A 235,138-nucleotide genomic window follows, 5' to 3' on the forward strand; every position below is an offset into this window, starting at 1 on the left:
ACCTACTTTAATTCCTTGTCATCTATTTATCAAAACACTAAACCCAGAGAGATCACTTAATGTATGAGGAGTACAATAGTAAATAGGCTTTTCATGGCCTGGGATTTGCATTTAAGAATTCAAATGCTGCATTTAGCAATGTGGATGTTTTCAAATCTAATCCTTGGATCCTGTAATTGTTTTAGTCAGTTTTTCAGTCAGCAATCATATGTGATTGATTTGGAAAGGTGCCACGTTTTCTTTGTTTTTCTTGTTTTGGCTCATTTGCCGCTCATTGTCAGTGATTCAATTAAAAACATGTTGATTCATTCTGAGCCAAACTTGTGTTTTGTGTCAGTAACATTGTCTCAAACCTTCCGAGCCTGACTTCACACACTAGTCCTCTGATGAGATCCAAAACAATTTTCAGATGGCCGGCGTTTGGTCTTTGGAGAGCCTCCTTTAATCTCAAATCACTGCCTGCCCACTCGTCACCTCCCTTTCCCCGGCAGCTGCTCTCTCCTGCCCAGTCCTAAAGGAATTTAGCACCAGCTAAAACCTTGTTTTATCTCTTACCACAACAACTTAAAACATCAATGGAGCGGAGCTCAAAGCCTAATACCTTCACTCTCAAGCGCTTTTCCTCTGATAAACCTCACTAGCACGCCCGTGCCTTGTATTCCTACAAAGAGTCAAGTGGAGGAGGATCGGTTTTGCAGAGTGCAGGTGTGGGTGGTTTCAGGGAGAGAAGGGGAGTGCAGCTGGTTGGGGTCAGGCTCGCTCAGTGTGCTGAATGACTAATGAAAGGTTTATGGTGGCGCAGCATGACTGCCTAGTCTGAATAGTGGGCTGGAGGAAGACACGCCTTGTCTGGTTTCTAGCTCCCTCCTGGACTGTCTCTGCTTAAAAACGAGGATTTAACAAGTTCTCGCCAAACATGGGGTCACAAGCCTTCTCTTAACAAGCTCATTATTTCACATTGTTTTTGTCCTTTGCTCCTCCTCAGAGGCTGTGGCAGGGAAAAAAAATAATGTTTGATGTATGTGTCTGTAAGGGAGCTGAATAAGGATGTTTGAGAGGAACGAGCGCTAATGGATCCGCTAATGATGTGCCCCTTGCTTATGTGGATCCTTGCAGTAATGCTGGGCTGTGTATGAATATTCAGAGGCTTTTGTCTCGCAAAGAGAAGTGGCTGCTCAAGGTTGTTTTGAAGGGCAACAGTGGGACATGACTCAGAACTTGAATTTGCTTTTTAATCACCTTCTATCATCAAATTCACAGAGTATTTTGAAAACAAAACCAACAGCATTTATTTTTGTATTCATTAAGTGAAAAACTGTTTTAATGTGGATTTTTTTTTGTAACTGCATTAAATGCAAAGCTATCAAATCTATTCAATTAAGTTTGTTTTTATAGTGCCAATTCACAAAGCACCTAATCTCCAAGCGCTTTGCCAAAGAAAGAAGTCAAATCAAAATAAAGTCTCAGTGTCAAGAGATAAAATCAAAGTTTTAATAGATGAACTTTTTATATTAGTAAAGCACATGAGTGGCTCCATGAAGTTTTGTAGTCAAGATGGGAGCCACTCAATATATTGGGTATTTATTTAGGTATCCAATAAAAAGACAAAAAAATTATTTAACAAAGTTGAAGTTTGTTGGTATTAAACATTAACTGATCTGGTGTGGTTAGAAAACATTATTTTTGAAAGGTTGTATCTGTCGTATTAAGTCCTATTTCTGCATTTTTGTATGTGGCTCCTTTTAAGTATCGATAAGTTGAAAATGAAATGAAAGTAAATCCCATCATGCTTTAAACACAATTTGAATTTAATTGAATCATGATAAATATTCCTATTTAACAAGTTGTTTTTATATTGGCATGCATGTATGTCAGAATAACGAAAAGCATTCAGTTAGAACAATATAATTTTTGCAAAAGAATATTTTGCATCTGCATATGTGTATGTGAATTTATAGACCTTTTTTGTTTCACTCGCTGTGAAGTTTCCCTTCTGAACAATTTATTACTCTTTCACTGCACAGCGGTGAAAATCAATAGCATAGTTATACTGAGTAGAATTGAGTGAGTGTGAAATTGCAGTCAAACGGAAACTATTAGCTTCACCAAGTGGATACCACAGAGAAAAAAATGATATTTACAAATCCCCTTGAAATTCAGTTTACGTAGTTGTATTAGCTGCTTCATTCATGCTTTGTGACGAAACAAATCCACCTGATGAAATATACTTTTGGGTTCCTGTTTTGAGAGTGAACTGGTCTTTCAGAGCCAGCATTAACTGCTCTGTTTTCAAGGTTTGATTTATCGAATGAAATCCAACTGTGTCAGACTTATTTCCAAAAATGATTTGAACAGTATAGCAACAAATGTAACAGTTGCAGACCCAGTGTTAATCTGTGTTCCTCGAGACGTTTTTATTCAGCTTGTTCCCTTTTTAAAATAAGAATGATTTAAAAATGTAAATTATTAAGGTATCATTATCCTATAATCAAGATCAAAAGTTTAAAGCACATTCACTTCTCATGGGCATGGATGTCATAATGATTTAGGGCTTTATTGATGCTTTCAGGAGGGGGGGCTTATTACATAACCAACAAAAACAATAGAAAGTAAACACTGCACAGACAGACACAGGCTTAACTTTTAAGCATAATATATAAAATTCTGATAAGAAATAAGACAATTATTGAACTATCTTAGCCAAACGACACAATGCAGGTTTTGAGGAGGCTTTGCATTGGGCTTTTGAACTTAACACTATTTCTGTGATGTACTCACCCATTTTGTCCAGCATGGCACAAAGTGGGGCGGGGGGAGAAGAATGACTACTATCACATTTACCACAAGTTTAATCACTTGAAACCAACCAGTGTAAATGAGCTTTAGTAATTCTTATGATGGGACTGGTGAAATATTTAAGTAGAATTAGGCTAGAACTCAGAAGATGACAATCAATGCTTTGCATGTGGTTTTGCTACAACTTGCTTTGGCAAGTTCATCCACAAAATAGGGGAATTGTATGTGTTTGAGCCAGAGGATGTAAATCTATATCTCTAACTAAAGGAGAAAATCACATCATTCTTTTTCAAATTCATTGAATTGGTTTGTTATATTATAATAATAATAATAATAATAATAATAATAATAATAATAATAATAATAATTAGTATTATTATTAGTAGTATTAATAATAATAATAATTATTATTATTATTATTATTATTATTATTATTATTATTATTATTATTATTATTATTATTATTCCATCCTGATAAGAAAATATATTTCTAATGTATTATTTAAAATACCACAATATGACATGTATCTCCCAAATAAATGGACTTAAGCTTCCAGACAGCAATGTATATGATTTCTATATAAAAATATTAAAGTCTTTAAAGTTTATACTTGGATTAAGATGTAGAAACTATCAAAGAGAATTCCCAATCTCTCTTAAAACTTGGAAAAGGGGCGAGACAGCACATTTTATTAAAAACCAGTTAAATCCATGGAGATTTCAATTACCACTTTAATGGCAGGCTCAAGTTCAATACCCATGCATGTTTTAAACGCTGTTCCTGTTCGTGACTACAATGGACTCCATCAGTTCATAACAGCAGACGCATAAAAAAAAAAAAAAAGCTGCTATCGCTGCTCTCTAATGTGCTTCCCAGGCGATGGTATCTTGGTTGTGATAAATATTCATGGATTGCATGTGTGGCGATGTAAATTGAAATGAAAAATTCACATCCCACATGTACCGCCAGATAGGGCTCGGCGATTAAATAATACACCGCACATCCAAACAAGATCAGACGATGATGTCAAAGGCCGTCAACTCAGACCACAACTCCTTTTTTTATCTTTTTTTTTTTCTGTACTGCTCGTTCAAAAGAATGAAGACAAAGACTCAACACACATTGCCACGCAGCAACAGCAAGCTTGGTGGTGCATAGTAATCTAAAACAACACTGAACCAAAGCAACATATTTTATTCCCACCCCACTGAGGCGTGTCTAAGTTTGAGTTAGGGTTGTGCACATCTCATCACTTAAGGGAGGTTTGTGGCCTGCGTCAACAGACCCCCTCTCCTAAACCCCCCTCATGCAGGTTCCTATCACTTCCACCCTCAAATTGGAAGTGACAAGCCACTCAGGCAGAGGTGTCTTCAACCCCCCTCCCCACCTTCCCTGCCCAAATCAACAGCCATGCAGCCCCACTCAGAGCTGTCAGTTTGATTACATATCAGCATGATGGGAGAACCTTAGGAAAGAAGATGTCCAGCAGGAGACGGACCACTAAACACATCGTCTGTCCTTCTGCAGCGCATCTGCCAATACACATCGCACCTGTCCCAAAAACAACACGAAACTCTTTTCTACGTCTCCATTGCTCTCCCACTGTCCTCCAGAAATTTATCAAGCTGCCTCTTCCTCCACTCTGTTCAGTAAATTACATCTTTTCCCATTTTCTTACAAATCCATTCGATTCTCCACGTTCAGTCACTATCCTTTTTTCAATTTTTTATTTTTCTTTCTCCACATTGAGCACAACTAAGTTTCCTTGCTTGTGCAAGTTCATTCCTAACACAGCATATTCAGCTACCTATATTTTACCTGTGTAATGATCAGGCTGTCATATTTTAATATGATTTAAAAGGAGCGATGTGAAGTAATGGGAAGTACTTAATTATTGGAGTTTATGAACTCTCAACTTTGCATGGGCCAGTGAGAGAAATTCACAGTAATATAATAATGAATGAAAGTATCATACATCACTGTGCATGCATAAAATGTAGTGTAACATTAAGAACACAATAATTGTACTTGTTTTTTGTACATTTATGTCCACTTCTCCAAAAACATTTTCACATTGATTATTGCAGTGGTAATAATGTAAGACAAATGATAATTATAAAAACAAAAAAAACACATAATACCATTTAAATTTAGAAGTGGTTTCCAAGTAAAGACACTTACAGTATGTTTCAGAATTTTCTTCAGTTTCAAATGGCAATAGATGATTCTCCCCTTCCTGGTTTCAGGAAATATAAATATTTTCAAACCATGAAATTAGTATTTCTATTTAGTGAGGGGGAAAAAAGAGTTAGGCAGTTTACAGGCAGTGCACAATGCTGCATTGTTGTATGCAACATATAACAGAAAAAACTGTATAACTGAACATTTTAGAGGTTTTGTACATGTAAATGTTTATAATCTTGGTAAAGCTTGACGCCGGTGTCTGGGCCCATCTCTTAATTGTTTAGCATATGGATAAGAATACTTAACATCTGACATTTTTGTCATTTTTTTTTCTTTGTGTCTCACCAGGAATGAGCTCCCCACAGCAGTCCAAAGAGGTACGTAATGACTCTGTTTCTCCCAGCACACAGTCACGCAGGTTTCTTGTGACTTGTTATCTATTGGAGGGGAAAAAAAGTGATTGTCAGCCTTGTACCTCTCAGCGAGTCTGATAACATCTGTGTCGAGACGCTGACCCTACACTGTCCCTGCAGTCGCTTTACTGAGTAGACAATCCCACTTTACCAAGGGCAGGTTCCTTTCTTTCAGTTTTTTTCTCACACAATAGGAGTTGTTTTTTTAGTCCTTTCATCTATGCAGCATCAACACGAAGGATTTGATCAGTTTTATAATGTTTCTAGCAAACAGAAAAATACGACAATAACTATGGAGAGTACAATTCCTGATTTTACATAGAGTCTTTAAGATGATGCAATAAATACTTTTCAGACAGATCTGTACTTTAAAACTAATTCCTAAATATTTAGATTGTTGCATAGTTACTTTGATAAATTAAATCTTTGCTCTCCTTAATAACTGTGTTTCTTAAAAGGTGCATGCAGCCATCTTCATCTATTTTTAAGTATAGGATTTTACTAAATCACCAGTGTCATTAAAGAAATAGAGCGGCTACATTTGGCACTGTTGGGTCGACTGCTTGCATTTAGCCTCTAAAGTATAAAGTTTATCCTTTTCAGGGAAAAGAAATACTCAACTTAATTACAACTCAAAACTTAATAAGTAGCAGCAAACACAATCACATTTCCAAGATTGCTGTTCAGGCTTGTGCTTTGGAGGAAGGGTCGTTCTTCCCTCGTGAAACTTATTCAGCTCAGAGATGTTCTCTCAATGTGTGGTGCTTTATTGTTTTGCCTCTGCATGATCCACATCAACAGAGGATTTGTTGTCAGTTTTTAAACTGAGAAAATATTACTTTGTTTAGGTTCATCGTTCTGTCTCAGGCTGACAGACAGTAACAAAAACATTATTTTCTGAGATACCCTTTATAAATATGTCCTCCTTTCTCCACTGTCAGTTTAGGGTGTTTGTGATGAACATAGATTGTGATACATCTGGCTGCTGCACAGAACTTCTTGCTTTTGTGATTTGGCACCAGCTTGTCTGTCATTATGGCCGATAAAATGTGTTGGATTTGGGCAACACATTTGAACACCTCTAAAGTCATTAACTATTAATTAAACCAGTATTCAAAGCAAAAGTCAACCAAATTCATTGGAACCTTATTTTATTCTTTATTATCTCTATGTTTACTTGGTAAATTTAGTTCTTTTGTGACTTTTTATCAACACACAAACTTCTCCAGGTTTTTTCCTGAGGTGTTGTCACCGTGGTATTTGTTCACTAATATTCTCTAACAAGCATGTTTGGTCTTTAAGATGCATTCTTTATTTTAGTGTTGTCCAAACCTTTTGCAAAATCGGTAAGTTGAAAAGCATTCGGATGCCATTTTTCTCCAGCTTAGAACACAAAAATTATTTTATTTTTAATTTTCATATTTCTTCTTGCTTTTACCTATTTCAATCCAACTAAGTATTGCAGATGTTTGGCTTAATAAAAGGAAGTCATATTGTTTTCCAACTTTTTGGGGTTTTTTTCTTGTTTTAGTTTGTTGTGTAAAAAGTCAAACTACTTACTATAATATTTAAAAAGACATCAAGAAATATGGTTGACTAAAGAAACATCATTCCCATTTGCTGGTGGGCCTAATTTGTGCCATTCTTGTACTGCGGTCAGGGGCCACACAAAAATATCCCAAGGGCCCCATTTTGAACAACCTTGTTTCATAATATGCTGACTTGTCCTCTGCTCTTCTAATAAAAACAACAACATATTAGATATCACATTAAGTAAACGGTTGGCATGATGATTGATCCTTTGAGCCACATGCAGTTAAGTGTTCAGGTAGTTCACCAGTAAGAGAGAGAAAGTATGTTTTACTTGCAGACGATTCATCAAGTAGGTGTTATGGGCTCTCAGCTGACCCTTGCCTTCTCCTTTTTCTGCTGTGTTCATCAGCAGCAAGGAGACTTGCAGCACAGAAAAGCCTAAAGAAAGGGGATTTTGCACCATAGCTTTCTGTGTCTAGCTTGACTTGCACATTAAACAGACAGGGAGGAAACACTCCCTATTTTTCTCCCTTTACATGTCCCTGCAGATGAAAGAATCTGGCCTTTTAAGTCAGAAAGATGAGCACCGGAGATTTATGATGGCCCTGTCACCTTGTCTGTAGTAAAACTAAAATTATACATCTAGTCCATTGGCTTAATGATGTCATTACAGCATTTAATTGAAATAAAATGTCAGAATGTGTGATGGCCTTAGCCGTCGTCTGATGATAATCAGGCAGTAGATGATTCTAATTTACATTCCCCATTTAGTGTTTATAAGACATTTATATGATGTTACAGCTCCGTTTATTGATAGGTCACGGATTACATTGAGCTCTATGTGACATTTGCAGTTCACAAAGTTATACCTTTGCTTAAGCAGTGGTAAAACAGCACCATCAAGTGACCAATTTGAGAATAAAACCTTCTCTCTTTTTTTTCAGACAAGCACACTCTTGCATGCTTATTCCCATTTTTAGCACAAAGTGTATTTTTGTGTTTCGTCTCACATGTCTGCTGCTTTTTCATTCCTTCTGTGTTGTCATTGTTTGATCAGGGCCTCCAAGCTGCAGAAGCCAACCCCGTCTCCCCAATGCAACACCCAAACGTTGAGGAGAGCAAACAGAAAGCTACCACTGTCTCTCAGGAGCAGGATATAGGCACCCCTCAAATCACCAAGAGACAACGCAAACTACTGAAAACAAGTCCTCAGATCACCCACAGCAAAAATGTCTCCCTAACATCTCTTCCTAGTTTTTCTGCAGAAGGGAGCCGGAGTAACCTCTCAAGTATCTTAGAAGCTCGGAAGCAAGTGATGAAGAATATGTGTGCAAAATATAAAAGCGGCATCTCAAGGACGATCACACCAGATCATGTGAAATACATATATGTGGAGGAGAAATACAAAGTATTGTATTGTGAGGTGCCCAAATCAGGCTGCTCCAACTGGAAGAGGACCCTTATAGTGTTGTCGGGCAAGGCGTCCAACCCGGACAGCCTTAATCATGAACAGGTACACTATGGTGGGTACCTCAAGACACTGAACAGATTCAACCAAAAAGAAATAATGCACCGTCTCCAAACCTATAAAAAATTTATGTTTGTCCGTGAGCCCCTGGATAGGGTTGTGTCAGCATACAGGGACAAGTTTGAGAATCCCAATGACTACTACCACAATCTGTTTGGAAAACCCATCATATCAAAATACAGGGTGGCCCCATCTGCAGAAGCCCTTAAAACTGGCAATGGGGTCACATTCAAAGAGTTTGTGCAGTACTTGCTGGATGGCCACCGACCGGTGGGAATGGACATCCACTGGGAGCAAATGAACAAGCTCTGCCACCCTTGTCTCATAGACTACGACCTGATCGGCAAGTTTGAGAACATGGGGGAGGAGTCCAACTTCCTGCTGCGAATGATCGGAGCACCGGACAGCCTCAAACTACCTAGTTTTAAAGACAGGAATCCAAAAGACGTGCGGACCTCTAAAGAGATCACGGAAAGATACTTTTCCCAGGTCAGCTTGATGGAGAGACAGAGAGCGTACGATTTCTACTACATGGACTATCTGATGTTCAACTACTCCAAGCCTTTTAATGATCTTTACTAGTCTATCACATGCCATGGATCTTTAATCAGTAACATTCCACATCTACATCTCTACCATGGTTTTAATCCTAACACAAATAACAACAATTCATGCGCATCATTTGGTTCTTTGGACCCAAGCAGAGACCAAATATTTGGATTTAACAAAACCTTATTTTTCTTGGGGGGGTTTTCACCACAAATATATTTAGTATTTAAGTTGTATTAAATTGTCCAACTAGTCAGTGATTTAAATAAATGTGTAAACACAAACACAGTGATAGAGTTAATAGACTTTAATCTTAGCGTGAGTCAAGTCGGCGTTGTAATAGATGTAAGGGAGAGATGGGCAACAATATTTACAGTGAAAAGGGTTAAACAAGTGTTAATATCAGATAAAGAGAACCTGAGTAAAAAAAAAATAGAAAGCAGTTTTTAAATGAAGATTTCATTTAGTAAGGTTCTAAAGGCATCCAAACCAACATGGACCTTCAGCGGAATAGTAATCACTGCTCTTGTTAAATCATGAATTGATTGTGCTGCACCCACAGCTGATTAATTATATTTATAACAAACACTTGTTGGCTGCTTTTTGGCTTACTTTTGCAGTTAATTCATGATTTGAAAAGGATTTTAATTACTTTTTCATATATGGCCAGGTTGGTTTGAACAACTTTATTTCTGGCTTGTTTTTCCTCAGTTAATATTTTCTCTGATATTAGAATTAGTTTGACAAGCAGAGACATTTGAATGTGTCAAAAAAGCTATGTAACTTTGAATTACTACTATTTAATTCTTGGGGGAGAAATAAAGTTTCATTCCTATTGGCCTCTTGAAAATCAACTTCTTTTATTTTGAAATTTGAAATGTTTTTTCCATTTATTATGTGACTTACAGTAGGTCAGCCATCAGTATACCTCTGTGTATGAGTTCTAATGCAGATCATTTGTGTAAATGGCTTTACTAATATAAACTATAACAAACTTATACTCTTAATATTAAGAGTAAAAAAAAAAAAACTTTAAAATGTGTCAAATGCTGCCCGCTTGAAAGCTGTGTGCACTTATTGTAGCATTTTTATACTTCTAACACAAACATAATGTATATGTAGTCTAACTCATAACTGTGCTGTGGGTCCACCGTCACCAGAGGTTGTTTCTGGAGGTTGTTGGCGTAAATGCAAGGCATCTCTATATTTGCAAGGTAAAAGTTGTTGTTGCCAGTATCCCTGTATGTTGGTGGTGCTGACTTGCCAGTCAATCAAATCCCTCAAAATGAAGTGAGCAGCATGCTGTTGTTATGCAGACAAAAACAGTTGCAGTTGATTTCAGAAATGTGTTCCTTGAAATATTGGACAAGGAAAAGATTGTGGCCAGACTTCTCCATCAGCCGCGCTAAATATCTCCTGAACAGCTTTCACTTCCAGATCTCACGCCGTCCGTAGCCCTATTTATATGTATCACATGTAATCTTCACTACTGTACAGGCTTCTTTCTGACTCTACTGGGTAGAATTGTATAATGGGCATTCAGATGACTATATATTTTTCTATGTATTTCTAAAATCCATGTGAATATATATACAAAAAAAGATATACTTAGTGCTTCTTGGTGAAAGTACGTTTAACTCTATTTGATGTCATTTATCTCTCTTTGAGTAATACTAGTGTAGAGTGTTGTGTCACTGAAGAGTTTCTTTCCAAAGCTGAATATCCACCAGCAGAAAACCTTTCTGAAGACGTAGGAACAAATTGAGCACACAAGATTCTGCACAGGTGAAATTGTAACAGTTGGTGGTTTAAGGTGCGTTTCCACTGCAGGAACCTTTTCCAGGAAGCAAAGTTGTTGGGGTTTTTTTTACCTTGGTTTCCACTTCAGAAACAAGGGCCAAATCAGATAACCAAGGCAGAAATATATGCAAAAGCTGTTCTGATAGAGGTGGGGGGAAAAAACTGATGGGCTTTGAGCTGTGGGTGCAAAATATTTTTTACAGGTTGAACACCTTAACCTTTTCACAGTTAATTTGAAATAATGAGACAAGAGTAATTATTAATGGTGTTTGAAACCATAAAAGTCCACTTGCTCTTGTAGAGAATCATGTTAACATTCAAACATTAATGAAATCATCTAAGCTTGGTGGTTAGATGAATAAATTAAATGAACCACAGACTTCTACTTTCAGCCATCTGTGGAAATTGGAGAGTAACATTTGTGTGAAAGCAGATTTTTAGACATTTTAACTGTCAATGTTACAATACTATACCACATTTATATATTGAGATGCATTAACATTGAAGCTGGTGCAGCCTTTGTGTCCTCTTAATGGAGTCTTTAAGTTTTAAAATTCAGTGGATTTTTTTTTTCCTTTTTCCTTTTCTCTCCTTTGATTCACAACAAAATCTGCCAAAGTAAAAGTTGCAGTTATAACTTTAAAATTGAAATGACTCTATGTAAACCATAAAGAGTGATCACAATATCCGTTATTGTTGTCATTGTCAAAAATAATAGCTTTTATTGTTCGGATTTGAATCAGCACAGCTCACATGAAATCCATTTTAGTCTCTCATTTCCACAAAGTTTGAAGTGGTGGTACTTGGTTTTAACTGATATGAACCGATCTGATCTCCTGTTGAAGTGGGCAAATATCTGCGCCTCAGCATCAGTGGACATAGTTTGTGAGTGACCACAGACAAAATGCACATAAAATGCAAGGATGAAAAAAAAATGTTTCCAGGAAATTAAGTCCCTCTGGAATAATTCTGGGTCTCATTGTGGAAACGCACCTTTAGAGAAGAAAGCATCCTATTCTGTAAAAAAAAAAAAAGGATATATAAAAGTTTGGAAATAAGCTCTTTGATTATTTAAACTCTGATGCTTGATGAGCTTAATTCTGCCTCATAACACATCTTGGCTCCTGACATTTTGTAACCCCAAATTAGTTGTGTGTGTGTTTAGTGGATGGCACTGAATGAGGTTTTTAGCTCCTCGACACAAAAATGCATCTTTCACCCCTATGAAAGTGTATATTATAGAAACACTGCTGGAATACACTGGAGCTGCACTATCATGTCCATGGTAATACACCACTGATATATTCCTCACACAGAATGCAACTTTCAGGACATAAAAGTGTGTTCTGTTTGGACTCAAAAGTCAGATTTTCCAAAGTCGGCCATCATCAAGGAACCTACCAGGTTCAGTATCTTATACAGCTTGTGAAATCTGCAGATGCTATTGATAACACTTTCTACACTTTATAACCAGTTGCACTTAGGGTGATGTAAGATATCTATTAGTAAAAGTGTTCCTTTTAGTGGTTTTAAACACTTAAGATGGAGAGAAATGCATTGTTATTGTCTTGTATTGCTAACAGTAGGTAGCAACACAGCAACTAGTAAATCCTGCTGGTTTTCCGAATCAGTGCGACATCATTCCCAGATCCAAGCTCCAACTTCTTAGACAAACAGAACGCAGCATAAGACTTACTTTTAGTCGTTGTTGTTATTTGTCTCTATTTGATACAGGTCACACTACTTAAATGTGCACTAACAGTCTCACTCATGCATACTTGCACTTTGTAATCAGTTGCTAAATTACATTTTAACTGTAGAATTAAGCATGGCTTTAAAATTAAGTGAAAAAAATTACAATTGTTCAGTCTGTTGGCTCACTGTGAACCTTCACTCTGACTAGTCGCTGAAATGAAGGTTGAGGTCTCTAAATTACCATTTACTTTGATTTAGTTTTAGCTTGCAGGTTGAATTGAGGGGGGAAATGACTGAATTGCTGACACACAAGACAATAACTTCAAGGTAACAATTTGATATGACGTAACTAAAATATATTTATGTTTTTGCTCCTATTAGAACCTAATTAATCATTATTCCGCTTTGCGCTTTTGCTCTCTTGAAATGTTTGTGTTGAAAAATGAAAAATGAGGAAATGAATTTGTCTGTTGAATACAATAAATTATAATTCATAAAATCTATGCCACACATTATAACAGGCTTCATGAAAACAGTGTCACCAGAACAATACAGACTTTAACTGGTGTTAATTATATGAACATTTTGTTGAGACGTACTTGGCTTCATTGCCAGGTTCTACCTATTGTTGAGGTTTTGGGTAAACTGTCCTTTTTGCCAAGCTGTTGCCAAAGCAGTTATTGCAAAGTGTTGTGACACTGTTGTGTTGAGGTTACTGGGGACAAATTTATCATGAGCATAACTACAGTAACAAGTGAATGTATAACCTATTCTTGGTGCAAATGTGTGAAACTGATTATCTTAAGCCCTTTGCCTTATTTTTACACTGCCTATCTAATGGTGTATTTCAGGAAGACCTTTTTCAGGTGGTTATTTCTGGCTGATGAGTGTCTACTAATAAAACTGTCTTTTAGCATATTCACTGTGTTTTCATTCTTTTATTTTCTCACTAGATTATGCAAAGTCAAGATTTGTTTCAGGACGATGCATTCTGACAGATTTTATGTGTAATACTGCTGTGTATTCCTCTGACAGAACTTGTCTAGCATAACTGATAGGAAAGAAAAGTTTTAGACTTTTCAGAGACATAAACCTTTCCTTTGGGATTATCTACGATTAGATTGTAAGGTAATAGGTCTGCAGGGGAGAGTAAGATGTTCATCTCCCCACCAACACCCTCCAGCTCCTTTTGGTGGACTCCATGTTGTTCGTAAGCCAGAAGGGATCTTTCCCCTGAATGCTGGGTTTCCCTCAGGGTCTCCTCCTCTGTGTGGGACGTACCTGAAAACTCTGAAATGTTATCTTTCCGGGGGGGCTCTTATTCAGATACACTAATCACCTCAACGATTTTCTTTTGAGGTAAAGAAGAGGTTCACATCTTACCTGTCCTCCTGAATAACAGAGCTCTTCACTCCGAGTCAAACACTGAACACAGACACCATAATTTTATACGCTTGTCTTCGGGATCCTGTTCTGTCATAATCCAAATTAGGGCTGTTGTAAAAGAATATTTTAGTAATCGAGTACTCTATAGAGTATTTTTATGATTAATTGAGGAATCAGATTTCTCTCTCTCAGAGCTATGCTAGTGGTCTCTCTCTCTCTCTCTCTCTCTCTCTCTCTCTATATATATATATATATATATATATATATATATATATATATATATATATATATATATATATGCTGAGAGAAAGAGAGAGAGAGAGACCGCGTCCGACAGCAGAAATGCTGTCGTAGTCCAACCATATGCCATGCTATTTGCCCCCAAATCCTGACAAAACACCTCACAATTCAACATCACACTGCTACATAATAAAACATAATTTAATAAAGCTTAGAGGCAGATGAATTTTCCTCGAGGAATTTTAATAATCAAGGTACTCAAATAATTTGAGGAATCGTTTCAGCTCTAATACAAATCCCATGACCACAGGTAAGGCTTGGAACATTAACAAACCAGCAAATCAAGATATCTTTTATTTTTACAAAAGCTACATACTGCAGCTTTAACTCATTGAGATCCTGTCTGGGAACAGTTCATATCCTGCCACAACTATGACAAGAGGCAGCCATGGGGGATTCAATCCATACCAAGAAGGTCACAGCTTTTGCTTTTGTAATGCAAAGCTCAAAAATCATTTATAAGCATTACAAGCAGCTGAAACTCCTAAACTCCGCAAAAAGCCCCAGATAACACAGATAAAAGAAAACTCATGCATGGACAGTCATACTCCCCTCCCTACCACTCTGCAAGGATAAGCAGGTATAGAAAAGGTCTGGATGGGCCGGTGACTGGTGCCAAGGTTAAAAATTAATTCATAAATAAAAAACAGCTAAACTTTCAAAATCTCTAAAATATTCAGTTATACATTTTTTGTTACTTTGGTTACATATTTTCAAATCAGCTTAGAAACCCAGAAAATTCAAACATAAAAAAATGTATGTAAAAGTACAGTTGTAATAAAACATTTAGTGGGATACAGTTTAAACTGTGAACAGATTTCGCAGAAAGTAAGAGAGCACCTTCTTTCAAAACAAAGAAGGTGAAATTAATTTGTGTTTTATTAGACTATACATGAAAATTGTTGTCATTTGAGGGTTTTTTTTCTGTGATTCCTGAAAGCAAAATGCTAACAAGAGTTTTGTGGACAAAAAACATGCCTATTTTTCTTCTACACTTTCATCTTTGTTTATGAGGCCTTAGAGAAATTATCAGACCTGAAGCGACTTGTTTCTTGAATTTTATTCTCCCTCTGCCCTTATCTCTCTTGCCAATGTGTGGAGGAATACCCCTGTATGGGATTCATCAGCTTTTCTTGTTCTGGTAGTATATTCTTTCTTTAGAATTAATTTATTTTGTAAAGAAATATAAGGCTTTAATTTAATGGAATTTTTTCACATTGTGGTATGCCATGCTGACTGTTCTAACTTTCATTTACTACTTAGCTTAAAAAAAGATCATCTACAAATAAAAGTTATGTAATCAGTTTTCATATTTTATTTGCATTATTAACATTCAGTTTTACCATTGTTTAAATCATGCAAACCATTATGTTGCAGATACTGCTGGCTACTGCATCCTTTTTTGCCTGAATAAAATAAGGATGTGGTAGGAAAAGCAAACAAACCTCAAGCAAGTCAAATACATCTATTTAAACAATCTGAACATTTGTTTTGAAAATGAAGAAAATTTGTAATTTTTTTTAAAATAATTGTTAACATTCTAAATTTTGGTCACACAGTTTAACCACTTTGTCTAGTGTTGGGCTTTGTTTATAATGTTTAGGTTGTTACCGTATTTTTCGGACTATACATTCCCCCACGCTTTGAACTATGCAGTTTATGACCCGGTGCGGTTTTTCTGTGGATTTTTCTTCAACCACCAGGGGGCTCTTTAGCAGGAAGCAAATCATTGGGAGTCAAAATTGGAAATCAAAGAAGAAAGTGCTAATTTTCTTTTGAAGCACATGCTAGCAGCAGGCACGACTGAGAAATGTTTTGAAGCTCATACCCTCTCATCATGGAAACCACACGAAGAAGTTCATATGATGCAGCTTTTGGTTCGGCGTTGGAGACGGAGGGCTGCGTCCTTAATAGCAGATTTATTGTGGAAAACCCAGAGCGTCGGAGACACCAGCCTGGTCTGGCTAATATATGTTTCCAGCTTGCTTATTTATTTATTTATTTATTTATTTATTTATTTATTTATTCATTCATTCATTCATTCATTCATTCATTCATTCATTCATTCATTCATTCATACATACATACATACATACATACATACTTTGTGGGAGGAGCTTAGAGTGGGGTGCGCTCTATAGTCCAGAAAATATGGTAACTTTCTTGCATCTAGAGTTGTTTTTGTTGTTTCTATTAATAACTTCATGTTTTATTTTGGTTAGTCTAGCTAGCTGTTTCTGTACTGGGTTATCTCCACTTCTTTTTCTGTCAAGCTGAGGACTCTGGACCTTTTGGTCTAAAAATGACAGACTGCAGCTCAGAGTTTGTTTACAGGATTGTTTAGTTTTCAGAGTGGAAGCTGAGTGATGAAGCATTTTCTGGCTCGTTTGGCAACTCATTTATTGGTCTTTGTCTTGTTGCTGTGCGGATCAAGATAATCCTAACAAATATAGAAAAAATATCTGACTGAAAAGTTTAGAATATATTACCATACAATAGTGTACAACAGCATTAAGCTCCCTGCTATTTGTTAAGATTCGCTGTCAAGAAGCACAACTTTCTGCAACTATAAAACATATTTTTGAAGCTAATAAACCAACAAAGGTTAAAATAAATCTTGTAGAGATGAACTATTGATTTTAGCCTCTATAACGGATAACTTTAAAGTGCTTGGGATGCGGTGCAGGTGAAGCTTCTTTCTGCACTGCTCTATATCTATCTTGAGCTTCTCATAGAGGATCCAGCTGAGTGACAGAACGGCTCGATGGGGAGCAGGAAGGACAGGCTGGAGCATGCTGAACACATCGCTGAGAAACTTATCGCCCTATTTTCCAAACCCACACCACTTTCATGTGGCCTGCAGAGTTAGAGCCTGTCTCACAGAGGCTGAAGGAAGACAGAGGATGCTGGCTGTCAGCGTCTGTAACACGGGATGGAAAAACACCGGAAACTGTCCTTATGACAATTGTAGGTGATCACAAACTTCTCTGACTTAACTTTACACAGATCTATTTGCTTCCAAATTTATTTGGATTTGTATCTTGAAAATATGTTCCACAAACCTCTGAAAGGTTGCTGTGAATAATCTGAGTGTATTTAAAAGTATGACCCTAAACATGCTATTTTCAAAAGACATGTTTAGTGAATATGTGTCAGAGTGTCTCTTAATAAGAGAGGTACTTTTCACTGTTCAGAATAGATTTCTGAAGGATTTTTGAAAGGTCATGATACTGCTTTACTTTTTCAAATTTTACAGATTAGCAAAGGTTATCACGCCACTTCACAATTAATGAAAATATTTAGAAAATATCCTGGTATTTTATTACTACATTTAGATAACACAGAGAGGCTCTGTGAGAGCATGATAGCAATGTGCAACAAATTTTTGTTTGGTTATGAATAGCTGGTGAGTGTCAAGTGTTTTTAAGGAGTCTTTTGTCACTTTTATTCAGAAAAGGGTTTTTTGAATATAAACAACCTTTTATAAAACTTTGCTTAAAAAATGAGAATTATTTTACAAAATTGATGCTGTTCATACAAAGTAAAAGCAAAGCATACTTTGAGAACAACCTCTCCATCTTGAGCATCCATAAATTCAATCCTAATATTTGAAGGTTTCTGTCTGTGACTCTTAAGTCGTTCCACATCTTCGTTGGCCCATAAATTCCCCTCACTGTGATCCCCATCAGATTTTTCTGTTGCTGGTAAATATTCACTGCAGCACAGGCCTGAGGTGTTGAAACCAGCGCTAAATGATTGTTTGGCATAAAGAAATCAAAGTTGTATTAAATTCCCCGAAGGTGCTCACATCATCTCACAAATGCATGTTTAATGTCTACAATAGCAACTTTTTTATTCTGAGATGCAAGTCATTTCAAATTGCAGCCTTTATTCTTCCATCACATTGCTGGTGCTTGTCGGTTCCGAGGGAAAGGATTTGTTTCATTTCCATTCTGTGATTAGATCAGAGCCGGTACTTTACGATCTCTGAATGTACAATCATGTTCAGAAACAACTCTCGCTGTGGCAGCAGCCGCATTTTTAAATCACGCTACCATTTCATCTTGTGAGATGCCATTGTTTTGATAAGACAAACAGCGGTGCTCTCTCCTTTGTCGAGCTGTTTCTATGAATATGAGATCATGTGTGTGCTGCTGTGGCAGATGAATATTGCAGCATAAATTGATCAGACTGTAGAGTTAGAAATTTGATTAAATGCTCAAGGCTTGTTTTGGCAGCAGCATTGTACAAAGTCGTGAGAGCACTTTGGGCGCAGCTAAAACTGCATGGAAAACAAAAGCCATCCATTTACCTCATTAGTGTGCGTGGAAAATCTTGACATGCTTTGAAGAGCGCATGCTTGTGTTGCTAAATCAGCTTAAGGGCCCAGAGCAGACATACAAGAGAGGCAACCAAACATTTTCCCAAAGTGATAATCAACCTTCCCTCGGTTGGCAGGACTGACTTTGCTCTATTTTTCAGGCATTATTGTACTGACTTCCTCAGTTAATCTTCATGTTTGCCTTCGAGACAGCATTAACATGGCAGATGACAGGTTCCTGCTGATTCTCTGACGACAGCCCTCTATCACACAAACACAACGAGGCACAGACACACACGTTGTACTGTAGACAAAAGAGACACTCGCTCAGCTGCTTTCACACCCTCATGAGTAACAGAGCCTTTGAAAAAATCACCAACTTGCTGACAGAAGCAACTCAACTTTAGGTGTTGACTTTTTGAACATAACCTTCCTGACAAGGGGATTGATAAGAAGCCCAGGTTTATTTAAAATCTTTGAATTTAGGTCATGGCTCAAATTACTGTAGGGAAGGGGAGGATTTAATCCTCCTATTAGCGATCTGAATACTTAACAAAAACAAAATGCATTTGTTTCTTTTCATGTTGTCTTTTCTTGTTTCTTGTTCACATTAGTGCTCAGCTACATTGAGATTTTGTCTTATTGATATCTCAAACCATTTCAGGTCTTAATTTTTTTTCTTTTTTTTTTTTGGTAAAGTTTCTTGAGATGATATTTATTGTGAATAAATAAACTTCACTGAATTCAACTGAACTCTTCACAGAAACGGTTCAATCCTGAATCCCGGCCATCAGGAAAGAAGTCTTCAACGTTTTGTATGTTTAGTGTACACTTCCCAATAATCCTATTTAGGATAAAATAAAAAAACTTTATTAAAAAAAAACTTTCATTATGTTATCATGCATGCTGTTAACACACAGTATATGAACAGTATTTTCTCATTTTTCCCAGGACATGTGAAGCACAGCCACATGATGGCAGTGCTGCATCTGATATGCTGCTAACGCCGAACACCGCTACCGCGTTTCCCAGAGTGATGCTCAGTCTTTGACATGGAGGTATGCACAGTATAGAAATGAGCACTTTTTCAAGCAATTTGCCGTCAGCATCTGTCAGTCTGCTATCTTGACACTAAAACATCCACAAAAGTCCTCTAATTAGGCTACACACTGAAATAGACATAAATTATGCAGCAGCTTTGATGAAGTCGAATCAATAAACACAGGTTTTATAATGAGGTCACGCAAGCTACTGTGGGCTGAGCGCTTCTTTAACCTTGAGGCAGTTTTCCTACTAAGCTGACACAACTGTCAAGAAATCCTGAAACATTTGAGCTGATAAAATGCCGCATTGCTTTGCTTTCTCGTATTTATACCATCATGCCTCCCCTCGGGTTTAATGACAGCATATTGCGGATGTATTTTTAATATGAGAACACACCGAGAGTTGAGGCGAACATCTGGATGATGATGTTGATGGACAGGAGAAGGAAGGAAAGACTCTGTCATGAGAGTGCTAGAAAAGCGTGATTACACATCACATGTTTTTATTTCAAAATCACCTTTGACCCTTGCAAGCCAACTTGCGTATTTTCACAGTTAAGACATCTGACATGGATACTGAATGAATTAACTTGCTTTCATTTCATGGCATCAGAACAGAGGTGTGTGAGCTTTTTTTCAGCTGATTTTATGCTGCAGTGTTTAACACTTGTTCCTGACTGTTCCCTCCTAAAAGGAGCACAATGTTCCAGTATTGAATGCAGTGATGCAAACTCTCTTGGCTGTGCAAAAGGCATCACATACCAGCATCTAGGGTGCTTAGAAATGTGAGGAAGAAACAGTTTGACAAATAACTCCAATTTGTCTTGACAAACCCGAGTTTTCAAATATTAAAAATAATATCTTTTGCTATCTTTTGTGTGGATTTTTAGGAAAAGGGTATTTGGTGTGACCAACATCTTTTTATCATTCAACATTTATTTGTTTAATCTGATGCCCCTAAATAAAGTCTTATGTAACTACTTACCAGAAGTCATCTAATTTAACTTAATAATAAATACTTCTGTTGTGTGAAGACCTTAGCAGTTTGTTTGAGAGTATTAGTCAACAGGAGAGCTTTATGAAGACTGAGAAACATGAAAGAAAGGTAAAGGATAAAGCTAAGGAAAAGAAAAATATTGTTAAGTTATAAATCACTTTTTAATCCATTAATGAGAAAATGGAAAGCATATGGAACAAAGTTCCCCAGTTAACCCAAAAGGTGTGGCAACGAAAGCATTAATCAGACAAAAAGATGGTAACTCTGCAGGAGCTTCAGATTCAAAGTTTATGTGGGGAAATCTTTTTGACAGGACAGCGATGAGCCCTGCACTAATGCTTTTCTTCATCTCTCACCAATAAGCTGGTCAGAGATCATCAGAAAATGAGTGAATGAAAGTAAAAATGTTTTTTGGTAATTTTCTTGGAATTTTTAGCTGCATCCCTTTGAAAATACACCAGAATCAAATAAGTGACTTGTTACCAGGCTGCTGCAGAACTGAATGACCTGCTGATGAGGGATTTCATCCATTTTATTCAGATGCTTTGGAGAACAGATGCATCCAAACATTGTTGAACTACGGTTTTGGAGGACTGGACTTGGGTACCGTATTAGGGTTTATAACATAAAACCCCAATAAAATATGCTGAGATTTGTGGGTATAATGTGACAAAATATCAAAAAATGGAAAGTAATTTTAAAAGGCACTATATATCTGTATTCCTGAAGATTGCATCAGTAACTGACTTTCCATTACAAATGTGCACAGCCCTTTGTCAATATTCTGCTAATGTTGAATTTTGCAATTGCAGTGTTTCTATTAAATAAGAAATGTGATTAAAATCACACATGGATGAGTTTGTTCACAGGATAAGCCATAAAAAAACATCCTGCATCATGATTCTCCAACTACTTCCTGTCATCTTCTTCTTTGTGGTTTGCTGCAGTGGCAACATCCGGCTGTTGATTATGTGAATCATGTTTCTTTTTGTTTTTTTTTGTTTTTTTGTTTCCGTTGCAGTTTTCAAAAATAAACTAATTTCAGGGCGGCCAAAAAACGACCTCGTCCCAGCGTCAAAACTTTTGATCAAAAGGCAAAAGTTATTTCAGAATTTGCGTGTTTCCATTAAGCATATTTTTTTTTCCAAATGTCAAATTGTGAAAAAGTAGACGTGTGGGTTTCCTCTCATCTCCCACAAACATCCAAAGGTCCACCAGCTTTAACCCTCTCCTGCTCCCTTCAAAGATTGAAGGCGAGCTTTTAATGAATCATCCCCGTTCTCCCATCATGTTCAGAGCTGTGCCTTCCCTTCTTCAAGCAGCGTGAGTGATGAAAGTGACAGAAGAGACACCTGCCCTAAACCACAGCTGATAAAGGGGGAAAGAAACAACGAGGGAAGTGGAGGGAAGTGGGCGCCATGCCTGATGGGAGAAACACACAAGGAGGGAACAAACTTGCAGAGACTATCACTTATAGTGACAGGCCAGGAGGTGCCGTGCTATTAGCAGGCCGAAGGGCAGGCCCAGAGCGCAGCTCGTCCCACCTAGGATGGATGGGCCTCTCTCTTGGGACTAAATTAATACTGGGAGTCGAGTGAATTGCTTTTGGAACAATGTCCTCCTAAGGAGCTAATCAGACAGGAGTTATCTAGGAGCGCCTGGAGGCTGGCTGCAGCGCTGTGGCTGCCTGGCAGACGGCAGGTGCACCATGCCGACTCACAGCAGCTCGCTCATGAGCAGGGCACAGTGTGGTAGTGTTCATTAGACAATGACAAAGTTTCCAAAGACGAGAACTTCCAGCGCAAAAAAGGAAAGGAAAGCAAAGCAAAGCAAAGCAAGGGAAGGGAAGGGAAGGGAAGCAAAGCAAAGCAGAAGGGAAAGGAAAGGGAAGCAAAGTGGAGGGGAAAGGAAAGGAAAGGAAAGGAAAGGAAAGCAAAGCGGAAGGGAAAGGAAAGGAAAGCAAAGTGGAGGGGAAAGGAAAGGAAAGCAAAGCGGAAGGGAAAGGAAAGGAAAGGAAAGAAAAGCGGAAGGGAAAGGAAAGGGAAGGAAAGGAAAAGAAGGGAAAGGAAAGGGAAGGAAAGGAAAAGAAGGGAAAGGAAAGGAAAGTTAATGAAATAAGTTAATTTAGACATTTCTTGGAAGTATCTACCAGTTTCTGGCATCAATTTAAAGAAAAATTGCTCCACTCCTAAGTTTCAGCTGATTGAAAAGTTTCTTTCATGTAAGGTTAAGCAAGGTTAAATGTAAGGTTAAGCAGTGCTGCTTAACCTTACATTTTTTCCAATTGATCTTTAATTTTTCTCAAGGACTGTCTGATAAACAATAAAAGTAATGGTGCATTCAATGACATGTTCACATAGCAGGCAAATGTGACAACAATCCAATAGTTCAAGATTACATCAGCGTGGAAATACTTCAGTTATTATTTCACTTTCAGAAGTTTTCACCGAAGGCAGAGAAACTAAATATATAAACAATTGGTTGTTAGGTGGTTTTATTAACACATTCTGCCACAACCAGCACTTTAAGGACATTCATGACCTTGAAATGAAAATGAGTTTGACCCCCCCGGTTAAGATCAGACCATATTCAGGTGTTGGAGTGTTTGACAGGCCTAATTACGATCCGCAATCTGTCACAAAACTTGAAAGAAGTGTCTACTTCACAAGTATGCACCAATTTGTCTTCATCTGTGACATTAAATAAATTGAAGTTTGTGGCTGGAATGTGAAAAACTGTGTGGAAAACTGAAAGTCTGTGAATTATTTTTCAAAGTACTGCAGTAGTTATCAGGCAAAAGAATAAACTGACAGTTTTCCAGAAGTACTTGTTGTCTGTCGCCTACTTTATTCCTTTTTCTGCAGGAGATGATGTCAAATAGCAGAGCAATAAACTGACAGGATTTCTGGCTCAAACTGACAACTCACCGCAGAGATTATACACAGGAGTCAGACATGATGTACGAAACCGTCAGCAGTAGTTTTGGGTGCAGAATGGAAACTTATGGTACTTATGACCACTTATCACAAAGTGAGCGACTTGTTTTCTCACCTTGCATCAGGCTCTCCCAGAAGCAAGAAGCTCCTCCGGCTAGCTCCAGGCTCATTCCTGCCCGGATCCCCGAAGGATGGAGAACACATTCAGACTGTGATTCACCGCAAAAAACAAATACATCACAAGTGACTGGCTCTGTATAACTCTGTCAAAAAACACCAGGAGGTTAGATACTTATAGTATAAGTTATTGTTTCACTGCACTTTTGTAATGTAACCATTAATATTTGTTTTCTTCACTCTTTACTGTGAATTGTAGGCATATAATTAATCCAAGAGCCGATTCACAGGAATTATAATCTGCAATTTAAGTTAAAATAAACTCACATATTTTTCTGCCCTCCTGTTTTTAATCTCGCTTTTATTGTTTATCCTCTGCAAAATAGTGTTTTTGTTGCCCTCCTCACCCAAAGCTTCTCTCCTCCTCCTCTTCTAACTCTCCAGATTTGTTCCTGAGTTTGTTGTGAGCTGAACTCCATCTCTCCACCTCAGAAACTGCAGCTGCTCAAATCTGCTCAAATCCAACACCCAGCCAGACAGAAAACTCAACAATCAGTTATTGACCTGTAATTTGTACAAGTATGTCCTTTTTCCAAAATATTAGTTTCTTCACTTGATTTAAGTTCAGCAAGAAGAAACTTGGGTAAGTTTAAATTGTTTATTATCCTTTATTGCTGCAGTAGAAATCTATTCAGAAGTTGTTTTCTGTATGCACGAGTGTGGATGGTATACCTGCTTTTAATGTCACTTCACTGGACTCTAAAGTCTCTTTGTTTTGTCTCATTCTACACACTGCCACCTACTGACCAAACAGTTTAAGTAAAGAATGCCTCAAACCAACTGTGGCTGACTAAAAAAATAGATTGAAGTACAGTACCTGACGGAAAGAAAGGCTAACATTAGGTCAAATGAAGTATGATCCAGTTCTGTGATGGTATGAAGCACCAACATATTAGCAGTAGATTCTGTAGGTCTTCTGACTTTTTTCCAGTACATAACATATATGGGATTGTTCACAATGTTCCTTCCTTAGACATATTTTGATATGTAGTGTTGAGACACTATGGTTCAGTTGTCTGGCCCTCAAAATGTGTTTCTCATTTAATCCAGTTAAAGGCTTCACCTTGCTCATTTGCCGCAGCTTTTAACACATTATCTATTGAGGCAAAATCTTCACTTGTGCCTTGTTTCTGACAATCAGTTACCATGACAAAGACATAATCACTTCACCTATCAGCACTCATAATGTTTGGTCTGATTAGTGTGTGTCCAAGCATTTGCTGGTTTCTTCTTGTTAATGGAGAGTTTTCCTCTCCACTGTCGCTACATGCATGAGGGATTGCTGCAAAGTCACAGAGACATTGCATGCTCATCTAGGAGGAGAGGATGCTGCAAGTCAATGGCTAATCCAATATGTAGGGATTACTTTAATCAACATTTTCTTTAACCAATTTTAATAATAAATGTAACTTTACTGCTTTGTTTGATAACTAGGATCAATTTGAATGTATGAATAATCAGATTGAATTGATTCGTTTTTAGCAAAGCGCCTTGAGATGACACGTGCTGTCAATCGGACTGTAAAAAGAAACTGATACCGAGCAACATCTCAGATGGCAAGGAGTGGATGAAAAAGTTGATGTGTAGAATTCAAAGGTTATGAAACACCTTAAAAAAGACAAACTGCTTCTGGCCCTTGGACAACCTTTATAATACATTAAAATGTTCCTTTATTGAGAGATTATGGAAGAATATTAATGTAATTCATTAAGTGGTTCTCATCATCTACAATTACAACTTGTGTCAAGCTGTTCATGTTTTAAATCGTATCGACAGAGAAATGTAGCGTATTCAAAATATTTTTTCATCTTGTTTGAACTCATTTTTGAGTTCAGATATAAAGTTAACACACTTTGATGGTTAAAATAGCACATATTTAAACAACTGTTTGGACAAAAAAAGTATCCACTGTTCATAAACAGGTAGAATTGCTCGTAATATAATTTACTTAAAGGAAATGTATTTTCCTAATGTGCTTTTTAAGAATTAATTTTAATTTTACAGCTTTATTCTCTGTCAAAACTGTTTTATGCAAGTTTGTTTTATCTTTTGCTAATTAAACAACTTCAGATCAATGGCAGCTGAATTGTTTCAGCTCTGTTTTAGAAACATTTGTGCTAACAATTACTTGAAAAATATGAACACTTAAGAACATATGATTTTTGGCTTGATTTTTAGAGACACTGTTTTACCCCCCACTGTTTTGTATATTGTAAAAGAAATAACATAAAAGACAAGCAAAACTGCATCAACTCTATGTGAAACTGAAACAACAAAGCAAAAGAAGAGCAAATATCACATCTTTCGTGTATGAAAACTGGATTTTCACCAGCTAAAGTTGGTGGGATTGCATGTTGTGACCATAAAATGTCATCAGCCAGCAGCCTCAGTCCCTATCAGGCTGTCTGCTGCACAGAGCACTCTGCACTAGCCTTGGGCGCTGGCCACACTAGCAAGCACCCTTCCCCCCCTTCGCCTCTCTAGTCTCTCTTACTCTGTCTGTCTCCTTTTTTTTGCGGTGACCCACCCTTCCCTTCTACACCCACCCCCTCCGCTGTCACCCTCAGGCGCTCGGCTTCCATAGTGTCAGTGCAGGGGCCTCAGTGTTGACAAAGCAGCGGGCCTTCAGAAGACACATCAAACCCTGTCCCTCCTCTGTGCTGTTAGGGAGCTCCGCGAACAACAAAAGGACAGGGACTCCAGTTCAAATCTCAGCCCTTTATGGGACACAGCAACATGGCTGCAGACAGAAGAAGGGCCCTGGAGGAGGCCGAACGTAGCAGGACTTCCAAACATCAGTTCCAACCGTTCAAGATAAAACCCATGTTTTTTGACTGTTGTGATGACAGTGTTCTGATGGATGACTGTAAATATAAAGCATAAGTCAAGGCTGTGGGTTGATGCCATCATGACACATGCACTCTAATGAGGACTGTGGGTGCTCCGCAGTGCCAGGGACTTCCCCCCGAGGCACACAGAGTGGGGAGGAATGGTATGTGATGCATACCAGATGTGATCGGAGACATCACACTGTTCACGTTGTTACTGCTAACCAAATAGTAGCAGCAACCAAAGCAAAAGATCATTTTTCCTCTGTTCACACATTCAAGGCATGAAGCTGGATTCTCTGGAAGCCAGAAGCAGAATAACACATTTCACAAGATTTACAAAAAAAAAAAAAAAAACTTCAGAGAGGATTACAGTTTTGGGAAAAATAGAGACGGTGATGAAAACAGCAGCAGAGTGAGCTGGCCTCATCATGAGGATGAAGAGGAAATGTCAAACTTTTTAACATTCCTGTCTGTGTTTTTGTGGCATTCATACTCCAGTATTTAGAGAGAAAAAAAGCGTGTAAATGCCAAAATGATGATCAGAGCTCTGCTACCTGACAACACGGAGGTAACAGGTTACAGGTGTTCATCAAAGGTTGTACTTTGGTTCTGTGATTAGAGCTTTGGACCACTTGATGGCAGCAAAAGAGATTATTTAACTAAAATACAAGATAGATACAAAACATCCTTCAGATGAGAAGATCGATGCCACTGACAGCTAAAAAAAACACTATTTGTGTTTTAATTTGTTTTTCAGGCTCAACTACTTCCAGTTTAAAACAAAATATCAGCAAATTATTGTGATTTACTCATAGATCAATACTTGGCCTGGTGTGAGAGAAGTATAATAGACCACGAAAGGAAAGAAAGAAAGACGTACTTATGTATTTACAGTGGCTTCCAAAAATAATTCACACATCTCAAACTTACTATTACAAACTTAAGTTGGGGTTTCATGTTGTATGCCATCACAAAGTAGCACAGATTTTGATTGTCTATCTACGTTGATAAGAAAAGTAGCCAATATGACAGTGGGATCTTTGGAGGAGCTACACCTGTAACTCTTAGAGAGAAATCTGTTGTGAAAGATTGAACGTTTTGGTCAACACGAGGCTGCACTTCTCTCTGGATTCACTACCTCCACAGTGATACATGGTGGTGGCAGCTTCATGCTTTGCGAGATTATTTATTTGCCATAGAAATGGAGATTGTCAGATTTCATAGGAAGGTGTCAAAGTCCAGGCGTAAGAATGCCCCAGCAGAGATTTTAAAGGTGAAGCTCTCCATCAAATCTGACTGAGCTTGAGTTGTTTCTCAAAGAAAAATTGGTAAAAGTTTCAGTCTGTAGATGTGGAAAAAACTACATTGAAGTTTGTGGAGCAACAGGACGACGTATAATATGGAATCTGCCAACATGCAGAAATTCTGTGTTTGTTCCATTTCTCGGTTAATTCATGTTTACTCAGTGACTCAATCAATCACAGGAGCATACTGAAGGAACCGAGGAGAAATCCTGGCTGCCTTAGCGCCATTTCCGTTCAGCCTGTTAAAGTAGAATTGACTCATAACACCAACTCTCAGAAGTATACAGATAGTAAACACTCTCTTTGTGCTGCCGCTTTTTCGGAAACTTAATTGCTGGCCTTAAGCACTTGAGGGAATTCTGCATTGTGCTTGTTAGGTGTTTGTGTGCAACAAAACGCATGTTCTATTAATAAACTGACACCCTATTACCCCCTCCCCCATTCATCCTCCATCTCTTTCTCTCTCTCCCGCGCTCTCTCTCTCTCTCTGAAATAATGAACAATAAGTGTCGCTGCTGCACCTCAGACACACACCAACATCAAGCAGAATGTCAAATGGCTCCAAGAACCGAGCGATTGACAGCAACCGGATCCACAAGGCATGCAGATGACTTAAAGCAAGTTCTGAATGTTCTTTTCAAACTTTCTCCACCTGCCAGAGGGGAAAGTGCAAGTGTTGATCAGATATGATACGCTTGAAAGACATTCTTGCGAATGCTCTCATTTAAGGGGTTGGCTGACTGTAATGTACCTACTGTTTTCACCTAAATGTACAGTATATGAGGCACTTGGTCTGGGTGAATCAAATAATATCTGATAAATGTCCTCAAGGTTTGAGCCTCATGCGGGAAAAACATGAGAAGATGATGCTCTTAGAAATCAAGCTGTTTGTTGGATGCTTTTGACAAAATATCTAAATATCTTATGTTCTTACATGCACTGACGACAATAGACATGAATGTCTAATTTTGATCAAAATGCATTGCTTCAGGATAATCAAGTGAGGATATAAATGTATGAAGCTTTTATGTTTGTATGTACAGTACAAATTAAAACGAATGAAACAAACATGAAAACAAATACGGCAGGATTTTAGAAAGATGTGTGTCTGGAAAGATACATCTGGTGTTATAGAGTAAAAACTGCACATTAAATAAATGGAAGAATTACCAGACTCTGGACACTATGGAGAACAATTTTTAAAGCTTTAGAACAAAAGGATGCATCTGCTGTAAACTTATTGACTAATAGTGCTGCATCATGCTTACAAATTGGCTAAATTACAATAAAGTACCACTAATGGTACTATGTGCTGGAGTCCCTGTACTTGCTACTAAATTTGGTTTAGTGTTTTGTTTCTTTGCAAGAAAAAACAAAGTTATTTCTGTTTCTAGCAAAAGATTATCCCGTGGTCTGTAAATGTTCTTGTAGTGAGAGAGTGATTTCAATTGGCAACACTGAGGATGCAAATAAGAAAGACTCCCTGATAGGAAGCAGAAAAGCTTTACAGCTTTCCCTTGCTGCAAGAACAATGCTGGAAGCAGAGACAGACATGGCGATGTCCTCTGTGCCACTTTAAGCAGCCGGCACCACTAATAGCACCTGCTTTTGGACCTAGAGGCAAAGTTATTACTGGTATAGGGTCATGCATTAATTCATCCATGTCATTAGCATATGAAGTCTGAAAGAGACTTTGATATTTTTGATGGATTTATGCAGCATCTTGCTGCAGATTAAACATCTTAATTCATAATTATGGAGAAATCAATATCAGCCCTTTCACGCATGAATTATGACTTCCTCATTCAGTGTCATTATGTTTGTAACAATTTCTAACGTAGACAAATAATTTTCTTTTTAAACATGTTTGAAATTATTTTCAGGAGCACACACAAGATGAAAGGACTTGCCTGCTTCATTTTAACATACGGGTGAAAGGGAAACTACTAAGCATACATTTACATGTAGATGAAACTAAAACGCGGCTTGGTACTATCCTAATGTTGTTTTTTACTCGCAAAACATTCCGTGCTGCTGAAATAATCAACATTTTTACAGTTATGATTGCAAGTTCAGGTTAAATATGATTCATTTGTTCATCTGCATGTTGTTCATAAATGATTTACCAGTAGCTATATTTAACATGCAAAGGGCAAATACTATGGAGCAACAGGGAAGATATTCCAAATGTGCTATGCATTTCTGGAAGACTGCGGGTTGTGTTTGAGGAATGTTTTTGCATGACTGACCAGTAGGTGGCAGTGTCTAGAATAGCACACTAGAGTCCAATAGTAGCTAATATAAATGTGCCACCCTCACGCAGAAGAAAAAGCTTTTATTAGCGGTCCACTGTAGTAAAGGGTTAATTGTACTTTTGGCTTAGAAATGCATTTGAACCCGTGTGTATTCAGCGGGATAATCCTTTAATGAAAACATTAACAGAGTTGCACCTGCATCCTGGGGACCAGACATCAATAATCTCATTACTTAGACCAAATTAACGTCAGCTTCTTCTTCGTTCTCCTTGTTAAAGGAGGGGGGGGGTCTGTTTAACCCTTTACTCTCCTCAGGTCATGGTCAAGAGGGCAGATATTTTTGGATTTTTTTCCTGAAATCTCAGAGCTGTATGCAAATACTGAAGATGACCTACTTCCTCCTCTCAGACACTGATAAAATCCATAAATTAAGGAAATTAACTGATGGGGCCTGGGGCCACTTTGTAAGCTATTTAAATCTTTAAATTTACAACATCCCTGCATACTTCATGTAATTGAACTTACTCCAGGCTTGTTTCCTTTAATGAGAAAAAAAAATCTGTTTCTCCCCCCTACAGTTTTTTTACCTCTGGAAACAACAAATCTGAGCCAGAGGGTTCGACGTGGGAACGCTCCGAGGCGTGCTCAGGTCCCTCTAATTATACGAAAAGTTGGCCTGCCTCTAGCAGAGACGCATGCTCACACTCCTATCACCATGGCTGTCATACATCACTAGCAATATCGCTTATTTGTATCATTTAATTGCTATTTTCTTTTTCTTTTTCTTTTTTTTTGTTGCAAAAAGTCAGGCGGTAATGCGACAAAATCCCCAAAAGTTCAGTGGGGGGCACCCATAAACATTTGGGTGTTTTGCAATATCCTAAAGAGAAGGAAGGATGTTGCATAAATAAGTCACAATATTTATTTATGTTTAGTGCATTTTTCATCCTTTTTACAACTTTTTGTTTCCAGCAAGCTTGAACACCATGAGAGTTTGTTGAATGTCCAAAATAAGTAAAACATTTTTTTTTAAGTTAAAGTTCAAAAAGGGAGGTTCACACAGGCAGGGATTTCTGTATAAAGGAGGAGGAAGTCAGTTTTTTTTATTTTTATGATTCAATACAAGGAAAGACATGGGCGGAAACAACAACCAAGGGAGTATTGCAAGGTGAAAACTACTACTGACAAAAATACTTTTGTAAAAATAACTGCAACCAAGCAAACAACCTTGCTGCTTCAGGACTTGGACAACTTCCTGTGAATGATGGAACTATGGATTCTACCAGGAATTGATCAACAACTCATCCAGGAGGTCAAAGATTAACCCAAAAACTACGTCATTAGCTCTGACGTCATGGTGGTCTGAAGCATATAGGTGACATATAGAAAATAAAAACAATTGTGACAACAATTGAGTCATTAAGGAGAGAAAATGTTCTAACAGTTTTGTGTGTAAATGTCGCCTGGTGTAAAAAATCTAACAAATAAAATGACTCGCAATGAAAATAACTAGTAAGATTTTTTTAAGTAACACTTCATTGTTTTCAAAACTCTAGAGTCCAAGGAAGGTACTGCCTTGAAGGAGACTGAAGCTCTGACTGCTCCGTGTAGATCCTGTGGACCAGTAACAAGTTTCTACACTGGTTGGCGCCAAATATCAAGAAACCAACGTGACACCTCTGGAACGAAGCTGGTACAGGGTAATTACTGGGCTCAATGCTGCATCAATTATTCACAGTTATTTACCCACAAATAAACAAACACAGAAATAAATAAATAATCCTTTCCTAAGGTGCGAACACCTGCTTCACCCACCCTTTCTCTTTCTTCGTTTCTGCGCTCGCTTTGTGTCACTCTTCTGTTTGCTGGGTAAAATAACAATAATCAGCCTCTATCTTCTTTTCCAAAAACTAAAAAAAAAAAAAAGTCTGGAGGCTGCCTGGTTTTTTCACTTGGGAGAGAGGAGGAGGAGGAGGAGGGAGTTGAAGAGGAGGGGGGTTCTGTGCAGATATCTCCATCTAAGCCCTGCGCTATAATTGAAATGGCGCATTTGGCTGCAGGCAGGTTGTGAGGGCGCTTTCTGCAGCAGCATGCATGCATGTCCATGAACGTCATTTGATTTTAATGGCCTGCAGGAAATTTGGCGTTACAACTCCAGACATTAAGGCAGGAGAGGGAGAGAGGAGGAAGGAGTGAATGGGGGAAGACAAGGGACACTGAAAGATATTGGCTCAAGGATATCACTTCATTTTTAAATTTTTTTTTTAACCTGAGACTTTATCAACAAGTTATATGCTGTCTGAGTGAAGGACTATGGCTGCTTGCGTGGTTTAAAACTTTCCATTCAGACTGAAGATGGAACTGTATTCCGTTTAGCTGGACTGCCTGAGGACCTATTACATCAGACGAAATGACAATGATTAAAATCTGCTAAGTCTAAATCTGAATCTGACACTTCCCTGTTTGGATTCCTGCTCCCCCTCTAAATCTCAACTTCACGCCGCTCCACTTTTTTCCGTCAAAAAAAAGAAAGAAAGAGTTTTTCTATCTGTGAAGTCATAATTTGAGGAATAGTGGGGTATCACGTTCTCTTCCTTGAGAAAATTGCCCAGGCGAGAGAGTGGAGTTGAGCTAATTGTAGCCTAATCCCCGGCCCAGAGGCGCTCGGGCAGCCCGGAGCGAGAATTTTCTTTTTTAGCTCCGCTCTGTTATTTAGAGAAGGATTATTGGCTTTCTTTCCTCTCATAACAAACCACAGGGGCAGTTTTCATTTAGGCAAAGAAAAAAGACAGACAAGAGGCAGGAAAAAATACCAAAAAAAAAAAAAACCGGGAGCAGGATTCCAACAAGAGCGCACATTTTTTACGCGTATCCGAATAAGAGCGGAGAAGGGGGGAAGGAGATCATCTCATCTATGTTCAAGGTAAGGACGCTTCCTGTGCGCCTTGGTACAAAGCGGCTCCATGAGGACAGGTCGAGACAGCCTTCTTGCGAATAGAGGCTTTAAAGCCACAGAGACTCCCCCCCTCTGAGAGCAGTCGACCCCGGCCACATCCGAACGTCTCATAGGAGAAAAAAAAAACTGTTTTGCGGGATTTGATTTAAAAAAAAAAAAAAAAAGATTCGTATAGCTCAGCTTCGGTGCGGGGAGCTGGATGCGTGTGTAGTTTTTGGAGAAAAGATTGCGGGGGTTTTAACAGCTGGGACTGACCGAGGGCACGGATTTCATCTGGACTCCCTACAATGTTTGAAACGGTAGGGTGACTATTATATTACGGAATCCAATGCTTTTTTTTTTTTTTTTTTTTTTTTTTTAGTCAAAGTGCGAGCTTTGCGACTGCGCTGAGCTGCATGGGGGCTGCTGCTGGGAGTGAGGAGCCAGCAGCTGCATTTTTTTTGTCTTTTTTTGTTGTTGTTTGTGTTGTCTGAACGAGTATGAGTTTTAATAAGCAGCAGGACATTTCACGTGTATATTCGGCTTTAAATTGTGGGGCAGGAATGAGACGCCATATTGAGCATTTCGGAGATTAAAGGCAGAGCGTAGGCTTGTGATGTTCGTGCCTATCGAGCTCTTTATGTTTTCAGCCTCCCGGTGGCATTTTTGACAAGAAGATTATGAGAGATCCGAGTTTTGAAAGTTGCTGCTGTGGTTTTGTGGAGCGACCTGCCACATATTGACTGCTGGTAGGTTAGAAGAAGCAGTTTAAGTAAAAAATGATTGTGCTGATTGGGTGTGATTAGTAGGGCAAGAAGGTGAATTATGGGTCAAATTTTCCATTTGTTCCTTATGCAAATCTCCATGCGTGATGTAGGTTTACTGACCGGACTGGTGCGGTGGACTGGAGAGAGAGAGAAAGAGAGAGAGAGACAGAGAGAGAGAGAGAGAGAGAGACCGGTGATGGGACAGGCCCATGTGACAGGAGCAAAAACTTTAATGTTTCTCCAATTTGTTTTTCTTTCTGCATACCCCTTCTTCCCCTTTTTTGACCTTGAATTTGAAATGCAATCCAGTCCCCCCGTGGCGCCTCTTTCTGGGCCGTAGGGATCATTTGGATTCCTACGCAGCTGATCAGCTCTGTACGTTTAATCGAAGTTTTCTTTCGCATTTTAGCTTATATATATATATATATATATATATATATATATATATATATATATATATATATATATATATATATATATATATATATATATATATATATATGCAGGAACGCATTTTGTGGCCACGTAGTGGTTTGTTGGTGCAGGTTGGATACTAGACCCCCCTCATCCAACCTCTCCTGTTCCTCTTTAGCCACGACCAGAATAAAAACTCGCAGTGATGGGAAATATTTTCAAAGCATTTAATCAGTTGATCAGTTTCAGCTCACTGTTCTGGCCACTCATGCTACAATAAACTCTTAAACACCAGAGAGAGTGTTTGAGACTCTTAAATTCTCAGAATTCTGTCAGGGGTTTTTTTTTGTTTTTGTTTTTTTGGTTTGGTCTTTTATTTTTTGTTGTGTAATTCTCTCTGGAGTTTTACTCACAGCATATCAACTAACTGATCATTGCTAGTCTTGTCCGTGCGTTTTGTTGCGATCTGACGCGTTTTTACGCGTTTGGTCCCTATAAATGCAGTCACGTGAGAAGCGATCACCTTGGAGTTTTGTGCATTGGGGTGCGTGTGTGTGTGTGTGTGTGTGTGTGTGTGTGTGTGTGTGTGTGTGTGTGTGTAGCTAAGGTAAAGTTGCACCCCCTAACTTCCCTGCACCCCTCCCGCCTTGACTGCCTTCCTTCTCAGATTGGTGCTTGGCGCGTCTTGGCGCATCACGTCTAACACATAAGGCGACCTTTAATTAGAATATTGCAGCAGCAGTTTATTTTATCCCCCTGGAGGCTGACACCTAGCATCACCCACACCCCTCCTTGTTTCTCTCTCTCTTTCTCTCTCTCACACACTCTTCCTATCTGTCTATCTCTCTCTCAGCCCTCTTCTCTAATAAGCATCCTCCTATCCTAGCCCGCGGTGCTGCATGAAAAGATGCAAACATACTTAATTAGAGCGGTGGCAATAATTTCCAAGCTAAATATGCGACCAGACAGACATGGAAGTGATCTGATAGCATTCAGAAAGGATATACCCTCTTCTTCCCTGTACAGGATCACTGTGTAGTGTTTTCCGCCCCTCCTTTACCTTTGTTCCCATGGCTTTTCTCTACACTTGCTTTCAGGAGGGAAGAAGCATGTCACGGCTGTCTCTGACCCGGTCCCCGGTCTCTCCCCTGGCCGCTCAGGGGATCCCTCTGCCGGCTCAGCTGACCAAAGCGAACGCCCCCGTTCACATCGACGTCGGAGGACACATGTACACCAGCAGCCTTGCGACCCTCACCAAGTACCCAGACTCCAGGTAAGAAACGTGCATTTATTATCCCGTTATTTATTTATTTTTTTTACCTGATTCACTTAGTTCAGCAACTTATTAAGAACGACTGACAAATTAACAAGTGATGACTAATTATCAAACCCATTCAATTCAATCGAATAATGGAAACACGCACTTATTTAAAATCGAATAAATCGATGGTATTGTTTCTTTAAATGAGGAACCGGATAAAAAATTGTTTAACCAGTGTCACTGTCGTTCAGCTGCTGTGTAACTTCAACAGTGAAGTCAGTTTAACAGCAGAAATGCACTGATCGGGATTTTCCTGGCCGATACCAATTTTCTCTGAGTTTTTTTTTTTTTTTTTTTTTTTTTTTTTTTTTTTTTTTTTTAGTTCTGGTTTATAATAAAGATTTTAGCATACAAATAGTTTAAGAGTGGGGAACGTTTTGACGTGAAAAAACTAAAGTAAACATGAATTTATACATAATCATTTGCTTATGTATTTTTTAAATGAAACTTTAGAAAGAGCCCCTGAGTAATTTTTTTTGTTGTTGATCAAATTAAAGATAGAAAGTTATGAATGTTTTTTTTTCTTGAATCATTTATTGAATACATAGTTTTTTCTGTGTTTTATTTGCTGATTTATGTTTCCAGCTCTGACCAATTGCACTCGTGCTTCAAAACTTGTGAAACAATGTATAGACATTTTATTCCTCTCTAAACATTTAGTTTGGTGGTTGTTAGATTGGTTTTGTTATTTTTTGCTGTCATTAAACTTAATACGTCTCAGTCAAGCACCCATTGAATAATAACAAACTGCCGTCTGATGTCAGACGTATCGTTCTTTGAAATTTTTATTTATTAATTTATTTAAATATAAACTCAGGCTCATAAGGATGCCACATATTGACCTTTTGCTGATTTATGAACAGTTTTATAATTGTTATTATCTGTGCTTTAACACTGACGTGGCCTCAGGACAATTTGATACGGTCGAGTGATTTAGTTAACATTTTTTCAGCCTGTGCTCCAACTCCTGTCTTACTTTCAGTTTTCTGCAACACAGGATTAGATGACAGATTAAGTTTAACAGGAAAACTTTTATTTTTTTCCATCTTGAACTCCCAGGTTTGCCGCCAGACAATCTGGTATTATAATATTCTATGCATAAATTTAAGAGAAGAATGAAAAGGCAAAGTTTGATGATTTGCAAAATTAATTCATTTTATTAACTTAAATATTCTTTATTTTTTATTTACCTGTTGTAGAGGTCAGTTTTTAATGACTCATTCCTGACCTCACCTTTAAATGCTATCACATATTTAGGTGAGATAAGGAGAGATGCGATAATTTAAAATACTGTACAATTTGTACCCCAGGAACTAAACAAACATATTCAAACATATTATTGAAATAGATTATTTTTGTGCTTGAAATACAGACTATTATCCTAAAACAATGAAAGACTTAAATTTCAGGTTCTGGGATAGCAACATGCCTAAATAAAACTTCTCACCTTCTGTTTTAGCTTTTGTTTTTAGTGTCCCACTCCACTTTTTATAGTGGCCCACATCTGGACATGGCTTTCTGGAGGCACAGCTGCCAGTAAAGCAGTTTAATACTGGCTCTTCAAGGTTTTAGCTGGGATGATTCAGATTTGAAAGAACTAGTTGAAATAATCTATTTTATCTCATTATTAGCTCCGTCCTGAAACGGTTACTCCACAATCCACAGCTCTGAAAGCAAACAAAACTAACTCTGGAGCCTCCACTGATTTGAAACGTCTCCCCTTACGTTTTACAGCGTTTACGTCTAATGCCCAGTGTCATTTGTTGCATTGCAGCGCCTTCAGTTGTGCATCAGCTGAGTCCCCAGTGGACCAAGGTAAACATGCACCAGAGGATCTGCCAAATTGGCTACAAGAAAACCATCTATGTAATCCCCTGGTAATAAAATTATGATATTCAGTAAGTCTACTGACAGAAAATCCCTGACAGCTTATTCTTTTATCCCGCTGCAACATAACATGAGTTTAAAAAAAAAAAGAAAGAAAGAAAACGTCTCTGCCCAGGCAGCGGTTTAATGTCGGGTTTTTTTTCCCATCGAGATGATTTCCTGCGCGCACTTTCAGCTGTACTTCAGGTTCATGCAGTGGGTAGTTTATCGTTTATGCTGCTGTGCTTCTCCACTGGTGTAAATTTACACCATACAAAGAAGTTATTTAAGCGGTGACACACACACATGCACACGCACGTACGCGCATGTACAGTTCAAAGTCAGCACATAGCCAGTAGTCGGAGCATCCACACTGTGCTTTTACAGTGGGAGTAAAGACTAGATATCAGTGGAAGTTGGTTGGAGAGCTCTTTCCTCTTCCTCTCCTTTGCACACATGCTCCTTTCCTTCCTTCCTCTCACTCCCTCTGTCTGTCTCTTGCTGTTTCTTTCTCACTCTGGATCACACACACAAACACACACGCACATATGCATACACTCATTGTTTTGCTCCCTCTCCCAGCCTCCTCAGCGTACAGTTGCCCTCGGGGCTCCACTTTCCGCTGAAGCCAGAGGAAGGAGGGGCCCCTTTTGTGTGAATTAGGATAATGGCTGACAGCAGAAAGCAAAACAATTACACTGGCATGAGCATGTGTGCCGCGCTGAGCCGCGTTTGGTCGAGCAGGGCACCACGGGCGGAGCGCTGAAAACGTGACAACCGAATGAGAGCGGGGCTAAAAGACTTTTGAAGTCGCTGATTACTTTTAATAGATTGGCCCCTAAATAATGCAGCATGCCAAGAGAAAGTTAGTCTAGTAACTAATGTGCGGATATTCATCTTCTTCTGTGTGGGCCATATTAAGGGACAGGGGTCATGAAACATTGATGTGCACTCTGTGTAGCTCTCAAAGAGGACAGCCTCAGCAGTCACTTGAACAGAAGCTGAAGAAATTAGGGGAAATGTTCCTGAGACATGGAAACTGTTCTGGACGTTTTTACTTTCCTGTAAAGCTTTTAGTGGGCAAAAGTGAGACATTAAGGAAACATTTGTAGTGTCTGTCAATTGACCTGACTAACAGTGGCATTCTTCAGCTGATGTAAGCTTAAGCAAAAAAAAAAAAAAAAAAAAAAAAAAAAAATTCCTCCGTTTTGTTGTATTCTACTCTGAAATGTTATCTAACAACATTCAGGTGTTTCCGTGCAACTGTGGGAATTAAAAGAAAAAAATTGTCCAAGGTACACTCTGGAAGTTTTCCCACCTAAACAGCACTTGTGATAAACTGGTTCTCGTGCTTCGCTCCAACTCTTTGCTCTTTTCTGGCACCAAAAAACTGATGAACGAAGGATGAATTAGGAATCAGCTGATTTTAACCAAAGAAAACGTGCCGTCAGCGTTGATCGTTCTGATGTTTAAAATGGAAAAGCGTTTCGACTTTGAATGAAGCTTCAACTTTTTATATCAGGTTGTGCTTAATACGACCATTTATTATTGCAAAATAATAAGACAAATATTTTAATTGAGATGATTTAACCATACCGAGGTACTTTGTTGGAAATAAATGTCAGTTCTTCAAACATATTTTTATATCTAGCTTTACATTGCGATCAGTACATTTTGTTTCTGGTAAAATACAAATTTGAGTAATTCTTGGCATTTTTGTAACTGTCAGTACGCTTCAAGGACGTTTTAGAGTTTATATTCTTAAAATATGCTATTTTGGACCAACGCTTTCTTGTGTAGTGTATGTTTTGGTTAGTTTTTTTAATTTGGGCGTTTGGTAGGAATATTTCTCCCTTAACTAACTGAAAAACAACGATATTAGGACTGATGACTGTTTATGTACCACATACAGTCATATCATGGTCATGCAGTAGGAATACGTTAGAAAACCTTTATTGGTCAGCTTTTGGATGAAAAGTTTTAACTACTACTTGAACTAACAGGTAGTGGAGAAGAGGGGGAAAGAATTCTGCTTTAAAAAAGTAAAGTTACGTTTTCAAAATTTGATTTCAAGTTGTCCTTGTTTTTGGAGAACCGTCCCTTAATGACTGAATGACTCAGAATCAGGCAGGGCCACCTTCACTGTCCCTCTGTTAGAAAGATGTCAGAGCGATTTGACTTTCAGACATCTCTGCATGTGTTTGTGTTCCTCCATAACACACCTAACGGAGTTATCTCCATTAGGTGACCGATCGAGGTATAGCTTCCTTATAGCATAACAGAAACGAGGATAAGGGCTTATTAGCACAACATCAGAGGGTGATCTGTTCTCTCCTTACAGTGGTCAATAAGACAGGAAATGCATGATATAAGTTCAGTCGATTTGCCATTTAGAGCTGCTGTTGGAGATTTAAGCATTCCCTCCCGTGATAAACTCAGACACCCAGCTTCTTCCTTCCCTCTGACTCTGTTTTTATTTAAGTTTTACATTTTTGTCTCAGTTCACCACTCCTTCATTCCTAATCTCTGTTCTACTCTGTTTTCCTCTCTTTAGCCCACCCCTCCCTGCTCATCAGCCTGCTCTTTTTTTGTTGTTTATCTCATCTCTTAATTTTTTTACATAACCACTCCCTCGCCCTTTTCTCACCACCTACCTGTTAATAACACCCCCTCCGTTCACCCCCCTCCACTCACCCCTCCAACTCAGGGATTTAACAAAAAGGGAAAAAATGAGGAGACCAACAGACAAGAGGGAGTGGTGGAAAGGGAAAGAAAAAGAAAAACAGGCAGCATTTTAATTGCTTTTTTTTTAAAAAAAGAAAAAAAAGTGGAGATGAAAAACAGAGTTAGCCTGGAGGGGTATGGTGAAATTCTAGCTGGAAGAATTGCAAGACCATATGAGAAAGGAACACCTCGGGCCAAACAGGGAGATGAGTATTGGTTTTTTATAAAGCATTTTGCATCGATTTCCAGAGAGAAAGCAAGCAAGGGAGAGGATGGAGACGGGGTGCAAGAAAAGAAGAAGGAGGGAAAGAAAGAGAAAAAGAAAGAAAGAGAGACAGTGAAAAAGAGGAAGAATGGCAGGGGGGGGGGGAGAAGCGTCTTTGCTTCCTCACACAGTCGAGTCAAAGAAAACAGAGGCGGCCAGTTTGACTTGATCGCTCAAGCTAAAAGAATCCATAAGACACGAGCTGGTTGTAAATTCAATAAAGTGAATTTGTGGTTGGAAACACGACTGCTTTTCGTATCCTTACATGCCTACTTTTCTTTTTTAGTAGAGATGCACTGATCAAGCGTTTTCAGGACAAAACCAATCGTTTTCTTTGAGGTCTGAGCTGCCAATTTTGAACAATTCAGTTTTCTTCCCTAAGAAAGATCTACTTCGATATGCTTGTTCTTCGATAAGACAGAATTTATGCATCAAAATATTTGACCATAATCTTATTCTGATATTTACTAAACCCAAAGAAGTCAAATGAAAGTACGTGTATATGTTAAAAGTAGGATTTCTCAGGATTCAACATTTCGATCGGCAGAGTTGATCTAGAGAAAAATTGGCTGACTGACTGGAGCATCTTTAATTTTAAGTGTCTCCAACTAAGTTTATTAACTCCAGCACTTTGCCAGCACCGAAGGAAGCATCAGCTGGCCAATTTGCAAATTTCTTTTATGATTTCTCTTGTCACCACAGGTTTGTCAGCCAGCCTGGAAGCTGTTAATATGATTTAAACCCTGATTACTTAAAAAAAAAAAAAAAAAACATATAACGATTGCAACGCAGCAGCCTGCCAAGAGCTCTTTGTCAGTGAGCTGCAAATGTGTAGTGAATTTGTAAAAGTGGTTTTGTGCTGCAGATTGTCCACCTTGTTTATTTACACCAAGCAGACAGTTACAGCTAACCGTTAAATAAGGATATAGCAACCAGAAATGAGCAAACAGATAAAGTGGAGGTGTTTAGATTAGATTATTAAAGTGAGAGCTGGACCTGCAGGACATCCGCGTGAAGGCGAGGGGGTGGGGATAAATATCTGTCCATGGGTATCTGGAGGCGTGGGCCAGCACTGTGTGATGAAAGTTTAAAGATAATAGTAATTTCTACTCTTTGCCTTGATGAGCCCCTGTAGCCAACATCAAATAAGCTCTTAATCATGCAGTACACTGAAGGACGGGGGGAAAAACCCAAGATACTGAGCAGCAACAAGTGTCTTATTACTAAAACAAAGTTGGCTAAATTTAGGTGAATGCTTAAAAGTCTGAATCTAACTAATTTTTTCTTGTTAATTATCATGATTTATAATATGTAAAAATAAAAAAAAAACATTAGCTGTAGCTTTGTTGCGATTTTTTATTGGGTGTGCATGTCTGCTCTACAACATTTACATACAATTTCTACATATTTATTTGCTGTTTTGCTTTTTGCTTTAGGGTCATCTCTCTCTCTTACAAATGGCAGAGTTGTTAAACATTTTCCAAACTGCAAGTCAGGCCGCATTGCATACAGTAGAGTGCTGCTACTAAATTCTATTTAAATTCATAGGAAAGTTAAACTGTAACAGTAAAATATATATGTTTTTCCCGCATGCTTCCCTCATTTTAGCATGTGGCCCTTCCCCATTTCCTGCCTCTGATTCATTTGCACCCCTCTGACAGATGGAATAATAGAGCTGTAATGCTACATTCATACTATTAATTTCTGTAAGTACAAGCAGCAGACGTGTGTGTGTGTGTGTGTTGTTTTAATCTCTCTGCAGAAGGGACACTTCAAACAAGTCTGGAATGGGGGAACTGTGCCTTAAGCCCCTTGTTTCAACCTGTGATGCTAATGCATTTCAAGCTTAGTGCTAATAAAATTGAAAAATAAATGGAGGGTAATTGTTTCATGCATTTGAAGGGAGCTGGCTCATTCCATTATGTGGTTGTGTTTGTGTGTGCGGCTGTCTCTCTGCGTGTGTGTGTGTTTGTGTGTCTGTTTCAATTTTCAGAATCAGTCGCCTGTTCAATGGCACCGAGCCCATCGTGTTGGACAGCTTGAAGCAGCACTACTTCATAGATCGGGACGGCGAGATATTCCGCTACATTCTCAGTTTTCTGAGGACCAGCAAACTGCTGCTTCCAGAGGATTTCAAGGTATTTCTGCCACTGTGTGTTTCTGTCCGTCTGTCCTGGAAAACCTGAAGTAGTTCAAGGCATAAGTGATTGGAAAGTGAATTATTTTAGATTTTTCCAAAGATGGCACACTTCGGTTTACTCATGTTTGTGCTTTTTAATGCTTCTCTGTCCTCTCAAGGGATACAGTGCTCTGCAAAATTGTCCATAACATTTGAACGTTTTAGCATTTTATTATTTTACTGCTGCAAACCTCAATGTATTTTTTTTAATTCATATAATTGTCTAACACAAAGTAGAATGTATATTTTTTAATTATAAAGTGGAAGGAACATAGTTTTGAGAAATAAAACTGTTTTCCATTATGTTCTGCCCCTCTGGATCCACGCAAGGTCAAACAATCAATCAGTCAAGTTTATTTGTTTAGCACATTTCAGCAACAAGGCAGTTCAAAGTGCTTTACATCATAAAAAACACAAAAGTACAAAGTCATAAAGACAACATACAGTAAACCAGTAAACATCACAATTCGTCAAGTGCCACCGTTACACATCAAAATGTCGTAAGCAACTAAACAGGGTCAATCTTTTTGGGTACCAGCTTCAATATCTAAATCTACACACCAAAACATGTTCCAGTTTTCTGAAGACTTTCAATGAACAACAAGTCTTATCACACATTCTTAATTGAATTTAAGTTTGAACTTTAACTAGGCCACTCTATGCTTTGCTCTGACCATTGTATTGTAGCTCTGGCTTCATGCTCATTGTCCTGCTGGGAGGTGAACCATTAGGGTGAAGGAGATTTGTTCTAGGACTTCTGTTGACCTCCACCATGTTCGCATGAACTCTTGGTTCCTTGTGAAAAATTCATCCTCACAGCAAAGTGCTGTTACTACCATGTTTTACTGATGTGTTCAGGATTCATATGCAATGTTTCTGTGAAACAGCGTTTCGTTTCTCAGCTAAAATGTTCAACGTGGTTCTCAGCTGACTGGAGCATCTTCTTCCACAGGTTACTGGATTTTTGTGGCCTTTGTTCTACAATCGATTTAAGAGCCCATATTTGTAGAGTGCACACCTAATAGTTGTCATGCAGACGTATTCTTCCACTGTGGATATTAGTGGAACTTTTTCACAACTTCCTTGGTCTTCATGTTGCTGATTACTCACTAATATTCTCGAACAAACCTCCAAGGGCTTCAGGGAACAGCTGGGCTTAAATTGCACACTGGTGGGCTTTATTTGCTCACACTTAGATCTTTTTTATAGTTAGTTGATCTATCACATAAAATGCCAATAAAATACATTGTAGTTTTTGTAACATTTCTAAACTGTGAAAAACTTGAGGGGTACGGACATTTTTCCAATTAACTGCGCATGCATTCATCGGTGCACTGTTCCTTTACGCATTACGAACCACCAGATCCACTTGAGCCTTACTGAGAACTCACACTTGGTTTGTGTTTCAGAGCTTGATTGATGAAGTTTATTCTAAGTAGAAACAGGCACCATAAATTATAGTTTCTTATCACACTTGGCCTGTATTAGCCAAACCAAAGCACATGTTCGTATCAACCAAACGCACACTATCTAGTTGTGTATCAAATAATGCTTTGCACATGTCAGTTTCCCACCGGTGATGTTTTTCTGTACAACAGCACATCTTTTGAAATGAGCTGCATATAAAAAGTAACATTTATGCACAATAGCATATGTGGCTTTGCATTAATGACTATGCCTCCAGCTGGATCCTTCTCAAGGTTTTGTTTGGTGCTACGGTTTCCTAGGTGTGCACTTCTTTCCGTTGCGCAACCCAAAGTGACCTTTTCACTCGTTCATCCTTCCCCACAAGGTAGCAAGGCGAGGCCAAGCCACTCGGAGCCGGGGGCCTGCTCCCTGGGCCCCACGGATAGCAGGAACAAGAGCCAAACCCCAGACAACAGAACATGACATGAAAGCCCCGCATATTTTGGCAGACGATTCCCTGACTCATAGCTGATTACTTTTTTCCTTTTGCATCCACTCTCCCCTTCGCTGCTCTCCCCTCCCCTCCTTCCCCTTGCTTTCTGTGAAGTCTTGACAGTCCAATCAGGCACCACGGTTTACACAGAATGCGTTAGACTTCATTGTTTCGACTCATTACGACCCACTCGCATAAGCCTGTGTTGATCTGCATACCTTTCAATTTGCGTGAAGCCAGAAGAAAAAAATGCAAATAGTGCGAGGCGGAATTGAGCATGTCCTTATCTGAACACAATCAGGCTTGCCGTCGCCCCAGGGCCGGGTCTGTTTCTGCTGCTGGCAGCCGCGGCGCAGTGTGTTTTGCTAAATCGATGTGAAAGTCTGAGCAGAATAGGAAAAGATTTTTTTTTTTTTTTTTGCAGCTTGTATCAGTGGAACAAAAATATTCCCTATTAATATCCTCCTCTGGACTCATTATTCAAACCACAATTAATCAGGAGAGTGTAAGCAATGCTCAGTCATAGCGAGGGCATGGTTTAAAAGCGGAGCGAGTTAGTGGAGTTCACGTCAGATTATTCAGTTAAATCGACTTCTTCTTTCTTTATGTGTTGTGTTCTTATTCTTGCGACTGATCTGCATTATATGGGAGTTGGCTGTATTGTTTTTTTTTACAGCGGCTTGTTTAATCAACATCCTGCGAGCTTCTACTTGTGTGGTTTTAGTCACTTTTTTTTTTAGTTTGAGACACAGCAGGTCTTTATTAGTCGGACTCCCTCATAGTGACATCCTCCATCATTTTTCTCTCCTTCTTGTCTTTATCCATCTGTCCCTCCCCCTGTCCTTCCCTGAAATGTTGCCTTGCCGTCAGGCTATCAGGTCGGATCATTATTTTGAAGCTCAAACGGGCTGTCTGGACACAGGATTGGGGGATGAATTGTCTCGTAGAGCTGGCAGCGTTAACAGCAGCTTCAGCAACCAGGACAGAGCTGTTGGCCTTGTCTCCCTCTCATCCTCACCTCAGCACTTAGGATTACTCTGTTGTTTTCTACGCTGCTCAGGATGACTAAAGTGCCTCGCAGACAGACCCCTGTTAAAAACATATCCATCCATGGCTTCAGACCTGTGAAGGATGAGGAGCTACACTTTGATACAGAGAGCCGCCTGAAGGGGGGCGTCTCGCTATGAGTTTTGTCAGCAGCAGCAAGAAGGCCGACAGAAAGGAAGAAAAAAAAAGACAGAAAAAGGAGGAGAAAAAAAAGGGGAGGGGGAATGGACCCACCGTTCCTCGTCCGCGATCTGAAATCCTAAATATTAGAATTTGAGCTTAAGATGTGTTGCGTCAACTCTGAGACCAGATGGAGTTGTGTTTGGGTGTCGTTCCCACGTCTCAGATGAAGGCACAGCTCAGATGAAGGGGTGAAGAGTGACAGAATTATGTTTGCTGCCATCTTTTGTTTTTGTTTGTAGGCAACAGAGGTAAAGATAAACAAATGAAGTGCTTTTAAAAACGTTTAATACTTGTTTAGCTACCACCACAATCCTAAATATATTTTATAGAGCTTAAACGACCAGCATAAATCAGTGCCTAGTGGTGGGAAGTTGGTACATTGTTTCCACATTGCTTTACAGACAAAATTCAAAAAAGGAGGAGGGTGTGCATAGGTATTAAAATCCCTAGAAGTCGCCTAATTAGTGAATAGAGTTCACCTATATGTTATTTGATCTCATTGTAAACCCAGCTGTCCTGTGTTGGCCTCAGAGGTTTGTGAGAGAACATTAGTGAACAAACCCAAAGACCAAAGGATGAAGTTGTGGACAAAATTTAACACAGATTTAGTTTATAAAACAATTTTCCAAGCGTTGAACATTTCATAATGCACTGTTCGATCTAAAATTTGAAAATTGTAGATTTTCAAATGATAGATTGAAAATCATTTAAAGATAGCAATGCTAGACATGGCTATTCACCATAGCTAACAACTTAGAGGTTTGTGGTAACTGTGGGAAAGCTGCATAGTTCTACAGGTCAGGTGGGATAATCTATTGACAAGATAAATATTCGCCATAAAAATATACTCCTAAATGTGGAAGAAGCCAACATGGTCAGATGAGTCTAAAAGCAAACTCTTTTGGCCTAAATGTGGACAGAAACATGTTTTAAGCATATCTCTTCTACAATGTCTGTCAGATGTCACAGATGACTGATCTCATGTGATTTCACCGAGATGGAAAAAAATGGGCTGACGTTTCAGTTTCTGGATGCAAATTTACTAACAACATGTAGATTAAAAAAAAAAAAAAAAGTAGTTCAACAATATGTCGAGTAAGTTAGACTAAAAAGCAGAAGTACTTCTCCAGCATTGTACTGGCCGCGTTCACTGGATGAGGCATAAACAATTTATCATTAAAAATGTGCATTCTTACTTTTCAAAGGTTTATCGGATGCTGTTGTATGCCTCATGTTCTTGTTTGGCTAATAAATATAAGCAGACGACGGTTCCAGCATGGATCTCAGCAACATGCGCATAATGTAGAGAAAATATCTGCGCGTCAAGGATGACAGTTCACAAACAATGACTGGATTAAGCTGTCATTCTTTTTCCTTGTGAGACACTAATCAGAACAGAGATGGATTAATTACTGATTGTTTAGCAAAAAGATTTGCAGGGTTTAGGTGTAACCTAATTAGATCTTGTTCTAATAGGAGCTTAACATCGCGCCACGAGCCTTATTAACATAACCCCTGATATTCCCAACCCTCCCCCACCCCCTCTATAGGAGGAATCCATTAAAAAGGCTCCTTGGCTGATGACTGTCCTCATGTTCTCTTGCACATTTCTTCCTCCTCCCCTGTATTTTCTATGGTAGTGGTGAGTGATGGTGCCATCTGGTCTTGTGGGAAATTAGAGGCAAGCGCACCGGGGCAAATGGCCCCCAGCTAGCCCTGCCCAGGAGTGAGAGGGAAGCAATCTGCTGCAGACTGTCTGCACACAGGAATGCACCATCACACTTTGCTGGAGCACCACTGATAGCCTTTCTGGAGTCAGCTAGCCAAAACATGCTAAAGGCCAGCACTGCTCTGCCAAGAGCCGCAGTGGAGGAAAGCTGCTATGCTTTGTTAACTGAGAATGTTGTCCTGCTGGTTGCAGGCCATCACTGATCATAGTTTATTGTTTCTCTCTTCCAAGGACGTGCTGTCACTCCTGAAGGCAATTAAGTTTACATTTTGGCTGCGTTCACACATCACGTCTTGAGCCGCAATTCTGATTGTTGCTGAAATCCTTTTTTTTTATGCTTGCTGGTTCATACTACTAATTAAACCCAACCTCAATGAAACTCCTGTGTGTTACCAAAGCGACCCGCGTGTGCGGAAGAAGAACGCTGACGTCACACTGCAGCGCTTCGTTTACGGAAATAACAGGGGGAGCCGTTTATGGATCAATGTTAAAGTTTATTCAACAACGAGAGCAGACAGTCACAAGATGATAACACAAAACGAGCTAATAACAAGAAAGCATAACTAACAGCAATGATCTTCCGTGAAGCATTGTCTGCAAAATGACTTCTCTTTAAAAACACATGCAGTATAGCCTCTTAGTTAGCATGCTTAATATTGCACAGCATTGTGCTGTATCGTTTTCCGTGTGACCTTGGTGAAGAGATGTAATATAGTGAAAGATGGTGCGTTAGTCACACATATAGCCAAAAGGACCGTAACTCACCGCTGTAACCTCCACGTCCATCTGTCTGTGCAGGACTTCCACCTGCTGTACGAGGAGGCCCGTTACTACCAGCTGACGCCCATGATCAAGGAGCTGGAGCGCTGGAAGCAGGAGCGCGAACAGCGGCGGATGGCACAGCCCTGCGACTGCCTCGTGGTCCGGGTGACGCCCGACCTCGGTGAGAGGATCGCCCTGAGTGGGGAGAAGGTCCTCATAGAGGAGATCTTCCCTGAGACCGGAGACGTTATGTGCAACTCAGTCAACGCCGGCTGGAACCAGGACCCAACGCACGTCATCCGCTTTCCTCTCAACGGCTACTGCAGGCTCAACTCCGTGCAGGTCAGGCATCAAGGAGAATATTTTTGATACATTACAGATATTTAAAAAATAAATAAAATACCCGCGTAGTTAACAGTCACGCATTTATCAAATTTCTTGGAAAAAAAAACAAACTTGAAATCTAACTAATTAGCCACGGTGTTGGTGTTCCAGAACGCCCACCCAGTTCACGTCATGCTCTCATTAATACCGGAAAACATTTCTGAGCAGCTTGAAGGAGGATGTATGATGAGCTTTGGGCACACACAGTTATCACCAAAATGAGATTCAGCTTTAATATGGAATATGTCTTATTATTTAGCAAAGAACTATACAAACAAAATGTAAAGATACATTTTAGGAAAACAAGCAAACCAAATGTTAGATAGCAATAGATATGCAGCTTCTTAATATCAGCAAACCTTAACAATAAGATTGCAGCCGGTTTTTTTTTTTTTCTTCTTGTGTACTGTCTTTAGCTTCTTTGAATAGCATAATGGGTCTGGCTGCCTTCCAGTGTGGGAAAATTGTAGAAATTATGCCAGTTACACAACTGAATTTATGAAGAAATGTTGGTTCTTCTAACACTTTCTGTGACCTTTAGCATCTTGGATAAAAGATGCTAAAGGTCCTACCTGTATCAGGTATGAGCAATGTCTGCATCAATGTGATCATATTGTTGTTATGTGTAATAATTATTCGGTCCTTTGCATTAGTTTTAGTTCACGCACTAATTTTGGTTTATGAATTGTCAAAAAATCTTTATTCTGTCTCACATTCTCTTTCTAGCACACATTAGAGCATTCATAAGAGTATCAATGTAACAGAAAACAGCAAAACTACAGCAGTCTTCTTCAAAATGACAGTATTTTTTATTTTTTTTCGCAGAATTAACTCTTGATGCGTAGTTGATTTTGGATTATTTTGTTTGGGATTTTTTTTTTTACTGCTGTGCTCGCTATATTCATATGCTTTAATTTAATCGCACAACTCTATTCTTAAGTAGACAGCTGGTAGAGTCTTTTGCCTCTTTTGTTGAAGCAGAGTTCATGTTGTTGTTGGGGCACCATAAAAACTACCTCAGAAAACTACTTTTACAGTTGTGTTAACCACGAAGATCTGAGAGCGAAAGATCGAGGGGGAAAGTAACAGTCTCACACCACGGGCTCGATATAACACACTTAGGAGCCCACAGCCACGAATAGACTAACACACAGAGGAGCCTTCACCCCTGCAGCAGCCAGAGAGAGCCTCTCCGAGGCAAGCTGGTGCGCTCTGACACCTCTCCACCTCGCCCCCCTCACCATACACCCCATGTCGGTGTGAGAGACCACCTCCAGGGAGGTGAGCGCAGCGTGCGGGACAAAGCGTGTGTAGACTGCGGCCATGTTTTCCTGCAAAAAAAATGAAGAAGAGGAATGGAAAGGGGGGGAAATGATATGCATAATTTACGCTTTACTCCTTTTTAAGACACAGCTCCTTTTTTAAAAAGACTCCAATATAACACCGCTTAGGGCAATTGAAATACACGTATTGCATTTTTTAATACCATACTTACAATTTCTCAAACAGCCTAAACCAGTTTATACTTCCTTTATAGATTTTTAAATGACTTACAATATAATTAATTGGCCGCATCAACTAACACAACATTCTCCCACTCTGCTTACCAGGGAGACTGGTTATAGGATGTGAGCTCATCTGACTAACACAATTTGAGAGGAGACTTTATTGTCCTCTCCGATTTTTGGTTTTTTTTCCAATATGAGGTTGCTCCTGAAGGTGAGGTGAGCTGAGATGCTCCTGTCAGAAAAAAAAAAAAAAGCGCTAATGGCAAGTGCAGCTGGATTGTCAAGGTTTTACTGGGAGCGTCTCCCAGTTAAAGAGGTGTAGACGCTCCTGTGTGGTATTAGGAAAACCTGTTTTTGTGGTATTGTTGTTTGATATGATTAGCATTACAATAGCCCTTAAACTTTTTCAAACCTCAACCTCATACAGTTATACTTTTATTGGGTTTTCATGCAATTGGTCCACATGAATTCAAGCAAAATAGCTTTAAACTTGTTTCACAAATAAAAATCTGAAAACATCTATCTATTTAAAGGTTTAATTTTAATTTAGTTAAAATTTCATTTCAGTTCAATTGTTCTGTGGAGGCTTCGGAGGTTTGTCAGAGAAGCAAACAGATCCCAGTTGAGCTTTTTTGTTTTACATACATGACAGAAAATATACACTGTGCATCACCTTGAAAATGTCCTTGCAGTGAAACACGGTGGTGGCAGCATGATACTGTGAAAATCCCTTTCTTGCAGGACGAGGAAGCTGCTTATATTTGTCTGGAAGATGGTGACTTGAGATTACGGCAGGCTTTTGGCTTTCAGTCGGATATCGACATGTCTTGGTTTTCACAGATGTCCTTTATTCAGTCTGGATTAGCTTGAGCTATTTGCAAAGAAGAACGGGCAAACATATCTTTTTGCAGATGTGCAAAGCTGAAAGAAGCATTCCCCAAAAGACACGTCTATTATTTCCCTCCACTTCATAATAATGCTCTACTTTTTTATATATATCTATCACATAAAATCTCAGTAAGATACAATGAAGTTTCTGGTTGCAATATCACAAAGTTTGAAAATGCTACGGTAATGAGTATTATATTATCTGTATGCAGAGCATTAATGTATGTCTGTACAAATATAATTACTTCCTAAATATAGCATCCAAGCAGCCCACTGCGACTGCGATTTAGCACACATTCATATTGCAGTGACAATTATGATACAATATGCTGTGCAGCTCTAGTAGTGGCAGTTGCATACACACAGAATAGGTTCATTAAAAAACCCTAATCAGAACAGATGCAGGGCCTGGCTCAGTGAGTCTATGCAGATAAGGATGTAAAGAGCAGATGGAGCTGTTGCTTTTTGTTGTTGTTGTACGGGTAAATTTTTCTAAACAACTCGCTCATTATGTACTGCAGGTATGAGAGCGTTTGCTAAATATTTCTCGTCTTACCTGCAAGACAAAGAACCTCTGATCTGATTTCAAGTCCAGGCATTAACCCTGAGGAAACGTGCTCACCACCCCACCCTGCCTGCAGCGTGAAAGTGTGAGGAGGGTGTGGATCAGAAAACCTGTTAATACAGGTGTTAAACGTTTTTGATGAGAGTTTTGATTTTGAGAGGAAAAAGAAAGATGTGTGGGAAAAAAAAAAAAAGCTGAGATTGTCTACAGAGGTCTGGTTTTTATCCTGATTTCAAGGAAGCACTCCGTGAGCTTATTTAAAAAGTTACAAAACTGGAATAAAATTTAAATATTGAGTAAATTTCGCCCTGCCTTTTGTTCTTCTGGGAAAGTGCGAACAAACAACTCCACCTTGGCACGTGATTCTCCATGAAGTCATGACTGGAATTTTGTGAATAATGCGAACCACCTGCGCTGCTGTGTGCAGACCCGGCGCAGGGACGCAGAAAGAAAAGAGGGAAAACATTTAACCTAAGAGTCGCAGAGGTGTACAAAGACGCGTCCCAGCTCTGGAGCCTTGGCTGCTGCTCCATACATCACCGTGATGAAGCGCTCAGATCACACCAGAGCCAATCCGTCCTTCATCACTGTGACAGCAGAGGCAGAAGTGGATAAGGGGCCTGCTCCCCCCTCCCACTGCCCAGGCAGCGTACGCAACATGCTGCAACACCCTCTCACATGTCACCCTGCCACTCCATCAATCCTGCGTCGGCTGAGTAGGGAGAGCAAAGCCCATCAGAGCAGACAAGGCCACACAAACACCTCCGCAGCGCTCCTCGGTGGCCTGAGTGGCAGAGACAAACTGTAATACTGCTCCAGTTTTTAGCTCCCTTCCTGTGGCACCTTGGGTCCAACGCACCGTGAGGCTGAGCAGGAAGCTGATTGCTCTGACAGGTGGAGATGTTAAAAACCAGATTCCTCTGACTCCTCCGACACTTAAATAGGTCAGCCTTCATATTAATATTTAAATTTATGAGTTTATACACTTACACATACACGCACGCACTAAAGATTTTAACACTAGAGAAAAACAACATGAGTAAATAAAAAAACAAAACGGTAATTAATGGATAAATATTAAACTAACCTTGCCCTACGTGAAAAAGTTTTTCTCCCCTAAACCTTAAACTAATTGTGCCTAAATTGAAGGCAACAACTACAATCTAGCATTGGTGATAACTGGGAATGCATTACGGCCCAGTCAGCCACATCAGAGGGTGTTTGACTGTTTAAGGTCACGTCTCAGCATCTCAAACGGTTTTATGATTCAGCCTCTTCAGTGCCGTCATTTAGGGGTTATTTTAATGAGCCGTTTGGTTGGAGTCTCACTGTTATTCTTTCTATTGCAAAATTTGCAATTTTGCCAGTCATGGCAAGTTGTTAAGAATCAAAAGCATTATACCACTTTTATTGTTATCTTCACTTCCTGAATGGTTGTGTTAGTTTTACATTTGAAGTAAAGCGACACTTACCTGTCAAAAAGTTTGACTGTTGCCATTGTCATACCACAAAATATTTTCCTGAAAGTCACAGAAAGTCTTTTAGCAAATGTGAGATGGACCTTTGCGTTTGTTTTGCTCTCAACTTGAAACTCTGGATGCCATTTTTGCCGTGTCTCTTTCTTACTGATTCTAACGGAGTCGGATGAGACCTCCAATGCATTTCATGATGTTCTGGGTTTTGTTGTCGCCTCCTGCACGAGCTGTTGATGTGGTTTTGGAGTAATTTTGGTTGATTTCTCTATTTACGGATAATATCTTTTACAGTTTTTTTTTTTTTACTGTAGAGTCCAAAACTTTAGACAGTTCCAGATCAGGTTATGACATCTTGATTTCTGAGATTTATTAGCCTACTTCATCTTGTCACACAGGTTTTATTTGTTATTTTTTCCACTAGATCTTGTTTGGTTTTTATAGCTTTTTTTCCTGGGAAAAAAAAAAAAATTGGAAACAGCTTATTGTACTCATCTTTGTCTAATGTAATTTAAAATTTAGTTGATGATGTGAAAGATTTATGCGTAAAGAAAAGTAAAAACAGACTCAATTTGTGGGGGCACAAACACTTTTTCACCACACATTTTTAATCATTTGCGTCTTATTGTCGTTTAGTCATTATAACCACGTTATAATAATACTCTCCACATTATCATCTGGGATTTTGTTTATGATGCCACCTGGTATTATTACTGTCTGCTCATTTTTCCACCCACCTGAAAACTTTCAGTAGAAAAAAACAACCTGACCTTTGTTAGACTCTGATTCTATACAGAGTAGTAAAGTTTTATAAATTTGAAATCTAAAGAGGAAAAAATGTTCAAATTGATAAAACGTTTTCAAACTTCATGTAAAATTATATAGATTTATAAATGTAGACATCAGCAGTGAAGGAGGCACGTAAATGTTTTATTTGAAAGAAAAATGCATTTCAACTTTTACACATTTTTTTTGAAGAAGTCCAATAAAATCATTTTTGTTCTTAATAGACACGAAACACTGAACATTACAGAATCATATAGCTTAGTTACTGTTGATATATTGTTGCAGAGAAAGTAGCTTTTATGGTTTATAGTAGTTTTAAATTCAGATCTAAAGCGAATAAAATGTAAAGCAGCTACACAATCCTTGTATGCAGTGGGATATGGAGTTAATTTTACATTTTTCTTTTACACTGACCTACTGCTATAAATATCAAAACTAGTGACAGTAAAGTTTTAGGAAAGGGTTGAAAACCATCAATTTCTCAGGTGCGGTTTGTTAGCTTAGTCAGAACTTGCTTAAGTCCTCTCACAATTCGCATTTCCAAAAACATGGTGATTGTGGACATCTTAAAACGTCCGTTTGCTATGACAAATCCAGACCATTTGCTCCAAGCTCTGTCTGAAAATACTCCACAGTCAAAGTGCTTTTGTCACTGGTGAGTCGTAAACGCTGGCACACAGCTTAGAGAATTACAAAGAGCTGGAGCTTCACCGCTGCTCGATGCCAGATGCTTAGGCTGCAGATAACGTTCCTTGTCGAGCTTGTGCATTGTTAAACAAAAGCGCTGCCCCCTCCTGAGTGCAACACTTGTCAAACGCTTCATCCTGCGCGTGTCACACGTGTCAATCAGCTCTGAATCCTGGGCCACAAGGAGCACCCGCTCCTCAGAGGTGCTCCGAGTTTGTCTGTGCGCTCCGTCGGCCATTAATATTGCATCGCGTTCCCGTTTTCCAGTCCTAAAACTCGTCCGCTTTGATTCCCTTCTTCACCCTCTTTGCTAAATTCCTAGGAGGGGCCGATATTACCCCCTCTCTTCACAACAGTGGCGACCTCGGGCAGCTCGTTCACATGGTTAAATACGGAATGGTTTGCATTTGTTTGGTGGAGCCGTGTTTCCAGATCACCTGGGACGGAGAGTGGAAGGAGACGCTTTTAATCAGTTTCAGTCTTACTAGCAGGAAAAGAAACAGACAGAAGTAATGAAGTCTTACAAAGAGCTAATTTAGTTCTTATTATATCCTCTGCAGTTCGATCCTGATTTCCTGCACTTAGTGCAATATTTTCCATATTGTGCACTGCTTTATAAAAGTGTTCACATTTTGTCACATTGCATATAATTGCGAATGCGTGTATTGTGATTTTATATGATATTCAGAAAGAAAGTAGCTGAAAGGAAATAAAAACTAATAAAAAAATCTAAAAAGGTTTGTGTCCTGATGAGGTGCATGGAGCAGCCTTGTGTCAAAACTTTACTGAACCTCTATTAACTAAAAGTACAGCTTATCCTCTGGATGATAACTCAAACTCAGACAGTTCCAGACTTTGACTGGACCGTTACTAAATATGCATATGCTTTAAACTAAACTATAGTTGTCCAACTGGAAAGGAGGCCTTTGTACAGTCTTCTAAAAGGTATTCAACATCTGTCTTTAGCTATGGCCAGCTTCCCTGTCACGCTTGACGAATGCAATCCCACATCATGATGGTGCCACCACCGTGTTTCACTATGTAATTCCATAATGGTGTTATTTTTGAATAATCCGCAGTGCTAGTTTTACACCTCAAGTGCCATTTTTTGTGCAGGTCAAAAAGATTTGTTTTTGTCTCATTTGACCACATTTAAAAGGTGAATGTGTTTTGCTTTCAGTGGTGTTTTATAACCAAACCCTGCTTTGATCTTAATGCCTGACCTCAGTCTGTCTTTTAGTCCTCAGATTAAAGACGTGGATTCTGTTTATTATCAATGTGACTTTTTGAAGAGAGCAGTGGTACAGAATGTTGTTTAGGGTTAACAGAGTAAAAGGAGCTAAACACAAATGCAGGTCTGTAGCGTCATTTTATTTTAAAATATGCTGAAATTTGTTGTTGTAACGTAAGAAAATGTGAAAAAGGTGAATATGTTTGCAGTTTTTGTTGCAGCCTATTACGGAGTTCACAGTGTTTGGACAAACTAGGGGGGAAAAAATTAGGAAAAACTGCTAATGACCATTATTTCCATGTTATGGAAATAGTTTTCCTCAGACTCAGTCTTTATCCAATCAGGTTGCTTGTGCAGAACTCACAGTTTGACTTCTTAGTTATGGTTTTGCTCAAGTGAGCTAGAAAAGTAAGCAGGAAAATCTGCATAAGTACAACATAGGCTGGGATGTGGAGGCCTGCGGTCACGAGAACGTAGTGCAGAACAGAGCAACCAGACATGTTTGTGCCTTTTAACGCGGCGTATTCCTTTCTCTTGTCAGCAGGGATTGATTTCAGGACATTGTCCTGTGGACATTAGAAGCCTCAGCTTGGGTGCAGCCTAATTATTCTGTGTATTGTTTATCCCCCTATGGCACTAATTCACTGTGACAAAACTGAACGTGAACTTTTTTTATGGCATCTTATAGTCATTACAGTATCCTTGAATCAGTTACATTCATCTATAATAATATCCTTAAGTCTTTTGTGCTGCGGTGCGTTAATCATAAAAGTGTTTTCAGACTATCTTTATTGATCAGGCCCTTCTCCTCTGTGACCAAATTGCGCTGCTGAACACGACGGAGTCCCACATGTGTTAAGAGATGATTGGGAGAAAATGCAATGTGATGCAATGATCAAAGAAGGCTATGTAATATCATTTCCATAATCGTTAGGCTCCTCCGTCGCCTGTCATGGATTCTGGAGTGTTTGATGCTTGGGCAGGTCTCTTAATTAGCCACCCTCACCATCAGCTGTCTGCCACCCCTTCTGTCTCACAAATTACTGAGTTTGTCACCGTCGGATGGCCAGAGGATGAAAGTGGGGGAGGGGCGGACTCTTCAGAGTGGTCCGCTAAACTTACAAGCAGCACATCGATCCGCATTTTGGCTTTAATGAAGACATGCATGAGCGGATGGGGGGGGCCTGTGGCTTGCTCAACAAGTTTCTGTAAGTGTTTATGTGTGGTTTCTACGCAAGGCTGCAGGCCTTCGACTTGGAGGTCCAAAAAGCTCACTTTAGCCAGGGAAGGGGCTCACGCTTCTGTAATTACAGAGGTCTTCCTTCACCGTGAGTCTACGTGTCAGCGTGTGCAAGCTTTAAGAGAAAAACTTTCTGTTTGGATGAACCTCCCTGCCTCTGTGTCTGGCAGAACGGGTTTGCCCTTGGCGAGACCTTTCATTTCCATGCACTGCACACTCTGTTCAAAGGAAGGGGGAATAAGTAAATACACACTACTTCTCTCGCTGGGATTTAGATATATACTCTCTCCAAAAAAATAAATAAAAAAATAAAAAAAATAAATAAGCTGCATCCCACACGAATTACAGCAGACGAGGAGAGAAAAGTGATGCAGGAGTTCACGTGTCTGAGTGTATCTCTATTTGGTGTGTAGGTGTGCATGCGTGTGTGCGCGTGTGTGTGTGTCAGGGTCCAGACTGGAGGGCTAACATGCATCCCCATCTCCTGCTCGCTCCCTGCAGCTCCAGCACTTTGTCCTCGCACCGATCAGCCACATCTCCCTCCTCATCTTCATTCGCTGCACGTCGTTTCCTTTCCCTCTCTCGCTCACGGACCTCACTCCTTCCTTCACTTCTTCCCTCACCCCAGCCTCATTACTCAAATTAGGAGCTCCAGTAATCACCGCGCTGAGCTCCAGTCAGGCCCCTTAACACACTCGGGCTCTCCACATCCCTTTGAGCTCCTCCTGCCCTCAGCTCAGTGGCCGATCCGGCACGAGTCGCATAAATATTGCAGAGGTGGTGTGATGTTGGGAATGCCCTCTGGTTTTTATCACTTTCTGTGATTGGATTGAGAAGAGGTTTAATGGCATGTGCTGCATGTTGGAACTGATGACTATCTGAAGAAGTTCAACACTCCTCTCACGTCTATTTTTCTAAATATTAATTTATCTCCTGTAACTGATTGGTTGCTCCTTCAGAGTCCATACAGTACACGGCTAAGACCTGGGGAAGAAATTGGAGAAAAAGCAGCAACATTTATATGGACTATGTGGCATTATTTGCTTAATTTACTCCCTCTGATCACTGCATGTGTTATTTAACTGAAAGAGTTTCAGCATGAAGCAGAAATTAAGAGGAGGTTTTTGTGTCCAATTAAGTTTCCAGAATGACCCTTGAACTCAAATATTAACCAATCACAACAAATAATGTTGCTTGTAGGGCTTTACAGAGGTGAACCTCAACACAGGCACCCAGAGTTCGATTCTGACCTTTTGACCTTGTGCTGTATGCCCATTTCACATCTGACTGCTGTCAATGAAAGGCTCTAGCACCACAACATTACTGACAAAAAGAAAAAAAGCTTTAAAGAAACCAAGGAATTGTTACTGATGCTTGCAAAAAGCACTTGAACTTCTGCCACCGCAAATGCAAAAAGGTGGCTTTGTTAAACTCCACTGGGACTTTAACTGAAGTCAAGAGCTTTGATTTGATTGGACCAAAAATTAGCTTTTCGTCAACAAACTCACCTATCGCTGGGTGTATTTTCAGTGTGAGGTTTAACTGGTGCAATAAAATATGAATTTATTTTCAGGTTTTTTACCAGGGGGTGTCAATAAATTTTCTTGCACCTGTTTAGTCCCACATCAACACCTCTAAGTAACATTAATTAACATGTGATATTTTTTGAACCAGCGTAAAGAAGCGTGATTTTAATTAATTTCTGTTTTTATAACAGGTCTCGTGTCAAACTATTTATTTAAACAACAATTTTATGTTTTCTCTAATGCTGATCTGAAATAATTAATGCTCTAAAGAAGTTTGTTTCATTTCACTTTGCAAAAATTAAGCAAACAACACCTCAAAGCATCACAATTAATGCATTTTCTACAAAAAGTTGCTCACTGCGAGTTTAATCCTTAACACAAACATGAGTATTTCAAAAGTTATGAGTAATAAATTGTTGTATTTAACACCCGATCATCTTTTGACTCGTGTGCAGGTTCTGGAGCGTCTTTTCCAGAAGGGTTTCAGCGTGGCGGCGTCATGCGGAGGCGGAGTGGACTCGTCCCAGTTCAGCGAGTACGTGTTGTGTCGCGAGGACCGGCGGAGCCTCTCAATCAACACTCCTATCAGGATAAAACAGGAACCCCTGGACTAGAGATTTTTTTTTTTTTTTTCCAGAGGTGGAGAAGGACTGGCAACAAACAAACCCTCTCCTCCTCCTCCTCCTCCTCCTCCTCCTCCATCTTTTCACACCGTCCCCATCTCACCTCCTCCCCTCCCCCCTACCCCTCTCGCACCAGCTGGACCACAGCCTCCCCTCCAAGAACATAACTAAGTATTAACAGAGACTTTTAACCTCACTGACTCTGCTGAACTCCACGGGGAATGTAGGACCAAACAGAGGAGGAAAGCATCAGCGACAAAAGGTTTTTCATTCTGTTTGAAAAAAAAAATAAAAATACCCAAAGAATCTGTTGGACCGTCGGGTGCTTTGGCATCTCGCAGCTCTCTGTTTTTAGCGCAGATTTACTGACTGATTTTCCCACAGCTACTTTAAGAAAACAATGTACAGCAATCTGCACCACCTCTGTCATGCAGTCCTGTTTCTGTGGGACCAGCATCCGTTCTGACTGGTGACACGAGGGGCCCACCGTGGCCCAGGGAAGCTTCAGCAGCCAGGATGTTGTTAAGGATGACAAGATAAGGACATCATATAATTTTGCGAGGCCCCAAACCCCCGTGACCCTGTCAAACCTCAGCAGACTCAGCATTGTTTGCTAAACTGTTTCTGTTTTCCTCGTCCGCTTTGCTGTTTTTATCATCACATGGTGTACACAATTATTATTAATAGGATTATTTTTAATGTCTCTTTCCCCCCCACCCCTTTTCTCCAAAATGAAGGATGTACGAACATTGTATTCATTAGGCTTCGAGAGCTTGCGAGGGAGCGTTTCTTGGCAATGGCTGCAGCAACTCAGATGTCTGCAGGCTATGTGGCAAAAGCAATCTGACTGGCAATGAAATCGGAGCCAGAAAAAGTCCCATTGTTCGAGCAGAAATGGAAGAAAACCTCGACGTTTCCACATTGTTTATAGTCAAATGGGTTGTGCACATAAAAAAGAAAGCTGCTCTAAAATTTCTGCTTATTTTCTATAAAACAGACAGCACCATGAAAACATCTTTACCCCCCCCTTTTTTTTTGTTAAATTTACTGCTTCAGATAATTAAAGAACTTTTAATATGAGACAAAAAATACCCTGAGTAAATGCAAAATACAGTTTTTAAATGATGATTTCATTTATTAGGAGAGAAAATCAACCTAAAACAACCATTTAGCTGGGATTAACCACATTTTGGTTTTGTTTTACTAGCTACGTCCAGCTGTGTAGGATCAAGAGAACATGTCTAACAATATGAAGCAGGCTCAAAGAGTTTGTAAAAGCAACACATCACACCCTGATTAAAAGAACTTCAAGAACAGATGAGAAACAAAGTCATTCACATCTATCACTCTGGGAAGGGTTACAAAGCCACTTCAAAGGCTTCTGTGACTCAAGCAAACCATGAAATTCATCCCGAGAAATCGAGTTTATTGGAAGAAATCTCAGGTGGAGCATTGAAGGGAGATGAGAATCAAGTGGAGTTACATAGGAAGGCTAGGAAAGATTCAAATCAACATCCAAATTGTTGCAGGCCTCACTCGAATCAGTCAAAATGAAAATTCACGATTCAATGATAATAAAGAGCCTGGGTAAAAAAAGACACAAAAACTGTCGGGGTAATTACCTGCTCACTCAAAACAAGGTTGTTTTTTTCCCCCTTAATAATGATAATAATAATTTTAAAAATTGATTTTTGCATTTAGCAATGTTATCTTTGTCTATTGTTAAAATTACTTTGCTGATCTGAAGCATTTGAGTATGATAAAAAAAAAAACAATTAAAAAGAGAAGAAATCTGGAGGAATGTCTGCTCAAACCGTCTCCCGTTTAGCACAAGTTTTAGAGCTGACATTTAGTGTGTCTCGGAATCAGCAGGAGATGAACTTTAAATGCTTAATGTTTGTTTGCACTTGACGAAGTTTACCACAGACCTGCCCGGTCCCACTCGTTCTGAGGAATCATTACAGCCCAGCAAACAACGCCAAGTCAAGCTGTTTTATGTTTAGGTGTGCGTTGGGTTTAAAGTACTGAAAAACACAGAGGAAAATTAGGCATCCAACAGAACAAACTGTGCCAGTTGTGTTGATTGTACGAGCATCAAGATGTTCTTTGAGCCACGCTGCATTATTTAAAACCGTATGAAGGACGCAAACATTTGATCCTCCAAGTCCTGACAGTTCTGTTTGAATATTGTCACTTCTGAGTCCAGATTACTTCAGAGGTTGTTCACACATTACATATGGCAGAACCTAAAGTTGAACTGCTCTCCCAGCATCAAGCTGTTGTTCACAAAGAGGCGAGTGGGCGGCATTTTAGTCGCTCCTTCTCTTTTTCTCTTGCTCTTACACTCAGCATGTCTTCGATCAAAGACAGAAGCAAGAAAGTTTTCACGCTTTTTATTTGTGCATAACTTAACTATGCTGTTTCTTCCATTCCAAAAGCCGGAGTTGAAACAAAAAAAAAAAAAAAAAAAAAGCAGCAGCTTAACTCTGATCTTTGTTGGTGCTGGCAGTTTCTTGATTTAAACTGAGTTTGTTTCTTTAGTTTTTCATTAAACTTGGGTTCTGCAGTCTGAACAGGAGCAGAGAGTGGATGAAGTTTCTCACAAAGCAAACCGTCTTTGTTCTGATTTGCTCCTTTTGGATCCAGTTGCCTCAAAGGGAATGGTCAACCATGCTGTTTTTTCATGTGGAGAGAGGCATGTCGGGCTCTCTCTCTCTCTCGCGGAGCTCCCCCAGCCCCTTCCTGCCTCCCCGTTTACAGAACACCCTCCTACGCCGGACCACACCGCAACAAACCAAACAAACTGATGAGTCAAAACACGAGCAGGCTCACAACGTGCAAGGCAACTCGACTCTGCAGCTGACCTCAACTTACTTTGGTTGTTCTTACCGCTGAAGGTAAAACCAATTTGTGCTTCAGTAATGTAAGACTTAAGGCATCTCGTGTTACCTTTTAGGAGCTGAAATTTGTGATTTTGAAAAAGAAAGATGCTCCCTTTTAGACATCTCGACGCATTCGGAACAACTGGAAATTTTTCGGACACCTTCCCTGTTGTCGGCCCTTTTCAGATGAAGCGCTCGTCAGTATTCACGTGGCTTTCACCGCCCCTCCTCGGCGGCTCAGTTTGTACAGTTACTGTGTATTGAATTGTCAGGACTCGTAGGCCTTATGGGACCTTCGTGTTTTTGAGAGATCTCAAAGCCACTTCACAGTAAAGAGTTAAAAGAAAAGTCAGAACATTACATTGTGTACATATGGATAAAAAAAAACAAAAAACATTTCAAAGCATATAATAAGGTGCAAATGTATATTATTTAAAGTGTTTAAAACAATTAGACTGTGGTATTAAAGGGCATGTGTTCATTTACAGTGTCTCCATTTGACTTTTCTTGCATATTTGCGATAATAAAAGGATGTACTGTATAAATTAACTTTGTCTCAGTCACTCTTTTAGAAAGGTTGACAGTTTTATAACAGCTTCCAACATCTAGTACTGTTTACGATGACAGTATTTACATTTAGAACTTTGTAAAGTTACAACCACAAGCACCAATGTGTATTTTGCATGGAAGACAAAATAGATGAAATTTCTATTTCATCTATCATAATTTACAGCAATTATGGCTGTAAAACGTTTAAGCTCTTTACTAGCTTACAAAATATAATTCTTCATTCTTCTTTTCAGAACAACTCAAGTTCAGTCATATTGGACCTCCAGTTTTCACAGATTTGCCAGATATTCATGTCTGAGCTTTGACTAGGCCAATCTTATACAGGGATATGCCTTTACAATGTAGCCCTGGATTCATATTTATATTTTTGGTGAACCTTCGTCCCAGTCTCAGGTCTTTTGAAGCGTCCAGCAGACTTCATTCGCCTTCCCATCGATGCTGACCAGCTTCACTTCCCGCTGCTAAAGAAAAGCATCTCCGTAGGATGATGCTGCAACCACCATGCCTCAAATGATGTGATCAGGATGATGTTCAGTATTAGTTTTCTTCATTGCATATTGCTTTGTATATGGGCCACAAAGGGATTCTTAACACTTTAAATGGGACTTTTACAGATTTAAAGTAACTGTTTGGTTTCACCCTTCAATAAATGTTTTCGAGTGACTAACAGTAATTACGTTTAAAGATTCTCCTCCAGAAATAGCCATACTCTTTCCATTGCTACACAATTAGTTGAAAAATGCTGTGTCAGATGTCTAAAATTGGGGACATTGCATTATAACCTGCTGTGCTTTAAACTTCTCCATAGCATTGCCCCAGGCCAGACAAACATCTGAGATCTTCATAAAACATCTGCACTTAAACTGAGCTTTAAATGAAACAAGAAGGGACTCTATTTACTAATTAGGTAAAGTCACCAAATCTTTTTTTTTTTTTGAGGTGGCAGCTTGAATGGTTCAGAATACAAATGAGCACCACAGTTTTCAGTGTTTTTTGTTGTCATTTTCCTTCTACTTCACATTTTGTGTTGGTCTATCAGATAAAATACAAAAAAGAAAATCTCTGTGTGGTGAACTTTATGTGTTTACTTTGAGCAGATGGAACCTAATCCAATTTGCCAGCCAGATCAAACGCACGAGTGTCTCCTGCTCGTCTCTGTACAAGGAGAAGGATTTTCATGGTCCAGCACAGCAGAGGGTCGAACTGAGAGGCAGAAAACAATAAGCTTTTCCAAGGTCTGAAGTAAATGGTCAGTTATTCTTCTGCTTAATTAGCAACAGAAACCTGGGAGGGATTTTGATAGCTGGGCAGAAGTGCTTCACCGATTTGGTATTTTCCTTGGAATTTTACATTTTTGAAACTATATTTTTCAGAAAACTGAAAGCTCTCGGATCACATGCTGCAGATTAAGGACCAAGCAGAGAAATGCCCCGTAGTGTGGTGACTTTTAGGGGAAATTTATTTTTGGAAACTTCTTCCTTTAAGTTAAAAAAGTGAGCAAGCAAATGGATTGTTTTCTACAATTTCCCAAAGCAAAGATTCACGATCAGCAATAATAACCGTCAACATCTTATTTCGTATAATGCACCTGTGTTACGCCAAGCTGCAGACATTTTATTACCAAGTATCTTTACTTCAAAAGTCTTTAAGCACAATCTTCATTGTGCTTTTTAAAGCTCGACTCTAATAGACTTAGACTGAGATCAAACATGATGTGACAATTCACCAAGAGGGAGAGAAAAGTGTTACAAGTGTTTTGAAGCATGTTCCAGTTGTGCAATATTTTTTGAGAAGTTTTTATGTAAAAAAAAAAAAAGGGGGGGACAGGCAAGTTGGGATTTGCAAAAGATACTGGGAACTTGTAGTTTTACAACCCAGAAAGTAATAAATAAATGTAATGAATCAATCTGCAAATAGGTTTAGGAGGAAAATATGCCTCAATTCAGGGGTGTTTTTTTTTCCCAACAAAACAACATGAAACAACAGAATGACTGCACAGAAAAGAGCTGTGAATAGTCTGGAAAACTCAAATAAATGAATTAAACTAAAGAAAGTAAAAGAACAAACGACCCAGGAGCATTTATACGTACCTCACATTTCCCTCACCTTCCTGTTTTTAATGTAAAGAAGCATTTAGACAAAGACAAGATCGCTCAGTTTAGTAAACAGCTTATTTATTCCTTTACAAAATAAGTACGAATACGAAAGTTTTTTTTTTTGACACAAACAGGAAATTTTCCAGATATGTACAAGAGTTTACCAAAAATAACGTGGTTCTAATAAACATACAGTTTTGTAAACAATATTTACAAATCATCCTTGCAATGTAATGCTATTTCCAAGAGCTGTTTACATCAGAATTATTGTCTTCTTATTTTGGCTAAAGAGCTGTAGTAGTAGTAGTAGTTGTTGTCGTAGTAGAAATGTCCTCTTGTGAAGCCATCGGAAACAATAAAAGTCATTGAATAAAAATGTCACCGGACCAACCACAAATTGGTAGTGCTGTGCTTGTTTCTAAAATGTTTTGGACTTCAAATGCATGAGTTAAGCATAAAAGCCAATCCTCCCAAAAAATAAAACATATGGTGAAAACTGACAGAAACTAGCAATAGTGCTTACTATTTGCTATAATACAGCGACAACTTCGAGCTGTCGGGTAAAATAGATTTTAAAAAGTGCTGCTTAAATTTATGATGCACAACAATTGCTTCAAATATCCCCCTTACCCACATAGTTAAATAAATTTTCAATCTGGCAAGAAAAGCTGCATAGAGGCCAAGAAATCTAGTTAGATATATATAAAAAAACATACTGGACAATATTACATAATACAATTAGGATTGTTTAAGGATTAAACAAAAAAAAAGGCAAATATTTAATATGGTATGTAAAACATTTTCTGTCACAGAGATCAGTCCAATGAAAACAAAAAACTAATCTGGAATCATAAAACTGCTTCCTTCTATTCTTTTCCACTTTACTTTAACTTTACAACTGTTACTCATTTGGGTGAAAAATACAGAAAATACAAGTGCTGCACACCATAACAAATATCCTGCCTTCACCATTCAGTCACTGCGAAAGCTCGGGTACAAGGGACAGAACAGTTACACATGTTTTCTAAACATTAGGTGACGTACAACACACGATAAGTCGGGAGACATGATAGAGGAATGTCTGCTTGCCTTCTGCTTACTTCACATTATAAGACGATACTGACCCAGTCAGCGAGGCTGATTGAAGACTGTCTGGATTTGTTAAGTGGTCGTTGCAGGTAACTGCAGGAGGATGAGGAACCGGGGGGATTTGTCATGTAACGATACTCTGAAAGCACGTCCTTTTACAAAACATCAGCTCTTATAATATTCACACAGAAATCACTTTCTTTTCTTACAAGGCTTGTGATAAAAAATATACATGCTGTAAAATAATTCAAAAAGAACTATTTACATTTACAGCAAGGAAATGTAACAGAATGATGTGCATCTTAGTGGCTTCGAAAAGTGTTTTTAAATTCAATTCAGATCATGTATTAATATCAGTTCATTATACACAGGAATGTATTTCAAATAGATATGTTAATTTTGATGATTATGGCTTACAGCTAATAAAACTGTATTTAAAAATCAGAAAATTTAAATATTACATTATTATTATTATTATTATTATTATTATTATTATTATTATTATTATTAATGGACAAATAAAATAGCAATTCCTAATTCAGAAATGTTACGCTAAGCTACAAGAAGTTCTTGCTACAGAAGACAGTTGTTCCCAGAGTGCTACATTCAACAATATCAATGGAAAGTTTAGTGGAAGAAAACATTGCAGAATAAAAAAAAAGTTGCACAAGAAACTGGTGTAGCTTTAAGTGGGTTGTGAAGCAAATCCACACCGTCAAAAAAAATATAAATAAGATGGTTTAACAACCATGTTATTGCTGGCCAGCAATTTTGCAAAACTTAAATGTCTTAGGGGATCTGGAACCTCAGTAATCCATAGAACTATCCTTGCCCTGAATTCAGCATAATGAAACTCATTTAACCTAGAAATATAACAAGACCTTTTGGAAATGTAATTAAGTTTCTTTTTAGAAATTAATACTATAGGGAATGTTTTGAGATTTCTACAGAGCCACCATTTTATTTTTAGTTTTTTAAAAGAGAAAAACATAAAACTTTTGCAAAAGAGGATGGACGCTATGTCTTTTACAAAAAGTTATGCAAGTAAAGCACAGAATTTTGAATCTAATGACCACAAAAATAGATTAAAATTGCACTTTTGGTGCTTCTCTCCCATTCAGCTTCTCTAGGCTGGCAGCAGCAATTAGCAAACACCAGATGGAACTGCATGTTTTCTAAGTTTATCATGCAAACTACTTCTCAATCCAATGATAGCAAGAACAGTTATAAACAGCATAATGGAGAAGCATTGCTGTGCTGAGGCATCGAAAAGGGAAGGAGCTTCTTAAAGAGACAGACACAAATTTTAAAGTGTGAGACATCTCTGATGCAAAGTTAAATTCCTCTTAAGTTATTTTTGACATAAACAGCATTTTCATAACTACTGAAGGTAATATAGTTACTTGATTGTGCTACAAAATGGCAAAATGTGTCCAGAGAACATATGAAACAGCCCCTTTAAAATACTTTTTCGTTGACATTATCAACATTCGAATAATCCGTAAGCCATAATCGTCTAAATTAACAGAAAGAAATGCTTCAAATGTGTCACATTGTGTAAACTGAATCTACTGAATCTTTCAGAAGTAAACTAACAGTTCAAACACGTTTTGATTTATTAAGATGCATCAGTATTTGGAATCTGTTCTCTGGAGTAAAAAGTCCATAAAGTCTCAACGTTTGAGCTCAGTTAGACTACATTCACTGACCCGCGTCAACAAATAGCTCACACAAAAAACTAGAGTCTGCATTGAGGTGTGAAAGTAACCATCTGAGTCTGCAATTCCTACGAACATGGTTTCTGAAGGTTCTGACACCAGTGTGAACTAATAAAAAGCAACCGAGAACACATGGAATAGGTTCGGACATCCTTCATCTAACAAATCCAACACAAAGTACGTGACGTGGCCTTTAAATCGAAGGATCTAACTACACACTGTGAAGCTAAACGGAGAGCACAAGGAACAACAACATTTAGCTTTTTTTTTTTTTAACTAACCCTCTGTGTGTTAAAAGCTACGTCGAACATCACTACAGTACATATAGAGACACAGAGCAGAAATATTAGACCTGATCTGAAGGCACGTGGCTGGGAAGGAGGAGGTGGAGAAGGTGGAGGTTGAGGTGGGTGCTGAGCAGAGCAGAGGCTACTTGAGCAGTGCACGGTAAAGGAGGAGGGAGTGGGCAGTCTCTCTCTCTTGCTCCATGTAGAAAATCAAGTCCCTGAGGTTGACGCGGGTGATGCGGTTTCGAGTATACTGGCGAGACGAGGTGGACGGGGCGGAGGAGCATGCTGGGGAGCCGGCCGTGCTGCTGGAGACCTGGAGACAAGAAGTTCTCCAGTGAGGAGGAGGAGGAGGAAGATGTACAGCGCCTCGCTTAACAACTCATGCCATTTGACCTTTTTCTCATTTTCCCACATTACAACCACAAAGTGAGACCTACACAAGGGGAATACCTGTAAGGTGAAGGGAGGAAATAGTACCAACTCTGAAAAGTGTGGTGCATATATGCACCTGCCCTTTAATCTGATACCCCAAAATGAAATCCAGTGCAATCAATTACCTTCAGATACACAACAGACAGTTAAAGATAAAGTAGAGGAAAATTGCAAACTACAGAGATATGGACATCTAACTATTGAAAATGTAACTCTGAAATTTATAGTCAATATGGGCCAATGTTTTTTTTTTTTTTTTTTAGATCACAAGAATAAAAAATTAATAAATAAAGTTACAGTCCAAGACTTTATCTGCTTTTGGAGTAATGGATTCTTCCTGATGATTGGCCATTCAGCCCATATTTCACTATTGTGGTAAAGATAAAAGTAATCAGAGCAGTTTATTACTTTAATTAGGTAACTGTGTGGCTATGACTGCATGACACAGCAATCATAGCCCCACAAACAGTTCTTTAGGACACCAGTAACATAAAAAAGTATGATTTTTATCACTAAAATGCACACATTGAAAAAAATAGTGAAAATAATCCCAAGAACAATGACAGTTTTGTTGTCACAATAAATTAATTGGAATTTATTGTGATGACAATAAATGAAAAAGTTTTCATGATAAAAAATGTATCAAAATAAATGACAACACAATAAATGTCTACCCAGAGCTAGCACGCTGGTTTTTTAGCTCTCCTTCTAGGGTTGATACACACATTTTGCACCACGACAGAATTATTTACTCATGGAAAGAGCTGTGCTAGACACGCCAGTAAATTCTCCTCAACATCTGTCTGTGCCGAGTTCAGTGAAACCGCAAAGAACCTAAAACGTCTGAAACAAAGCATCTTAAACAGAGGCAAGAAAAACGTCTGGCCATAATCCTGACAAACATTTCAAACCAACCGTCATACATGGGGGTGGAGGGCTGATGATTTGGTTAGCATGTTGGAGTCTTTGAGTCTACCATGAGTTCTCCTGAATCCCAAAGTAATCAAGAGTCAAAAACAGAACAATTTCTCTGACGGCTAAAGCTGGGCCACGACTGGATCACCAGCAGACAATTATCCCAAACAAGGCAGCGAATCAGCAACAGTCTGACCAGACTGAAGTGTTTCAATGGTCTAGTTAAAGGTCAGACATCAAACGGCCTGAAAGGATGAGGTGGGACCTTTAGAAAGCTTTAAACACACACACACACACACACACACACACACACACACACACACACACACACACACACACACGCACACACACACACCCCCCCACACACACACACACACACATCCACTAACATGAACTGAAGAAATGGGGTAAAGAACGTGGTCAAAATTTCCATTTCATCACCTTAGTCTGGTTTTTAAAGTTGCTGACTTATGTTCAGACGAATTATCTGTACCTCACAGTTTTTGACATAAATCCAAACCACTTAAAAATGTCTTTTAGAGAACACAAGTTCCGTGACTTTCTAGTAGTAAATATTTATTTGCTGGTACTGACATGAGTTCTTTATGAAAACTAAAAACATTACCAGTTGTGATGTTTATCTCGAGGATCTTAAGAGACTATTCTGGTGAGACTTTTCTCACCCGAGAGCAGGGCAGGGCGTTCAGAGGAATTCCTCCTTATTTTCAAGGAGGTCTTTGTTACTATGCAGGGTTTGAAGGAAAAACTATTTACATGGTAAAAACAAACCGTATGAGTGCTAGGAATGAAGCAGTAGTTGTGTTTCCAATTGACGATATGACATCATCTTTGTTGAATGGCAAACACATTGACAGTATCAAGAGTTAAGAATGTTGCGGCCGCAAAGCGAGTATACACCTCCAATTAGAAAAATTAATCCCCTCTTGCAGAGCATGAATGAGATCAAAAGATGGCATAATAACATCCAGATATTCAGGTGCACACTGAAACCTTTTCTTCAAACAAAGGCTGAGAAAAATATTTACAAAATGCTGTCAATAACCAGGGAAACCGCAGGCACAGTCAAAAGACACCTTTATGCTGCCTGGAATATGAAAAGATTTGCAATCTAAACAAACAAAGCTTCTGACAAAGATAAAAACGCCTCATTTCAGACAGCAAAAGTTCACTTAAAGGAAAAACTCTGGAAAAACAGAAGGAAGGAAGGAAGTTAGGAAAACAGCAACACGAAAAGAAAGGACAGTGAAGGACATGAGAAAAGAAGAATAAAAGTAAAATGAATGGACAAAATGCTAAAAAAAAAAAAGAAGAGCACAAGGAAGAAAGTAAAAACAATCTGAAGGATGGAAGTAAGGGCACAACATTTAGCCAATGGAATAGGGAACAAAATCTGGAAATACAAGTGTATATTCTTATCCAAATCTGAAAAAAAAAAAAAAAAAACGTGATTCAAATTCCAGACGTTTTCGGACCTGATTCTAGCTTGTGAGGACAAAAAAAACCCAAGGGGTTCTCCAAGTGAAGCATTTGTCTTCTTGCTCTGAGTAAAACAAGTTTGAATGTGAAAAGAAGTAGTCATAAAAAAGATGAAAGGCACAACCAGAGCAGGTAAAAAATGTTATCTTACATGGTCATTCAAATAAATTCAATCTATTGTGTTGTGACAAAAGCATGCTTTTCATCAGGGTCAGTGTCTGCTGAGCCACACACTCCTTTTCTGTGTCACCTTCACAAGCTGACTGAACAAACAACCTAAACTCTAGTCAGAAAGACACAAGAAAAAATGTTCAGAACAAAGTTTATTCTGGTAAAGACATTTCCTTCTTCACAAGAAATTCAAATGCAGAAATTCTTGAAGGTTCAGCAGAAAAGTAGGACAGACTCTACTGCTGCTTGTCGACATTAGCTTCACACACACACAATTCACATCTATGACCAATAATGCAAGAGTAATCTGACATCACGTGAGAACAGTTCTGACCAGACGTTCTGTCCAGATCAGGCTGTAAGACGAGCTAAAATGAGGTCTGCAACAAAATGATGACATCATGCAATTTCTGCCCTTCGTGTTTATTTACGTCATGTGTGTTATTTTTCAATCTTTTGTTCTCGATTTTTTTTTAAATAGATTTTATTGAACTTTTTTTTTAAACTTTATTTTACAGTTTGAGTTTTGAAGAAACCCAGAACAATGCAGTGGTCAGTGGTGATTTAATTAGAATTGAAAAGGAAAATAAAGTCATTTCACATAGCTTTTTATCTTTTTTTTTTTTTCCCATGACTTTCTTGGTTTGTTTTCACTGAAATCAAAAGCTCTGTTGTAGGTCTTTGTATTTGAGCCAGAAAAAATATGAATAATGTAAAAACGAAAGTGTATAGAGAAGGTGAAACAGGTGAAACAATGCATTTACATTGGGACAAAGCCAGCAAGTGCCCACTTGAACCCAGGCGGAGAGAAATAAGACAGACGTTTCAGTCAGGAACACCCTCTCCCAATTACGTTGATTGCAGCACTCTGTAAACACACTGTACACACCAGCTTTAATTGCAAACATACGATGAGTTTGAATTTACAGGAACCAAACCAAAACCCTCCAGCACCCGCCCTCTCATATGCTTGGTTGTGCGTACAATATGTATGACGATGCCGTGTCTCAGATTTCCCCTCGGTAAACTCTCTGACCCCTGGATATGACTTGACAAGTGAAGCTAGTCAGGCCACTGTTGCTGCCAACTTACTTTAGCAACATGTATCATCTTCTGCTGCTGGTCGAGGGGCACATGGGTACAGCCAGCTCATCGTTGCCCCGGGCCACACCAGACCCCTTCACTCTGGGGAGCTACCCAGGCCTAATCAGGTCAATCATGGCTGACCACAAGTGAAAGATGGGCCTGCCTACTGCCATGCCAATTACTGCCAGTCAGGAGTCAGGCTGACGACAGGGTCAGGGATTGTTTCCAATCAAAGCCATCCATCCACCTGGACAGATGTGCAGAAGTAGCCACAGGCGGCCAGTCGGTGCTTCCACTGAAGTGGATGAAGGTAGGTAGTGCACTGCAGCTCCCAGAATGCCTCATTTCCCTCAGGGAAAAGGGCAGACTTTAGTGAGACACAGACGGAAAGGTCAGGGCTTGTCCAGGAACTCTCACGAAACGGCATCGTCACCCTTTCCTCCTGTCTTCATGTGTCCTCTACACCAAAATAATAAATCAGGGCTTTTAAGGAGTTGGCCTAGTGTATCTATGGAGACCAGGCTTTTCACCGGTACATGTAAGGAATAATGTGGAGGAGGCACAGCGGATGGGCGGGGTAAACATCGAAGCTAAACAAAGCAGATGGCTGAGTGTCAGTTAAAAAGGAAAGTGAGACATCAACAACCACGCTCTCCTTGTCGCTAGCAATTACACACCAACCGTGTTTGAAATTCGGTGGAGAACAAAGCAGGCAGCCTTTGTAAGTTTCGCAATGGATGAAAAGGAAAAGCAAAGAGAACAGAATATGCAGGAGAACCGCATCACTGAGACAGCAGGGCAGAGCAAAAAGCAATGTCTCAAAATCAACTTGGCCAAGAAAGATCCATGAGGCAAAAAACAGCATCTGTCATTTTATCTGTGATGGTTGCTGCAAGGCAATATGTCATATGACATATCCGTCGTACAGAATGTGCAGGGATACTTCAATACATCTCTTCAGACGTTTGACTTGTTCACATGGGGGGACATGGAGAAAAAACACAGAGGATAGAACCTAAGGAGAGCAGAGCTTTTAAAGCCTGTTTAAATTAAGGCCTCGTAAATGTTTTTAGTCCTCAGCAATGTTGTGGTGGCCTGCATACAAATTGTACCAATTAGACAAGGGTTGGTATGAGACTCACAGTATGAAAACCGTTAGTAGAAATGCCATATTTCTAAAGCATACATGCAGAAATTCAGAGCAAATGTGTTCCTTAATTGTTTTTATTTAAAAGAGAAAATAGAAATTCACATTTTAGTTTCCACTTTCCATTTTGACTGGTTGTGTTTGTCAAAAAATAAAAAAATCTGGGCTCGCTGCGAACAGCAACAGGTGGGGGAGGATGTAGTGCTAAAGTGCTCTATGCTTTATACAGCCAGAAAAACCTTGATCACTTCAGCCTTCTGTCTGGCATCCTGTTAACAGAACTTTAAACCGTAGGAACGGAATGAAGGAAGGATTTAAAATAATGAGTTTTCATACTATAAATTATTATAACGCACCTATTCAGGCCTATACCTAATACAGGTATAAAATACATATTCATTACAAAATAATTCAATAATCTGACTTTCACAAAATCAGAACAGGCAGATGAATAAATGTGCAGTGCAGTAAAATCTTCTGGATATTTTGCACAAGATTTAGTAATATCCTAATAACTCTGTAGTGTGGTAATATTGGTATCCTGAAAAAGTTGCAGATAAATAAGAAGAGATTTTAATTTTTTTACAGAAGTTTCACCAATAAATGTTGTGACTGGGATCAGATGATTTTAAATTGAACACTCTTGACCATTTTTTCTCTACCAACGAATGCATCCTCCTTAGAAATGAAGATGTAAGTTAAACCATTTTTAGTATCTGAGTTTTTAAATGGAAGAAGCTATTTTAAAGCAAATTACATTTTCAATCACATATCAACAAATGTCTGCATTTGGTGCAAGAGAGCAAGACTCAGTAGGTAACAGGAAAGCTGAACAAAGTTCATTTCAAGATCAGTTATGAAAGATGTAAATGTTGGGATCCGTTTGGAAACCTCAGAGTTAAAGTCAGGGATCTAGATGCTCAAGAATGCACACACAAGGAAATTCACATTTTTGTAATGCTAGCTAATAGCTAAATTATAAGGCGCTAAAGCTATTTTACAATATCAGTTTTTGTTTTAAATGAGGAAATGCAGGTTTTACTACAACTGCTCTTTCATACAGTGCCATATCTCCTTCCCACCTAATAAATACAGTCTATATTTTGAATGCCACTCTTACGTTTCCATATGTTACAGATTCTAAAGAGGAGAATGAATAAAGTATTGGTGTTGGTGGCTTAAAGCTTTATAAGCAAATCTATAAACGAAATCCCATTTGATGTTATCAGAGGAACACTGATCATTTACGTTCAGCCTTGGAAAGGTTTAAATGCATTCAGACAGTTTATTTGTAATGTTTTCACCCATACTTGGCTTTATTACCTTTACTTATGACTCCTTGTTTCCAGTAGTGAATTGGCAGCAGCTGTGCTTGCATGTGTCTCAATTTTCATTCACTCCTTTATTGTAAGGGGGAAAAAAAGGAAAAGGGTTGGTGTGGAAGGGCAGCAGGAGAAGTGGGGCTTCTTGCTGATCTGCGGCTTTGAACCTTGAGTGGCACCTGTGCCTTGATGCTGAAGCCAATATTGGATTTGGCCCAGGTCACACCTCAGGGCGGTGGGTTAATGGCCCACTTTGCCAGGCACACAGAGCCGCTCGGCCCCCGTGCGGTCCAACCTGCTGCCTCAGCACTCCCCTCCTCACAGCAGAAGTTACTGATAGAGGCTGTGTGGTGAGAAAGAGTGTGTGCTCGCTGTTTGTGCCAGTATCTGACAACGCACCAGCCAACATACTGAGTTAACTAAAACTGCGACGTGGGGAGAAACCATTGCTCAGCATTCATATCTGTGGCTAAAGCCAGGCTCCATGTTTATGACGCTATGCTACTTCACCCTCATTGCTTTGATGGTGAAAAATCTTCAGGCAAGAAGGACATGTATTGCGCAGACACAGATTACTGACAAATAAAAAGTCACAAAGAATTTAATAACGGCAAATAACTCGGTCATTCTTGACTTATCCTGGCTGCAAATGTTGCCTTTAGCTTCCTTCTCTCACAAACCTGTGTGACTGACAAGCGGCGTGCGAGTTGTCTGACTGAAAGACAGATTTGCTGACTGACAATTTTATCAGAATTGTGGCTGATTGAGTGACTGGCTGGGAGCCTGGCTGAGTGAGTCATTTACTGACTCCCTGGTTGACTGAGATTGTGCCAAGAAGTAAAGCTTTCCCACATGTTCTCCTGCATGCTGCATTTCAATCGAGGAACGCTGCCTCGTCCCCTTCGCTGTGTTTACAGTGTGTAGCCCAGCCGTGGGAGTGCAGCCCCACTCTCGGCCTAAAAACGCCTCTCCTACGGCCGCCATTAATCAGCAACAGAGACTTTTGCGCTCCTCTCTCCCTCTCCGGCTCTCTCGCCTCTCCCTTTTTTCCTCGCTCCTCTACGCCCACAGACATGCTGGATGAGGCCATTTTGAAAGAGTTAACAGATGTCGGCTGATTTGCCTCAGGCCTTCTGACATTGCCCGGGTGATGTATTTGATGTGGAGTTTATTCAGCTCTAATAAACGTATAAAGAATTAGAATAATAATTCACAGATGTACATACCCAGATTATACGCCGGAGCCTCTCTTTGAAGCAGACAAGGCCGACAAGATTTACTGAAACAAGCATTGGATGAAAAGGGCCTTGGTTCAGTCTTCCAATCACCACTACAGATGCTCTGATCCAGGATTTTTTGGTTCCATTTCGACAATTTAATATTGACATCTGCCGATACCAATGCTGTTGATCCAGAGCATTTTAAGGCAACAGTGGTCTCTCCATGTAATTTCTTGAGTGTAAACATTCCTTCAATGTGTCAAAGTCTTCAGCAGGCTGTCCCATTATGACATTGAATCCACTGTTTTCTGTTGTTACTATAACAATTCAACCAAACTCACCAATTTAAATGTTTGCACAAAACTCATATTATTGTTGTATTTTCTAATTTGAAACAGTAAATTATCTCAGAACAAGCTGATTCTACGCAGCAGAGTCCTCACTGTATCGACTGGCTGCAAATTCTTGAAATATGCTTCATGCATATGTTTAAAGGGACGACGTTATGTGTTTTCCAGGCACATAGAGTCGTTTTATAGAATAATCAAGTAACTATGTTAGCTCCAGGTGTTATAGAAATGCTGTCCATAGCGAACATAGATTAAAAGAAATTTGACTTTGCATGATAGCCATATCTGACAGCTTGAAACTGGGCCTCTGTCTCTTTAAGACTCTCCTACTCTTTCTGACACTCCTCCTTCAGCCTGTCACCACAAAAATGTTTCTCCATGATGCCGTTTACAACCGTTCCTAGCAGATTTTGAATAAGAAAGCGACTGTATGATAAGCTCAGGAAACATTCGGCTCCTCAAGGTGTTTGCTAATTGTTGCTGCCGCTAGTCTGGAGGAGCCGAGTAGGAAAAGTGGAAGTTTGACTGGAGACTGAAGATCCAGGGTGAATAGGCAGCACTTTATAAGAGCAAGTGTTTAGGGACTCCCGAATGGCTATCACGAAAGATTCAAGGATTTCTCAAACATACATGAATGAATGAATCAAAAAAATGCTTTGGATATGTGTTTGATGGGGGAATAAAATTATAACATGATATGAAGCTCAAAAAGTTGATTTTGCATAATATTCCCCTTTAAACATTTAGTAATCTGCTAAATGTAAAACTTTCATCTACTACACTATTCAAAACATTTATTTAAATACAATGATTAAGATTATTATGTATGTTTTACTGAAGTGTACAGCAATACTTTTGCATGAAGGTTAAACATTCAGAGCAAAATTGGTCAACCTGCAAAACATACCCATCAAGTTTGGATTGGTGAATTTAACACCAGCCTAACCCTGATATCCAATCCAAGAATCACGTTAGTATCTGGCCCAATACCGATACCGAATTGAATCGGGGACACCGCTAATTACTACATAGTTACCAGCACTTCTAACACCAACGCACTGTGTCTCAGCACTATGACACAGGTGGCCTTTGATCCTCACAAACCAAGCTTTCGTGTCAAAAACCCTTAAGAAATCAGTGCCGTTTTTTTAGTGCTTTCTCAAAAATGAAAGCAAGTAAAGCGCATTTGCTACATCTGTTTTTTCTTCTCTCAGACATGCTTTCGCTAATTTGTCTTTTTGTGATGGAAAGAAAAACAAATAAAGGGCACACAGAGGGAAATAAAAGAGGAACAAGAGTGAGGTCTGGCTTTCTGATCATTGCAAAAGGGAAAAAAATGGGGGAATTACTCTCAAAACAAACAACTTCCATTTGCTTCACAACTAAACAACAACAAATCTCAAAAATGGCCAGTTGTAGAGTATCTTAATACCCACATAAACCATAAAAACAGCTACACAGCTCCATGGCAATGCATAGCAACCGTGCAGAATTTCAGTCAAGGAGAAAGAAGGCAAAAAACACCTTATTACTTCTAACTCCTGCAAGCCATTTTGGTCTCCAAAGGTTTTAGAGCGCCGCAGGCCATGTGTCTGCAGTGTTTCGGGAAATGACTTGCCTTCGCACGAACACTGCTATGTTCTGCAGCACTGCTGCCCCCAGCATCCCCGCTCAATTTCTGTTTAACCCCTTCCTGCCTTCCCTCACACTGACTCACTGCAACAGAGAGCTCACACCCAGCACAATGCTGTCACATTGTTTAGCCTCCACCAAACTAAGGCAAATCAGACCACATTTTAACACATTAACTCCACTTCTAATCTGGTCGCTTAAGCATGTGATGTCTGTTAACGAAGAAGGGTTCAGGAGAGGCGTAAGGTTACGCGGGAAAGGAAAGGATGAAGAAAAAAGAAAGCTCCTGCCTCATTCCACTTGATCTACTACAACGTGCGACATAGTTTGCACACTTGAGTGTGTATCAACGGTGGATTAAATCTGCAAACTCGTTGACACAACACATAATTAAAACATCTTGCTCGAGGTTAGGAATTTTCTAATTAGTAGTGTACTGACAAAGCTGCAATTCCATCGCCCTGAGTTTCAAAGTCCACAGGTTACTACCAAGATGAAAGCCGGCCCTGGAGCGCAATTCTGCAGGGCTGCTCATACAATTCCTCAGAAGACAGTCACAGGGTCACCGAGCTAAACAGCGCGCTGCACCCGGAACCTTGCTTCCAAACAAAGAAACTTCAAACTTTCCTGCCTGGAAACACAATCTCGCTTTTGTTTCGCCACTCTTTTTCTTTTCAACCGGAGAGAAACAAAAGCCTGTGTAAAAGAAATCCATAGGAGGAAACGAAGACGTTGTGTTTAATCTGTTTAATTAAAATATACTGAACAGGGATAGCTAACCGACTTGTTATAAATACTACAAAGGCTTTACAGCCACACTCTATGAATAACTGTTTTATCTCATGAGTTTTGTCATGTTTTGGGGTTTTAAGTTATCTCCTTATTCTTTCCATGTTGGTGTGTTACGGGTCTGTGCCGGTTCTCTGATTTCCCATTGAACATCCAAAGTGCAAGGAGTTGGGACAACTTTCTGCTTTTCTTTAACTGGTTTGCAACCTTGCTCTCCTACGCTCTAAATTTACTTTTTCTCTGATAGATCCTCTTCAAAGTTTTTGATCTTGGATTGGCTTCACAGCATCTGCAGGATTTCCTGCTGTGCAGACTGTTTTTTTTTTAAAGCCTGTATTCAGATCTTTCACACCACTTTAAGATATCAAATTATCAAAATAATTTATGTTACTGTCAAGTTTACATGCAGGTCCATCTATGGAGCACTTTCAAGATGCCAATGAGACAACAGACCCAACAATCCAGCAGACGAACTGAATGCTGCAAGTACAGAGAATCATTTCAGTAGGGATATAATTTCTGTATTAATACATCTAAATTGAAAACCTATCTGCTATTAAAACAATACACATTCAGAACAATACTTAATATACTGTTAAATACTACTTATTTTTTACATTCATGCATTAATAAATATTTACTATTTGCATGAAGACCATAATCCAGTAAACAACCAGAGAAAGGCTTTACTAAATGTTTCTTTGTGCTTCCACAGCAAGGATACGAGAAACTGAGAAACTTCTCAGTTTGCCTGATAACCTGGTCAATTAACACAGGCCAAGTATCTTTGACTACATAAAGTATCAGAAGTAGAACTTTTGCAACATTAAATATTCAAGGCGTTTCATATATAAAATGAACCCAATTAGAGTTAAAATAGGAGAAGTGTAATGAGTCTCTAGTCAGAATGCTTGTCTTCAGAACTACCCACTAATGAGCCTATGTTGGTTTTCCGCACTTTACTTTCAGTGGTGTGGCACTGTCATTTCAGCTGGTTTTTAATTTTTAATTCAAGTTGAATGAGAGGGCGGTGACTGAGTTAATAATCAAGGCAACGGGGTGTTTTGCAGCCGATGGATAGCTGGGAGAAGTTGCCAAATGAGCCTCGTGGTCCACTCTTTGATGTCTTTGCGAAACGCTTGCAAGTAGGAACAACCAGTTAACAAAAAGCCTATCAGTTCAGAGTGGTATTGAGCATAAATGACCACAATGAGGAGAATGCTTCCTGCAAATGGCCTAATTAGGGAGAATAGTAGGCTGGCAAAGTGGTATGACACTGAGATTGTGCGTAGTAACACACACTAAACTTGAGAATGAGATAAAGCATCAAAAGACAGGATGGATCCCTCCGCTCTGCAGACGTGTGCTCCGCTCTGAGCTGTCACTCTTCACATGAACCCTCCTATGAGCAGTGGCACATTTCACTTAACAACAAAAAGAACGTACCGAGGGCCCACAGCAGACACCCCAGTAAAAGGATTAGAGAGCATGTTTACGGCGAGGGATCACACTATGCACCAGCCCTTGATCTCAAATTGATGTTAATGGGGCCCATTTTTGACATCTTTTAGCCATCCCAGACTCAGTTCCAGTGCCGCTGACATTGGTCCCAGTGCACACAGTGTGGCGCCTGCAAACTACATGCTGCAGAAAAATGGCTGTTCCAATTAAGATCCAAGCTCTTTTGGGGAAGAGGGTAGAGTTTCATGTTTTATAAAAATGCCCCAGAAAGACAAAACGGAGTAACTCTGAGAGCTACTGTGACCCCCAGTGTCATTCTTTTTTATCACACTTAAAACAAATGCTTTTAACAATCTGAGCATTTATAAAAGTAATGCAAATTTAATATAAATGACCTACTTGTCCAATACTTTTCTTTGCAAGCAGAGAGAGTGGTACATTTTGTAGTTCAATGACACTGAAATAGTTTTAGGGTTTTACAAGATTAGGAAAACGTGCATTTATGTTCTGTTTAATAGCATGATGATGATGATGATGATAGCCAAGTTAAGTCAAGTGAAGTTCAATTGTAGAGCACATTTCAGCAAAAAGGCAGTTCAAAGTGCTTTATATCATAAAGACATAATACAGTAACCATTTATGACACAAATTCACAACAACCATCAAGCAATTATGCATCAAATATATTATCAATGTTTTAGTTATCAGGAATCAAAGGCAACTCTAAACAGGTGGATTTTTGGCCTTGATTTTAAGCAGTACTTTTCAAATAATGGGGCGCGTGAAGCAGGTCTTTAATCACTTTAACTGATAAACAAACCTCCGGTCACTAGGTGGCAGCAGTGTTCAAACTAATCATCAGGCAACCTCCGGTCACTAGGTGGCAGCAGTGTTCAAACTAATCATCAGGCAACCTCCGGTCACTAGGTGGCAGCAGTGTTCAAACTAATCATCAGGCTGCCTGTTCAAGCCAGTAGAAGTAGCTACACAGCACTGTTGTAAACGGAGGGAAAAAAATACAAAACCAAACCAAACAAAAATAATAAAAACGGACCAAAGGATACAGGGCTGGATGTTTTGAAATATATCTACCGTTATAGAGGAGAGATGGAGAAGTTTGACAGTGAAAAGAAAAAAAAGCTTCGTGATATGTAACGTGACCCACTCAGCAAGTCTGGTTCTTTCTGTTAAATAAAAAGTTTTTCAAGCAATCGTTTCAAAGTCCTGGGGCTGAAAATTTGCTTCTGATGTGCTGAAATATTTAGTACTTACTCATTTGTTAACCAGTACCAACTATAATCTTACAAGACCCTCAGTATTCCGCAATTTAGTGCAGTATGGTGAAAAGTTATAAAATTACGACTTTGTTCTCATCCAACTTTACTCGTATTTAAACCCCAAATCAAAAACTCAGAGCCCGGCCCTTATCATAAGCCAGTAACTGTAGCTCACAGAAAAAGGACAGGAAGTAGGTGAAACATATATTTTTATTGTTAATGCAAACTGTTATGCACTTTTCATTTCTTCTCATCTGACAAGCTGGGATATAAGTAATATTGCTGCAAATTTTTCAACAATAAATGTTAACTATATACCTTGTGAAAAACTAAACCGAAGAAGCTGATAAGTAACCAGTGCTTATAGTTGTAAACTATATACTATACTATACTATATACCTATATTAGGTCTAAAAATGCAAATCCCAGTGAATCATTTGCACTTTTTCAAATGGAGTAGTCTTGATTAAATGTTAGTGCTTCACTCAATAAACTGACTTTAGAAATTATTTTGAGGCTTAGAACAATAAAACAGCAGATTAAGGTCATACGATGCTGGAGCCAGTGGTTTGTACAACAATTTATTAAATATTAACAGATTTGCAATAGTATTTAAATTCTAGGGAGGGAAGGGAACTGAGCTTGGGAGGTGGGGTAGGGGTGAAAAAAATTATGATCCCTAGGGGGGGAAATGACAGGAAATTATTGAGAAACACTGATTTAAAGGAACGTTGTGTTTCAGCATCTTTGCAGTTTTCTGGAAGTTTGTTCCAGATTTGTGATGCAAAGAAGCTGAATTCTGCTTCTCCGTGTTAGGTTCTGGTTCTGGGAATGCAGAGCAGACCCGAACCAGAAGATCAACAACAACAGATCTTCATAGTACTAAGCCGTTCAGCGATTTATAAACTAACAACTGTATTTTTAAAGTCTATTCTCTGAGCTACAAGGAAGCTGGTGTAAGGACATTACAATTGGGGTGATGTGCTTCATTTTCCTGGTTTTGTCAGAATGTGAGCAGAAGAGTTCTGGATCAGCTGCAGCTGTCTGATTTTTTTTTTTAGGCAGACCTGTGAAGACACTGTTGCAGTAAACAATGCGACTAAAGATAAACACATGGATGAGCTGCTCCCGATTTTACTGGGTCATTAGTCCTTTAAAGCTAGAAACAACAGGAGAGGGCAGAGATGGTAACGTGTCTCTTAAGGTTCAGGTCTGAGTCCATCATTACACCCAGATTTTGGGCTGCATGCTGACTCTTGATCATTTCTACTGAGGTCCAAAAATGATAACTTCAGTTTTGTTTCTGTTCAGCTGGAGAAAGTTATGGAAAATTATTACACACATTTCCCCCTCTTAGCTTCGTTTTCCATGATCAAGATTACCCTACCACTTTCCATGACCTTAAGGACTTTGGCCACCTAAATTAGACACACTGAGTCCATCCAACTGGTAAAATTTACTGTTTGCATGCAGGGCGTTTTTTTTTTTTTTTTTTTTTAATTGTTTTTTTTTGTGTTGTTTACACTGTCGGTGAAAGGTTTGTCTGAAATAAACTAAACTAAACTAAAAAAAAAAAAACTAAAAAACATGTCTCACTTAAGAATTTAATTTAAAAAAAAATATTTATTTTTTCAGTAATTCAATACAAAGTTATGCTATCAACAGATTAAGAACAGCCAGAAAAAGCCATTGCTAGAGAAGAGGGCTGTTAAAACTATTCTATTCAAAAATAAAACTATTCAGTGGAACTTGAGTGGCAGAAAAATGTTTGGTTGAAAAAAGTGCAGAAGCAATAGGGAGAGCCAAAGCTTTGAATTTTGAGGATTGGTCAGCAAATCACATTCAACAGCTTGGAGGAGATTGAAAAGGCATGGATATTGGCTGGAGTCAGTGCTTCAAGAGCCACATTACTTTTTACAAGCCACTCCTGAACCAGAGAAACACAAGCATCTTGCCTGCCTACGGATAAAAGAACAAAAAGGTTGTTTCTCAGTGGTCCAAAGTCCTCGTTTCAGATTAAAGTAATTTTTTTAATCTGTTAATCAAAGTTCCGGTTTCTGACGGATGAGTAAAGAACAGAATTGAAGTCATTCAAGGTCCAGTGTGAACGCCTTCGTGTACACACTGATATTGCAGTGATGACAGCCATTCTATATATAAAGCAGCTCTACATTGTAGCATTAATAAGAAATCCAGTTGATTGTGGGGGTGAAATGGGAGACTGTATTGTGAGATTTGTTCCCATTGTGAGTTTCCTGAAGGCTTCATTCCTAACATCAGATTCTCCTTCCACAGGCCCACAAGGCTTCCTTCCTACCTGCAGAGCATTTTGGCAACCTGATTTAATATTTCGCATACAACAGCATCCTTTTTCAGCAGCTGTGTCTGTGTGTGTATAGCGCTTATCTACATATTGACTCGGTTTAAATCCACACCCTTGTCTGCCATAATAATTACACATCTCATAAAAGAAGGTGCTGAATGCTTCCTCCACCTGAGGCGGGCAGCCGCAGGAGTTGCCCACCGGCGCCCTCAAACAGGCCGTGGGCGCTGCCTGGTATCCAAACAGCTCCAGCATTCACACAGAGCCATTACCTTCCACTGTGTAATGGCGTCTTTCTATTAGGTTTCAGCTGAAGAGAAAATGGCAACACAACAGCGACTAAATGTGTTACTCTCTAGCGGAGGAACAAGGCATTCGGAATAAGTCGAACATGTGATAAAGGGTGCTGAAGCTTGTTTGATGGGGAGAAACACATAATGTAATACTCTGGGCAATCCAGTGGTGCCTCCAAGGGAGGGCCAGAGGGGGCCATGCCCCCTCCCATTGAAAAGTGTTGGACACCCCTCCAGAGAACCATGTTCAATTGATACAAAGACGTTCAATCAAGACATATATATACATATATATATATAACTCAATGAATAAATTAATACATTATATATATAGAGATTTTTTCTTAGTTGTGCCACTCATACATTTTTACTAGGCTGGTCTGCCACCCCAATGAAAATACGATCTGTTCAAGTTTTGGGAACAACCTAAATTGACAGGCAAGTAGTAAGCGGCCACATCCAGCTAGGCACAACTTCCCCGAAGTTCTGTCACTGGAGTCTGTTCATTAGTCTGACAATTACATAATTTATGCAGTCTAAAAAATACATGTGATCATGAATCAAAATCAGAGTGAGAGGTTAGGTAACGCCGCATACCAGTCGGCACAAACACCAGTGGAGCATTTGATACAGCTAAAAATATTTGTCTTTATCTGTTCGTTCATATCTGATGATATTCAAGCGTCTGAATTCTGCTGAGATTATTTGTCAAAAACGCCTGAATTTTACAGCTAATTGGCCTCCCTAATTAGCACAGGATGTCTAATTCCCATTGCAGTCAGTGTGCTAAATGGTAAAGCTTTAGCGAGCGGATGCCACTCCTTCCAGTTGTAGGAGAAAGGCTCTCTGTGCAAGCCGAGCTACCACTGTACATTACACACTCAATGATCGATTCTAAATCTTAATTAGGGAAAGGACAAACAAGCAAAGAGGCTTAATGAACTGTGTACCTTGTCAAACAGCTGGATGATTATATTTATTGAAATATATGTTAAATTTAATGATCTGGGCAATTAGCTGCATACCCCCTGTGTAATCTCTGAGGGACAGAAAGGGGCCAGGGAGGCAAGCACGGGGGCCACAGACCTAATGGAAAGCAGCTGACAAATATTTGTCATCCCCAGAGTGCTGAAAAATGCATCAGACGATGTTGCGTTTCAAAATCAAGATGTCAGAGCGGTAACAATCCCTGGTGTGCTTCAGTCTCATGCAGCCAGTGTAACACGGCTCTTTCCTGCTCTCCCTCTGCTTGGCTGGGACCTCGTTTTATTTAACGATCTGAGATATTCTACAAAAACAATACAGAAACATAACAAAAGATTTCTAAAAGTGGGCTCAGTCGTCATTATCAGTGTCCCTTTTTCATGGCCATCCATTCCTAACTTTTTTTTTTTTTTTTCTAAATTGGTCAAATGGAAAGCGAGGGGGGAAAAAAATTAAGCTGAGCCGAAAAGTGCGACTTGGATTTAATATTTTATAATTGCCAAGGGACATTCTAAGATCAATGAATTTTTGCCCGGGACGCACATCAGAAAGAGATGTACTTCAGTCTTTTTAGGGAACATTGGTCTATTTAATTCCAGTGTCTGATGCATGAGAAATATGCCTTCCTTGGCCTCCTTCTTCTTCCCCGGGCGCTGCTGCAGGCAGACATTACCACTTTTAATGGGCCGCCATGAGAAGAGGCAAGTCAGCCAATAACCCATCCTCACTAATGGATCGCTTTGTTTGTTCTTTCTCATTGTTTTTTTCTCTAAAGCTAATTTTAGATGCTCTGTTTTCCTGTTAAAAGACAAAACAGGGTATTGTTTTACAATATTTTGACAGAAACAAAGGAATAGGAATGAATAATTTTCAGAAAAAGGAGTAAAATAATAATTTACACAAGCCTCTTCATCTGTGATCTGTATCCGGCTGGTCAGATGTTTGGATGTGTACAACTCACTTACAATAAATTTGTTACGCATTTTCTAAAAATGCTGCATTACTGCATAACATGGAACCATAACCATAAAGTGATAACTTTGAAGACACCTGCTCCATCTTCACCACTGAGTCAGCCCCTTAACTGCTTGTTTGTTATACGACCCCCTGGGAAGTTGAATGCACATCAATCTGCCATGCCGCTACACTGATGAGTGGGAGTCGGCAGACGTTCAATATCTGTAGCCGAGCTAGAATGAAATAAAAGTTGTGCAACATGCAGCTAATTTCTGAGAATTTTCTCAAAGTCCTTTGTAAGGACAGCTTTTTGTTGGATATACAAGGATCTCTTCATTAAAACACTGAAAATTGCTTTTAAAAAAAAAGTTATGGTGAAGACTGATAAGCTGAAAAACATAATAAATCAAGAGTTTAGAGAAGAGGAGCTATTCTTTATGTTATGACTTTTTTTTTATTCCATATTACCCTTGCTCCTCACTCATCATTGGCACTTCACCCCCTTACAGATGAAAGATCTCTGCCAGGTGTTTATTTCTTTCTCCATTTATAAATCCAGACAGACAATGAAGGATGAATAAAGTATAAAGCTTAAAAAAAGAAAAACACGTTAAATATAAGAAGTTTCTTGAATAAGCTGTAATAGAAAAAACCCTCCAGTCTCTCTAGGGCACCTCTGTAAAACCTTCAGCGGTTCCATGTTGACAATTTCATTAGCAGCTATTGTGCTCCAAAATTTTCAAGTCATTTGGTAACGTTATCACAAGTTAAGAACCAGAAAGTGGCAGGCGAGGGGGCTTGCATCCCTCCCAGAAGGAGAATATTTCAGCACTTAAAGAAAGGCAAAGCAGCGACTCAGGCATTTTCGGAGCTTTTTCCTATGAGAAAGTGAAGGCGTAGGATGAGCAGAGATGATTTGCACAGTGCGGTATAGCATAGTGAGGGGCCCACGATGTTAGGCTGTCCCCACGTCCCTGGCCAGCAGGCTAGCTAGAGAGCCAGCCATTACCGGTACGCCTCCAAAGGAAGCAAGGCAGAGGGGAAAAAATGCAGCAAATTTCATTCCTCAGAAATTTAATTATATCAAGATTAACAAGGGAGGTAATTAATTTCTTTAAGATGAGTATCTATTAATTGCCAGGGGCTCAACTTTGTTGTCAGAATCGTATATTTAACCATTATTCTAGGGCAAAGTTTTACAGGCAAAAATGAGGGGGTTCACTACTTTGCTGTGAATATAAATATATAAAACATTCTTATCTAAATAAAAAAGATTAGTGTTAACACTCCTATGTTAATGGACACACATATATATGTATATATAGTTAAATTCAAAGTCATTCAAAAGAGAGCGGCACAAATGCATCAATTTTGCATCATTATTTAAAATCTTTAGGAAAAGGTATCAGTTTACATGCAGCGCTTTGATTCGACTACTTGTGGATAACAGATATATTTCGATTATTGGACTGACTAGAAACTTAAACTCACCGTACTGAAAAAGCTCTTTAAAAGTGGAGACTTCAGTATGGAGTACTTGAAAGAAACCAGGTGGAGCTATAATCCTTTAATACGTGAATCAAAATTTCCACTGAAGCATGAATAGCTAAGGTTGATCTGTTTCACCATGTCCAATACGACAATTAGTGAGGAATGCTTTCTTATCTTCCAATATGCACTTTTACCTTATATGAAAAATTTGATTATCGACAAAATCATTGGTTGTGCTTAAGTTAGGTTAAGTAGTTAGCTGGTTGTTCTTGACTTTCTTTATGCTTTGTTTAAAAAATATTAATAATAATAATAAACATTCATCCAATGTAAAATACACATGCTTTTGCTGTTTCTAGGGAATTAGTAATTAGTCTTATTAGTGGGAATCAAGCATCCGGGTCAACAAATTATTTTGTTTCTGTGTTTTAATACATTTTGAGATTGATTTATAATCTTAAACCTTAATGTAATTCTGCTGCAATATCTAACTTTATTAAATAACAAAGATTTCCTTTAAAATGTGCAACAACCCATCACATAGTTTGACCAAATTATCTAGAAAAGAGGAAACAAAAGTAGTTCACACAAGTGAAGACTCAACCAATATATTCCTCTTCTCATGCGAGTGCTGTGGTTGAATTTTAATTGCTTTAAACTGCAGCGCAGAGAGCATAAAGCAGCTATGAGAACCACTTTGCTTTGCATTGAATAGGGGGAGTAAAAACTGGCAAAGTGCATTGTGTGAAAGCTCTAAGAAGACATGGCATATGGCCAAGAGACCCAAAAAGCTCCCTAACCACTCAATTCTGTCTGCTTTGTGCCCTCAGTGGATTTACTCAATTGCCTTAAGATGTGAAGTCAAACTAACATTATAAACATCTTGACATGATGAAACCGATAGCAGCCTCTATGTGCCCTCTTTAATCGTATTTATGGAGTATATACAGTGGAAAAGCCCACACAGGAATCTTTATGTTTTATTACATCCTGATATAAGTCAAGCTAAAGTCATAGCTATGCATTCTATCCTGAGTTATGTAAATAAATACGTCCACGCTATAGCTAATAGACAGTAAATGTCAAGGCACCCCAAGAAATTAGCAGAGGCTTCCAAATGAAAAACAGCAACATTTCATAAAAAACAAAGTTAAGTTAGCTGCCTTTTCCACCTCAAACAGGAATAATTAGGTTCCCATGGCACGGTAAATAAAAGTGGACATCAGTGTTTCTTTACAACTTTTTAACCAAGTTCTAACCAGAATGCTGAGGGTAGAGCAGTGGACAGTGATGGAATGGAAGGGAAAAGATGGAGAGGAGGAGTCTGATTTTCCCTCTACCGCCACTCAGCTGGCTTGTTTCCTTCTTAACCAAACAGCCTGGTTGGCCCTGGTCCTCTGAGTCCTCGCAAACCCCCTCCCTCCAGCTCCGGAACCGTCCTACTCTCAGAGTTTCCTGTTTGTCTGGTTGAAGACCTGGCCGTTTTGCTCCCAAGCGGCACATTGCGAGGGACAAAGGAGGAGGGGCGGGCGAAGGAGAGAAGCACAAGACAGAAGGACAGAGGGGAGGTTGGCGGGGAGAAGGCAAAGGGAGAGACACTGAACACTCCCGAGTTGGGATTGATTTACTTCATTAACCAAGATTACAAGTTTAACTTACAAACCAGAGGTCAAAATTTCTCATTAACAAGGGGACCGTGGAGAACCTCGGGGCTTGGAGACCACTCTTATTACTGACTACACATTTCAATCTGTCTTTGATGTTCCATGTCTGCCTTTCTACCCCCACTTTCCCCCTCCTATTTTTTGGCAGCGAGGTTGATTTTAATTGTAGCTATAGAACAGAGCATAGTTTGCCTGTAAGCCAGCCTCCACATCTGTAGTGAGTGCAGCTTTAGTGATATTGGGTGCAGTCCATAGCTTGGGGCTAATTTTAATGGTGCCCCCCCTCCCCTCCTTCTCCTTCCTCCTTCATTGGAGACTCAGATTGTTTTCCACGTGATTCCTGTTAATTTAGCTGGAGGAAAGGGCATCAGTTTTCCTTGTGCTTTTCCCCCCGCGCTCTCCCAATGCCTCTCACTCTATTGCCTCACTCCTTCTTTCTGATCTACAGCCTCAAAGAAAGAAGGTGAAATGAATTCAAATGGAAAAATAGACTGTGCTCACTATTAAATCCCTCGCCTACCTTTGTCCCTAGCATTGCGCCTGGTCGAGACAGATAGGAGGAAGCTTACGTGGCTGTACAAACTGGGGCAATTTAGCTGGTATTGTTGCTTTTACGTCAACAAACAAAGCTCTTCCTTTGATGTGATAAATGGCCTAAGTACCTGGATGATAACTCAAAGCTCATAAATGTGTCAAGGATATTTCAAAGCACTAGGCATGTTAAACACTGCAGGACATTGTGCATCAGGGTAATTTTTACATCTCAGAACCTGTAATGCTGCCTAAGATGCGGAGAGGAGTTTCCATCTGTCTTACAAGCACTCAAAATACGAGCCACACAATTCAGATAAGATTCACCACACGGGAGAGGAGGAGATCACAAGATCTGAAAATCGATACGGGGGGAAATGAAACAGTGCAGCGTTCCAGTCATGTTAAATGTGTTAAAGGACAGAATTTAACGAGTGTGATACAGTAATGATTGTGGGTACAGATGTATTGTATTTGGCAAGCTTTCTCGCATCCTGAATACATTTTACTTTATATGGCAAACACACCACAGAATGTTCCTTTGGTTTGCCAAACACAAGAAAGCAGATCCTTACAGCTGGGCTCAGGAGAACATCAAAACATAACACTTGGTGGTGATAATCATAAGACATTGTTTTTGATATCTTTTCTTTTTACCAAAATATGAAAATGTAAAGGCAATTTTACAGCGTTCACTCAAAACCCATTGTATTATTATGACTGGCTGCGGTTTGAGCCCCTTTTGCCTTCAGATTCAATATGGTTTCTAAAACTTTCTTCAGAGTTTCTGGTTCTTAGCATGATAGCATTGTCCAGTTGCTTTGAATGAGTTAGTGGCTCATGCACAAAGTGAATCTCCTTTTCCCCAACATGCCAACAGGGCGCTGCAGAACTGACATCTGGTGACTGTGAAGGCAACTGGAGTTCAGTGAACGCATCATCATCATCATTATCATCATCAGCCACGTGATTTAAGCTTTATGATGCAATATCCTGCTGGAAGAAGCCATCATCAGATGAGTACACTGGGGTCAAAAAGGGATGGACATGGCCAGACACAAAACTCAGCATTGCTTGACTGGCAGCAGCCCAAGCAATTGATGCAAATTAGATCCATGCTGTTACCACCAAATTCTGTCCCCAGAATTTGGGGACAATTTTGGCGACATAAAACATTGAGTTTTATGTCGCCAAAAACATTGAGTTTTATGTCGCAGGTGACATAAAACTCAATGGACCAAATTTGGTGAGTCTGAGCAAATTATATCGGCAGCTTTTTGTTCTTAGCTGACAGGAAGGTCACCCAGCGTCACTTTTTGCTGCTGTAACCAATCCGTCTCAAACCGCAGTTGTCATAAGTGGTTATTTGAGCTACAGCTGCCTTGAATTTCTAACAAAAGAAACAAGGAAACAAGAAACAAGGACATCACAGTATTTTCTGTGGGCCCATTCTTTAGAAAAAATGAGACATGTCCACCTCTCTTTCCATTCTGACGCTCAGTTCAACTCCAACAAATCGTCTTCACCACATGTAGATGACTAAACTGACACCATTGTGTGAACAAGCAGTTGAACGGGTTTACCTAATAAAGTGGTTTTCAGAACACCGACTACAAGAGGTTGTACTCACAGGCACTGTGGATGGAGGGTTACGGTAGGGTTCCAGATGCTGGTGAATCATTAGAAAGCTGGCAATTAGGAAGGAGGCTTTTTAAATCTCTTTACATGCCATGCTTGCTTTAATGACGGAGTAATGTTTGAGAAAATATAGAAAATAGAGTGAATATAAATAAAAATTTTAACAGTGAATTCCTCAAATAAAAGTGTAGAAGTTTAATTAGAATATGCTTAATTACTAAAGGTTAGAGCTTAGAACAAGTGTAGCAAAGTCAACTATCAAGTTCACCATATTATGTTACAATGAAGATGGAGGCGGGTTTTATGGAAATGAATTTGAATCTATGGATTGCATTTACTTGATTTGATTAGATATTCTTTATTGGAAAAATGGTTCCTTTTTGCTCTAAAATATCACTTGTTGTGACCTGGTAATATGTAAGTAAACGGGATTAAGCTGAGTTTCACCATGTACACCTATGTGACCGCCTACCTGTGCAGTGACCCACCGCTGGGACCACAGCAGGTCCTCCAGCAGCCTCGGCCATTGGCTCTTTGAAACTAATCTGCCCTGCGGAGTCCTGTAAGACCCCCTTTGTTACCTCCTGCAGACTGGATCAGGCTGGAGACGGACTTTCCAGTCTTGACAGGCTATCAGTTTCACAGCCCATGGCCATCCACATCCAGGCACAGGCCCGAGTCCTGCAGAGCCACCCTCAAATTAAACACAGGGGGAAAGAGTGGGGGTAGGATGGTTGGGAAAAACTTATGGAGTAAAATGTTGTCACCTGAATTTCCTCGAAGTCATAAAAACCCCAAAAAGAAGTGGTGTGAATATATATTTAAAAAAAAATGGTAGGAGGATTTCAACAGGAGCTCTGCCTCTTAGTGAACAGAACAGGATCTCAACAAGACCATTATCTGACTCCTAATTTGAGCTCTGGCACAGCACTGAAGGGCTGCCTTTGTCTGGGATTAATGCGGAAAGCTCAGGATGCGATGTCAGAGGGAAATAATCAGCGTGGGCCCTTCATAACGTTGGCTGCTTGTGCTCCTGGCCAGGGCCCCCGGCTCATTTCTGTGGAGATGAAATCTATGACAAGCCCCTCAGTGAAGCTGAGAGCAGGCAACAGTCCAGTAACACCCACAGGCCTCCAGGCATCCTGTGACCCCCTTAGAAAAGTCACATTCACTTTGCTCTGGAGAAGGGAAAGAGAACGCCGCGGGGGCTTCCAGCCCATGTGAAATGAAGAAATGTGAGGAGGTGAAAACGAAGTGAAAATAAGTTAAGATTCCTCCTCCGCCCCCACTGCAATAACTCCAGAGGAGGGGCACTCTGATTTCACTTCATTATGCCTTCTAATTAAACGTGCATGGGACATTAAAACAAAGAAATAAATAAACAACTCCTTAATGTATGTTAATGCATATGTTCTGTAACTGCGTTTAGGCGAGAGGTTTGGGAAAGCTTTTTTCCCCCTCCTTTCTTTAAATGCAGCAGAAGGTCGCCGGCTAATACCCATCAGGGTAAAACATTCTGAAAGAGGTTGGCACTGCACTCAAGGACCAGAAGTAATGTTTTTATTTTGTTATTTATGCTTTTTTACCGGGTGCATTACTATGCTCCTCTGCAGCATGCTGCTGTTAAGCGAAGGATGCGAAGATGCAACTCGATAAGCAGGTTATTAAAATGGCCAATTGACATTCAATATTCAGCCTTATTTTACATTCATCATATTTACGAAGAAATATGTGGAATTTAAATGTTTCTCCTGGTGCCTAAAGGTAAATGTGACTCGCTGCAGCAACTGTGCATAACTTCACCTAAACTCATGTGTTAGAGAAATAGGATACTTCAGTCACTGCTTATGGTGCTTCAAACAGAAGACTTTTTTTTTAAACAACAGCTTAATTACAAACAGACTTGACACGTCACACTAAAGTATGTCAATGTGTTGCTTCTAAAAAGTACTTCCTGTAAGTTATTTCACTTTATTGTTACTAGGAATTTGTATTGTTCGCATTTAAATTCGGGCCATAAGTGTCTGATGATAAACAGCTTAAAACAAGACGTAACGATGTGGGGGGAAAAAATTACTTTGAGTAAATTCAATTTGGTGATCAGGATTATCATGGCTTCGTTAAAATGTGTTCAGATATGTAAACATGTTATAATGCGTTAAAGTTCTTAGAATAAGAGTGAAGATAAAGTCTCCTTGACCGTGTTGGTACATTTGAATTAAAAAATACACGTATTGCAAGATGGGTTTTTTTGTATTTGTGTATCATCTTATATGCCCTCAAACCTAATATTTTTTAACTAAACCTAAAATAAAGAGCATAAAGGAGTACAATGACAACTGAGCATTTACAGACTGAAAATGATTAGTAAATACCTAATTGTTACTGTTGGAGTGTTTGACGTTTTATTTAACATTGACCAACTTAAGTATTTGACTATATAGTAATTGTGGGAAGGTTAGGGTCTTTTTATTATCAGAAAGTCACATTTTCTAAACATTTTTTTGTGAATGTATTACCTACAAGTTGATATAGTAAATATAAAACTTTAAACACACAATATGTTATTGTGCAAACACTTTGAACAGATATTTTGAGGTTAAAACAGATAATTACCCATAAAATGATCATACCTTTTGGTGCTTTGGCTCCTCTTCCCAGTTAATTATAGATAAATAAAGATTCAATCATTTCAGCACCCTATGCAGCAATAAAATCATTTAGTCTTTGGAAAAATGATCACAAATCTTTCACATTTCCTTCTAAGCCTGCAGTCAATTTTTCAAGGAAACTTCTTGCTTGGTTTGTTGTGTAAACCATTCAAGAATTGTGAATATACCCAAAGTGTGTTATTCGGACATCACATCCACGTTTGCTCAACTAAATTATGAAGTTTGTGGTGCAGTCAAACCTTTGCGAATGTCAATATATGAATTTGTGCACGTTTGTTAGTGTGATTAGGTGAATGTGGCTGAAGTCTGACACGCTTTGAGTGGCTGGTTTAAATGGAAAAGTAACTTTTGAAAGTGTAGAAGAAACAGCCAAATAAGTTATCTTTTTTTTTTTACATAATTGAAAAAAGAACTAAGAGCTTGATTAAAAAGTTGCTTCTCAGTACAGATGCCAGTTAATATTATTTCAGCTATCCATCCGCTGATACAGCAAACAAATAATTTAATCTTTAAATGCCTGTCATTAATAAGTGGGATTAAATGTTGAGTAGGAAGTGGAATCACTCTACTGCAAAATATTTCTACCATAAACCTGCAACAAACACAACTTACTCTTCAGCTCCCTTTTACCATTCATTCTTTACAAGCAGAGACTGGTGCTATCATAAACGGACTTCAGATTTTAAAAACACTGTGCATCATCAACATCATTATTACTCCTCCTAAGAGCTGAGTTTATATCTGGCGGCCGGTTGGTTGCACAAACCACACATTGTCACTGCATCACTACCTCAAAATGTGAAGCCACCTTGACTCTGTACAAGGCAGCTGATGAGGGGCTGTGGGTATAGACTGTAATCAGCTGATTTTTACCCTCTTCACTACATCGGTTCTTTTACAAAACACACTGTGATAACAAAAAGAAGCCGTAATCCCATCTGGAAGTGCTTTGTGAATGGGGCTTATGATTCAGGTCTTTGTTGTGTTGAAAAGTAAATATCTGCTAAAGCTTGAGACTCAGCACCGTGCAAAAAGTTTGATTGTTTGACATTTTGTGCACCCATTTTTTGTTTATCCAAACTTGTCTCTTGGTTCTTTTTCCGAAAAACACACTTACAAAATGATGCACTCATTATGTTGTCTGACTGCTTGGTTACTTTAACTCATAATTTTGAAAACTGTAGCTAAATAGTTTAACCTTTATTTTATTGGAATGGAGAATTTATCAAAGTCAAAGGTGTTTTGGTGCTCTGTTCTCTTTAATGACACTCATACCTTCTCTTTTGATGTGGTTCTTGTAATGGCTGGCGTCGAGTGACCGAGACCACATTTTGCCATGGTAACACACACACAAACAAGACTTACAAGGTGAAACCAATACCAGCCGCACCATAATGATTAGCAGTGATTCCTGTTTGAACCTGAAACAATATGTGCAACTTTTTTTTTTTCTTATCAGTAAACAATATCATTTTCAGGAGTCAGAGAAGGTGAAATGGCTAAAAGGTCAAGGAATGCATCAGAAGTGCAACGTGCAGTAAACACTGATAAAAGTCCTCTGGTCTGAGTCCCATTAATTCTCAATATGCTACAAACTGAAGTCTAAAAACTTTACTGACTTTGGTCTGAGATTTTACCAGCAACATTAAAGGAGATTACGCAGTTAAATCATAAATTATCACTGACACAAAAGTCAGCTTTAAATGTCGGTGGGACAAGATGTGCTGTTGAACAATACCATACTGCACCAGAAAACATAATTTGCTATTGATCATGGAACGAAACAGACAGAAAATTGTAGCAGGCAAACTGCTATATTATTATCAGTAAACAGCAGAGAAAAAAAAGGTGTTTTTATGCAGTAAGCAGTCGCAACTGCTGGCTGCCAAAAATGGTCTAATCAGTAACAACACCATACCATATTACTTCATTATTGATTCATTGTCTACAGAACAATGTGACAACATAAAATAACATTATTACCAGCTTTACCAATTAGATAATTTTGTGCATTCAAAGTTTTATCTGCAGGACAACACTATGAATTAAAGGGAAAAAGTCAGCTGCTTTAGATTGAGACACTTGTGGCAAAGATCCGTGTGAAACCATTTAGTAGCAGCACCTAGAAAGACCATAAAACCCTTAATTTGTTCCAGTTCTTACCTCAGTCCCTGATGGTGTTGCCCCTGGTGAGTCCAGTTTGCGTTTTTTTCTAGGTCCAATAGCAGCTAGTGCTGTCAGATTTGCATCTCGTTGTCTCATCTGGGCCAGCTCTTGTTGCTGCATCTAGTGAAAACAGAACACAAATTTTATAAAGTCATGTTTTGTCCTGCATTACTCACAAGGTTCTCTATTCATTTATAAATGCAGCCCCAGCCCAGAAGTAGTCACACTACTTGACCTTTTTCATATTTTAGTATTTTACAACAACAAAGTTTTTATGCATTTAGTTGAAATTTTTACAACACAGTGAAACATGATTGTGAATTGGAAGAAAAATAATACCTGGTTTTGAAAAACATTTACAAATAAGAATCAGAAATGTCTTAAGTGCATCCAGTCTGTCTACCATACATAAAATCTGGTGCAACTGCAAATACCTTCAAAAGTGACCTAGTCAGTAAATAGAGTCCTCCTGTGTGTAATTTACTCTCAGCATAAACCCAACTCCTCTGTGGAGGCTGTGGAGAAGTTGACAGCGGGGTTAGGTTTTAAAAGAATATTCTAAAGCAAAGTTCAATCCATCGTATGAAAATTGTTAACCAAAACTGCCAGTCTCCATTCACCTAAACCGATGGGTCTTTCAAAGCCACGGATGTACCGCTGAGGTGCAACAGCGCTGCAACCGTTTAACTTTAATACATTTAACTACAGGCACAGTTAAGGTGCTGCAGTTCCTATTTAACCAGTAGATGGAATTACAGGTAATTGTCACCTTTCCTCAACAGCTGGTAAAAGTGTCTAAAGAGGAAGTGCATTCCTAATACACCTCTAAGTACAAAGTTTGGCGTCATAAGAGTTACTTCTTTGCTTTTTATACAAGTCTGTCAAATATTGTGTTAACATATTTTGTGGGACGACTGTGGCACAATGTTTAGAGCAAACTAAAGGTAAATGGAACCATACAGAATCACACAAGATAAGAACATAAGAAAAAAATACTGCACAGCTAATAAAAAGTGGCATATGACAAGGTTCCCCAGAAAGTCTGGTTCATTGGAGCGGACGTGAATCCATAACTGAACTCTGATGTGGGCCAAAAAAGCAAAATCTAGTCTTCCCAAAAACTGTCTCAGTTTGGTAGAAGTTAACTTTGAAGCAGCTCAAATGCATATGTAGATGCAAGCAGACCGGAGATTGCTCCAAAAGCAGAAAACGAACTATAACGCAGGGCATTCTGGGTAAGTACCATCTAAACAAACATGAAAATCTAATTAATGCTAGAGGACGAAATGGCTTGTGGTCTTTTAGCAAAGTCAAAAGAGAAATCCAACAACCACTGATATCGGATGCTACTGCATTTTTGTTTACATTTTGCAAAGATAAAATTTAGCTCCCGTCTTCTTCTTTTGAAGTTTTCATGCTGTTTGCTTCGGTGACTCTTGGTGCAGAGCCACCACAGGTGAGGAAGGGAAAATGATTTTTCAAAGAGTTTGGTTTGTTTAACGCAATGCAGTGTAAAAGCAAATCACAGCAGCTGAAAACTTAACAAACGTTGCAATTCTGCTCCCTAGTCGAACCGAGTCTACCAGACTAACAGGTGTGAAAACACCTTAAAGACAAACAGCCAAAAGTATCAAGTAGTTAAGATTAAAGTCTAACTCAGTCAACGAGTGCAGTCTGCTGTCAATTAAATCTCTTCCACACAATGCATGGTTTTTCCCGGCTTATACCACCCCTCAAGTGGTTACGATAAACAGGGAGGAGCTGCACATGATCTGCAAATAGAGACAGATCTGGCCACAGCTGACTGTGGAAGAACTGGTTAAAGCCACAACCATGGAAAAGCGGCTAATGTGTGTTTTAGTATTTTGACTAAAACATTTAACACAAAAATTACAAATGTTGACTTATTTTAATTACATTTTGGTACCTCCTGACCAGTTGAGGCAACTAAGTTTGGTAAACACAACTAGCGAGAGGAAGAATATTAAAGTGAATCAAGAATCAAATGATAAATAGAAACAAAGACGTGCGACTAATGTTTCTGCTTATTCTCTTGTATCGTGGGAGCAGAATGCTTGCCTGATCAGAACAAAATGGAAGACCGTCGTCAGCCATTAACGGAACACAGAGATTGTGTGTGTGTGTGTGCGTGTGTGTGTGTGTGTGTGTGTGTGTGTGGGTGTGTGTGTGTGTGTGTGTAGTCACATAGCCCTGCTCTTTTTTTGATTTTTGCAGTTTGTGATGTTTAAGTGGGTGGTTGGGAGGGGCAGTGCCCAAGGTAATGTCATGTTTAGCTGCAGGGCTGTGGGCGGACCCAGCGTCGCTAGGAGCTGCCCTTTCCATTGGGTGGAGGTGTGATGGCCTGAGGCAAAGGCACGGAGGGTGCCAGAGCGCACACACACGCACACACATACACGTGCCTATCAATCCTGGCCACAGCAGCACAGGGAATGCCTACCAACCAGCTTGCCTGTGTGCCTGCCTGCTGGGGGAGAGAGGCCTGGGTTGGAGCGAACAGGGACAATCAATTGTGCGCCTTGATGTCTTTCATGTTCTTTTATGTTATCTCTCAGCATGTGTTCGCTGGGCGCTGGTGTTTGTGCGAGGCATGTATATTGTCTGATCAGGGAGGGGGAAAAAAAATTCATGTTGCTTTCAGATGGCGTTTTGTAAAAGGTTGCTTTGGAGTACACCATCTGATCTAAAATGTGCATGTACTTGCCTCTGATTTTTTCCTAAAACCCTGCTGGCAATGCATGCCCTTTAGGGTGTTGCCACTTCACATTTAGCACAGCGAAACTGCTGAAAGATTCAAACACGCTGACAAAGAAGGTGAATTAATAGCAGCTGAATAAATGAACCTTGTTTACTTATTCGTTTTACAATAGACGTCCACAAAAAAAAAAAACAGGAATACATGAGAATATTCATTAATTAATAGTAATAATATGGATAACTTTCTGATGTGAATTTTAATAACTACATATTGAAGTACATGAGTTACAATGCGGACGTTGTGGCTGGACGATCAGTCGCTGTCCCTAATGTTATTGTTGCAGATTTGATCAAGCTTTGCCATAAGAACTAGATAAATCTTTTCGGGCCTGACCTTAAAGAATCCCGCCGCAACGCACACAGCAGGAGAGGTTCGCTATCTCCCTAACGGCACCAGGATGCCGGCATCTCTGGCTGGCAGTTGGCACCAGGCATGGGCTCCCAGCGCCCAAAGCAACTGCCTGCAATTTCGGATTTATGACTGCATGATAAATGAAGACTTCATTTCACCATCTGCGAGCCTGCATTTCCCGTCAGTGAAGAGGAAGCCATGACACTCGGAGACTGATTTCTGATTTCAATCTGGTGCCATGAAGCAGAACCCACCATTTGGTTAACAACCAACATGAAATATGTCGTCTTTCACGCTGCGAAGAAACACAAGGAGCTTTTATTTACCATTTAAATTAGCTTTAAGTTTATGTAAATTCCAACAACAGCAGGTTTTAGATATTTTGGGATTTTGTGGTGATGAATGAGAAATCCGTTTTACATTTTCTCTGTGCTCTCTTGGAGTAGCTCTCCATGTCGTCGATGTTTAACAACAAGTACAACCACTGCCAGTAACTAAATAAAAGGTCATCACTAAGAGCTGTACCAGACGGGAAGAATAATCATGTGGCAGGATGCATACATTTGCCAGCTCCTATTAATGATACCACATAACCACCTGCTGATCTGAAGTCACTTAAATACCAATGGTTCCAGTCTGCCTCTATGCCCTTTGCAGGCAAGGAACTAGGACTTGTAAAGTTATATTAACAAAGGTCAAGAAATGCAGAAAAATTGATCTGTGGTTTTGTCAGATACAGGATTTACTTTCTGTACCTAAAGCTCACTGTTATGTGACACCATTTTGGTGGCATAATAAAATGTATTCATGTAAAAACATGCAATTTTCTAAATAATTTTAAATAATGTGTTGTGTGTATCAATTAGCATTGTTTAGCAACTAACACATTAGGACACTAAAAGTCTTTCTAGTGTTTTCTGTGCCCATTAAAACTGACACCAGGAGTTAATACTTACAGATAGCAGCATATAGTAACCCCTAAAATAATTTATACCCTTCAAACAAGTTAACATTTTCTTGTGTTACAATCACAAACTTTGACATATAATATATATGTGTACAAGTTTCCACCACCAACTTTCAGGTCAAAACGTTAAACTTTGGTCTGACCTGATCAGAACACCTTCTTACATGTTTTGTCATGTCCCCTTACATGGGCTGGAGCAAACTACAAATAAGATTTCTTTCAACTATTCCTCTTTTTCTTGCGCTGGATTTTAATAAAGGGTAGAGGAGTAAAGACAGCTAGGCACTCTTTTCAGTTTTGATTTGTGAAAAATAGTTTGCAGTTGTTATGACAAAATGCGAAAAGCTTCAAGAGGTACGATAATATTAGAAAAGAGCTGTAGGTGTTGGTAAATTGCAGAAAATTCAACGCCAGTCAAATCAGAAGAGCTGGTGAAAAACAAACTAATATGTGAGTTGAAATAAAAATTAAAGTTTTAGCATATGCAAAAACATTTCCATTACTAAGTTTAATACATAACTGTGGAAATGAAAGACATGTTCACTCAGTTTCATAATAATATTATTTGAAATTAATTATTTAGAACGAAGGTTTCCACTAAGTCCCTTCATGAATAAATTTTGGAACCACATCTTTTACATATTAAATATCAATTCTTAATTCTTGCTTTTATATACAGTGGAAAGAGTAAACAGCAAATACAATGTATATAGCAATTATTTATTGCATCTTTGTACATTTAAAACTCAATCTTTATACTCTGCACTTGTACATTTAGCGGATCAGAATAAAAGTCTTTCCAGAGCAAAACAAGAAATAAAAGATTTTTCTTTCTTCACAGACAGCAGAGCATTATGTTCCCTTATGATGCAAACATGTCCAAAGTACAGCAAGAACCTCTCTGATACGGCTGGCACAGGGAGGGAGATGAGCTGTAGGAGCAGTTATGGCCAACCTGCCGTTCGCCTTTTCTGCTGTTTCTAACAAAGGCTTTCCTCCCCACCCCTCTGTCTGGCCTGGGGGGCTGCTTACGGCCCTCCAGACGCTTACAGACAGATGTCCTTGGTAGAGCAGAACATGCTCAGCTTGACGTCACAAGCGGCTGTGGGGCTGTGAAGGAAGCTAAATGGCTGTCTGCCTCGCAAAGACCACAGTATGTAAGGCAGACCATAGGGTTTAAATTGATATACCATTTCAAACCCTCCCCCATGAAAAGCTGTGGTTGAACAGCAACCAGCAGGATTCTTATGATTATGCAGACTTGACATATGCTACATTTGTTCAACGCGTTTATTAATAAAGGCCATTGGTAGAAAGCGAGTAGTTTAACCAGGGTTAGGTGGGGAAGTAAATTCTTAACTTTTACAATACACAACACAGCAGCCTTCAGGCATTGCTGCAGGAGGTTGTATAAAGACTATCTGAGAGTGTCAGGAAATAGAAATGTTTTTAATATTTATATAATTTCAGCACTAAACCAAACCAATATTCCATTGGTTGGAGAACCAATTTTTAGACAAAGTAGCACAAAGTGGTTAGGGGATAATAAAAAAGTAATCTCACATACAAAGACTTGGTTTAGTTGCACTCGGTTGCCTGTAAAATAAAAAAAAATGCTATCGCCACATTCATTTTCTTATGGCATGCTGGTGTACATAGTAAAGCTTACACATTTGGTCAGATTTGGAGAACAAAGCTAGAAAATAAAGCTGAGATACTCTCCCAAAACACGTAAACTTAGAGCTGTGTCTACTGTAAATTGAATATATTAGCTGGAAAAAGCAGAACGTCTGATTGGTATTTTTTTTACAGGATATCAAAGTTCAACTATATTCTCATTTACCCATATCAGTGTCAGGCTGCAGGTATGCTGATGATTGTCAAGCAGTACTGATAACACTGCCTGTCTAATTGCACTACCTTAATGCTTTACAAAAATGCAAAACACTGTTGAGACTTCCTTTGACTGACTTAATTTTTTCAGGCTATGGAAGCTGAAGGTGATTAAACATCTTTTAGAGATTTATCTGAATGTCTCAACAATATCTAACATGTTTTGAAAGGATCATTGAACAAGGTGGTTTAACAACAAGTTTAGCTTTTTAAACACAAACTCCAGTCCAATTTCTGAACATGTCAAAGTTCTGACATGTACTACAACATCTCTTGTCATACATGTGCTGATGACACAACAAAGCGATAGTGCCACAACAAGAAATACTGTGATTGAGTAGTGTCTCCATCATGAATGTCTATTTTTAAATAGACATTCTTGATGTCTATTTACCGCAGCTTCACCTTCTGGAACATTTTTAAACGGCATTCAGAACAAAGTTTCACAAAATACAGCTGAAACCGGAAGTACACATACATGGCATAAAAAGACACAAAAACCTTTGCTGGCTCAGTGTCTGAAGTTAAATCTGACCAAATTTCTTTTATTCCAGGTCAGTAAGATTTACCAAAATTATCTGCCCACAATGGCGCCATATGACTGAGATCCTGGCTTTGGATGGAGATGCCAAAACGTTGACTTTGTTGTCCTTAAGCCACTTTATAACCACTTTTTTTCTTTTATTGTACTTCCTTTTTCCTCTTAAGCAATTTGAATAATGCTGCATATAAATGCTCAATATGTACACGGTTAATATTGTTCTGCCCATCAAGGACCATAACTATTAGATCATCTTTGTCAGATCAATAGAGCATGTACTGTGTTCAGTAGATAGTGTCTTAGTAAAGCTGTTTTAATTTCAACGCCAAAATTAAATTCTTGCATCCATAAAAACACACATTTCTTTGTGCCAGCCTCCTACCCCTTATCAAGTGTGTGTTGACGCTTTATGTATGTGTTTAATGTGCGTCGGTAATACATGCATCTCATTCACCTGACACCCACATGGGCAGCATTACGTGAACATCTGTGAGCTACATCTTCAGGCTTTTCTTCATGCAAAGTGCCTGGCAGTTAATTTGCTGCAGGGAAGAGGGGCCATTTGAAGCACCCAATAAGGTTTTCCGCTCCCATCTGCACTCTTACTCTCCAAAGAGCCGAAAATGTGTTCTAGATGGAAACAAGTAGTGAAACATTCATCACATCTTCTCAATAATTATATATAGGAGAGTTCCTCAAAAATTATTTTATAGACATTTCAACAAATTAGAACATTGTGAGAAAACAAGTTTGATTCAGTTATTCACTTCAAAACTCATTATATAGCTTCACTGCAAATTTATATGGCTCACGCAATAATTTCTGTTGTTTTTTTTTTTGCTTACAGCAAAGGACAGAATTTGTAAGCCTATGTTCAAGTAGTGCACAGTAAATGCGTTCGGTTCATAGTTGTGGTTCCTTTTGCATGGATTGCTACATTGATGTGATCTTCATGCAGATGATAAGCTGCTGAGGAGTTTAGGTAGTGCAGGTGGCTTTCCGTTTGCATTATTTCTGGTGTCTTTTATCTGCCGTTCAGTGAAAAGCAGTGATACAATGGTTGTTAAACCAACAATGGCACTTGACAAAATCTAAAATGTTTACTGGTTTTCTCAATTATTGACTGTGTGGTGTCTTTTTTGGCTTTGTACTTTTGTGTTTTTACGACGTAAAGCACTTTGAACTGCCTTGTTGCTGAAATGTGGTATATCAATAAAGTTGATTGATTGATTGAAATGTACTTTTTTGTGGGTAAGTCCTGCTGAAAAACATATTAGTCAATTTTCTCCCTAGCTCGGATAAGACACTCCTTGAAATGTGTCTGATTCATGTTGTGAAACATGACCTGAACGTGTTTGTGTGTGATGCCACTGACTCCAGCCACAGTCCACGCTTTCCGCATCTCCCCCAAACTTCTTCCTTCCACTCAACTACACCTTAATATTGTTTTATATAGAACTCTGAAGAGTCAGTTTGTTTAGCAATAACCTTCAGTGGACAAATCTCCTTAATAAAGCTGCCTGAGACAGCTGTCAAGTCAGCAGACCGATTTTGTATTTCTGCATTAAAAACATGTTGTCTACTAATCTTTTGTAATACTCACATTTTCAAAGAACGTTTTCATTATCTGTGAGTCTACGTCATCAAAATTAGCAGTTGAAATATACCAATCTACATAAAAAAAACAAGTCTATACAATAAGAGTTTCACATTTCAACAGGATTACTGGAAGAAACTAACTTTTTGTTAATATTCTAATGGACTGAGATGCACCGTTTTGTTTACATGTCTTGCTGTCCAGAACATTGAACACTCCCTCTCCACCCCTGTATTGTGTGAATGGTTCTGCTTATCCTGTCTGGAATTATAATATTTTACTTATGGAGATGAATTCAAAATACATGCATGAACTAACAGCCATGGCACAATCTGTTCCTTTTCTTCTGAAGCTCCAAGAGCTTCCAGGGACCAGGACCAATTATTTAGAGCCCTCAGTCGTCCCCGAAGCGAAGGTCATTATGTGAGTGTCACTATCATGACCTGGCGGTTTTCCTTCATCTGCAACTTACTTTATAGGAACCAAACGACATAAAGACATTTTGAGTGAAACATTGGATTACACTAAATTCTGACTTTGAAGTAAGTTTTATTCCTATTAATAACATTTGTAATTCACATTTTGCCAAAAAAAGAGTTTAACAAAGAAGTCAGAAAACGTTGTTAAGCAAATTCTAATGGCGTTGTACTGAATCGGCAGCCGGAGCGTGGGGATCATTAAAAATACTGCTTATCTAAGGGAAAATTTCCTGCTTTAAATGTTCTCGCTTTGTCTCATTCTATGCTTCATCTGGAAGTCCTCTCTGCCTGTCTTTTTTTTTTTTTTTTAAGATTCTCCGCTCGTCACCTCCTATTGATCACGGCTAATTTGCATCCAGGAAAAGATGAGAACTCAGATATTCACACTTCGAGAGAGGACGATCTCAATGATTTATTCATTTCCAAATCAAAAAAAAAAAAAAGCAGTGAAGGTAGATGAGAAGGGGAATCTTCACAGGCAGCAGGCGACTAACAGGCTTTGGGGCTGGGCTCTTCTTCCCCAAACCGCCTGCAGGCACATGGTGTGCAAGTCCTCCTAATTAACAAGGTGAATCATGCTGCCGCTCTCTAATTAGCCAACATGACAATCTAATGGAAACATGCAGGCCAGGCTGGCACACTTAGCATCACCTCACGAAGACCCCGGCTACTGTCCTCCCCACAAGAATTCGACAAAAGCAACACCTTAACATTCAATCGCAAAGGAGAAGAAAGTGGGGCACAACGGAACAAGGAGGTGTATTTTATGAAGAGGTCAGCAGGGAAAAGTTCGCAGGCACAGGTAAGCTAATCTTCCCTCCTTTTCTATCCACATGCACGTGGTGGTTGTTGCCTAATTGAAACATGTCCTGCCTCCCTCCTGCTCGTATACCCGGCACAGGAGGCTGACACCTCGCCACCAGCGTAGCTCAGCCCGCCCAATTCCCCTGTCGCTGGAGTCCCAAGGAGTGCTCCGGCGCACAAAGAGAAAAGTGAACCTACAGGCTTGTGCAGCAAGTAGACGAGTCGCTATCTCCCTGTGAGGCAAAATCTCCTTTTTTTGTTGTTTTCCTTCTCATTACAGCACTTTGTAATATTCGAAAACACACAGGAACACCAAAGGTACTTTTAAAGCCTACTTCTGTTATTTCCCCCTTGTAATATGTCTTGAGGTTAAGAAAAAAAAACTGAAGTTGAGACTTCAGACAACAAAGCAACAAATAAAAATAGGGTAACAGTGTGTTATGTAGTAGCCTGCATATCTGGGAGACAAAGCAAGCCATTCTTATGTGGTAATTAATCTATCTTTGTCAAGATGTTTTTCACACAATTAAAATAATAGAAAAATAAAAGAAATCATGTACGAACTCAAAAGACACTAAACTAATCAATCGTTATTGCACACATAAACGGGGATAAAAGCTTGCTTCCCTTCAGCAGAGCATCTGTGTGTGTCTATTGTGCGAGTTGCTGCAAGTCCGGTGAAATTATTGCACTGTGTCTTTAAGGCCAGAAGACAAGAACATAACTATGAGTCGGGACACACAGAACAGCAGGAATTCTGTTTGAAAATCGGCACAGAAAGAGAGAGAATGTGGAGGAGGGCAGCAGGCTCTCGCCCTCAGGCCTACCTGATGGGCGAGAGCGCCTCTTTGAGCAGAGCGGTTTGTGGAGGGCAAGAGGATGAGCGCCTATGAACTCCCAGATATAACCAGTCTAATGAAAACTACGAAGTAGCTACATTGTCCTCTGACACACAAGAATCTCTCTTTTGCGGAGAGAAAAAGTGTAAGGCGGCCGCTGATGGGGATTACAGTGTGGGTGGATTCCAGGATCTCCATGACCCGATCACTTGTGAAGGAGGCCAAGCTAATCAAGACGCATATGTTGGTGTTAAAGCCTGGTGGATGCTTCTCGATCAAACGGTAAAGATTTAAGAGATAGAAATGGTGCATAGAAAGTCATTTAATCTAACATGTTATGTTTATGCAGTATGAGAAGTCACATATGCGTAGGACCGTGGACGGTTTATAGTTGAGTTCAGGCAAGACTTGAGCAACACTTTAGTAATAAACTGGTCATAAAACATCATATGTTACAATACAGAAAATTTATTCTAAACAAAAGTGCTGCAAAGAGCAGGGAAGCACTCACCAAGCCTGTCACAATTACAAATTTTGCTGGACGATAAATTGTCCCATTAGTTATTGCGATAAATGATAATATTGTTGCTTTGAGATCATTTTCACGTTATTTAATGGTGCAGGCAAAAATAATACAAGAGCGCTCTCTCCAAGATCAGTAAACATTCATTTCTAACAAATATTTATAACTTTGGAACTGGAATACATTTTAATATCTAAAATAAATGAACAAAATTGATGTTGTTTTTCTAAATAAGAATCTTAAATGTGTGGCAAGCACCCTGGTAAAAGGTGGTTCTGCATGCTTGTTCATCTTTAGTAATTTGTTGCTAAATAATGTGCTCTGTCTGCAGACCTGATGCAAACCTAAGCGTCAAGAGTAACATTGTTTCAGAAAAACAGAATAATTCTTAAAGGCTGTAACCAAGACTTACATAAACGTCTTTGGATCCTGTCCAGAGAAGGGCAGCTGCTGCACATATTTTTGTACTTTTTACTTGCCTACTAGTGTCGACTACATCAAGAAGCACTAGATCCAAAATGATGTTTCCCAAGGTGTTCAACAACCGAATGACTAAGTAGAAATCATCATAACTACCAAATTGATGAGATTGCTTGTGACCATCAGTAATTAGAAACTGACAGAAACGTGTTGAGTAATTGTGACAACATATACAAAAACTTCCACTGACAAAAAGTTGTGAAAATGATCAGAAGTTTTCTTCTATTTGAAATCGATAGGACAAAGGAATCATTTGCATCCCAAAGTGAGTTCACTGTGTGATTTCTCTGGAACGTCCAGCTTGGGCAACCCTCTGCTAAGCAGCTCATGTGAACATCCTGCAGAAATATCAATGCTAGGAAACAGTTTGTTTTCGGCGGACTCCAGCAGGAGCTTTCGGACAGTTTTTGGTCAGTTGCGTTAGCCTATTTGTCTTTTCCCTTTTCAGTCGTCGCTCTTCTCCTGTCCTCTCTCCACTCTTCCTCTTTACCTCACTCTTTCCTGGTGTCCAGTTGTGCCTGCAGACGTGGCTGCAATGATAAATTTATGGCTGCAGTGTGTCTGTGTGTCTGACATTGTGATGTATCTCTACCGGCCTTAACTCCCTCTCTATCTTTTAACTGGTCCCCGAACCCCACAGCCTCCGTTTGCTTTCCATCTCTTTGTCTTTGTCTCTCTGTGTCCATCCCTCTCTCTTTCTCTTGGTCTCAGTGCTCAAGTACTGACCGCCCCCCCACACCCCCCTTACTTCTGCCTTAGCACTGGGAGAGTGAGAACACAGAGACCCACCAACAACAACAACAAACAGGAACTGAACTCCACGATTTGCCCATTGATTTTCACTAGGGGCATTTCTGAAATAGCCCATCTGACCTTTTGGCCAAATGGTAGTGAATGGAGGAAACAGACTATCTCTCACACTACACCTCTGCAGCAGCTATATGTGACAGGACTGCTGGTTACAAAATTTTGTTTTCACTCAGTGGTGAAAATCTGCAAACCAAAGTCAAGGCATGGCTACATAAATACATACAAAAATGTTCCAGGACAAACCTAAGGCCTAAAACAATCTTTCCACTCCTGAAAGAAAAAAAAACTAAATAAATCTCTGCAGCTACAGCTTTTACCATTTTTGAAGTGTACTTAAGTCTCGGGGTTTGGTCTGCAGTACAAGAGTGATACATTCACAAAGACAACCGTTTAGCGTTGCAAAATGTCAGTCAAAACAGTGATTGAAGGTGTCTCTTCATTGGATTGCACAGCTTTACAGGTTCTTGCTAAAGTTTGATAGGGAACACTGTGGATTTGCATGAAGCGGGTGGTCATATTAAGCAAATGCCCCGTGGCCAGCCAGATCCTCTGATCTTTCCCTATTTGAACAGGGATTAACTTGAATTTCATGAGATCACACAACCTTTCAACATATGAAGTCTGCATTTTGTTAAATTTTTTCATTGTTAAAATCTCTGCAAGACAAATGTCTTCGCTGGATCTGACGGACCCTCCTTTTATTCACTCAAAGTTGAGCAAACAACACTTCAGATATTAGGATGTCACTTGGTTATGCTAAGCTTTCATTCTACACTTTGTTAATCCATCTCTGGTGTCACTAACATTTTCGCCACAAATATGTTCAGTATTTTATAAGTCTAAAACTAAAAACTGTTGTGCACTTAAATTAGGTGTGTGCAGAAATATAAGATAAAACACTGATTTGTGTGGAAAAACTGCAGCAATTAGGCATCTGGACTTTTAAGGTGACAATTTTCTAAACTGGCACTGGAAACATATTTAGAGAAACTAAAATTGCCATAGGGGGGTTTAAAATGGTAATGGATTGCTAAACAGATAAAAAGATGTACATAGTAAAAAAGGTTTCTGTAATATATGAAGCTGATAGCTGTTTTTCAGTTAGAACCGGCTGAGTCAAAGTTTGGTTCAGGAGGTTCTGGTACTTGAACAAATGTCTTCGCTGACTCCAATCCATGGAACAAGAAAAGCTTAGAGACTCTTACTGCTCAAGTAAAGCTGCAAAAAACAGCAAAACACAGGAGGTTATCTTAAGACAACAATCACAATGACAATGAACTTACTAACAGATTTATCAATGCAGTTTTAAATGTGCATCTATGGTAACATTTGCTGCAGAGATTAAAGTCTCATTAAACTGGGTTGTTCCATGTTGTTCTCATTCACTTTCAGTTGTTTTTGCATTATTGTTGAAGACTCATCTTCAGTTTGTTCTTCATATTCCAAACTCCTGACTTTTCCCTTGGTCTGCTATGCAGTGATAACTGATCAGTGTGTTTGCATGAGATTTGTTCAAATAAAAGCAACTCCAGGTGGTCTAGGTGGGTGTAACTGTGTCGTTAGCTGTCAGTTTTGAGACATCGAAACGCTGGCTGTGTGTTAATGCTCTCAGTTCACTAAAGATCCGCAGCAAAGTGATTACCTCAAGAGTGCTGCTGTAGTTAGAGCTTAACAAATCTGCAGCTGCAACAGCAAACAATTTTTGCATGTGGCTCTGTCAGTGGTGCTGTTTTAAGAGTAGCTGCATCTCTGTGGAAAAGAGGAAGTATTTAGGTAGTTTTAATAAAGAAGTCCACACTGTGAGAGGCATGGTTCACCCCTTCACAGCACTGTATGTGAAAAATCTTAATACAACAAAATGGAGGACTAAACTTTTGGTAATTGGTAAATTTTGTACATTGTCACTTTACGTGGGAATGTACTACAGCTTCTTGATATATATAAGTGGGTGCAATACTGTTATCGCAGAGGAATGCTTGTACACAATATTTACTAAGATATTGTATTTCACTTGACATGTATGAAAATTCGGCATGCCAGTAACAATATTGGCCGATTGAATAGACTAAAGTGCCCTTGATGCCTTCACTGGATGTATATCTTTAAGGAAAGGAAAAGAAAAAAAAAAAGAGTTAAAGGGGCAATGCTATGTATTTCACAAGGACGCAGAGCCATTTTATAGCACAATCAAGTAACCATGTTACCTTGAGTTGTAAAAGTGTGCAGGTCCACCACATGTTTACTAATTGCTGCTGCCGCTAGTCTGAAGGAGCTGAGTGAGGGACTCTAGGAGGAGGGGTGCTCTCTTAAGAAAATGTGAGTTGTAATTTCAATATTCCATATAGAATGATGCGGTGAATATGCCTTTCAGAAAGGATTGGTTGAGCACTGCGTGTGCATTTATAGTTTGACCATATTTTCAGTAATATTTTTAAATAATGACGTTTCAAGTTCTTATACAATCTGCCGACGATTTATTTTTGAATGCTGAGTATTATATTAAGTTGGCCCATACCTGAAGCAAACATTTGGTTGAAGAACATAACAGTGTGATTCCGTCTGTACGATTTGATGGTAGTTTGGTGGAGGCAGTGGCTGCTTTGTGCAGAGGGGCTTACAGAGAGGCTGGCTCCTCTGGCTGTCGCCTGGAAGAGCAGCTCGGGCTCATTATCCTGATGAAATTTGCGCAGATGTGTGAGCTGCCGACAGACTCTGCAGTGACACAAACAGCCAGCTCTGTCCCCTTGAGCCAGTCAGGTGATGAAAACCGGAGAGGCGCGGGGGCTGAGAAACGACGGCCATTAAGCAAAACAGAAAGAGGTGAGGGATGCTGGAGGAGGAGGGAGGAGTGGGGGGTGTTTGTGTGTGTCGGTAAAATGGGTGTGGGGGCAGGGGGGTAGTTACATAAAGTAACCATTTCCAATGAACCTTCTTAAAATTCCTGACGAAAATGAAAATGTGCCACACGAAGACGGCGTCTCTTCACGACGCTCTAATCTGGCCGTATCCAGATGACGAGCGGACTGCCACTTAACGGGGAGGAGATCCACTTTGATCACATGGGCCCCCCCGGGGGCAACTATCATGATGCCTATTACACCACTTCATTTGCATATGTTGGGCTTATGGGTAGGCTGAGATCTAGTGCGAATGTTCAAAACTGCAGCAGAGCTCAGTGTTGCTAGAAAGAAATGGTTGGGACAGATGAAGAAAAAAAGACAAGAGCGCTGGAGGTGCAGTAAGAGAAGCCAGCTTGTCATTCAAAGGTCACAAGTTCAATAACCGATCAGTAAGGGACGTTAGAAAAGCCGGAAAATAGAGTTGGAGACGCCAACACTAAACGGGAGGCTGTCAGGTGGAAAAAGTCTGGAAATGTGCTAGCCCAAAGTAGTTTGTCAGCTAGAAAAGTGCATACATTCCCAATATACTTTCCCTGGATGAATAAAGCATTTTCCTTTAAAGAGTAAACTACTTAGAAGAAACCATGCTGGCTTCCTAACTTCTACATCAACAACAACAGGTGAGTTTCGCTTGTTTCATCCCTCTGCCTACTCAAATTTCTCTACAGAGGCTCCACAGACTGCTCTTGATCCTTGTTAGCGAGCACTGACAACACCAAGTGAAGATATTCTGGTGTAAACACACCAGGAAAACAAAAAAGCAAACTTGTGCTGTGAAAGAGCCGTCTTGTTTGCGTAAACAACATTAACCATTCGCTAAAAGATGTGTAGTCTACTTTCTGGAGCTCCACTGGGAATCCATTCAATTCAAAACCTGTAGTTGAAACAAAGAAGATATATCACTATCCTATCAAAAAAAATGGAAGTCTGAAAGAGTTGTTAATTTACAACACCAGTGTGGGTGTCATACCTGGGCCCAGTGGGAATAGAGGGAAGTTTTGTACTATTTTCTACAGCAAAAAGTTAATACAAAGCATATTTTAGTAACCCTCATTCAAGCATGTTTTACAGAACTGTCTACCTGTTTGCAAACAATTTAGCATTTAGTAAATGCTGTGCGAATGCTGCGTGGTTGGGTAAGCAGATCTGCCAAAAGAGCTGACCTGATGCAGGAGTATTTGTAGAGTAGAAATTAGGAGAAATATCAAGAGATTGTGCTGAAAAAACACTACATGAAACATACAGACTATAAGCTGAAAAGTGGCAACAAAACCTAAAACTTACCTTGTTGACTGGTTTTCAGTTTAATTTTCAGCAACTGTAACTTATTTCTAATTCATTTAATTTTTACTTCACTTTTGGATCGGTCTTATATTAATTTTGCTGTAAGCGATATAATCACATGGATTCCAGCTCTGAATCTCCTCCATCTTGGAGCTGTGCATGACAATGTGTTAATATTGTGCAACACATTCAAAGACCTGTTTTTCCTGTGTAGTTCAGTCATTTTTGTTCCAAACACAAACATTAGCTAAGATCAGCAACTACGCTATACTTTGCTAATGTGCTGGAATTTGTCAATTTGCTAATGTTGCCTGCAATGCTACCAAGAGATAAATTGAGTTGGTAAGCTGCTAGGAATTTAATTTACATTTAAACTTAAATTTAAGAAATTATGTTATAAATAAGTAAAGTACTAATCATAATATCCTGAAATAATATTGCTTTACTTTAAATGTGTACAGGTCAAAAAATATATGAACAAAAATGATCTCAATAATACCTTTATTTTTTTAAAATAAATTCTATTTAATTTATTTTACTAATAAAATGTTAGGTAAGATAAAAAATAAGAAATTATGTGCATAATTGTGAAAATTAAGACTATATAAAGGTGAAATAATGCTTTTAACCTGATGGAGAGTTTATGCATTTCTCCTATAGACAGAATTCAATAACAAGGAGGCTTAACAGATGGAAAAAATGCAAAGGGGTGGAGGAGGTGGAGGGTGTCTTTGGTGTGCAGAGAATCATTTTCCACAAACTGGCATCAATCGGAGCGAATAATTCCTCAAACTTTTTTAAGTCTGACTTTAAATGGCATTACATATGTAGTGAGGCATGAAAAATTTATGCACTGGTGTCGGGGAAATGTCAAGGGTAATGATCTCCGCAGCAGCTTACCTCCTTAGCTTTCTGTTTCAGTCGAGCTTGCTCTGGGTCCTCTTGCCTGGAGCGACTCTGTGGAGTAAAAAACGGAGGGATGGGGATGGGTGGAAGGGACACAGGTTAACAGCTGGTTTAAGGAGCCCACTTTCCCAATACACACGCACACTTCTGCTACTCATCTGTTGCTGTAGCAGCAAAAAATAGTGCAAAATGGGAACAGGATACAGAGGTGTCAAGGACATCATATCTGAATACAGAGAAGTGCAATGGAGCACCCCCTGGGGGGCAGTGGCCTTTAAACCTGCTCCAAATCCAGCCCTAAATAAGCTGCTGCGGGGGGATTCTAATCAAAAGAGGTTATTAAAAAGTCTGCAGGAGCCAGCATGCACACACACGCACAGGGGAGAAGATGTTGGTGAGTGTCAGTGGCAACGACTGTCTGTGTGTCACTGTGTGTGTGCCAGTGTGGCTATCTGTGTGTCCCTGGCGTAACAACACAGCACTTCTATTTTAATCAGCCGCTATGATCTGGGTGAATGTACTTGTCCCTGGAAATCCTTCACGACAGAGCCAAATGCACATGTACAGATGACCACTGCGGGCAAAACAGGCTCATCATGGCACAAGGGACTAACTGAGGGTTGTTTGTGAATGCAGGCATAAGGTGGATCTTTTTATGTAGCAGCACTATCAAGAGTCTGCTCTAATAATATTCCTGATACACTGTCTTTTAAAGAGTACTGCCGACCCTTGACCGTCTTTATATGTTGTCACGCAACAATCATAAATTGCAATGTGTTTATAGGACTTCAATGCAAAATTAGATGTTTTTGAAATAGGGGTGCACCGATTTGTCTGCCAGCTGATTTATCAGCACAAACTTCCTTAATTTTGGGAGATCGTAATCGGCTGATACTCGTATGTAAAGCCGATCTAGTCCACCGATCTTATCTACATCTGCAAAGGTCTAAAAATCAGCCACTGTCCTCTTCTGCTCTCCTGTGAGAAAGGTTGTACTGATAGAACGGCCCATCGGATCATGTCTGCACTTTTGCAGTTTCATTTGAGACAAAAACAAAATTGGCATCGACCAAAATCGGAATCAGCAGGTCGGGCTTTGTAAACATCTGTAATCGGCAGTAGGCCAGAAAACTGCAATCGGTGCACTCATATGTTGAAAATATTTTGCAAATAAAATTCTGAAAGACTTGAAGAAAGAAATTCTTAAGAAGCTCTGTTTGCAGTTTGTCACAAGACGTGGAGGGGAAACAGCAGACATGAGGAGGAAGGCCCTGTGGTTACGAGAAACCAAAATGTAGCATTTTGGTCTGCATGCAAAACGCTATAAACCAACACTGAGGTTAGTGCCACACACAGTGGTGGTGACTTCATGCTGAGGTGATGATCATTTCAGCACAATTAGGAAAACCTGACAATTGTTGATTTGAATATGGATTTCCCCAAATAAACTGTAATTCTTGAAGAAGAAAAAAAAATGCCTGAAAAGTATTTGAGATTGGGTTGGAGGGTCACCTTCAAGCAGGACAGTTATTCTAAACGCCGAGTTGCAATTACATGCCTTAGATCCAAGTAGATTCATGTGTTAAAATGACCCAGTCAAAGTCCAGAAAGCCAACTAAAAAACATGTGGCAAGACTTAAACTGTAATATTAACAGACTCTGAGCATATGAGTATAAAGCCAAAATTACAAGAATTAAGTCATAATATTATGAGAATAAAGTCATACGAGAATACAGTCAAAATAATATAGCTGCAGTTTACAAGAATGTCATAATATGACTTTATTCTCATAATTTTATTACTTTATTCTCACATTATTATGACTTTATTCTCGTACTAGGTCTGCTTTATTCTAGTACGACTTTATTCTCTTAATATTAGGACTTTATTCTGGTATAATTATGACCCTATTCTCGTGTCATTTCAACTTTATTCTTGTACATTTTATTCTCTTAATTTGATGACTTTATTCTTATAATTTTATTTATTTATTTTACTCTTAGTATGGCCCTATTACTACTCTCTTGTAACTTTCTACACGGCAGATAATAGAATATTTTCACAAAAATCCAGATTTTTCCATAGCCATTCCTTACTACCACCTTTATTTTTCTTCTGACCATCTATTATATCACATGGATGGAGAGCAGAAACTCCTAAGCCTTCCTGCTAATTGACTTTACATATATCAGGCAGTCCACGTATTGGTCGGTGTCTCAACTGAGACTAATGTGTTTGCCCTCCAGTGGGCCGGAGCATCCCTCAAGTCCTGAGTCATATTTTAAATGGCCGGCACAGTCGAGGGAAAGGCTTACTGTGAAGGAGGAACGGTGGGAGACGACAGTGGAAGAGATTATTTCAATGGATTTCTAATTCTGGGAGCCAAATTAGCGGGTGCTGAAGCAGGAGACGTGGCGAGCGGGGTGGGAGGAGGAGAGGGAGGGGTCGGTACAGATGGACTGTTTACAGAGACCAGCGGTGCCACTGGCACACTCTGCGTCTCCTCTGCCAGCTGCCCCGGTTTCTCTGCTTGCAGCGGGGACCACAGAAGAGAAGAGGACTGGATACTGCTACACATGCAGATGAGGTTTACTGCACTTCACCTAACGGATGGTGGTGTAAACTAGCAGGGTTATTTTTTTTTTTTTTTATGTTTTCATAAGTCGGTGATAGTGCAATGCATTTGGTGGCGTTTTAACCCCAGTTAAGTTTCTTTGTTTTCAGTTTCTCATTTATCTGTTGCCTTTTCTGCGGCCAGTACAGTCGACTGCTGTATTGACCAGAACCCTCATGTAAAATACAAACACCAAAATAATCCCATTAAACTCAGGGAATTCGGTTAATATAAGAATGTTAAGTGGAAGGAGAGGATATATGGATATATAATTTTTTTTTCTGTAAAAAAAAATAAAAAACTTTAAAGTATTCACTACAGTCTCCTACGGCACATCCAGAGACTAAAATGTTTGCCAGTTCTGCTGCTTAAAATAGCTCAGGTTTGGCCACATTAGACGGAGAGCATCTATGAACAAAAATGTTCAAGTCTTGCAACAGATTGTCAGTTGAATTTCGGACTGAACTTGGACTAGGTCATTTTGACAGAATATCCTTTTATCTACAGGGTATCAAACTCCAGTCCTCCAGGGTTGAAGACAACATATCTTTCAAGTGTTTTCAATGCATCCAAAACAAATGGCAAGCTTTAACTCCTCAGCATGCAGTAAATGTGTTCAGTCCTTCTGAACACATTTGATTAAAGTGTGACGATGCATCTAACTTTGCAGGACAGGAGTTTGACGCCTGAAATTTAAACATTTTAATGCAGCTCTGGGTGGATGTTTCTTTTTAAGACACTACACAAATAGTCCGCCACAGTACAAAGTAGGTACATTGTTTGAAATCTATTGTTTTTCTTATCAGGATAGAAAAATGACTGCAGAGACGACTATCAGCAGCAAATCCCATTGATTTGTCATGGCTTAGGGCTTCAATTCAGACACTAATGCTGGGAATGTTGTCAAAACTAATTGATATATTTTGATTTACCATAAAATTTAAAAAAAAACATGGAGTCAGATAATTTTAGCTTTTCTGCGCAACGATCTTGAGAACTCTGTAGAACTAGAGTGCCGTTATAATACACTGCAGGAAAACCCATAGAAAATAAAAGACAAGTCACAGGCTAGGATTCCCGGAGCCTGGAACCTAACAACAATGAAGAAGAATGGAAATGTTTTAGAGAGAACTATACATCAGAAATTGAGTTCCAAGATATATGTATTTGATATATGTTGTTTAAGAAAAAAACATGAGGTTAGCTTTTCAGCCCCTTTAACTGTAAGTTTGGTGCTGAAGCCTTTTTTTGGACCATTAGCAGTCATGTTACCCACTGAGTTAAAAAAAAACAGTAGTAGCTATATTTGCCCCTTTATAATGCACAACAAACATACAGAAAGCCTGAACACACATGTGCAAAGCTGTGGTATTTTCTCAGCAACTGCATGTGGAACAACTTGTGTAATCATTACGCAAAGATCTGCTTTCCAAACTTCTCCTTAAACCAAAACGCCATGGCAACAGGAGCCAAAAAGCCACAGATATAGCTGTGGGGTGAAGTCAAACTTTCCTCTGCGACTCTCATGCAAACCAAATAGCCTCAAGTGTAGCTCCTCCAAGAAGGACCAGGTTTCATTTGGAGGAGTTATTTGCAATTGCTGTTAACAAAACAGGATTCAGCAGACAAAAAAGTAGAAGATTGGAGTGTTTAATAATGCAGAACCATGTGCTGACATAGGGAATTTAAAAGCTTTTTCTTTACACCATTCTTTTTTAAAACAATACAATTTGGAGTTGTAGCTTGTGTTGATGCCAGGGATTTTGTTTTTTTTTACAACTGGCCAGCAGAAATGTTATAGTTTTTCCAAAAGACATAAAATAAGAAGCAGGTCTTAAGGTAATTTGGTCAAAGTTCATCAACAAGGGGATTTTTCTAATACCCTGCATGGAAGGACTGGAGTATAATAATGCAATTAAGAAAGTGAGGTGTGCTTTTAAGAGAATCTGTACTGTGGGACCCCAGTTCCATCAGAAATAATTAAATTAACCTACCTTTCCACTAATGTTGCACTGCAGGGCATTTTCATTTGATTTTTTTTTTTTTTTGGTCTGCGGTGAACTTTCTAAATTTGAAAAGAGACAAATGGCTTCTCAACAAGAGACAAATAAGGACACCGGGCATGTGTCACAGCTACTTAAAGCATACAGAACTCATATTATGTATGATTTTTGTGTAGAGATTTATCTTTATAATAATGCTTTATTATCATAAATAATAATTGATAAGTGAAATGATACTGAAATCAAAAATGTAAAATAATACCTTCACTACAAAAGAATTTAAAGCATTCATAATTGCCACTTATAATATTTTGTCCTGCAAATACATTCATGATTAATAATATATGTTAAGGTTATTATTTCCAATTTTATTAGTGTTTCTAGAGCCCCATAAATGAAAAGAGAGAATTTGTACAAACTCCTTAAAATCCATTTCAATTACAGCTAATAAACGACAGACTATAGCTTTAGACTGGTTTTAAGTATTTCCATAAACTGACACTGTAAGAAACATAATTAGACTGCAAGTGCCTCTCAATAAATCTGGATATTATAGAAAACGATTTTAGCAATTCAAACTGTGAAAATGACTTCAATTCATAGAGAAGTATTTATCAAGGGCTTATTTACGTTTATTGTGATGATTCAAGTTGCAACTAAAACTACATTAAAAAAAGAATAGTATAGAAGACAAGTAAAATGTATTACAGAAATGTCAGTCTACTGAAAAACATGTCTGGGGCTCCTCCTGCACAAATCACTGCATTAGTGCAGCGTGGCACGGAGGTGGTCAGCCTGTGGCACTGTTGTTGTGTGAAGAAAGCTCAGGCTACTTTAATACTGGCCTTCATCTCATTGTTGAATTTTATGTCTCTCATCTTCCTCCTTACGATACTCCACAGTTTGTCTTTCAAGTTTAAGTCAGATCAATTTGATGACCAATCAAGTGCAACGATTGGTCACAGATCAGTAGGTGTTGCTACTTAAAGCAACTACTGGTACATTTGATAGTATGGGCAGAAAATAAAATCAGCAACACCATGCAAGATTGTTATGGTGACTTTGAACCTGAAGAAACACGTGGGCCTACACAATGACATGATCCCCAAAATCATCACTGGTTTTTGAATCTTCATACTGGATCTCAAGCAAACTCTGGAATTGGCTTTTCTTTACAATCCTCTCAGCGCTGTGACTTTTGCATCCTTTCCTGCTGCACTTTTTCCTTCCACTCAACTTTCATGCGTTTAGATACAGCACTCTCAGAACAGTTGGCTTCTTTAACAATTAGCTTTTGTGGCTTGATAATATTTTAACTGACTCACATGCAGCTATACTTTCTGTCATATAAAAACATAAATGAAGACCACAGTTGTGATTTGCAAGTAAATTCGTATTAATTATAAATTACCAGATGCCTATGCAACATTGGAGAAGTGTGCAGCATTTCTTACAAGCAATAAAAATGTCAGTGTAATATAAAGTTCCACAGATTCTACTCTTATCCTCAAGTTTTAAAACTAATACAAATGCAGCATCTGTTGATTCACCGATCCTTTTTTTCCCCCTTACGCCTGCACAATGACTCCAAGCTACAGGTCAAATACAGTTTTTGACCACTGAAAGCTCCAGCTGGCACTGGAAGACCTTTACAGGAAAAAATAAAAACTTTAGCTTGGAGACAGTGTGTGGAATTTTTTTCATTGACTTTCAAATTGCCTCACACCTCCTATGAGCACCTTCCAGATTTTTATGCTTCACATTTTCTGAGTAGTCTTATTTCTTTAAGGGGTCATCTGTAACATAATTGTTAATCGACATCTTATTACAACATTTTTCATAATCAAGACTTAGTGTTGTGCAAGTAATCGATGCATGAAGGCATGACTTTTTCATTTGGCCTTAGCTAATCATTAATGAGTGTTTTATAGTTTTTTTTTTGTTTTTTTTTATTAGAAATGCAATGTGGCTGACTTTCTGAGTAGAGCATTTGTTGATAAAAGCTTTTATTTGAGATGAATGAATCAGTTTTTTGATACTGGCCATTACTTCTGGTTTCTTCTTTCTGTGTACCACAAAAGAAAAAAAAGTGGAAGAATTACGGGATTTTCCTAATTTATGCCTCAAAGAATACAGATTTTTTTTTTTTAAATGATGTTGGCTGATGTGTGAACAGGTTGAACATGTTGGGATCCACATTTAATGCATTCAATGAAATGACAAAAGGAGTCAGATTTTTCAGCGTCGAAATGCAGAGCAACATTCAGAGCTGACTGATGTCTGATCTCGGGCTAATTGACTGGTGCAGAAACGCAGTTTGGATTGATAAGAGTCCGGTTTGTGTGCTGGATGGGAGTTTCATGTCACATGAATCCCAGCCCTCCCTCCCTCCTTGCATCCAGGGAAGAAGTGCCAGGACAGAGGAGGCCTGGGGCCATCAGTCTGGGTCACCTCATCCATGGGAGTCACACTCTAATTCATCTGTCAGAGCCGACACGAGAGCAACATGCACACACATGCATGCACATGTCCGCTGTCACACGTACGCACGAAGCGGGATGGAGGTGACGGTAACTCACTTTAGCGGCTTTCAGAAGGATCTCTCTCTCCTGCTCGTCCTTCCTCTGCTTCTCGATCCTCTCCAGCTGCTCGAAGAAGCGGAGCTGCGACCGAACGTCTGCAGACTGCTCGTAGCACTCGTCGTCCTGGCAAGCAGACGGAGAGATTACAGCAGCGGCAGCATTACGACAGCGACATATTGAGAAGCTACTTCTCTGGCTCTGGTTGGATTATTAGTCAACTTTAGAACAGATGAAAGGAGCTGATAAAAAATATCTCTGAATCGGAGGGAAAAACTCCTCCAGAATATAACCGAACGTCACAGAAATATTTTGGTAGGCATTACTGAAGTACTGTCACCTTTTAAAGATGAAGATTTAACCGTCCAACTGGCTTTCTGTGTTTTGTCATAACTTGTAAAAAAAGAAAAATCCACTTCTGCTGCAAAAACTTGAGAAATTACTCAAAATGACGAACCTTAAAGCTTTATCGATATCAAACACGACATTAAAAAAATATTCACTTTGATGTTACATTTTTTATTGTCACCTAATGAGCACATTGACATGAGACAAGCAAGTCGTATCCTAGATGTGACTTCTGCAAAGTCACTGACTCGATGCAGTCACCTGGATTTTCTTAGGAAAATTTTTAATAATTTATAAAATACACTAAACATGACTGCATTGTATAATAGCTTGGATCAAATTGGAACATATGTAAAGAACTTTGAATCTTTCTGTGTGATTGGGCTGAAGAAAAGGAGGACAGAATTGTGGATTTGGACGTGTAAGAATGAGAAATATTGCAAAACTTTTGGACTTGATCCAATAAATCTGAGGTTTTCCAACTACTGATGTGTTTTCCTGCTTTGACTCGTTCAGTTGAGGCCGAGATCTCCCTCAAGCCGGCAACCATGTGGGGAAAAAAAGTTTATTCATGAGTGACAAAGAATAAAATTATTGCTCCTTTCTGAAGCTTTCATTTAAAAAAAAAAAAACTTTCTAATGAAACTATTACCACTATTTTTATCACTATATATATATATATATATATATATATATATATATATATATATATATATATATATATATATACAAATGTAGTTTATTCTGAATTTAACTATATAATTAAATTTTTGGTTGTTAAGAGTAGAATTCAAATAAATAAAAACACAATGTGGGTAAAAATAAAACCAATTTTATGGGTTTAGTTAACTCACTGTGGACAGCTGGGACCATTTTTAACACTTTGTTCCTGTGTTATAACTGACTGGGTGTCTGTAACTTTTATCTGTGTTAATGTTCTTTAATCTGCATTCAGTTTTATTTTGACTTTCTTTAGTCTTATCTAAAAGAAGCTACTTGTTAAATCTTGAAAAGTATTGTTGATCAGCAAAACTTTCTTGTGAAGTTAGAGCCACTTCGAGCTAGAAATAAAATATTACACAATTATAGATTTAATTTTGGGCTAAGCTATAAGTAAATCTAACATAAGTAATCTCATCATTACTGGTTGTTGTAGAGCTTGAGCTCATCTATAGATCAGATCATGACTTTTGAATATGAAGTTGAAGAAACCCTGTTTTACAGCCAAAAGCCACATTTATATTGTATAATTAAATATTTGGTATCAATTCATAAATAGAAGAGAAAACCTCTGAACACATTTAGTTTAACAACAGCAACAAACATATAACTTAACTCAAACCCAACCGGTCTGCACGCATCCCCACACTTTGCCACACAAACTTCTTCTATTTACAGACTCTTCGCTTCATCTCCCATGTGGCAAATAGGAAGGCAAACGTAAAAACAACTTTTTTAGGTCATCAAAAGTTAATAGGATAATTGCTTATTTCTCCCTGTGTGACTGCACGTCTCTGATGCAGCTCTTATCTCGTGTTGCGCTTTATTTCTATGTCACTCTCTCGTCTTCCGCCTATATGTGAGTGTGTGCGTATGCGTGTGTGTTTCCATAAGGGGATGAGAGGAGCTGAGTGGCACAGAACACAAAGACACATCAGAGGGGGCTTTTCACCAGCGCCCCCCACCTCCACCCCAGTCTTCTGCCTCTCTCATCCAGCCTCGCTGCTCTTTGTTGCAGAGCTGAGCCTGCACTCTTGCTGTAGCTCCTGCTGAAGCCCGGCTGCTCTTTAAGAGGCCGCTTTGTCTTTTGGTCTTTCTCCGTCGCTCTCTCTCTCTTTCTTTTTTTTTCGCTGATGTCAACAGAGTGGCTTCACAGAGCTCCGTGCCTGTCTCTCGAGCACACCTCATTTGGAAAACCACAAAAAAGAAGAAGAACGAATGGAGAGGAGCGGCGCAAAAACAAGAAGGGGACAACTGTGCCAATGCTTTCCCTCCCGCTGCCTCGGCATCAAGAAAAACATGTTTTCAAAGTTTTTCCCCCAGTTCTTCTCACAATGCAAAGACATTACCTTGCTGTGGAGATGGATTTTGCTTTAATGCAGACCAATTAAATGTTGTTATATGGCTACATTCATCAGATGTGAGGGGCACAGTCACCCCTAATGAGAAAAGCATGCAGGTGTTCGTAGGCGAGCACTTTTCTTAGGTTTTCAGTGACTGAGTAAAAACTTACAGCTCTCTCTACAACTTGAGGCCATTTAAGATGCTCTTGCTAAATTTTATGATTGCATTAGTTATAAACTCAAATTATTTTTGTGATGTGTGGATATGGCCATTTATAGCAAAGGAAAATGGTGCAAAAACTCAGTGAAGTTTCTTTCTCGGTTGTATGTAAAACCAAACCGGAATTTATTCTGAATATTTTCTTCTGCTAATGTGGGTCAGAAGCTGCAAACACATTGCGCCGTTGGACTTTTTCACATTTTGTTGCAACCAAATAAATTAAAACCTTGAATTTTATGTAACAGACCCAAACAAAGTAGGACATAATTGGAAAGCAAAAGAAAAATCAAACATGACTTCCATACTTATCATATGAAAGAGGGAGATTGAAAAATAAGAACTGACTTTAATCTCAGAATTAATTTTTTTTTTGCAAAGAAAAAGCCAGAATTCTGAGTAAAAAAGTTTGAATTTTGAGGGGAAAAAAATATCAGAATTAAAACTGCAGATGGATACTGCACCTGCAAGCATAGTTAAATTAAATTTAAAATGATTATTATTCAAACTTAATACCTCCAGGAATGAGGAACATTAACTTAGGTTAACTTTACAGCTTCATTAACTGCAATGCCTCCCTCACCATCCTCAACAATATCTACTGTTTCTCACACACTGTATAGAAGAAATTATCACCACTTCATTGTTTATGATTAAATTGTTCTGAGGACTTTTTCATTTTAATCCACTGCGGTTTTATGTCTGCTTTACTTGTTCTGATGCAACAACTGTTTTTAAATGTGCTTTAAAAATATATTTGCTTTCACTTTGGCAAATTGTAAATAGGACTTACTATGGTTTTCTTTCAAAAATGGCTCAATTCTCAGCACGCTCATTTTAGTGCACAACTAATACCTGTCAAATTAATACTTTCTCCCAAGTGAGCTTTGGCTCTCTGCAGCTCCTCCAGAGTAATCGAGGGCATACCGAATTGCTTCTTTAATAAAAAAAAAGACTAGTTGCTTATAAGGTTTATAGAGAAGTAAGTTGGTTGCACTGAAATTTATGAAGGAATATAATAATAAAAGGAGCTGACTACAAATGCACGCCACACTTTTCAGATTTATTTGTATTTTTTTTTAAAGAAACAGCAAAAGAAGCATATTATTTTCCCTCCTACTTCACAATTATGCACTTTTATGTAATGTCAGATAAAATTCCAATAAGACACACTGGGTTTTGTGACTGTATAGTTAAAACTGCAACTAAACTTTGTCGAGACATTTACCTTACAGGAGTCGATTCGATGCTGTGCGATGATAGAAACCTTTTCTACCACAGTTCGGAGTCGAGACTGTGCAGCGTGTGAGATGAATGTCACGGCTTCCATGGGAACCTCTGTCACTCCAAACTTCTTAGCTGTGAAGGACATTTAAATATGGTATATAACACTTCAAACAAACACAAAAGACCCACAACATAAACACGTCCATATCTATTGCGTAGCATCCACACACGAGGAGAACTGTACAGATTATTGAGGGCAATTAACTTGCAGATAGAGGACTCATCACATGGAAAAGTAAATTTCTTTTGCAGTCTTAGTGTGAATTCCAGAGTGGTTTTACTAACTGAGCTTCTTCCAGTGTGGAACCGACATCTTTCTGCAGAAGGATAATTTAGTTTCCTTGGAGCAAAATTCATCTGAAGACATAACAAAAGAGAGGAGGACAGACTTTGGTAGGGTTAGTATCTGTTTCCAACCTCCTTTTAAATTATTCCATTAACATAATTTTCTCTCTGGCACCCTTTTAAGTAAACCACACCAATTATTTAAGTCAGCCGAACAATACATACACTCTTCAACTGCTCAAGCTTTGAACAGATGGAGGAAGCCCTCTTGCTATTATAATTGCAGTGGCAACGCATGCGGCAATACCATGAGGTCACAGGAAAACTGCTAACAGGCTTCCACTCCCTAAAAGTACAATCTTTCTGGGACATTAATATTTCAGAAAAGGTTTAGGAGATTCAGCTACAGAATGAGAGGAAAATTCTGTGAGCAAAAACAGTTTCTGGAGCTCACACTAATTATAACACTTCATCTAGAAATAGAACAGACTAATGATCAACAAAGCCTTAGTGCTTTGGGTTTTACTCCAACTAGAGGAACTGGAAAGATGTTGGAAATATTATGCACCATAGTAATTAGAAATACAGGATTGCCGTTTTCTTGGGCAACTGCAATTTCTAACCTACCGATCACAAATGTTAAAACTGGAGTCATACATTAACAAAACATAATTAATCAATAATAGATGGGGCACAAGGCTTTGCTGCACAACGTGCATGTTAGTTAGATAACTAGAAAATTTCTGCAGAAATTTAAACGGGGCCTGCCACAGTGTGCCCGTCGGTTGGAACCCAGTTTTCTGATGCTAAAAATTTGCATCAATGCTAAAGTAAGCTACAGTTTACTTAATAACATGTGGAGATTGACAAGTACGTTGAGTAACATGGACTTACTCTATTCAGTATGTTAAAATGAGTATATAAGCTAAAATAAGCCAAAATACTGTTAGCCTAAATGCTGCCAGTGCCATGTGAGGTATCACTAGCATGTTGTCTTACATTGACTTCCTCCAATCAGTGTGCTAAACATGGCTAATGTTCAGTGTTACACATGTTTGGCACACTAGTGGGGGGCTAATGTTAATAAACTGCCTTCTGATTCGAAAAGTCAGATGTTTACTTCATTGCACTTACTAGAAAACACACTCATCTCTTAGCAACAGATTAACAACAAATATTGTTATTGTTAAAAAAACATAAGATTTCTTCTGCTCTTGTGAAATAAAACTTATCTTAAGCTGTTTTCGCACTGCAAGGAACGGAACAGAACGGAACGGCACGCTTCGGTCCGGTTCCACCCATACTGTAGCCCTGTTGTGTTTGCATATAACTTAGGGCGCCATTGAAGCTGTACCTGACGTCATTATTTTTTGAAACTAAACAATGATTTCGATGTAGCCGGCCGAAGCCTGTTCCTCAGAGATGCAGCAGAAAACTTTCTCATTCCTTGCTCCATCACATTAAACGTCAATAAAATACATTAAGCTTTGTGACTGTAATGAGAGAAAACATAAAAAGCTTTAAGAGATATAAAAAGCTTAATGTTCTACTTTAATATTGAAAACAAACTTGAATTTATATGTTGTGGATCTGAAAGTGAGTTAAAAATCACTTCCTACAGAACTACATGCTCTAAAGGGCATGTACCAACACTCTTTTAGAGAAACAAGTCATCAAATTAATGTATTTGACTTCTCATGTAGTAGAAGAACTTGTTTACACCATATTTTCAGAAAACATTTTTCAAGCACCCCTACGTGTACTCAGAGACCTGTAAGGCAGAAGAGGACTATCGTTACTTTGAGGAGTTTTTTCTAGAGAACCCCAGCTGTGATCTGGGTCCCTCCTCCCCATGTGGCTGGACAAGCCTGGAGAGCAATGAGGGGAGGTAGAGAGAAGTTTGATAAAAGACGACTAGCATAAGCGTTTGTTTGCTAGGGATAAATGAAAGAGCGGAGAGCAAACAGAAAAACACACTACAAATGTTATGGACATGGATGCAAGATAGAATACTTCACCTCTGCCAAATTAAAAAAATATGGAATCCGGATATTTATGCTGAAAAATGTTTTTTATGGAGTAAGGAAAGAATCATAATGAAGTTTTAGTAGGATGGTAATATGATAAACCAGGGTTGTACAATAGAGTGGAGCAGCGGCTCTTCTCTGATTGAGTAGAGCTGGCAGGCTGGGGGAGCCTCCCTTGGACTGCTGTCAGCTGTGAGCGCACAGAGACCAATCACTGACACAACAAAGCTGCATAAGTGCCACTTCCCCAGCAGGGGGCACCCTAGCCTCCTGCCCCGTACCATGCTGTGTGCTACCCCGAGGAAAGATTTATATTTTAAAACAACCCCTCTACCCCAAGGTGACGGGATAACAACCATGCCAAGAGTTACACGTAACGAAACATGACCTGCAGGCCCCCATGCTACACTAAAGATACTTTAATTGAGATGAAACAAGATGAGGGCGCCAGGCTCCCCGTCTTGTGGAATTACGTTGTGTGTTTTTTGATCCGTTGCACAGGAGAAATATGCTAGGCAAAGTTTCATTTGGAGTAGGAACACCCTATATAACTTTTTATACATTTTAGTGTGCATTCTAAGAATATTTAACGGCTTAATATGTTTTAGAGTTAGAAGTATTGAAAGTATTATGCCTAAACCGGAAGCGTAAATCATCTTTTCCAACATTTTATTTTAAAAAGCGCAAATTTTCTTTCATACTGTCCTTTTTCTGACACAAAGAATTTGGTACAACCCTCAAGCTGTAAGCCATCATAGATGATGACACTGTACGTTACCAAAACGTCCTGACACCCATCACGGTGTATCACTATAAACAGGAAACTGGTTGACTGCTATTACCAGGAATATATTCAATAGAGGTGAAGCATAGAAAAATAATGCAGCAAAGATCATCTGGGTAAGGAAGCAAACAGGTCAAGAGGGCTGACTTCTGATTATCCTCTAAATATATATCTCTGTTGGAAATACTTTTTGCCTCAAAACTATGAAACAATTGATGTATATGTCTGAATTCATTAGCCAGAAATCTGGGTAGCTGTAGGTTCAGGTTTGGAATCGATTCTATTCATCTAATCTATTTTTCCTGTAGGACAGTTTAAAAGACCTTAATAAATACAACTGAATATCATCAACATAAAGATGATAGGAATATATCACCTTTATGTTGATATTTTGTTTCATTGGTTATTTTAGTCCAGTGTACACAATAAACTGTCTTTTGTGATGAGATGACTATCTAGCTATGTCACAGTTACCTACAGTTAAACTCAGAAAACACCAAAACTCTTACTATTGCCCGTGAGCACCACCAATCTGCCAGAAGGACCTGGGTGAATTAAGCTCTTCTGTTCAGTAAAGTCTTGGAAAGCTTGGTGTTAAGTTTGGCTCCGCTATGACTGTGGAGTCATTAGAGACAATAAAGTCCTGCTTTTTCCAACACAGAAACATCACTAAGCTTTAACAACTGAAACACTGTGTACCATCGGAGTTAAACTGCACTAAAAACAGACAGAATCAAAACATCACCGCCATGTTTCATTCCTTTAAAAGCAACCTTTTTTTTAGGCAGGGGGACAGTATGAGAGTCACTCTTCAAAAGACAAACCCATGAAGTATTTATGTCTGTGCCCGAGGTCCAGTAAGTTCAGTCAGCCACTGAAGAATTGATTAAAGGAGGTGAAAGAATTGTTAGGTGCAGCAAATTCAAACCAAGTACAAACAAGAGAATATTCAGCATCAGCTACGGGAGTCAAAATCATCACTGTCTTTAGTCATGACACTCTAAATACAATCTGTCTCATGAAAAAAAAATGGCTAAAGACAGGTTTTGAATATTTATCAGGATGTTAGGAAAACCAACAGAAATCTTTGATTTATAAGAATTTGGAGTTGCTCCGATAAATCAACCTGGATGAATTCCATCTTGACCAACCCTTATCAGTGATTTGACAGTCACGTCTTTTTCAAATCTTTTTTTTTCCATTCAGTGAACATACTATGCTAGCAGCTACCAGCATCTTTTCCTTAAACACTGTTCAGAGTGGATCCTCATACCAAGGGAAGAAAAAACACAATTAGCTATTTTCAGCATCACAGAGGTACTCAAAATGAAATGTTTAAATTACATATCTGCAGTTTATTTAGGCTGCAGAAAAAGAGAGTAAGACTGTTAGCAAGAGGAAGGCTTGAATGTGTTTCAGCCAATTTCCTCAGTTTGATCCCCTTTGCAGTATCCAACTTTTATTACAAACTTTCTGGATTTGGAAATGTTTGAAGCATTTAGAAAATTTCGGAGCTGAAATAAACATTTAATTTGTCTAGAATTTACATCAGGAGACTCCTGTTATTTATTTTAAAGATATAAATGCCAACTGTGCAAATTCATGTTATGAGATCCAATTCTGACTTTTCGGTGTTATTCTTAGGTCTTCTTATCTTCTTATTTTATAAAGTTCTTAAAATTGGCTTTATTTCCAGGTCAAATGATTCACTAAAACTGCAGATCAAAATTTGACCACTTCAGTCTTGTGTTGCATGATGGATGATGTGAACAGATCTCACCAGTTTCCAGGATACGTCGATGTAGCAAACCCGGATGGAGAAAGGCCTCGTCTTTACACGACCGGATCTGCGTTCCCACCAGCTCAGAATTGGTTGCAAGTATTCTGGCGCTCTCCTCATTCAGATTCACCCCGGCCATGGAGGCCACATCATTGATGTCATCATCGTCTCTGGAAAAATTTGAGATTAAAACTAACTTTAGGCGTTTGTTATTTACAGATGTATACGTAAAAACATCAAATCAAAACCAAAAAGACACTGAAATAGGCTAAATACTAAGAGAATTACAGGATTTAAGCTGGTAATACAGCGCCCTCCTCTGATACGGACACCCCCAACAATGTATACAAAACCCTTAAAAATCATTCTGTTATGGGGCTTTGGTGACTCCAGGATGTCCTCCTTTGATGTTGTTCTCTAACAGTGAGGATTAGGGATTTTTTTTTGCCCCCCACCTCCAACCATGTGGTGGCAAAAAAAAACAAGGGTCGTCATCCAGCGCCGTTTGCCACAGCTCCAGTGTTTGCGACCCTTAAATAATTACTTTGACTGCAAAATATGTACAGGTGAGTAGCTTATTCATGTGAAGATATATTCTGACCAAGGAAGCTCAACACGTCCTTCTTACTTGAATGGGATGTTCTCTTACCTTTCCAGTTTTGAAAATTGGATTTCAAATAACCAACATTTACATGCTCTGATCTGACCAACTTAAAACAAAAGGTATGAGTTACAAAAATGCTTCAGAAAAATGCAAAGTGCTCTGCAAAAGCATTTATACAATTTAGACTTTTTTGTCCCACTACTACCTCAGACTTCAGTGTATTTCATTTACTGGGATTTAAGACAAACAAAAAGTAGAGTGTAATTGGGGAATAAAAGTTATGAATGTTTGTTTGTTTTGTTTTGTTTTGTTTTACCAACAACGATTAGCACACTTTGGCATGCCTATTATATTCAGCCCATTTTACTATTATTCCCCTAAATAAAACCCCATGTTAGCAGACAGTCTCCCAATGTGTAATTAAATCTCAGTATAAATCTAGCTGTGAAAGCCTGAAAGGTTTGTTAAAGGACCAAGAAACACACAAGGTAGGCCAGGGAGCTAGATAAGTTGGATAAATTCAGGTACTTCAGAAGTAAGTGACAAATATTAGTCATTTATTTTACAGACATGAAAGAGTGGCAAGAAACACACCATCAAACAAAGCTACAACAAGGTTGATATAAGCCATGAAGTGTTGTAAAGTTGGAATCAAAATGCATCTCCTTGAGAAACTTGTGGATGTTTAGAACTTGTGAAAACCAAAATAAGGTAGAGAATTCTCTATTTATGGGAGACAGCAGACGTTTTACCCAACCAAATACACACAGAGCAGTAAAGTAACTTCTCTCTCTGGTAAGAACGGCATAACAATGCCATATCTTCACATTACTAATAGTTGTTAGAGGCTGTATTGACGCGTGAAAAACCATATATTCAACATTAAAATCCTCTTTCCCCATCAGTATTCATGTCACAACATTATTAACATTTACTCCTTGAAAAAAATATCTCAGGGATCCGTTTTTTTCTCATGAATATTATTTGCCTGGGAGAAATTATGCATTAGTTTTTCTTTCCTTTTTTTTTTAAACAAGGATATACTTTGGTCATAATGGCACAGGCTTCTCATTCCAGGGTCTATTAGTGTCAACACTTAGAAAGGCAGGGAGATGAAGAGTGTTCGGGAGGAGTTTGCAGGGTAAGGATGCTCCTGAGGATTGGCAATAAACAACAGTCAACACGCTCTATTTACACACTGCTCTGCAACACCTCCTTATGCATTTTCTTTATGCGCTGATCATTCCAGTTGTAATGTTTGCAATGTTTAGATGGTATTTCATTTTAGCAGAGACAGGAAAAAACAAACATACGGAATTCGTGCCGTGGTCGTTTTACTTGCAGGTTGGGACGTCAGAAACATTTCCTGTCTGTATATTTTCCTTGTGATTTGACACCATGAAAAATCCCCCTGCGATCACTAGACTTGGCAAGTAAGGATTGTGATTCTGGCCTGAATTAGCAGAGCAGTGACATGTTGTGTTTACAGGACTGGCCCAAAGCTAGCAGCAGATTTCCTGAGTGTCTTTGACAGAGAGAACAAAGACCTACAGAACACACACAGGGTGGCCTCCCGCCACTCACTGGCTCAACTCAGTGGTCGTTTACGTCTGTGCCGCTGCTGTAGGTTGGTGTGTGCGCTTGTGCTGCTGTGATGTTGTGTATGCAGGTTTACAGGGTCCAAGAGTGAATTCAGGCATCTTGGAGAGTGGGCACAAACCATCAGCCAGCTCCATCCTGCCGAGGCCCTACTGCTTCTCGGTACTGCCGCAGAGAGCCGATATGAAACCTGACACCACGGCGGGAGGTTGACAAAGACAATTAGAGTAGTTCCCAAAACACCACACACTTGTACCTTCTCTCTCTTCCTTCTTGTTACATGCCTGCCAGGCTGTTTGTTTTTCTTTCCCCTCCCCCTTTGTCTCTTCACAGGTACTAGGGAAAGCTGGTGTCAATCTCCCCTGATTGATTCTCATCAACCATGGGCCAATCAGCATCCAGGGAGGCCTTATTTAAGCAGCCCAGCTGGGGAGAGCTGGGATCTGTCTTTGTTACTTGACGCATAACTTGTTCCTCTTTGTGTGAAGGTTTGTGGTGGGAGTTAGAGGGTGAGGTAAGTTTGGGGTACCCTGTACATTTCATCACGTAGGTGTTTTTTCTGTTAGATACACTAGGTAAGCAGGTGGGTGCCACCCATGTAAAGTTTTGGTGGAAACTTTTGTTAGATTAGATAGGCAGGGTTTTTGTTTTCTTTTGTTTCTTTAGCACAGTCGGTAGATAGGCCCTGTTTTGTTTTATTATTTTCTTTGATTTGGCACCACCTAACCGCCCCTTTCTCCCCCACAGTTTGTGTGAGCCTTCTGGGATTTTTGTCATCAATAAATCCCTTCTTTTGACAACATTCACTTGGACTCTGTCAAGTTTTTATGGTTGTCGTGTTACTCCCCTCCTCCTCACAAAGGGGGGGGCCGTAACATAAGTGGGGGCTCGTCCGGGATCTCTATTTTCCCTGAGCTGTAGACATCCATAATAATTTGAGAGATCCTTGTGTCTGTTTAGAAATGAGCTTCAGCTTAGAGGACTTTGTACAGGCTCCTAGCCATGAACAGCTGGAACTGTGTCGTAAGGACGACTTGTTATGTCTGGCTGAGCATTTTGACGTTTCAGTGAAAAAACACTTTTCAAAAGCTGAAATTAAGAACATTGTTGTTCAAAAGCTGGTTGAGATTAAAGTCCTGGTGGACCCAAGTAAAATGGATATAGATGTTTGTGATCCTTCTGTTGATTTAGGACTCCCTCCTTCGAAAGATGAAGGAGTTGCTGTAATGACAACGCCACCAAGGGGGTTGGGAGAGCCACAGGTGCCCCCTGCGACTTTACCACGGTTTGATCCAGTGTCACCAGAACTCAGTGGCTCCAGTGGTAATGTCAGACTCAAGGTTCGGCTGGCTCGCCTACAGCTGGAGGCACAGGAGAGGGAGGTGGTAAGAAAAGCTGAGTTTGATTTCAAACTTGAAATGCGCAAGTTGGAAATTGAAGCTGAAAAAGCGATTAAGCTGAAACAGCTTGAGGTAGAAGCTATGAGACTTTCACGTGGCAACTCGCCTCCTCGTTCAGCTGTGTACTCTGATTCTCCACAGGTGGTGTCAGACAAAAACAAGTTTGATGTCAGCAAGAATATTGCTTTGGTGCCTGCGTTTAGGGAGTCGGAAGTGGATTCTTACTTCAATGCATTTGAGAGGATTGCTGTGGCACTGGAGTGGCCAAAGGAGATGTGGGCTGTTCTATTGCAGTGCAAGCTCATGGGTAAAGCACAGGAGGTTGTTTCATCACTGTCAACAGAAGAGGGCATGAAGTATGAGGTACTGAAAAAGTCAATCTTGCGTGCTTATGAACTTGTACCTGAAGCTTACAGGCAAAAATTCAGGAACCATAAGAGGTCTAGTGGCCAGACCTATGTGGAGTTTGCACGTGAGAAGGGACTACTTTTTGATAAATGGTGTGCTGCAAGTGAGGTTAAAGGTGACTTTGAATCCCTTCGCCAACTAATTCTGTTGGAAGACTTCAAGAACACATTGCCTGAAAGACTGGTGGTTTTCTTGAATGAGCAAAAGGTGGCCTCTTTGTCTAAAGCAGCCATTGTCGCTGATGAGTTTATGTTGACCCATAAGAATGTATTTGTGTCTGTACCTCGTGCAGATAAAGTTTTGAACATTCGTCAACAAAAACCTGACCCCACTCAGCCAGAAGCTAAGGCTAAGCAGCAATCTCTTTCTCCACGTGAGGTAAGGGAGTGCTTTTACTGTCATAAAAAAGGCCATGTTATTGCTGACTGCCTTTCATTAAAGAGCAAGGCTTTGGCAACACAGACAAAAGGTGTTGGGTTGCTTAAAAATGTGTCGCACTCCAGCAACCAAACTGCTAAAAATGAGAATGAACTAGATCCCTGTTTCATACCTTTTTGTTACCCAGGGTCTTGTTTCTTTAACAGGGGATCCAAAGGATGGCCGACAAGTCAAAATCCTGAGGGACACAGGTGGTTCCCAGACAATCATTCGGGAGGGTATTTTATCTTTGCCCGTCATGTCATCTTGTCACTCCAAAGTGGTTGTTCAAGGTATTGGAATGACTTTTGTATCTGCACCACTGCATAATATCCACCTTAACTCATCTCTTGTGAGTGGTTTTTGCAGGGTTGCTGTTCTTCCCACCTTGCCCATAAAGGGGATTGATCTTATTCTAGGGAATGACTTGGCAGGTGGAAAAGTATTACCTGTGCCTGAGGTGTTGGACACACCTGACACAAGTGTGGTCTTTGAACCAATGCCTGACGTTTTCCCTGCTTGTGTGGTTACACGGGCCCAGTCAAAGAAATACAGTCTTGATTTGTCTGACTCTTTTCTTGCTACAGAGCAGACTCAATCAGCTGGATCAGAGACTGAACTCAACAAATCTAAAAATGTATTTCCTCTTCCAGGTCCAGAGATGATGAAATTACCAGCTTCCAGGGAGGAATTCATTGCTGCTCAAAAACAGGACACGACTCTGTTGAAATGTCATTCTTCTGTTCTTACCCAGGAGGAAGCCCAGGGGAAGAAGGTGGCATATATGGTTGATGATGGTCTCCTGTTGCGACGCTGGGCTGGTGAAAACTTGGAGGACTGGAGTACCATTTATCAGGTGGTTGTGCCAACAAGGTACCGCATGCAGGTGCTAGCATTAGCACACGATCACCCACTGTCGGGGCATCTGGGTATAAATAAAACTTATAACAAAGTTCTCAAACACTTTTTTTGGCCAGGTCTCAAATCTGATGTTTCACTTTATTGTCGTACTTGCCATGTCTGCCAAGTTGCAGGCAAGCCAAACCAGGTTATACCTCCTGCTCCTTTGTCCCCAATTCCAGTTGTGGGTGAACCATTTGGAAGGGTGATTGTAGATTGTGTGGGGCCTTTGCCAAAGTCTAGAAGTGGAAACCAGTTCATCTTGACTATAATGTGTGCTTCCACCAGGTTTCCTGAAGCCGTGCCCCTGCGGAGGATCACAGCTTCCATGATTACCAAAGCTCTGGTAAAGTTCTTCTCAGTGTTTGGTCTTCCCAAAGTTGTCCAAACAGACCAGGGCACAAACTTTAAGTCTAGAACCTTTGCCCAGGCACTAAAACAGTTGGGTGTAGAGCATGTCACCTCGAGCTCTTACCATCCTGAAAGCCAAGGTGCACTTGAAAGGTTTCACCAGACATTAAAAGCGATGCTGAGAAAATACTGTATGGATACAGAGAAGGACTGGGATGAAGGTATCCCATTTCTATTGTTTGCTGTGCGTGGAACAGTGCAGGACACTTTAGGTTGTAGTCCTGCTGGACTTGTGTTTGGACATGAGGTTAGGGGACCTTTAAATGTCTTTAAGGACCAACTAATCTCACACTCTCACTCTGTAAAGAGCATTCCAGAGTATGTTTCAAAGATGAGAGAGCGCCTTCAGGCAGCTTGCGCTCTTGCGCAGAAAGCCTTGGCTTCAAAGCAGGTCAAAATGAAGCAACATTATGACAGGAAAGCAGTCACTCGTGAGTTCAACCCTGGTGATAAGGTTTTGATCTTGCTGCCCATCCCTGGCTCTTCTCTGGAAACAAAGTTCTCTGGACCATATGTGGTAGAAAAGAAACTTAGTGAAACAAACTACATTGTTCAAACTCCTGATCGCCGCCGCAAGACCAGGCTTTGTCATGTCAATATGATAAAACTGTATCATTCAAGAGAGACCGACCAACCAACCCAGAATCGGGTTGAAGCCATTTCCCCTGTAACCTGTGTGTCAAAGTCAGCTGAGGAGGATATGGTAACGCGCAAAGATCCTCCACAAGTTGCAAGGCTTAGTAATAGTGAAATACTGGCTAACCTGCCTGACTATTTGTCACATTTATCAGGTGACCAAGTGGAGGACATCACAAAACTCATATCAGACTTCCAATGTCTGTTTGGGGATGTTCCTACCAAGACTAATGTGGTGTCTCATGACATTGTTCTTTCCAATCCTGCACCTATAAAGCAGAGAGCATACCGTGTCAATCCCACAAAGAGGGAGGTCATGAAAAAGGAAGTGGAGTACCTTGTTAAAAATGGACTCGCCATTCAGAGTTGCAGCCCATGGAGTTCTCCATGTCTATTAGACATGAAGGCTGATGGAAGTCCAAGGTTCTGCACAGACTTTCGTAAGGTGAATGCTGTCACAGTCCTTGATGCACAACCGCTACCCCTCATTGAAGACTGTATTGATGAAATCGGACCAGCAAAATTTGTCACTAAACTTGACATGCTGAAAGGGTATTGGCAAGTACCTCTAACCAAACAGGCCTCTGATATCTCAGCTTTTGTTACAACAGACTGTTTTCTTCAGTACACAGTGATGCCTTTTGGGCTATGTAATGCACCGGCTACATTTCAAAGGCTTGTAAATAGAGTACTGGGAGATGTGTCAAACTGCCGGGTATATCTAGATGACATTGTGGTATATTCAAATGACTGGTCTACCCATCTTTCTGTTTTGCTTGAGGTCTTCAAACGTCTTTCAGCTGCCTCACTGACCCTCAATCTTTCAAAGTGCGAGTTTGGTAAAGGTACCATTGTCTATCTGGGCCAACAGGTTGGTGGAGGAAAAGTGTGTCCTGTGGATGCAAAAGTCAAAGTAATTTCTGACTTTCCTGTTCCTTCAAGCAGGAGGGAGCTGCGTCGATTCCTGGGGATGGCAGGATTCTACCGTCGCTTTTGTAAAAACTTTTCTACGGTAGCTGCTCCTTTAACAACTTTGACCAGCCCTTCTACACCTTTTACTTGGTCTGATGAATGTCAGCATGCTTTTGAACATCTAAAAGGATTGCTCTCATGTTCTCCTGTTCTTTCCGCCCCAAATTTTAGTCTGCCATTTAAGCTGGACATAGATGCCAGTGCTGTTGGGGTAGGAGCTGTCCTTCTGCAGGAGGATGAAGACGGCATAGAGCATCCTGTAAGCTACTTCTCAAGGAAGTTTAATCTTCATCAAGGTAGATATTCTACCATTGAGAAGGAAGCGCTTGCACTACTCTTGGCATTACAGCATTTTGAAGCTTACCTTGGCTTGAGTGTGGAACCAGTCACTGTCTTCACAGACCATAACCCACTTGTCTTTCTTTCCAGGATGTACAATCAAAATCAAAGACTTATGTGGTGGGCTTTGATCATTCAGGAGTACAACCTGAAGATCTGCCACAAAAAGGGGTCTGAGAATGTATTGGCAGATGCTTTGTCACGTGCTTTTTGAGCTTGTTTTCTTTTACCTTGAGTATTCCAAACATTTATGTTTGGACTTATAAGGGTGGGGGTGTTACATGCCTGCCAGGCTGTTTGTTTTTCTTTCCCCTCCCCCTTTGTCTCTTCACAGGTACTAGGGAAAGCTGGTGTCAATCTCCCCTGATTGATTCTCATCAACCATGGGCCAATCAGCATCCAGGGAGGCCTTATTTAAGCAGCCCAGCTGGGGAGAGCTGGGATCTGTCTTTGTTACTTGACGCATAACTTGTTCCTCTTTGTGTGAAGGTTTGTGGTGGGAGTTAGAGGGTGAGGTAAGTTTGGGGTACCCTGTACATTTCATCACGTAGGTGTTTTTTCTGTTAGATACACTAGGTAAGCAGGTGGGTGCCACCCATGTAAAGTTTTGGTGGAAACTTTTGTTAGATTAGATAGGCAGGGTTTTTGTTTTCTTTTGTTTCTTTAGCACAGTCGGTAGATAGGCCCTGTTTTGTTTTATTATTTTCTTTGATTTGGCACCACCTAACCGCCCCTTTCTCCCCCACAGTTTGTGTGAGCCTTCTGGGATTTTTGTCATCAATAAATCCCTTCTTTTGACAACATTCACTTGGACTCTGTCAAGTTTTTATGGTTGTCGTGTTACTCCCCTCCTCCTCACAAAGGGGGGGGCCGTAACACTTCTCTTGTTTTTTTTCCAACATTCTAATTAAACCTACAGAGATAATCTACACAACATGTATGGATCTGTGCTGGATAGAATACCTGAGGATGCTGGGGGCCACATTTTCCAAGGTCAAAGGAGAGGCAGCCACTTCAACGACTTAAGAAAAGATGAACATGGAAAGGTCTACTGAATTAATGCCAAACAAAAGCTGGTAAAAGTCTGCAATACCCATGCAGCTCTGCACACATTGAAAATATCTAACAAATATAATCCTAAGGGTGTTTTCACACTTGATAGTCTGATAAACTCTGTTTGATTGAGAATAAAAATTGTAACATTTGTTGCATTTTTAGCAGGTGTGGTTTGCTTTCATACTGAACTGTGTCAAAAGACCAAACCCTTTGAAAAACATGTTCCCCCTCTCGCCTGTGGTGGTGCTACAACAGGAATGATTGAAATAAACAACTATTACTTGTGTACTCTATGAATCTGCCATTTATGTAGGAGTTAAGGAACGACAAAATAACTTCTGTTTTAAATTTTTGTTCAGTTTATCTGGGAGACCTCAACAAATCCTGCTGGATTTCAGATCATTTTCCTTTGGTTTCACAATTATACACAATTTTGCGTTGGTTTATCTCAACACCATGTTGGTACAACCACAGCTGCACCTGAAATCAAACAAAATGTGCTGCTTCATTTTGAACCTTCTCCAAAAAAATAAATAAATAAATTAACGTAATGCTCATTTTAACAGTCTGGTTTCATGGCTACAAATGCTATCACTGTGGCTGAAATCAAATAAAAACGGCAATGACGGCTCTTACATTAAATGAAGGGAATTAAATATTAAATTCAAAATATTCCAGATTGTACCCTTGAACTAATAAAGAGGCGATGTAGTTAGCTTCCACAGAAGCTAAAGGACAACCTCTCAGTTACTGGTCAGGTTGGGCTTGGGGACATGGAGCTGGGGGTCACTTGAATACATATGCATGCTGTTTCCATATCAAGTCTGTGTCTCAGCCAGGGCATGCCATAGGTGGGACGACCAAACCTGCCATTTAAAAGTGGTGCGTGTACATATATGTGTGTGTGTGTGTGTGTGTGTGTGTGTGTTTGTGTGTGTGTGCGTGTGTGTGTGTGTGTGTGTGTGTGTGAGTGTATGAGGGTCTGTTCAGATCTTCTGTGTCCCTCACGCCCGCTAACACCCCCTCCCTGTCCCTGTGGATAAAGGTCTCTGAGCCCTTGCAGGGGGCCCCTGATTGATCTCTGTGACTAACACCCAGGCCATGCATGCTGTTGCATCTATGCTGAGAGAGATGAGCCACTGGAGTGAGGTATTCTCCTTAAGGCACCTTCAGGTTCCCTGGGCAGTTCACTGAAAATGTGCTCATGATCCGAATGGTTTCAGTAGTAGCGATGGATAAAGAGAGGCCAAACAACTCAGCAACAAGCTAACAAGCACAATGTTTAGGAAGTTACTGGAATTAATTCAGAAAACCACCCACACTTGGTTTGCACAAAATACCTGGATAGAAAAGAGTTTGGAGTAAAAGAAAATCTCAGAGGTGAGATTAGAGTTCTAAACCGTCCTACATGTATTTATTATATTTCAAATTCTAAGAGATCCTAAAGGAATTTTCCAAAAAAGCAAATATGGACATAGTTATTATTGTTGCTACCCATAATCTTGATCTAAACTATTCCTTGAAAGATAACAGACACATTTTATTTGTGAAGTTCCTTCTTCAAGTAACAAGGGCACCAGATCGCAGCTTACTGGCCAGCAAGAGACGAAACCACAAAAGGCATGGCGTTTCAAATTCACTGCAAAAAGTCAAAGATATAAAGCACATGTATGGTACATTGATAAAGTATTCATACCGCTTGAGTTTTTTAAATGTAGCCATGTTACAACCAAAGGCTTTAATGGAATGGAAATGATTCAGGTTTTTCAATTTGTTTTACAAATACAAATTTTAAAGATGGGGTATGCATTTGAATTAACCATGTCTGGGTAGGTTTGTAGGTGCAGACATTGTTTTATAAGATAACCAAGCTTAGCGCTTCAACTTAGTATAATGATCCTCTGAGGCGTTCACAGATTTGCCCTCTGTTTACTAGATAGGCAGCTTCTGGATGCAATTGTTTGCAATGGACTGTTTGTAAAGTGGTATGAATGAAAATATATGAATGGATTCCATCACATAAAATCCCAGTAAAATCAGTGATTTTAAAAGCTTTACAAAGTTTAAGAGGCATGAATACTTTTGCAGGGCCATGTACCATGTTTATATTCTATTGGAAAACACACAGCTGGATGTACACCCTGTAGAACAAGGTTGGATTTGTGGGACTGAAACTGAGCTTGGCGTTTGGCAAAGGGCTAAGGGCCTCGGCTGGCTCGCCAGTGATTACAGCGGATGTTGAGTGTTTACAGAGGGAGAAGGGTGGAGGTGGTGTGTGTGTGGGGGGAGGGGGGGGGCACGGAGACAGCTGCTTTCACTCTGCACTGTAAACCACACACACACACACACACGCACACATACGTACAAGCACTTACACAGAAGGCTGTAGCTACATTGGAAACCCCACAAGCCCTGCAGTGAGTATGTGTGTGTTTGTGCTACAGCTGGCCCGCTGGGACCAGCGGTTCAGAGTGACAGCCATACACACATCAGGGCCTGGCTGCAGCTGAACACGATTCAGGCTGGGTGGAAGAGAGGCTGGTGGGTGCAAACTGACCAAGCCAGCTGTCAATTTATTTTTCTTACAGCCAAGTTGTAGTTGTATATTTTCATCTATTTGTTGCTGATTGTTATTGATAAGTCAAAAGATTTTTGTGAATGAACCCGTCTTTGTAGCTCAGGAATTTTAGGGCCAGTATTCTTGCGTTGATCCATTTTTGAGTTGTGTGAATGAAATTTTACTTGACCTGAGTATATGAAAAACTGTATATTGTGATTGCAAACATTGACGCTGCTAAAACTTTTAGTAACTCAAAGTGCAAATGAAATACTTTTTGAAATTTGTCAACTAGGGCTGCCACTCATGATTTTATATAAGTAAGAAACTGTCTTGATTCTCATGATTAATCTGCAAAAAAAACGGGCACATTCTGCAAATTTTTCTTTACCCTCTTCAACATGTTTTATACAATATTAGAAAGACATTAAAAAATGCAACTGTCCTGCCTAAACTGCAATAACAACATTCTTATATGGCATGGTGTGTAGTTTTAAAGTGGACCCAAATGCAGACAGGCAGAGGCAGCTTGTAGCTGAAGAATGTTTAATGACAAAAAAATGATGAAAAAAACTTACAAAACACCACAGGGGACACAGGTAGCCAGAGCAGAACAAAAACGAGGAATACAGGAACAAAACACGGCAGGGAAACAATGGGGAGATAAAGACATAAGACAAGAGGAACCAGCAAGGAGTGACTGAGAAAGAGGTACTGGGAGGTTGAATGCTGAACAAAAACCTGGGCTGATGACCCAAGGGGTTGCAGGTTTGGGGAGAGAGCAGAAGGTAGGCTGAGGAGAAAGAGAAAGTGACACAGGGGGCGAGGGTGAGCACTTAATCATTTGTAGCAAAGGATACATTTGCAGCTAAAATAATACTTCTGACATCAATGTGTGAAAAGCTCATCCTTTTCTACTCGACTTATCAAAACAGTGTAGAGCTGTTTACTATATTTTGGATTGAACTGATTTATAACTGAATAACAAAAGTTGCCAAAAAGGAGATCTTTTTTTTTTGTTTGTTTTATAGAATTTGAACTGGGTGAAGCTATATATATATATATATATATATATATATATATATATATATATATATATATATATATATATATATAAATTGTACTTACTTGCTTAGCTGATGATTATTTCAATAATCAATTCATCACAATTAATCTAATTTATTGTTACAGCCCCAGTTGGATATAATGTATTTTTTACAGTGTCTTGTCCAAGTATTCCTTGAAATTTTACTGAGATTTAATAGGTTTTATATATAGTTGTGCAACTGGAACAGTGAAGAAAAATGATACATGGTTCTCAAAGTGTTTCTTTACCAATAAAAAGTGTGCCATGCATTTGTATTTAGTTCTGTTGACCATTACCTTTAAATAAAATCCAGTAGAGTGTTTCCTCCATAATTCATAAAGTTATGGATTAGTATAAAGAAAAGAAAAAACATATCTATACGTAAAAAAAAAGTATTTACCCCCCAGGTTCCCACCACCACCATCATTGTTTGAGATGACTTGACCAACCTTGCATGAGGGGCTTAAGTCTAAGTTAGTCTAAGCTTTGAGGGTGAGCTGAGGGAGCACTGCTGTATTAGATTTATAACACAGGACAAAAGAAGTGCATCACTGTGAAACAGACTGCAGTCCAATAATTGTTTCATCTCCAATAATTGTTTCATCTCAATTAGATTGCCCACATAATTGTTGGAACCCAATGTAATTGGAAAAAAATATTAATTGCACAGCCACAACACACACATTCACTAGAAAATGTCTGAAACAATGAAAACATTCTGATACAGCAGGTAATAGAGCACAATGAAGCCTGTGACAAAACAAAATGCAATCCAAGTTCAGCGAGTTTGTTTGATGAGAGCTATATCTGTATGTATTGAGAAACATATACTCAAAAATAAGACATGGGCAAAGTGGTGTGAAAACATATTTGACCTCCAACACATTTATTTTTTCTTTGCTTTTTATTATATTTTCAGCACCACATCAAACGAATGTTGATATCAGACGACAATAATATGAGAAAATGCAAAATCAGTCTTCGAATGAGCTTATTATGAGTAAAACCATCCCAACCAAGCTGTCACAAGGTGAAAAAGTAATCACCTCCTCCAAGTTGTTTAATCAAGAATTAATTAATATTAATTAAAATCTCTTGGAAGTCTTCATGTCCCAATTTGAAGAAATTCAAGATGAGATTAGAAATAAAGTCATTGAGGTCCATCAATATCAGAGATTTAACAAAATCTCATCATACATGGTCTCACGATATTAAAACATCACAATATCTCCAGTTAAGTCCTGCTATATTGCAAGCACTAGACAGATGTGATTATCATGGATTTGCCAAATGAAATTGTGACAAATACTCTTAAATCATTTGTTGGGCAGCAATGAACTTCTATGCTAGAGTTCCAAAAATCACTTTTGACCTAAACGTACAAAAAGGCCCAAAGTGATCCCCAAGACTTTGGGAAAATATTCCATGAATTGACAGGACAAAAGGGTGACATTTTGGAAGGTGTGTGTATTCAGGAAAAAATGTCATGTCAACAGTCAAACATGGTGATGGTAATGGAGTGCACTTGGGGAAAATCTTAAAGCAGAATGTTCAATCAGTGTCTGGTGATTTACAGCTTAAGTACCTTTGGGTTTTGCAGCAGAGCACCAACAAGCCCACCACTGCATGGCTAGAAAAAACAAAAAGGTTTAGGATTGGCCAAGTCAAACCCTGGAAACAATACCGATTGACGTGCTCTGGCATGGCTTTAGACAGAGCATGCTGAAAACCCTCCGGTGTGGATGTATTAGAACAGGAGAGAGACAAAATTCCTCCATAGCAAAGCAAAAAACTCTTCTCACAATCACATGATGGTAGTTGCTGGCACCAAGGGTGGCAGAACTATTATTGGGTTTAGAGGGCAATTATTCTTCTTGCATCTGACCAAGTTGCTTTGGATAGATTTTGTTTTTCCCTCCATTAGAAAAATCCTCATTTTAAAACAGGTATTTTTGTCCAATATTGAAATTTGAGTGGCAAAAATTCAAAAACAAAAGAAATCTGCAAGTAGGGCTAAAAAATAAATTAATGACATTATATATCGCAACAGACATGTGATCAATATCAATAGACAAAACGTCTGATAAAATGTTCAATAATTTAACTGATCCAAAACCATACAGCATTCTGGGGGAATGCTCACTCACTCTTTGGTTACATAGCAACTCACTCGCTCGTTGGTTACCTAGCAACAACCTGTCCAGTAACTTGCACAGCAGCAGTTTAAGGTTTAGCCACTGTGTCTCATAACTGCTTAAAAATAAGTAGCAATGTGGAAAACTGTGGATAAAACAGGAAACGTCTTGCCACCAGTTTGGCAGTATTTCACATATTTATAACAAAAAAACTAATCAATAATTATTGATATCGGCTGATAGAAATAAAACGCTTATATCATTCAGCCATATCGTCCAGCCCTCTTTGCAAGGAGCCAAATACTGTGTAAAATGTGTTTATCAGCTGACCTTTATTAAAGGAAAATATGGTGTGTGATGTCAGGACGCGTTTCCTCTGGGACTGTGGAGCCGTGTGCGTTATTGGGTTCATGATGAAACCAGCTCGTTCGTGTGTGGTGGGCCACTGTGATCACCGCAGGGGGGAAAAGGTCGTCAGTAACAAGCGAGCCTGACAGCTTAATTACCAAGGCAGCTAAAGATTTATTGGTTTATCAATCAGAGCCGAGGGCAATGCCTTTCCCCTCAGGAGACGGAGGCCATTACCATGAACCCGCTGGCCCATGTGACCCAGACTCTTCTTGCGCTGGCCCAGTCATGCTGAGGTCATCCTAAGCCGCCTGCCCCTACTCGCGTGCGTGAGTCCAAGCTTGAACTGCAAATATTCTTGAAGTCTTAAAAGTGCACGCCAGCAGGAGTACAAACAAGATGTAAGCAATGCAAACATGTACGTACAAACCAGCACAGAAATGCTGCACAAACAGAAGAAATACGCACAGCATAGACCACAAAGGCCAGCATGTGGGCGAGGAACCTTTTATGTTTGGAGACAAAGGCCCACCAGAAGCAGAGACAAGACCAGAGAGCGAGAGAGAAAGAGAGCAAAGCTGCAGGCGTAATACCGCATGTCTGACTTAACCAAAAGGTATTTTCAGAACAGCATCCAGAATTTCCAACCATCTGGACACAATTATCTTTTTTCTAAATTAAGATTTAGCTCATTTGCAGTCCTGCCAATGACTTGTGACACTGACACAAAGAGGGCGAGTGTGAGGGTGATCTATTGGTTGGCAGTGTGTTGCTATGTGATGAGCACGAAGAGAGAAAGGACCACCGATCATCCAGCCGGCCAGGCAGGCAGGCAGGCAGGCAGGCGGGCAGCCAGGTGGCCAGGCAGGCAGCTCCAATAAACACTCATAGCCTTAGCTGAGAGAGTCGCCTGTAGTCATGGAGAAAGCTGCTTGATAAAATGCTGCCCCCATGTGGTGGCATCTGGGAATGACATGTGTTTCACACAGAGTCTGTACCTGAAAGAGCCTCCTCCGGGGTCGTTGAGCTTGTTTTTCTGATTCCCAGAGATCTGAACAGGCAGGCCCATGGGACTTTTGCCTGCTTGTATGATGGCTCCCTTCCCTATCGTTCCTGTTCAGGAGAGGGGACAAACAAAAACAAAGGAGAAAAAGCTAAATAAAAAAGAAAAGTAATATTATCACTGAAGTGTCCCCTTCTATTTGCATCAGATATCCTCCTGTCTAAGGACTACCTTTAGCTGTCTCTGTCTTCCTCACAGGGGGGTGAAGGGAAGGTGGGGGGGCTTAGATGAACCAACCCAGGTTGGCGTCGCTCTGTCAATATCACTGCGCTTCAGCGGCTCTCCTTACACTCCTAAAACGCATCCTGCTCCGAGACACGTTTTTCCGGAGAGGCACAAGGACTGCCAGAGTGAATTTAAACTTGATTTTAACAGGCATGTTCCTAGCCAAGAGGCGCAGAGAAGTATTTTTAGATCTATCCCCGCATTCCAATTTACGGGCATAAAACAACCTACAGATCTTTCACTGCAGGCGATCTTCGGAAGAGGGGTAGATCAAATTTGTATGCACCTCCGATCGTACACAGACACACGCTCATGCGAAAACAGGTACACACACTCGCTCGCACACACGCACCACTTGAGAGCACGCGGCTCTCTTAGGGGAGCGTTCCACTCGGTTGGCGTTGGGGGCGATATTTGCGGGCTTCTGTGGGAAGAGTGTTTGTGAATCAGTGTGAGTAAGCAGCAGCACAAATGTTTGAGGAGGCTCTATAACCGAGCAGGAAAAAGCACCTGTTCTCTCTGCGGCTCCTGTCTGTTTACACATCTTCCGGCCTACCGAGGGAACATTTACAGTTTCACTAATGGCAGCCTTAAGTTCAATCTATTTTGCTGTATCTCTAACAAAAAAAATGTGTCGCCTCCCATCGCAAAGTTTCTTTTGTTATTATTTTTCTGAGACACATGAATGCTTCAGTGATGTCCAATAAGGTTGGAGATGCCCTGAAAGCGTCTTACCTTGCGGTCTGATGGACTGCGTGATCACCATGGGCATCCGGACCGGACCACTGACAGTCCCTCCTGTCTTCACGCCCTAAGGAGAAAAATTTATTAAAGCATTTTGAAAGACAGAGATAAAAATCAGAAAGAGGAAAAGAAGGAAAATTTACAAACGGCACAACTGTTTAACCACTCCTTCATTCTATAAATGATTATCTGTTTCAAGGGAAAATCAGCTTTTACCCTGTGCAAGAGAATAGGAATGAGAAACTGTCCGACAGCTGCTTGTGTTTTATCTACTTAGATTTATCTGCAGGAACTCTCTTCGAATTCAAACAAAATTGGTGTCAAACATTTGTGCAGCACTTTTTTGTTGTTTGTGCTTCTATAATTTTAAAGATGTTTATTAATAAATGTTCAAAGGTCAACCACTCCCCCCACATGTACAAAATCAATCAAAATATGGTCACAATCAAATGTGCTGCATTTGAAGCACACGTTTTTTGTTTGTTATAAAGATTTAAAAAACCTATATAAATTAATTGTGCCATGTTTGTGCAGCCAAAACTTTGTAGCACAGTTAATTGACACCAAATTTGTTTGACTTTGTTCGTGTGGCAAGGCTAGTTGAGCTTAGATGACCTCTGGAAACATTTATTCATATCTTTGAGTCAAAATAAAAAATTTTGTTCCACAAACCAGCACATATGTTTGACATCAATTTTGCTTCATTTGAAGAAGTTGGATCATTTAGCCGCATGTGGAGGTTCACATTACCAGTTAGTCTAATTCAAATTTAAATTAATTTAAAAAATCATCCACACTCCTGGTAATGGACTTTTTTTTCCTGTTTTTCTTTCTTTTTTTTTTTTTTTTTACAAATAAAGATCTAAAAATTGTGGCATGCATTTATTTTCAGCCCCAGTACTGTGCAGTATTTGTTTTCCTCCACAAATAGGTTTTGCATCTTGGCCAAAATGTTCAATATTGGTTTCATCTGGTCAGATCTCCTCCTTCCACGTTTGTCTGTTTCCCCTACATGACTACAAACAAGACTTCTCATGACTTTCTTCTCATCATGCTTTCACATGCAAATGGTTTACATAGTGTACACCTTTTATCTCCTAAACCTGCCATAAAACTTCTTCACAACTTTATCTCTTACCTGTGTTCCTTTATGATCCTGTCTGTTCACAAATGTCCTCTACAACCCCTGGCAAAAAGTATGGAATCACCAGTGTTGGATGAGCAGTCATTCAGACATTTCATGCTGTAAAACAAACTCGGATCAAAAACATGACACAATATTAAGGTCATTCCAAAGTGCAACTTGTTGGCTTTCAGGAACACTCAAAGAAATGAAGAGAAAACATTGTGGAAGTGAGTGAATGATACTTTTATTGACCAAACACAGGGAAATAAATATGGAATCACTCAATTCTGAGGAAAAAAGTATGGAATCATGAAAAACACATAAACAAAAGACCATTCAAAATACATCACTAGTATTTAGTTGCACCATCTTTGGCTTTTATAACAGCTTTTAGTCTCTGAGGCATGGACTTGATGAGGGACAAACAGTATTTGGTGCCTACTCTCTTTGATAGCAGTTGCCAGATCAGCTTTGCAGGTTGGAGCCTTCTTGTGGAACATTTTTTTCAATCTCCACCACAGGTTTTCTATTGGGTTGAGATCTGGACTATTTGCAGGCCATGACATCGACTGAATGTGTCTTTCTTCAAGGAATGCCTTCACTGTTTTTGCCCTATGGCATGATGCATTGTCATCTTGGAAAATCATTTCATCATCTCCAAACATCTGTTCAATTGAAGGGATGAGAAAACTGTCCAAAATGTCAATGTAAACTTGTGCATTGATAGAAGAATTAACCACAGTCATCTCCCCAGTGCCTTTGCCTGACATGCAGCCCCATATCATCAAGGACTGTGGAAATTTGGTTGTTTTCTTCAGGCAGGCCTCTTCATAAATCTCACTGGAACGGCACCAAACAAAAGTTCCAGCATCATCACCTTGTCCATTGCAGATTCTTGACTCATCACTGAAGACAACTTTCATCCAGTCATCCACAGTCCATGATTGCCTCTCCTTAGCCCATTGGAGTCTCGTTCTTTTATGGTTAGGTGTCAATGCTGGTTTTCATTTAGCTTTCCTGTATTGAAATCCCACCTCCTTTAGGCAATTTCTTACGGTTCGGTCACATACATTGACTCCAGCTTCCTCCCATTTATGCTTCATCTGTTTAGTTGTACTTTTTTGGTTTTCAAGACAAATGACCTTTAGTTGTTTGTCTTGACGCTTTAATGTCTTTCTTGGTCTACCAGTACGCTTGGCTTTAACAACCATTCCATGCTGTTTGTGTTTGGACCATATCTTGGATACAGCTGACTGTGAACAGCCCACATCTTTAGCAACCATGCGTGAAGGGTTACCTTCTTCAAGAAGTTTCACAATCCTCTCTTTTGTTTCAAGGGACATTTCTCTTGTTGGAGTCATGGTTCTCGCCACTCCACTTCGTCCAGCAGCCCTCCAAGGTGTCATGACTGCAGGTGTTTTGAACTGCACACTAACGGGCACATCTAATCTGGGGCAGGTGTCCATTTAGGGAAAGGAAATAGACTGGGTGTGTCCTTTTTTCTACCTCCAATTTGAGTGATTCCATACTTTTTTCCTCAGAATTGAGTGATTCCATATTTATTTCCCTGTGTTTGGTCAATAAAAGTATCATTCATTGACTTCCACAATGTTTTCTCTTCATTTCTTTGAGTGTTCCTGAAAGCCAACAAGTTGCACTTTGGAACGACCTTAATATTGTATCATGTTTTTGATCTGAGTTTGTTTTACAGCATGAAATGTCTGAATGAGTGCTCATCCAAGACTGGTGATTCCATACTTTTTGCCAGGGGTTGTAACAAAGCTCTGAGGACTTTACAGAGCAGCTGTTTACACAACTATTAAATTACACAAATGTGACTAGTGAACTGGAGTGTCACAGTAAAGGGAGAAGAAGAATGAGAGCTATTCATTGTTACATTAGACTTCAGGATTTTGGATGGCTTTGTCACATAATAATCCTATTAAACACATTTATGGCTGTAATGTGGCAAAATGTGAAAATGTTCATGAGTATCAATAATTTCGCAAGGTGCTCTGTGAGTGACCTATATTTGCTGGTATTTCCAGATAAAAAGGTAAAATGAAGTCAAGACCTCAGTGAAATAGTAGTTTAGACAAAGAGGGAGAAAAAGAAGATGGAGCAGATAGAGTGAGTGGGGGGGGGGGGGGCGATGAAGGGTGCTTGATGCTGGGCTATTAGAGTCACTTCCTTCCTTGGTAGCAGCTACAGGCCGACCCTCTGGCTCAGCCATCCATTCCTACCATTTTGCTTCTTGCTGCATATTTTTTAGCCTTGTTTTCCATTCCCTGACACATGCTATATTACTGTTCAAGCTACTGCAAAAAAAGACAGAGGCTATTTTTCCCAGAGATCCACTGCAGGGGTCTGCAGGAGTGGGAGGGAAGGGTAAAAATACATTCATAATAGGCAGAGATAGCTAGCACCTCTGGCTAGTTGGCGACACAGTTAACACAGAATAAAAAATAATAATAAAAGCTGGTAAAGGTAGGAAGTTTGAAAATCACAAAGAGAGGGGTTAACAGCAATCTACAATACCAAGTTTGCATTTAAATTGTCTTTATCCAAATGTTGAGCTTGGATTTGTGAATATAATGACTAATGTATAAAACACAATTGTTTTTGTTAGTGCAATAATTTTAAATTAAAGTCCAATAAATTTAAGTTTCAGTTTGGATTTCAGAGGTGATCACCGCTACAAAGTTGGACAGTGCTTTTACACACAGTTATTCTAAAAGATATAGTGTCAATTATAACTGGGCAATAATTTAAAATATTCATCATCAAAATTCAAATCAAAATCTCAAGCTCTGCATGAAAGGAATATTTGGTAAAGATTATGTTTTAACTGTATAATTTAAGAGCACAGATTTTATTTATTGTTTTCACATGTTTCCCTCTAGACTTATAACACAAGCATGTTTGTTGAAAAACTCTGGAACATAAGCACATATATCATCCCAATTTCCAAGTACTGTTATGCACAGCTCAAAAGTTTATAAAATTCTATTTTTGTTCACAAAATTATAATTTGGTAATGCCACACTAAAGCATATCGGGTGTCTAACCCACAGGTCCTGCTTAAGGCAGATGATAAGTGAAAATTGCTGTTTTCATTTTGCTCTGAGAGCAGAACCCAGACTAAACCAATTCTCCGATGCTGGGATGACTACTCACATGATCCCAAAGCACACAATCAATCCCCTTCATATTAAATTATCAAATAAAAAGGATATTTGTCAAATAGAATAAAAATTAATATCTAAAAACATTTTATACATTTACTTGAAGACCCTTTATAAAGTATTCAAAACGCCCAGACTTTTATTCATTTTGTCACAACAAAAACAACATTTTCTGTGTTTTTTGTTAGGTTTTATATATTTTGTTGGAATTTTTTCCTTGACTAGAGAGATATGGCGACATGTAAAATAAGCAGCGCTTCGCTTTCACAGACGGTGAGGACTTCGTCCAACTTTTAGCGTCACTTGGAAGGAAAGCTTAAAGAAAGGTAAGATCTGTGGACGTGATGCTAGCAAAGCTAGCTGTAGAGAGACATGTTGTATCTGCGATGAAAAAAAAAGTTGTCACTCGTGCGCTGAATTATTGTGTGGAGGTGTTGACTGAGGTGTCGCAAATATGGGACAACATTGTGACCAAAGTTTGCATTGAAATGACATTCAGGAACGATCCGATTCGTCTGGACGGATCTTTACTGATTAAATTTATTTCAGCTCTATGTATTTAATGTCTAGGTGTTTTATGGGAATGTGGATCTTTCAAATCAATTTGAGAAGCAATTTTGAAGGTAAAACTTAATTTTTTTGTGTTACGTAGCACGGGGTGCTGGTCTTGACTTGGTCTTGGGTAGGTGGTCTTGACTACAACTCTGCTACTGGCTCCTCGGTTGCATGTCCTCCCCCACCCTCCTTCTTTCCATCCCCTTTCTGTTGGATTTCTTTCAAAATAAAAGCCACTAGTGGCAAAAAAAAGTGAAGTTCATGCTATTTTAGGACAGGAGACAAGATGTTTCCATCCCTGAAAATATGATGCGTAGAATCACATATCTAAGTCTAAACTATGTTACAGAGAGTAAACATAATAAAAACATGCTTTATCTGTGGCATTGTTCATTAAAATGGCACATTACTGATGTATTCAAATTAAATACGATCGCTTCACTTAATGATATTGTATTAGCGATTCAGCAAGTACTTTTACTTTTAATACTTAAAAGCCAGTACTTTTTTACTTTTACTTAAGTACATTTTTTGAGGTTTCTAGATTTGGGCTCTGCGGTTCATCTAGTCGTATTATCTCAACACCTAGAGATAGAGCACACAGTGTGGACACACATTACTGAGAGGAAGAGAGTCCAAGTTAATCATTTTCACTATCAATCAGGTGCTTAAATTAAAAAGAAAAGAAGAGGTAGATAAGAAGTTCTTCAACAGGGAACTAACATGTCTATGGTTTATTCAGGCTTATTCAGGAGTGAGAGAGGAAGACTGACTTCTTATATAGGAAGAGGGGAATGGAGGACAGTGAAGTAGCTTTTTTAATACTTTTAATACCTCTATCACAGGACATGATGAATATGGTAATGTTGGCAGCGCTCTGAAAATCTCGAAATTTGTGTACAGATCTAAACTTTCCACATTGTGCACAAAGGGACAGCTGTTTCTGTAATGACAGCTCTGCCTTTTCAATTTAAGATGGTTACAATGTCGCCTCCATAAAACTCTTGTCTTTGTTTTAAAATAGTAAAACCGCATTTTACGGGGGACTGTTCTCTTTCACATCATAAACATTCCTAATACAATTAACTTCACAGCAGAAAAGCCAGCGTTGACGTCAGCGGGTCAAAAATAAGCCACAAAGTTCTGATTGGTGAACTTTTGATAACAGTTAAAGTATTATTACCACACAGAGGAGTATGAGTTCCTCTCCAATTCTTTGTCTTAACTTGCAACTTTTTTTCCCCCTAACACTTTTCTTACAACACTTTTGACGATCTACAGCAAAAGGTTTGGTGGTTCTGTGATCACACACAAATATCTTGGAAATTTCAAGAGTACTACATCCCTCTGAAAGACTTAATTTTTGAATTTTTCTGAGTCTGTTAAATCTGTTTTGGTCCCATTAGCCCTGAGGCTGCCTAATAAGCAGCCTCAGGGCTGCCTAATAATTATGTACACCTTGATAAAAGGGTGTTGATGTCCTTAGGCCACACCGTTCTTCATTACACAAATACACATCACCTGATAAGCTTAAACCCAATAAACATCCAAGTTTATTCAGCGTGGATAGTATGCATAAAAATGAAAATATGGTCAAATTGCTCTCTTGTCCAATAATTGTCCACAGAGTATAAATGTCATTTGCAAACACTAAATATTCGACTGATAAGAAGCTGTCTTTCTGTGTAATTAGATACATTAAAAAGTTTGACTCTGAAAGGAAATCGTGTCGTTGCAGAAGGAGACCAGTAAGCAGAGTGACACCCATATGACACCTGCATGATTTGAATTTTTGCAAAGATTTCAAGCGTTGAGAGCAGCAAAAAAGAACGAAACCCATTAGTAAGGTTTCGGTTTGCCAGCTGTCTATTATTTCAGGTTTAATCTCAGTAAAGTGTAATGAAACTTTATTTAAACTCTATTAAGTTCTGATATGCGTTTGTAATCATAGTCCTGTTGGATCATCCAAGTTTTAATCATCCAACTTTGGAAATAAGCTCAAGTATTTAAAGGTTTAGTCTTTGGTTTATATTTTATCCACTTTGTGCAATGCAGCAGTACCATTATGACCCTTAGCATGAAGCTACCATCATCATAATGGAAGCTGGTGACGTGCTTTTTGCGCTGAAAGCTTCATCATCACACCTCCAAACATATTTCTTCTCATGTGATCAAACGACTCAACTTTTGTCTCAGATCATATTTAGGTCTCATTTTCTCCAGAAGGCATTTTGACTTCCTCAAGGTCCTAGTCAACTTTCTTTCCTCAGAGGGCAGAAGTTTGGGTCAGAATATTGAAATTTGGACAGAACTGGGTGTTCCAACCAGACAATGATGCAAAAAGAACACAAGGAAACAGATTTTTGAATTATATTAGCATTGTGGAATGACCCTAACCTCAGCATGAATAAAATGTAGAGACTGTGCTTAAAACCCAGGATTTGTGCCAGGAAACCCACAAATTTAAATGAACTTTACCACTTCTGATAAGAAGAGTGGTCAAATATCCAGCTAGAAAGATACCAGAACAGAAAGCATTTGGCTTTTCTGCAGCTTGTTGAGGTCAGTTTATCAAAAGTGGGGTACTTTCAGAGATCTGAGTGCATCCAAATCTATTCTTTCCCAATCACTGAAGTTTCGGCGGGAATTGGTCATCACCAAACTCACTCTTGGATGTGATGCATTAAATCACAGGATTCTACATTCTCCAGCAAAACAATGTAGCTCGATTTAAAAACCCATCAACTAATGATATAATAGTGATCCAAAGGATTTTCTCATACCCGTTTAATGAATTCAGGATGTCAAGAAAACAACAGTATAAGCGTTTTCTTCTCATGAGTCATTGGACCCGTGCTCGTGAACATGGCTGTCGTGTTTGTGTCTGCACCGGAGCACGGCTCTGCTCTGTACGTACCATGGCAGCTGCATGTCCGACGGTCCCAGCGGGCAGCACGCTGGCACCCGCAGTGGTGCTGACGCTGTTAGGGTGCCGTATGCGGACAGCTGGCCCAGCTACCATGGCAGGAGGGGTGCTGCCGGCTGCTGGTTTGACTCCCTGCTGCAGGGGCTGGGTCAGGGACTGCTGACTGTTCAACAAAGACAGCCTCAGGGCCGGGAGGCTCTTCTGTTGACGCACACAGAGAGGTCATGAAGATTGCAGTCACACAGCAACACAAAGCAGCATATACAGCTGCAACAACAAGTTCAGCAGCTGGGTACACTGGTTGTTTTATCGTTACTTGCACATTTGATATTTACTTGTGATAATAATTAAAAACTATAAGTGCACATTTCCTGGTCTGTTACAGAAAGTCCAAATAAAATAAACTTTGTGGTCGTAATGTAAGGAAATGTAAAAAAAAAAAAAAGTTCAAAGAAATGTCTGCTGCAGCTATCAATACCAGAATAAAGCTATTTAGCCTTTCGATTTTAATTGATAGATTAAAAAGATATCGCCAAACAAAAAGCCCACCTTGAGAAAAGGCACCAGGTAAGGCTGCGGAGACGACTTGAGCTCAGTCTGCAGCCTGCTGGTGAACTCTTCTGGTTCTATCTTGGCATCCTGTCGGACAGAAAGAAGAGAAACAAGAACCAGGCAGATTAACACGGTGATTTAGGCATAAATCCCCATCCTAAAACCTTAAAGTATATTCTAAAACAAAGGTTGAAAATTCATGAGTTCAGAAAGTAGATTTTGGAAAAAGTTTCATGCTGCCATCTACAGGTTGAAAATATTCAATACAAAACACACAAAAGGTCAAAGTTGACTAGTTCAATTAGGCTATTTACCACCTGAAGTTAGTCAGATGTTCAAGAAATACAATTTCATTAACGTCTGCCATGTTAAAAAGAGCTGCTATACACTTTATGTAATAATGAAGACAATACAGTTTGTTTGGTTTCTCACACCCACCAGCAGATCCTGAACCAGAGCTTTGACGTTCTTGGAAGTCTCAGGAGACGGAGAGTTGTGAGACGCCAGCTTGATAAGTGTAGCCAGGAAATTCTTACACTTCTTCACATTTTCTTGCATCTCCTGTGAAACATGGGGAATATTTTTTTTTTTACCATGTTTAAAAAAATAAAATAAGATTGTAAAATTAATTAAATTAGAAAATAAAGATGAGAATATTACTCTTTCAGCAATTGGCCTTTTTTGGGGTCTGAATGCTCCAGTTAAAGATTAATCAACCACTAAATTAGTTGATGATCGTTTCAATAACCACTTTATCGCTATTAATCCGCTTAATCGTTTCAGCCTTGCGAACAAGCAAGAGTTCATGTTGGCTGCATGTCCTTGGGTATGCACTAGTGTGAATGCATGGGTGCAAATGTTTGTGGGCATGTGTGAGACTCCGTGTCCGTGCCAGGAACCAGCGCTGGCCTCCTGGGAAACGGCAGAGAACAGACCTGGGACACGACCGGAGCTCCGGGGGCCGCTGCGACGCTCGTCTGCGTCTGTGCCGCTGGCTGGGAGGTAGGCTGGGCCTGGGCCTGGGGGGTGATGGCCATGGGGGCCTGCTGCGGAGCCGTCACTGCCACGGTCGGCACCACGGGGCCCTTCTGGAAGAGCAAGGAAGAGACAGAGAGACAAACAGGACGTGACGCTTTGCTCGCAGCAAGGCCACAGAGAACAGGAGGCAGGCGCCACGGCGCTCCTGTCACATCTGGTCTCCTGACTTCAGCGGACATCTTTTAACAGAAAAGGAGGAGGAGAGGGGAGGCAGTGACAAGCAAGAAGCTTGGAAACAGAGTTATCTATTAAACCTATGCTTGATGCTCACTCATGGCTGGCACCACCTTACCGGCACGACATTACAGCTTCTGCTGTGGTGATGTTTTTTTATATTTTATTTAATAATAAGTGCATGAATGATTGTCAAGAAAAAGCAGATATTGAAGCGCACTCAGCGCTGCATCAAGAAGCTCCGAAGGAAGCGACACGAAAACCTCTGAAGAAGACATGAGCGCACCGTCCTTCTTCACAATCAAAAATGGAATAGCTCAGATTTTTGTGGTTGTAAGATTTCTCTTTTGTGTTGGGTAAACGAACACATGCTAGCTATCCCGCTAGTACCGCGACAGGCCTAAATTTTTAGGTTTGCCCTTCACATCTCCCCGAACAAACCGGACTTTCAAGGTAAATGAACTAGAGCTCAAAGAAAGCAGACTAACCAGAGCCTAAAACAGTTTAGAAGGGTCTCTCAGCAACCAAAAGCTAACACTTCTATATCATCTGATAGCAGTTAAATAACCCAGGAAAGAACTTATTGGTAAGATATTTTAGAAAGCATAATGAATAAATTCAGATTTTCCTTAGAGAGAGAGAAAAAAAAACTCCAAGAAATAATTCATGCAAAACATCCTCTCAAAAACAAAGCCACATCCTAACATTGTTCCTCAACATGAGCTATCAGGACGGCTGCAGGAATAACACATGAATTCATCATTCGAGGAGTGTTAGCTCACAGGGCGGAGTGCAGGACAAGAGGAGGAGGAGGAAGTAGAGGAGGAAGAGGTCTGGAGGGCAGGGCTGGAAGGTGCGGGAGAGGGAGACGGTGCCATCTTGGCCGGGGTCAAAGGGCACGGCCTTGTGGTCTGAGAAGTTGCAGGAGACTGCTGGAAAGAAGAAGAGCAACAGGATAAGGAAAAAGCCGGAGCGTGCCTCGCAGACACGTAGAGAAAGGTCACAAGGAGGAGAGAAGATGGTGTGAGCATGATGGCGGCGGTAAAGACTGACACAAAGCCAAGTTGCAGAGAATCAGGATGTCATGCAGGCACTGGCTGTTCCCATCATGTTATGTGTGTAAATGGAAGGAAATTGTGGAACAAAGCATGTTGTGCTGGAAAGCTGGAATAATCTTAAAAGCAGGGTGAAGTAATCTCTTTCCTCCATCAAAGCTCAAATAAAAAAAAAAATGTCTCTATTAGATGATGGGACCCCTGTCTGAAAAGCAATTCACTATTCTAGCAGTTTGACAGCTTGCATCACAGGAAGACGGTTCAAATCTTCTGATCTCTCCGTTTTAAGTCAGGGAATATAAATTTCTTTATAGTCGTTTGAAGAAAATCCCCAACATGAAAGAGAAATTATGACTATTTCACTATACGTAAATGATCAATTGTTTGAAAACACATTTTTTAGCCATTTGAAGCTGTATTTTTACTTCAGCTTATTATTTAGAATAAGATGACTGCCTCACAGTATTTACACACAAACATTTTAATAGAAATAAAGAACATGAACCAACAGCTTTCATTTAAAAACAGAAAAGCCACATTTATTCCTCCTGTTGCCAACGCAAACATATTGTGATTACTACTGCTCTGAAAGTGTTATCCAGAACATTTATTGTGCATGTGATATTGACAATCTTGTAAAAAAATATAAATACAGATTAACATAATTATAACAAGTTAATATTGGCCAAATAATTAGTTGGACTATTTGCTCTTGTTGCCAACCTAATAGACATTCTGCTAACTGTAGTTTGTTTTAAAACTGTTAAGGGTGGCACTCCTTGAGTTTGGATACAAAGACTTGTTTGTTTTTTTTGCTTTTTCAGCTGGATCTGTCTTCCTTGTAAGCCAGGGAAAGCAATAAGTGGGGGAAGTGTGACACCACGCTACTATATAGCCCAACTCCTGGCCAAAACAACCCAGGAGGCCTTCTGCTCTGACCTCTGGCTCCCAAACAAGAGCAAGAAGTCATAGAAATACCACCACAAACACACGTGCTTCCAAATTTAGGCTCAAACGAAGCTGCACAATATTAGGAAAACGTGTAATTGCAATGCTTTTGATGAATATTGAAATGCGGTGCGGTTTACTTTGAATTTTGGCAACTTAAAAATGTACACGCTATGTGAATCAAGGGAAGTCAGAGAGCATCCAATTGGCTAAATATAGTCATGGCATTCATAGTATGAATGACCCTTCAAACACAAATACAATTTCATCTAAGCAAATATTGATATAGTGATGCGATACATTGTTAGGTTTTACACTCGTGTGAACTGCAGTTTCATGCACACAGTGAAAACGTGGGCAGTTTTTCGGTGCAGAAGTAGGATAAGAAAAGGAGGAGGGAGTTTCCCCTCCACTAAAAGTTTTGTAGAGCTAAAGAGTTGGGGGAAGTCAGTGTATGACGGATGAATGGGGGGGGAGGTAGGAGCCACGGGGTGCATCCCACCCCCAGCTATGCCCCGCTCGTGCTCACTTTCACTCCCACATGAGCACACTGGAGAACCAAAGCCTTGTTAGCTTTTTAAAATAATCAGGCAGTTGGATGATGAATGATTTAACAGGTATGGAAGGAAGGAAGCTCAGGATGCCTTCCGTTTCTTCCCTCGGGCTCATAGGAAGAGTGACAGGCCGACAGAGGGGTTGAGCTCTGGGAATAAACACCATTCCCTTTCATTTCACAGCTACTGCTTTTCCTGCCGAGATGGCAACGCCGCGGCCCACTAATTTGTCAACAGAGTGACTGGGAGAGGCGACGACAATCTGCGAGTCTCTTTTGAGCGGAGCATGTCAGGATGGAGGCAGGTTGGCAGGCTGGAAGCAAAGTTCTGCTCTGAACTGGTGCAGATTTCTATCCACAACACCCTGACCAACTTACTGTCTAACATTTAACAGTTTTTCTCATGAATATGTCGGCGACAACATTTCATGAGAACAATCACTCAATGCCAGGTTTCAAAAGTATGAAAGTTTATTCTTTGAGGGAGCAGAACTACCTGCAAGATTGTGTTATACACCAGAATGTTACATTTCTGAATCTTAAACCCTGACATTCGGCATTTTGCATATGAACCCAAACAGAGGATGCATTTTTGAACATTTTTTTATGTCAGTTCTACCACCTTCTTCTATTTCCCCAGATATAGTATGCTTTAGCTTTCACTGACTTTTGAAATAAAGCATGATGATATAAAACCAAAATATTGTCTTATCTTGAGGTTGCACAGAAATTAGGAGGAACAGATAATAGTAAATGTCAGAGAATAAAAGCAGGACGAACCAAACTGGAAAAATTGAGTAATGAAATGCTGCCCTCTAGTGTCAATGTTTTGTCTTTGCAACTACACTTCACAAACTTCAACTACAAACTTCAATGTTTTTTTATTGACTGAAGATTAAACTGAGGTAAGTACATCATTATGAAGTGGAAGGAAAACAATACATAGTTTAATTTCTTGTTACTCCTAAAAAAAAAGGGTCATATCTCTGAAGCTCATGGCTATTATTCAACCACTACAATTCTCACACCTGAGATGTGAATCTCTTCAGCTCCTCCAGAGTTACTATGAATATCTTGGCTGTTTCCTGGTTTAACACAAAACTCACTCCAAAGAGGTTTTTACGACTTGGGACATTGTTATTTACACTGACTCTGTTTTAAACCTCTCAAACTCTTTAGCCCTGCCCTGTGTTGTGTGTTCTTAGGTCACCATAGTGCAGTTTGCTCATTAATATTCTAAGGTTGACATGCAATAAAAGTATTTATATTAACTTCTGAAGACAAGTGGTTACCCTGGATTTTATTTTGTGTTTTTTATTATGCTATAAGAGCAGCAAGCTCTCGCTAGTCGAGCCCCTTTAAGCTCCCTCATACGTCACACATTTTGTCCAAAAAAGAGGTATTTAAAAGAGGTATGTATGTGTCTTTACTGGACATAATGAAGGGAAACACACACACACACACACAAACGTACAGATTCAAAAAACAAATGGAAAGTGATAGTTAAAAGACTGTGTTACTCTTGGGGTGTCAGGTTTCTACAAAAAGAAAACGCTTTTCATCCTTTTTAAACTAATTATTCAACAACCAGTCAAAAAGCCTTGTAATTGTAAGCTTAGATAACATGCAATTCATGATGCTTATATTCTTCAAATAGCAGAGAAACAGAAACTCAGAGAAATAACTCAAGTAACAATAATAATATATAGACTTGAATTATTTATATGTCTCCCACAATAGTGAACAGGGATGGAAACTATTTTCATCTCTGAAAAATTAAGGGATATACATTTCTTTTAAATACTTGTATTTAGTGACAATTCCATAAATAAACAATTAACCAAGAATTTAGATTGTATTTATTGAGAGATAAATACTTTTGGAAACATTTATGGACTCCAGATACTCATATTTTATTTATAGTTATAACTAAAGCTTTAGAGTTGACCAATAACACTATTATTAGAAAATGAAAAAATAAAAAAATTTAAAAAAACACAATAAATGACTAAGAAAATACTAAATGGTTTGTTCTGAATCATAAAGACATTTATTTACCTGGCAGGTGCTCTGCGTCAGTAAAACTGATCTGAACTTAGAGGACCTAAACATTTACCTACCTTGTAATTGAACACTTAGTACTTTCCAAAGGTGTGCACCCAGAAGCATAAGTTCCAGCTTCCAAATGAATGATGTATCCACAGGTGATAATAATCAAATTCCTATTAATGATTCAGCAACCCGTTAAATTTTTATGAGAGGACCCCGTGGAGTCATTATGAAGCCTTGAGATGTTAATTCACCAATTAATCTCAATTGAATTTATGGATAAAATAATCAAGTATATCCATTTGTTCTAATTAGGCGTTTTAAGATATCAATCGTACTGCAATTAACAACTAGAGTTAAGCCGTGCATTTATTCACGGGGTTCAGGCTCAACAGTGTGAAAAAAGATCAAAGTTTATCAAATTCAATCAGTCAAATTCATTTTCACAAAGGTCACCAACCGTGAGATTAACTAAAAGATTAACTAGCTAAAGACATGGGGTTACACCTTAGCTGTGATCACGCTTGCTCTCAAGAGTTAAAAATGGTTGTTTGCCCTGATATAATATAAAAATGCACCTTAAGCTGCAATGAAATGAAGATATGTGGGTTGCACTTTCCAAGTGTTACATAGTTCACTTTTTGTTCCACACAAAGCAGCTGCTACAAGAAATAAATGTAAATTTGAAATTAATTTAACCATTACAATGGTTGTCTGTTGCATGGGATATGTTAGCTTAGCAGACCTCAAATTAGCAGCATTTCAGGGTAGCGCTGTGTTGATTTACTGGGTTCCTACATGTTTCTTATGGAAAAAGGAGAAACCATGTGTTGAGTGCAAAGAGTGCAAAGAGGGCTACAAAAGTCTTCACAAGGAAATAATGTTTCCTAAAATTTTTGTGATCCATTAAGTTCAAATGTCAGGAGATAATGGAGATTATACGGTGGTTATAATGTGGCATGAAGGGAGGCCTGACTGTGATGTCCCAATATGTGGGAGGGGAAAAAAAAGAACATACCCAATTTTTCAGACTGTATCTCGACCTCGACAATGCTTGATAGGAAAAAATTCCTTAAATGAGAATATTGGGCATGTCATCAGCACTTTCTTTAACAAGGTTAATATCTGGATTAAAAAAAGATATCAAGTTCCATTTGGTTCAAGTGTAGCTACATTTACAGACCAACCAGCTTAACAAATGAAATATTTTGGGGGTTTTTTTACAACTAATAGTTACATTATTGCATTTTTTATATTTTTTATTTTTTTGAATACCTATATGTTTCCCAACTCAAATAAAACTAGGCTGTTTCCATTTCCAGTATAAAACCCTAAAAAACCCTAATGTCTTTAAAAATAATAATAATTTTAAAAAATGATAATAATTTGAATGAATCTATATGAAAGTTACCAAACAGCAGCATGCTTCCAGTTTTTGTCCTTACCTATAAACAATCAGATGATAGTGAGCGTAAAAGCAGACCATGCCATAACACACCAGAACAAGGGATGTCACTGCATGATGGTAACTAGCACTGAGCTCTGGAGGCGAGTCTCACCTGTGGAGTTGTTACTCTGAAGGACGTTCCCGTCGTTGGAGCAGCAGGTCTCGGAGAGATGTTGTTCTGGGCCTGGGCTTGAGCCTGGGCTTGGGCCAAAGCCTGCTGAGGAACCAACACCAACTGGCCCAATTCAGTGCGCACCAGCACCATTCCTGCAAGGCAGCGAGGAACGACTATTAGCGCTTAGGTCATGAGGAAGAAACAGCCAAAGGCCATTCCTCAATTATGTTGTTGTGTCTCATGTCTCGTGCACTTTCCCTCCCATTTAGTGGTCAGATCGATGTCTGAATTTAAGGCTTTTCTTTGAGGTCTGACCTAACAATTAATATTTTAAACAAATTTCACATGAGAACTAGGACACATAAAAGAGCCAAAACTGCATGGCAGGTACTTGAATAGAGGTAGAGAGAGCTTTGAAATCAAAAGAATATGAAAAAACTAAACAATCATTCAGATTTAAGCATCAAAACATTTATTTCTCCTTTCAACAAACTCAAAGAAAATGCCTTCTGTTAGTTAATATGTGTACACATTAACCAATAAAATCTAATTATAGTAAAATTGTCTGATTCTGACCTTTGGTCGACTTACTCATGCATTTCTTTTTATAACATTGACAACTTGTCAAAGTTTATTGTAAATAACAAAGTTGACCGTGTATTCTAACCCTTCTATGGTACTGTTAGACTAAATAATTTTTGTCTGAGGTCAGATGACTCAGAGGAAGGGCAGCACAGAAACCCTTCTGGCTACTGACCATGAACAAGGAAAGTAAGAATAGTAGCACAATCAATAAAACAAAGAAAACAAAGTTCTTTCCATTTAGAAAAACTAGTAAATTCTCAATTTGAAAAGTAAAACATATCTCCATAAATGTGGAATATTTGAAATTCTTTAAATAATTTTTTTCTTAAAAGTATTTCAAACCAATGGGAAGTGAGACTGGAACAAAATGCATACAGAATAGTTATACATTCTGCTCTCAGATTAACTGACTTGAATGGATAAATTCGGTGGCTGGTGCCATTGAAGCTACATCTGGAAGCATGGGCTAAAATAATGTTGCCGAAAACTAAACGTTCTCCATCTCTTTCCATTAACTTTTTACTTTTCATAAGCATAGAAAGTCATTCTGTTTCTTTTTTGTGTATCTGCTATGTCTTCTGAAACCCCATCAGTCTTGGCACATGGTCGCTCGTACTGAGCCAGGTTCTGGTTTTACTGGAGAGTTCTTGCAGTTAAAAGGGAGGGTTTTTTTTTCTCTCTACTGTTGATACATGCATGCTCAGTATGAGGGAGTGCTGTAAAAACCAGCGACACGTGTGATCGTCTACTGTTGCTGCTTGTTCGTCCAGGACAAGTGAATGCAGCAAGTCAGTGACTCAATGCAAACTGCGGGGTTTCCTTAGACAAAAAACTTTTTGACTAATTTGAGTAATGAACTGAACTCGACTGCATTGTTTGATACCTGGGATCAATTGAAATGTATGTATGACTGAAATAAAATTACTTTTTATAAAATGCCTTGAGATGACATTAGTTCAAAATGGTTCTATCAAATAAACATAATTAAGTTTGTAGATGAAAGGAAGATATTTTGTTGAAACTGATCTCACAGGCGTCTAACATTCAGTGCCTGGCAAAATTATTCTGACATTTTCACTTTTTGTCATATTAAGGCCCCAAATGCCAGTCTAATTCAGACACTTCAACTTATAAACCAACAGAAAATAGTGGATAACTGTTGAGTCAAATTAAAATAATACATCTTTTTCAACAGTTGTGGATGTATTTATATTTAGATCATTTTACTCTGATACACTGAAATAAACAGCCAACAGTTGCTCTGTGAAGGTCCAAGAGGTTTGTCAGTGAAACTATGTGAACAAACAGCATCATGAAAACCAAAACCACAGCAGACAGGTTAGGAATGGGTCGTGGAGGAGCTAAATAGAAATTAAAGGCAAGAAAATCATTCATCAGGAAAGCAGCTAAAAGGCAAATTATCAAGTCCATTGATAATTGCCAACAACAAAAAGGCAGAATTGGTAACTATTTACCAGTTATCAATAGACTGATCCTAATTGGCAACCTGTTAATCAAATCCTCTTTATATTTCCTGAGGTATTTTGATGATTTGATCTGGTAACAAGCTCCAAGCCTCTAAGGTTGGAAGTCCTCCTTGCCATCACCCTGATCTTTAGTTCCCTCCAGACTCTCAGTTCAGCAAATGGGAATTGTACAGCAACATATTGTTACTTGAGAAGGAGTATTAATCCAGAAAGTCCACCAATTCTTGAGGCAGGAAGAATTGCTTCCTGCCTCGAGCAAGCCTCGTAAATCTCAAACCATGTCATAAAAATGGTTTATGACATTTTTGAAAAATATTTCATTAGTTATTTTTACTGAATATTTCAATTTGTTCTTTAAGTTTGTATTGAAACAGATGCAATCTTAAAAACCAGACTTCAAATCTGAAACCTTTCAAAGAAGAAAAATAATATTTTTATATATTTTATCCATACTGGCCAGCTCTATATCTGGAATTTCCTGTCTGAACTATTGAACAGGCTAACTGCAATTAGCAATACAAGCTAATAAATGATACCTCTTTATTCTATGTCATTAAGCATTAAAGGTACATCTTTACTGACAGTATTAGTGTGCGGGAAAAATGTCAATGAGATACACACAGAACAAATTAACTTTATTACTGCAATTATCACCTTATTTTACATGCAGATCGGCTAAATTGGATGTTGAGGTCAGGGTTGGAAGAAAATCTTGTTTCCTGACTTTAGGGCGCCTTCCTGCTTATTTAATTTTACTTTAAGCATGTATAAATGGATAGGAATGCTTTTTCTGTTTTTATGGCAAAACAGAACAAATGAAAAAGTCGGTAAGGCAAAACTTTGGATATAGTGAGGCATTACGTCCAGAGGCATTTCATTAATGGCACCCTGGGCAAACCTTTGTCTTTGAGCCACTCTCCTTCAACCCTGGATAGCCCAAAGGCCTCGTAAATCTCAAACCAAGTCTAAAACAGTGAATAATCCAATTTAGGTTTAACCAGTCTAAGTATTTATTTATTTTTTTTTATTTATTTATTTTTTTCATTTTTGGACTAGATGTGATCAAATGGAGCCAAGAAAAAAACTGAAACAGTCATTTAATTTTAGCAGTTTTTGCAGAATTAGCCATTCACAGTCTACAACATTAAGAGGTGCTCACTCCCCACTGAGTGGGGTGCAAATAAGTGATAGAAAAAACATGGCAGGAAGGCAACATTTGTAGAGCTTATGCTGCATGCCTCCCCTGCTAAAAGGCATGGCACCTTGGGCTGGTAGCCACAACACTGATAACAAAAACAACTACTGTGGATTTTCTATGGAACGTTTGAGAACCACTGTTTTACATGAACTGTTAGGAGAGGCAATAGTTTTCGTTGTGGGGCAACAACAAAAGATAAATTTATGCTCATGCCTTGTGCACTGTAAAACATTTTAGTCGCATTTAATTGTGTCCACTAACTTCTACTCATTAAATAAAGGGAATCTTGCAAGCTTTAGACTTTTAACTTAAATGTGAGTTTATGAAAAATAAACTCACAGTAGTAAGTTGTGTTGACTTTTTATTCCCCACGAAATGACAAAATTTTTTGTTTACTCAACTTTTGAGTTAACAAAGTTTGTTTGTTTTTTTTCCTTTCAGTTATAAAAAATAACTGAAAGAAGAAACGGGCAGGAGTGGGAGCCATTACCCAAGATGCTTAGCGGCATGTTTTTGTATCCTGTGTTGCACCGTGAGTGAGATGGAAGTGTGTTACGTTGACAATAGTTGAGGATATTTTTCTTCTCTTGCTAAAGTTCTGCTTGAACCAAATGTCTGAGCTAAATTTAAAATGATTCTAGACAAATAGCATTACCAGGTCAGATATTTTGTTCATCCAAGTTGATTCAAAATCTAAAATACTGGCTAAAAACAAGTAGTTATTTTAAATTGATAATGTGAGTAAAAGTAATACAGAAAAGTGCCCTTGTTTAGCTAGGTGAAAGCAGATTTCTTGCATAATGTGAAATAATTAGTTGGTGTAAATTACAGTATTAAGCGATAACTACTAACAATTGAAGGTTAATGAGCTATCAGATCTTAAAAAATAATGTTTAGACGAGAGGTGGGCGATATGGACTTAAAGTTTTATCATAAAATATTGTGCCACTGTTTTAATAACAACAAAAATTATAAGGACTATTGATTACCTCTTTTGTAGCTAACTGCATGGCTCCATAAACACAAATGCTCTGCTCTTGTGTTTATGGAGTATAGTTATGTATATAACTATGTATATAGTTATATACATAACTATAATTTAAAAGAAGTGGATTTTTAATACACTTCTTTTGGACACCAGTCACGTAAAGAAGTGTGATTTATCACTAAAGTGCACAAAGTAACTACATTTAACCCTATTTTCAAATTTATTTAGATTTTTTGGGACTCTTTTTGGACAAACAGTAAAAATTAAATAGTGGAGGAAATAGTAAAAAAGCAATCGTGACAAAAGTGATGGTTTGGAATTAATCATGACAATGATAAATCAATCAATCAATTAAATTAAATCAATTAAATCAATCACTATAAGAAATTTAATGCAATAAATGATAAACTATACCATAAATAGTTGGTTTAGACAATTTGCCTTTTGTTGTTAAATCAACTTGATGAACTTTAAAACCAAAACAATGCTCTAGTTGACTTTACTTGCACTTTCAAGGCAGCAGACTGGGCGTCTTCATTTTCAAATTAAACCACCTTCAAATAGTTTACAGTGAACATCTTTACAAGGGAAGGATAATCTGGAGAACAAGGCTTAATAACGTTTACATAAACACACTGCACACCAAGAAAAAAAAGCACATTTTCTCCAACCCTCCAAAATAAAAGCTTACCCTGTGGGATGGTAAAGCCAGGGGGAAGTTGAATGGTGGTCTGCTGTTGTGAAGGTCTGACAATCAGCTGGGGGGCTACTATCCTCTGAGGCGTTGGGACCCCTGGACGGGGTTGAGACAGTGCAGGGGTGGCCACGGCAGGTGTTGGAGAGGGAGCTGTGGGCCTGACCATGCTCATGGTGGAGGTCACAGCTGTGGTCTGGACAGTTCCACAGACAGATGTGGTCGCCATGGCGGTGGTACACACAGCTGTTGTAGCGGAGCTCAGAGGCTGGGTCACTGTGGTGGTGGTAGTAGGAGCTGCTGTAGTGGTTGTTGCTGGTGTGATAGCGCAGGAAGCAGACGGTAATACAGTGTTTATTACAGAGCTCACACTACCAACCTGGCTTTGCGTTACAATATTGGACTGACAGTCGTCTGTTTTGGAAGCCCCGGTGTCCGTGGCCGCCTTGCTGAGATCTCCCGTGGGAGATGAGGATGTGGCGGGCTCTATCCGAGCACCCTGCTGGACCAGCGCCGAAACGCTGGTCCCGTTGCCGTTCTGGGCAATACTGGCTACGATGTGACTCGGGAGTCTGTGCAAGGCAATGGTGGGAGTCCCCCGGTCCAGAGGAATAGCCGACTGACCCACGGGGAGGTTTGCGTTGGACAGAGTGAACGTGGAAGTGTTGATGGCCGATCGAGTGGAGTTTGGCGGAGTTGCGCCCGGGTCCACGGAGCTGATGATGCTGCTGTCGGTCACCGCTGTGATGCTGCTCCGTCTCGTCGTCACCGCTGCGCCGTTCAAACTCTTTATCCGCGCCGAGGGGCTCCTTCTCGGCGTCGCGACGCGCTTCCTCGGAGCGCTGGCCTCCGCGGGCGCCTCACCTGTGCACTGGCTCACCTTGGCGCTCCGACTGGATGTGGTGCTGATGCTGTCCTGCGGGGATGCCAAAGTTGACACGCCAGATGCAGTCAGCGGTGTGATGGATGCTCCATGTGATTGAATGCCGCTGCTAGTGGCGTTCACACAGCCAGCCGAAGTGCTGGGAGGCTCGCCAAAAGAAGAGGAGCAGCTCAGCGACAGAGAGGTGACAGTTTTATCCGGGCTTGCGTCCTTAGAGTTCACCTCCTGGCGCATCTCAGGTTTATTCCGCCGTCCAGGTTGTTGTTGTTGTTCTAGTGTTGTGGTACTCACTGGAGCTGGGAGCGTTTTTCCTAAGTGATGGTTAGCAGGGGCCACAGAGCCAGCGCCTCCGTTTTCGTCTGCTTTCCCCGCGGAGTTGCTCTGCCCAGTCAGTTGAGACTCCAAAGAGCCCACCAGGTCGCTAACAGCCTTCTCATCCACCTCTGAAAAGAGCATATCTTCCAGGGGGTCGGAGGCGCCCGCCATCTCTGAGCACAGATAGCAGCTTTATAGCGGCCGCACCGCGCATGCGTGTTACTAGGCATTGTGGGAATGAGCCTAACGTCACCAGATGAGGGGGAGCTCTACGGGAGATTTTTTAACCCTCCTGGGTCTCTTGACTCTTTGTTGTTGTTGTTGATTTAATTTCATTTTTATTTAAAATTATTGAGGTAAATGACATAGAATGTGTTCAGGTTGTCTTTTTGGGTGTGAATTTCATTTATCCATGTTATTGTGACCTTCCTAAAATAATGGCTTAAGTAATTTTCTTTCTTTGCAAAAAAAAGTGATTTTATTATTATTTTTTGCCTAAAACATCTTTTGGAAAGAAAAAAGTTGTCCTTTTTTCTTCTTCCCCAAATCAGTTTGGGCAATGAAATGACTTAGGTCATTATTTTAGGAAACCAACAATTAAATAGAGTAAAAATATGACCTTTGACTGTTTGTGCCATTAACTTGCATTCAGAATGTTATTTTAATACACTACAAATCTCAATATCTTTCATTCCCAGATAAAATGGCATATTAAGGCCATTGCAGATAGAAAAAAAAGAAAGAGTGCATTTCCTCAAAAAACAACTCAGAGAATTTGAGATTAATCTCAGGCATTCTCTTGAAACAACTAAGGCATTTCTGAGTTTGAAAGGACAAAAATTGCTTAAGAAACAGACTCAAAAATTTTGAGAATAATCTCAGAAATTTTCTAGACAAAACATGGACATTTGTGAGTTTCAAAAGTCAATAATTTCTTAGATTTTTTTTCTAGCAAATTGATGACTTTTAAAAACTGAAAATTTACTTATTTTTTTCTATAAAATTGCTGATTTTTTTTGTCAGAAATTTGCTTAATTTTTTTCTATCTTTGACTGCCCTAAAATGTCATGCCTTAGTGATGTAAAGCTTCCTATTCCTATTTCTATTACTTTAAGAAATTTTTCTTGTAATATACCATTGTTACCAATTTTTTAAAACCCTCAGCATATTTGGATTGTTTTTCTTTAATCAACCAAATTGATGGTTTCTGACATGAAAAGAAACATATCTTCCAAAAGATTAAAAAAAAGTTAAATAAAAGAAGTATGTTTTTTAATATATTTATGTTTTCTTACATTTTATTATAATAACAAACCATTCATATCCCTCATTAATCAGAGAAAGGCTGCTTATTGGCATTACAGTGGCAAAACCTTCCATCTTTCCCCGGTGGTTTGGTAATTTATCATTTCTAAGGAGCTTCAAGTCTTTGAAGTTGGAAAGTCTCCTTGCTCTAACCCTAATCTTTGTCTCTCTACAAATTATCCATCAGACTTGGGAGTCTGGTTGGGGCATTCTTATCCCTTCGACCCAGAAGTTCGAAGGAATAAAGATTACTTTAATTTTACTTAAATTTTAAAGTAGTCCTTTAAAATTAAAAGATTACTTTAAACTCAAATCTGTTGTGGACATGAAAACATTTGAACTTCACTACAGATCCCCCACTGTAATTACATAGAAGTTTATTAGTGTTTGTTTGCTTGTTTGTTTGTTATTAAAGAGATATTGATCTATATAAAACACCCAAATAGATAAGTTTGATTAAAAATGGTTTTATACACGACAATTGAATACACGACAATTGAAATTGATCAGAATCAGTGTTTGACACCATTGGGTAGTGTTAATGCCTGTCCCACAATTTCAAGTGAGTAGTTTTACCTGCAAATGATGTTTAAGAGCACTGTAAAATGTGATGATGGTCCAAAAAAAGAGAGATGTTTCTGTATCTGAAATGTTTTGACAACCAATGAGTGTAGTGTTTCTCCAAATAAATTAGCTATTTTTTTCTATCTGCTGAATCTTTTGTAGTTTTTGGCAGTCACATTAATGATTGGTACACACCATAAATTGCCACTTAGTAGTTAGTACTTTACCGTGTTCTAGCATACATATATGTAACACATGTTTCATATGTTAAAAAAATAAAAAGTGTTTCTTCTGTTTGAAATTGTGTGTCTGATGTCTGGTAATAGACTGCTGCCCATGGTGTACCCCGCTTCTTGTCCAATAACCGCTGGCGATAGGTTTACTTTTATTGACGAATTGTCTTTTTTATTGAATAATTTAAATTGATTAAGATACTTGATTATATGTATTTGCTGAAGTCCAAACATATTCTCTAAATCCAAGTAGTTTTACTTGAGCAGCTACTTAAAAGAGAGGACGCGTATTTTTAGAGCACAATCTTTGTCCCAGAATCCTTAGCGGCGGAGGAAGCAAAAATGAAGTCGGCCATGTCGTGTTAAGGAGTCAAGGAACGGGACGAATGTGGTTCAGGGATAGCATCTTATTAGTTTTATGCTATGTAGTTTTGAAACATCGCTTCAGAATATTTAACATTTGATTTTGCGTCGGAAGATAAACATTTTATTCGATAGCGAGCGCTTTAGTTAACTCGGCGGATAAAAATGAGCGGAGGAGGGACGCCGTACATTGGCAGCAAAATTAGCCTAATCTCTAAGGCCGAGATTCGCTATGAAGGAATTTTATACACCATCGACACTGAAAACTCGACAGTAGCTCTTGCTAAAGGTAAGAAAACCCACCCAAAGAGGATTGTAGCTCTCATTCGGGCAAAATTAGCAATTTTCCAACAGTAGTTTTGTCAATGTGCTTTTTAACGCAGTTGTCTTAGTTAGCTAGCATTTTGCTAGCTGGCTAACGGCTAGCTAAACTGTGGTAACGCTGTCTCTTTTGTTTACGTTGATTTCGACCTTTTCCTTAATCCACCGTTGAGAGAGAAATGGTTTCAAAAGTTTGCATATTTATACTATAAAACATTTTTTGCCCGCTTGAATTGTATTTAAGTCCGAATTCCCCGTTTTTATAAGATAATTGGGTTATACAAGTCACTTTTTAATGCTCTGAAACATTTTCATTACGTTTAATCACAAATTTCAACAGGTTCACCGTTGTATATTTTTAAATATGACGATGAACAGATTATGAACGTGAAACTTGTCATTGCGTTTTAATTCAGTGTTTAGTTTTAAAGAATGTTCTAGGCTGGCCTCATCCATTGTTTATTTTTTAAATGTTGTTATTGATTAGGTTTGTAGTAGAAAAATATTGGAAGAATCGTTGTAGTTATGCAAGCAAGAGTTTAATGTAAAACCAAAAGAATGTAATGTTTCAACCATCAAAAGAACTTTGAAATAATTCCAAGATATTAGATCTGCATAAGAAATCAAAGAGCTGTAGTGTTTTTTCTCTCTTAAATTGTGAAACATTGCGACTCAAATTACAACATTCATCAGCAAATATGTACAGTTTAAAAAAGATCAATGGTTGGATTGAAATTGTTTTAACATCTAATAGTCATTTATTCATCAAAAAAAAAATCACATTTGTGATCTTTCTAAGTGTTCCAGGAGGACACTTTTATGAGTACCCTGTATCTGCAAGTACTCCAATATTGATTCTCAGTGTATTATAAGTATGTTATCAATGCCAGTAGCGTACTTACCAATCAAGTAACCACTGCTCAAATACTAGCCCCAGATTCACTTATAGTAGCTGATTTTTGTAACTTTGCATTTTATTTCCAAACAGTTCGCTCTTTTGGCACTGAAGACCGTCCCACAGAAAGGCCTATACCACCTCGGGATGAAGTGTTTGAGTACATCATCTTCAGAGGAAGCGATATAAAAGACCTAACAGTTTGCGAGCCACCCAAAGCCACTAGCTCTCTTCCTCAGGACCCTGCCATAGTGCAGGTAAGTTTATTTATGTGTAGAAAGACGGCTTATTATGCTGATTTTTACGTTATCTGTATTGAACGTCTTTTGTCTTCACCCATGTTAATCAGAAAAGAAAGTTATGTCTCTAGAAATGCTTCATGTTGCCACACAATCCTATTTTACACTTTTCACTGTAAGTGTACCAATTACATTAGACTGATGTAAAAGATGATTATCAAAATAGATATTTTCCCAATAAAACGAAGAACCTAAAATGGAGATAATGAATAATGTGTTAAATGGGTCAAAATGAACGAGATATATTTGTAGGAATTAAATATGAATCATGAATTCACATCTGCTGGAAAAAAAAAAAAAAGAGAGAGACCATGATTTTATTTTTTTTCCAACTACAACTGATCAGATTGCTTATAAGTAGTGTATGCATGGTGGTATATTGGTCATTTTAGACTTGCACGCATTTATTTATTTTATTAACTGTTGAGCAATTTATTCAAAACGTATGTGTATTCTTACAATTGTCTTTACTTTTTTAGTCATCAATTGGATCCTCCAGTGCAGCATCTGCACCATCATTCCGGTCAGCTGGTTCCTATGCAGCATTCAGCAGGGCTCCGGTTCCTTCCTACAGCCAGTTCGGCGTTCCACCCATCGGGTCGCAGCAGTTTGGATCTGCTGGAGGTCAGTCGCTGTCACAGTTAGAAAAAAAATAAGAAAGAAAAAGAAACATTCTGTGTTTGGTTATAGTGCATCATGTTGCCACAATGCACTATAACCGAAGAAATGTTTATTTGTAGTGATGAATGTGTATAATCTTTGTCATTAAATAACAAGAGGCTCTGATTTTATCACAAAATTACAACTTTTAGCGTTTTTCACTAGTGAAGCAGACTTGTCTGACAGATGGCACAATCAAAGTAAAGTCATCTCCATTGTTCACATCATTGCAGCAAATCAAAAGAATGAAAGCCTTTCAACGTTACAGTTTATCTGCATTTATTTGTGCTCGGCGTTCATGTGTTTTACAAAAACGGCAGCGGATCTAATACCAAGTTGCATCAACATCAACTTAGATTTGCTTTTTCCTTTGCTGTGTAGGACGTACAAGTCCTCAGCGGGACTCTTTGGCTAAAACTGCCCCGGTGGAGCCGTCGGTGCAGGCTCCCCCGTCAGCTGCACCTGGTCTGCCTGCCGCCGTTGGTCAGAGGACTCAGCCAGGAGTGACGGCCAAACCCAGCAGCTCTGCCACTGGCAGCCAGAAACCCCCTGATCTGCTTGAGCAGAAGAAAGGTGAGGCTTTAACAAGCTCATATCTTTGTGTCGGTGCCAGATATTTATTTATTTGGTTCATCCTGGAGTATAAATTGTAAATGCATAAAGTTATTACTATCATGTGTTCAAAATGTTTCTATACTGACTTAGTCTGAAAGTTCACTCAGAGAGGAAGATGTCACTAAGATTGCAAAGATTGCATACACAGTCGGGGGCAAAAATTGTAATTTTGGGGGGTATGAACTGGTGCAAAGATTCAACAGTTGTGTTTTTTTTGTTTTTTTCTTTCCCCATTTGCATTCATGCCTGTTTGCTTGGTGGCTGTTTTCACTGATGAGCATCTGAATGTTTGTTGTCCAGCTCCTGATGTTCAGAAGACTTCCCAGCCCGATCATGAGCAGGGTGCTGTCGAGAACCGGGATCCTAACAGGCGTCATATTGGTAAAATAAACTTAAGCATTTATTACAGAAATCAGTTTTCTCCGTTTGCAGTGTTGTTAACAAGATATTTTAGACATGATAGAGCTAGTACTACCATGCTTAGTGTTATATTTGTCAAACTTGCTCTGTTTTCTAAATGTGAATGTTTTCTCGGTATTAGCTGGTGTTCAGTCCAACCGCCGCGGCCGGGGAAGAGGAAACCGCAGCAGGGGCAGAGTGAACATGCGTAAAGATGGCACCATGAAATTTGATGAGGACTTTGACTTTGAAACTGCCAACGCCCAGTTTCACAAGGATGAGATTGACAAGGAGTTTCAGAACAAGCTGAAACTGAAAGGTAACATTTCAGCTCAGGATGATGTCTGATTCAGCAGCTGTCAGCTACGCCACACGATGCCTAAACACAGCTTAGGAACTCTTTATCACTTTCACCTAACTTAGACTCAGGAGCAGGTTTACATCTGTCAGTGCAAAGCTACATACTTAAAAAAAATAATACAAATGTCCCTCTGCATCATCCAGACTCTAAAATGCTAAAAAATAATTACAAAATTTGTTTTAGATGAGCATATTTTTTCAGCTCCTGCTAAAGAAAAAAAAAAAGCAAAGTGTTGTTTCTAATTTCTTCCAACAAACAGATGACAAACCTGAAAAGGCTCTGAACGGAGAAGAAACTGCTGACTCGGAACATCCAGCCAACGAGGGCGCCACTGAGGAAGAGGAGGCTACGATAAACACCTGCTACTATGACAAGACTAAGTCCTTCTTTGATAACCTGTCCTGTGATGATTCAAGGTACTACAGCTCACACAGCAGATACGGCTCAGATGCACCCAACTCTGTGTGGACTTGATATTTAACTGTATCATCACTGGTTTGACTTTCTGTTCATGAAATTCATATATTTCAACATGTGAAACCGCAACTGACTTTTTGTTTTTATCTCTTCAAGTAAATCGGGTGATGGTGGATTTCCAAGGTAAGTCAAATATTCTCTTAAGTTTCATCATTTACTGCAGCGGCAAATTTTTAACTGGTGAACCGAGTCAAACCTCAGTTGTCGTCTGTTAAAATTTGTCTGTAAAGTAACCACGTTATATTTGTTTTAGTTTTGATAAAACAAATAAAATGATGGCTGTTTTTTTTTGGTTTTTAGGTTGTATTCACTCAAGGAAAGTCCCTTGTTTGGTCTGTACCAAAAGCAGACTTTATTAAAAAAAAATTATGCCGTTTCCTTTCAAATTGCACTTTTTTTTTCTTCTTTTTTTGGGAAGTGGACTATAATTTGTAAACAAAGCAATGCAGGTGATGATCTTTGCTCCCATTGGACAGAAATGATGGGGTGGGACAAAACACAGACCGAGAAAGTAAACAAACTCTGGAGGTTCTGCTGCTGCATTTCTGTGGTGCACATTTGTCCCGTTATTACAACTGAAACGGCGTTTTGAATTTTCAAATCAGCTCACACAGTGCAGGTTTCACACTGTAAAATTTCTAATTTTATAACTGCATCAGTAAAAACTGGTGCAAGCTAAATGAGGCCAGATTCTCTGCATTGTCTGACCCTCAACATGCTGGCAGCAGCATGGCTAAGCAGAAAACGGATCAGATGCGACTTCAGTCATTACATGCATTAGCTACAGTATTTTTACGATAATGACCAGCACTGGTGTCTGCTGAAGTCCAGAAAGGCGTGTAATTCCTGTAGTTGGTTCAGATTAATACTAGTCTGTATTAAAACCAGAAGCGAACTGCAGCAGAGTTCGCCTGGAAGTGAAACCGCCTCAAGAAATGGGTCTCAGTCCGGTTGTTTGGTCAGCACCGGAGTTCACTTGAATGTATTCACACTAAGACAAAAGAACCAACAAGGGAAACAAACTCTGGTCAGGCGTGAATACATCCTTATTTCGCTTTTGCATCTTACCATCACTTAAAGCAAAATGTGAACATTTGGAACCAAAAGCTTTGTTACCAAGCAGTTCCTCCACATTTGTGTGTGTGTGTGTGTGTGTGTGTGTGTGTGTGTGTGTGTGCGCGCGCGTGTGTGTGTGTGTGTGTGTGTGTGTGTGTGTGGCTTTTTTATTTATTTATTTATTTATTTTTTGCTGTTTAAAGTTAACTGTGAGCCGATTTTGTGTTTTGCGTTTGTGTCAGGGAGCGCAGGCCAACCTGGGCAGAGGAGAGACGAATGAACGCAGAGACTTTCGGCATCCCTCTCCGACACCAACGTGGAAGAGGCGGTTTCCGTGGGCGAGGGTACATGGGGCCCCGCGGAGGCCGGGGCCGGCCGTCGAGCAGAGGGTTCTTTGGGCCGCCTCGGGGGGCCCCGCCCGGCTTCAGGGGCGGATTCAGGGGTGGCAGAGGAGGCCGTGATTTCTCTGATTTTGAATACAGGGTAAATATAACAAGGACGCTTAATTACTGTATTATCATACTATATTATCATATATCATATTATCGTAACGTATTCAACTGAAATCTAGTAGAAAGAAAAATCTAAGCTGAATCAGCTTTTTGCTGATTCCTGGTGTTTTTTCTTTATCTGTTCCAGAAGGATAACAAGGTGGCTGCGTAGTACTTCAGTGATGGAACCACCAAGAATTGTAGCCACTTGTCATGAAATTATGCCCGTTGTAGAAATTTCCTGTGGTCTCTACATTTGACAGAAAGAATGAAGACATTATTTGGACACCAGCACCTCGGTGGACTGCCTGACACCAGGGGGTGACGGCCCCACTCCCGCTCTCCACCTTGAGACTTTTTGGTTTCTTTCTCCAGAAGTTTTGTTGGAAAAATTGGAAGATCACATGTAAATACAAAGCTTTGGAGTAATTGCGTACTTTTGCATCAGTTGAATTCCTTTCTTACTAAAGTTGTCTTTGATATTGTCGATATTAGGAGCTGTACGCTCTTAAACTGTGAGCAGATCGCAGCCCTTGTGATCAATAGCTTTACTCCTTTTTTTTTCTTTCTTTCTTTCACTTTTTGATATTTGTCGGCACCAAATCTGTCACCACTGCCTGTTGCACCATGCGTTTTTCTGCTCAGTTAGATTGCCATGTGTTCAGTGTTTTTACTTCATTAGTAGTATTTTTTTTATCTTTGATTTTCTATGAAGTAGTGAGGCTTACAGAATCATACATCAGAACTGTGTGTAAAGAATGAATGTAAAACTAGTTCAAGCCAGCTGACTTTTTCTGCCTTTCGACTTATGTTGGCCCTCAGACCTCCTGCGTCAGATGAGTTGTTTTCCTGCTGGATGTCTGCAGGTACCAAGAGCTTTCAAATGCAGGCGTCAAAGTTCTTTTGTTCGGTATGTTTCACAAAGCTTCAGCTGCACGGGGATTTAATTTTGGCCGTGTTTACATAGTTAAAAATACAAGGAGGTGATTTTTTTTTCTAATTTGTGTTGAAAAGACGTTAATTATCTTGCGTCTTGGCAAAAGACACTTAAGTTCTATTTCCCTAAATTTGCTGTTTTGCCAAGAAAAAGTCTTCAATGGAAAATTTGTCACTTATATGTACGTTCTTGTAATTTCAGTACTTTAAATCCTTGTTTGTTTTTTTTTATGTAAAGACGTCCCTTTGTGTTGTCGTACTCATTGGTGTGTCCCCCATTATGTCAACAGGCAGCAATTCACACAGCTAAATGAAGCGCTTGTAGTGCTACAGGAGTTGTTTACTCAACATGGGAAACGTCTGACGAGGATTCAGATGCATTTTTAACTGGATTTATGATAAATTGTAGCTCCATTTGTCGCATCGTCAATGTGATCGTTCTCAGGAGTGAATTTATTTTTTTACCGACTCGTGAACAAAGGGACAAAAAGCTGGATGCGGCGACCAGTACTTTCAAGAAGGTTCTCTTTTGTTTTTAAATCCAATCCTCAAACTTTGTAGGGAGTGCCTTGAGCATGGTGGTATGATTTCTTTCCCCTCATATTTCTCCCATTAATTAAATGTTACATTGTGACAGAAGTACTGCTGGCACTACAAGGTGAGAATACATACTCTTTTTTTTCTTTTTCTTCAAATGTGGTTAAGTTGGCAGCGCAGTAAATGTCTTATAAGGTTATCGCACAAACAACTTCTAAATGCACGATGGCCTGTGGAAGTAATGCTTTATATTGGCTTTAGCAGCAACCAATAAGATTTTATTTGAGCCTAAATTGTTATAACTGACATTTTTCATGTTTGCTACTCTTTCCAGTCACTGGAATTGTTTTCTTGGGATATCATCAAAATTGAGTTTTTACAAAAATAAAGAGTTGTACAATTTATATGTCGTCCTTGTTTATTTTGTTCTCGTTTGATTTTTTCTTTTTTTTTTTTTTTCTTTTTTTTTTGCATTGTTTTATTCGTGCAAAGCCTTGATGTGCATGCATAGTTTTCCAAACTTGGGGAAATAAAATGTCTCCACTTTTGAACAAATCAAACCATTCAATCCATCATCAGGAAGAGTGAGACACAACTGAAAATCTACTAAATCTCCAATCTCCCAATTGAAGTTTCATTTCTGAATCCTATCTGCTTTTCCTTGCAGGATCATGGGTTGATCATACCAGAAAGATTTTATTTTCTTTCAATAACTTTGTCAAACATTTGCTTTCTTCTTGATTTGAAAAATAGGGGCCATTTTTAATATGAAATTATTTAACATAATTTGTGAGGGTTGTATAACAATTGAACAAAAATGTTATTCTTGTGTATATGCATTGGAATATTCCATTCCCAAATGTTTCTTTTAATTTTGAATTAAAATGTATATTTGTTAAGGATTTTTTTTTTAATGGCTTAGGATGAAACTAACATTTACTGACAGAGCATCTATTTCTATCAGATTTCTCCGTGCTATCCTCTCTCTGTTTTTAATTTGAGCTTGCTACAAATAAAAACTGAACGGTGTTTGTAAATAGAACAAATAAATTTGTACTTGCATAAATGCTTTAACGATATATTTTCGCATACATCTCGTAGATCTTTTGTTAGTGAGCGCCACTGATAAAACATTTAAAAGAGAAGCTGCGTTTGACCGTCAACTTTCCAGCAGATGGCGCTAATTCTGCGGATGCAACACAGTCATTTAATTCCGGAGGCGAAGAAGACGTGCGGCGGAAGAAAATGCGCGGCCATCAGAGGTAAACAAGGACAGCTCAGACATGTCGATTGTTTTTGTCCCAAAGAAGCTCCGAGGGAAGGCAAAAATCAACCAAGAAACAATACAGAGAGTAAGAAACGACGCTGACGAAGCTGATAAAGCATCAGCAAGGATTCATTTTACTTCCTGCTTAGTCTGAAAAGCTGATTCATAGCTAACGGTAGCGACATATTGGCCAGTTAAATGTGACTATTTTATCTCTCCTGTGTTTTTCTCTGCTGTAGCTACTGGATGAAAACGACCAGCTGATAAGATGCATCACCGAGTACATGCAGAAAGGACGCGCTGTGGAGTGTGTGCAGTAAGTTAAAACAGCCTGCTGATGATGTTCATGATCCTGAAGCTCTGACTTTATCTCTATGCCAGTTCAATATTGAAATACTTGAGCGGATTATGTTTAATGCATATTACATATAAAATCTGCTCGATCTGTAAATTGCACAACAGGCTCAGCAGATAGACAAACAAAGCTCGTCTAGAAACAAGAGGTCTCACTTTAACATAAAGTGTGAGTGTGTCTGTTACATATTTTGGTTAAAATATATTAATTCTTCATTCAGTAAATTTACTCAAAGTGGGTAAATTAATCAGACAGATTAATTTAGGGATTTTGTTGGCATCAGGTCAGTTTTCGTTGGGTCCTATTTAAAAACTACAGGGATATTCTAATTTCAACTATGTTTTTCAGATTCTGAAAAACATAGTTGAAATTCTGAAAGGTCAATTGTAAGGCTTTGAGAATATCAGACTATTTTGGAGTTATAAATCACTCTGTTATTGCAGAATCAGATGCTAACTTTAGCCTGGTGGTTCTGTAACATACAGAATGGGATTTCCAAACAATTTATTCTACTTGTGCAGACATAAAAATAGGATTTTTAAGGCTGCATCCAAGACAGAACTTGTCTTAGTCTAAAAAAAAGTCTTACAATTACTCTTTAAGGTTTCCTACATCAGAACCCGTTTTCTTTATGCTTTCAATAGTGTTGTTAACTGAACTATATGTAATGCAGTGAAGGAACCAGTCTTAAAATGGCTTTTGTTTTCATAAATTCAATACGTTTTTTTTTGTTTTTTTTTTAAATCTAACTGTATTTTAAAGATTAAACAGGTATAAAATGACCAGCTTAAGCTTGATCCCTTCAAGTGGATCTGATTTTCAGCTGCAGCAGATTGTAGTTATTAAAAGCAGGGAAATAGCCCTTCAGTAAATCTGGTCTGTTCTGCATGTGAAACAGGTACCAACAGATCCTGCACCGCAACATTGTCTATCTGGCGACCATAGCTGACGCCAGTCCTGATGACACTCCACCCATCACAAGTGTAAGGAGAAGAAACTGAATGCTTATTAAGAGTGAAACAGTGAGAGCTTATTATCCTCAACTCTGCTCTTTGTTCCCAGTGTTCACCCAGCGACGTGTCAACACCTGCTCTTAATGGACACGAAGAGACGCGGTGACTGTGGGAGGACAGTTCTCATGTCAGAGGACTTTTATAGTGAAATAAAAATTAACTTTATTCATTCCAGTATGTGTGCAATAAAGACCATTTTAAAGTTGTTTCCAGATGTGTGGGAATTTAAATGTGGAATAATTGGCTGACTTTTAACCTATAAGAACAATGCTTTGCATTTCGAATTGCTAATTTTTTATTCGTTTTTTGCATTGCTGGTACACTGTGGAAAAGAAAAAAAAAAAAATCAGTTGCCAGCTCAAAAGAACAATAAGCAACATAAGCCAAGCAGTCCCCCTTCATCTCGTCTTTCAGGGTAACATGTTTTTATTATTTTTCTCCATCTTTTTGTAGAAGCCACTAGTAAACCATTTGTACACAGCTGAGAAGCTAACAGTTACAGTCCAAGGTCTGTAAAGATGTCTTTTAAAAAAAAAAAAGGCTGCAACAGTTAGGGAGATAACACAGACAAAAAGCAACAAACCCTATATGTTGATTGTGCAAAGCACATTAACTATAAAAAGATATATATTTATATGTATATACAACAAACTATTCTCTGTAAACATGTTAAGTATGTTAGTTATCTGAAAACATGGTGTCATTTCATAAATACAGGCAACATTGGCATCCGCAAACATCACAAAAATAACATTCTGGGCCTTTAAATGCAGCCCACTGCCATAAAACCAAGGGAACAAGGGCTGTAAAGGAAACGAAACCCCTTTTCACACAATGTTTTAGTGTTTAGCATGTATATTTGGTAACCTTTGTAGATCAATGGTGTAGTTATGACTGTAGGAAAGAAATGTGCTTGTTCACATACAGGGAGGTGGAAAACAATCATGTAATGTCTAAAATACTAACATACAGTTATGGTATAACATGTAATACAAAAATAAGATTAATACTGTCGATACTTGTACACAAAAATATCTCAAAGAAAACATTAGGTTTGTGGGAGTTAGTGTTTTATTTTTTCTTTTAATTTCTGAGCAAAAGGGGGAAAAAAAAAAAAACGCCAATTGGAGAGGAGGAAATAAACTTCATGTTCGTCAATAAGCACGCCTCCTCAGCACCATTCGTCCTCTGAACAACGCTTTGGTTGGAAAATAATCTGCAAGTGCTATCAATACCAACATGGCACATAGATACAGCTATAACTCTGAACTCTGGTCAGTTGATGTAAAAGTAGTGTATTTCTCTCAAATTCCACCTCTGCAGTGGCTTACTTTATTTATGCTGAGCCTGCTCAAAGCCTCTTGATAAAAAGAACTAAATATTTATATTTCAACTTCAGTATTTTACAAGCTATGAAACAGTAAGATGCTAGCTGTACTCTGAGTCATCTTGCATGAGATTTGGCAGTTACAGCTATGTAGACACAGTATACTTATTATGGGCAGAAATGAGAGCATTCCAAGCCCTTGCCCTCTCGTAATCCTCTCCCCTCTAGTCTCTCTCTCTCACACACACACGCACACACACATGCGCGCGCGCGCACGCATACACACACGCAGCTGCAGAAGCAAGTGGGTGACGGCCGTGCACGTCTCCAGCTCTTGTCTGAGGACAGAGAAACAACCACTAGACTAACTGCTGCCAGAATGACACATGCACCGTTCAAAGTTTAAAAGATGGCAGTTCAGAAAACATCAAAATACGTCTTTCTCTTCTTTTAATGTGGAGATGTTTGACATGGAAAAATATAAATACAAAAATGTTGAGCCAGTGTGTGTACTTAACGTCGCCTCTGAGGCTTACAAATCTTCCAATTCAGTGGGTGTGGAGTGTAATGACTGGAGCTGCAGCTCCTCGGCGGCACGTTACTTTGGACTCGTTCGATCAGTACTGGTGAAGGTAGGAGGGCCGATGCTCGTGTTTGAGGGGGAAGGATTTGAAGCCCTTGGTCATGGGTTTGTGTTGTTGCTGCTGCTGCTGCTGCTGCTGTTGCTGCTGTTGGGTGAAGGGAAAACCAGAGGAGATCCCGGCGGAGGCGGAGCAGTCGCCGGCGGTCGACCACACGGGCGACTGCAGCATCTGCATGGAGTCGCTCCACTGGGAGGAAGGAGGCAGGTTCATCTGGTACAAGGAAGAGCTGGGATTGGGCATGGTGTGGGTGTGGGTGGTGTGCTGCCACGGCGCTTTCGGGGGCCAGGTTTTAGTTTTGCTGTCCTGCGGGGCAGAGAGTACGAATGAGTCACGATTCGAGAAGAGAGGTCAGGACGAAGGTTTGTGTCACTTTCAACCTGGAAATAGAAAAATGTTCGGCTTGTTACCTGGTTATCGTCACCAATGTGATGGAGAGGAGGTGACGGCAGGGTGCACACCTCTGGCTCACCACAGCTGTGTTTCCTAAAGAAAGACAAAGGAGAAGACATCACAAATTAAATCGATTTTTCGTTCAAATTCATGATTTCAATCTTGTAACGTTCAGTTTGTCCATCTCCGTTTTAAAACGTAGTTATTGACTGATTATCAGTGAAAAATCTCACCTCCTTTGTTTAACCGCTGCTACGAGGTCCGGCCCGGAAAACATGGAGAACAGGCTGTCCCCATTGGCTGATGAAGTCTCGTCACTGGAGCTGGCCGAGTCTCCCTGATTGGCTGACCAGCTGCTGTTTACGGCCTCCCTGAGAAAGCACCCGCAGTGTTTTCATTACGATCCTATAATAACGTGGAGATCTGATACGCAGGACCTGCTACAACCAAGATATTTAAGAGTAGTGTAATCATTTAATAAATGACGTTCCTGCATGTGTTTCTGTGAAAGACGACAGAGCGGCTATTTACCTCTAGGTTGTTTTCCTGGATTAGTGTGTAAGCAGAATGGCGTCTCACACTTGTAGGTGGAATTAAACGACAACAACCGCAATTAATGTGGCAAATGCCTCATGGTGTCAGTTGTATCAGGAATTTAATTAAAAACACTGACAAACATTACTGTGAAAGATGATGAACCGCTGGTTTAAATAACTCATGGCCTGCATTGCACCTAAATGTTTATAAGAGTCTTGTTGTAATCCAGGTACATTTATAGCAGTATTTACATTTTGCTCTGTTGATTTATTATCAGTGAATTGATAATTAAATCACGCCGAGTCAATACCTGTGACTTGTTTCCATCCATTTTTAATCAACTAAGGTTTTCATGTAAAAATTCTGTATTTCTACAGACTCAATTTTCTTCATATCTGTTTAGCAGGTTTTAATCCAAAGGCTTTGCAATTCATTCAGTTGTAACTTTGCAACATTATGAGTTTTAATATTTTAACCTTCTGAGTGGTGACAGTAGAATCTAATTGGTTTTTTATAGCAATTTCCATGAGCATCATAGTCAGAGCTCAGGATAAATTTACTCCTGTGAGGACTGGCAGCTGTTTTAAATGTTTTCTAATCATGTTTCTCACTACAGAATGATGGAATTTAAATCGTTTTAACATTGAGTTTAATTTAAAAATACTTCATTCATCCCAAAAGGTAATTAAATGCTTTTGTGACAAATATCTTCAAACGGTCATTGTAGATGGCAATGCTGTGGTAGCAGTCAGTCCTGCAATCTGAAGAGGCCTCTGACTGAAGACAATATTTCACAGTAACATGTCCTGGATGACACCATCTGCTGCCCACCTCATTTGCTTTTGCTGCTCCTCTTTAAGTCTTTACAATTTTTTCAAAGCAGGAAGTCAATAATATGGCAGATGTGCTTTGTACATGCCTACCCCTCACTGAAGTACTCTGGGTGGGACCAGGTTCTGTGTTGCTCATCAGGCATCGGCCAGTTGCTGCGCGTGTTGCTCGGGCGACGGATGTGCTGCACCTGCCTTTTCTGCTGCATGGCTTGACTGACGCCGGCAACGTAACGTGCAAACTCTGGGTCAGAGCCAACTGCATGGAGGGAGAGAGAGAGAGAGAGAGAGAGAGAGAGAGAGGAGGGTGGGTGGGTGTGTGTGTGTGGGGGGGGAATAAACTCATGAGAGTTTCTGACGCCCTCAGCTTTTCTCTTTCATACCCCGGAGCTCAATCCATTTAAGCCAGACTGTCTACGATGGCAGAAAAATCACAATAGCCATAAGTCAACTCTGCACAGTAGGCTTCGACTGCAATCAAAAGAGTCTGCTGCGCTGTAAATAGAAACTGACAAGCCCAGCTCTGCACATAACCTCAATTTCTCATCTCATCCAGATGATGCAGCTGCTTGGCTAGATTATTCAAATTGGGATGGCGCATAATTACGTACGACATGGTTACTAAATGGTTTTAAACAGCTTTTGTTGGTGATTATCTCGCCTTTTGTTCCTAATGTTCTCCTGTCTGCCTGTCCTGTTTTGTTTATGTAATTGGATCTCTGCAAACTAATTTTCTTTTATGAGCCAAGAAAGACTTCAGATGAAAAAACTTTTTAAGCCGATTAGTAAAACACCCAGAGCAAGCATTCAGGAGTTTCAGCTCAAGGCGAACACAAACCTTCTGAACATTGTTCTCCTGGTGCAACAGACCCCCAACATTTCATTTGTCTGCGTCTTTATGCCACAATCAACAGGCTTTGTCCTCTGGACCGATGTTAGCATCAAGAGTGAGCTGGTTCAATAATGGAGCCTGAACCAAAATCTATGGTTTTTGTTCTAGTTGGACATGTTTGTGATTTAGAGCAACATAAAGCAGTCAACAGAAGACGGCTGAGCCAACACTCACTTTTTATTTATTTTAAGGTGAACTATTCATAAGAGACTTGACAATATCTCTTATTACTGTGGTATACAGACCAATTAATGGAAAGCTAAGTGGAAGGACAAAGTGTAGAAACTTTTGCAGTCGCACTCTTCTTTCAATCGCAGCAAGGCTGCGGGTGTTCTTGTTGATTGTGCAGCGTTTTTCTGCCATACTTTCTCCTTCCACTAGACTTTCCACTAAACACGGAATCACTCTGATTAGCACAGACTTTTTGGAGTTTACACTCCTGGTGGATGGACATTATGACTATTTCCTGTACAACTGTCAGGTCGGGCTTTGCTTGGGTTGCTAGGCAAAGAGCCAGGCTCTGCTGGGGTTGCTAGGTGAAGGGCAGAGCCTGCTGATTTGTGACATTGCATTCTGGAGGTTTTTTAAACTGCTTGCTTTCCAGTTACCAAAAACCATTAACTTAAGCCAAAAACCAATTGGGTGTTTTTTTTTGTTTTTTGTTTTCTTTAAGAGCAGTAGAGACCAAAATGGTCATGCAAAAACATGCTAAATGTAAAACCTGCGTAACACGTCCCCTATAATTTTTTGTGATGCTCAAACTTCCAGACGGTAGATGGTAGCTCGTGGCCTTACCTGCTGGGTCAAAGGGCATCGTGTCTCCCAGGACTCCAAACATCCCCTCACTCTGGTCCCTGTTGGGCCAAGTATTGTTGCGGGGCCCCTGTGGCTTCTGACCCAGCATGGCCGAGATAATGGTCTCCATGTAGGTGCTGTCCAGGCCCAGACTGTACAGGTCTGAACTCAGGTCAGACAGCCCTGGGGACCCCCACTGGCTGATGGGACCTAAGGGGGACAGTCCTGCTGGGGGGCCCTGTGCTGCAGGCTGTTGCCCTGAGGTGCCAAGCCATTTGTTTGGCACCCTTTGCTGTGGTAGAACCTGTGGTGGGGTCTGCTGGGGTGGCAGCTGGGAAGGAGAAGCCTGCTGCTGGGTGATGGGCTGCAGGAGGTGCTGGTAGAACTGCAGGGCAGGGGGGGAGGGCTGCTGAGGCGGAGGAGGCTGCTGCTGCTGCTGCTGGGATGGGGGCGGCTGGGTTTGAGGCTGAGTCTGTTGCTTCTGCACCGACGGAGGCGGCTGAGTTAGGGAGTTAGACGGCGTCTGTAGAGCAGTGTAGGAAATGGACTGGGAAGCGGGTGGGTGGCCACTCGGCGGCTTCAGCTCCGCAGGGTTAGCGGAGGCCACAGAGTTCCTCCTCTTCACCAGGGGTGACGCCTGCTGGGATTTGCCCATGTTGAATCCTGAGAGAAAGTCGATGACGTCTTGCATCTCTTGGTCAGTGGGAAGGTTCTTCCCCTGGTCATCAGATACCGAGCCATTAGCCAACTGGTTTTGCTGGGTGGCGTCAGGCGTGCTGGACAAGCCGCCCATCTGCAGAATACTCTGTACCCTCCCGTCGTTGTGCCCGAGGCCCTTGGCCTTGTCGTCGGAGCTACTGGTCGAAAGCATGCTGCGGGATGGAGTGGTGGGGATGGAATAGCTGCCTCCGCTGTTGGAGCTAGATGAGACCTTCTTGGCAAACTTGGAAGTCAGTTTAGATATCGTTTTTGGCAAGCCACTGGAGGTTTTGGAGCTGGTACCCGTAGGCATGTCTGCCTGGCCACCGTATTCTGGGCTTTCACGCTGCAGCTGGATCTGAATGGTCGGCAAGGCCTGCTCCCTTTTTCAGAGAAACACAAAGTGTTATCGACAAATGAGAAGAAAGAAAAATAACTCTTGGTTCAACGTCCTCTTACTTTCTCTCTTTCCATCTGTTGATGTCAAACACGGCTGTGTAAAGCACATCTACCAGTCCGAGGGTCTTCTCTGGATCCAGGCTTCGCTGGAGCAGGGACATGGTGGCCGGGTCCTCCTTCAGACACCTGAGCAGAAACAAGAAAATGTGAACTCAACACGATATCCAAGACTGTACTGCACTAACCAGTTTGGTTTATTATCTGAAACCAAACTGTAACAGTGTTTGCTAATGTTTAGTTGCGTCTTTGTGTCTATCACTGACGATAAAAGACTTTAGTCTAGGGGTGTCCAAACTTTTTGTCACATTGACAAAAATCGTCAAGTTATAAAAACCTGCAAGCCAAAAAAAAATGTTTTTTTCCTTCTTAATAAAATAAGCCGCAGTACTTAAATTTTTACAAAAGATAATTAAAAACCATTTGGTCTACTCAGAAGAAACGAAACCAGGATTGAGGTCACTCTGTCTTGAAAATGCTTCCTGTATTTATCCAAGTTTAGCTAATTTATTAAAAGCAGATTTAGCAGGAGAAAGTAATAAACCTGGTTGTTTGAAGATGAATGCAGTATTTTCTATTATATGATGTTTATACGTTTTACATCCCTGCTTCAGTCCCTTCTTCCCCACAGACGATCATAAGCAGACACTGAAAGACTATTTCAAAGTGACATTAATTTAATCCAAACCCAAAACGAACCATTTCGGACACATATAAACATTGTGTTCGTAGCCAAATGTATGTTAAAAGATCTCAAAAGCTGTGGTTTTTAATCAATGCTGCCTTAATCTTACGGCTTAGAAAATGTGTTGGTAGACCCACCATGTTGAAGGAACCTGGACCACCACCTTGGATCCCTCCAGAGTGATGTGGGGAGCGTAGGCCTCCTTATTCTCAATCTGAGCCGTGTCAACAACCACCTGTTGAGGCAGAAAAACAAAACACCTCAATCAGCTTCTAACAGTTGAAAACAACTTCTCTTAACTATGCAGTAGCTGGACAGTATATAACGACAATATATAACCCGTTTTAGATTTGTCCGGCATTCGTTCACCAGCGAGAGGCAGGTCAAGGTGAGGAAGCCGAATGCTTTTAATCAGACAGCGTCAAAGCGGCACGTCCTCCTGCTAGTGTGAGCAAATCTGTCCACAAGTTCTCTGAGAGTGGCCTTGGCTCCTCGAAACCCATGGAAACTGGGTCACAGAGAGGGAGGGAAGTAGGGAGGAGTCCATTTCCTGGATTACAGGAAATGACTCCATTGTTTTTCGTCAGAGCAGGTGTATCCTTAAAAAACCCACTTGGAGTTTTTTTTTTTTCTTTTGTTTTTTTTTTTTAACCAAAAAGAGCCACACAGATAAACAAATAATGTCAGTATGACATGTCAAATAAATCCAAGAAAGATTACAGAGAGCGAGGGGAATGTATATTGTATCCAGAAGAATATAGGACGCGTTAAAGTCGGTTTTAATGTCAAATCTGCCCTTTTTGTGTTTTTCTGTTAGTTTCCATTGTTTGATTTTATATTGTTGTACTCCTGTAAGGCATCTTTGAGTACTAAGAAAAGCTCTATACAAATAAAATGTATTATTATTATATTTTATCCATCCATTTATATATAACTTCATATACTTTTTGAACAATGTAACACATAGATATTCATATGTCAAAAAAAAAAAGTGTATATAGTTTCAAGAAATACAGCGTTAAAAGAAAAAAAAAAAAAGGCACTCTACTACTCTGCACGGACTGACAAGTGTATGAGTAAATGCAGGTGTTTTATTGAGACTTTAGTGTGTGTGTGTATGTGTGTGTGTGTGTGTCCATGCACGCAGCGGTATAGTCTATTTTCAGCTTAGAGACGATAGCCTCCGATTAGGGGCTAATGCAAGACGCTCATTCATCATCTAAGGACTGTTTTACAGTTCTAACTGAGGTGGGAGGGCTTGGTGGGAACACGCCGTTTTTTCCCTGTGTGGTCTAACATATAAACACGACGATGACCCAGCTTCATTTGGACTCCGTATTTTAAAGACAAAGGGCAAAGAAGCTTTGTTTGCAGACCCGTCCATACAAGCCTATCCTGCATTCAGATGATAAAAGAATGCTTCCTCTCTTATGTGTGTCTCTGTTGTTTGTTTACACCTCTAAGCCATTACAGAGGTCTGATCGTATCTGTTACTAATTTAAATGAAAACAAAGAGCAAGATGGGAAAAAAATGGCAAAGATTCAGCAACTATTTGCAGTTCAAAATAACACACATTTGTCCCATTTACTTTCCACACGAGAACAATACAGCAGAGACTTAAAAGGCAACATGAAATGCATGACAAAGGTTTGCTTCTCACCAGACCAGCTTGGGCAAACAGCAGCTGGACAGCCGTCTTACAGGCTCCCCTCCAACTGGATGGGCAAACCTGATTGAGGACTTCTGTGACTGGAGACTCGTCCCTAGGGGTCATTCCGTTCTGTCCCAGCAGCTCTTTAATGAGCTGAAGCATTGTGTGCTGCAGACAAAACATGGATGGATGTTAACTAATGTCTGCTTTCAACATCTGATGATGACACACCAGAGATGATGATAAAAAAAAAATCAACTATAGGTATTCTTAAACAGTGGCACTTTGTCTGCTTTTAGCAGAACTTTAAATAAAAAAGTGGTATTTGTTTGGTAAATATGAATCAAAGGTTCCTCTTGCAGTGTTTACCTCAGAAGTCCAAAGTTAGATATATAAATGTCTATATCTAGATAGACATAGATGTAGGCATTTATAGATATAGACATTTATCTATATCTATATTCCAGCTCCAAGTTTGAGATCTACTTACTAATTATTCTCAGTGACCAGGCTTAGTAAAAACCTAACAGGACTCAGTTCATTAGCCTTTATAGAGATGTTTCAAACTGTCCTGTCAGCAGGCTGAAAGGAGGACAGTATATTTTCCCCTAACTTCTAAAGAAAGACTGAAGTGTTTAGAAACATTCCTGTTGGATGAATATATGTTAGTGTGTGAACTAAAGGAGCAGCCTAATGCTGCTTTGACAGGCATTATTACTTGAAAACCAGTGCTAATGTTAGCTTCTTTGTAACCATCATTTTTGTAGTAGGAGTACTTTCAATTTTTTATAGTGAAACAAATACTGTATCTACATGAAAACAAAAAGGGGGCTGCATAGTACTGTGTCTTTAGTATTTAATAACATATACATTGTCAAAAGTGTGAATAATCATTGTTTTTGGCCACAAGTATCACCAAGATTCTTTTTCCTGCGGTGGTACGTGTTGTAACAAGTTTGAGAACCTCAATAGAGAGTGCATTGTTAAACACAGAAAACAACATTCCTTAAAACCTAAATTGACACATAAAACTAAGAATAGTTGACTGTGACAGAGAGGCACAATCCACTTTTTAAAGGTCAAACCCCTATTTTAGACGCTACCGTTTTCAGTTTGAGGTTCTCCGCTGCTGATTCGTTGAAGGAGACCCCTTTAAGGAAGTGAGAGCCAATCTGCACAGGGATGGTGGGAAGTTCACACTGGATGGGCTGGGAGGTGGTCTGCCTCCTGCCTGCCTGCTGAGCCTCAGCCTCACTGCAACAGCCCTTCACAGAAAACAACCCAAACATGTTAACAAAACTCCACATTCAAACCTGAGCCCATATCTTCAAACACTTTATTCAAACTACACGTTTGCAAAGACTGAACCCACCTGCAAGGCTGCCTCCACAGCTTTGGGGTTGAAATGAAAACCTGCCTTCAGTGCATACTCACTATGACCCAGGCTTTCTAGAGCTGCTTTGTAAGCCTTTGTGGACAGGAAACACAAGGAGCAGAGTAAATACAGCAATACTTTTAGCAAATAACTTAGAAAAAGCATGAGATTATTTCTTTCCGTAATTCAATTCAATAAGTGATACTATTTAAAATACAGATAAATTTCTTCTTTGGGAGTTTTATCACTGTGCATTTATCACTGTTACTTTTATATCTTAAAGCTAATAAAAAAAATAAAATAAAATAAAATTAAGCTTGTCAAAAGATTTGAATATTACAACAAATAAGACATATAAAAATGTTTTTTTTTGTATATAAAATCATTACGGCTATTGGGAATAAATGCTGCAGTCCAAACTGTGCAGTAACCAAGCATATTCATGGAACGTTAAGTGGAAGTAACAAAAAAAAAAAGTGGTGCAAAAAAGTAAAAAACTACGATGGATAACTGCTACACTGAGAGGCTACCATTAATAAAAAAAAAAAAAATCCCTTACTACTCTTATGCAATATTTACATTTTCTCTGAAACTTAATTTGGAGTTTCACAGAAACTCAAAATTTTCAATGACAATTTTGAGTTTTTCCAATTGAAGCTAAAAATCGTTTAAACAAAAAATATATATATTTGGAATATGTTACTCTGTGTGCAAAGGGTCAATACAACACAATTTCCACATTCTTACACATCATCCAAAATGAACTTTTGGATGATGTGCCAGTTTAACAGCAGCCATTTTAAAAAAGTAAGGTTAGGTTTGATGAACATGTTGAAAGCATACTTGTAATGCGCTGTCAATCTTCATGTTGAGCTCCTTCAACTGGTGTTCGGGGATGGTGGTGTTGTTGGAGCAGAAGAGCTGCTGAACCTGGAGGCCAGCCAGGCAGCCGTCCCGGCCCCGTTCCCTCAGCCTCGCTGTGGCCTGAACACATAACAGCAAACAGCTCAACAAACTCACTAGAGAGAAAAAACAAAACAAAAAAAAGAGCTCAACTATGTTTAACTTCAGTTCACTATAAATTGTTTTATAACACTGTTTAAATCTTGTTAGTTACAACATTAAAAAACAGGCAGGATATTTTTTAGAGTGATTTAGAATATTTTAGAGTGATTTAGCTTATATGCCATCACTCTATATGCAGTTCTTGTTTCCTCTAGGGCCAGCACTCAGCATGCCAGGGTTTAACAGATCAATCAACCTACTACTCTCCTCTTTGCCTCTCTGTATACAACAACACCCAAAAGGGAGCCAGAGAGACTGATTAGCCTGAGGATTAGTTGGGTCCTTTTACAGAACAGGCTCCCTTACATGGATTTGAATTAGAGGGGCGCAGTCAAAGCAACACAGGTTCACCCACGCACGCGTGAGCACACACTCACACACTGCAGCCCGGAAAATAGGAAATAGGAAATAGTGGCTGGAAATCACACGGTTAGCATTTATCAGGAATGTGTAACAAGCTGAATTTTCACCTCACACTGACAAACCCAATATTTTTTTTCCCAGTCCAGACGTGGAAAAACTCCTGGGGCTAGTGGCTGCATACCTCAGCTGCACCTTTCCATGAGCGAGAGGCTTCTTCCAGCTCCGTTAGAGGCCCGAGGTCGGAGGTTTGGGAGCGGGAGTTGACGCAGCGCTCTTGAGCCTGTGCAAGAGCCTCTGCCAGGCAGTTCTGGGCCACTGGCTGGACCTTTTGCAACGCTTGTGAAAGAAACTGGAAATGGACCTGCATCACTGTGACGAAGCACCGACCCAGCACCTGGACAGACACGGAAGCCATTTCAGTTAAAACACATCACCAGGAAAATCTGTCTTACAAAACCAGGCTGTTGAAATTAAACAACATGGACGTCACTGGGAGAATTGTTAAATTGAGTGAATGGTTGGCAAGCCAAAGACCAGGCCTGCAACTAAAGATTATTTTAGTAATTGATTATTCTATTGGATATTCTGACAAGCAATCAGATAAGAAAAATGTGTATATTCTGCACATTTTTCATTTAACCACTTAAGCTTACAGATGCAAATAAAGTAATTCAATTCCTTTTTTTAAATAACAAAATAAACATTTTATTGGCTAAAAGGCAACAATGTATCATTCTTTTAGTGAACTCCTGATCATCATTACAGTGTAGGGTTACTCTATTGATTAATTTTTTCTATTAACCAATTAATAAACTAATTAAACAATTAATAAAAATCAGGTGAAGCTAAATCTATGCGATTCTACACACAGACTTTTTCTTAAATGCAAGATGTATATTTTGTGTAGTTTTAGAGTCTGTATACTCCAGTTAATCCATTTCTAACTTAATTCACAATTATTTCAACAATTAACACATCACAAGCAATTCAATTCGTAACTCAGCCTTATTTCTGACTATTTAGTAACTCGTGACAATAATTGTAAATAACATTTTTAGTTTTACAATTTGGCTACAGCTGTTTTTCATTCGCAATAGTGAGCTGATTGCTTTTTGTAACATTTACAAACAAGTGTTGCAACAGTTCGGCACCATTAAACTGCTGAATCAACTCTCTCATCTGCCCACATTTGTAGCCACATGACTGTCAGCAGACTGTCATGTGGCTAATCTGTTTAATGATAAGAGTATGAATCATTCAGAAGCATGTCTTCCTCTTACAACCTAATCAGCTCAAGTTTATTTAGGAGATAGTGATGCTTTTTTCCTGTCTTACCATACAATGCCTGGCAAAAGTGTTTGTGCCTCTTGTCTTCACAATTTGTCACGGTACAAACACAAACTGGTCAAACGGTTTGAGATATTATGGCAGACAAAAACATTTCAAACATATTTTCCAACCAAAAAACTAAAGAGTGTTTTGGGGACTTTTAATCAGCCTGCTTTAGTCTGAATAAAAATATTAAGATCCAAGAGGTCTCACAGACTACAGGTGAACAAACGGCATCATGACGATAAATGAACAGCAGCTTGGACTAGAAGAAAGAAGTTGAACTCATCTGAAGCAGCAAGAAGCTTTAAATATCTCAAACACTATTCAGTCCATCATATGAAAATGCAAACCTACCAGGATCATGGGGTATGGCAAATCTGGAATATATTGGTGCAAATTTACAAATTTTGCACTTTACAAATCTAACAGTTATAAAAGAGCTCCAAAAAGAAAGCCATCGTTGGAAGAAACCCATAAGAAATCATGTTTATAGGGAACATAAGGGATGATTTTCATCAGCAGGGTCAGGGAAGCTGTTGGTGTGCGCAAAAAAAAAAAAAAAAAAAAAAAAAAAAAAAGACTGGGACAAAAATTCAGCTTGTAACATATCAACTACAATGCATCAGCCAGAACTACAACAAAATAGTTCACATTGAGCTATTTTCTGACTTAAAAAGTCTTGGAAAATAAAGCTTGAACTGGTGTTCAAAGATATTCCCCATCTAATTTGACTCAGATTGAGGTATTTTGCAAAGAAGAGTGAGTAAAAATGTTAGCAACCAAGTATGCAAAGCTGGTAGAGACAGCTCTACCAAGTACTGACTCAGATGGAATAGAAAAGCAGCCCACACTTTTGTATTTGGAACTGAACAAATATGAAAAACCATCTATGCGTTTCCTTCTGGTTCACAATCATTTTTGTGAGGTATTTATAATTTTTGCTGAGGTATATAGTAAATCCCAATAAAGCACATTGAAGTTTGTGGTTGTAAAGTGACACACACACACACACACAAGAGTGAGCACTTCTGCAAGGCATTAGGATGTTTTTCTCTGGGGCAAAGGTTTTGGGAAAGCCCCTTCAATCTGAGGCCATGACCATGTGGTCAAGTTGAAACGCACGCTTTCAGAATAAAGGTTTCCTGCACAAAAAGACTGTCTTTGTACTTAACTTTGAGGTCAACCATGAGCTGCAAAACACACAAATCATCAGAATGCAATACTTTTTTTTTAGATTTTTAAAGCGAGAGAGATGATCTGTTGTTTTTCACTGTCATTAAAAATCCCCTACAGTGCTCTTCACAGTTCCTTTCTTCAATTTTAGCTGTACATCATCCTGGAATTACCAATCCCAAATTGCGTGTTTGTGCACGGAGAGAATAGTTCTGCCTTGTTTGCTGGTTAGCGGGAGAGAAACGGGACACCACAGGGCCCACCATGGTCACAGGGTTTTCTTTTTTCAGGTACTTGCTGAAAATATCTCAAGAGATTTGCTGAGTTGTGAGGACGGAAATATGCTGTCGCGTTCTGACAGCGGGCAGAAACAACAGGACGCAGCCACTTTTCGGTCCTCAGCGCCACACTTCATGGGAACCACTGTGCCGTGTAAATAAGGGGAGGCGTAAAATTCCACATGTTGGAAGTTTCATTGTTATCGTAACAAAACACGCTTACGGATCCATTACAGATGGTGGAATTCGCTGCCTCATTTGTTTCGTCTTTTTATCCTAACAAGAGTATTTCGGTGGTTGATCAGCCAACAGGAAATTGTCAGGCCATAAACAAAACAAAAAAAGTAACAAATGGTGAGGCATACCAACATAGGGATGCTTTTGAAGCATGTGCAATCTTACTTGCATGCTTTTAGCATTTAAAAATGAATGTTAAAAATATATATCTTTGGCCAGAAGATGGCACTTGATCACATCATGAACTGAAAAGATTTTATATTTTATCCTCTGAGGATAATAACTCTTGGCAACAATTGACTTAGATTTGACAGGATTGCCCAAAACAAAGAAGGATCCTTAAATCAAAAGAAAAAGAAAGAAGAAGAAGAAAGCAAGCAATGCTGAAAATCAATCTGAACTGTTTTTGTGAGATATATACCAGAGGACATACTCAGACAGATGATGAGGCTTTAGGCTGATATCACAGAGGCCAACATATCCTAAATAGGATAAAAATACACAAACACACACTCTCAGATCAAAAACTAGTGTGAAAGCCTACAATAACCGAGCAAGTAGAAAAAAAAATGAGGACATGGCCTCAGCACAGATAATGGATAACACATGTTATTGGCTGTGCAGTATCTTACAGTCATGGAAAATATGAGAAATAAGGAGTGCAGCAGAGCCAAGCCGCTGTTGGCCCCTACTGCAACCAAACAAGGCCACTCATGAATCCATCACTTTAAGACTTCCATTTTCTGAGCACACCTGCACTATCAGAACACCAAATCTAAGGGGGTAATGTTCCTGAGATCCAGATTGCTGATAGGAAGTTTTATAATAACCAGATGTCTGCTTGGTAGGTTTCGACTGCCGTCTGATTTGTTGGGGGAGGAAATAAAAAGGCTCTCTACCATAGTTGGTCAATGTAAACAGTCCTGCTGTGCTTTTTGTTGCCTTTTCGGCTCTTATTTCATGTTAGCAGCTTTAGACCCATCTTCAAATTACTATTTATTGTAGCGATTAGAAAAGGGTTGTTGCCAACTGCTGCTCTGATCTGATAGGCTGAGGTACTGGGTCTGTGTATTAGAAACAATCATTGCAATCAGACAGATCTTTACCTATAGCAGTTTCAAGTTGCAGGTCTTGATCAATTAAGGTGTCCCTCAAGATTCTGTTTTGGGACCCTTGTTTCTATATGCATTCTCCTCCTTCAGCACATTTTTAGAACTTTTATACATTATAATACGCTTTAAATCTGACCTTTATGTTTTCTTTTATTCCAAATAAAAGTGCTAAGATTATCAAAAATGGGACGCCTGAAAATCTTCAACTAAAACAAAAGAACATTTGTTCAGACACCAGACGCAATGAAACACTTGCTCCTTTAGTGTATGCTATATCTTCCGAAACCTTGGGGTATAATCTGAGTGAAGACGTATGCGAGATGTCCCTCGTTAATCTACAATTCTCTAAGAAGATAAAAAAAACAGGATGAAAAAATTTGAGCTCCAGTTTCATGGTGATAACAGAAAGTTATTACATGTCCAGATTTTATCAAGACTTCATTAGGCAGATTCATCATTTATGTGCCTACATAAAACATCCCTGGAGTACCTAAATGCTGTTCAAAGAGCCTCTATCTGGTTTTTGATATCAAGTCACGAAGGTTTTCATGTCACATAGCTTCTATCTGACAGGAAAGTTACAATGGCTTTAGAGTACAGCACAAGTTAGGTGTTTTTTTTTACTGTGCTCTAAACGAACAAGCAGTCAGCAACAGCAGCTCCATGACTGTAGAATTAGGAAAATCTCTGAACTTCCCAATCTATTCGTTGGTATTTTAATGAAAAAAAAAAAAAGGCTACCACTTAATCTGAAGAAAGAAGAAAAATCTTCTATTTTTCCTGGTTTACACTGGGGTAAACAAGTAAGCTCAGAAATGCTACGGCACCAATCTGTGTACCAAGTATGTTTGCACTTATTTAAAGGCCTGTTTCAGTTTATAAAATGTTGCACGCAGCAACTTATTTATCAATGTGTTCCTCAGTAAATGTTTCAGTATTAGTCAATGGAAATTACACCCTGCTGGGTCCCTCTCTATAAACAGGTTTGATCTTTAAATTAAGAACACCGTGTTATGGTGAAGGCAGTAACACTGTGAAAAAAGATGTCAGAAGCTGTAGACTAATATGCCTGCCCATGGGGATGAGTGAATGTTTTGTAGATGTCATAATGCCTCTCTGGTTGTGTCTGCCTTTGGTTTTATTTCTGTGCTTTAAACTTACAAGTTTCTCAAACAGACCCTAAAAAGAAGGACCTTTTCATGCATATTTGGCAGCAGTGTCCCCTCTGAGCTGCCAGAGAACCACATTCTTTTTATGGAATAGAAGGAGGCAAGAAAAGAGAAGAAAGAAAGTAGGAGACATGAGCAAAAGAAGGAAAGAAAGAGGGAAAAGCTTCACATACCACAACTCCCCAAACTCAACAATCTATTTGGTTCGTTTAGACGACCTCACAGTCTGTCCAGCTACCAGACCACATTCCATAAACGAGCAACGCACAAACTTGCATTATACCCTGCATTGAGTTAGTGGCACATGATGTGTAAACTACTTTATTCAACATGCATGTGTTTTTATAAAACAAAAAACTGGACAAAAGACTGAACGGTGACTGTTGGTTAAAAATGACTCATCACAAAACCACAGAGTTCAGTAATATTCACTGTGACAAGCTTCTTTCTTTGGAGCTACACCAAAAATGCCAACTGCCTTTCCATCCACTGTTCTTGTTTACATGTTTAAAATAAGTTTACATTTACTAGCATAATATTATTGTATGTACAGAGTGGTTTCCACAAAGGTTTTTATAACCAATAGCGGAGCCATCCATCTGTGCTGAAACAAATGTGCCATTAATGCCAGGGTCCAGAAACCAAGAGCAAGTTCCAAGTCATGCGGTCTAAACTTTCACAGACTTGGCCTTCCTCTAATATTTATCTGTGCATATTCACGACCACAGAGAGTCAGATTAACTGACTGCGGTGCAGAAGTGTTTCCTGTTTTGGGCTCAGCCACATCCACAGAAGTTCTGCAGTCCCTCACCGGTGTTGGCTGCTGCTGCACACCCGTTGGCTGCTAAGTCATAGTTTTGTTTAAAGATCCTTCATCATGAAGGAGACAATTACAACACATCCCTCATAATTTTGTTCTGCATAATTTTTTTTTTTTTAGCAATGCAGACTTAGTGCCATTCTCATTTTGTGGCTTTTGCAGACTAGATGGAGAAATATTACTACAGACCTACAGCCTTGGCTCAGCCAGTAGCCATACAGAGAGCCAAAAGCACCACAATTTAAAACAGAATCCTTAAATAGTTATGTGATAACTTAAATACCCTTTGAAATAAATATGATGAATACTTTAATGTATTCGTATAATGTGGAAATCAGTTCAAATTTGAACAGTGTGCTAAAAATATAATCATTTGAATCCTTATTTAAACATTTCAGGGTCTTCATCAAAGTTAGTGGGTGTGGCTAATACTGAGAGCAGGTGATTGCAGTTGAGTTGCTGTGCAAATTCATCAATCAAATGTGAATCTATTTAACATTTAGCACAAGCTATCGTGACATGTCAAATTATTTCAAGATCGACTTTAGCACATGAAATATGACATCACACTACAGAAATAAGTAAGGCTTTAAAACATTGGTTTGTGTCAATCTATTTATCTCACTGAAATGAGTTACTTCTCATTAATAACCTAATTTATTGAACGGGTCTATACAAGAATTTGACAAATGATTTACTGGTTGGATTGTGGCACTTTCAAACATTGATGCAAGATAAAAGCCTTAAAGGTTGGAATTAAATACAGTCAGGTGTTTTTTGAGTATTAATCAGAAAGTAAAATTAGATTTATGTACCTTAACTTAAGATGCATCAATCCAAAGAATTAAATTGTTCAGACTGAATTCTATTTTGGTTTTTGGAGAGTTTTCCTTGTTTTTAGTGGTGTCTTAGTTTAAAATAAAATCCCTCCTGGCTTCCGGACTTGGGTCACCCTGCGAATCCACTTATGTTTTCCCATCACAACAGTTTAATCTGTCGGACTGAATCTCACACGTCACCAGCATGCCTTAAAATTTCCTTTAAGCACAGGATAAACCAACAGGCAGTGTGGGTGTGGTGCCCACATAAAAATAGACAGACTTTACTAAACAGGCTCTACGTAAAATACTTTTTTAAACCATGTCACAAAAAAAGATTACTAGCAAGACGTGAACTTCAAATTTGACTTCCTGAAGCATAAGCAACTTGGTAAATGCTTTAAGCTTTTCAATCATTTAGTCCAGATGTTTTGCTGGGGCCCCTCTCAGACTGATGTTGTAAACTATAATGACCCCACGCTCAAGGCTTGACAGTGTCAACATAAGTTGTCCAACCTGACTTCATGAACCCAGTGACCTGAGCTTAAAGTGGGTTGAACATAACCGAGATCTACAACAAAAGAGCAAGCAGGGGATTTCAGGAGAATTTCCTCCTGATATGAGAGCAGCCCCCGCTTAGAGTGAAGTGTAAAAATATATCTATACTTGGATCAATCTTTTACAGATACTGTTAGAAATTGTAAAAATAAATAAATAACATATGTGCATTACATTTGAACCTCTGTTTTTGAATTTTACTAAAAGTTGTAGCAAGTTATTTATTCTCCTGTTGAGTAATCCTCATGCAGTATTTCACGGCCTGCACATCATCATCAAATAAGACTGCAGAAATATGGTGCAGTCTTTAGGTTGTCAAAACGTGGCTGCTGTTCTCACATCCCTCTTGTTTTTCACACCTCACCCTCAGAGATATTGACACTGGGCGTGAGAACCCGGTTTGAGCCAGGAAACACTGATTCATAACGCCAGCCTTATGACAGTGGGCGGCTAAGCATCTTTGCACCACATCTAGAAGATAAAAAATAAATGAGTTACATCATGTATGTGGTGCTAGTCTGTTCTCTTTTTTTTTCAGTTTCAAAATAGTCACAAATTGGCATAATTGTCTGGGAAACATGAAGCGATAGAGATAATCACTGTGTTCTCTTATCTAATCCTACATATTTTATACTTTCTGAACAAGCTATTCTATTCTTCGGATTTAATTTTATTTGACAAGAAGAAAGAAATTCATTTGTTATGGTGAAATCATGTATTCCTCCGTTGATTGCCCTGTATGGTCCCACAAGACTCCGTTCTTGAAAAAGCTATGTTCACATTTTATAGTAAGGATAGGTCAAATATTTTCAGATATGTCCAAAAAATGATTTTTATAACAAAAAATGTCCAAGACACATCGTTGATTGTTACATGGACTCCAAGTCACATACAGGATGGTGTTTTACTTAATACTTTTGCTGTACTATAATCAGGAATATGTTATTGTGGCAGCACTGATTAATTGTGATGATCACATCAACAGATTAATTTTCCTGATACTTTTCTTACCATAATGTCCTCACGTTGCTCCAGACTGCCAAACATTTTCATCCTCAATTCTAGACCCAGTAAGATAGCAATGTTGAAGCATTACATCTTCATTCTATACTTTTCCACATGTTGATTATTGCATAACCGGTTGGTCATTCTGAAATCGATTTAATCATAAAATAACATAATATCCATTCAAGAAAACTTTAAAAGCTGTTAATTAAAACTCTCTGTCAAAGCACCTTTTGAACATTTTGGAAAAACTCGGTTTATGTTTTAAGAATTTCACTCATTTTAAATGTTTGCTATATAAATAAGCTTTTACAAGAACTTGCTCCACCCATTTTAGAGTTTGTTTTTTATAACAGAGGACTGGCAAAGTGGCTTTAAGGGTGTTTATATTCTATCTTTAAAGGCTCATTATAAATCCTATACAAAGAAACATCTTATCTGAACGTTAAACCTTTGAGTATTTAACACTACTGTGTTGGTAGGCATTGTTGTCTTCAGTCTCTCTGGGTTTAATGTGTTTTTTTTTAATTAATTTTTTAATGTAACACTAGCCACTTGTCTGACACAGGTTTAAAGGATTTTACTATGTTCATTTATTTGCACTCTCATTTAAATCAATAAATAAAATTAAAATATGGAACAAAATGTTGTGTGGAGGCTCTGATTCTCCATTACCACGTACCTCAACATCCTGCAGGCTGAAGTCGTTCTGGTCTTTAAAGTTAGCGGCCCCGACACTCAGCTCCATCAGCATCTTGGCAATCTCAGGCTTTATTGCTGCAGTCAGCCTGCTGGCCGCCTCCATGACGTGTTCCTGCACGTCCTTCAGTTGCATAGCTGCTTTGGAATAGTGAGAGTTCCTGAACACGCTGCTGAACAGGTCTGTAAGGAAGGCGCTGGCCCTGCAGAACACGTTGAGAGCATCCAGATATTTGGAGATGCCTTGCTGGATGTCGGCAACAGCGGTCGTGGTGCCAGAGCCAGGTGGGTGGCAGCTGCCAGGAATGCCCACCCCAGTGCCCATGGGTGAAGAAGTCAGAGAGGCGCTCAGGGTCCGGCTCAGCTCAGGCATCTGGTACTGCTGGTGCTGCTGCACTTTCTGCTTGGACCCGCCAAGCAAAAAGCGACGCTTGTAGTCCATTTTACTTTCCTGTGCACTACAACAATACATAGGTGGTGCAACAGCACCGGAAGCTCCTGTCTTTCCTCGTCTGTTTCCCACAGAAAGCAGTCTGGGCCGGTCTCACAAAAACACTCAGTCTCGAGAGTCTTTCAACTGGTCAAGTTAAGTCGAGAGACAGCTCAAGGATCCCACCTGCCAGAGGTTCATCTTAGTGTGCCTTGTGAAGTGGCAATAAAAATAAAAAATAAAAAAAAAAGTGTGATTGAAAGCCGACAGGCTGAGTAAAATGTTTACATGCAGCCCTGCTGCAGATTCTTCATGCCTAGCTTAGAGAACAAGACACACCCCAGCCTCTCGGTTTCCAGCTTCAAAAAAAACTATCACAATAGAGAAGGAAAAGTATCACAGCAAAGTTTTAAAGTGCATTAACTTTCCTTCAGAATGGGAAAAATATTTCTAATACAGTATACAACATTCACATATGTATTTACATATATAATCTTATACCAGCTTTACACTAGCAAAAGTAGAAAACTCATTTAAAAGCCAAAAGCGAAAAAAAAAATGCATCCATGGAAAAAGACACACTGGTCAACAGCACAAAGGGGAAAATGACAATTCTTAAAAAAGCGAATAAATTCTGGAGTCAGAAGATGTGACTGTTTTGTTTTCAGTGGGAAGCAAAAAGGCAGACAGATCCAGTCCGTCTCAAATCCTTTTCACGAAGCAGGACGCTGCAGGCAGTGAGCGCGCGGCCAGCTGTTGGCTCTGTCTGCCTGTCTGAAGTCTCCCAGCAGCGTCCCGGTGCGTTCCCCGTCTGCTGGCTGAGGTAGATATTACCCACGGAGGAAACAAGTGTGCTTCCAGATCTTGCCGTTTTCTGCGGATGCAGATTAGAGCGACGAAAGCACAAATGTATCTGTAAGGCCTCTAGGTCATCTCCTGAGGGAGGAAGAGGCAGAGCAACAAAAGATAGGGTTAGCATCAAGTCAGAGAGGAAGGATGAGCTTCATCTCATCTGCTTCACTTGTGCATTAAAAAAAAACTCAGATTCAAACGGTCACTTTCAAAGTAATAAGGAATATTAATTATGCAATCACAATTATGAGCTGGCAAACACACTTGTAAATAAGTAGCTTTAAAAATTATTTATGGACAGCCTGTATGAAAAAATATATATAAAAAAAAACAGAACTGAGATAAAAGTCTGACGTCGATGGAAACTATTTCACAAGAGAATCTTAACAATACAGTCATCCATTTTCATCTGTTTTGCAAGAGTTTTGTTCCCTTTTTTTGCTGTAAGACAAAACACACTTCTCATAGTTCATCACATTGTTGGCCACCAATCATTCAACATTTTATATCTAAATTCACAATACAACGACTTCCTATAGAACCACAACAAATAATTCTAATCTACTGCAATATGATGTAAAGTCTATAGTTTTGCTTTATTAAACAAGGAGGTATACAGCAGAATGGCTTAAGTCCTAATTCTCTGAGCTCTGCAGTAATATCTTATTACAGCTGTGGTTTTAATGTTGTGCATTTCCAGACGATTACTAACATCTTTTTACATCTCTGCAAGAAGAAAAAAAAAAACAAAAAAAACAACAACTTTCAAGCAGTGTCTGATTTAGCAGAAAGCAGCTGCAGAGACATTCCTGCAAGACACCATTGTTGGAAATCACTGTGGGGTCTTTGAGTTTTACTTAGTGGGAGTCACAATACTCCCATTCTCACTCATCCATCTCACTCTGGCCTCTTCACTTTATTAGAAATATAATACTTTATACTGTCGATACCAAAGGGGGTTCAATCTCAGAGTTTTTTTTTTTGTTTTTTGTTTTTTATTTAACTCAAATCTAACAACAAAAAACTACTTGTAGCAAATTTGTGGTTTGTATGAGTGATGAAAGATTAACTGAACCAAAAGCTTTTTGTCAACACTGTTCTTTTTCTCTATACTGCAGATATTTCACTCTTAGTCATACTACACAGTAAAAAAATACTGGGTTATTGGTTAATATTCTATAGAACACAGAATATTAGCGGAACTGCAAACCATCCAGTCACTGAACACCAGAGTTATCACTCAGTGGAAAACAGACCGTTATCTTCAGATGCCGTGCTTGGAGCTCCCATGTTTGGTTACAAGTTAGAAAAAGCAACTTGCGGAAAAAGCACACCATCCCAATGTGATAACACCATCCAATGTGCCGTTACTGTGAGCTAAGCAGCTGTGTGGTCGTCCCACATGTGCAACAGCTTCCATTACACATCTCCACCAGAATGCTCCTGACCTCTAAACCTCACTTCCTTTTGCAAACAGGGGCTATGGCAAGCAAAAAAAAAAAAAAAAATCAGGCCACCCTCATCTGTCTGGGACCAGCACCGAGGGAAACCACTGACCTTTTGAATGGATGGGGCACCATGTTTTTTTACTGTAACACTGCGTAAGTGTTGCTTTGCATCCTAATTATTATTTTTAAAAGTTCCTTTCAGGATACCTCAGTTACAGACACAATTAACCCTGATGTGAGCAGCATTATTGTTGTTTTGGTCTGCCTGTGATTCATTATCCAAATACACAGGATGTGCTGGTCCAACAGGCCACATTAGTGCCATTATATATTTTGACAAAACGTGGATCAGATATCAAATGAATGCAATGCTTCAGGTTACATTTCAATCAAGACAAGATGTTTTTTCATGTATTCTGAAAACCTTTTCCATTACATCTTAAAATTATTTATTAAAACCAGACATCTTTAAACTGATGATCCAAAGAAGGACAGGAGTGTGTGGTGGATAATACTGTAAAGGCACACCAAGGTGTCAAACAGAAGAAAATTCTGACCATTTTTAAAAAACTGAGAATATTACCACCATATTTCTACATATCATTCATAAAGCTGAAATATATTTTACAGGTAAAACAAACAAGCAGCTAAAAGATTTAAAACATTTGCATAATTAAAACTAGGGCTGTTGTAAACGAATATTTTAGTAATCGAGTAATCTATCGATTATTCTTACGATTAATCGAGTAATCGGATAAAAAAAATTCTAAAATGAAATACTGGTAAATCTGGCATAATACCAGTGTTACTATCAGATATCAATATCAGTCCAATTTTTCATATTTGAGCATCCCTAACAGTTGCTTTTTTTGTAGTTTAGAAAACTAACCTGTAACAATAATAGCTCACTTTCTAAGTTAACCAGAAGAAAAGTTATAGAAAAATCTGAAATTATATTGAATTTAATAACAAAGAGGCAGGCTCACAAATATGCTTATAAAAAATGTCTACAATCCAGCTTTTAGTTTATGTATTCATCTTCAGTGAGTTTAATAGATTAATTAAACTCACCTTGCCACCTAACCTGTCAAGCTTTGGGTTTGAAAATACGGGAAATGCCGTCTGGAGTGGGAGGAGAGTGCGAATGAAGGAACGTAAGATGGGGTGGAGGGGAGGAAATAGACCAGCGGACTGACGAACCGTTAGACCGGGGGACGAACACGGGGGGAAGCAATACGGGATATTTACGACACCTTCACTGGTCACAGTCAGAAACTCATCTACCAGCCATGTACGATGCGCTCCGCCACCCGTTTCTTCAGACCGGGATATGAAATTTATTGTGCGGTTCGTCGGTAAAGCTACATTTCATGGGCGTAGGTTTGGGTAGGGACGGTAGGGACATGTCCCGACCAATATTCACGGGATATGAAAAAGTCCCGACCAATTTTTGCCATATTGGCTCAAAGAACGTGGATCTACGATCTTTGATTAGCAGCAACAGGCGGTGCGCGGAACGGAAGCTTCTTAGTTTGACATTTATTATGAGCCTCCGAGACCGTGTCTGAACGGTGCTGTCGGGGGGGTGGGGGGAGGGGGAGTCAGTTGAATCGTCGGACGTTCTTTGATTAGCTGCAAAAGGCGGCGGCTAGCTGGGCACACGCGTCTCCTTCTGAGTCTCCGAGACCATGTCGCCACCAAAAAAGAAAAGGACAGACATTAGAAGTTATTTCGCTACGTCGGCTGTAAGTACAGTGAGTGGACCCATAAGTTAGATATCTATCACGCAACGCATTTGTTGTAAAGTCCGGTGTTTAGTAAGGTCAGCACTGAATGTGAGGTAGAATAGGTCTGTTAATTATGTAATATTTTTTCTTTTTTATTTTATTATTGATTTCTCCTTATCTGCAATTGTGTTTGCTGTATCCAGAGGATATTTCTTTTGATCTTACTTGTAACGTTTGCTGAATTTTGTAAAGGAAAAAGTAAAGTGTTCTTGAACTGATCTGCTGAGTATGACTGTATCTGGTTGTATACACAAGATGTATGATATGGTTATGTTTGGGGGGAGGGGGTTATTAAGCCAATGTGGTTCCCCCCCCTTCTCAAAAATGTTCGGTGCTCTTGGGCATTTCACTGTGCTGCCGGGGGGGGGGGTGTCAAGGTCCCCACCAAAACTTAGACCGAACCTACGCCCTTGCTACATTTACACGGTAAGCATCAGCTACTCAGCCGCCCGCCCTGTTCAGGCTATCCGCTCACCTCAGCGCTCTTCCCGCCGTTCGCTTTCAACCAGCAGCCCCGGAGGAGAAATGCTGCCGTACTCCAGGCATTCCCCCAGTCATTTTAAGGATGCTTATTGGTTCCCCAAAAACGATAAAAAGTCGGGCATTATCATCAATCAATAAAATCCCCACGGGCCAATCTTGAAGATTGGACTTTATGCCGCTGAGACTTAGCTTTTGTCAACAACTCAGAGGCGGAAGTGAGAGCTCCGCGCAACGCAAATGAAGTCCCGGCCGGAACACGGTGCGCTAACTAATAAAACATAAATTAACGAAGCTTCGAGGCAGGTAAATTTTCCTCGAGGAATTTTAGTAATCGAGGTACTCGAATCATTCGAGGAATCGTTTCAGCCCTAATTAAAACCAACATATCCACATAATAAAGACTCAAAACTGATTGCAGTAGCTGGAAAATCTGGATTTTTATTTTCCTGCCAGGACAATGACAAAGATTAATGAACAATTATTAAGGTGTTTGACAATTCAACTTAAAGGATTAGCAATTTAGGCGCAATTACTAAGAAGTTTATTCTGAAACTCAGGGCAGTTATCTGGTGCAAGAGTGCAGGCCTCTTAATCCTTAGGATTACAGGTACAGTCAGAATCTGCAAGGTGCCCCACAACGCCTGCTGGTTGACATAGTTAATAGGATATTAGCCTTCGCAAGGTAAATAGTAAACCACAGCACATTCCCCAGATAAAAAAATAGTATCAAGCAAATAAATAAAAGATAAGTTATTCCTGTTGTCAAACATTAACATACATTTATATGATTGATTTAATCTAACAAATGGTTTTGACGACACAGTAGTGTCTCCTCCTCCATGAGAGAACAATGTTACAACAAGGAAAAATAAAAATAAATTCAAGCCATCAAACACAGAGAGATAACATACAACACTCTTAGTAAGGAAATGTAAATAAAACAATTTCCCACAACTCATAAATTTGAAAGGCTGTTAAAGCACTTGTCACCTGAGCTATTGCTGAAGATTAATCAAAGCAGGTAACCCTGGGATACATGTTTGTTCAAAAGGGGAGAACAAATCACCATGAAATGTTCAGAGTTGGAGCCCCTTCACTGTCACAGATTCAAACCACTCTGTAACATGTGGCAAATAATCTTCACCTAGCATGTTAGCTAATCTTTAAAAAAAAAAAAAAAAAACAACACCCAGTTTTATTACATGGTTCAAAGCTTTAACAATCTAAGTCACAGTCCATTAAGCTTGAACACAGCAACATTTCTGTTGTGAAGAGAACTCTACACTTCCTGTAGGTAACCTTATTAGAGAGCGTCAGTGGTCTACATTTCCGGCATTAATACAAAACCTCGTTAGCAGAGGTTATCCCATAACAAGACGACATGGTATCAATATTAATGAAGCCTCTTGGCTTCTTAGAATTGCTCTGTCGTCTGCCAGCCTCCTGTTGCAGAGCTCACACCCAAACAAACACGTGTGATGGCAGCGTCTCTTTGGATGCACTGAAGCATTGCCAGCCCACTTCAACATCCCCCCTTGAACTGGAGCTGCTTGGGGCTAATGTTAGCACTATTTCCCCCACTCACCGATGTACATGTCAGCTGCTCGACTTCAACAGGAAGGGGGGTTAGGTTTCCCTTAGCCAGCTCCCTGTCGCCACCAACAAAAACGTCAAGCATAGAGTGACACTGGATATGGATATAAGTATGTAGTAAACCCCGTACCAAGAATGATTTCCTCCTGCTTAAATATATAGGTGTCTGCTTAAAGTAGTGCGGGTCTAGCAACAAGCTTCAAAACTGTCTGAGGGCACCGAAAGGCTTGGCCCTAACTAAGACTGCCTGACAAAAGTTTATAAAATTAGAGGTGCACTAATTAACTCACCAGAGATGATTTGCAAATTTTCTCCTCATCAATTGAGGCTACTTTGTATTATAAATCTGAGCAAACAATGATCAGGAGTTCCTCAGGGATGCATTCTCGAGCCACTTTTATTCAATAAAAATACACTCCCTTCAATCAGATTATGGCGAACTACATCATCTCTTTTAATACGTATGCTGAGAACAGAGACACAGATTTCAGAATCTCTTGGCCTGTTATGTCAACAAATATCCCTAGAAGTTAAACTGTTGTTTTGAGACCATCTTCAAGTAATATATTGATAATGGCATAATGCAAATAAAAAGCACACACAACCGAAACCATAAGTAAGATGGATTATAATGCCTCAGTAAACAAAATTGACCTCCAAAGATATTAATAATCACAATGGAAGTTGAACTCATTTTAATTTTGATTAATTGCTTATTGCAACAGGCTTAAGTGTCCGTCTAATACGATCAGCCATTGTGTCCTTAATATTAAAGATGAGTCAAATTTTCTCCCAGTTAATGAAGACGGAAGACGCTAATATTGTTTCCAATAATGAAGGATAGAAATCGGCACAAAACTACAGTCAAGGAGTCCAAATCTGCACAGTAGTCAAATATGTTAAATATTGTAACGTCCATATCTGCCTTTGTAAAAGATCAATTTGTCAGCTGCAGTCTGTCAGATAATTAAAACACTGTGAAATTGTATCACAATAGTTCTTAAATTTCTGCACCCCTTGTTTGTTGAAATGTATGTTTTGAAATCCTGTTGTTTTAAATGAGGTTTTAAATGGTGCTTGGTTGCTTATTAAGAGTTGCTTGTCAGGTATGACTCATCGAGACCCCTAAAGACATCAGAGACCTGTTAACCTCGTTTTTCCAGGACTAGAAATGCTCCTCAGCTCCAAGCAGTTGGGCTTATGTACGGCTGTTAAGTCACAAGAAGGTGGCCTCATAGGTGGAGATGGGGCAGCTGTTACAAATGCTGACAGCTTCTTATCCATCTGCCACTGTGAGGCAAACACAAGCCCTCAGATGATTTAACCACAGGCCCAACATTAGCTCTCTCACGAAGTCTATTTTGGCCTTCACGGGCAAAACAGCTGCCCTAGAATCCACACTGCACTGTTTTTAGATGCTGCAAAAGGTTCAGTTCAAAGTAAAAAAAAAAAAATAAAAAAAAAGTTCTCCTCTACATCTGTTGTCAATGAAGCAAAGGAATGCAATTCCCCAGAAGCCTCTTCATGTGGATTCAAACAAACACAAAAAAGCAGTGAAGAAGAAACATTAAGTGTGAAACCTTGCTGCAAAGTACCAAGATCAGAACAAATATGCATCAATGTAGTAACTAGGTTTGGAAAGCAAAGGCGGAGAGATGGGGATATTTGGCAGGAGAAGCTTTGCTGAAGGAATTCGGAGCACAAAAAAAGGTCACAGTAAAGTCTGACAATCAGCAGACAGGTCAAGGAGGTCAGTCCAAATGACAGGACAAGTGCCGTGAGCAACTGTGTGACAGGAATGGAGCCAGGCTCCTTCTTGCCCACAAAACACAAGGAGTGTATTGTGGCAGGTCCAGTCTCCTCATACCAGCACATAGAAAAAAAACAGACTTGTACATGCAGCTGCACAACTTTGTGAGAAGACAAGAAGGAAAAGGCCTTGGCTGCTATAAAATATTAAACAAGAATTGATTTTTTTGTAGTCAGCGTTGTGCTTTTTCTGGATTTTAGTTTCGATACTTCTGGTTCAGATTTGGTTTCACTCAAACAACAAATTCTACTTTTATCTGATTTTTGTCTTGCAGTTTGGAACTAAAAATACATTTCTTGAAGTTCTCTGATCTTAAACCCGTTCTACTAGCTTTAAATGAAGCTCAACCTTTTTTTTTTTTTTTTTTTTTGGTAAACTACAGACATAAAATCAAGAGAGAAACTGCTTTTAGTGCTGCAAAAGACTATCTGTTGAAAATGTTCAGCTTCGATTTCGTAAATAACAATAGACTAGCAAGGAATAGTATGTAGTACAATTGACAGGGGCACAAAGGAAAGCCACCTGATAACGTCTCGTCAGATTTGAACCAACCTGCATATTTGAATAAAGCATAAACGTCTTTCAGCATTCACCAGTGAGCAAACAGAATAATCTCTGATATCCTCTCTAAATAGCGGTGTACAATAGAGTGTGCTTAGCATGCTCAACCAGTGGATTTCAACAAGTGAGAGCTGTGATGAAAGGCTCCGACATCAGATCCATTCATGAAAGTCTGGTGGTAGCCTATGGGGATGAAAATGCTTCTCTCAGCCTATATCGAGCAGGCTGTATTCTGGAGTTACAATTGGTGTTGCATTCCAGCCACCAGGGAGCTATATTTTAAACCAGGACAAAACTACACCACAGATGTATTCTTACACTTTCTTAAAAGCCTAGTAAGTCACTAAAGACTAAGGAATTTATAAGCTCCATTGACTTTAGCTGAGCCCGAACTCAAATATGCTCAAGAAAAAGCATAAACGCCACAGTGTTTACTGCAGGGGTTAATAAAGATAAGCATCACATTCTCTGAGAGCAGCCCTGATTCTTGTTCTGCAGTATTCAGTCATCTCCGATGCACGAGCAGTCACGCATTTCTCAGAGAACATTTGACTGCGGGGCAAATAGCCGACCACAAGCTAACACTGAATCGGTCTCCCAGGAGATGAGAGGGAGATTTCCCAGGCCACAAGCCTTCACCCACCCGCCCCCACCGCCTTATCTATAAACCCTCTTGCTACTTCACTGTGTGGACTAGTGGCTTCTTTATGCCTTGGAAAATGCTCGTTATGTGAAGGAGTAGAGAGGTGTAGAGAGCATTAACCAAAGCTGCAGCCAAAAGGCCCATGGTTACTCTGGAGGGTCTGCAGAGAGCTATGGCTCAGGTTTGACAACCTTCAGTTATGCACTCCACATGTCAGCTTTTATGATTCCAACCATGTGTGGGGCACAACACAGAGAAAGCTGGCACTCCACATCACCCTGAACACACCTTCACCCCCATAACAACTTTCAAATTACAGTTTAAGGTGAAACTAAAGCCTCTTTAGAACCTAAACATACGGCCAAAGCTACAATAGAAGGGTTTAAAATAAACCATATTTGTATGCTAGAGGGGCACAGTCACACTCCAGACCTCCTGCTTCTGAATAGCATGTTTATTTCTATGCACTCAATTCTTGGTTGAGACTCCTTTTGCATGAATTAGTATATCAATGCGGCGTGACATGGAGGCGAGCAGTCTGTGGTTCGGTGTAATTGAAGCCCAGGTTGCTTTGATAGCGACCTTCGGATCATCTGCATCGTTGGTTCTCGTGTCTCATCTTCCTCTTGACAGATCAGGCCAGTTCACTGTCCAATGAATCACAGTCAACAACACCATGGTCATTGAACCAGCTTTTGGTACCTTTGACAGTGTGGGCAGGGGCAAAGTCCTGCTAGAAAATGAAATCATATCCATAAAGCTTGTAGCAGAAGGAAGTATTAAGTGCTCTAATATTTCCTGGTAGATGGCTGCTGTGATTATGGACTTCAAGAAAAACACATCATCAACAACAGCAGATGACATGGCACCCCAAGCCATCACGGACTGTGGATATTTCACACTGAACTACAGGCAACATGGAAGCACGTTTTTCAAGACTTCCTCATAACTTTATTTTCACCCTAAAATAAAGTTATGATTACAGTCACCTGTATAATCTAACTAACCAATAGTCCAATTATTTTCTGTCCTTAGCAGCCGATGTGTGGGATTCAACTGTTCGTCGTGATTCTTGATGCACAGACTCCAACTTCAGTCCACGCCTTAGAAGCTCCCCCAAATTCTTGAATTTTCCTATTCCTGCCACACTTTCTTACACCAACTTTTTATGTTCTTTGAACGACCAGCTTCTTTAACAATGACTTTTTGTGGCTTACCCTCCTTGTGGAAGGTGGCATTAACCGTTTTCTGGACATTTGCTAAATCAGCAGTCTTCCCCATGGTTGTGTACCCTACTGACCCAGACTGAGAGACCATTTAGAGGCTCAGGAAACCTTTGCAGATGTTTGGAGTTAGCTACCTGATTAGGGTGTAACACCATCTGTTTCCTGTATTTAACTTTTTCACAATATTCAAATGTTCTGAGGCAGTGAATTTGGCATTTTCATTTTCTGTAAGCCGTCCTCAACAAAATTACTAGATAAAGGTTTGAAACATCTTGCTCAATGTGTAATAAATCTCTAAAACATTCATTTTCTGAATAAAAGAAATATTGAACTTTTCATGAGATGTAAAGTATCTTCCACTTTGCAACCATGTTCTACTTTGTAGATCCCCATAAAATACATTGAAGCTTGTGACAAAATTTGAAAGAGTCCAAGCAGCACAAATACTTTTGAGAGCCACTGAATGCAAGAGCTGAAGGCCTCAGGTTTCAACAATTTCCAACAGTCTTTCAAGTTAGATAGTTGTGTTGAAAACAAGCATCAAAGCACAGAATACATGAAACATTGATGCATTGAAGGTGAACCAAGGTAGCTGCTTCGTAATGCCAATCGTGCTGCTTTTACAAAGAAAATGCTTATGTGCTGTCCAAAGGTACATTCAAAGCAAATTGGACATAACACTGTGTCACTTTGAAAGATGTCTTAATAAAAAATGCTTCCTTTAACACAGTGTTTTCTGGAAGAAGTCCTTTTCTGTTGGTAAAAAGATTGGCAAAAGTTAGGAAACCAAATCTAGAACACTTGATTCAGTACTGCTAGGATTTCAAAATACCAACATAACCTGATTTACCCCTCCGCCCCACTCCATCCCCAACAGGAGACGCCACTGCAGAAGTCACCTGTATAATCTTAAACCGTGCACCAACAATAACACTAGAAAGCTCCTTTGTTTAAGGAAGCATCCCTGGAACTCCACCCGAGGCAAGCGCAAACAGTAATCTTGTGACTCTATGTTGACTTCCTCACACATGCATCCGGATTGAATATAAGACTGAGGAAAAGTGTCACTTCCAGTCATATCACATGCTGGTGGAAAAACATGAGGCTGAGAGCACTCCAACAGCTAATGCGGGCCTAACCTTTCAGATGACTGTGCCACCAAACACACTGAGCTTAAGCAGAGACAGGAATTTTATAGAGCCAAGCATGTACTTCCATGACGACACAACTGAGCCAGATGTCAACACAAGCAGTACGCTCCTGGCTTTTATGGAGGTGCACCAGCTTGCCAAACCCAACAAAAACAAGGAAATGGCCTCTATCTTTAACAGCTTTATCTCATGCCAAATCTAGGTGTTTCCTTTTGGCATCAATTAAAACTACAACTGACTTACGATTAATATAGTATTACACTAAGTTTAGTCTAAAAGTAGAAACGCTATAACAAGCCTTAGACTGACCAGGGAACCTCGCAGTCATTTACTTTTTGACAGTGGGAGGAAGCTGGAGTATCTGCATGGTGGCACAGTTGTTAGCACTGGCACCTTACAACAAGAAAGTCCAGGAATCAGATCCTTGCCAGGGCCTTTCTGTGTGCTGTTATTCTCTCCATGCATGCATATATTCTTTCAATTATAGAAATGTTTACTAAATCAATTCTTCAATATCTGTTAGAAAATCATAGCTGCTTGCAATAACTAACATTTCCTTAAAACAACTAAAAAAGAAAAATCTGCAATCAGTATTATCACAAGAAAGCTCCTAGGTGTAGATTAGGGTATTGGCTTAAACAAGATTCTCATGTTATAATTACCTCAAAAAGAAAAAATTAGTGTATTGATACAAATGTTTAAAATAAAAAAATGTGTAACTGGACATAGCTGTTTCAATTTAAAGCAGAAAAGCGACAATTATTCCTTCTACAACAATCATTATTATGCTTAGGATAATGATGTCAATGACATTTATTTATTTTTGACTGATACAAGAGGTTGGATAAAAACGAATAAATACTTTCTAAATTTAGCAGTTTTGAAATAAATAAGCTTATTGCTCAGAATATTACACTTTTTTCAGTTCTGCTCTTCAAAGGGCAACGAGTATAAAAAACCAACACTTTAACATCAAGAGACTGGAAATGTCAATTGGAAATATTTCCAAACGACAAATGTTCTCATTCTTTTCAGCCAACTAATCAGAAAGTCCACACAGTTGGAGAAAAAACTTCTGTCAGTTTGGCATCTCATTAAATGCACTTTATTATGCCATAGAAAATGTTCCACGGAAAATTTTAAGTTTTGAAACCTTGGAATACTTTGTTCATAGTCTGCAACAACTGTTGGATTTTTTTTAATAATCCCACTTCAACAAGAACCACACCCCACATGGTGTGAAGAAAAACTAAAGTAGATTCTACAACTCCACAAAGAACTTTATTCGCATATGCAATTGCTTCAAATGCAGAACTAATACTATTTGCACATTTCTGAGAGAAGCTCTGCATTATTCTTCGCAGTAGGGATATGTGAAAAACAGCCAAAGAAGTCCCTAGGCGTTGTGGTGCACATTCCAGATACCGATCTATGATATCAGCGCATATTTTAACACCTGTAAGGTACTGCTGCTCTCTACATGTGACTTAAACCAGCAAGGGCACTCCCGCGACAACACCACCTCATGCTACGGCTTAATCCTAAATCTTCAGCTAAGCACGAGACCAACTATTTTGTTGAACTTGTTGTCCAAAAACGTTCCTTTTGCGTCAAGATCACTATTTACCAGGATGGTGTGAGAGAATCCCCCCAAGCGCTCCAAGCCGGTTTCACCGAAACTCCCTGGGATGACATGGCACCAGTCATGGGAACACTATGTCGCAGCTATTAATAAGGCATTTTAACGCCCTAAATGCAGTGTCGCCGGGAAGGCTGCTGCGGTATCAGTGCATCATTGGGACAACCGTTTGAAGAGGCAGTGACAGCGGAACGCCGAGGCCTACACACACCGTCCGTCCACGGCTGGGTCCGTTGACACTCTCCCGGTGGACACACACAACCTCCAACCCCCATCTGATAGAAAAGAAATATCACCCGAATTCAGTTTCACCTCCAACCATCAGCCGACTAAAACGGTCAGCACGACAACAAAATGTGCCGCGACATGACGTAAGCCCAGTCTTTGTCACCCGTTTGAATAACGTTAACCTACATCTCGGTTTTTCCTCGACTGGTCATTGCCGACAGCGGCACATAACTTCAGACCGAGATCGCCCAGGTCCGTTATCGGACACAACGACTAACTCTCGGTCGTTTGCTGAGGAGCACACATCCTCTCGTATTTCCTGCTCTGCTTCGGCTAAACGTAATCAAGATGTGGATGAAATCTGAGGCAGTGTGTGCCAGTGACAACAAAAATAAACGAGAGCGCCAACCGCTCCTCTTTCGCTAGCCTTCGCGGAGGCGCTTCATCAGCAGGCATCATGCTGGGGTCGTGGGTACTAAGAAATGACCGTCGATACTCACAGAAACTTAAAATACGTCCAAAATTATGCGGGAGATTGTTTCCCGATTCCCCATGGAAATGTAAGTTTGTGATGGTAGCGAAAATCGCAAGTACGCTTGCGTGAGTGAGGTGCGTCCGATAATAGACGCATCAAGAATGCATCGGTACTAAGCAGGCTAGCCACGAAGCTTAGCCAGCAACTGTTAGCTAATCAGCTAACCCTCTGCGACACGAATGTAGGCGCTGCGAGAGGGAAAAACAAGCAAATGCTGACGGCCAGGGGGCACTTCTTTATTGTCTGTCGTTTTCATCGTGAAGGAACCTAACAGCCTCCATAAAACACACCAAAAATATTAACTTAATCAAAGCATAACTCACCAGCTCTTGGCATCCACCCTCTTGACAGCGAATTCCCTGTCTGTGTGTGACCGCAGTCAAGAGCGAGTCAATAAGAATTAGCACTTCCGGTGGAGCATTTAAAAATAAAGCCGATATATGTTGTATAAACAGCGTTTCCTGTTAGTAATTAGTAAGGTATTTTTGCTTTTAATTACCTTACGTATATTGTTTTTTAATCAAACTAACTTAATTCTAGTTGACAGGAATAAGTGTAGGCTATTATTGTCTGTCTATCTATCTATCTATCTATCTATCTATCTATCTATCTATCTATCTATCTATCTATCTATCTATCTATCTATCTATCTATCTATCTATCTATCTATCTATCTATCTATTTTGAGGGGTTAAAATTTACAAGTACTGTTCAGACAGGATTTGGTGTGTTCATATGAATTTTGTTTACTTCTGTTTGTGCATTTCTATAATGGGTGCGCTGATAAACTGAAATTTGTAACACTTTCCCCCAATTCACTTCCTTAAACTACGAACGCTTTGCAGGCTTTTAAATATGCCATTCATGTGATTTTATTAATATGCAACTTTGCTTCAACCAACTAAGTCCTTCATATTACAATGAGATATATTTTAATGTACCTAGAAAAAAGGGTAATAAAAAAAGAGTCGAACTTTTGTCGCCCTCTATTGTTCAGAAATTGATACCACACTCTGTGTTTTGTGCTTGAGCAGAGTCACCTGGGGGCGAATAATAGTCACAATAATAATAACAATAGCAATAAAAAAATGTCCTACTCCAGTCTACACACCCATTAAGATTCTAAATAAGAAATAACTTGATTCTATTTTCCCTTTCTCCAGATCTGCCAAAGATCTGGAGAAAGTACTTGATGTAGTCCTGTGGAAGCCCCAAATTTGATTTAGGTATCAGGTTATTGGTAAAACTTTTTTTGTTTTTACACTGAAATCCCTATTATTTATTTATTTTTTTTTGTTGTTTTTATGTTTTTGTTGATTTGTGTAATAGTAATTTAGAAGTACAGTTGTCACCACAACATACAAATCTTTAACTTTTTATTAAGCAGTCTCTTTAAAATGTAAAAAAAAAAAAAAAAAATTGGTTTTCTAAATAGAAAATCAAATTCACAGTTAATGGCAGTCCATGCAATTCCTATAAAATAAATGTGATTTGACAATTTGAAATGTTCATTTTCCTGCTATCTGATATAAAACAATTTTGAAAAGTCCTCCAAAATGCATGAGAACATGCTATTTAAATGAGGCTGGTGTGGTTTAGTCTTTGTAAGTTGGAAAATGACAACAAGAAAAATTTAGTACTTGTCTAAACCTGCCCAAGTAGGGGCTGGATATTTCAAGATAATCAAAACTGTGACAGTCAAGGCTGGGCTGGGATCTATATTTGTGCTGTTGCCAGGCACACAGATGGGAATAATATTCATACTATCAATGTTGTTGATTTTTTTAAAATATCTTTTTGTTTATTATTTAAATGACACAATAAATAAAAACATCTAAAAGCTCAAAAAGCTCAATGTGGAGGTTAGTTTATAAGTCTCCTAATAATTAAAACATAGAAAACAACATAATCTAAAGTATTTCCAAAACAAATGGTTTCATGTATGGTGGTCAACTGAAGAAAAATGTGTGTGTATGTGTGTGACTGATGGTGCCGTTCTTGCATATAAACTCCAGTGCATGAGTTCTTACACTGCCACCTAGTGGCAAACTAGCGCAAGTTCAGGAAAATGTCAACTGACTGACCCTTAGCCAAAAATGCTGAGTGTCTCCCGTTGCTAGTTTTTAATATTGTTGTGCAATAAAAAATTAATTACTTGCCTCTGCCTTGTACTTTTTTCAGTGCATCTCTACATAATTCTTAATGAATTTTAGTGAATTTCCTCCTGATACAAAGTCTGTATTTTCAGAGTTAATAATGATTAATTATTTGTTGTTAACTAATGGTACACTTATTTTTATCTGTAGGTTGTCGTACTTCAAAAAGAGTGGCAAGTTCTTCCAATGCAAATGGCCACTTTACACATGATTAATGGTTTTGACTTCTTATTCATTTGGAGGAAAATATGAAAAGTACATTTAAAAACTATTATTTTCATGCTTAAAGATCATTGCAGTCACACAGATGATCATAATCCTTGCATGAAACCTGATATGAAAGGAATAATTTTATTTGTTTCATTAAATGAACAGTAACTTTATATATATATATTTCAAAATAATTGTCAACTTTGAAACCAACGTACCAAATGGAGTAAATAACATGTTTTTGTGGTTTGTGATCTGAAATAAAATATAAAAATATGCATTCTAGCCAAAGCATTGTCAGACTCCTGCTGCCCTTTAACCTTAGTGTGGAAGTGTTAAACATGTGAGCAGCTGGTGTGTCGTGTCTCATGTGGGCGGGCCAAATGAGGATCTAGAGAGGGTGATCTTCATAAAGCTTTCGCCTTGACCTGCTCGCTCCCACTCAGCCAGGATAGTTGAGCACAGCCGAGCACAGCAAGCCTCCCTTCTCTGGACAGCATGGGACTCACTCAGGACCCCAACTTTCAGAAGCTGCAGGACTGGTACACTGCCCACGCCCTGAACCTCAATGTGAGACACATGTTTGAGGCTGACAAAGAGAGATTCAATAAATTCAGGTATGTCTGACTTAAAACTCAGACAGGAACACAGTTGGTAGATGTTAAGTAACTTTGTATATTGTTATAACTTTGACACCTTAAAGAAATCAGCTGCAACACAGCTGCCCAAATCAAGAAGAAAATATGAAGCTGTTTGAATGTTGTAAGTTGCTGTTGCTCTGCGTCCTCACAGCCTCACACTCAACACAGAGGATGGAGACATTCTTCTGGATTACTCAAAGAACCTCATCACTGAAGAAGTCATGAAAATGTTGGTTGACCTGGTAATTTGAATTCCGTTTCTGCTTTTTCATTTTCCCCAATAATCATTTGAACATCAAACAGCAAACTTTGAGAGAATTTTGAAATTGAAATGCAACCACAATCTTATCAGTTGCACATTTAATTTTCTGTCACTGATTTTTTTTCTGTAGGCCAAGTCAAGGGAGATTGAAGCTGCTAGAGAGAGGATGTTTACTGGAGAGAAAATCAACTTCACTGAGGTGCACTTTGATGACCAGCAACAAGCGTTTCTTAACTTTAAAGCTTTGATAAAACCAGCTGCAAGGGGTAGACTATAAGTCATTGTGTATCAATCTTGCACTTGCAGGGGCGCGCTGTGCTTCACGTTGCTCTGAGGAACCGTTCCAACACTCCAATCACGGTTGATGGCAAGGATGTAATGCCTGAAGTCAACAAGGTTTTGGAGAAGATGAAAGGCTTCTGTCATGTGAGTGCAACCAGAAGTCGGGTAGGAATTTTCAAAGACTTTTTTCATAGGTGGTTTTTGTGGTAACTGAATGTATTTGTTGCAGAGGGTTCGCAGCGGGGAGTGGAAGGGCTACACAGGAAAGGCCATCACAGACGTTGTAAATGTCGGAATCGGAGGATCAGACCTTGTGAGTGAAAAGCATCAATCAGACTAACATCAAAAATGGTTATGTGCGCCAGTGGTGGTTTTTGATTTTGGCCATGGGGATGATTGCTCAGGGCACCATTTCATCAGGGGGGAACATGAACAGTCGAAAAGAACAGGACTTCTATTTTTTATGTTTTAAAGGTTTTTGCTACTGATCATCAAATCAATTTCTAGTTCACAGTTCTAGCACTATAAGAAACTACAGACATGCATTGCAGCTAGCTGATGACACTGAAGTTGCTATATAATTTCGAGGTTCCTATTTGAAAATTCAACATTTCACATGTTTTAAGGACTCTGGCCTGCATTAAGTTATCTCAAGATCAAATTTCTGGACTGTTGGCAGCAAAAATTATTTAAAGCATAGGGTGAGACCTCTAAGGTAGTTTATTATTTTCTTGTTACTTCTTGATTGATTGCTAGCATATAATTGTTTAACAGTTTGTGTTATTCATTTCTTATGAACAAAACTATCATGTAGTTTATGTGAATTTTACATGATACACCGACACAATATTGTGCTTAATCCCGAAGAAACTAAGAAAATGCAAAAAAAAATAAATAAATAAAAATAAAAATCTGAAGACTTTACAGGTCATTTGTGTTTGGCCCATCAGGGTAAATACACCTTTTGCTGCAGTTACATTTCAAAGTCTTTTCACATATCATGTCTCCACTATCCTTGTTGATCTGGTGACTGAAAGCTTTGCACAGTTTTTCTTCAGAAAATAACTCACCTCTCAGACTGGACGGAGAACCTTTGTGAACATCAGTTTTTAAGTCTTGCCACAAAATCTCAATTTAATTTATATCTGGACTTTGACTGGGCCGTTCTAACATATGACTATTCTTCTCTACATTTATGATTGTATGTTTAGGGTCATTGTCCTGTTTAAAACAGTTTTTTTCCACCATAGACTTGTTTTTGCAACTCTATCCAGCTTTCCTGCTGAAAGTGCCTCCACAACATGATGTTGCCACCACCATGTTTCACACAGGGAGGATGCATTCAGGGTGATGTGCTGTGTTAGTCCTCCTCTACACATAGCATTTTGCTAGTAGACCAGCGTGGCAGAGCACCATCTTCCCTTTTTCTGTCCTCTGTATGGTTTGTGGCAATATAAAAATAGGACTTCTTATAGCTTCTCCCCTTGTACTCATTTCACTTCACAGTTATGTGCAAAATTGTGTTGGTCAATTCAATTCAAGTCAAACATCCTTTGTTGATCCCAAAGGGAAAATAACTGTTGCTGAAACTCATGTAAATTTACAATTCTTCAAAGAACCCACCAATATCTGACCCTGTTTCCTACACTCTGGCTTGAACCATAGGGTCCTCTGATGGTGACTGAAGCCCTGAAGCCTTACTCAAAGGGGGGTCCCCAAGTGTGGTTCGTGTCCAACATTGATGGGACTCACATTGCCAAAACCCTGGCTCAGCTCAATGCTGAGACAACCCTCTTCATCATCGCATCCAAGGTAGCTGGATCACCTCGAGAGGATCTCTGGAACTGAGAGACATCAGACTTTTCACATCAAAAAGTGTTGCTGACTTTCTGATTTGCATTTAAACCTTCAAAGCATGTACGTGACTGACTGATAAGAAGCCACTGATTCTTTTTTACAGACGTTCACCACTCAAGAAACTATCACCAATGCTGAATCAGCCAAAGCCTGGTTTCTTGAACATGCCAAAGATGTGAGGATAAAAAGGCCTTCAATGTGCAATTTAGTGTTAATTAATTGATATTCTCTTTAATCAGATATTTGCTTTATGTCAACAGAAAGCTGCTGTTGCCAAGCACTTTGTTGCTCTCTCCACAAATGCGGTAAGTTTTTTTTTCTTTGCCAGTGTTCCACATTTTTGAAATCTGCATCTGAACTGTTCTGTTTTCTTTTCTTCAGCCCAAAGTGAAGGACTTCGGCATCGACACGGAAAACATGTTTGAGTTCTGGGATGTGAGTCCTCTTTAACACCCTCGCTGTGTGTAGCTGCTCCCCTTTTTCTTCCCAACACTGTGACGAGAGATTTGAGCTGCTGCTATAAATAAACTAGACTTTTGACCTGTGAAGTAGGTGGGACAGAGACTCTGGAGAGCAGCTGCTGGGTAATCAGAAGCCCCTCTCTTTAGATTCAGTTATTATTGGTAGTAACCTTTCCTCTTGCAGAGGTTACATCAAAGGTCACAGAGTTACTTTGAGCTACATTGTTGGTATTTGAAAGGAAGACGCTTCAATGAGGCCTTTAAAACTCAGAGAAAATGTGCAGAGATGCAATAAGTTTTTCCACTAAGGGTAAAATATCAACCTTTTTGAACATAACATTGAAAGTTTATTTTGTTTAATTATATGCACAAATTGAAACTCATACAGATTTGTATGATTTCAAGCAATTTAGCAATATAAGACAAAAAATGTTTCTTAGAAAGTTAGAATATTTACATTAGACCAATCAAAGAATATTTTAATACGGAATTGGTGACTATTTTATAATTTCTCCAACATACTGCCAATGACATTCACCTCAAGGAGAGTAAGCCACAAAAGCTCATTGAAAAATTGAAAAATTGGCTGAGGATTCCTTTATGCAAGCACAAACATGAAAAGTTGAGTGGAACAAAGAAATTTGTTGGAAAAGTGTATCAAGCAGCAAGGATGCACCTTGAAATTCTGCGCCTCTCCACCACTACAATAGAGTTTTGGATCTTCATTTCCAAAAAGCAATGCAACATTTTCATCTGAGAACTGAGAAAACCCCGATCTCATGGCCCTCAGCCACAGTCCACACCGTATGAATCTCCTACAGGCCTTCGCATCGACTGTGGTTTCTCCTGTTTCCTGCACAACTTTTCCATCCACACCTTTTTTCCCCCTCTTAGCTTTAAAAAAAAAAGTACTTGGACAAAAAGACACTGCACTCTGTGAACAGCCTGCTTACACAGTCAAATCATTAGTACCATTCCTACATTAAAAAATTATTTTATTATTCGTATTTTACACCTTAATTATTTCTTATACAGCTTCACTAGCTGTGAACCACTCTTCATAAAATAAAAAATATATATTGAGATACATCACTTTGTGTTTACTGAATTCACAAGTTTCTCTTTTTAATGAAATTACTGAAATAAATAAAAATGTTCATTATATTCTATTTTATTCGGATGAAATATGTTTTCAAATATGACTTCTGAAAGAGCTCAGAAAGAGCTCTTTCATTCATTTCTTTTTTCTTTTTTCTAGTGGGTCGGAGGTCGCTTCTCCTTGTGGTCTGCTATTGGAATGGCCATTGCTTTACATATTGGTGCGTACTAGATAATTACAATCCATGGTCTCATGTTGTGACAAAAACTCAACATCAAACACAGCTATAGTTGCTGGTGCCACGTTGATGCAGTCTTTTAGGTTCATTCTGCTGGACACACAAACGACTGCACAGACGTATAATATGATTTTTTTTTTCTGATCTCAGCATAAATAATTCAGTACAGCTGCAGCACTGGATTAACCGACACTGTCGGCCAGACTGCACCTGTGCTTAACATTCTGCTCAGACTAGTTTCAGCTGAGGTGCAGGAATCTTTCCCATTTATCCAACTTCTCTGTTACATTTTCTCATCAGGCTTTGACAATTTTGAGAAACTTTTGTCAGGAGCCCACTGGATGGTAGGTACACCTGTCACCTCTCAAATATAGAATAACTATTCTTAGGGGTCCTTGCAGAGGGAGGCTACTGAGCAAAAGCTGTAACATAGCTTTTCTTTCTCTTTGCTGCAGGACAAACACTTCCGTTCTGCTCCCCTGGATAAAAACGCCCCCGTGTTATTGGCTTTACTGGGCATCTGGTACATCAACTTCTTCCACGCTGAGACACACACTATGCTGCCCTACGACCAGTACATGCACCGTTTTACTGCATACTTCCAACAGGTCTGTCTCTTGGATATGTCAAAGGCAATTTTTAGTGTTTCTTTTATATTTAATTTATTTATTCTGGACCGTAAAAAGGAACATTAAAAGAGAAGATGAACTGCAACAGATTTAAGCACTGGTAAATTTCCATCTGTATGTTCTAGGGCAGATAAAACAAAAGGTGGACAAAACATAAATAGCAAATAAGTCTATAAAAATCAGTGATTCTTGAGAATAGGGACAAAACAGGTCCTATGGATAAAGCATGAAATTTGAATAAAATATACACAAAATATATTTTTTTCAAATATCTAACTAAACTAACCTGGGTCATGTGAGCACAACAATGTATATTTTTCTTTTTTTTGCTGAATATTTTTTTATTTTAAACATTGTAGTCGGTGGATGATGCCTGTAAAAGCCCTTGTCCAGGAGCAGAACTCAACACATTCTTATAGTTTAAAACAATTAAAGAAATACTAAAATTATATATTATGACAATTAAGTATAAGTAGTCATATAAATAATTATAAAAGTATCGATAAATTGAATTAAAAATAATTTTTAGATATTTTCCAACTCCGTTGAAATTTGTCCTTAGTTTTTGTCAACACCGTCAGAAATGAAAAGAATGTAAAAAAATCAGGCATTATTGGGGGGCACCAGAACTTCTGAGGACCCCATGACGTTGTCTTTTCTCTTCCTTTGCTAGGAGGGCTAGTTAGCTCTGGTTAGCTTAAGTTATTCTTTAGTTTTTTCTTCTGTTTTATTCCTAAGTTGTTTGTCACAACTATGATGTGTCAACTCCATAACTGACAATTTACAAAACTTTGATGAAATTTTGCGAAATAAAAGCTTAATTTTGGTAAACTGTAAAGATTTCATGGACCTGACGAGCTACAATATGGCCTCCTTCAGAATAACATCATATAAATTGAGGTAGTTTGGCATTTCGTCAACTCCGTCAGATGTCAACTCCGTCAGAGTTTTTCTGACTCTTTCAGTGAAATTGTTGTCAAATCTCACTTAATTGTGCAACTAATTCATTTTATTGTATTTTACATGAATTGCATTACTTCACATGTACCAAGTTTTTCATTTTACTCACTAGTTTGTCACCACCTTCAGTTCTGTGTCAACTCCGTCATGCACTGTCAACTCCATCAGATGGACTTTTTCTTGTTTTTTGTTTTAAATAATATTTATTTTATTTCTTGAGAAGCATTTGTCTGTAAATTGAGTAAAAATATCACTAATGGGGTATTTTAAAAATCATTTTAGATTTATTTTTGTCAGATGGTGATGACAAAGTTCTGGGTCAGGTCGATTAAAAATTTAATTTTTTTTTAAAAATTTGCAACTGGGAGCCTGTACCTTAGCATCTTCATATTTTCTAAACATTATTTGTCATATTTGCATACATAAGGTTGAGAAATAATAAAAAAAAAATATGGGAAAATTAAAACCCATTTTGTCCCTATTCTCAAGAATCACTGAAATAACTAATATTTGCAAACTCATGATAACACCTTCTTGCTAATGAGCTTTTTTTGTTGTTGTTGATTTTGTGAAAGAAAAGTTGGATGTCCTCTCAAATTCCACTCAAAATTGAATAGAGGATTGTTTTTCTGCTTTAATTTGTCATGAATGGAGGATGCATACATATATTAATACATAAGGTACATAAACAAAAAGTAGAAATGCACAGACTTTTGTTTGGCCAATGCCAAAATAAAAACCTTTGGCTAGTTTTTGTTTTGCCAAAAACTAGCAAAACAAACAAACAAAAAAAACCAGAAAATAAAATTATATGATAAAGGCAGCAGTTTTGACTCTAAAATTAAATAAAGGAATAAAATGAAGCAAGGGTACTTAAAGTTTGATACACTTATAGGCTAAAAATGGTGACATCCCTCAGCATGTAACAAATAGAAAAACAATAATTTAAATTTTCTTTTATGTTTTAAGTGTAGATTGAATGTCAGAGCTGATTAACTCAAAATATGCTGATTTTAATGTCTCTCAGATTGATTGGTGTACCTTCAAACAACAGAGCTTGGCAGAATAAACCAAATATAACATCTAAAGGCAAATAATTTGCTTAGATGAAAAAAAAAAGACTACAATATACTCTGAAAGGGATTCATGATATGTAGTTGACAGTAAACAGTAGAGAAAATATGAAAAGGACAAAAAATACAAAGAAACCACAAGTCAAACCACAAAACAACTGGTAGAAGACCAGAAAATAAAAATGTAAACAGCATCCAGAGAGCCTGACATACCTTTGCATTATAGGACAAGCAGCACAAGCAGTTTCCATATCAAAACCTACAATTATCAAGAACATTTTGAAGCGTGTGCTAGAGTTAAAAATGAGTGTTTAATATTTAGGGAGACATGGAATCAAATGGAAAGTACATCACCAACCATGGAGCTCGAGTCAATTACCACACAGGACCCATAGTGTGGGGGGAGCCAGGAACAAATGGACAGCACGCCTTCTACCAGCTCATCCACCAAGGTAAAAACAACAGACACTGTTCCAGCTACACCATACACACATACTGAGTCTGTTTATTTAAGTGTGCAGATTTTATTCCACCTGCACTGATAGATGCTTGACAATAATTAGGCTAGGGTCAAATCAACTCAGTTCATTGTAATTTACACCAAATGAGATATTTTTTCTTTGGAATATAAACACATATAAATGAAAACACATTAATTAAGTGGATTATTACAAAGTGAAACTCTGAAACAGATCCTTGACAGAGAGTTGGGGCATTCCAACAAGCTTTTCTTTTATGGGAAAAGTTAAATATTGCTTGACTGTAGCATGTTGCGTTGCAGGAACACGAATGGTCCCAGCTGACTTCCTGATCCCAGCTCAGTCTCAGCATCCCATCAGAGACAACCTCCATCACAAGGTGCCACAGAAGCTGTTCAAAAGGAGCGATTTTTAAGTATTCTGCCGAGGTTTCAATTTTGCAGCTGTTTGAAAAGTTTTTATGCAGACTTGTATGCATATATTCTTTAAGGAACTTTGATGAAAGAGATTGTGTTTATACAGAGTACTGAAGAGTACAAAGCACCTGCAATTATTCATGACGATATCACAGCTACAAAATGTGAGAAAAATTGAAATAGATGTTGGTGTGTCTTTAGATTTTATTGGCCAACTTTCTGGCGCAGACAGAAGCACTGATGAAGGGTAAGACCACAGAGGAGGCCAGGAAGGAGCTGGAGGCAAGCAGCCTGAGTGGAGAGGCTTTGGAGAAAATTTTACCTCACAAGGTAGGTTAGATGAAGAAAACTGCACCTTTTATTTAGGAAGAAGATGGTGATCTTTATACAAAACGCTTTACTACCCGGACGTTCAAGCAGCTGACCACATAACAGTGTGAGAAGCATGGAGAACATAGGCAACAGCGCCCCCAAGTGGCTGTTAATCAGCATCACCCAGCAGCGTTTATGTAAAAAGAAGAAAATCGATTAAGTTAATCGTAAATTATTCCCTGTGATCAACCCAGGTCTTCCAAGGAAATCGACCAACCAACTCCATCATCTTCAAGAAACTTACACCCTATACACTAGGAGCACTAATAGGTGAGATTTACTGATAACAAAGTTTTTTTTTCATATTAAAACAGTTGAATATTCGTATGACATATTAAGATTATATGTCTTTTTTTCAAATTGATTTTATTTTTAATTTTATTATTAGTACCTTTCTGTCTTTAATGATTTTAGACTGTTATCCATGAACTCATCTAAAGCTGGATGAATAGTTTAGAAAATAATCTTTGCATTCTTGTAAAATGTTAACACTTGCGCTTCCTGGCCAAGTACAAACTGTCTACTAAGTATTTCTTTTTTAAATGCACCAGATCTGAAATTTGTTACTGACACACATGCAAAAGATAATATGCAAGGAACAAAATATATATATAAAAAAATCCATACTGCCATCAACTTACTCAAAAAGGCAAATTCTAAAGGATTTTATATATTTGTGCTTCTCAAGTAGCAATAAAATCCACAGAAGGTTTGTGTTGTAATTTGACTCTGTGGGAAAAACAAAATGAACACATCACTGTCACATTTTTTGTCAATTTTGTAAAAGTTCTCAACTCTTATGCAAAGATGGTTGATAGACATGCAAAAGCAAGAACTGCCATGGTACCAAGCTGCTGCAATATCCTGAGGAGGTTCAGTGAGGACACAGCACGCTGTTGCATGGTAACAGTCAGTCTGAAACTAGACTGCCAAATTAAGAAAGCATATTATGTTCTATTATCATCCACTCCATTCTGCTACAACCAAAAATCCCCAGTTAGAGATGAGCAGACCAATACATTTCTTTCTTAATCAACTTACATTATTTATTCTGTGTTGTGTTGCAGCCATGTATGAGCACAAGATCTTTGTCCAGGGTGTAATGTGGGAGATCAACAGCTTTGACCAGTGGGGGTAAGTTGTTTTTTATTCCCACAGTCAAACAGGGAAAACTCACAAAGCTGCTGGTAGGTGCTAAATGTTCTTGAACCTGAGTAGGTATGTTTTTCTAATATTAAAACTTTCATGAAAGGCAAATTATAATGGTGCAGTTTACACACATACACATGAGTCATATTATATGCATTTAAGTAACTTTGTTTGCCCATATTTCTATGTATTTATGTAAATTACATCCAGAGCAAATTGCATTTTAAATAGCTTTTTGCTTTATACACATTATGCAGGAAGAGTACCTTCTGCTGAAAGGTGGAGGTACGTCTAGTGCAGGAAGAAAAATAGATGAAATCACCTGCTGCACTGCTGGCTTTATGTCTGATATTTCTGTGAATAATTTTCTCAATCAAATAAATTGTCTATGATCTTGGAAGCAATTCAACAGACGAAAGCAGGAACATCTGTCCTTTCAGCTGAGTAAAACAGGGACCAGGAGGAGAAGGAGGTTTCATGTTCAAGACATAGAAAGAGAAACCTCATGTAGAAAATAAACAAAGCAAAATAAAAACAATTAATCATCCATTAATGTTTCATATTTCTTTTTTATTTGGATAAAATAACTTAATAGAAAAGTGTACTCTAATAGCTACACATTAAAATGTTGTAATTAGTTGTATATTTTCTTGTCTTTGAACAAATTTGTTAAACTGTGACATTATTCCACTGTCTTTTACAATCTGCAGCATCATGTATTATTTAGAAATGCTGTTCCTGCTTAATTCCTCTGCTCCGGTACTGTTGCTGAAGTTGTAATTAAAGCTTTTAATTATTGCAGGGCTTGGAGACCATAATGATAATAATGCTGAAAAATAAATCTATCTCTCTGATCACTTCTGTATCCGCTGTGTTTGGAGCTGAAGAACTGCTACGTTGTGCAAAAATAGACGCAAACTGTTCCCCTCTCCTGGATATGACGGGCATGCTTGCATTTCCATTTTCATTAGTGTTATCTGCTTTGTGAGTCCAGTGCAAAAACAAAATAAAGCAGCAAGAGGAGAAAATGCACTACTTTCTGCATTTCCCCCACACTGTCCGTCCTAGTAATTTGCTGTACTGCTCAGCTTTAAGGCTGTACATAATACTAAACAGCAGCTAAAGAGATCTGAAAAACGCATCAGCACACTTAATGATTCCTTTCTTCTCATTCCCTGCTCCACCGACAGAGTCGAACTGGGTAAGCAGCTTGCAAAGAAGATCGAGCCAGAACTCAAGGACACCGCAGAGGTCCACTCCCACGACTCATCCACCAACGGACTCATCAACTTCCTCAAGAAAAATTTTGCCTAAGTTTGAATCGTTCCTTTGAACGTGATTACCCTTCAGATCAGTTCAGGATCTGCCTGGACGCTGAGGCAGCTGGTCTCTCCCACGCAGCCGAGCCGAAGCACTCCATGTTTGCGCTCCCATTATGAATATTGTGACTGTCTACAGTTCTGCCTTTGCTGTGTTACAAGTGTAGTCAGTTGTTGCTGCAGGCAGAATGAATCATTCTCTCATTGTCTCTACTGCCGCAGGAATTTGTGTTTTTGAAATAAATATCCTTTATCTGATCCTCAGTTGCACTCTCAAGGCCGAGTTGCTCAGTATTCACCTACAGCATGAGCAAATGAGCCAAACGTGCGTCAGAAATTAGGCCGTCACTAGATGTCACCAGAAAGCCTGGTTTATTTCCTGGGAGGTAATTTCTGGCCTCCCAGAAATGACCATTTGTTGGAACAAAAGTGCAGAGTTCATTTCGGTTGTGGTGGTTTCCTCCTCCCCGCAGGTCCCCAGACTCCGCAGCATCCATTTAGAGAGGAAAAACAAACAGCATCTGGATCACAATCCACTCTTCATTGGCACTTCATCTAAACATCATTAAAGCAAATGGTTTGAAAACACACGCCAAACTTCCTGTGAATCTCTCACCAAAACATTTGACCCCTGGGTCAAAACCATGAGAAAATATGTTCGTATAGAACATGTCATTAGCAGACTCGGTCTCTTTAAACCTTCTGCTGGGTACAATTACAGAGCGTCTATGAGGACAAACACAAAGTTAAAAAAGAATCTCAGACCCCCAGACACCGCCGGGTTTTCACTGCTGTTGCCAGGCAACGCTACATTACTTCAAGTCGAACTTGTGCTTTCTTTTTTTTTTCTCATCTCCAGCTCTGAAACAAGATACAGAAAGAAACCGAGTCAGTCCAAGGATACCCTAACCATCCGTCCTTAATGAGTTATTAGTGCGCATCAGCAAGAAAAGGAAGTGCTGCTGTTTGTACCTGCAGCCACAGAGTCTGAGTGGCGACCGCGGGGTTGAGTTTAACAAGCAGGAAGTAAGTCAGCATGAGGAAACAAAAAAAGGCCAGTGGAATCAAATTACAGCCTGAAAGCATGGATAACGTTCCACATGCGTTGCTGGCATGTTTGTTGTACGGTGTCTATGCATATCTAGTCAACTTCACAGTCCACTTCATGCTTTAGTCAGGCACTTTTATTTCCTTCAGATCCACTTGTCTGCCTACGTGAGGTTCTGCCCTGCCTCCGGTGCACTTTTGGCAGTTTACAGCCGCAGTTTCATGTTCAGGTCAGAGTTTCAGAGAAGTCTGAATTTACAAAATTGGGTAGTAATGGCAGAGAAACAACTTACCATTCCAGAAAAAACTTTTATCCATCGTCATCGGCGGCTATGCTAACTAGCTTGAGCATTCGTTCTCATTGGTTGTTTCTGATACCTGCGCATAGTTGACAGCAGGACCGCAGGGAGAAGGCATCGGAGATTATCTGTCTCATGTTACACTGATACCGACATACTGATAGTTTTAGCAAATATGAAAAAAAAAAGAAAAGAAAAAAATTACATATTTTATAAAAGTTAAATACTGCAGCTTTTAGAAAATATGATTATTTGAATCCAATAAATACAATTTACCAATAGAAGGTTGGTAAGATACATGTTAGTTTGACTGGTGGTCAGAATCTGTCATATGTCATGAAAGTCAGTGGTCACAAAAAGGGTGAAAATACAAAATAAAGGGAAAGTTCAGAAAATAATATATTCACAGATAAGTTATACATCAAAATTTATCATTTTTACAAGTATTTATCCCCATACTTCATGAAAATGCACTCTTTCATGGTGCAAAATGGAAGTAGGACCAGGTAAAATGGCTATAAGTTTACTTGAAATGCGGCTGAAGTGGTGACTTGACCCTGAACCCAGAGGACTTTAATTTCTCTGATATGCAGTGCTGGAAGCAGGTTCACGATTCTCTATCATCTTATATAATTCAGCTTTGAAAGTAAATCTCCAAGAAGAGAACCTACAGCCACTGTTGTTTATCTCTTTAGATTTAGTGTAGCCATGAAACCAGCTGTCTTCTCCTTCTAGGTACGTTCAGGGAACATTTTCTCTTGGGGTGAATCTAAGCTCTGCAATCATAAAACCAAACTCTGACTCTGGGCCATCTCAATGTGCGATCGACAAGAATGACAGAAAAACTCTGGAGAAAATGTTAAAAAAAAAAAAAAAAAGAAGCCTCAGTGTCAAGCGCAGCTTCATTTTTCCCACGACTACAGGGGTTATATAAAGAATAAGTTAAGTACGTGGGCAGAGCTCAAGACTCGGCAGCATTAGAAGCCTGTTAGAGTTCAATAGGACCTCTTGGGACATCAGCTGACCACATGTTCCTGAGGCTCCCTGTAAAATATCTGCATTACATGAGCGGTTTTGTGCTATACAAAAAAGTGAAACATCAGTTGTAAATCATGAGCAAACATGTAAAGCTGTTCTTCTTATAAACTCTTTCGTTTTTTTCCTGAGCTTATCAAGATTCTTCCCTGTCAAACTATGAGAAGGCTCAGCTTGTGTGGCCTGCGAGGATGTCGCTCAGTGAGTTGCCTGAGTTTTCTTTTCCTGACCAAGAATCCATTCGAAGCATTTTTCGAATCTGCAGAAAAAGGCATAAATGGACCAACATCTGGCTCTTATCAGCATTACAATGTGAGAGTTATACAAAAAAAAACAAAAAAAAAAACAGAATACTCCCACGCTGGCTTCTGCTTTGGCTGGAAATGCGATGCATCATAATCACAGCAGAGTTTCCAGTGATGGCTGAAACATCTTTTTTACATTAAGGCTTTTTTTTTGGGTTGTGATCCGAAAGTCAACGCGAGGCGACACGACTGTGTGGCTTTTGTTGCCAACAGTGTTGCTGTGAGAGCAAGGTTTATGCTTTGTGTCTCTTCAGCTTCAATAAATAAAGAAAAAAGATCTTTTCGGAACTTAATCACTACAAAATTTTGGTTTCTTTATTTTCATACAGGAAAAAAAAGTCTGTATGAGAAATGGGAACTGCTCTGTTTTAAGACAAGCTGCTAATTTGGCTACATCGTTTTGCAAAACTGTTGAATTTTTCCTCATCTCTTAAAACAACAATCATCGACGCATTTTATTGGAATATTATGTAATGAAAATAAAACAATGCATGAAGCGATAAACTAGAAATGAACATTTTTGGTATGCATTTTTGTCCAACCCCTTCAATCTGATACCACAATTAAACTCCAGTCAGCCAGTTGTCTTCAGAAGTCACACAGTAAACAGCTGAATGGAAATACGACGAGAAGAAATTAATTGTTGAGTAAAAGCTACATGAAGTTCAGTTTGCATTTTTCCTCAAACCACGTGGAGAACACAGCAAACTTGTAGAAGAAGGTGACAGAAGTTTTTTTGTTTTGTTTTGTTTCTTTGTTCAACATAGAAAACGCCGTGTGTCACCTTGAGCAACACAACATCTCACAAAGTCTCTACTGTGAAACATAAGGTGGCAGCATCATGCTGCTGGAATGCTTTATTTTTTCAAGTGGACAGGGAAACAGAGACATAGAGAAATCATGTAAGAATTTTCTTTTTTAAAGACTTGAGAATGGGACAAAGTTTCACCTTCTGTGTAGGTCCTGCTACGTTTGGAGCAGGGTCTCTGCTTCAACACACCTGGGTGAAATAATCAGGTCATTAGCAGGACTCAGGAGAGCTTAAGTGCAAATTGAGGAGGTAATTCAGCCGTTTGATTCAGGCGTGTTGGACCAAAGCTTTGAAAAGATCTCACAGGCATGTGAGTTTTACCGTCAGTGTGACTTTCTCTGTGTTTGATAATTATTCTGAAGCTGCCTTCCTGTTTACAATGTCCAGATCTAGAGATCAGCTTTCATGCAATTAGAGCTATTGTTGAGAAGTGTGGAAAAGTGTTGATCAAGATGATACACTTTTGGAGGTGAAAGTTGCTAATTTGAATAATGGAATCTGTAATGTTCCTGTTTTGAGTCCTGTTGGGAGTCTTAGATATTTCATTTTCTTCTTTCTTTTATATAAGCAAAGCTTGTAGCTGCTCTAAGTGAAGTGGATTCCTAACCTGATAAAAATTTATATTCAAGTTGCATGCCTTAAGACCAATAAATCAAGAAAAGATAAAGTTATGTTTAACAAAGGAAATTAAAATAGCCAGGAGCACATGTCATTAGTGATTATCCAGATAAAATCTTTTGCTTTACTTTTAGGAGAAAAACAACTCTCTCATTTAGTAAAAAAAAAGAAGCAGATCTGAAACTGGGGCATTTGAGGCATATTAAATATTTTTTGTTTTTATTGAAATCTGTGAGCTTAAACTAGCTTACAGCAGAAATCTTTGCATAAAACTTTAGTGTCACACAGACAGACAAAAGGAAAAGAGAGACTGAAATTTCAAAGGTCACCATCCACATATTTGGTGTGCATGAGGTAATCCCGTGGCAAGCCTATTTTCACCTCTTTCCTGGCAGCAGGGGTACCTGTGTCTGCACAAGGGAAGGTGTTGTGGATTTCTTTTGTGTTGTTTAACAGAGCTCACCTCACAGCAGCAGGTCCCTGGGGGGGGGCCTCCACTGCCTCTGCTCGGACACAGGCACACATGTATCCACACACAGAGCTCCCTGAGTCACAGGGTGGAACCCTCGCATGCATAAAGGCTGCTTTGTGCCCCGACTGTTAGAACTGTCAACCAACACCAGCAAGCTCCTCGCACTGAAACACCACTGTTCCCCCTCGCAGGAAAGCTCGGCGAGTGGGCAGACTGCGCTTTTATGTACGCCCACGCAAAATGCATCAGCACCTCCTGCAATCTGCAGATCGGCGGCTTATAAATACAACTGTGATTGAAATACACGACTACAGGGCTGGAAGGGGGTGAGCAGGGTTTGGCTTTTCTTTTGGAGCTTAAAGCTAAGTGCACTTCAGTGGATGTAAAAGTTCATTTCACTTACATCTCAGAATTTTCCCTGTTTTTCTTACATTAATGCAAGTACTTGTGATGAGCTTGAATGAAAGTCTAAAAGCAAATCTTCTTTAGGGCAAAGAAGAGCTATTTGGAATAATTAGGAGCTGAAAATTACTAGCCGATGTTCAGACTACTTGCTTTGACGCATCTGACTTCTGGTATTTCGTTCTTCAATCAGTAGTCCTTTCCAAGCTCATACGGTCTCAGAATTAAACATGTGAAATTAAATCCATGCCATAAGTTAAAGAAATCTGCCTGCAGATCTGGAGGAAGACGTAGGAAAGTTTCTGCAGCATCAAACAAAAAAGAGATGAACTCAAAGGAGAAGGAGGATAAATTTGACAAAAAATGAAGAAGTCTGGATCCACAAGAGGCTTCTGTAACCTTTTGCAATCAGCAAAGAACCTAAGAGTTAATACGAGTGGGATTCAAGGTTTCTTGGGAGAGTCTTACCAATGGATTCCAACGACTCGGCACTCTGGCAGAAAAAGGTGTTTTCTCCACTACTTTGTAAGTGCATGAAAAGGGAGCCAAACAATCTGAGATGAGTGAGCTTTCGGTGAGTTTGCCATTAGACCCCTGAGATGCAGTCATGCTCCAAGCAGCAAAATTCTCTGAGAGAAGAGAAATAACGCTGCACTCAAATGCTGTCTCGGTAGCTGAGGGGATGTTTTTTCTACTTCAGGTTCAATGAGATTTCTAAATTTGAACAACAATCTACTATCCTGCTCTAACCTGACAGAAACATGACTTTAACTAGGTCAATCAAAAACTTTATTTAGTCTTTTTCATTCATTTTGAGATGCTCAGTACCAGGGCTGAAAGTAGTTTTAAATATATGCTGATTAATTTTTTTGCAAAGCGATAAAAGCTGAGTAGCTCTTGAATTGCTACAAAATAAAGCTGTATTTCCCTCAGCCCACTGGCTGCAATGAGAACCCATGAGACCTAAATCCTGAACATCACGGCATGGAGTCCATCCCAGTTTTCCATGTTTGGCATATTACCATTTATTTTAGCTTTTAAACTGGTTATATTGATCCTGTGTCCAGACAGAGGGGTAATCAGTAGCCTTGCATCATGACCTGTTTGTTCTGAAGATCCTGCAGCTTCCACTTCGCCTCCTCACCCTGACTCTCATACTGATAGGAGGAACCACAGAGCTCTGTTAGGTTAAAGCTCATCTTCTGAAGTTGAGATATTTTTCCTCCAACAGGTTCCAGAGGAATCACCTCAAAACAGATGTTGGACTGGATTTTATTTCTATATTTGTGAATGTTAGAGCCTCATTTTCAACAAAGTTGAAAAAGGTTATTATTTTGGAGAAAGTATCATCAACATCAATAAGAGCCAAAAAAATTGTTTGATAAAGGAAAAGCCTGTCAGACTCTGAGCCAGACAGCACCAAATGATTTTTTATATCAGACAATTAATTTAATTTCACATAATTATCATGGTAGA

General features: G+C 39.2%; 7 protein-coding genes across 10 annotated transcripts; 5 read left to right on the forward strand and 2 right to left on the reverse strand.

The window, feature by feature from the left end:
• The first annotated feature begins 7,858 nt into the window (after positions 1-7,858).
• On the forward strand, positions 7,859-9,443 carry chst8 (carbohydrate (N-acetylgalactosamine 4-0) sulfotransferase 8). Its single transcript, XM_088004397.1, has one exon. It carries the CDS (start codon positions 8,021-8,023, stop codon positions 9,035-9,037), a length of 1,017 nt encoding a protein of 338 aa, XP_087860523.1. The 5' UTR covers positions 7,859-8,020; the 3' UTR covers positions 9,038-9,443.
• Positions 9,444-31,569: 22,126 nt separating this feature from the next.
• Positions 31,570-62,482, forward strand: kctd15b (potassium channel tetramerization domain containing 15b). 3 transcript variants are annotated; one of them, XM_014998060.2, is made up of 5 exons: positions 31,570-32,972; positions 35,263-35,438; positions 42,335-42,479; positions 48,178-48,483; positions 58,884-62,482. In XM_014998060.2, exons 1-5 carry the CDS (start codon positions 32,964-32,966, stop codon positions 59,040-59,042), a joined length of 795 nt encoding a protein of 264 aa, XP_014853546.1. In that variant the 5' UTR covers positions 31,570-32,963; the 3' UTR covers positions 59,043-62,482. The 3 variants fall into 3 exon arrangements, with proteins under 3 accessions (XP_014853546.1, XP_014853545.1, XP_087860524.1); XM_014998059.2 differs by having other exon boundaries at positions 31,571-33,304; XM_088004398.1 differs by lacking the exon at positions 31,570-32,972 and having other exon boundaries at positions 34,285-35,438.
• Positions 62,483-64,656: 2,174 nt separating this feature from the next.
• LOC106909672 (transcription initiation factor TFIID subunit 4) lies at positions 64,657-167,864 on the reverse strand. Of its 2 annotated transcripts, XM_088004400.1 has the most exons (15): positions 166,426-167,864; positions 161,474-161,628; positions 156,092-156,241; positions 155,033-155,185; positions 154,536-154,658; positions 154,095-154,184; positions 153,537-153,746; positions 145,745-145,820; positions 144,720-144,834; positions 128,853-129,022; positions 123,918-124,048; positions 120,062-120,187; positions 112,859-112,915; positions 95,712-95,834; positions 64,657-68,009 (listed from the first exon to the last, which is right to left on the reverse strand). In XM_088004400.1, exons 1-15 carry the CDS (start codon positions 167,795-167,797, stop codon positions 67,836-67,838), a joined length of 3,225 nt encoding a protein of 1,074 aa, XP_087860526.1. In that variant the 5' UTR covers positions 167,798-167,864; the 3' UTR covers positions 64,657-67,835. The 2 variants fall into 2 exon arrangements, with proteins under 2 accessions (XP_087860526.1, XP_087860525.1); XM_088004399.1 differs by lacking the exon at positions 156,092-156,241 and having other exon boundaries at positions 166,426-167,855.
• Positions 167,865-170,032: 2,168 nt separating this feature from the next.
• On the forward strand, positions 170,033-177,542 carry lsm14ab (LSM14A mRNA processing body assembly factor b). The gene is made up of 10 exons (XM_015002840.2): positions 170,033-170,380; positions 171,401-171,564; positions 172,086-172,230; positions 172,648-172,839; positions 173,182-173,262; positions 173,423-173,599; positions 173,901-174,057; positions 174,215-174,241; positions 175,417-175,657; positions 175,814-177,542. Exons 1-10 carry the CDS (start codon positions 170,257-170,259, stop codon positions 175,835-175,837), a joined length of 1,332 nt encoding a protein of 443 aa, XP_014858326.1. The 5' UTR covers positions 170,033-170,256; the 3' UTR covers positions 175,838-177,542.
• A 796-nt stretch (positions 177,543-178,338) lies between these two features.
• ss18l2 (ss18, like 2) lies at positions 178,339-179,979 on the forward strand. Its single transcript, XM_015002839.2, has 4 exons — positions 178,339-178,490; positions 178,645-178,721; positions 179,659-179,743; positions 179,823-179,979. The coding sequence occupies exons 1-4, from the start codon at positions 178,422-178,424 to the stop codon at positions 179,877-179,879; spliced, it is 288 nt and encodes a 95-aa protein (XP_014858325.2). The 5' UTR covers positions 178,339-178,421; the 3' UTR covers positions 179,880-179,979.
• Positions 179,980-180,176: 197 nt separating this feature from the next.
• garre1 (granule associated Rac and RHOG effector 1) lies at positions 180,177-215,474 on the reverse strand. Its single transcript, XM_015002837.2, has 14 exons — positions 215,394-215,474; positions 200,668-202,050; positions 191,665-191,877; positions 190,899-191,039; positions 190,053-190,148; positions 189,784-189,945; positions 188,690-188,848; positions 187,166-187,263; positions 186,347-186,472; positions 185,189-186,270; positions 183,595-183,760; positions 182,368-182,505; positions 182,152-182,227; positions 180,177-182,047 (listed from the first exon to the last, which is right to left on the reverse strand). The coding sequence occupies exons 2-14, from the start codon at positions 201,154-201,156 to the stop codon at positions 181,718-181,720; spliced, it is 3,276 nt and encodes a 1,091-aa protein (XP_014858323.2). The 5' UTR covers positions 201,157-202,050; positions 215,394-215,474; the 3' UTR covers positions 180,177-181,717.
• Positions 215,475-217,873: 2,399 nt separating this feature from the next.
• On the forward strand, positions 217,874-228,937 carry gpib (glucose-6-phosphate isomerase b). Its single transcript, XM_015002854.2, has 18 exons — positions 217,874-218,053; positions 218,229-218,319; positions 218,470-218,538; positions 218,646-218,765; positions 218,851-218,934; positions 220,287-220,433; positions 220,582-220,653; positions 220,739-220,783; positions 220,860-220,913; positions 222,198-222,258; positions 222,577-222,620; positions 222,732-222,884; positions 225,261-225,390; positions 225,720-225,796; positions 226,035-226,163; positions 226,400-226,475; positions 227,273-227,339; positions 228,545-228,937. The coding sequence occupies exons 1-18, from the start codon at positions 217,935-217,937 to the stop codon at positions 228,666-228,668; spliced, it is 1,662 nt and encodes a 553-aa protein (XP_014858340.1). The 5' UTR covers positions 217,874-217,934; the 3' UTR covers positions 228,669-228,937.
• The last annotated feature ends 6,201 nt before the right edge of the window (positions 228,938-235,138 follow it).

The sequence above is a fragment of the Poecilia mexicana genome, unplaced genomic scaffold (assembly GCF_051168715.1).
Source record: "Poecilia mexicana isolate PSO_F unplaced genomic scaffold, ASM5116871v1 scaffold_3, whole genome shotgun sequence".
Taxonomy (NCBI): Eukaryota; Metazoa; Chordata; class Actinopteri; order Cyprinodontiformes; family Poeciliidae; genus Poecilia; species Poecilia mexicana.

Excerpts from the sequence above, each read along its gene's own strand:
- ss18l2 (XM_015002839.2), top strand. The coding sequence starts at position 178,422 with ATGTCGATTGTTTTTGTCCCAAAGAAGCTCCGAGGGAAGGCAAAAATC. Across the intron at positions 178,491-178,644 it reads ACCAAGAAACAATACAGAGA|CTACTGGATGAAAACGACCA; the intron begins GTAAGAAACGAC and ends TCTCTGCTGTAG. Across the intron at positions 179,744-179,822 it reads ACACTCCACCCATCACAAGT|TGTTCACCCAGCGACGTGTC; the intron begins GTAAGGAGAAGA and ends CTTTGTTCCCAG.
- gpib (XM_015002854.2), top strand. The coding sequence starts at position 217,935 with ATGGGACTCACTCAGGACCCCAACTTTCAGAAGCTGCAGGACTGGTAC. Across the intron at positions 220,914-222,197 it reads ACATGTTTGAGTTCTGGGAT|TGGGTCGGAGGTCGCTTCTC; the intron begins GTGAGTCCTCTT and ends TCTTTTTTCTAG. Across the intron at positions 225,391-225,719 it reads CTACCAGCTCATCCACCAAG|GAACACGAATGGTCCCAGCT; the intron begins GTAAAAACAACA and ends GTTGCGTTGCAG.
- kctd15b (XM_088004398.1), top strand. The coding sequence starts at position 35,236 with ATGGCTTTTCTCTACACTTGCTTTCAGGAGGGAAGAAGCATGTCACGG. Across the intron at positions 35,439-42,334 it reads ACCAAGTACCCAGACTCCAG|AATCAGTCGCCTGTTCAATG; the intron begins GTAAGAAACGTG and ends TTCAATTTTCAG. Across the intron at positions 42,480-48,177 it reads TGCTTCCAGAGGATTTCAAG|GACTTCCACCTGCTGTACGA; the intron begins GTATTTCTGCCA and ends CTGTCTGTGCAG.
- chst8 (XM_088004397.1), top strand. The coding sequence starts at position 8,021 with ATGCAACACCCAAACGTTGAGGAGAGCAAACAGAAAGCTACCACTGTC.
- lsm14ab (XM_015002840.2), top strand. The coding sequence starts at position 170,257 with ATGAGCGGAGGAGGGACGCCGTACATTGGCAGCAAAATTAGCCTAATC. Across the intron at positions 172,840-173,181 it reads TCTGCTTGAGCAGAAGAAAG|CTCCTGATGTTCAGAAGACT; the intron begins GTGAGGCTTTAA and ends TTTGTTGTCCAG. Across the intron at positions 173,600-173,900 it reads GAACAAGCTGAAACTGAAAG|ATGACAAACCTGAAAAGGCT; the intron begins GTAACATTTCAG and ends TCCAACAAACAG.
- LOC106909672 (XM_088004400.1), bottom strand. The coding sequence starts at position 167,797 with ATGGCGGGCGCCTCCGACCCCCTGGAAGATATGCTCTTTTCAGAGGTG. Across the intron at positions 155,186-156,091 it reads CTTGTCCTGCACTCCGCCCT|AAGGGCCCCGTGGTGCCGAC; the intron begins GTGAGCTAACAC and ends TTGCTCTTCCAG. Across the intron at positions 154,185-154,535 it reads CTCTGGTTCAGGATCTGCTG|GATGCCAAGATAGAACCAGA; the intron begins GTGGGTGTGAGA and ends TCTGTCCGACAG.
- garre1 (XM_015002837.2), bottom strand. The coding sequence starts at position 201,156 with ATGTATTGTTGTAGTGCACAGGAAAGTAAAATGGACTACAAGCGTCGC. Across the intron at positions 188,849-189,783 it reads AGAACCTCAAACTGAAAACG|CACACAATGCTTCAGCTCAT; the intron begins GTAGCGTCTAAA and ends TTTTGTCTGCAG. Across the intron at positions 186,473-187,165 it reads GTCCAGGTTCCTTCAACATG|GTGTCTGAAGGAGGACCCGG; the intron begins GTGGGTCTACCA and ends GTTTCTGCTCAG.